Genomic DNA, 288,358 nt, shown 5'->3' on the forward strand with positions numbered 1-288,358 from the left:
AGCCTAAAGATGAAGAACAAAAAAACATTAGAGGGTTGAAAAATACAATCTGAGTGGAAAGATTTTAAATAAATCGTAGAAGTGACTTCCCTGGTGGTCTAGTGGTTAGGACTCTGCCCTTCCACTGCAGGAGGCACAGGTTCAATCCCTGATCAGGGAACTAAGATCCTGCATGCCACGTGGCACAGCCGGAAAAAAAAAAAAAAATTCTAGAAGAGAGTCCAAGAGGTTAAGCGCTTTTCTGTGGGAAGGCGAGACTCGTAGGAGGGAGATGCGGGCAGTGGACAGGAAACAAGCTTAGAGCTTAGGACCCCTGAGTTCACGTCCTGGCTCTGCTGGGTCATAACAGCCATTGCTGGTTGAGCACTTGTTATGTCTCAAGCACTTTATGTGAACTGTACATTAATCTGTACATCATTAACGTGGGTACCAGTGCCATCGTCACGCATGGGCCAGGAAACAGAGGCTGGAAAGGTTGAGGGCCTGCTATGGCCCGTGTCTAGAGAGGGCGGGAGCCAGAATTCAGAACGAAGGAATCCAGTTCTGGCTGGCTCTAAGCATGTGCTTTGGGGGTCTGTTCTAGAGCCTTTTAACTTTATTTAACAAACACATAGGTAGCACTTATTATGTGGCCAGGCCTGGCAGTCCTTTAATCCTCATAACAACCCTACCAAGTAGGTACTCCTGTTACCTCCATGTCACAGATGGGCAGACTGAGGCAAGAGGAGGCTCACTTACTCTGCTAGTAAAGCGGTAGACTGATGTGGTCAGTTTCAGTGTTGATCCCTTCAGCCCCCGGGGCAGCCGCACAGGCGCAGGGCCACTGGCATCCCCAGGTCTGTTGCATTTGTGAGTAGCCTCGCCCAAGCCACTGCAGCCTGCAGGGATTGGTGTGTGGCCCTCACAGTCTGGGTCCTGGTCCTGGATGCCAGCCCAGGTGCCCCAGTCTCCAGGGTCTGCCAGCTCTATTGTTACTGTGAAATGCTCCAGACAAGAAAGTTCTGAGGGTTGGAAAGGGAGCTGCATTGTTAGGAGAAATGCCAGCACCACATTTTATCCGTGAAAGGAAAAAAACAAAAGGCTGTTAGAGCCTATAAAGATCATTTCTACTGTTGGAAATTTTTGAATGGTTATTTGAAAATCAATAGAAAAATTTTATTTTTTTACTTTGTGCAAATAAAGTTTCCTACTGGTGGTAACTGTTGAGAATGTCTTGATCAGGAACTGACTGGCTAGTTCAAGCAAAAAAACCCAAGGTAAAAAGGTATGTTGGTGGGGACTTCCCTGGTGGTCCAGTGTTTAGGACTCCATGCTTCCACTGCAAGGGGCGCGGGTTTGATCCCTGGTCAGCGAACTAAGATCCTGCAAGCCATGCAGCCAAAAAAAAAAAAGGTATGTTCGGGACTTCCTTGGTGGCACAGTGGTTAAGACTCTGCGCTCCCAATGCAGGGGGCCCAGGTTCGATCCCTGGTCAGGGAACTGCATCCCACATGCATGCTGCAACTAAGAGTTTGCATGCCACAGCTAAGGAGCTGGTGATCCGCAACTAAGGAGCCAATGAGCCGCAACTAAGGAGGCCGCCACTGCAACTAAGGAACACACATGCCGCAACTAAGGAGCACACATGCTGCAACTAAGGAGCCCATGAGCCACAACTAAGGAGCCCACCTGCTGCAACTAAGACCCGGCGCAACCAAATAAATAAATATTTTTTTAAAAAAGTATGTTTGCATCTGTAAGATAAATAAGCAAATTGAAAAACATACTTGGGAGTTTCATACACATTTAATATTAAATATCTAAACTAATACACTGTGTTTTGTGTTTCTAATTTTAATTACATAATGTAAACAAATATATAATGACTAGGTCATCAAATGCCCACAGCCCCCCAAATCCTGTCCAGTTTGCTCAGTATGTGCCGTGTGGCCTGAGAAGGGCTGGAGAGCCTGGGCCAGTTCTGCTGTAGAGAGAAAGCTGTGACTTCTGGCTTTTCCTGAGACATTAACAAACATGGCAGAGAAATTCACTTCAACCCCACAGCGATGCCCCAGGGCCTTGGGTAGATGATGGGCAGAACTCCCATCCCAGCCTCCTTTTCCCACCAGGAGAATGGAGCTGGACTACCCTTGTTCCGACACTTAAAGTCTCCTCGCTGAGACCATCGGTACCACCATGTTCTTCTCTCAGCCACGCTGGAATGTTTGAAAGAAGTAACTTTCAGAGGACCCGATCCCTGGCAAAGTCTTGTATAGACTTCTGAGCATGAACTGAACGTAGCCCTTCAAGTTCTTTTTTGTATAAACTCAAATTACTCTTGTAAGTGGCTCTTATGGGCAAAAAGTCTGGGAGAGAAAACAGGGAGAAACAAGTCAGTCATTCTCTTCAGCCAGGCTGGGACAGGGCTGGGGAGAGCAAGAGAAATAAACAAATACCAGAAATACTTGTGACTTACAGGTGAGACTAGCTCTGCCTTGGGAGGGTTATTTTTTCTTCCCTTCCTTCCTTCCCTCCTCCCTCACTCCCCCTCCCCACCTCTCTCCTTTTTTCTTCTTTCCTTTTTCCTTTTCTTTTCTCCCCTCCCCCTGCCCCCCTTTCCATTCCTTTTTCTGGCCTTTCGTTCTGAGTAGAAAGGAGAAGCGAGAAGAATCAGGGCCTCAGGAGTCAGACCACGCAGCCAGCAGCAAGGGCTGGACAGGAAGCAGTCCTGTGAGCCTTCCTTGGGCAATCTTGGTCAGGTCACTTTGCTCTCCCGGAGCCCAAGTGTCCATCAGTGTACAGTAAAGATTGCAACACCTTCTCCTGCAACCCCCTGTAGGAAGGGGAGGTGGCAATGTCCTTGAAAGGCCCTTATGCTTGTTATCGAGACTTCTCCCAATCAGAGGCTTCTCCCAATTTCATTGCTTATGCAGTACAAACTCACCATTTGTCATAGTAGAAATACTGTCCCTGATTATGTTATCAACTGCCTCCAAAGTAATGCAAACTAATTCAAAAAAGAAAAGACAAAGGGACTTCCCTTGTGGTCCAGTAGTAAAGAATCCGCCTTCCAATACAGGGGACGTGGGTTCGATCCCTGGTCCAACTAAGATCTCACATGCTGCAGGGTAACTAAGCCCAGCATGCCACGACTATTGAACTCACACGCCTCAACTAGAGAGCCTGCATGCCACAAACTACAAAGCCGACGCGCTCTGGAGCCCTCGCGCCACAACTAAAGAGAGAAAAACCTGCACACCACAACTAGAGAGAAGCCCGAGCACCATAACGAAGGATCCCGTGTGCCGCAACTAAGACCCAACGCAGCCAAAAAAATAAATAAATAAGGAAAATAGAGAGAAAGAAGGAAGGAAGGAAGGGAGGGAGGGAGGAAGGAAGGGAGAAAGAAAAAGGGAGAGGAGAGAGGAGAAGAGAGGAGGAAAAGAAAAAGACTTAATCTTTGCCAGTGATGCACACAGTAGGGGAAGTTGGCAGAGTGCAGGAAAGTGGCCCTCATCCCCCAGAGGCAGGCAACTCCCTACACAGCGATGCCCAGATACCTCTCCTATCAGTCTCATCCTGGAGTTTAGTTATTTGAGCTTCGGTGACCATTCTCTTTCCATATATGGGTGATGGCAAGCAGTGGTGACTTTACCAACAGGATTTGGGGACCTGAGGTGTCAGAGTGCCCTCCAGGGAGGAGGAGACCCTCCCTCTGCTTCCATGTCCCCCAGACCAAGCAGAGATTCCCTCTCAGGAAACAGGCCAAACCACAGCTCTTATCTTACAACTCAGGTCGATTCTGGCCAGACTTGTCCTGACTCATGAAAGTAAAGAATTTTGTAACTTCTCCTGGTCAATGAAAAAAGCAAGTTGGAACTTCTGCTGAGTCGGTGGGAAAGTAACTCACCCCAAAATAAACCAGTTATAACAGCAACTTAACTTCTCTAAAGACATTTAGGTACCTTGAGTGACAAATGGGAAAACAGGAAGTTTTGCTTTCTTTAATGAACATTTCAGTAACGTGAGATGTTTCTATATGTAGGTTTTATTTTCTCCCTTTTAAAGCTCTAAGAATAGAAGTAAAATTGCCAATCCTGTTTAACTTAAAAAAGCATGTCTAAATTACCTAACTTATTTGTATTTTAATGTAATGATTATTTCCAGAAATTGTAACCCAAAGACCACTACTTTAGAATATTTTCATGTATAATATCTTTTATTGAAATAGGATTCCATGCATAGATATTCGAAAGAGACACTTGAGAGTTATGTATATTAGCCCTTCCTACCTCTTAAGGACACAAAAATTTTAAATTAATCAGTGGATTTACTGAAACTGCACATCTACAAATTCTAACCAAAAAAGTATTTTTGAAAAAAAAAAAAAAGTGTTTTTGAACATCAGCCATGTGAGGATACAATCAACTCACCCATTCAACTGATACTCACTGAGAATATTAGTGACTATATTCTGAACAGAACTGGGACATTGGGATTTGCAAAGCACAGCAATCTAGGCCTTGCTGTCTTGTATAACAGTCCAGAAGAGGGAATAGATGGCTTCAAATGAATACTTTCTTTTAAAGAATATTCTTAGAGTGCTCTGACTTGCACATTTTATTGAAGTCTATTAATACCACAGTAAAGCAGATCAGCCAGGCCTGCAGATGCTGTTCAGACTCTGTAACAAACTTCAGAGCTAGAGATCAAACGCTTTCCCTGGAAGCAGGCTCTAAGGCCCAGCCCCATTTGACTTAAAATTAAAGGGCCATCAGTTGGAGTCTGAAAACCAAAATTCCATCATGTTACAAGTCTGAACAAGAGAATGCAGGCTGCTTCTTTAACTCCATGGAGTACTCCATGAGTACTTAACTCCATGAGGCTTGTTTTAACATAGTTTCTCCGAAGACAGAAGATAGTTTCTCATTCAAAAATGTGTGGTTCTCCAACTCTTTTACTTCCTGTCCTTTAGGTGAGATTATCTGTAATGATCTACCTTCAGGTTCACTGATTCTTCCTTCTGCTGGCTCATATCTGCTATTGGGCCCTTCTAGTGAGTTTTTCATTTTAGTAATTGTATTTTTTCAACTCCAGAAGTTCCATTCAGTTATTTTAATAATTTCTCTTTCTTTATTGATATTCTCTATTTGATAAAAGAAAAATGGTTTTCTTTCATTGTTTGAACATATTTATAAATAGATGCTTCTTTACATAATAAAATGTCTGTTCAGCCCAACATCTGGATCCCTTCAGGGAAAGTTTCTATTGACTACTTTTTTCCTGTGTATGCATTAATATTCTTGTTTATTTACCCATTTAATCTATTTCTGTTGAAACTGGATATTTCAGATCATATATTGCAACAACTATGGATTCTAATTTGCCTCTCCTTCCAGGGGTTGTTGTTCTCACTGTTTCTTTAGGGGTTTGCCTGAACTAATCCTGTAGATTGTGTTTCTCCTGCAGTGTTTGAACACTGGTGCCTCTGCTCAGTTGCTTTTTAAAAATTATTCATGTTTTTATTTTTAAGTCTGGCTTTTAAGGGGTCATCCCTGAGTCAAGCAGAGCTTAGTAGTAAGCCAATCATTGATCAGACGTTGTACTTAAACATCTTGGGCCAATGAGGCCTCCACATTTTGTTTATGGATCTGTCTGTAGCTTGGATAATATATTCCAAGTTCAGGAAGTTTACAAGTCTGACTGGCATTCCCAGTGTTTCTTGCTTAGCCAGTGATGAGTAGTTCACTAAACGTGAACGGATTAAATATTCCAATCCAAAGTCAGCAATCATTAGTCTGGATAAAAGGAACTTTTATCCAGAATTTATAAATAATTCTTACAACTCAACAGTAAAATGACAACCTAATTTTTATTTTTTTTCTCCCAGTTTTATAAAGATATGATTGACATACAGCACAGTATAAGTTTAAGGTGTACAGCATCATGATTTGACTTACACACATCATGAAATGATCACCACAATAAGTTTAGTGACCATCCATCATCTCATATAGATACAAAATTAAAGAAATAGAAAAAAATTTTTTCCTTGTGTTGAGAACTCTTGGGATTTACTCACTTAACACATTTCATGTATAACGTTACATCCCTAGTACTTATTTATCTTATAACTGAAAGTTTGTACCTTTCGAATGCCTTCATCCAGTTCCCCCTCTCTCCACCCTCTACTTCTGGAAATCAGAAACCTAATCTCTTTTTCTATGAGTTTGTTTGTTTTTGAAGTGTAATTGACCTACAACACTATGTTAGTTCCTGTTAAACAACATTGTGATTTGATAATTCTATACATTTCAAAATGATCACCAGGATAAGTCTAGTTACCATGTGTCACCATACGAAGATATTACATAATTATTGACTATATTTCCCACACTGTACATTTCATATCCATGGCTTATTTATTTTGCAACTGGAAGTTTGTACCTCTTAATCTTCCTCACCTATTTCTCTCCTCCCCCCACCTCCCTCCCTTCTGGCAACCACCTGTTTATTCTCTGTATCTATGACTTTGTTCTGTTTTGCTATGTTTGTTCATTTGTTTTTTAGATTCCACATATAAGTGAAATCATACAGTATTTGTCTTTCTCTGTCTGACATTTCACTAAGCATAATACCCTCTAGGTCCATCCATGTTGTTGCAAATGGCAAGATTTCATTAGTTTTTATGGCTAATATTCCATTGTATGCATATATATATATACCACATCTTCTTTATCCATTCATCTATTAATGGGCACTTGGAAACACAAAGCACCACAAATAACCAAAACAATCTTGAGAAAGAAGAAAAAAGCTGGAGGTATCATGCTCTCTGATTTCAAAATATAATACAGGGACTTCCCTGGTGGCGCAGTGGTTAAGAATCCACCTGACAATTCAGGGGACACGGGTTAGATCCCTGGTCTGGGAAGATCCCACATGCTGTGGAGCAACGAAGTCTGTGTGCCACAACTACTGAGCCTGTGCTCTGGAGCCCATGAGCCACAACTACTGAAGCCCGTGTGCTCTAGGGCCCACATGCTGCAGCTACTGAAGCCTGCACACAGGCCTACTAGAGCCTATGCTCCACAACAAGAGAAGCCACCGCAATGAGAAGCCCACACACCACAATGAAGAGTAGCCCCCACTTGCCACAACTAGAGAAAGCCCATGCGCAGCAACAAAGACCTAATGCAGCCAAAACAAAAAACAAAAAACAAAGCTACCATCATCAAAACAGTATGATATGTACCACAATGTTCATTGCAGCTCTATTTACAATAGCCAGGACATGGAAGCAACCTAAGTGTCCATCGACAGATGAATGGATAAAGAAGATGTGGCACATATATACAATGGAATATTACTCAGCCATAAAAAGAAACAAAATTGAGTCATTTGTAGTGAGGTGGATGGACCTAGAGTCTGTCATACAGAGTGAAGTAAGTCAGAAAGAGAAAAACAAATACTGTATGCTAACACATATATACAGAATCTAAAAAAAAAAAAAAATGGTTCTGAAGAACCTAGGGGCAGGACAGGAATAAAGATGCAGACGTAGAGAATGGACTTAAGGACATGGAGAGGGGGAAGAGTAAGCTGGGACAAAGTGAGAGAGTGGCATGGACTTATATATACTACCAAATGTAAAATAGGTAGCTAGTGGGAAGCAGCCGCATAGCACAGGGAGATCAGCTCGGTGCTTTGTGACCACCTAGAGGGGTGGCATAGGGAGGGTGAGAGGGAGGGAGATGCAAGAGGGAAGAGATATGGGGACATATGTATATGTATAATTGATTCACTTCGTTATAAAGCAGGAACTGACACACCATTGTAAAGCAATTATACTCTAATAAAGATGTTTAAAAAATAAATAAAATAAATGCTGTTATTATTTTGCTCAATAATGATGATGTAAAGAAAAATAAATAAATAAATAACACATAAAAGCATTTGTTCTTTAATAATGTAAAATCCCTGTTGAGTCCATTACCAGCAATCAACTGTGTGATACCTAGCACTAAGGCACACAATGTTTGCTGACTGATTAAGGTGTTAATGGCTTAAATTAGAGGTATATATAGCATCGTCAATTGAAGTTGGAAGATGAAAACTCTGGATTAAAAAGCCATTTAGAGTAGACAGTATTTTATATAAAATATCTTCAATCTGCTAGTGTCACCTACTGGTGAGGATTGGCTAGTGTTCTAGAAACAATTCTATTTCCTAGTGCTCTTCAATTTTAATGGTTGTATAACAAGGGGTCTGTATGAAGCATTAGTAAACAATAAAATTTTGACACAATAGAAAAATATTTATATGATATACAAGTTTCTTGTGAAAAGCAACTGTTAGAAATTCAATCTAGCTAGTTACTTTGTAGAATGTCCCTCAATTTGAGTTTATCCGAGGTTTCCCCATGATTCAATACAGATGATGCATTTTTGTCAGGAATACCACAGAAGTGATGCTGCTTCTTTTCAGGGCATCACAGCATGAGACATATCATGTCAATTTGTCCCACTCCGTGTGATATTAACTTTGATCATTAAGGTGGTGTCTGCCAGGTTCCTCTATTATAAAATTACTATTTTCCCCTTTGTAATTAATATAGTTTGTGGCAGATACTTCCTCAACAAACTTTTACTAATTTTAGAATCCAATTGATGATCCTTTCTGAGTCAAGTGTAAGTATGACAGTTACCAAATGACGATTTTCTAACTCCATCATTCATTCTATATTTATTTGTTGGTGTCCTACTGTAAGGAAGAGGTTTTCTTTCTCTCCTATTTATTTAATCATTTATGTATTATTATTATTTATTACTGATAATAGACATCTCAATAGGTGTGAGGTGATATCTCATTGTAATTTTCTTTTTAATTTTTATTTATTTATTTATTTATTTTTGATTGTGTTGGGTCTTCGTTGCTGCGCACGGGCTTTCTCTAGTTGTGGTGCACGGGCTTCTCATTGCGGTGGCTTCTCTGGTTGCAGAACACGGGCTCTAGGCACACAGGCTTCAGTAGTTGTGGCACACTGGCTCAGTAGTTGTGGCTCATGGGCTCTAGAGTGCACGTTCAGTAGTTGTGGTGCACAGGCTTAGTTGCTCCACGGTATGTGGGATCTTCCTGGACCAGGGCTCAAACCCGTGTCCCCTGTATTGGCAGGAGGATTCTTAACCACTATGCCACCAGGGAAGCCGCTCATTGTGGTTTTAACTTTCATTTCCCTGACGATTAGTTATGTTCAGCATTTTTCATGTGCCTGTTGGCTATCTGTGTGTCTTCTTTGGAGAAATGTCTATTCAGGTGTTTTTCCCATTTTTTAAATTGGGCTATTTGTTGTTGGTTTTTTTGCTATTGAGATGTCTGAGTTCTTGTATATTTTGGATATTAACTCCTTATTGGATGTGTGGTTTGCAAGTAGTTTCATTCTATAGGTTGCTTTTCATTTTGTTGATGGTTTCCTTTCCTGTGCAGAAGCTTTTAGTGTGATGTAGTCCCACTATTTATTTTTGCTTTTGGTCCCAAATCCAAAAAATCGTTGCCAAGACTAATGTAAAGGAACTTAGCTCCTTCACTTTCTTCTAGGAGTTTTGTGGTTTCAGCTTTATGACCAAGTCTTTAATCCATTTAGCATTGATTTTTGTGTATGGTGTAAGATAGGATCCATTCTTTTGCATATAGATATCCAGTTTTCCCAGTACCACTTATTGAAGAGACTGTCCTTTCCCCATTGTGTATTCCTGGAGACTTTGTAGAAAATTAATTGACCATTATGCAATGGTTTATTTCCAGGGTCTCTATTCTGTTCCATTGATCTATGTGTCTGTTTTATGCCAATAGCATACTGTTTTTTGGGGGGGGAGGGTTTTTTTTTTTCCTGTAGCTTTGTAATATAGTTTTTAAAAATTTTATTGGAGTATAGTTGAGTTACAATGTTGTATTAGTTTCAGGTGTACAGCAAAGTGACTCAGTTATACATATACATATATTCATTCTTTTTCAGATTCTTTTCTCATATAGGTTATCACACACTAGTGAGTAGAGTTCCCTGTGCTATACAGTAGGTCCTCGTTGGTTATCTATCTTAATTAAAATAGTGTGTGTATGTTAATCCCAAGCTCCTGATTTATCCCTCTCCCCACGTTTCCCCTTTGGTAACCGTAAGTTTGTTTTCAATATCTGTAGGTCTTTTTCTGTTTTGTAAATAAGTACATTTGTATGTGATATAGTTTAAAATCAGGAAATGTGATGCCTCCAGCTTTGTTCTTCTTTCTCAAGATTGCATTGGCTGTTTGAGGGTCTCTTGTGTTTCCATACAAATTTTAGGATTTTTCTGTTTCTGTGAAAAAATAGAATTTTGATAGGGATTGCACTGAAACTGTAGATCACTTTTGGGGGAATGGGCACTTTAACAATAATAATTCTTCCAATTCAGAAAACTTTTTCAATCGTTTCTCTGTCATCAAGGGCTTTGTAGTTAATAGATGTTGTTTATCTACTCTCATTGACATCAAGCAAAGTTTCAAAAGTGCTTCTCCCTCAGTTCACACCCAGGGCTGCATGGAAGATCCTATTTATGACCAGCTGATAGAGAGGTTAAAAGCCTGAGCTTGGTACATAGATGGATCAGCTCCATATGTAGGGGCAAGTTGAAAAAGGATAGCAGCTGCACTCTAGGCTTACTCAGGGGTGGCCTTGAAAGACAAAGGTGAGGAAGAAATCCTTCCAGTGTCCCCAGGGTGGGGCACAGGGACAGAGCTTTAGGCAATGCATCTGTTTATTCACTTTTTGTGGAAAGGGAAGTTGTCTGAAGTTGAAACATGCATGGATTTATGGGCAGTGGTTAATGGCTTAGCCAGCTGGTCGGGAATCTGGGAGGAAAAAGATCAGAAGATTTGGGACAAGGAAATCTGGAATAGAGGGATGTGAGTGGATCAATGGAAAAGGACACAAAGTATCCTTCGTAAATAATATTGAACTAACGGGAGCACCTACAATGGAAGAGGCGTTAAATGGAGATGTGATGGTAGCCACCACCATTGCATCTTTTAAAGGTAGCACTAATTTCTGCCATTCCCCCCAGGAGACAATATGGTTTGGCCAGCGGGGCAGATTCAGAGGCTTCTACTTGGACTTCCCCGTTAAGACGGCTCTTATTCTAGACACCAAGGACCAGTGTAAGGTCATTTCAGCTACTCATTATGTATATTCCAATTATACAATCTGGAACCAGGATAATTACCACCATGTGGGTCTGTGGACCCAGTGGATCCAACTATGGGCCCAGACTCTATTTATTACTTGGCCCCTTATGCCTCTCATTCTAATAGGGAGCCAATATCAACTCAGACTCTGTGTCCAACACTCCTTGAATTGTTTGGGTATCCCTCTTTCCCCAATGTACAGTGACCTAAATAAATTACCCCTTTGTGAAGCCATCTGGTCCTGGATCTCCTAACGTTTCTCCTCTTCCAGATGTTCCACACCTCACTTGTTCCAGCCAGATACCTTGGTTCCAGCCTCAACTCCTCTCCTTCCTAAGCTCCAATATCTAATCAATCACCAAGGTTTTTTAATTTAAAATCTCCATCTCCCACATTTCTGGAATCCATCCAAATCTGTATTCTAATGGAAGCTTCTGTGGTTGAGGCCACCATCTCTGAATTACTGTAATTTATTCTTAACTGGTCATACAAAGTATTGAAATATTCTTAACTGATCATCTCACTGCCCTCCTTAACACAGTTTTCATATGACTCAGATTAACCAAAATAATCTGGTCACTTCATCCTCCTTGCTTAAAAACCATCATTGCCCCTCTGATGTCTTAGACTAAAGTGCTTAGGAGGACCTGAATGTTCTGCTACTGTTTATATATTCGCAGTCTTGCCACTGTCCATCTCACACCAATAACTAGTCATCTGGTAGGTCTTTCTGTTCCTCTAGGCCTTGGCGTAGTCTATTATTTCCACCCACATAGAAATGATCACAACTGCTTGCTGGGAAAGGCACGTATGGAATGCATGTGCCGTCTTTATTACACATTAGGCTCTCAATAATTACTGTCTAAATAAGTGACTAAGATGACTGATAAGGCCAGATCCTCTTGACTATAAATCGATCCTATTTTACGTTAATGACAATGTTAAACTAGGATTGTATTCTCCCTCTGGACATTATTTACATTTACATTTAATAATAAATAAACTACTGTAGTTCTCTTTGACAGCAAGACATTTACTCAGGTTTCACAGTCAAAAATGCCTGGCGAAGTACACAGTTAAGACAGACCCAAGCTCTGCCCCTCCGAGCTTTAAGTAACCAGGCAACTTTATTTGTTCTAAAAATCATTAACCATCCTACAGACATTATACTCACAATACAATGCCTTGGGTTCAACGGACAGGACCTCAAAGCACTTTCCAGGCACTTACCATGAATTTAGAGAACAATTTGTTTCCCCTGAGCTGAGGGGGTTGGAGGACAAATGCAGAGGATTCAAGAAACTGAAATACACAGAGAAAAACTTTAGCTAGTAGCTCCATCCTATATTTCCCACTAAGCATCCGACCAGAGCCATGCGAATTCTGGGACCTCAGCTTCCCGCCTCGGGCTGAAGCCGCTTCCAGCTCGGACCTGATTTAGAGCCCCGCCTCCCCTCCGGCCCCGCCTCCTACCCACGACCTGACTCTGAGCCCCGCCCATCTCCTCCACGCCCGCCCGGCCCCGCCTCCACACTCCAGCCCAACCCTGAGCCCCGCCCCTCGCCTCCTCTCCCGGCTCCCCTCCCTGCCCGGCCCCGCCTTTACGCTCGGACCCCTCCTTCTCTCCCGCCCACTTTCCTTTCCACTCTCTGGCCCCACCTCTAGCTCCACGCCCCGGCCGGCCCTGAGCCCCGCCTCCATGCCCCAGCCATACTTCCCGGACCCGAACCCGCCCGGGGCGGAGCTGCACCAGGTGCGGGCCTGGGGCGTGGCGGGCGCCACGGAGCGCCAGGTGCGGCTTCCGCGTCAAGATGGCCGCCACCAGCAGGGCCGGGGTCTGGCTTCCATCCCGCGGCCGCCTTCCCGCCAGGCGCCCGCTGCTGCGAGTCGCCCTCTGCCTCCTGTGCTGGGGCCCGGCGGCTGTGGGCTCAGTCCCCGAGCTCGGGCTCTGGGCAGCGACGATCAATGACGTAAGTGGAGTGTCGGGACCCAGGCGAGGTGCTGCCCGGGCCCGCAGGTCCTCCCCGGGCTCTCTGGGCTCCAGGAGCCGGTCCCGGGCTTGTTGATCTGGCCGGGCCTGCCCCGAGTCCCCTGAAACTTTCTCTGGGCTCTTTGTCTGCTCGGCGCGGGGAGCGCCCCCTCCTCCGGCCCGACCTGGGCTGTGGGGAGGATCTGTCAGGCTTGTGTGCTGGGGGATTGCTATCCCTTCTGAACCCTGTTCATGAGGATCACCATTCCCGAAGTCCTGGCGCCTCGCTCTGCTCCGACATGCTCTGGCTAGATCAGGTCCTCGTTTTTTCAGACCTGAGCCCTGAACCCCTCGGCACTCCTAGCGGCATCTTTGGATTTGACCTCTCCTCGTGCCCGGGTGCAACCACAGGGCCACACCCGTGTGGCCACAGAGTGGATTTTCCAGGGCTTCAGTTTCCGCATAAATTTAGAAAGCGCTTGCGCCTTTTTTTTCTTTCTTTCTTTAAATGAGAAGGGAACATGCAATAGTCACCCCACCCCTCTTTCCCTCTTCTTGGGTTCCTGACATCACAGCTCCGGGAGTGTGTGTGGGCGGGGGCGGGGGCAGGATGTGTAATTAAGGGATGTCTGTCTGCAAGGCTAGTCTGGAGGCATGAGTGTGGAAACTCTTCCTTTCCAGGGCAGGCCATTTGAGAACTTGACATCCAGTAGTTACATGAGATGATGTGGGAGGAATGCAGAGGTAGAATTTTGGAAAGATTTGCTGAAGAGGGACAGGAAATCGAAGAGCCCTTATCTCCTGCTTTTCTAGATTCAGAGGATTCATCCAGCTCCGTTTGAGATGAGTATTTTCCACATGTATGGAAACGATGTCCCAATTCTAAAGGCAAAACTTATATTTTGATTTCCTCAACCGGAAAGAGAAAGTACCAGAGGCTACAAATTCTTCCTATAACACAAAAGCTGCATAAAGGAAGGAGAATACATATCTTTCTGAATCTTTAAGACCCAGTGCAACCATTTCTTACAGGATTCTTCTGGGTTGGTGCCCTATTTTGTGTGCCAGTGATAGAGCCTGCGTATCTTCATCGTTAAATTTCTCTGAACAGTAAAAAGCAAAACTCAAGAGAACCACACTTACCATTTGATGCTGCTTCTGTAGTGAGTGGGCAGTAGCATAAACTAAGTCCGAATAAGTTGGAAGTGAATCGGCTACATACAGACTGGCTTCAGCTGGTGGATCCTACAGGGTGGTTCTAGGCACAGAATTGCCAGGTCTCCTTTTCTTTTTTTAAAGTGAAGTCAGAGTCCATATTTTTATTATGTCAACTAATTCAAAAAAAAAAAACGTTTAAAGGCCCCTTGTGGGCCCAACACACCCCGTTTATAGGTTGGATTAGCCCCACCCCGGTCGCCACCAGCAGCTTTGGGGTGTGAATGAGGAAGCGCCATTGAAGGGTTCTTAGACATACCTGCTAATCACTGTGGCTGCTATCAAAGGATGAATTACAGGCTCCGGTCTGGAGGCGGAGGTACCAGTTATTGCAGAAGCGTAGGCCTGAATTAGGGCAGTGGTGGCAGGAATGGAGAGAAAGAGCTAAAACTGGGAAGTGCCTGTGAGATAAAGTAGGCATGCCGTGGAGATGGGGTGACGAAGGTGAGAGACGGGAAAGAGCCATGACTGGGGGTGGCAGCACCTACAACCACGGTAGACAGCGCAGGAAGAGAGCTGGTAAGGAGCAGGGGGGGAGGTGTCTGGATTAGGCCAGGTGAGTGTGGACCGTCTATTGGACATCCCAGTGGACATGACCTTTAGGCAATTGGGTATATGGATGTGCAGCTCAGAGGAGGGGTCTGGGCCTGGGGTTTTATTGATGTTGAAACTGTTGAGGAGGGAGAAGAGGTTATCAGGAAAGAGCTGCTTGTCCTATCAGTGTTTTTCCTTAATTCCTAACCACACGTTCGTTTATCGTAATCCCTTCTCACAGGATTTTTTTTTCTTGGTGAGGGCAGACATTAAATAACTAACTAGTGTGAGATTTCATTTTTGTTGTGGCACGGGGTTGTGAGGAATGGGTCTTACAGACCATGGAAGGGAGGGCCTGGCCTGGTGTGGGCCCCAGTGGAAGACCCCCTGTGGAAGGGGATATTTGAACTGGGTTTTCAGGGGTAAGAAGGAAATAACTAGATGAAGAGAGCGACAGGGAGGGGATTTCAAGTAAGTTTCAGGTTGACTACTAAGGTCCTGAGGGCAGGAAGGAGTGTCATGTTTTTGAGGACCTGAGAGAAAGGTGCAAGAGAGGTGGGCAGGCCTTGGTTTTGCGGGGCCCTGTGAGCGGCAGTGAGATTTGGTCTCTTGTAAAGAGACAGCAGTAAACCATAACTTAGGGAGAGGGTCAGTTGTTTTTATCAGAAGTGCGTTTATGTTGATACCACGAGAGCAGCTGCAGATGCACAGACAGGTTGTCTGTCTGAGCAGCAGTCATCGACAGTGGCAGCCGCCCTCACCCGCCCTGTGTTGCTGGCCCCAGGCGCCTTCCGGAGCCTCGCATCCATTGCAGGGAGGAGATTACATGAGACAAGGTTCTAAGCCAGTGAGTGATGTGATCAGATTTATGGTTTTAATGCCTTTTTTTTTTTTTTTTTTGGCCAAGCCACGGGGCATGTGGGATCTTAGTTCCCTGACCAGGGATTGAACCTGTGCCCCCTGCAGCGGAAGCACGGAGTCTTAACCACTGGACCGCCAGGGAAGCCCCTGATTTACGTTTTTAAAGAATAATCACTGCAGGCATAGAAGTTAAAGGATTAGAACTATGTATTTTCCAGGATAAAACTATACTCTTAAACAGTGGAGAGAAATGTTTTTAACAAGAGCTTTCTGTATTTCTTTGTTTTTCATTATAGAAATCAGGACCTTTGATATTTAGGAAAACTATGTTTAACTCTACTGAGATCAAGTTTTCTGGTAAGTATAATAAACTAATATAACAGTAAAATAACAATAAATTATAAATGAGCAACATGTAATATAAACTAATGCATTAATTTAATATAAACTAACATAACGCATTGTAATATTATATATTTTAAACTAGGCAAATATTTTTAAGTGATCCTAACATTTTAAGGGTTTCTTTTGTTCCAGTCGGGTCATAGTTATTTTCAAGAATGAATTTTTCTGATCCTGTCTCAGAAAATGTAATGTGAATCATTCTTTATCATTCTTTAAAAATTATAGTTAAAACCTAATAAAGTAGTCTTCAGCAAAAAAGTATTTGACCTCCAAAATTTGACTCTGAATCCCTTTTAAAATTCAGTAAATTCTTTTTATGGTTATATGAAATGCCATGATTGTGATGAAACCTTTGTGTTTCTGAAAATTTTCTAAATATACACATGATCACAGTATGAAATAAAAATTATTAGAGACTAACAATTAGGATTTTAGAGCTTATGAAAGTGAAAATATTTGCTGGGGACTGTGTTGTCTATGTAAATACTGGTGTGTCATGAGTACCAAGTCATAGATTCTGAGGTTTGCAGTATTTTTAATGAGTTTACATTGGATCATATTTACTGTGCACTAACCCCTCTAGGTGTTTCCAGTAACTTGACTAGGTCAGTTGGTTGCCAGAGTTAAGTTTGGGGTAAGGAGTAGTTTTTTTGTTGGGTAGAGCAAATTGGCTTCGTGGGACCCACAGCTGTGGCCCTTTCATCTCTCACACCATCCTCTGATCATTTGTTGGAGAATTCTGCCATGTGTGGTCTTTGCTGATGGAAGTAGGCCAGCCATCAGCTAGAAAGCAAAGGTGGTTCAAAGCAGCTTCGTGATATAGATCATCAGTGGTGATAAGAGCTTGGTAAGAGGAAATTGAAGCCCAAGGTGGGTGAGGAAAAAATTTTGGCCTCTCAATGCTTTAATAAATTCATGTCTCACTGTCTAGACAAGATTTAAAACACTGGTGCAGACAAAAAAATTACATGGGGGAATAAAAAGTTATATGGACCACTGAAACACAGAATGTGATTTTTTTTTAAATCAATATGTAATGTCCGAGATCAGCCTAAAAGTAGACCACAATTTAGTATTAACATATCTAAAGAAAGAAAAATGAGGCAGCAGAAGGGAGTTAGGAACAAAAGCGTAACAAAAAAAATGAGGGTTTAGTCAGGTAAAAGCTGGCAGTGTCCCAGCACTGATGGGAGAGAGGTCTTTCTTTAACTACGACCGTAGCTCTAACATTGTGGCTGGCGGGGGTGGATGAAGTGCCCACCTGAGCCTCCTTGTTCTGCTGCCATATTCACGAAGCAGCCTTCTCATCACAATGGACATTCAGGAAGGTGTGCTGAAGAAGGAGAGTTAGTTGATCATTATACATCTACTTTATAGTTACTGTTTAAGTGAGTAATTAGGCATTCTGGTTTATACATCTACATCCGTGGTGTGAAAGATGAAACTGAGTCTCTGAGTTCTCCCAGAGCCACATTTTATTTTATTATTATTATTTTTTAAAAATATTTGTTAGGAATGACTTTTTTAAAAAATAAATTTATTTATTTATTTATTTATGGCTGCATTGGGTCTTCGTTGCTGCGCACGGGCTTTCTCTAGTTGTGGTGAGCGAGGGCTACTCTTCGTTGCGGTGTGTGGGCTTCTCACTGCGGCGGCTTCTCTTGTTGCGGAGCACGGGCTCTAGGTGTGCGGGCTTCAGTAGTTGTGGCGCATGGGCTCAGTAGTTGTGGCACGCGGGCTCTAGAGCGCAGGCTCTGTAGTTGTGGCGCATGGGCTTAGTTGCTCCACAGCATGTGGGATCTTCCCAGACCAGGGCTCGAAACCGTGTCCCCCTGCATTGGCAGGCGGGTTCTTAACCACTGTGCTACCAGGGAAGTCCCAGAGCCAAATTTTAGTGCCTACAAAGTTAAGCATTGGTCCCTTGGGTATGTGTCCATGCTGTTTGGTGGATCAGATGCCTTGCTTTCCCTAAGGAAAGCTAAGGTGACCCCTCTTAGCTACTCCATTCAAGATGCAGTCATGTGGAGCCACTGGTGAAAAATCTCTCAGTGTAATTCACCATATTAACAGAATAAAAGCAATACATCATATAATCATCTCAAATATACAAAAAAGCATTTGAAAAAAATCAGCACCTATCCATGATGAAAACTCTCAGAAAACTAGAAATAGAAGGAAATGTCCTCAACCTGATAAAGGGCATCTATGCTAAATCTATAACTTAACATTATACTGGCAATTCTCCCCAGATTGACTTATAAATTCAATTAATCCCAATCAAAATCCAGGCACACTTATATAGAAACTGGCTAGCTGTTTCTGAAACTTATATGCAAATACAGAGGACCTAGAATAGCCAAAACAGTTTTAAAAAAGAACAAAGTGGGAGGGCTTTTACTCTCTGATTTCAGAACTTAACATGAAGCTACGGTAATCCTAACGCTGTGGAACTGTGATAGACACATAGAACAGTGCACATCGTTGTCAGATTGACTGATTCATGTCATAATTATGAGTCAACTTTTCCCACTTTGCAGATCTAGTACTTTTGTTTGGATAGTGGATATCGTGCATTTTACATTCTTGAGTACTAGAATGTTGTATTCCGTGAACAACTTTGTTCTGGCAGACAGTTAAGTTTCTTTGGGGTTAGTTCGATCCTTTCCAATTTTGTTTTTAATTTCTTTTAGGGTGGATCAGGAGTAGCCTTTGCTCTAGAACTAACTTAGCACCACTTCTAAGGTGTGACTCTTCTGCGTCTCTCCCAAACGCTAGGTGTGTTTAATGAGGCCTCTCCACTCTGGCTAGTGCAGACTCTGGCTAGTTCCCATCCCCATGTGAACTCTGAGAATTTTTCAGCTTGTCCCTATGCACCGGCAGGCTGTTATGCAGCCAGAGACCAAGGATCTGTATGCAGATTTCATTGACCCTTTCTCTGTGTAGTTCCCACCTCTTGGGTACTCTGCCCCAGAAACTCTACCAGCCTCAGCCTTGGTTAACCGTAATAATTTAATTTAAGGAATTTAACTGTCTCATTTTGCAGTGACTTTTCGGAGAAATTAGGTAATACTTCACTCATCGTTTCCTTAAAGTAGTCTATTTTATTTATTTATTTTTTAAAGGAACATTTATTTATTTTTGGCTGCGTTGGGTCCTCGTTTCTGCACGCGGGCTTTCTCTAGTTGCGGCGAGCCGGGGCTACTCTTTGTTGCGGTGCGCTGGCTTCTCATTGCAGTGGCTTCTCTTGTTGCAGAGCACAGGCTCTAGGCGCGCGAGCTTCAGTAGTTGTGGCACATGGGCTCAGTAGTTGTGGCGCACGGGCTTAGTTGCTCCACGGCATGTGGGATCTTCCCAGACCAGGGCTCGAACCCGTGTCCCCTGCCTTGGCAGGCAGATTCTTAACCACTGCGCCACAGGGAAGTCCAAAGTAGTCTATTTTAAATTGCGTTCTTGAAACCTTAAGTTTATATTAGAGTATATATATTATTGTTCTAAAATGAGACTTTCTTTCTCTAAACAGTGAAGTCATTCAGTTGCTCTGGGCCTGTGAAGTTTACCATAGTGTGGCTTTTGGAGCATCATACCTGTCACCATGAATATTCTGAGCTGGAAGTAAGTAAAACACAAATTTTAAATGTGTCTAAAGCTATGAAGGAAAAATTAGGAGTTTAAAGATTTATTAGCTTATCAAGTGAGGAGGCCAGAAATAGAGAAGTGCCACAGATTTTGGGACTTAGGCAATAAATGCCTTAATTATATCAAAGTATATGCTTTCTGAGAATACAGATCTTTTAGTTTCCTTGGATCTTATGAAAAATGTTAGTAAATATTTAAATCAGAGTTGTGGAAACCATTGATAAAGGGGACTGTGGGTCACGCACAAATGAAAACCAACTCAATTTAAAGAAGAAATGTAAAAGTTTCACTTCATTCAAATAATTAGTCATAGGGAACCTAGAACTTCAGTGAGTATGAGTAGATTTAGTGAGTATAAGTAGACCTCAGAAAGAGGTGAGGAGGGAAAAGAAGGGGGAGAGTGTGAGAGGAGGAAAAAGAGACCGGTTAGGTCAGTGTGTATTTCCTAAGAACAAAGATATTCCCTTAGATTACACAGTACAGTGATCAGATTTACGAAATTTAACAGCGATACAATGCTAATTGATGTAATAGCTAATAAACCATATTCAAACTTTGCCATTGTCCCAACAACATCCTTTTTAGCAGCTTTTTTTTTTTTTTTTCTTTTCTTTTTCTGGTACAGGATCCAATCCAGGATCACATTGTATTTCTGCAGGTTTTTTTGGGGGGGTGGAGGTGTTGAGGGTGGTTCGTGACATGACATTGATATATTTGAGGTGTACAAGCCAGTTATTTTTACAAAATGTCCCTCAATTTGAATATTTCTCACGTTTCCTCGTGATTCAATTCAGGTTATATTTTTGGCAGGCATACCAGAAAATATACTGTTTTGTCCCATTTTTGGTGATGTTAACTTTGATCAGTTAAGGAAGTTTCTGCCAGGTTTCTCCACTGTAAAGCTACTACTTTTCTCCTTGTTGTTAACAATAGTTTGTGAAGAAATACTTTTGCATTTATGTGTAAATATCCTGTTTTCTCATCAGTCCTTGTTTTAACATTCTTTGATTCTTGCCTGAATCAAAGCACAGTTACCACTGTGATGATTGCTAAACAATGATTTTCTAATTCCATGTTTTCTTCTACATTTATTAGCATTCGACCATGAGGATACACTCTTTTCCTCTCTCTTATCCGTCTGTCAGTCAATCAATTATCATTATGGACTCATTGATTTTAACTTTGTTGGGTGGGTTATAATATATTACTGTATTTATGTATTTTGCTCAAATTGTCCCATATTTGGCCAATGGAAGCCTCTTAACCTTTTCTTCATGCCTGGGAGTTGCCATTAGGAGCGTGGTTTTATTCATCCATCTAGGAGCCTCATTGTTCGTTGATGTGTAAATGAGTGTTCCCCCTGCACTCAGTTGGGTTTGCCATCTTTGCTTTATGTTAATAAGTGTTTGGTTTATCTTTCCTTGTAATTAAATGCTACTTTCTTTCTCTGTAAAATTTTTTATACCTGGAGTAAAATGGAAGTAGCCCCAGGACAAAGTATTTTGTATTTCTCTGTGAACCATTTCCTTGTAGTAACATCTTAATCACTTTTCTTACTGTAAGAGAATGCTTATATTATGTATTACTGTATCTGAGCACATCAGAATGGCTAAAATGTTATGTTTACCTCAGTTGTACTGAAAATTATATTCAAAACTTTTTCTTTTCGGTATTTTGTTCTATTGCATGTTTCAAGTGTTCCAAGCTGAATAACTTTTTGGTATTATTTAGATATTACATGGAAATAAATTATGACATAGAATCTTACTTTGCATAGGAGCTGTCACAAAAACATGAACTTAGTGTCAGTGAAGACTTTTGTGGTCATTATTTCAAGAACAGCGAATGTTGGACAACAAAAAGTGAAAACTTAGATTGCAACAGTGATTTACAGGTGTTTCCCTCATTGAATGTGAGTACCTGTCTTGCCATGTTGAAATAGAATTTATGTTTCTCCCAGTGAATGCAAGTATCAACGCCTGTTTTATCAGTATTTTGATAAAGGAAGGTGCTTAATTTGTCAATTTTTAGGTTTAGCTCTTTTGTGTGTGTGGCAGTACATAATAAGTGGAACTGTTGTTCCATTTCTTTGTGCCTTTTGCAGCAGTATCCTTGAAAGAGGATCCTTTTATCATCCTTTCATGATTTGCTGTCACTCCATCCCTTGTCTCTCTTCTGCCCACCCCAGTCAGGGCTTTGCCCCCATCATCCCATCAGAACAGCTCTAGTCAAGGTCCCCAGTGGCCTCCATGTCATTAGATCCCTAGGTCTGTTACTCCTACTGAAGGTCTGTCGGTGTACTTGACTTACCAGCATTTAACATACTTGAACACTCTCCTTTGTGCACGTTCTCCTCCTAGCCTAGAAGACTAGATTCTAAAATGTTAACAGCAGTCATCTCTGGGTAGTGAGGCTGTGGGTCATTTTAACTGATTTTTTGTCCTGTAAATTCTGAAATGAAAATGTCTTTAATAAAAATGTTAAAGGGTTGTTTTAAAAATTTGTGTCAAGGTATAATAAATATACATAAATTTACAGCAAAGCTTGCATATCAGAAGTGTAGGGCTTGATGAATTTTCACAACCTGAACCCACCCGTGTGAATCCCGATCAAGAACAGGGCATTTGAGCACCTCGAGCTCCCTTTGAGTTCCTACTACCCTCCCTGCCAACGGTAACCACTGCCCTGATTAAGGAAGTAAGTTTTCAAAAGTAGGATTTTGTTACGCCTGTTTGGGATACAGTGAGATTTGTTCTCTGGTGTTCAGCTTTAATCTCTACTTTTTTCATAACACATTTTTTTTCTTAATTGTTAAAACTATTTTTCCTTATGAAAAGGCAACAATATAAAATGAAATTATTTTATTTTATTTTTCCAGAATAAAGAACTAATAACAAATACCGGAAATGTTTCAAACCAGGAAGGGTCAGCGGTAAGTCATTTTATTTGCCTTTAAATCAAATACATACAAGTTAGAGTAAGACTGAGCAGAATCTGTTGATGGACAGATACTCAGAGAGTGATCTAAAGTAGGGTTAGTAGAATTAGGAAAGAAAAAAGAAGCATTATTTAAAACAGTATATTTCCTTACATAATGTCTGTGTGAATTTTGTACATACTTGGTTCTGTCTTTGTTGAAAAATCTCTTTAAAGGTGTGATTTAACGGTAACTTCTATGTAGTCTTTCTTTATTTAAAAAAATAAAATTCCGCTGCCAAATACCTGAGACAGCACAGCAGTGGGCTGATCTGTATCGTCCTTAAGGAAGTAAAGAAATAGAAACCGTGATGTAGCACGAGGGGGAGGGGAAATTTGGAATTTGGGGAAATTACTCGAAGTCAGAAGACTAAGAGGTTGAGAGGATTACAAGGAGTTGAGTGTAGGGACTGAAAGTGGATTTAGAAGAGCTTGATGTTTGCCTTTAGACTGGGGCTCTTCTGCTTTTATACTGTTTTCTCCAGCCATCTTACAGAGTAGTCTGATAGTGGAAGGGCATTCACTCTGCAGTGAATGGACCAACTCTGCAGTGAGTGGACCAACTCTTTGCTTTGCACAGACTGTCACAGGTGGAGGAGTAGGAAATGAGAGGGAAGGATAGGAAATACTCAGAAGGAGGAGTGTGAAAAGTTTGGTCCAGCTACATGGGGGCACTGCGGGGTTCACAGGCAGTGCCAGGGGGCAGTTTCAGGCCTCAGTGAGACTGCTAGCAACAGAGTGCCTTAAGGAATTTAAATACTTTAGCCTATACACCGAATCTGAGTCATTTCCAGCAATGTTATCTGACATCTTTCTCCCCCAGTTCAATTAAAAAAAAACACACATTTAAAAACTGAATGCTTGGGACTTCCCTGGTGGTCCAGTGGTTAAGACTCCGTGCTTCCAGTGCAGGCGGTGCGGCTTCAATCCCTGGTCAGGAAACAAAGATTCCACGTGCCGCAGGGAGTGGCCAAAAAGTAAAAATAAATAAATAAATAAATAAATAAATAACTGAATGCTTGATTATACTAGGATATTAGAAAAACTATTTGAAAGGTAGTATTAAATAAAACATAGAATGGTAACGTTAGGGGGAAAACCTGTAGAAATATAAAAAGTAGAAAACATTGGCAAGTGGAAAAGGCTTTTTTCCTCCTCCATCCCTTTGGGTCTGGGAGGATGGTGGTTAAAAAAAAACAAATGGAGGAAATCCTTCCACTACCCGCTATCCTTCCACAGCCCACCATTCCTTTTATCTGTGTTTTTTTTTTTTTAAAGTAACCCAATTCAGTTCGTAAAAGTTGTTTTAAAATGTGGTGGACAATCATTTAGCTATATCTTATATAGCAATTTAAAAAAATAACATGAAGGATTTCTTTTTCTGTTTCAGGATGTTGTAGCCAAAACACAGAGAGATGGGTTTCATATCTTTATTGTTTCTGTTAAAACAGAAAAAACAGATGCAAGCTGGAATTTGAATGGTATAGTTAAACAGTATGCATGTTTTATTGTCTGCTTTTACTGTATTCTGTATTTTTGTCATTAACCCAAATCTACATTCTCTGTTAAAACACATTATTCAAAAATGATTTTCTGTTAATCACAAAAATGAATAATCTGTTTATTTGGGGTACTTAGAACTTTATGCTTATCTTAACTCTAATATTTATTTTTTTAACGGAATGGAAATTTTAAATTAATTTAAGATAAATTTTGGGAGTTCCCTGGTGGGCCAGTGGTTGGGACTCTGTGCTTCGGCTGCCGAGGGTTCAATCCCTGGTCGGGGAACTAGGATCCCACAAGCCGCACAATGTGGCCAAGAAAAAAATAAATAAAATAAAATAAATAAAAGGGTGAATTTTAAAAAAAGATAAATTTAAAAAGTTTTAAACTTCATAGAGGGATACAAAATCCTCCATCCTTCCAGATTAAAAAAAATTTTTTTTAACATGTAGAAATGGGTAGGCGACACCTTATTCGTACTTGAAGTGGATTATATTCTCTTTCTTGAAAATGGCCATCATCAGGGGTTTAAAATTTTTGTTCTTTAAAAAGTTTAAGAAAAAAGAATCTGTTTGTAGCCTAGGAGTAGAAGTAGCACGTCTGGCAACTGTGGCTTCTGTGGTCTGTGAGCTCCCCTGCCTGCCCGTAAGGTAGATGCTCTTTGCCTCGTGAAACCGTACTTCCCGGTGCCCAGTGTGAGAGCGGGCTCACACTAAGCGGTCTTCAAGGGAGCGAATGCTTCCATGGGTCCTGGAATTGCTTTAGCGGTCATTTTCTAGACTGGGTATCTGCTGGGCTGACAGTAGCCAAGCAGCATGTGAGGATCCTGGGGGTTTGCAAACTGCTCTGATTCACCCACTGGGACACAGAAGTGAAGCCAGCCTCTGTCTCTGAGGGGCAGCCAGTCCAGAGAGGAAGGAGAAAGCAGTGAGGTGAGTCAGGCATGGCCGCAGAGGAGGCCCAGAGCTGGTCTTCCACGGGGAAGCGGGTGGAGGGGCTGCTCTGGAGAGTGTGAAGCAGGCCTTCCTCCCGGAAGTGCTGTAATGGGCCCAGACCATGCCACACAGGGAGCAGGGGCCTTGCTGCCATCCTGCTCCCCAGCCTGTGCACCCTTCCTTCCCAGGTGTGGCGTCTTTTCCTCTGGCACCAGCAGGCAGCTTTAAGCTTCCGCTGGTTAGTAACTGGCGCAGTTGCTAAGCCTTGCAAGTCTTGCACTGTATTCGGCACTCTGTTTGTTATTGCTCTCGGGCAACAACCCAAACTAGATTCTGGAGTTCAGTAAATTTTTTTTTTTTTAATTTTTAAAATTAATTAATTAATTAATTTGGCTGCGCTGGGTCGCCACGTGCGGGATCTTTCGTTGCAGCGTGTGGGATCTTACTTGCGGCATGCGGGATCTAGTTCCCTGACCAGGGATGGAACCCGGGCCCCCTGCATTGGGAGCTCGGAGTCTTAACTGCTGGACCACCAGGGAAGTCTCTGGAGTTCAGTAATTTATCCAAGTTACATTAAGAAAGACAGAGTCCTCAGCTAGGTCAGGGACTCAGCCAGGGCCAATCTCAGACCAGGACTACTTTGCTGTCTGCATAAGATCTGACTTGACCCACACTTTACAAGAGCATGTATACAAATACGTAAAGATATCTTCATACAGTTACATAATCAAAGGTAAAAATTCAACATTTGTCAACTTGGTTTGTATTCTTGGAGTCTTAAAATGAGCTTACATTGAAAAACTTAAGGAAAACTGGTTGTTAATTTTAATGCCTTAATTTCTTTATCCCCACCCTGCCTTCACCAGTTTCTCTTTCTACGATGGGGCCTCATGGATATATCTCTGCATCAGATTGGCCTCTGATGATTGTGAGTATCTCTCATCATTTTTTCCTTTTTTTAAAAATGAGTTTTGTATCCTAATTGGAACATTTAAACGTTTTAAGAGCTCAGTGGTGGTAATTCCTTGGTAGCTAACACTTTGACATACCCTCTATTTCTGGTTCCATGGTGACTGGAAAATAAAGGATTGCAAACTTGAGTGTAGAAATGTCAATTTTCAAATGATCAAAAGGCTTAACTGACTAAAATTGCTTCTCCTCCCACAGTTCTACATGGTGATGTGTATCGTTTATATCTTATATGGCATACTCTGGCTGATGTGGTCTGCCTGCTATTGGAAAGATATATTAAGAATCCAGTTCTGGATTGCAGCTGTTATCTTCCTGGGAATGCTTGAAAAAGCAGTTTTTTATGCTGAATACCAAAACATCAACAGCACTGGGTTATCAAGTAAGTGGTGACTGTGTCCATGAATATGGTATGACCCAAGAGTCTCCTAGCATTTGTGAGCAGAGCTGTGGGGACTCCCCGCCCCACCTTCATACAATGGTTTGGGAACAACCGTATAGATGACGAGGAGGGAAGCCAAGAAGAGAATATCAGAGTAAGACTCTGATCCAGGCTAGCATGTGTGTTGTCTTCATTTTCTGCTTTCTTCTTGCTGACTTTCCCTTAATTCCCTCCAGGAAAAGAAAATTCCTATTCCCTAAGGTTCAGCTACCCGTGACTGGCTTTAAACAACACGAAGTTCTGGACTGGGGACATCGGGTGCTGCCAATCCTTTTAACATATTTCTCTGTTTTTTTTCCCCATCCTCTTTCTTCTCCTTTCCCCTCCAAAGAAGAAAAGAAAATTTGGCCACAGGGAGTAAAATCAGTAGTGCCAGGATGAATGGTGACTGCAGCGTTTTTGCAGAGAATTTCATGTGACCGTGGGAGATACCATCCCAGCTTACACAGTGGAATGTGGGAAGCAGGCAGGGCATATAGTGGGGCATCCTCAGATGGGTGCCCCAGACTTCTAGAAGATAGAGTTCAAAAGGGCCAGAGAAATAAAGGTACAATTAATTCCATCGCTGAACCTTCAAAAGGGAGATAGCTCAGAAGGATAGAAAGCCCTCAGGAATGTGCTTCTGAGCGGTCAGTTACAAATGATCGTGGTACAGATTTTCAAAGGGTGTAGTTGTGTCTGCTCTTTATTTTAAAATACTCCGGGAAAAAAAGAGGGTGAGTTGGAAAATAGATGAGACAAATTTAGCATAATGTTGATAATTATGGAAGCTGAGTGACGGGTACATGGGAGTTCATTATATCGCTTTCTCTGTGTTGGAGAATGTTTGTAATTTCCCAAAATAAAAAGTTTAAAAAGACATGTACAAAACAATAAAGAAAAGACAAACATCCAGGGAGGCACGTTAGAGGTATTATTACCCTACAAGAAGTTTTAGTGACGTGTGTGCGTGTGTATGTGTGTGTGCCTGCCCTAAACCAGATAAGGAAGGAAGGAAGGATAGAGCTGCTGCATATGACCGGGGGTTAAAGCATTCTTGAATGTCAGAGAAGGTGGATCAGCTCCTTTGCTGCCAGTGGTGGGGGTCTCTGTCTAGAAGAGGGTGGCGTGAACTTGGGTGAGGGGCAGCAAAAGCCTGAGATCCATGAAGAGAAGGAAAGACCATCTGTCGTCCTCAGGGCCTTCAAGCCCTCTGAGATGACACCAGAAGGCCCTTGGAAGAGAAACCCCAGACTGCTTTCCTTGTCTTTGAGGAGTCCTGTGGAAAGGAGAGGCGCCAGACGGGGCCTGGGCTCATGTTGTTTCTGATTTTCCCAAGCGTAAATTCTGTAACCCAGGCTGTCTTGCTTAGCATTCGTCCTGGAAGGATAGACTTCAGAAAAATCAAGCAGTGATGATTTAGTGATTGTTAGGACCCAGCAAGGATACATTAAGAATAGGTCGTGTCAATTGACTTCTTTGTTTTGTGCTTCTAGATTGGCAGTTAGGCAAATGTAATAAATTTAGTATATCTGCACTTCTTCAAGGTATTGGGCAAGGTGTCTAGTGGTTTCTTCTGGAGAAGGCAGAGAAACATGAACTGAAAACAAGAATATTAGGTGGATTCACAACTAGTTTCTGAATGGCTTTCTCCTCTCCATCTTTACCGCCAGCACTCTCAGCATCTCTTGGCTAAATTCTGGAATAGACTCCTGTGCGTTTTCCTCACCTACAGTCTATTCCTCTCCAAGCCATTAAGTAGAGCAATCTTGATAAAATAAAGCTGTCTACTTTATTCCAAGGGTCAGCAAGCTTTTCCTGCAAAGTCTACACAGTAAATATTTCTGGCTTTGCGAGCCATGTAGTCTGTGTTGCAACTTCTCAATTACTGCCATTGGAGCATGAAAGCTGCCACAGACAACAAATGGGCATGGCTGTGTTCCAATAAAACTTTATTTACAAAACAGATGTAGGGCCAGATTTGGCCTATGGGCTGTAGTTTACTAGTTCCTTTTTCACTCCCTTGTTTACTATCATTGACTTCCCACTGCCCTTAGCAACAAGCCCTGACTCATGGCCTGGCCTAAAACTTAGGTGATTGGGCCCCACCTCTGCCCCAGCCTCTTTTCTTGACCTCCCTCGTTACACACTCTGCAGCAGACATGCCGAACTTTCACTTCTTGCAGCATATTTTGCTTTGTCTCTGTTTCCTCCATGCCTTTGCATGTGCCATTTCCTTTGCTTTCCCCTTTCCCTCCTCCAAACGGTTAACTCCTACTCAGCCTTCAAACTCTGGTGTAGATGTCACTTCCTATGAGAAGATTTTCCTGCCTCTTGTGGATTAGGTCGCTTTCATCACAATCCTGGGAGATACAGCAGTTTTACAACAGTTACCTCCAGCACTTGCTGAGTTCTGTCCATTTACTTGTCCCGACCAGAGTACAGGCTTCACGAGGGCAGGGAACATGGTGTGTCTTTTACTGTGATAGCCGCACGGTAGGAGCGTGAATGAGTAAATGATGAGGGCAACCTGGAGAAAAGAGAGCTCTTGAGGGCATTATGGTTTTCAGATATTTACAGGACAACAAAGGGCTCCAATTCTTTGCAGCCTCAAGGGAAGAATAAGAACAGAGGGGAGCTCGGGGAGACAGATTTGCAGTGGACGTGAGAAAGCTGTACCCAGTAGAGCCGATCAGAATCCCCTTCATTGAGGTTTCAAACATCACTTGGGTTAGATGACCTTTAAATGAAACATGGCTAATTTGTCTGAGGTCAGGACGTAACTGTACACAGTACACATTTAGACTCTTGGCGGCAGGCGTCCAGATGGACCCAGAGCGAGTGATTTTCCTTCGTCCCCCTCAGCCCAAGGTTTACTGATCTTTGCGGAGTTGATATCTGCGATTAAGAGGACGCTGGCTCGCCTCCTGGTGATCATCGTGAGCTTGGGATATGGCATTGTGAAGTAAGTACCGGGGCCCGGAAAAGACACTGCATCCCCATCCTGTGATCCCATCCATCTCCGCTGTGACCCCTGTGAAACCCGACACCTCTCAGTATCGTAACACAAACCCCAGAGGGAAACACCTGCAAGGACGTGTTTTTAAAAGATTTCCATGCACTGGCTATTTTATTCTTTTCTCCGATAAAGATCCTGAATTTGAATTCCAGTAACTTTAGAGTTAGATGAATAATCAACTATAAGGATAATGGAACATTTTAAATGACTCTCAAAGTTCAGACCATTTTCTGTTTCCTAGGCAGCATAGTTAGGGGTCATGATTGTGTATGAGATATTGTAAGAGAGAACGCTCTGATTAAACACCAGGTTCAGCAGAATTTCTGGCCGAAACCTGGCAGTCGCCTGAGGCCCCGCTTTCGGGACCCTCTCAAGCAGATCTTTTCTCCCTCTTACCTTTGAGTCCCTGGGCGTGAACTTGGAAGAGCCTGTTCCCTAAGACCCTCTGACCCCCAGAAACTCAAGCCCTCACACTGGACCACAGCTCCATCTTCTGATGGCAGGCCTTGTCAGCTGCCAGGTTTCCCCGCATCCCTCCCCGCTCCGAGCACTTGCTTTACTGTCTTTCTCCTCAGCACTTCATTGTCAGGCTTCCCTGTGATTTCAGTATCCGTTTGAGGATCCTTTAAGAAACCTGACCTCACCTCCTCACCTCTGCCGCTCTTACCTGTCACCTCCCCTCAACTACCGAGTCCCCTGGCCATTTTCTAGACTTGATTATTATTTATTATTGTGTATAATGGCACCCTCTCCGTGGTGGCACATGTAAGCAATCCACTCTTCAGCCTCCCCCATTTCCTGTTTACTTTTTCTAATATGTCAGCTGTAGGCACTCTTGGTCCCTGGTGTGGCCTCCGGCCTATTGATCCCACCGCCTTCCACGGTCCGGCAGGGCACTGATCACCCCTGCCACCCCTGAGGGCCTCCGCCTTTTCCTTTGTCAGCCTCCCTTGATAAATCCAGCTCTCCATCTGTGCAGGCTCAGCCAGGGCCACAGAGTCAGCCTGAGAAGAACACCCCCCACCCCACTGTCTGGCTCAGTTCACTTCATGACCCTGAACTTGAAGGGCACCCTGAGTGCTGCTGGCAGTTCTCGATCCCCTTGCCATTTGTGTTCTGACTCTTCACTCTGCGGAAGACCACTTACCCCTTCTCTCTCCTCACACCTCCCTACCCTCATCCATCGTAGCTGATCTTGGCTCTTTTCTCACTGAGGAATTAGAAGCCATCAGAAGGGAATTGCGGCCGTCAGGTCTGTGTCATCCTCCCCACCTCTGGACCACACGCAGCGTGTTCTGCTCCTGTAAGGCGTGGACCATACCTGTGTGTGGTTAAGCCCCGCCCTGCCCTGGTGCCCTGGGTCCTGTTACCTCCTCTGTCAAAGAAGCTGTTCCAGCAGTCTGTCCCGTTTTCTCTGATAGCGTCAATTTCCCTCTCCGGTGGGCCATTCCCCTCAGCACACTGTTACTTCTGTTATCTTCAGAAGCAAACCCTCCCTTGAACCCAGATGGCCCTCTCCTCTGCTTCTCCTTCATTGCTTTTCCCCTGTGTGCAGAAGCATTTTTCCAATGTGTTGTCTGTACTTGGCCACTTCCACTTCCCTCATTTTCTGTCCTTGTGAGGTTTGGCCCCATTCCTCCACTGAGACTGCTCTTGTCAAGGTCACCTTGACCTCTCCTTGCCAAATCGCAGGGCCCCGCTCAGCCCCCGTGCAGGTGCCGGGTCATGGAGGCTCCTTCAGGGTCTCCTGTGCTGGAGCCCCCTCGTCTTCCCGAGCTCCAGTGTTGGGGGGCCCTGGGCTCAGGCCCCAGACCTCTGCTCTAGTGACTGGCATCCCCGAGGCTTTCTCATCCAGTTCTGTGGCTCTGGCTGCTGAACGAGTCCAGAATGGGCCCATCCCGCCCCTCCACAGCCACCACCCTGGTCCAGGCCACCAGCTTCTCCTGCCGAGACTACACTCCAGTAGCCTCCGAACTGGTTTCCCTGCTTCTGCCCTGGTCTCCCGTCAGTCTTTTCAAACACAGCAGCAACCAAGATGATTCTCTTAAAATGTAACTCCAATTTCATTACTTCTCTGCTCATTTCACTCAGTGAAGCCCAAATTCCATCTTGCGGCTTCTCCGATGGCTGACCTCATCTCCTGCCACTCTCCTCCCCAACACTCTGACCCCTCCTGCTGGTTTTCTTGCTCTCACTGTTCCTTAAACACAGCAGACACTTGGCTCACAGCGCAGGAAGGGCCTCTGCTTGTCAGCTTCTCCCCCGGATCCCAGGCGTGGTTTGCTCCCTCACTTCCTTTAGTTCTCTGCCTCACCATCACCCACCCCAGGGAGGATGGCCCTTTGGGACCCTAATCAGTGCCCATCCTCCATCGCTGTAGCCCCTCATCCCTTTTGATGTGTTTCTTAGCATTTGTTGTCTCTTCCCCCCACTTGCGTGTGACTTCCCTGTATTGTGTCCTGCTGTATCCCGAGGCCCCAGTGCGCTGGGCGGCACACAGCGTGCACTCAGTAACCGTGCACTAATGCACGCACACGTGCTTCTGAGCTCCGGACTGGTGCAGTTACCAAGACTGTAGCGAGGAAACCTTTTCATCTGTTTTGCTCTCTTTTGTGTTTTTGGCCTTAGTACAGTATAGAGAACACAAAACCCTCTGGGTCCCAGGGGCAGCTCACAGCTGTAGTTATGACCATCAGGTCCCAGGGTGCAGAGGGCGGTGGCTGAGAAAGGGATAGAAGACTGAGCTGGTGGGTGAGGGCTCAGCCCTTTTTGACTGAATCCCTTCACTGTCAACTTGTGTTCAACCCTTACAAAGTGAGCGCAGTAACAGTTCTGGCTGTTGCAGGGTTCCAGAAGGCTGGCTATAGTGAATCAGAATTTAGATTAACTAAATTAGATAAATTGTCTGAAATATGAGCTATGGGTATTAGTTCAGTTTTTACTTAGATTTGTTTTAAAATGACTATCATAAGTATTTTTTTTTTTCAAAACCAGTTTTTTCTTCTAATTACTCTGAAAGGAGGGTTTTTGAGTTAAAACGTATTCACAATAAATTCTGACTTGCAAGTGTCATGAAATTTGTTCTTTTTTTTTTTTTTGCCACGCTTTGTGGCCTGAGGGACCTTAGTTCCCCGACCAGGGATTGAAGCTGGGCCCACGGCAGTGAAAGCACCGCGTCCTAACCGTTGGACCACCAGGGAATTCTCGAAATTTCAGTTCTATTTTCAAAATGACTAATTTCAAAGATCATCATCTTTTCATGTTCTCAACTCATTTATACTTTCAAAGAATCAAAACTGTTATTTTAATTCTTTTCAATTCGAAGAATGAAAGCTGGAGTCTGTTCGGACTGTCGTTTGGGAGTATTGAGAGAGGAAGGCAGTGGGATTCAATCTCCTGACATCCTGCTCTTTCTCTGCCCAAGTCATAGAATCAGTGGATTATCACTGACAAGACACATCTCAGAACACTTTACAATTTCTGTTAGTGAAAGAATTAAATGATTATTTCTGCCAGTGATACTTAGAAGTTGGCACTTACTTCCTAGGTTTCATCACTCTTCTCGTCCATTCTATAGACATAGTACCTGGGTTATGTTAATCATATTGCTTGGATTTCGGCAGCAAGATCCTCTGGCCTCAAAAATATTGCTTCTTAGGCATCAGTACAGCTTCAAGTCGTAGAGAAGGAGGCCAGATTTCCCTGAGCCTGTTTCTGCCTTCTTCCCAGGAAATAATGCTGTTTCCTAAAACGAAGTACCTCCACGGCAGGAAGGGACTGACGTGATTGGATAGTGACATCCCTGGTGTTGGAAATGGGGCCAGTTACTGTAGTCAGATAACGTTTTACTTACCTTGCTTTTTCTTTTTCTTTTTTCTGTTTGCTCCTGCTTGTTCCAGGCCTCGTCTAGGAACAGTCGTGCACCGGGTCATCGGACTGGGGATTCTTTACTTTATCTTTGCGGCTACTGAAAGCGTGATAAGAGTCATTGGGGTAAAAACTACGTCATTCCACTTGAACTTTTTTTGTTGTTGCTGTGAAATATGATTTTACTTTCTATCTCCTGAGATGAATTTTTAAAGATAGGAAGTTTGTGATAAAGGCCCAATTTGAGTTTATTTCCCCCCCTGTGGACTCTTTCCCTTTTTAAATACGTCCTGAACGTATAAGGCTAAACAGAGCACTTTGTAAAATGATGTGGTTATGAAGGCACCACGTGACGTCATCCTAGGAATTAGCTCCATCTCAAAAATGTTCGTGGTTGTTCTTTACAAAGAACATTCGTCTTTATCATTATGCAGTCTGAGCACATTCATTTCTTCCTTAACCCTTGGTTTAAACGTGTAAGTGAAGAGAAAGTTCATTTTACCTCGTGTGCATACAGATATTACGCGTCATCGCTTTTTAAAGTCTCCTTTGGTTGTAAGTTTTCCCTGACTCTTGTGGGCTCAGAATTTGGGGGATTCAGCAGACTCCACGCTTGGAAGAACTAGGAGGAGGTCGTGTTCTGGGGAGAAACGGCTCTAGCAACATGGGCAGCAATGCTTTACTCTCGAGAAGAGCGAATATTTGTATTTGTGAAGACCCCTACATTTCTAGCTCTCGGTTTTCCTTAATAATATGGCTGACAACCGAGTGATTAAGAAGCTTATTATATTTTTACTTGATTCAGAGAACCTTGTAATTTTTAGTCAAAACATCTTTTGGATTAGATGTTTAAATCAGATCACTGTGTACAGAGTGAATAATCTGTATATTGCCACATAACGTCTACTTCATGTAGGTTGATCTGACCCTTAAAGCAGGACATTTGTCCAATAATGTTAAAAGCTTCACTCTTCTTCTGGTGTCTTTGACACATCTGCATTCTGGGTTAGATACACCTGCTCCTTGAAAGGTGCATTTATTTTTACTTTTACATAATAAGGAAGAACTTCGCATTTACATGTATAATTCACAGAAAACTCATCTTTGCTAGAAAGAAAATGGAAAGGATAAACATCCCACGGATAGATTGCATTGTATTTCTTTAAAATTTTACACAGTCAGCATCTTAGACGTGACCGTTTTAAATATGATTCTCTGTCAGCTCTTGAGTACGCATCCAACCTATGGTTTGTTTATACCCTTCCACACAGTTCCTCTTCCTTATTTTACTTTTTTCATGTCCTTTCACATGCGTGGGGATGAAGAGGAGTCCATTTCTTTGGGAGCCATGGCTACAGGTTTGGTGCGGAGAGGGCAGAGATTGAAATGGTTGACCTGAGTCGGGTGGGACGTGCTGTGTTTTATTTGCCACTTTATCATACCCTTTTATGTTATCACGGGACAAGTTGATGACAAACATTTGTTGACACCAAAACAGATAACTTTCATGTGCTCAAACACAATTCTGTTAGGCAATAACGTCTTTTATGTGGCCTTTTATAAAACGATGATATGAGATAAATTGTTTTTCTACATCAGATGATAATTATTATAATACAATGAAACTTTTACATTCAGATTTTTTTCCCTATTTTTATTTTTCAGGATTCTAACCATTTAGCTGTTGTATTTGCTGACATTATTTTAGCTGTTATTGACTCCATTTTTGTATGGTTCATATCCTTTACTGTGTCCTAAAATTGTTGTGTCATTAAAATCAGATTATTTTTAGTTTGTAATAATAATAGAAAGAAATATACTTATGCATTATTGTTACCTCAATATAGAAATTTAGTTGAAGGTGAAAAAGTAACGATTCCTCGAACGAAAAATATCCTTATTTTTTCTATTAGTTCAGCAAACTTAAATGCACGTATTGAGCGATCTGGTAAGGAAGACAAATACATAACTAGGAGCAACATATCAATAGTAATTGCCATTTTAGAGAGGTGCTATGCAAACAGAGGAAAGAGAAATTTATTCCAGGGTGAAAATCAGGAAAGATTTCAGGGAGATGGTGACATTTTAGTTGAGACTGAGTGGACAAATGGGGGTTTACTAGGAAAAGAACTGAGGGGAAAGCATTCTGGGAAGATTTAAGGGGACCAAATAGTTGGAAGCATGAAAATATAGGGACAGTGGCACGATGTCTCAGAGTAGCTTGCCTGTAGGTAACGTGTGTAGGAGAATCATGGAAGGTGGGACCAGAAGGGAAGGATAGAATGACATGCTCGAGAGTTTAGAAGGTGGAAAGTAGCCAGGAGTTGAGGCTGCACAGGTGAATGACATGATGAAATCTTGTAAGAAAGAACTCAAGGATGGCATTTTAAAAAATGCCTGGGAAAGGAGAGTCTAGAGCTGGGAAGTCTAGTAAGGAGTCATTTGCCGTGGGCCAAAGGAAGGGTAGTGAGGGTCAGAAATGGGACAGAGGAAATGGAAGAAGGACTCCGGATGACAGGCTGGCTAGGAATGGGTGGGGAAAGGGAGAGAGGGCTCCCAGGGAGGCGTGCACGTCTCAAGTAGGTGGCTGGGCCAGTGTTGCCATTCTCAGGGTGGTAAACATGGATAAGGGACCACAGTGGGTGAGGGGTGAGCTGCCCGGGGCATTAGTGTGAAGAGGAGAGTTGGAAGTCGCAGCCTGGCTTAGCAAGAGGAGTGAGAGCTGGTGATGAAGGTGGGAGTCAGCTTTGTGTGGGAGAAGGTCGCAGCCGCGGAAGCGACCCAAGAAGAACAGGTAGACCAGCAAGTGGAGAGGAACCAGGATAGTGCCTCGTGGGGTGGAAACATGCATGGAAGGAAGTCCAGGGCGAAGGGAGGTGGGAGAACCAGGAAGTCGTCCTGGGGTGGAGGCTAGGAAAGCTTTGGTAAGGAGGGGTGCTCAGCAGTGGCTAGCGCCGCAGAGAGATGAGTTCCCGAGGTGCACCTGTCTGCCTGGTGCATCCCAGGGGTCACGGCGGACAGCAGGAGAGCGGGTTCGGTGGAGGTGGTGGGCCAGAGGCCATAGCACAGCAGGAGACGTTTCGGAGACAGTGTTAACCGATCCTTGAGGCTCGTCCTCACTGACTGAGTGACTCCAGTGGAGTCTGGGCAATTCCACTGTTTTCCTCTCCAAGGCAGGACCCTCTAAAGCGCATTCGTGGAAATGGGAGGGATTCTAGAGAAACTACGACCTGGTCAGAGCAGAATGCAGGGTTCTGCAGATCCAGAACATTATTTTTATCTGTTTCGTTGACATTTATGTCCTCTTTGAAACTCATAAGCTTTTATTTTTACACAGTTCTTTTTGTTTCTGTTGTCTTTGCTAATTGTCTTTTAGCTTTTAACATTAAATGTGCTTTTGTTTTCCTTGTGTTTCTTTCCACATGGAAAGAGGCATCTTCTCATCTTTGTCTCTCACAGGGAGGGCCGGAGGGCTTAAAATTGCCTGTGTCCCTTCTCTACAGGAAGCTGTCCCTTTCTGAAGGTGCGCTAACAGATGTAACACTGTTAGTAGGATTTTCTGAGCTCCTTGTGGGTTGTTTTCCTAAACCCGGTCTTATCTATTCTTTAAATTCCCTGTTTGTGAGTTCTCGATATGCTTCCAAGTTAAGAACAAAACAAAAATCTTTTAATTTATTTTTATTCTCGAAAGCAGTGGTTCTTAGCCTTGTTTGGGTTCTGGCAGCAGAGATGCCTTTGCAAATCTGATGAAAGCTGTGGAGCCTCTCCACAGATTATATATAAACACACACTTCATTCACACGAGGAGTTTTTCCTACAGTGAGGCATTTACAGACCTCCTAAGTTATGTCCAGGTAGCCCCTAATTTCCGAGGGGTGTCTAGTAAAGGGATAATACCTAATTTAAAGAGTTGTTTCGACAAACTTGCTTAAAAACTGGATTCTTCTTCTGTTGAGAGCTACCAGTTGAGAATCCAAGTTTACTGAATAAAATTATAGTAACATAAATCTGATCTTTTCCGAGTCGTAAAAATGTCTTATTCTAGTGTAATTTTTCATATTCTCTACACTAAAAAAAAAAAAAAACATGTAGAGTCATTCAGTTGTTAAAAAGGTGAAGTCCGTTGCTCAGTTCTGCAGGTGAGCAGGGTTCCAGCTCTGAGTACTCATCCCCAGTGTGGAGCCCGCTCTGCCGAAGCCCCAGCTCCATCGCTTGTTAGGGATTCTCACCTGACTTGAGGATAAGGGGCAGGCAGTGCGAACACCCTGGGACCCGGACAGGCAGAATTGCAGGGGAGGTGAGCTAGCTACTGGGCTCAGCGTTACTGTGTCTAATCTTCATGTCTTCTCTTCTGTCATTGTGGGTTTAGAAAATGAGCTTAAGACATCTATTCATTTTGGAGTTGTCTTACTTCTAAACTTGTAGATGCTTAGAGCCTTGTAAACTTTACATTTTAAAAATCTATATGATCTTTTCTCCTGGTAATTTACAGATATGTGTTTCAGAGTATTCTCGTTCTTAATCATCTACAAGGTGGTTCATTAGTTCATTGGGAAAAATAGATAGTAATGCAACTTGGCAGAAAATTCCAGAGGAAAGTGGCTGTAAACGCTCTAATTCCATCTGGATTTGAATGAGGGTAGCTTGCCACCTTTATGGACAGCATTGGCTTTGGTCCAACACATAATGAGCCAGGTTGAGACGGGGAGATAAGGAAAATAAGGGGAAAGATTCAGCTTGCTTAATTAATAATGTTTTTAATAAACATGTTTGAGGTCAAAGTCATAAAGAAATCCAGAAATTAAAGTTCTCTTGGTTAGTATTTCATGGTGAGAGAAAGGAAATTTAGTATTATCCATTTCTGCCTCAACCTGAATTTCTGACGTTTGCTTTTAGACTGCTGTTCGGTAATTTTCATTACTGAGATGAAAAGTCTGCTTTCTCTGTACAAAAAGGTAGTGGATTTCCTAAATGATTACCAATGACAAGCAAAGAAGCAGGACTACGTCCTTATAGAATTGAATGCTGGGATAATGAACCTGCTTCCTTCACCTTTGATGAACCTAATCTAGCCCCTCCTGTAAGAATCTAATTCCACATTAATAGAAAAAATAGCCTGAAAGCGCCAAAAGCCACAGCCTTCTGCCTCTTTTCTCCTGCTTGTTTGTTTTATTTTTTTGCTGTTTTGCTGCAGGCAAATGATTCTGATCTTGTGCTTCTGGCCAGCCTCCCTCTGTCTCTTCTTGACTCTGGCTTGTGCTGGTGGATATCCTTTTCCTAGCGCAGCAGCACGTTCAAGGTGATTCTCATGTCAGGATGATGGGGCCTGTGTGCTTTCATTACTGCTTCAGAAGTATTTGGTCTTGATCACGTTTACTGAATAAAGCATATGTGCATTTCTGTAAATTCTGACAGTAGGCCTAATGGGTTGAATTGTGCTACTTTAGAAATTGATCTTCTGTTGCAACTTATTGGTCCTTTAGAAAGATTGAAAAGCAGCTTTGGGAGTTTTAGTACTAAAGTGAAGTTTTCGATGAATGAAGTATTTGGAATTTAAATAGGAGGCCTAAGTGCAAACTGTGCCACTTCCATTCCTTTGCTCAGCTCTGTTGTGTGTGTTCAGAGTGTGGTCCCTGAACGGGGCTTGGCAGGTGCTGCAGAGGAAGCAGCTCCCGTTTACAGAGCTCTGACTTGAGCACAGCTGCACTGCTGAGGAGCCCGTGGACAAGCCTCTTTCTGCTTCTTCATACCTGACAGTGTCGTACTTTACCTGAGCCCTGTGCTCCTGGAACAGCCGTGGTTGAGACAGCCTCCACCCTTTCAGGTTCCGGGAAAAGGCTTACTATCAATACAAACAGATGCCTTTCCCCATAGGACTTCGATGAGACTCCCAGGTGCCCCCATGTTTACTTATGACAGGGCCAGACACAGACCTATGTACCCACTGACCAATCTGGACAAAATACCAGACTGGACCAAACTAAGCCTTCTCCTTCCCCCGGGTCCCCGAGCTTTCATCCACCCGCAGCCCTCCTTCATGGCCCCTCCTGAAAACCCGCAGACTTCAAGGAAAGTCGTTCTCTGAGCAACTGCCCCGTCAGGCCACCCACTTCTCACACCTGCTGCTCTCGAGACCTGTTTACTCCTCCCTATAAAAGCAAAGCCCTTCCCTGCCTGACCTTTGGGACTCTCTCGGATCTTACAGTCGGAACATTCTCCCTATTGCAATAATCTCTTCAATAAAGTCTCTCTTTACCTAAGTCCAGATTTGTGTTACTTGACATATTTCAGTTTAAATTTATAAAATGGAATTGACAGATGATGCAACTTCTTAATTATGGTCATTCGGAGGATAAAATGAGACTAGACCAGAAACAACAAAATAAGAAACAGACAGAAAAGCACAAGCCAAATGGCATGTCATGATGGGATCTGTAAAGAGTGTCTGGCCTAAGGGGGACTTGGCCCCATTTAGTGTGTGTCCTGCTCTGGTCTCTGTTTCAAGAACTTGGCATTGAAGGAGCACATCATAGGTCTTCTTGCTTATGTTTTTTTTTTCCTTGAAGTTTGTTTACTTAGTTCAGACAGTGGTATATCGTAAAACAATATCTGTGATGAAATTGGTATCATGATTATACAATATTGGACAAGATAACATTTTCTGTTGTTTTTATTAGTTTTAAATTATAGGAATTCTATATAGCAGTACTAATTTTGGAAATGTAGCAGAAGATTCTTATTTTGTTTTTTATCTTAACTGTATATTACTATTGAAAATTTTTTCCTTAACTTTTTTCACATTTTTATAAGTTTGGCACAAACAATGAAGACTCTAAGGCTAAGAAAGAACACAGTGAAATTTTCTCTGTACAGGCACTTTACAAATACCCTGATCTTTGCCATAATGGGTAAGCTGTCTAACTTTTCTTTTAAAATACATTATTTTACTATTGCATATTCTTTCAGAGGTTGACTTTTTTTGGTGTGTTTCAGCATCTCTAGTGTTTATGGTGTGGACAACTAAGACATTTAGAATTGCAAAATGTCAGTCAGTAAGTATAACCTTCCTATTGAAACACTTCGCATTTTTAATTATTCTATTTTATTTTGTGTAAGTTTGAAGAATTTTGTGTTTGTAGACAGAGATAATTTTAGTGGAGATCTTCTGTTTACTTGGAATTATTTTGTATAGAATTATAAAAACACTTGCCTTCTTTAAATGTCTGAAAAAGTTCCTCTTAAATCTCCTTTTCCAACTATGCCCTTTTCTCAACTTCTTTTGGTATATTTTGAAAAGGAATCCTCCCCCTGTATAATTTAAGGTAATAGGAAATCTTTTTCTTCCAGCACACAGTGTAATTGGGTTGTTTTGTACTTAGGACTGTAAACCTTAAGCCTGACATGTTTCTAGGATGGTATACTCATTATGAACATTCAGGAGATACCCTCCATGGATTCTCTAGTTAGAAGAAGACACATTTCTCAGACTTAAAATATAAAAGGCCCTCTTGGGGGTTTCTTGATTTGGAAATAGTCTCTAGTTCTATATAAATAATTATAAGGAGCCCTCTGAAAACCCTGGACTTCTGCTGCTGTAGGGATAATTTAGTGAGAGAAGAAACTGTTCTTGTCTAGAAAATAAATTAATTGACTTCTGAAGCCCTTTTAAACTCTAATTCTTTTCTTTTTTTAACTTATTTATTTATTTTTGGCTGTGTTGGGTCTTTGTTGCTGTGTGCGGGCTTTCTCTAGTTGCAGAGAGCGGGGGCTACTCTTCGTTGCGGTGCGCGGGCTTCTCATTGCGGTGGCTTCTCTTGTTGTGGAGCACGGGCTCTAGGTGCGTGGGCTTCAGTAGTTGTGGCACATGGGCTCAGTAGTTGTGGTTCGCAGGCTCTAGAGCACAGGCTCAGTAGTTGTGGCGCATGGGCTTAGTTGCTCCGCGGCATGTGGGATCTTCCCGGACCGGGACTTGAACCTGTGTCCCCTGCATTGGCAGGCAGATTCTTAACCACTGTGCCAACAGGGAAGTCCCTCTAATTCTTTTTATGATACTATATAATTTGTTAGGATTTTATTCGTTGTATTGGTTATAAGGCTGAAGTAAGCATTAATATCACTGAAGTAAGCATAATGATTTTATAGAGATAGCATTTCTTAGTTTTTATGTTTCTCGGAAAAACGTGTGCTTATTCATTTGGAAGACTTACTGGTTGGAAAGATTTCATTAGTATTTGTCATTATATACTATTTGAATGGGAAATCTGTATGTTTATCAGAAAATTAACTTTTCCTGTTTGAATTGTCCTTATTATAGGATTGGATGGAACGCTGGGTTGATGATGCGTTTTGGAGCTTCCTTTTTTCCCTTATCCTTATTGTAATAATGTTTTTGTGGAGACCATCAGCAAATAATCAGAGGTACCTAACATAGGAAAGTTCAAATTTGGCAAGGATTTGCTCATCACCTGCTACAATGTTAAAACAGCATTTATAGAAACTGGAGAGGTAGTCCTTGCTGTTAAAGAGTGTACATACAGTCAAGTGGGGAGACAAATGTAACAAAAGCAAGACAGTGAAATAAGAGATATATAAGCCCAGCAGGAAGGTGGAAGAGGTGTCCATGAAAAGGCAGCATTTATGTTACACCTTCAGGAAAGGAGTAGGACAGTGAATGGCTGACCTGGGAAAGAGTGCAGGTTTTCTAGGGGTAGCGGGAACAGACATGGCATACTTTGGAGACCAACAAGCCATGCGGTTTGGTTACTACTCTTACATTGGTGGGACATAAAGCTGGAAAGGAAAAGTGAGAGAAAAATCGTAAAGAGCTTGAATGCGAAATTTAGAAACTTGTACTTTAGACTACATGTGACAGGAAGCCCCACAGCTTCCCTTGCCTCATTCCTCTTCCCCAAGGAAAGCACTGTTAAGTTTCTTCCTTCTAGGAAAAAATGAAAAAATATATACTAGTGTGTGTGTTTCTCTCTCTCTTTAAAATTATACAACAACATGCAAATCAACTATACTTCAATAGAAAATTTTTTGATTAAAAAAAGATTAAAAAATTATACAACAATGATAATACATACATATATACACTATTCTGCACTTTCTTTGTTTAAAATGTGTCTTTCCTTATCATCTTGTATAGACCTACCATATTACGTTTAATGGCTATCTGGCATTCCATATGATTGTAGCATAATTTATATAAGCAGTCCCTAATTATTAGACACTTAGTTTCTAGTTTTTTTGCTATTATCAGCAATGCTTTTTTTTTTTTTTAAATCAGCAGTGCTTTTTGAATGCTGTTGGACCTAGTAAATGTGGCTCGATTGGTGTGCTTTATTTTCACCAATCAGGTTAGCAATTTCTTTTCGTTAGGGGATAAGTAAAAATAGTGGGCAGGGAGGTAAACCTGACATGGAGAAAAAAGTACAGCAGAAAATTCCCTTCCCTGAGCATTCGATATTTCAAAGTTGCTTCCAGAGAAATTTGATCCATTTATGCTTTTACCAACGGGTTTGGGAACCCCAGTTTCACAGTTTCTTCACAGTAACCTTTGCTGATTTGAGAGTAAAATAATTAAATTTTTATCATTTCAATTTATGGGAAACTTTTTAAGTGTATATATTTTTTAAAGTGTGTACTGACTCTTTTAGATGTAAACTGAAAGTTGAACAGGTTTCAACACACTAGTAAAACTACTCCTTGTTTTTGATTTAGATATGCCTTCATGCCCTTAATAGATGATTCTGATGATGAAATTGAAGAATTCATGGTAACATCTGAAAATTTAAGTGAGTGACATATTTTCTTATTAAATGACCACTGTATATATTGTAACAAAGAAATATTGTACCTCTACCTGTGATGCAAGATCAGATACACTTTTTTTCCTGTAAAATATTTTTAAAACTATATCTGCAGAAACCTCTATTATGGTAGACAGTCACAGAAGAGAAGTCAGTAATGAAATTTTCAAGATTGCTAAAGTAGTTTGAGCTTTTGTTACATGTTTGCTCTTAAAGTCTAAGTATTGAAGTAGGTGCACTGTTTTCCACAAGAGTGATTTGGTATATATTGTGCTTAGCTCCTAAATAATATTCATCTTCTTAATGATGATTGCTAAATTTCTTTGTATCACCTCTTCTTGCTCTTGAAAATTGTGCACATCTGTAATTTCCCGGTCATGCCCAAAGCATTTCTAATTATGGTTTTAGTGCTTTAGTTTTCATCTTTCTATTAATTTATACATAAGCGTCTTATCATTTTATTAATTTTACCAAAACACTGTAATTAAAGCATTTGTTAAGGCAACATAAGTATGTAACTCAGGTGTAAAGAGTAATTTTATCTTTAGTCCATTCTTCCCTCTTACTTTGGTTTCTCTTATTAGTAACATTCTTTTTCACGATTTTTTTTGTTTCTCTACTGTGAAAATTTTATAATCTAACCAGTCAGCAAAATTTGCAACATAATCAGTGTGTCTTCAGTGTCCACACTTCCTTTTACCTCCTCTCATCAGATTATCACCTACAACTAATTCTTTCATGTTTTTCTGACTTTTCTATTAAGAAAAGAAATCTGCAAAACTTATTCACAGCAGAGATATTAAAATTCAGTGTGTTGGTTCTGGCTCCAATAATGATGGAATGAATTGTTTGGGGCTAATCTTCCTGCTGATAGCTAGAATAAACTCTGGACAGATTTTTTTTTTTTAATTAACTATTGGAGGCACTGGAGAGCAAAGAAAAGCAGGCAGAAACTGGAGGAGATTTCACTGTTGAAAGAAGAGAACCATGAAAGAAGAGTTCATGCCCAGTTAATGAGACAGTACAGTGGCTAGAGCACAAGCAGATAGGTGTAATTTTACTGATGCAAGGAATTGGAGAGTGAAATTTGGGGCTGTAAGAATGTCTGGAGATTGATGGAAGAAATCCAGAAAAGAGAGAGCCACAAAGGGGGAAATTCGAAAGTCTATAAAGTCTCTCTAGTCTTATCTGATACCTGAACTGGGTATGTGCAAAGTGAGACTCCAAGAGGCCAGGGGGAAAACAATAGCTATTAGGCTAAGAAGTGGAACAGAAATTTCAGCAGCTGCCACTGCAGAGTTTGAAATTCAAATCTCAGCAAGTTAAAAGTGCTTGGGTAAACCCCTTGGGCTTTCCATTAAAACCCCAGAATGGCCACTCCTTAGAAGTAAAGACCACAGTCTAGGACCACTGAAATTTACCCTAGGACTAAAGCTAAACTGAAATAAACCCTAATAAAATCTAAAAGCATATCCCCAAAAGATCAGAGTGATCTAGCAATAATTTGAATTGCCTGCTAGAACAAAACACAACACTTCCCAGAGGAAGATAAGAGAATCCAGTCTATAAGATACCATTCTCAATGTCCAGTATACAATGATAAATTACTAGACATGGGATGAAACTGGAAGCTGTGATCCATAGTTGAGGGAAAAATCAGTAAGAGCAATCTGGAGGTGGCCCAGATGTTACAGTTAGAGTTGAATAAAACCATCAACCTAATTGACTTGATTGATATTTATAGAACATTGCATTTAGCAACCAAAGAATAAATGTTCTTCAAGTCTATGTTGAATAAGATAGACCATATGTGTGGCCATTAAAAATGTCTCCATATATTTCAATGGATTGTAATCATATAGAGTATGTTTATGATCACAATGGTTAAATTAGATGCACAGCAGTAAGATATCTACAAAATAATCAGATGTTTAGAAATTAAGCAATAATTTCTAAGTAACTCGTGGATTGAAGGAATATTAGAAAATATTTCATGCTAATGATAATAAAAGCATAACAGGCCACATTTTACAGGATGCAGCTAAACCAATTCTTAGAGGAAAATTAATAGCTTTAAATGCCTATATTACCAAGAAAACATATTGATAATATGTTTCCATCTTGAGAAGCTAGAAAAAGAATGGCAAATTAAACCTGGGGTAATTAGAAGGAAGGATATAATAAAGTTGTGTCTACATCAATGAAATAGAAAACAGGGGGAAATAGAGAAAATCAGCAAAGCCAAAAGCAGTTTCTTTGAAAAGATTAATAAAAATAGATTAACCTCTAGGTAATCTAAACCAGAAATAAAATATAGCAAGGCAAATTTCCAACATTGGAAAGATAGGGAGGACATTACTACAGTAAGAAAGGGTAAGTAAGGGGATATTATGAACAAATTGGGCATTTGGATAAAATGAACAAATTCCTTGAAAAATACACTTAAGAAACTATCCTAATCTTAATTCTAACCCTATGCCACTAATTGGAATAGCCATATATTTATTAAAGAAATTGGGTTTGAAATTTAAAATCTTCCCATAAAGTGCCAGACCCAAATGGCTGGCTTCACTAGTGAATGCTTTCAAATACTTAAGGAAGAAATATTCTAATCTTACACAACTCTTTAGAATATAGAGGAGGTGACAGAATGGGAGAAAATATTTACAAATGAAGCAACTGACAAAGAATTAATCTCCAAAATTTACAAGCAGCTCATGCAGCTCAATATCAAAAAAACAAACAAGCCAATTCAAAAATGGGCAGAAGACCTAAATAGACATTTCTTCAAAGAAGATATACAGATATACAAACACATGAAAGAATGCTCAACATCATTAATCATTACAGAAATGCAAATCAAAACTACAATGAGATATCATCTCACACCGGTCAGAATGGCCATCATCAAAAAATCTACAAACAATAAATGCTGGAGAGGGTGTGGAGAAAAGGGAACCCTCTTGCACTGTTGGTGGGAATGTAAATTGATACAGCCACTATGGAGAACAGTATGGAGGTTCCTTAAAAAACTAAAAATAGAACTACCATACAACCCAGCAATCCCACTACTGGGCATATACCCTGAGAAAACTGTAATTCAGAAAGAGTCATGTACCAAAATGTTTATTGCAGCTCTATTTACAGTAGCCAGGACTTGGAAGCAACCTAAGTATCCATCAACAGATGAATGGATAAAGAAGATGTGGCACATATATACAATGGAATATTACTCAGCCATAAAAGGAAACAAAATTGAGTTATTTGTAGTGAGGTGGATGGACCTAGAGTCTGTCATACAGAGTGAAGTAAGTCAGAAAGAGAAAAACAAATACCGTATGCTAACACATATATATGGAATCAAAAAAAAAAAAAAGGTCATGAAGAACCTAGGGGCAAGACAGGAATAAAGACACAGACCTACTAGAGAATGGACTTGAGGATACAGGGAGGGGGAAGGGTAAGCTGGGACAAAGTGAGAGAGTGGCATGGACATATATACACTACCAAAAGTAAAGTAGATAGCTAGTGGGAAGCAGCCGCGTAGCACAGGGAGATCAGCTCGGTGCCTTGTGAACACCTAGAGGGGTGGGATAGGGAGGGTGGGAGGGAGGGAGGCGCAAGAGGGAAGAGATATGGGGACATATGTATATGTATAACTGATTCACTTTGTTGTAAAGCAGAAACTAACACACCATTGTAAAGTAATTATACTCCAATAAAGATGTTAAAAAAAGAATATAGAGGAGGTGGGAATACTTCCCAACTTGTTTTATAAGGCCAGCACAACTCAGATACCAAAATCTGACAAAGGCAAAAAAAAGAAAGTTACAGACCAATATCACTCATGAGTAGAGACATAAAATTCCTTTAAACGGACTTCCCTGGCAATCCAGTGGTTAACACTCCATGCTTCCACTGCAGGGGAAACAGGTTCGATCCCTGGTCAGGGAACTAAGATCCCACATACCACTCTTATTTTATTTTTAGTAAATAAAATCTAGAAGAACAATGCAAGACCATCATTGTCAAGTGAACTTTATCCCAGGGTTGCAAGGCTGTTTCAACATTTGAAAATCAATCGCTGTAATTCATCTGAAGAGTAAGGAAGAAAAATGACATAATTATCTCAGTAGGTACAGAAAGACATATCACAGAATTCACCTATTCATGATTTTTTAAAAAAGAAACCCACTTAGCAAACAAATTACAGAATAGTATGAAAAAACTCTACAGCTGGGCTTCCCTGGTGGCGCAGTGGTTGAGAATCTGCCTGCCAATGCAGGGGACACGGGTTCGAGCCCTGGTCAGGGAACTAGATCCCACATGCGTGCTGCAACTAAGAGTTTGTATACCACAACTAAGACCCAAATAAATAAAGAAAGAAATAAAATATTAAACGAAAAAAAAGAATCCTCTGTGATGATAAAAATGTTAAATGTCTTGATTGGGATGGTAGTTACACAAGTTGATAAAAATCTCTTCAGACTGTACACTTAAAAGTTTGTGTATTTTATTTTATATATTATACTTCAGTTAAAAAAAAAATCAGTGTATTACGCCTTTAAGAGAAGGATCCCAAATGTTGAGGTTTCAGATGCCCCATGGAAACATTTTCAGATTGAGCAACCTCATTTTCATTCATTATATCCACTTATGCACTTGATCTTATCATATTGTACCAACTGTCCTAGTTTATAGAGAAGCACATTTTGCAAATTATTGTAGTAACAAAAGTGAATACTTATTGGACATAGACATTATGTTTCAGGTACCTTATATATGCTAATTTGTTTAATGCTCGTCAGAATTCTCTGAGGTAGACATTATTATTATTCCATTTTATAGGCAGGGACATTGAGTCACAGAAAGTTGATTGCTTCGCCCGAGGTTACATAGATAGAGCCAGAACTCCAAGTGAGGCCATCTAGTTTCAGGACTCATGTGCTTAACCTCTCCTCTGCTACACCTTGCTGGCATAAAGAAGAGCCTTGGTCAAATACAAAGAAAATCTTTTTCTTCCCTATTTTATTTATACCATAAACACATTCTAAAAATTTATACATTAGAGAAGTGAAAGCATGGCCACAGGTGTGTTTTATTCTTAAATATATCGTAAATCCTGTAGATTTTTAAATCCATGAACTTTAAAATGTACTGAAACTATCTACTGTGTGCATAGATGTATGTACGTTTGCTTGTTTATTTAAACGCCTCTAAAACTGGAATTCAGACTAGCAACTTGAGAGCCTGGTTGTTTTTGTAATCAGTTATGACGTTTTTAACTTTTTCTGTCCCTCCTACATTCCCAAATGGTATATTAAAGCCAGCACCCAGCCCAAAGCTTCCACTATTAACTCCCTTTATAGGGTTATTAAATGTGAAGCTACAAAGGAAAATATTATTATTTTATAATTTTATGAATTTCTATAATGTTTCTCATTACAGCTGAAGGAATAAAATTAAGAGTCTCAAAAACGGTTTCCAATGGAACAGCTAAACCTGCTACTTCTGATAATTTTGTGAGTATAGTATATATTTAATAGAGTCTCAGTCTTTAATACTTTAGAAATCTATATGAGTGTCACATTCATTGACCTTCAGGAGAACACTTTTTGCTAGGTTTTTCTGTATGAAAATAAATGTTACCAAGTAGTGATGCTAGTTAAGTCTGCCAACTGTACTGCTGTAAACCCTCACTTTTCATGTGCTGTCATTGGACCAGCGGCACAAACCTCACCTGGGAACTTGTTAGAAACACAGAATTTCAGGCCTACACCAGATCTACCGAATCTAAATCTGCTTTTTAACAGAATTCCGTAGATGATTCGCATGCACATTAAAGATTGAGAAGCTTCGTTATAGTGAAAGTTTGTGTTAATTTTTCAGCACTTTTATGTGATTTTTGAAGTCATTTCAGATAACATTTGTTGTCTGTTGGAAAGGGACTTTTAAACCATGTAAACTTGAATAAACGGTAAAATATTGGGTAGAGATGAGTTTTTAAATATTTTATGCATATTATTTGTGCATAAAAGTGGTAATTATGAAAGTAATTAAACAAAATGGAAATGCCTATCATACAGTTTTATATTTGGCTTTCTTACAGTTACATGTGTTGTGGTTAATAAGGTGTAAAAATTTATGTACGTACCTAAGTTCTGACAGGATGGATGGTGTATGAAACAGTTTCATTTGTTGGATTTGGTAAATTCTCTAATCCTTATTTTTGGTAATTAATAATTCTTTAAAATGTGTTCTTTGAGTAGTTTTATGGTAATTTAACTAAACTTTAAAAAGTTCCACAGTTTTAATTATCTGGTGTTAGAACTATTAAACTTTCAGCTTGCTAAGAGATTTTCCTCTTATTTTAGGGATATGTTTCAGTTTATTTTAAAGCTCAGTATTTGCACATATAGCAAGGGAAAATGTTTTCATTTCTCTAAATAGTGTAGTCAGCTCTTTTTTTTTTAGATAATTATTTTATTTTATTTTTTAATTAATTAATTAAATTATTTTTGGCTGCATTGGGTCTTTGTTGCTGCGCGCGGGCTTTCTCTAGTTGTGCTGAGCGGGGGCTACTCTTCATTGTGGTGCACGGGCTTCTCATTGCAGTGGCTTCTTTTGTTGCAAAGCACAGGCTCTAGGCGCACGGGCTTCAGTAGTTGTGGCACGTGGGCTCAGTAGTTGTGGCTCACAGGCCCTAGAGCACAGGCTCTGTAGTTGTGGCTCACAGGCTTAGTTGCTCTGCGGCATGTGGGATCTTCCCGGACCAGGGCTCGAACCCGTGTCCCCTGCATTGGCAGGCAGATTCTTAACCACTGCGCCACCAGGGAAGTCCCGTGTAGTCAGCTCTTGATCAGAGGTCGGAGACCTTGTCTCTCCTTGATTGACTCATTTCTACCCAAGATTCACTCAGAGAATTGGGGTTCCTATTAGTACTGGCTCAGTTGCTTTCTCTCTCTCTGTAAGTGAGCAAGATATAATTAATGCTAGAACCAGAGGATTCCATGTAGCCATTTTGATTTATTTTACATTATAAACCAAAATATTCAATATACCTTTTATTTTTCTTACTCCCAGCGAGGTAACTATAAGCAAGTTTCTGTTGAAAAAAAAAATTTAGATACCCCAATTGACCTGCTTTTCTTTTCTCCTACAGAAACAGGAGCATTAAACACAAGTGACTGAAATAAATAGGCTTTTGTAAATATCTGTACCATCATCTTTTTCTGTTGAAAAATTATAAACTCATGATATAAAGTGAACAGATTAGGAGGCATACTGAATGCTGGAAGCAAAAATTTAATACAAATCAATATCCATGCTGTTTTCTATCTTATAAATCAACTCTTTGTATTTTTACTGTGGTTTTTCAAGACAAAAAAATAACACCTGTGCATCTAACCAAAACCAAAGAAGTACAAAAATCCAAAATCCAAGTGTTCGTTTGACTGTTTAAGAAAATACTGGCATAATTTTCGTGTGGCATAAGTGTCAACTTCTTAGGCTATGTAGAAGTTAAAAGAATGTCATGCATTTGAATTTAAATGCTTAAATTATATATACATTCTATTTAAAAATTCTGCTTTCAGGCATTATTAAGCAAAAGCTAATATGTAAATATTTATTTCTACAGGATGAAGATTTGAAGTGGGTGGAGGAAAATATTCCCTCTTCATTCACAGATGTGTAAATATCCTCTGCTAAAGTTTGAATCTAAAATTTAGGCTGTAGTATAAAGGGATAATTTTCATGCTTTGTTATGTGCTTTTCAAAACTCTCACCTCTGTATGTTTTTATAGGCCCCCATCACTAGTGTATGACTGATTAACTTCATATCGAAATGCAAAGAAAACACAGCCCTGCCTTGGTCTGTCTTTCTCCTTCCTTTTTCACTGTACAACAACTCTATTAATACTCCTGCCCTATAACCAACTCCAACATTTTCTTATGTAAGTTTATCAGGATCAGAATCATTTTGTTTTAACTTTATAATATAGAAGAGTTCAAACGTTTTTTTTTTAAACACGTGTAACCACGATGCCATGTACGGTGGGGAAGCTTTTGGAGGAAAAACATGAGCATAGGAAAACTAGAGTGCAGAGGAAGCCCCTCTGGGAACTTGGAGCTATTCAGGTTCTTCTTTATCAGTGTCCTATATGACACACGAATTCCAGATAGCTGTTTCCACAGTAGACAACAGGATAGCCAAATATGATGTTTTCATGTGTTGTTTGTTCCTTTCCTTGCTCCCATTTACCTCCTTTTTAGACAGTTTCTGTCTAGTATGATGTTACATTTGCCTGAAGAATTTCCTTTATGTTTCTGGTCGTGCAAGTATGTTGGTAATAAGTCTGTCAGGTTTTATTTGTCTGAAAAAGTCTTTGTTTTGGCTGTTTGGGAAGCTGTTTTTGCGGGGTATAGAATTCCTAGTTGACTGTTTTTTCTTTCAGCGCTTCAAAGATTGTCACTTGAATGTTTTCCAGCTTTCATAGTTTTAGAAAGAAGTCCGCTGTACTTCTTCTCTGTTCCTTCATATGTTATGTGGGTTTTGTTTTGTTTTGTTTTTGGCTGCCTTCAGTACTGTCTCCTTCTCTTGGGTTTTTCTTTTCTCTTGGGTATATACCTAGAATTGCTAGATCATATGGTAACTGTATGTTGAACGTCTTGAGGAAGTGCCAAGCAGTTTTCCAAGAGCTGAACCATTTTATAATCCTATCAATAATGTATGAGGTTTCCGATTTCTCCACATCCTTGCCAGCACTTGTAGTTGTTCACCTTTTTGATTTTAGATCTCTTAGTGGCTGTGAAGTGGTATCTCATTGTGCTTTTGAGTAACTGAAATTTGAACTGTCTTGTTGAGGGACTGGTGTTGTTTAATTAAACTGTGGTAACTGAAATTCACACATATCAGATTCATGTGAGGTAAGAACTGCCTTTACATTATGAAACTAATGGTACACTATTAAACTTTTTTCTTTTAATAGTCATAAAAGGAAAATAGGTGTATAAATATCCTTTACATGCATTTATTATTTCTTTTTTCCTTCCTTTATATCTGAGTTATCACCTTCTCCTGTAGGTCTTTCTTCAGTGTTTCTTACAGTATGAGTCTGCTAGAAACTAATTCTTTCAATTTTATTTATGTGAAATGTATTTGTTTGCCCTCCTGTTCAAAGGATGGTTTTGCTGGATATAAAAATCTTGATTGACTTTTATTTGAGCTCTTCCAACACATCCCTCCAATATCTTCTGGTTTCTATTGTTTTGAAGAGAAGTCAGTTTTTAGTTGTATTGTCCTCATGTGTGTACCGAGTCATTTATTTTTTGCCGCTTTTCAGATTTTTTTCTTTACATTTGGCTTTCCACCGTGTGTGTATGATGTGCCTAGGTATGGTTTCCTTTTTGAGTATTCTTGGAATTTGTTGAGCTACTTGGATTCATATCCCCACTCCCTTTGGTCATTTTCCAGTGCCTTTAACTACTTATTTTTAATATGTTTGTCCAGGTTTTATAAATGTTTCTGTGGGAGGAATCATCTGATTTCTTTCCACCTTTACCTGCTATCTTCCATTTTTTTTACTAGTTTCTCTGTAATCCTTTTTACTTCTTTCTTTATATCATTTTCATTTTCTTAGTTTTCTTGCCACATATTAAATTTTTATTTAAATTTGTTCTGCCTTGGGTGCCTTGTAATTTTTTTCTTCGTTGCTGGGATGATTTTGTCTTTTTTTTTTTTTTTCCAGAGTTTAATGGACTCTTTGAATTTCTTCCTCTTTAGTTTTTATCCATTTTTGCTCTTGGTTTTAAAATTTCTTATTGTAGTTCTTAATATCACCAAATATTCTTTTTAACTTATTTCATCTAATTTGGAGTGTTGTGTTATAGCTGTAGCTTTCTTCTACTGTAAAACATTTTGATTTTCATTTTCCTTCTATTTTTCTTCCTGCACCATTATATGGAATTGGTTTTGTTTGTTTTTCCTATTCCTAGGCATTTGGTAGTGAGAGTTCTTAGTTTGAGTGCTTTCTTCCATCAGTTGCATAAATTATAGTTTTATTTATGGAAAATGTCGATGGGATGGAGGTATGGAGAGAGGGAGATTGGTGGTGTCTTATTTTTCTTTTATTTCTATAAGATCTTTAATTTTCCCCTTTTACTTCCTTCTTTTTATTCATGGTACTGCCATAGCTCTGAGGGTACCACTCCTCCATGTATCTGATTCTCCCCTGAAAACCATGATTGTTCAAGGCTGCTACTTTTGGTTCCACTCAATTTAAGCCCCTTCCCTGTAGCAGATACTGTGAACTACCAAGTCACTGGCCTATAGTCAGTATTTTGGAACTTAGTGTTGATTTTTCTTGAAGAGGTTTGTCTATACTTTGTCTAAGTCCTCCTTCCCCTCTACTCTTTCACAGAAGCTCTCAAACCTCTCTTTCTCCACACTCAGTTCTCATGAGCTTGCAGTGACAGCAGGGAATTTGTTGGTATTGGCATTTATTTCTCTGTTTACATATAATTTCAGGTTTGCTGTGTTCTCCTGGTTATGCTGAAGACTGTGAGTTGTGTGTGGTTTTGTTTGCAGTCCTTAGGGACTTCATGGAATTTTGAGCAAGGGTGTGTGGAGAGATTCAGATTAGGTGGCAACCGTTATCTTCCAGATTTGGAAATTCAATATTGAGTACTTTAGAAGGAAATCACCTAAGTAGACTAACCCCAAACTATGCCATCACTTCTTGGTGGAAAGCAATAAGGCTCCTGGGCAGTTCTCCTTATGTCTTAGAGAGTCATTACTCTCTACAGTTTCTTTCTGTAAGTAGAATGTCTGCCTGATTACAAAAATTCCTCTGGAATATAAAAGAGCAAAATGTCTTCTTTTATGTTCTCATGAACCATTTATGTGAAATGAGTAGAATTGTATAATCCAAGATAGCTTCCAGCATTTTAGGTTCTTAGGAACCTGTGTGTCCATTCTGAAAACTTTAACACAAGAAGTTTAGCACAATGCTACCCAAAATTCATGTGCAATTTATGTGGCAAGTTTAGAAACTGGACTTCATATACAGGTAAACACTTTTTTATACATCAATAGAAATGGACCCAAAATTTTGCAAGTCATAGGACAATCTAAACAGATCATGAATAACCATATGATCTAGTGTGTTATGTGATATTCATCTGGTATTCATTATGGCTTTTCTGTATCTCTGATAAACCAAAAAGATCAGCTTAGCATAGTTCTCCTTCCTCTTCAATGCACTGAGTCCATCTTAATAAGTTTTAAATAGTCATTTACCTCACAAAAGGAACCATTTTGGAGATTGCAGTGTTCATCTCTAAACGAGGTGCTAAGCACTCAATGGGCTGTCTTCTGGGCCCCCAAGGTTCTGGATCATCTTTCCCTAAAGCAGTCTGGATTTCCCTTAATAGTAGTATTCCAAGCTATATAAGTTGGCCCCTTCCTCACATCTAGCGAGGCCCCGACTTCTCTTTCTTCTGTCTCCACCGTGGGCTGCACTGTTAGTGGCATCCTCTGGATTGTGCATTGATGTGACTTTCATGTTGTGACCTTGGCATGCAGACCCTTCCTTTGGGCTCTCCCTCTCCATGCTCCATTGCACATCGAAGCTCTACATTTGTCTTTTTTTTTTTTTAATTTATTTATTATTTTTGGCTGTGTTGGGTCTTCGTTTCTGTGCGAGGGCTTTCTCTAGTTGCGGCAGGCGGGGGCCACTCTTCATCGCGGTGCGCAGGCCTCTCACTGTCGCAGCCTCTCTTGTTGCGGAGCACAGGCTCCAGACGCGCAGGCTCAGTAGTTGTGGCTCACGGGCCTAGCCGCTCCGCGGCATGTGGGATCTTCCCAGACCAGGCTCAAACCCGTGTCCCCTGCATTGGCAGGCGGATTCTCAACCACTGCGCCACCAGGGAAGCCCTACATTTGTCTTTTTATCCATATAGCCTTTCCCGAGCAAAGGCTCTGTTGCATAACTTTTTCTCTCTTCAGTATCCTTCACTGGTTTGTGTCCAGTCAATGGTAACAATGACATAGAATTAAACAAATACTTGATACCATAAATACCACCTTTCATAATATGTTTACTCATCCATCTTTTTAAAGATAGGTATATCTTTTAATTAAATTTGTGTTTATTTAAGATGTACAACATAATAATTTGATATACATATACATAGTGAAATGATGACTACAGTCAAGCCTATTCATCCCTCTTAAGTTCTCACAAAAGTACATGACATGTGGGTTTTCAAATTAGATAGCACATCACTAGTCAAGGTATTTGTCCAACTATTCAATGTAAAAAATAACCAGGGGCTTAAAAAACAAAGATATAATTGGATGCCCATTGTGTTTGGAATTATTCATTCATCATGGTTTAGTCCTGATGTTCTTCCAACATATTAGCCTCTAGAATTGCTGATTTTTGTTGTTTCCATTTTGAAGTTATAATTATTTTCATATTTCAGTTAATTTTTTAGCTGAAATTTTTGAAGTATAGCACCCATTCTGGAAAGTGCACAAATTCTAAATAAGTATACAACTCAGTAAATTTTTAATATAAGCACACTCATGTAACCTGCACCCAGATACCCAGATCAAAAACTGGAACATCACTAATACCCTAAAAACCGTGTTCTTGTTTTCCTCCCAAATCATGACCCCACTCTCCCAAAGCTACTGCTGTACTGATGTCTGTAACTGTAGATTACTTGGGTCAGTTTTTAAAATTTGATCCCTCAATAGTTCATACCTCTTTTGGGGGCTGTATAGTATTCCAGTTTACCTATTTGGAGCCTGTTAAGAACAACACTGCTATGAATATTCTTCTCCATGTCTGTTGGCAGCACTAGGTATTCATTTCTGTTGACTTTGTCTTCCAGGAGTGAGACTTGGTGGATCATGGGATATGCTTATATTCAGCTTTGTAGATACACTGGCCTTTTAATAACATTGTCAACTTTTTTTTTTCTTTTATTTCAGAGCTCTTCCAGTATTAGTGGATTCAGATGAGGTAAAATATATTTTTGCTTATGTCTTGGAGCTATTATTTTCACAAAGTAGAAATGTATTTCAAAAGAAGCTCTGAAAGTTACTTTTTAAAATGATTACAAATTGAGCAGATTGAAAGACTGCACTGAGTTGTGGGTAAAGTTTTAAGGAACTGGATCCTCATTTAAAACAGGATCAAGATAAATGCTTATTGGTGTAAAAGGAGGGAAGAATTATTTTATGAGGTTTTGAGTCTATGATTTTCTAACATCTTAAGATATAAGAGTTTAGAAGACTTCAAGATGGCAGTTTGTCTAAATCAATCTCTTAGATTTGTAGATATTTTCCTGGGGTATTAAATAGTTTCTAACTGAGTTACATTTACTAAGTAGGACATTTGAATAGATGATGTGAATTTAGGAAGGTTTTTTGGGGGAAAAAAATTAGTTATAGATCATCTGGACACTGCAGGGTGGCCCAGGACAGGATGAAGTCTGAATTGTAAGGATTAAAGGATGGACGTGGGGTCCACCAGTTTATACAGAGGAAGAGTAGCGGGAAATGAGTGGTAGCTAAGGAGTAATTTATGTGGTGGCTGTAGAATATAAGAGAAGCTACAGCTCTGTTCATTGAAAGGTCAGGGAGAAGGCTGGTGTCAGCGTGGGGATTTGGCCATAGCGGGATGGGAAGTTTTGAGGCTGTCGTATATACGCACCTTGCTACAAAACCGTTGAACTCCAGGATTTATAACTCTACGGAAAGATATACCATGGAATTACTTTTAAAAGGGCATTTGTAGTATTCATTTGATAAATAATTGATTTGTAATTTCCAAAATACCTAAACTGGTAAAGTCAGGCAAATCCCTAGATGAGCTCTATGCCTAAGAAATCCATTTTAGCTCTGTCCCTGCCTCACACTGGTGATTCTGAATTAGAAATGTTAAAGTTTTCTGAACTTAACAGATAATTGATTATACTCCATTACTAGAAGTCTGGATTATATGGTTTTTATTTTCTGTATCTAATATTTCTGTGTATATCGTGGCGTGTACCCCACAAAACTGTGACTACTTCGTAGAGGCGCTATAGAGAATTGTGTTAGGACCTGGAAGGAGCATCAAAATTTTGATGAATATCTTCCCTTTTTTTTAAGGAAATTATGACCAGATCTGAAATGGCAGAAAAAATGTTCTCTTCAGAAAAAATAATGTGATTGGAACCCACATAAATGAAGCCTACATAACAGTGAAGGACTTCCTCAAGACTAAAAGAGAACTTTGTTTTGATATAGTACAATAAGTTTTTATTGCATGATCTTGGAAATCCATGTACTAAAATTAAGAATTCAGATGGTGGGAGGGTTCTGCAACCCTTATTAAGCTGACTCTTGAATGCCAGTTTAATGTCCATTAAATTGCCTAGACTTGGCAATGACCTGAGAGAAGTATTATAATAAAGATAGGTGCCCAAATGCCCTTTGCTGATGGGTGGCAGGCGTGTGGATTTGGGTTCTCTTTTTTTTTCCTGGGAAATATGACAATTTAAAACAACTTTTTTACATCAATACTCCTACTGTTCTTCCACTGACCTTTGTTTGATTCAGGTGATGTGATTCTTCTGAGGTGTGGTAAAGCAGTGTCTCCATCTCTTGGGTTTATAGTTACTAGATGCAGTAATAATTCTCTTTGATTTTCATGCTGAAGCAATTTGATAAGAAGTAAAACTTGGTTAACGTTGGAACATAAAGATGTTTATATGGTTAGGTTTGCTGTGTGTGTGTGTGTGTGTGTGTGTACCTGTGTATATGCACATCTGCACAAAGCCCTTGTGTGTAATTATCACCACACACATCAGATCATAGCATTGGTCTTCTCTGTCTGAGCTCAGGGGAGCACAGTACATGGAGAGAGGTCACTTCCAAAGATCTGCTCTGCCACTGTCCCCTCCCTCAGGCCAGATATCTGTGTGCTGCTGCTGAATGCCTGGGGCAGATGGGGTCCCCTGGCCACATGGCTCCACCAGAGCACTTCCTCCCTGGCGAGCTGAGAGGCTCATTACCAGTGAACCCTGAGGAAACTAGAACCTTCTATGTAATCCTAGCATATTTGGTTTCATAATAAAATATATATTTAACTGCATAGTACATCACTATTAATCTTGTAACTAATTTTTTAACCTTAAACCATGTTTTATACATTATTTTGTTACATTATATATGTAATGTGTAATTTGAAATTTTAAAAAAAAATTTTTTTTTAATGCAGAACGTTCTAAACTTGAAAAGCAGTTGAATATAGTATGATGGAAATAGTGAATGTTTTGCTGCTCTCCTGACCAAAGATACAGCCTAGTGAACATTTAGAATAGGAATTAAAGTTAGAATCCTATATGTCTTTCTTTGAAGGAGTTCTAACCTTGTGAGTTGAGGATGACTTCAGAGTTTTTGATTAAGCATTAAAGCCTTAACCAGTACAAGCACTTGAATCATAACCTTTCATTGATTTTTTTCATTGTGAAGCCACAAAACAAAATGATTTCTTTCAAAAGCCTGCGTTTTGAATTGGTTTCTCATTTACTCATTTCATAGGAGGTAGTAAAAAAGCTTTCTAGTAGTAATGCCTCTTGAAAGATACTTGCAAATTTATTTTCAATAGTGAATATTGACCATGTTGTACTGAGAAAGGTTTGGGACATCCTTCCCAAGAAAAGAACATCTAACAGTGTGGGCTCCCTTCCTTGTTTCCGTTTCTGCCACAATAATGGGCTCCCACCTACCATCTTTCCCAGCATTTATGTCCATTCTGGTTTTGGTGTATTCTACCCTCAGCCCAGTTGTTTCAGAGCTGGAGGTGACCAGTGCCTTCTTGTTCCTAACATTTGTATCTAATACCAGTCCCCAGATTTTGAAGCAGATTGATCCCCAACTCATAGGGCTCTAGTTGAATTTTGAAATGTAGACTCCTGGGTTTCCAGCTGCAGATGTCGTGGAGTGCGAGTGGGGAGTTGATGGTAACTGAGTAGTAATAAGGGAAAATGCTTCTCACATAACCTTGATAGTGTTTATAAAAACACTTCTGTCTGCAGCTGGCAAGAATAATGATGCTGCCGGTATGGCTCAGGTGCACACCGAAATGCAGACTTTTCTCCTCGTCACAGAAAGCAGTATTTTCTCCTGAAAACCTCATCAGAAATGTTTTTCAAGGGGCGTATACTGGGTCTGTCACCTTCAGTGGCAGTTGTGTTTGTTGGTGACTCGTGAGCTGAATCGAGTATTCCTACAGAGGGCCTTCTTGGCCCCCTTGTGTGCGCAGGAGGGACTCCCTGGGGCTGTAGCCGTAGTTCTGACGAAGGACCCCAGGAAGAAGTCACACTCACAGCCACCGTACAACTCGTCATCCCCGCTTCTGCACAAAGTTTCCAGAAACTGGGCATCAGGATCTTTGAGGCTATCACATCACTTTATTCTTAGGATGCCATCAAGATGGGTTTCCCTATTAATGCAGGGATCTGAGAATAAGAGTCCAGTTTTATGTGTTCCTAGGCAACATGCTTAAGTGTTTTTATTATGCAATTCATGTTAGGTTTATGTGATGTATGAAATCTGCTTAAAAGGGAATTTTCATGATTTGAGTTAGATTAGTATTAGTATCTGCTTTAGTGGAGCTTTAAGTTAGTTTATTTCAAAAAGTAAGGAAAAATAGATGAATATGTGAATTTTTTAAGCCCAAGAGATAAGATGCTCCCATACTTTTTACTTTTCCTGTAAAGAAAATAATATTTAAAATCTTTCACATATCCTGTAGAGAGTACTGACTTTCCCCCTCTACTGCAGTATATTATATTTGCACTACTGTAATGTGAAGACTGAAAGTATAAAAGACATATGTGTACATGAAAGTGTAAAAGTTTGATTTTTATATCCTTTTTTCAAAAGGGATTTGAGTCTATTGAGGCCATACAGGACTGGTTTATGAGACGTATTATGCTAGATTTATAAGTTCCTAGTTTTGGTACTTGTGTCTTTGTATGATCAACAGCATGCGATAAGCAATACAAAACACCATGCCTTATAAGAAAGAAGTGTAACATGTTGGTTAAAGTACTAAATTACATAGCGAATGTATATAAGTGACAAAACTAGATTTAAGGAAATGTACATTTATAACACAGGAGCTCAATAAGAAACTTCTTTAGAACTAGGAAAACATGTATTTGGGAAGAAAGGGGCTTAAGAAGTTATATATTTTTATTTAAAAGGTTAAATTATATAATTTGGAAGAAGCTGCTCTGAATATAGGACAAAACTATTTCAAAGATTTTTGTTTGAAAAAACTGATGTATTTTTGTGCCTTAATATTTGTTCTGACAATAAAATGCTTTCTGAAATTTTGGATGATCCATTCTTGATAGGATTTATGAGTGCTAAGATTATTTAAATCTACAGGAAATGTAAACTCCAATAGATGGCAGGACATAAACAGAATTCTCAAAAGACGAGGTACAACTAATTAACAAACGTGAAGTGTTCAATCTCAGTAGTGATCAAAGAAATGCAAAATAAAAGGGGAAATTTTAAAAAATCAAGTTGATATGTTTATGCTGTTAAGTATTTGTAAAAATCCTTTTGCTTTTAATGTCTGATGGAATGAGCACATCATTAGTGATGGTAATGTAACTGATTCAGTCTTTGTGAAAAGAAGTTCAACCTTTTCATAACCTTTGAATAATACCAGTTCTGGTGACATTTTTAAAAATGATTCAAAATATAGAATCAGGCTTCTGCACAAAAATGTTTATTATAGCATTATGCAAAGTAGAGAAAAAACAAGAAGCAAACTAAATATCAACAGTAGAATGGTTAAGTGAATTATGGTTTACCAGCTACTTTATGGAATACTCTACAACCATTAAATTATGAAGAATATATGATAACAGAAATGTACTTGTAAGAAATATAATACAAAGTCTCATATGTGAACTCATCTATGTAAACACAAAGTAGGGAAAGGACTGAGTGAAAACACATCACAGTGGCACTCAGGATGAATGTTCAGGTTCAGCTAGGCTGTAATTAATAATAAATAATAATTCAATCACATTTCAGTAGGTGTAGACAAAATTTATTTCTTGACCTTGTAACTGTGCTAGGATAGGTGTAGAGGTGAGCAGGGCAACCCTCCTCACACAGTCCCTCAGGGGCCCAAGGTTTATTTTCATCTTGTGGGCCCACCGCCTCCTGGGGCCTGTCATCTGCATCCAGCCAGCAGAAGGGGAGAGTTGCTCCAGCCTGGGGATTTTGCGGGGCTAGACCTAGAAGTGGTACCCATCACCTCTTAGCCTATTCCATTAGCAAAACTCAGTCACGTGGCCACACCAAACTGCCAACTGGACTGGGAAATGATGCGAGCCGTATCCCTGCCTGCTATTCTAACTGTGAAAGGAGAGGATGGATTTTGGTGACAATGAAGGCTTCCGCCACAGGTTATTTGGGGGCACTGGCCTAGGGGAGACTTTCAAGCCTTTCTGTGTTTTTCCAGTTTTCTAAGGTCAACATTTTGAGAAATAAATATGTTAAAAGGGCCATAACTAGGCTGTATGATATCAGAAACTTTAGAAACAAGTGTGTTCTCAGATTACAGCTGAGTCCGTTAATCAATAAAATCCATCTGGCCCCAAGTAGCTGGGACGTGGAGGATTTTCTTCATGGGAATTCTCCCAGCCTTGGGGGGTGGTCAGGATGGGTAGTCCCAGAGGAAAAGCAGGGTCTGTTGTCGTGACTGTGATTACAATTCAGGAAGTGTTGGGAGTGCTGGAGAGTGCCAGGCTTTGTTAACCATTGTGGTCTCATAGTAGACAATGAGGGAGGTATAGCCAGTTTATAGATAAGAAACTGAGGGTGGTTAAATAACTTACCCAAGGTCACCCTCCTGACAAGTGACAAAACTGGTATAATACCAGCTATGGCTGAGAAGCGTCCTTGAAGGGTTGTCCTCAAAGTCCTGGGGAGAAGGGAAATTTCATTTAACAAACATGTGATTGCCTGTTAGAGGATTAAGATATTGTATCTAAAGTGCCTGGTGCAGACTTCCCTGGTGGCGCAGTGGTTAAGAATCCGCCTGCCAATGCAGGGGACACAGGTTCGATCCCTGGTCTGGGAAGATCCCACATGCCTCTGGATCAACTAAGCCCGTGAGCCACAACTACTGAGCCTGCGCTCTAGAGCCTGCAAGCCACAACTACTGAGCGCACGTGCCACAACTACTGAAGCCCGTGTGCCTAGAGCCTGTGCTCCGCAGCAAGAGAAGCCACCACAGTGAGAAGCCCGTGCACCGCAACGAAGAGTAGCCCCCGCTCGCCGCAACTAGAGAAAGCCCGTGTGCAGCAACAAATAAAGTGCCTGGTGTACAGGCCTTCCCAAGACAGCTAAGGTTAGTATAAAAAAAATGCAGCAGTTAAAAAAAAAAAAAGCAACAGTGATTGTGGTAGATGCTACTGAGACTCAGTTGAAACAAACTCCATACGAAATTCAAACACATTCTAAGATTTCTTCACGTGTATTAAAATGAAGTTACCCATGGTAGTGTATATATGTCAATCCTAATCTCCCAATTCGTCCCACCTTCCCCTTCCCTCCCTGTGTCCACATGTCCGTTCTCTATGTCTGCCTTTCTATTCCTGCCCTGCAAATAGGTTCATCTGTACCATTTTTCTAGATTCCACATATATGTGTTAATATACGATATTTGTTTTTCTCTTTCTGGCTTACTTCACTCTGTATGACAGACTCTAGGTCCATCCACATCTCTACAAATGACCCAATTTCATTCCTTTTTATGGCTGAGTAATATTCCATTGTATATATGTACCATGCATAAAATAGCTAGCTAGCAGGAACATGCTATAAAGCACAGGAAGCTCAGCTCGGTGCTCTGTGACAACCTAGATGGGTGGGAGGGAGGTCCAAAAGGGAGGGGATATACGTATACATATAGCTGATTCACTTCATTGTACAGCAGAAACTAACACAACATTGTAAATCAATTATACTCCAATGAAAAAAAAAAAGAGAATGTTTCCCAACTGACTCAGAGAGAGATGTGACTACAGGACATGAGTCAGAGAGATGTGTTATGAAAAGCCCTTGAGCCACCATGGTTGGCTTTGAAGATGGAGGAAGGGGCCATGAGCCAAGGGATGCAGGTGTCCTCAAGGAGCTGGAAAACTCAAGGAAACAGATTCTTCCCGGGGACCTCCAGAAGGAACTCAGCCCTGCTCACGCCTTGATTTTAGCTCAAGGAGACTCATATTGGACTTCTGACCTCCAGAACTGTAAGATAATAAGTTTGAATTGTTTCAGACACCAGTTTGTGATAACTTGTTACAGCAACAATAGAAAACTGATACGGGTTCTGAGTCTCTCTGGCAGAGAAATGAGGGATGAAGGAAGCACACAGAATTTTTGGTGTTCCAAAGCACAAGGGCTCATTTCCCTCTCACTTGACCTTCAAGGGAAGGGGGCACTCCTGGGAAATATGGAAGAGTTGTGGTATTCCATGAGCAACAGTGGTCTCTGCCAAAATCATGTGACACCACTTTTTGGCACATGGTGGACATACATTAATACTGAATAAAAGAATCAGCAACTAAATTAAAAAAAAAAAATGAAGTTACCCAAGGCATGTCCTATGCCCCTTCAGTAATAGTGGATTAACAGCTAAATTCCTACTAACATAAGCTGGTATGGTACTGAATTCGGATGTAAATAATTTTGAAAATATTTCCTTTAAATCATTTGGGAAATAAGAAGAAGCTGCAGTGCAAGTTTATGTACAGGAATGCTTTTAAACTCTATCCAGCAGATGGTGCCAAAGTAACGTCTCTGAAGAGGGCTAATCTCTATTTTTGGCCTCTAATTCTTGCCTTCAAAATTTTTATTCATTTACTTTTACTTACCAAATGCCAATTTAGGGATAAAATTTTGTAAAAATTTTTAAATGTACACAAAGAGTACCACCATCCTGGTAAAAAAAAAAAAAAAAGACTTTTCAGGTAAACTTTTCAGGTCTCCCTGGTGGCATAGTGGTTAAGAATCCGCCTGCCAATGCAGGGGGACACGGGTTCGAGCCCTGGTCTGGGAAGATCCCACATGCTGCAGAGCAACTAAGCCCCTGCGCCACAACTACTGAGCCTGCGCCCTAGAGCCCGTGAGCCACAACTACTGAGTCCACAAGCCTAGAGCCCGTGCTCCGCAACAGGAGAAGCCACCGCAATGAGAAGACCGTGCTCGGCAACGAAGAGTGGCCCCAGCTTGCCGCAACTAGAGAAAAGCCCAAGCGCAGCAACGAAGACCCCATGCAGCCAAAAATAAATTAAAAAAAAAAAAAACAACTTTTCCTTTTGGTATATTTCCAGTCTCTCTCAGAATTAGAACTTGAAAGCTCCAAGGGGCCTCTGAGCTCATTATACAGATGAGAAAATAAGGAACCAGGAAAGCTTCCTTGGCCCCAGGTCTCTCAGGCCAGAGTGGGAGCCTGTCTCCTAGATTGCTTTTCTCAACTCTGGATCCTCAGGGTCAGAGGGAGGGAGGTGCCACAGGCAGGTTGAACTGCACATCAAAACTTGAAATATACTTTCTATGATTTGGTTATCCCTTGCTACGTCATTTTATATTACTGTGTTGTCTTTCACTCTAGCCACCAAATTCTTGTCTCTACATAAAGAGTCATAATTCTGATTCTCTGGTTCTTAATTTGATAAGTGGACATTTCCTTGAGGCATAGTAGACTCCAGAGAGTTAAAGACAGTGTCTATTTTATTTTTAATGCTACTGAACATACTGATAATAAAATATTCTATTCTAAATTTTATCTTCCTTTTTGTTTTTTCAATTTCTTTTTTATTTTTATTTTTTTGGCCGTACTGCGTGGCATGCAAGATCTTTGTTCCCTGACCAGGGATCAAACCCGCTCCGCTTACAGTGGAAGCACGGAGACTTCCACTGCACTGGACTGCCAGGGAAGTCCCCTTTCTTTTTTAAAAAAAGAAAATTAAGTAGGGAATGAACAAGCTGGCCTTTTCACTAAGAAATTGCTTTTTAAATAATGGATTTATTATTATAAAATGTATTTGTGGATTTCAAGTTCTGATAATGGAGAATTACCTTCTATTGAACCAACCTTACCCGCAGACAGCAACTCTAGATAAAATTTAAATAACAGCTACTTTGAAGACATCGGAGAGAGACAGAAACAGGGAGACACTGGAAGGTACTCAACACTTGGATGAAGGGAATTGTACTGGGTGCATTTCCCATTTTTATGGCTTTTACACTCAGGGCAGGCCACAGTTTGTGCCAAGTGGAGATTAAACCCAGATATAAAACCTGAATTTTACTTGAGCTGGAAGACAGAAATTAGAAGAACCACAACAGCTGGAAAGTGATAGAATTACTGAAAGAGAGAATCAAAGAAAGTAAGAACCGTATTCTGTGTATAAACCTCCCAAATCACTGGCTTGCCCTCAGCTATGCATGTATGCTGGTACAGACTCTATACACCCATCTAAGGCTAAAAAAAATGAAACTAAGATTTCTGCTAACGTAAGAGACAAAGTTTGGCTAGAGTCCAACCATGTAAACTGCCTGCTTAAAAACATAATGTGGGGTGACATCAGAGAAAATGGGGACTATGGACCTCTGAAAATTTATCATAAAAACAATGGAAATCCTCGTGAAAACTTTCAGAATTAACCTTTTTAGAACTCTGGAAATTGACCTGTCTTGCAGCAACCTAGGGAGCATTTATTCAAGAAAAATTCCTGAATTTCAGTAAGAACATCAAGCTTTGTGGTGTTCTAATTTGTCCTACTACCATACTCTGTTCCCCAGCTCAGCAGTAGCCTTCACAATTAAGGGTCTACATTCCCAATACTGCAGGGGGGCAGAATGGATTAAAGACCTAAGTTAAGACCTGAAACCATAAAACTCCTAGAAGAGAACACAGGCAGAACACTCTTTGGCATAAATTGTAGCAATATTTTTTTTGGATCAGTCTCTGAAGGCAAAAATAAACAAATGGGGCCTAATTAAACTTAAAAGCTTTTGCACAGCAAAGGAAACCATCAACAAAACGAAAAGACAACCTACTGAATGGGAGAAAATATTTGCAAATGATATGACCAATAAGGGGTTCGTATCCAGAATATATAAACAGCTCATACATCTCAATATCAAAAATAAGAAAAAAAAACCTGAGTAAAAAATGGGGAGAAGACCAGAACAGACACTTTTCCAAAGAAGACATACAGATGGCCAACAGGCACATGAAAAGATGCTCAGCATCACTAATCATCAGAGAAATGCAAATCAAAACCACAATGAGATATCATTGTCAGAATGATAACCTGTCAGAATGGCTATCATCAAAAATACCACAAATAAAAAATGTTGGTGAGGATGTGAAGAAAAGGGAACCTTAGTGCACTGTTGCTGGGAATGTAAATTGGTGCAGCCACTATGGAAAATAGTACTGAGGCGCCTCAAAAAACTAAAAATAGAACTGCCATATTATCCAGCTATTCCATTCCTGGATATATATTGGAAGAAAATGAAAACAATAATTCAAAAAGATACATGCACTCCAGTGTTCATAGCAGCATTATTTACAATAGCCAAGATATGGAAGCAACCTAAGTGTCCATCAACAGATGAATGGATAAAGAAGATGTGGTACATGTATACAATGGAATACTACTCAGCCATAAAAAATGAAACTCTGCCATTTGCAACAACATGGATGGACCTAGAAGGTATTATGTTTAGTGTAATATCAAGTCAAAGAAAGAGAAATACTCTGTTATCACTCACAGGTGGAATCCAAAAAATAAAACAAATGAAAGAATATAACAAAACAAAAATGGGCTCACAGATATAGAGAACAAACAAGTGGTTATCAGTGGGGAGAGGGAAGGAGACAAGAGCAAGATAGAGGTAGGGGATTAAGAGATACAAACTCTTAATTATAAAACAAATAAGCAACAAGGATATAGTGTACACCACAGGGAAATATAGTCATTATTTTATAATAATTTAAAACGGAATATAATCTGTAAAAATAATGAATCACTATGTCGTACACCTGAAACTAATATTGTAAATCAGCTATATTTCAAACATTTTTTTAAAGGATTTTTTTTTTTTTTTTGGTTGCGCTGGGTCTTAGTTGCAGCAGGCGGCTCCTTAGTTGTGGCATGTGAACTCTTAGTTGTGGCATGTGTGTGGGATCTAGTTCCCTGACTAGGGATTGAACCTGGGCACCCTGCATTGGGACCGTGGAGTCTTATCCACTGCGCTGCCAGGGAAGTCCCCTATACTTCAATTTTTTAAAATATCCAAAACCCATGAAATTTAAACAAACAATAAAGTTAACAAAGCTAAAAGTTTGTTCTTTGAAAAGATAAACAAAATCAATGAAAGTCTACCTATACTAGTAAAAAAAAAAAAAGAGATTGATGGGCTTCCCTGGTGGCACAGTGGTTGGGAGTCCGCCTGCCAATGCAGGGGACACGGGTTCGAGCCCTGGTCCGGGAAGATCCCACATGCCGCAGAGCAACTAGGCCCATGCGCCACAACTACTGAGCCTGCGCTCTAGAGCCCGCAAGCCACAACTACTGAGCCCGTGTGCCACAACTACTGAAGCCCACGTGCCTAGAGCCCGTGCTCTGCAACAAGAGAAGCCACCGCAATGAGCAGCCCATGCACCGAAACGAGGAGTAGCCCCCGCTCGCCACAACTAGAGAAAGCCCGCATGCAGCAATGAAGACCCAATGCAGCCAAAAATAAATAAATAAAATAAATAAATTTATAAAAAAAAAAAAAAAAGAAAAGAGAGAGAGAGAGCCCTGATTACCAATATCAGGAATAAAAGAGGTGCTATCACTACATATCCGACAGATTTTTAAAAGATAAAAAGGGAATAATACCAATAATTTATGCTAATAAATTTGAAAAATTAGATAAAATGGGAAAAGTCCTTGAATATTCTAATTTACCATAATTGATATAAGATGAAATTTAAAAATCAAATTTTATAACATACAGACATGCTTCTTTATCTTTTTAAGGTAATTTTAGATTTACAGAAAAGTTGCAGAATTAGTCCAGTTCCCTTACACCTTTCATCCAGCCTCCCCCTTTGTTAACATATAACCACAGAACACTTGTCAAAGCTGTGAATGAAATCTTGATACAATACCATTAACTAAAGCACATCATTTACGCATATTTCATCAGTTTTCCCACTAATGTCCATATTCCGTTCTAGAACCCACTCCAGGATCCCACACTGCGTTTACTATGTCTTCTTAGGCACCTCTTATCTGGGGCAGTTCCTTGTCTTCCAGATCTTTCATTGCCTGATAATACCAGTTAGGTATTTTGTAGTATGTCTCTCAATTTGGGTTTATCTCATTTTTTTCTCATGATTGGATTGATGCTATGCATTTGGGGCAAGAATGTCACAGAAGTGATGCACCTTTCTCTGTGCCTCAGGTCAGAGGGTACAAGATATTGATGTTGATATGCCTCATTGATCCACTGTAAATTAAAATTTTTCCCTTTCTAATATTTGTAAATATTTGGGGGGAGATACTTTGAAGCTATGCAAAACTCCTGTTTCTGCTTAAATATTGACCCACTAATTTTAGCATTCATTGGTGGATCTTACCTGCAGCAATTATTACTGTAGTGTTCTAAAGGTGACTTTTCTATTTTTTACATTTTTTCTACTTTTACTGATTGTAATTTTTCTGTAAGGAAGAGTTGTTGTCCCCCACTTTTATTTATTTAATCATTTATATATTTATATATATATATCATATAAATAATAAAAAAATAAAATAAAAATAAATTTATATATAAATTTATATTTATATCATTTATATCCCAATGGACTCATAGATTTGGGTTCCACTGCATGAAACAGAAATCCAGCTACCAGTGGCTTAACCAAACAGGGATTTATGTTTCTTAGCAAACAAGACATCTGGAAGTAAGAGGCCCAGGACTGGCATGTCTCAAAGAAATCATTAAGGAAGCAAGCTCCCTCTGCCTTCTCTCTTTCTTTCTTTCTTCTTCTTTTTTTTAATTTATTTTATTGAAGTATACTTGATTTACAATGTTGTGTTAATTTCTGGTGTACAGCAAAGTGATTCAGTTTTATATATATATTCTTTTTTTTTTTTTTTTTTTTTGGCTGTGTTGGGTCTTCGTTGCTGTGCGCAGACTTTCTCTATTTGTGGCAAGCGGGGGCTACTCTTCGTTGTGGTGCATGGGCTTCTCATTGCGGTGGCTTCTCTTGTTGCAGAGCACGGGCTCTAGGCATGTGGGCTTCAGTAGTTGTGGCACGTGGGCTCAGTAGTTGTGGCTCACGGGCTTAGTTGCTCCGCGGCATGTGGGATCTTCCTGGACCAGGGATTGAACCTGTATCCCCTGCACTGGCAGGCAGATTCTTATCCACTGCACCACCAGGGAAGCCCATATACATATATTCTTTTTCATTATGGTTTATCACAGGATGTTGAATATAGTTCTCTGTGCTATACAGTAGGACCTTGTTGTTTATCCTTGTTGTTTATATATTCTCTATATAATAGTTGCATCTGCTAATGGCAAACTTCCAGTCCATCCCTCCCCCACCCCACCCCCCTTGGCAACCACAAGTCTGTTCTCTATGTCTATGACTGTGTTTCTGTTTTGTAAATAAGTTCATTTACATCATGTTTTAGATTCCACATATAAGTGATACTATAATGGTATTTGTCTTTCTCCTTCTGACTTACGTCACTTAGTATGATAATCTCTAGGTCCATCCATGTTGCTGCAAATAGCATTATTTTATTTTTTTATGGCTGAGTAGTATTCCATTGTATATATGTACCACATCATCTTTATCCATTCATCTGTCGATGGACATTTAGGTTGTGTCCATGTCTTGGCTATTGAGAATACTGCTACTATGAACATATGCCTTTTCTCTTTCTAAACTTCCATCTGGTCCTCATGGTCATGGGGTGGCTGCTGCACCTCCAGGCATTGGGCCCATGCTCCAGGCAAGAGGAAGAAGGACACACACCAGTTGAGTCTGTTTCTATTTATCAAGAAAGTGGCTTTCCTGGAAGCCCCACTCACCAGACCTCACTTATATCTCATCAGTCAGAACTGGGTCACGCAGCCAAGGGAGTCTGCATTTAGGGAGTCTGAAGAGGTGGTATAGGGGTATTTTTAACTGGGTATATTACAACCTTAGACAAAAATAGTATTGTATTACTAAGGGGAAAGATTGTCAGTAACCTCTTAGTGCCTCGTCCAGAGAGTGTGTGTGCACAAGCTTGATCATGTGTATATGTCACCTCATTTCCTGTTAGAGCCACAATTCTGGGGAGAAAAAATATTTTCAACTTATTGCCAATGGTCACTCCATCAGTCAAAAGCCGAGAGATGGCTTGCTCAAGTTAGTATAATTTGCAGATGATTTATTTACAGGATATGAGCAGGATGTACAAATGCCAACCAGGGGAGTGCCCTATCCCAGGGCTTCTAATGCAGGTGCTCTTCCTATCTTTGGACCCAGGAGGATGAGAGGGAGAGGGGCTGCTGGAATCCCAGGGAAAGAGAGGGATGGGGAACAGATCGCCTTGAAAGGAGCAGTGATCTTCTATCGAGGGACACAGCCAGCTTGAGTCAAGCTCAGGACCTCACCGTTCTCTATCTGACCTCCCACTGAGCGCCTTCACCTGCCACACGCAGCCAGAGGACAGAGCACCCAAGGGTGCTGATGCAATCCCTACAGGTTGGCATCGAGGCAGAGGGCAGGGTGGGAACGGGTGCAGAGTGCATCCGGAGGGACAAATAGAGTCATCTGGCAAAGCAATCCTGTTTTGAACAATATTACATATGAAATTCTAGACCCAGGAATTAATTTCAACAATTCCTTGGAGGTTATTGTAATCAGGCCTAATTGTATAGGTGTAATCTCAGTTTGCAGTAAAAATGTATTCCTGAAAAATTACTCCTGAAGCTAATTTTGATATATCTGCCTTAGAAGATATCAAACATTGGCCGAGGAGAACAATGAGCAAATTCTTGTGTTTAGTTCCTAATGCAGCAGAAAGCCTGCTCCTCGGGATCGGACACACCCAAGTGTAAATCCTGTTTCTCCCGATTACTAACCTGATGTTGATCTTGGGTGATCAAGCATTCTAAGCCTCAGTTTCCCAGTCTGCAAAATGGGAATAACAATAGGACCTATTTTGCTGGGTTGTGAGGGAATAAATAAGAACATTCACAAAACGCTCAACAGAGGGCCTGGCATACAGCAGGTGTTAAGGAAATGTTGGTTCCCTTCTTATGTTGTCCCCGTGTGGAGGACCATGAGTCAGTTTAGGCAACGACCCTTTAACTAAGCACCACTATACGCTAGGCACTGTGTTAGGCACTTTATATTCATCATTTTGAAACCCCTTAATAATTCTTCAGATAAATGCTGTTTCCATACATCGTTGAGGAAACTGAGACCTGCAAAGCTTCGGAGAGTTGCAAGGTCACACTGGCAACATGTAGTGGGTAAGATCCGGCCCAGGTGTGTCTGATTTCAAGGGCTGTGTGTCCTTGGCTGCATCCATGCTCTGCCCCTCCCACAGGCACTTGGACTTCACTGTGGAACGGCATTCATGGATTTGCAGCATTTCCCCCTTTTGGCAGATGTTAACTGGCGTTTGGTCTTTAATCACGGCACAATTGAATCTGTTTTCCTACAGAGTTTCATTTTATAAAATTGGAAACGGTTTTGTAGGGAGGAAAGTCTCTTCTAGCTGTCATGACATCATACAGAAGCGGACAGTCTTCAAAGTTCAACACAGGAGTGCACGATTTTGTTGGCTGGGGCTCAAGATTGAGCGTGAAAGCATCCCGTAGCCCCTCACAAAAGGGACGTGCTCGGAGCTGGCACTTGATAAATATTTGTGTAAAGAGTAAATTGGACTAAGTCACTGCACTCCTGCTAGACCACCCTCCCCCTGTTCCTACCCCGTTATCTTGGCTCAGGCTCACACGCTGGGCTTTGTTCCTGGGCCCCTTTGCAGGTGCTTAGTGGGGGTCGATTACACTTAGAATCACAGATAGAGGTGAGTGAAGCAGACAAAGAGGGAGAAGCAGCTCAGAATGAGATGACAGACAAGATTCAGCCACAGAGAAGCCCGAGAAACCCGGAAGAGAAAAAGCGACGTGTCAGTCACTGTGAGGGTCCCAGGAAACCGCTCTGGAATGGCTGATTTAGACTGGATGCTGCTTCTGATCGGGTCTTAAACAGATTCCTACAGCATAACTTCCTCCCCCATTTTGTATTTCCACTTTACACAGGGAATGTGAGTGTGTCAGAGAGACAGCACTGAGCCCAGGAGATGGCAACTGATTCCGCCAAAAGGCTTTAACAATATTTTCTTTAGACATCTAGACCCCCTTCATCCCCTGACATTCTAGAATAGTCTCTTGAAAACGAAATATAGAGGAACAGAAGAAACAATATCGAGGTAGGCCCATCTTATTAAGTCAAAGGTTAGTTTTCGGAGCCCTGAATAGAGGGCACTTGGCTTATTCTCACGGTCTGTCTGCTCTTCGCAGCCTTGGCAAGTCTGGCTGTGGAGGGTGTGCCTTGATGACCACAGGTCAAGGGCAGTTGAGGACAGAGAGAGAAGGGACAGTACTGCTGGGGCAGTGGGACCTTAGAAGGTTAATTCAGAGCAGATGCCAGAGCACTAGACAGAAGTCAGCCATAGGACAAGGGAAACAAATGGAAATTGGTAATAGGAAAAAAAAAAAATCTGTGTTGAAACTTAGAAATGCTTGAAAAGTAAAAGAAGAAGAAGAAGGAGAAGAAGAAGAAGGGAAGAAGAAGAAAACAAACAAACAAACAAACAAAAAACAGGAAAAACTCTGTTCCTGTAAATAAAATTCCTGAAATCCTATGATTGCATTATTTAAGTAAAATGTGGGAGAAGGTAGCCTGTGCTCGAACCAGCCCTGCTCTGGAGACCTTTGGGTTTGCAAACCATGGGCAAGTCACTCAGCCATTCCCGGCTTCACTTTCTTCACTGGTGAAATCAGGAGTGCCTTCCAGCTTTATGAATCCATTCAGAGGGCTCAAGAGGAGAACAGGTCTTGTGCACATATGTCTGGTTCCAGCGCACAGCCGGATACACGGCTGAGAAGCCTTGGCTTTGGGGGCTGCCATGTAAACACAAGGTAGGATAAAATACAAAATAAACACAGCCACGGTGACCAGAAGGAATCCTTCCTTGGGGGTAGGGGTGGGGAGAGTGCAGACAGAGAGGGGGACGCTGGGCTTTGGCACAGACAGCAAAGGCAGAAAAGCTCTATTTCCACAGGCCGCCCGGGCTCAGGTCACTGCTGCCCAGTGCCCTCCACCTGGACAGGGAAAAGCAATCTTCCGCCCAGGTCTCTCTCAAGCCATCTCCCCAGGAATGCAGATAAGAGTACCAGACCTGCTCTCCTTCCTCTGGCAGGAAGGTGGAGGGGGCAACCCAGCAGGATTTCCTGGGTAACTCCTGCCCAGGTGGCCAGGCTGCACCAGGCGCCACGCTTTCCAGGGGACCCCAACTTTCCTTTCCAAAGGAAAACAGTTCCTGCTCTGAGGCTGCAGCCTTCTGAGCTCTGTGCCTTGAGCTCTGAGTGGGCTCTGCTAAATGAAATTCGGAAAAGGAAAAATAGATTTGAGGCTTGGCCAGACTTGGTGTGCACCATGACATCTGCAGTGTTGCCTTCTGAAAACATTCTTCCAGTAAGAACTTAAATAATGTTTTCCAGGAGCTTGGGGCTGAGGCCATCTGGTTCCTCCCACAGCCCCTGGATGCAACGACTGAGACTGCTCATGTCTGCCCTTTCCAGCGGCATTTCCCACCCGACCTCAGCAAAGCATCCAGTGTTCCCATAACCCGGCCTCCAGTCCAAACTGAGTTTCTCCTTCCGTTTGGGGAGTGGAGGACAGCAAATGAGGAGGGCTGTCGATTCTGAGTCACCGTGCGTGTGTGTTCTTGTACCCCGAGAGCATTGTTGAAAAAGACACTAGTCTACTCGGGTGGAGAACTGGGTCTAAGTTCATGAAGCCCATCTCCTGGCCATTCTAGTCCTGTCTTCCGAAGGCCGCGGAGGAAGATGTCCTCACGTGAGCTCTGAAGTTGGACACACCTGGGTTTGAAGCTCCACTTTCGGCTGGGTGATGTCCGCCTCAGTGCCTCCAGCCGGGAAAGGGGCGGGTCAGCAGCGGCCCGGCGCGGGGTGGGCTCCCGGGCTCCCGCACGCACGTGCGCGCCGCCTCGGCCGCCTCCCCCGCGAGGGCGCTGAGGATGCCCGCGCTCGTCCTCGGCGTCGCGCCCGGCCTCCTCGGGGAGCCGCGCGGGTTGGGCGCGCTCCCAGGCGCATTCCTAGCCGGGCAGCCCCTCCTCCTCGGCCTTGGCCAAGGGGCTGGCGCCTCCCCGCCTCGCAGCGATTGTCTCGTGCGGGCGGCTGCGGACGCTCCTGGCCGCTGCGGCTGCAGGTCGGCGCGCGGCGCACCTGGACCCGGGACTGCGCCTCCCGAGCGCGGCGGGCCCGGCTGCGCTCCGGGGCTCCCGCCTCCCTCCCTGCCCGAGCCGCTCGGGGCCGCGCGGAGCCCCGCTCCCCGCAGGGGCGGCTGCGGCATCGGCTTGGGACAACCTCGGCAGGGAAGGCAGACAAAGTTATTTCCCCTTCCCAAGCAGAAAGGTTCCGATTGGCAAGATGGTGCCCAACTGTCCCCGCGCGCTCTTCCTCCTGCTGCTTTTCCTCGCCTGCCCCGAACCGCGGGCTTCCCAGGTCAGTGTCCCTCCCGCCCCTCCGCTGTCCCGCTTGCAGGGGAGGCCACGCCAAGGCCGGAGGACCTGGGCTCGCCACATTCCACCGGAATGCTCGGCCTGGGGGCTTGGAGCGAGGCTGGAGCTGGGGTTCAGTTTTCAGAGAGAAGCGTGAGATCCCCCCCATCTGTCATCGGATGCATCGCGGGCCGGGCGTCTGGGAGAACCCGGGCTGGTCTAGCCGAGCAGTTTGTGCGAAAGCCTCGGTCCGCTGGGGGGAGGGAGAGAGAGGGCTCCGCGTGAGAACCGAGCGTTGCAGAAAGATTGCCCTGGGATTTATGAGACACTGGTCTTCCTCAGGTCTCCAGAAGACCCTGCTCACCCAGTTAGGGGTAGAGGTTGTCCCCTCCCCTCCAACTTCCAATATTTAAATTTCTAACTGAAATATCATTCTTACCACCACCAACTTTTAAATTTATTTATTTATTTTATTTTTGGCTGCGTTGAGTCTTCGTTGCTGCGCACGGGCTTTCTGTAGTTGTGGCGAGCGGGGGCTACTCTTCGTTGCGGTGCGCGGGCTTCTCATTGCGGTGGCTTCTCTTGTTGTGGAGCACGGGCTCTAGGCGCACGGGCTTCAGTAGATGCGGCGGTGGGCTCAGTAGTTGTGGCTCACGGGCTCTAGAGCACAGGCTCAGTAAGTTGTGGCGCACGGGCTTAGTTGCTCCCGCGGCATGTGGGATCTTCCCGGACCAGGGCTCGAACCCGTGTTCCCTGCATTGGCAGGCGGATTCTTAACCACTGCGCCACCAGGGAAGCCCCACCACCAACTTTTAAAGGCTCAGAACTTTCTTAGCAGTTTGCCGCGTTTCCCAGGCAGAGACAGGTGGGAGGTTTCTGAAGCAGCCTCACCTGAGCCTAGGGGATCTTAGATTTGGGACTGCATTTCTTTCCCACACTTGCAGGCAGCTTGCCGTTTAATTTTTCTCTCCCTGACGTTTGTGTCTGTTGGAGTCCCACTGGACTTATGTGCTTGACCAGATTCACTTTTACATTAAGCAGTAAAAACTCATGGTTAAAATTAAGATAAGAATGCAGATAAAAATGCATCTTCCAAAGGTGAGACTGGAATTGCTCAATTCAGAGCCAGCTATCACCAGACTGGCTCTGGAAATTGGAGACCCCTCCCTCTGTGACGGCGTGTCCCGTGGGCTGTGGGGCAGCTACCCCAAGAATACCGTCCATAACAATAATAGTAATGGCAGACGGAAAGAAAGCTCGCTGAGTGATGAGTGCTGGATTCTTTGCTAAGCATCTTCCAGGCTCTTTATCCTCAGAGCAGCGCTGTGAGTCGGGAACTATTGTCATCCCCATTTTGCAGATGAGGGAGCTGAGACCCAGGGAGATTCTGACTTACTCAAGTTCACATGACCAGGAAGGAGTGGAGTAAATTTAATCTCTCTCCTTGGTCTCCAAGCCTTTTCCCTTCCCCGCAGACTCTCAACCCATGGACTGAATACCTGACAGGCACATCCGTGGCCACCTAGAAGCCCTTGGGGCGCAGGAAGGGGTTCCAGGCAGGGAGAACTCAGTTCAGACCAAACACGGGCCCGTGTGAGTGCAGAATGCGGTGAGTTGCCACTGCAGGAAGTCACTCAGCCACCAGGCAGCAGAAGCCTGGTCTAGGGCCACAATCAACCCACCCAACAGAACAGTGGGGTGTCCCACCCACTTTGCAGATTACGTAACAGAACCTGAGGCCCAGAGCTCAAAGCCAGAAGCACAGGTAGGTGCATCCCTAAGCCGTAAAAATTCTAGTGAAACTGTCCTTCACCCAAAGTCCTATGTAGTCGGGGGAATCTCACCCCTAATCCTTGTCTGACTTTTCAGCACATCTGTCCTGGGTCACTTTGCAAGATTTCTGTGACCTGCTGTTGGAGAGCCAGTGGTCCTGGGGAAGGAGGGGAGATTGAGCAATGTGGGGATCCCGTAAGTGGGGGCCCTTTCCCAACACTACTGCCCACTCTGTGGCCTTCCCCCAGGAAGAGAAACAGCCTTGCTGGGGAGACAAGAAAGGGAGAACATTTAACACACCCCACGCCTCACCCTCTTCCCCCACGATGGCTCTCGGCCTCCTCGTTGCCTGTGGGGAGGGGGGGCTATGGCATTTCAGAACGTTTCCCCTTCTCCAAAACCTCTCCTTGTGATCACATGTCACAGGGTTCCAAATTCCACCATTAGAGATTCATTCTTTTGGTTGTCCGCTCCCAGTTGATACATTGCTTTTTACAGTTTAATGGGAAAGAAATGTTTTTGGTGTACATTTCCGTGATTTTAACCATAGAACTATGTTCTATATGTGGTACTCACCACCACAGTCAGGAGACAGAACAGTTCCACCACCCCAAAATGACATCATCATGCCCTATGTAGTCACACCCTCTGGCCACCCCAGCCCCTGGCAACACTGATCCGTTCTTCATCATTATAGTTTTTTCATCTTCACAATGTCATATAAATGGAAGCAAAGAGTACATAGACTTTTTTTTTTTTTTTTTTAGGTATTTGTTTATTTATTTATTTATGGCTGTGTTGGGTCTTCGTTTCTGTGCGAGGGCTTTCTCCAGTTGCGGCAAGCGGGGGCCACTCTTCATCGCGGTGCGCGGGCCTCTCACTATCGTGGCCTCTCTTGTTGCGGAGCACAGGCTCCAGACGCGCAGGCTCAGTAATTGTGGCTCACGGCCCTAGCTGCCTCGCGGCATGTGGGATCTTCCCAGACCAGGGCTCGAACCCGTGTCCCCTGCATTGGCAGGCAGATTCTCAACCACTGCACCACCAGGGAAGCCCTACATAGACTTTTGACTCTGACTTCTTTAACTTAGCATAAAGCATTTAAGATTCTTCCATGTCGTTCTGGGGATGCACAGTTCCTTCCTATTGCTGGGTAGTATTCCATTGTGTGGACGTATCACAGCTTTTTTTTAATCAATTCAGCCATTGAACTGAATGACACCCATGGTATCAGTTCCAGTTTTTGGTGATTATGACTAGAGCTGCCATAAACATTCCCATACAGCTTTTGTGTGAATGTAAACACTCATTTCTCTTGGGTAAATATCTAGGAGTGGAATTGCTGGGTTATATGGTAAGTGTATCTTTAACTTTGTGAGAAGCAGCCAAACTGTATTCCATATCAGTTGTTACCATTTTGCACTCCCACCAGCAATACATAAAAGACCCAGTTGCCCTGAATCCTCACCAGCACTTAATATTATCAGGTTTGTTTGTTTGTTTCTAAGTCACTCTAATAGATATGGAATGGTATCTCAGTGTGCTTTTAATTTCCATTTCTCTAATAACTGATAATATTGACATCTTTTCATGTGCTTATTTGCCATTTGAATAGTTTACTGGGTGAAGTGTCTGTTCAGGCCCTCTGCCCATTTTCCAAATGGGTGGTTTGTTTTCTTATTGTTAAGTTTTGAGTATTCTTTATACAGTCTAAATAGAAATCCTTTATCAGATGTGTGAATTGCCAATATTTTCTCCCTATCTGCAGCTTGTCTTTTTTTAAAAAATTAATTAATTTATTTATTTTATGGCTGTGTTGGGTCTTCGTTTCTGTGCCAGGGCTTTCTCTAGTTGCGGCAAGCGGGGGCCACTCTTCATCACGGTGCACAGGCCTCTCACTATCGCGGCCTCTCTTGTTGCGGAGCACAGGCTCCAGACGCGCAGGCTCAGTGATTGTGGCTCACGGGCCTAGTTGCTCCACGGCATGTGGGGTCTTCCCAGACCAGGGCTCGAACCCGCGTCCCCTGCACTGGCAGGCAGATTCTCAACCACTGCGCCACCAGGGAAGCCCTGCAGCTTGTCTTTTAAAAAAATTTTTAAATTTTATATTGGAGTATAGTTAATTTACAATGTTGTGTTAGTTTCAGGTGTACAGCAAAGTGAGTTAGTTATACATATTCATATATCTATTCTTTTTCAGATTCTTTTCCCATATAGGTTATTACAGAGTATTGAGTATAGTTCCCTGTGCTATACAGTAGATCCTTGTTGATTATCTATTTTATATATAGTAGTGTGTATATGTTAATCCCAAACTTGTAATTTATTCCTCTCCCCACCCCACCTTTCCCCTTTGGTAACCATAAATTTGTTTTCTAAGCCTGTGAGTCTATTTCTGTTTTGTAAATAAGTTCATTTGTATCATTTTTTTTTAGATTCCTCATAAGTGATGCCATATGATATATGTCTTTCTCTGTCTTACTTCACTCCATATGATAATCTCCAGGTCCATCCATGTTGTTGCAAATGGCATTATTTCATTCACTGCAGCTTGTCCAAACAGTGTCTTTCCCAGAGCAAAGATTTAAAATTTTGATGAAGTCCAATTTATCGATTTTTTATTTTTATAGATCGTGGTTTTGGTGTCAAGTCTAAGAACTCTTTGACCCCAGATCATGAAAACTTTCTTGTATGTTTTCTTCTAAAATGTTTGTAGTTTTGCATTTTTACATTTTGATCTGTAATTTATTTTGAGTTAATTTTTGTGTAAAGTGTGAGGTTTATGTTGAGATAAATACTTTGCATGTAGATTTCCAGTTGTTCCAACAGCAGTTGTTGAAAAGACTGTTGAATTGCCATTGAATTGTCTTAGCAACTTTGTCAAAAATCAGTGCATCATATGGGTTTATTTCTGCCAGTAACACACTATCTTGATTACTGTAATTTTATTTATTTGGCTGCATTGGGTCTTTGTTGCGCACGGGCTTTCTCTAGTTGGGGCAAGCGGGCGTCTACTCTTTGTTGCCGTGCACGGGTTTCTCATTGCGGTGGCCTCTCATTGCGGAGCACGAGCTCTAGGCGCATGGGCTTCAGTAGTTGTGGTGCGCAGGCTCAGTAGTTGTGGTTTGCGGGCTCTAGAGCGCAGACTCAGCAGTTGTGGCACACGGGCTTAGTTGCTCCAGAGGCATGTGGGATCTTCCCAGACCAGGGATCGAACCCCTGTCCCCTGCACTGGCAGGCAGATTCTCAACCACTGCACCACCAGGGAAGTCCCGTTACTGTAATTTTATATAAGACTTAAAATTGGATAGATTTTAAGACTTTATTATTCTTTTTCAAAATTGTTGCGGTTATTATAGCTTGTATTTCCATTAAGATTTTAGAATCGGCTTGTCTCTATCTACAAAATTCCACTGGAATTTTGATTGGAACTGCATTAAACCTATTGATCAATTAGGGGTGAATTGGCATCTTAACAATATTGAGTCTTCCAGTCTGTGAAAACAATATGTCTTTCCATTTATTTAGATCTTCCTTGATTTCTCTCATCAGCATTTTTTAGTTACCAACATAAACATGTTTTGTTAGATTTATATCTAAGTATTTCATTTTTGGAGCTATTTTAAGTGGTATTAGGTTTTAAATTTTTTCATTTCCAATGCTATATTCCTTGTATATGGAAATTCAGTGGGCTTTTCTGTGTTGACATGGTGTCCTGTGACTTTGTGGAACTCACTTATTAGTTATAGGGCATTTTTTTGTGTGTAGATTCCCTCAGATTTTTTTACATAAACAATCATGTTATCTGTGAATAGGGGCAATTTTATTTCTTCCTTTCTAATCCATGCACCATTTATTTATTTATTTAGCCTTATTACACTTATTTAAACTTCCAGTACTGTGTTGAGTAAGAGAGTGGACATTCTTGCCTTGTTCTAGAACTTGGGAAGAATGCATTCAGTTTTTTAATATTAAGTGGGATGCTAGGCTGTGGGGTTTTGCAGATGCCATTTGTCAGGTTAAGGTTCTCTTCTAGCCATAGTTTGATAGAGTATTCATTATGAATGGATGTTGAATTTTATCACATGCTTTTTCTGCTTCCATTGATATGATCCTGTGGTTTTTCTTCAGTCTGTTATTAAATTGTATGACTTTGACTGAATTTCTAAATTTATTTTTAATTTTTTAAAACTGAAGTACAGTTGATTTACAATGCTGTGTGATTGATTTTCTAATTTTGAAACCAGCCTTGCATTCCCAGATAAACCCTAATTGATTATGGCATCGTATACATCGTCTGTATTTCTGGATTCTACTTGCTAATATTTTGTGAGAATTCTTGTATCTTGTTCATGAGGGATATTGGTGTATAGCAGGGGTCAGCAAACTATGGTCCATGAGCCACATCTAGTACACTGCTGGTCAAATCTGTCCACACTGATTACTTACATGTCATCCATACCTGCTTTTTGCACTGCAGTTGCGGAGGTGAGCAGTTGCAACAGAGACCCTATAGGCTGCAAAGTTGAAAAATTTGACTCTCTGGCCCTCTTTCTACAGACACAGTTTGCTATCCCTCATCTATGGATTTCTTCTACTGTCTTTACCTGGTTTTGTTACCAGGGTAATGCTGGCTTCCTAAAATGAGTTGTGAGCTGTCCCCTTCTCTTCTGTTTTCTGGAAGAAACTGTGTAGAGGTGGTGTCAGTTCCTCGTATAATGTTTTGGTAGAATTGACCAATGAAACCATGTGGGCTTGGAGATTTCTTTTCTGGAAGGTTTTTAACTCTGAATTCAATTTCTCTGACAGATACAGCACTACTTAGGGTAGCCTTTTTCCTTTGGGTGACTTTTGGTAGCTCGTGGCTTTCAAGAAATTGTTCCACAGTCCTCACTCTCTCTTGAGGCAACTGTTTTTAAATGCCCTGGAAATTACTCCCCATTTCTAAACAATTGATCTCCTGTAACGACAGATGAGTACTTTGTTCCATTGTTCGCTGCAGAGCCAAATAGTCTACTATGATTAATTTCCTTTCTTGTGTAACTCTTTGGTTTTCCTCAAGATTTTTCTCTTTTGCCCGGTTCGTCCTCTACATAAGCACAGTTGTTTCCAATAATCTCTTCCCTAGTCCATATTCTGTCGGGCTGCTTTCCCCCTGGATTCCAGTTCTGCTGACCTTCTCTGGGCTCATGGCCCTGTGGCTACCCAGGGACTTTGGCCTGAGCTGGAGTTGATGTTTTCTAGATCATATGTCTTCCTCTTTCTTGGCTTATTCCCTTGTTTTTTTGAACACATTCTCAAGAAAATGATGTTTTAATCCGCGATCCTTAGGCCTTCCCAAATCACTTTCCTATTGTGGATGTTACCATTTTTCTACCCTGAAACTTGAAAGCAGCCAACGGTAGCACCATTATCCCCACGCTGGGGAGTCTGATGTGCCTGAGGGAGCGGCAGCTGAATCCTCATGTTGGGAGCAAAGCCAGAGGAAGGAGCGAGAGGGGGGAAAATGCCCCCATCCAATGTCCCCCACTGACTGAGTCGGGAGGGAAGGAGGTGGGGAGGGTTTGAGACCTATTCCCTGGTCTGAGAACAAATGAGATGAAGAAGGGTGGAAATATGAAAACCCAAGTATGTTCCTTCCCGGTGTAGTATGGTCAGCTTATCAATGTCAATTCTACTGCCAGTTGCGTTGGATTGGCTGGACTCCAGGTTGAGATGGATTGATGTTTACTTCAGAACTCAGCACAAAAGGCCACCATGCTTGATTAAAGGTATCTGCCGTGCTCGCAGCACCAGGAGTATTTGCTACCCTGCAGCAGGGTTTTATACACCAGCGCCTGTATTATAAGAATACATGGGGGTGAGCGGAAGCTATGGGGACATGTGAATCATCCATATTGAAAATGGGGCATTTCATAAAACAAATATTTGGTGACTGCCATGGCCCAGGCCGGGAACAAAACAGACAAGGGCCCTGCATTCGGTTTTGAAAGGGCTGCTCTAGATCTGGAGTTGGCCGATCAGGGTGGCAGTTTGAGCTGGGCTCAGCTGGACTGTTCTGCTCACTGGCTCCAGGCTCCGCTGTTCGGGTCTGGGCTCCTCTTCATCTGTGGACGGCTGCCAGGTTAGCTGGGGCTGGTTGGTCCAGGGTGGCTCTGCTCCATGCAACCTCTCATCCTCCAGCAGGCTAGCCTGGGTTTTTCACATGGTAGAAAGTGGTCAAGGGCCAGGGCTAGCAGAATGCCCAAGACTTCTTGAGACGCTGTTCTAAAATGAAGCTGGGATTTTGGCTTCCTCCAAGTGTGGTGAGGCCAACAGATCAGGAGACACTGCCGGAAAAGATCGTGTGTTACTTACAGTTCTCTCGAGGAGGGAGCATGTCATACCAAGTTGGGCTACAGAGAGAACAGCAGGCAGAGAGAGAGGGAGGGAAACTTCTGGAAAGCCTTTACTGGGGGGTTTGAGGGAAGAAATGGGTGAGACAGGTTAAGGGGACTAACCGGGTTAGGACTGGCTAGTTGGAATAATTGTAGCAGGATGGCGGTATAGGGCTGCCCCTAGTTGTCTGATGCCGAAGCCCAGGTTTGTTGGCGGGGACTGGACAGGTGTTAGTGTCTCACAAGCTTCGGAGCCAGATAAGCAGGCGGATGGGCTCTGGTTCCGTTGGTTTGCTACCAAAGGTGTGCTGGGCACAGGCAGGAAGGGTGTTGTGTTGTTTGCTGCCTCTAGGAATTTGCTGGCCCTGCCACAGCGGGGCAGTCCGTGCCAAGTCAGCGTGGCCCCAGATGTCAAAACATCACATACAGAAACTAGACAATGTGGTTAATCCAGAGCCAGCCTTGGAACTGGTATATCGCTTCCAGTGCATTCTGTTGGCCAAAGCAAGTCACAAGACCCACCCATATCCGGAGATGGGAAAACAGACCTCCCTCTGGATGGGAAGACTGGCAGAGCCTCCTTGCAGATGGTGTGGGTGTGGGGAGGAAGAGATTGCCATTCTGCAAACCTTCATCAGTAGTGATCCAGGGCTTTACTCCCCCCAGAGACGGTGTTCAGATGAATGCGTGGGGTCAGGGTGAGGATGGGTGACCCAGAGGCTGTCCTGGCATCTTCCACTTTCTCCAGCAGCCTCCACCTTCCCCTGGCACCTTCAGGAGGGGGACTCTTTCCAAGTCCTGTCAAGGACGGCCCTGATTACAGAGAAGAGTGGAGACCCCTTTGCTCCGTGGGGCAGTTTCTGGCCCCCGGGGGCGTTGGGCAGCGAGTGCTGAGGGTGTGAACCGGATGTGAACAGCTGGGGAAGAAGGCAGTGCCCTGTGTTCTCGGGTTGGCCTGGAGTCTTTCAGGCAGGAACCGATGCCCTCCCAGGCCTGCTCCCCCTGGAGGATCCTGTCTGACCCTGGACTTGATTCCAGGCAGACCAAGCCAGATGCCTGCGGAGCTGCTCACCCCACCATCTGGGCACGGGCCCTCCCTCCATGCGCCCACCTCGACCTGCCTCCCAGCCAGCTGCCCCAGGAGGAGTGTCCATCCCCTGACTGTTGACAGAGGCCCGACGGTGCCCCTGATCTATAGGGGCAATGGTGGGCTGCCATGCTTCTACCAACTTTCCCAAGGCTTATGCAGCCCTGGGGCCCTGGGGACAACGGGGCAGACTCCCTGAGTGGGTAGAACTTTCTGTGTCCTTTCAAACCCTCCGCCTGAGTCTTCCTTGCTTCTCTGGAGTTGCCTGGAACCTAAAATAAGGATGTCACAGACATCTTCATTTAAGAAAACAATAGGCACCTACAATTTGACAGGACCCAAACCTACCCATTTCAGTAAGTAAATCTATATCTCGAGGAAGTAACCATCGATTTTCCCCGTATGCGGGAAAACGTGTGTCCCTCTGGCAGTCTGGGCGCCAGACTCTCCAGAGGGAAGCAGCTTAAATGGGAAGCAAAGCCCAGGGAGCTCATCTTGGGGCTGGGTTTCCAGGTAAGACTGAGACGTGACATCATTCACATCAAAGACTGGAGGGGTGGGGGTGGGATGGCAACTCCAGGGACTCAGGAGACCCTAGGCTGCCCCCTGACCTCACTGCTGTCATCTGGTTGGCTCCTGACTCAGACATTTCTCTTTATGCCGGGGATTAGGTTACCTCTAGACCCTCAACAGAAGTGGCGCACTGCCAGCTCAGGAGATGCCCTTCCCTCTGCTCCCCTAGCCTGGGTTTCCCGTCTCCGCAGGAGGGGTTGGGGGCAGAGTGTGATCGGTCACTGGGTGCACGGCCCAGGGAGCCGAGAGAATCAGATGACTCTTGGCTGATTTGAAGAAAGGGAAAGCGCCACGGGTGTCTGTAGGCTAAAAAAAGACAAAAAGAAAAGCTTCTTCCAGAGAAGCATCAGACACCATCAGTCATTTACACTGTGGTGTGAAAAACATACAAACTTGTCAGTATCACCTCCCAGCGCCTTCTCTGATTGCGTAATTCAAGATTTTACCTTCCCAGAAGGAACCTAACCAGTAAGGTAATGTGCTCATTCTACAACTATGTCCTGAGAGCCTTTCCTGCCGGGTGATTTTCTGGGTCTGGCAAGGCAGCAGGGCCCGAGGCGGTGTAGCCAGTGGATAAGACCCTGAGCGCCTGATGTGTGTTCTGGCTCCCATGCTTCCCGGCTGAGGGACCTGGGGCAAGTTCCTGCCTCTTGTGAGTCAGCCTCCCCCTCTGAGATGCCTGTCTCATGGGGTTGTAGGAAGGAGAAAATGAGTGACATTCAAAGAACAGGTCCAACATGAAGGCTCAGTACGTGTTAGGGGAGAGAACGATGAGCTGGACACAGACCCTGTTGTCACGTGGCTCACCAAGCAGGCAGAGAAAAACAAGACAAACCTGAAAGTATCCGGAGGCAGACCGTGGAAATGGGGTCTTGTGTTGGAGGGTGGCCAGGAGGCTGCTCTATACTCAGTAGGCAGGTAAGGGCTCTTTGAGAAGGGGGCTTCTAATGGAAAATGGAAAGACAGGAGCCTGGCTTTCAAGGACCAGGGGCAGAATCTGGGCAGAGGAAACAGCCAGTGCAAAGGCCCTGAGGTAGAAGTAAGCTTGCTGAGGTGTGTGGAGAAACACAGAGGAGGTCTGAATGTTGGGACACAGAAGGTGCCTGATCTGGACACAGTTGGAGGTGGCAGGGCTTGATCACATACGGCTCTGTAAGTAGAATAATGCCCTCCGCCCAAAGATATCTATGTTCTTATCCCAGAAACCTGAGAATCTTACCCTGATTTTAGCCCAGTGAGTCCCGTGTCAGGGTTCTGACCCCTGTCTTTTGGGAAGCTTAGATTGCAGGAGGGCCCGGGAGGACGCAGGGAGAGCAGGTGGGACGCAGGTGCAGGTACAGGACAGGATGGTTTCTGTCGCACCGTTGCCTGCTCACGGAGAAACGCTTGGGATTTTTCGCTAGCGAAGGTAGGAAGATCTGAAAGTGCACCACGTATGTCATTCAGCCTTGACAACCATCCAGGTGAGTTACTTTAAGAGTAAGAACTCCAAGGCTCCACCTCTCACGCATGGCCACGCCCACCGCACTCACCTCATCAGTCCCCTTCATTCTGCCCACGCTGCCCGCCAGGACCAGGCCCCCCAGCGCCCTCCGCCTCCTTGGCGTCAGCCCCAGGAGACCCAGTCAGATCCAGATGTCCACTTTCACAAGTCGCAGAAATCTTGGATCATGTGTGACTGTGCACACACGTGGGCTGACGTTCCCTGAAGGGTCCGTGCGTGTGTGTTGGGGGGGACGGTGGGGGGACTGAGAGAGTCGGCTAGCAAACTGGGGCCTCTGAGCCCCTCGTCCGGGTTCCCTCGGGCTGAAGAGAGAAGAAGAATGTACTTTCCCAGTGGGTGGACTGGGCACAATGTGACTGGTAAGGTAGCCTCGCCATTGACCAACCGGACGCCCTGAGCCTCAGTTTCTCTAGCTGTGAAATGGGGATAACCATGCCTGCCTAGGGGGGCTGCAAGGAGGACTAAATGAGATAATGATGGCTCCGTTTCTTACGTCAGTGCCTGGCACGAAGTAGGATGCTTAGTGAATATTTGTGGAATAATGTATAAATGAATGAATTATGGAATCATTCTGTTGTACATGTGAAACTAACAGAATATTGTATGTCAATTATACCACAATAAAAAATGTAATATAAAAAAGAAGAAAAATCAGACAAAAAATGAATAAGTGAGGAGAAGGTGCAATATACTAAGTTTCTTTTTCCTCTTCTTTTCCTCTTTATTTTCTCAACTTCCTCTCTCCTTCTCTACTCATATTGGGTCAAGTCCCAAAAGGAAGTAAGCAAAACATGCCCCATTTCTGCAGCCAGGAGGTCCTCAAGTTATGGAGAGAGGTGAGGGGAAAGCCCAGTACCAGAGGGCTCCACAGGGGATTGTGGCTGGTTTTATATGTGTGTGTGTATATGTGTATGTGGTATGTATATGTGTATTGTGTATGTGTGTATATGTGTATGTGGTATGTGTGTGTATATGTGTATTGTGTATGTGTGTGTGTATGGTGTATATGTATGTGTGTATATGTGTGTATGTGTGTGTATGTGTATGTGGTATGTGTATATGTGTATTGTGTATGTGTGTGTGTGTATGTGTGTGTGTGTGAACGGAGCTCCCCACTGGGCTGGGCGTTAGGGGAGATATTTGCTGGAGGTAAAGTGATGCAGTTAAAGGCACAACCAAGTGTGCAGGTGAATGTGGCCACTGGAAGTTTGGCTGGGCAGCAGGCAGGTGAAAGAATATGGTGGATTTGGGGAGTAAGATGAGGAAGACCGCCCTGGGCTCACACTTACATCTTCCTTCGCTCCTCATTCATCTGTTTTGTTGGTTTGCTCAAATGAGCATCTCGTGTGCACTCAGGTCCTGTCCTTAGTGATGAGGATTCCAAGTTGTCTATAACTTGTTCTCTGCCCTCAGGCATGCAAAGGGGCCAGGAGAGAGGTGACCAGAGGTGGCCGTCAAGGGGGTGCTAGAAAAGGAGAGGAGTCGGGAGATGGACAGAGGAGGGCTCCTGGGGGTTCTCCGTGGACCCCTCTCTGAAGTGTCACATCAGGGTCTGGAGGAGGCTGCTGGGATTTCAATCCTGGATGCGTCACCATGGCCAAGTGACTACTTGGCTTCCTTGCCTGTAAAGTGGGTGTAATAATGGTGCCCATATCCCGGGGCTGCCGTGAGCATCTAACGAGTTCGCTTGTGTGCGGTGTGGTGGTAGTGCTGCCTCTTGGCTCCCACTGTTGTCATCGCTCCCGTGGCCATTTCAAAAAGTAGACCAGAATTGGGTTGGGGCACAAATATAGAATTTTGGGCAGCCGGCCTCGTAAGAACCCAAAATGCCCTGAGTACACAAAGGGAGACTCTGCTGGGGGGTTGTGATAGCTAATTTTATTTGTCCACTTGGCTAGACCAGATATTTAGTGAAACACCAGTCTCGATGTTGCTGTGAAGGTTTTTTTTTTTTCTTTTGGTCGCACGGTGCGGCATGCAGGATCTTAGTTCCCTGACCAGGGATCGAACCTGTGCCCCCTGCAGTGGAAGCGTGGAGTCTTAACCACTGGCTTGTCAGGGAAGTCTCTGTGAAGGTGTTTTTTTAGACTTGATTAGCATTAAATGGTAGACTTTGAGTAAAGCAGGTTGCCGTCCATAATGTGGGTGGGCTTCATCCCAAAGACTGAGGTCCCCAGAGAAGGAGGGCTTTATGCCTCCAGACGGCCTTTGGAGCTACAATACCAACTCTTCCCTGGGTCTCCAGCCCACACTTTGCATGAGCCAATTCCTTAAAATAAATCTCTCTCCTTCTCTCTCTCGCTACAGGGTGTGTACAGATACAGTTGGTTCTTCTTGGTTCTGTTTCTCTGGAGAACCCTAAGACAAGGGCCTTGGGCACCTCTCCAAGCAAAATTCCCTCACTTACCCCAGAAGTGTCCTTCCTTTACTCTTCTGTGTGGGTGCTGGGTCAAGGTCACTGGGATGAGAGAAGCTGAGGAGTTATAACCCGCTTCTGATTTGGTCTAAAATTAAAAAAACAAAACAAAAAACTTCCGGAGAAAAAAAATCATGTGCAAATTCTACATGACTCAGATGCAGAGGGCCTCGAGCCTTGGCTAGCAGGCACACACTTGGCAAGTGTGCTCCGTCCTTTCATAGACCTAAAGGCACCAAAACATCTGCGTTCCCATTAACAACGTGCTGACATGACACATAGCTGTGGCTTAGAAGAAACCAGCGTGAGATGGCCCCTCCGAGGTCCAAGGGGTCATCCGTGGCTGCCTGGAGGGGTCTGGGGCTCTACTGTCCTTGAGGTGGCGCTCAGAAATAGCCACTGTGCCAAGACTGTCGCTGTCAGGATGACCATCGAGCCAGGTCACGTGAGAATGGCGCCTCAAGGACCCCCCATCCTTGTGCCCCGCCATGCCTGGGCCCTTCAGGGCTTTGAGAGCTGGGCTTCATTTGTAAACTGAGCCCAGACGGCAAGGAGGCCTGGATGGGGTGGGAAGGTCCACCTACCGAGTTCTGGCACGGGGATGGGGTGAGCTGGGGGACACACATCGTCTTTGTCTGTGTCCACCCCTGGGCCAGCAGGTGGGGTCTCGGGAGCTGGTCAGCCTTCCAGGAAGAGGGGTGTTGTAAGCTCTGAGGCGTCTCCATTAGATCCACGTGAGAGGATGGGTTGGAGAGAAGATGGACAAGACTTTCCTTGGAGGTGCGGTGGGTTGGATAGAGGATAGTTCTGTGACCTCCTTGCTCCCAGGAGCCTGACTCAGCCCCCTCCCGCCTGGCTCTCGGCACTGGCAGGTGTGTTCTAGAACCACCTCTGCCACCTCCATCCCAGCTCAGGACGAGCTGGCTGGGGTGACTGCTGTTGCTACTTCTCTCTCTGCTTCTAGTCTTCTCTGCAAGCACTGCCCTTGGTGTTGAGTTCAGTGAAGCACCCAGCCCTCTGAGGCAGAGTTTGACACCAGAAGCGGTAAATCTTGATCTTTTTCCTACTCAAGGATGGAAGAGTTTCACTGCATGTCTTTTCTTGGTTCCGTTACAAATACGTTATTAACTCTAAGAAATGGAAACTAATTTTCATTATTTATTGTCAATGGCATAAGCCAGGCTTGGAGCCAGGTATTGAAAGGATGCAAACTTAGACCATTTGAGGGTCTCTCTTTGAGAAAAATATTAAAAATGAGAGTCCTGGAAGGGGCTTCCATGGGGGCGCAGTGGTTAAGAATCTGCCTGCCAATGCAGGGGACACAGGTTCGAGCCCTGGTCTGGGAAGATCCCACATGCCGCGGAACAGCTAAGCCCGTGCACCACAACTACTGAGCCTGCGCTCTAGAGCCTGTGAGCCACAACTACTGAGCCTGCGTGCCACAATTACTGAAGCCCGTGTGCCACAACTACTGAAGCCCACGCGCCTAGAGCCCATGCTCCACAGCAAGAGAAGCCACTGCAAGGAGAAGGCCGAGCACCGCAAGGAAGAGTAGCCCCTGCTCGCCACAACTAGCGAGGGGGCCCTGGTTTGGCAGCTTCCTCTGAGATACGCCTCCCCTCCCCCTGGTATGGAGCCCTCCTCTTCCCAGCCCTTCCCCCCACCTCCCCCCCCCCACCCCCCTGCCTGGATTTGACCTTTGCCCAGTCATAGCCTTTTTTTTTTTTTTAAGGAATTCCTTTATTTTTATTTATTTTTATTTTTTTATTTATTTAGTTTTGGCTGTGTTGGGTCTTCACTTCTGTGCGAGGGCTTTCTCTAGTTGCGGCGAGCGCGGGCCACTCTTCATCGCGGTGCGCGGGCCTCTCACTATCGCGGCCTCTCTTGTTGCGGAGCACGGGCTCCAGACGCGCAGGCTCAGTAGTTGTGGCTCACAGGCCTAGTTGCTCCGTGGCATGTGGGATCTTCCCAGACCAGGGCTTGAACCCGTGTCCCCTGCATTGGCAGGCAGATTCTCAACCACTGCGCCACCAGGGAAGCCCTGCCCAGTCATAGCCTTTGTGAGCCTTCCTGCCCAAGTGGGCGGTTGCTTTTTACAGTTGGGGTCTGGGACCCTGAGATGGGAAGCCAGCTTTCACCGTGGCAGGGCCAGGCTGAAATTCAGATGGGTGACACCTGAGGGTCCAGCCTGTTTCCTGTCCCCCAGCCTCTGAGACCCTCGCAGCCCCTCGCAGCCCCCTCGGGCCGACCTCGTTGACGAGCTATGTTTATAAAGAAGGAAATGATCCATTCCCATGTGTGGCTTCTCTTGGGCCAGCGCAGATGGTGGGTGTGGGAGGGGAAGTGGGCAGACAAATGGAGGGGGGCAAGGAGACCCCCTTCTTGGACGGAAAAGAACACAGAGGAACAGAAGTGAAATTGAGGCTCAGGGTCCAACTTTTGCTCTGCTCGTTGACATGGAAATGATGCCACAACCCAGAGTGGAGAGTAAAGAGCTAATGTAGGACCTGCGTCCCTTGGTCCAGCACCTGCAAGGTGATGCTTCTGTGTGTGTGTGCATGCGTATCTAATCCAAAAGTTAAAACCTCACAAAAAATGAACAGTGGTTGTCTTCGGTCATGGGACTTGTCCTTTGTTCTGATGTGTTTTTCTGCGTTTTGAATGGTTTTGCAGGAAGCATGCTTTATTTTTATGATCAAGCAAAACGATAAAGCTTTCTCAGTTTGAAAAGGGGAAACACTTAGGTTCTCAGTCCCCCTCCTGTGACGTGATTTGTCCCCATGATGCCCCCTAATGTCCCCAAGGTGCAGACCTCTTGAGCATTTGACTTGGTGCGAAGCTTTCTAGCCTGTCATCCATCTCTGCAGATAAACTCAGTTATGCCTCTGAGGCATATGCTGAGGTCCACTGCAGGTGATGGATTCTGAGCGTGGCTCCTGTGGACTCCATTTCCAGCACTTTGGGATCAAGGGACTGCCCTGTTAGCAGCGGCTGCTGCACACACCCATCAAACCTCATGTCGAGAGGCAGTCATTCTTTCCACTGGCACCCTGGCTCTGCCCCTGCCATGCTGGCTTGCCAAGAAGACAAGGATCTTCCTTTTTTTTTTTCCTTGCAAACTTTATGTCTCCCCCCTCCACTGAGTTTTATTGAGATATAATTGTATAATATAATATAAATGTGTAATAGTAGTAGTCCAAGGTATACAACATAGTGATTTGCTCTATGTATATATTGTGAAATGATCACCACAGTAAGTCTAGTTAACATTCATCACCGCACACAGTTGCAATTTTTTTCTCGTGATGAGAACTTTTAAAATCTACTCTCTTAGCAACTCTTACATATGCAATATATTGTTGTTAATTATAGTCGCCATGCTGTACATTACATGCCCAGAACTTATTTATCCTATAACTGAAAGTTTTTTGTTTTTTTAATACATTTATTTATTTTATTTTTTTATTTTTGGCTGTGTTGGGTCTTCATTGCTGTGCGTGGGCTTTCTCTAGTTGTGGCGAGCGGGAGCTACTCTTCATTGCGGTGCGCGGGCTTCTCATTGCAGTGGCTTCTCTTTGTTGTGGAGCACGGGCTCTAGGAGTGCGGGCTTCAGTAGTTGTGGCACGCGGGCTCAGTAGTTGTGGCTCACTGGCTCTAGAGTGCAGGCTCAGTAGTTGTGGCACACGGGCTTAGTTGCTCCGTGGCATGTGGGATCTTCCCGGACCAGGGCTCGAACCCGTGTCCCCTGCATTGGCAGGCGGATTCTTAACCACTGCGCCACCAGGGAAGCCCCTAACCAAAAGTTTTGACCTTTTGACACCCTTCACCCACTTCTCTAACCCCCCCACCCCCTGCCTCTGGCAACCACCAATCTGTTCTCTGTATCTATGTGTTGGGTTTTTTTTCAGACTCCATATATAACTGAGATCATACAGTACTCATCTTTCTCTGTCTTATTTCACTTAGCATGATGTCCTCGAGGTCCATCCTGTTGTCATGAATGGCAGGATTTAATTCTTTTTTATGGCTTTTCCTACATTTTCTTTTTGCATTCATCCATCAGTGGACATTTAGGTGGTTTCCATATCTTAGCTATTGAAAATAATCCTGCAATGAGCATGGGGGTGCATATATCTTTTCGAGATATGATTTTGTTTCCTTTGGAATTGCTAGACCATATGGTAGTTCTATTTTTAATTTTTTGAGTAAACTCCAATCTGTTTTCCATAGTGTCTGCACCAATTTACATTCCTACCAACAGTGCACGAGGGTTCCCTTTTCTCCACATCTTCACCAACAGTTGTTATTTCTTGTCTTTTCTATAATAGCCATTCTAACAGGTGTGAGATGATACCTATTGTTGTTTTGATTTGCATTTCTCTGATGATTAGTGATGTTGAGCATTTTTTCATGTACCTGTTGGCCATCTTTGGAATATCTTCTTTCGAAAAATGTCTATTCAGATCCTCTGCCCATTTTTTTTTTTTAAATATTTAATGAATTGACATGTTTTATTTATTTATTTACTTTTGGGGGGCTGTGTTGGGTCTTCGTTTCTGTGCGAGGGCTTTCTCTAGTTGTGGCAAGTGGGGGCCACTCTTCATCGTGGTGCGCGGGCCTCTCACTATTGCGGCCTCTCGTTGCGGAGCACAGGCTCCAGACGCGCAGGCTCAGTAGTTGTGGCTCACGGGCCCAGTTGCTCCGCGGCATGTGGGATTCTCCCAGACCAGGGCTCGAACCCGTGTCCCCTGCATTAGCAGGCAGATTCTCAACCACTGCGCCACCAGGGAAGCCCCTCTGCCCATTTTTAAATCAGATTTTTGTTTGTTTGTTTGTTTCTTATTTTTTGTTATCGAGTTGTATGAGTTCTTTGTATATTTTTAGATATTAACCCCTTATCAGATATTTTGCAGATGACTTGCAAATATTTTCTCCCATTCTGTAGGTTGCCTTTTCATTTTGCTGATGGTTTCCTTTGCTATGTAGAAGCTTTTCAGTTTGATTTAGTTTCACTTGTTTATTTTCTCTTTTGTTGCCTTTGCTCTTGGTGTCAAATCCAAAAAATCATTGCCAAGACTGAAGTCAAAGATCTTACTATGTTTTCTTCTAGGAGTTTTATGGTTTCAGGTTTTATGTTCAAGTCTTCCATCTAATTTGAGTGGATTTCTGTATGATGTTAAGAGAGAGGTCTAGTTTCATTCTTTTGCCTGTTACTCTCCAGTTTTTCCCAGCACCATTTATTGAAGAGACTGTCCTTTTGCCATTGTATATTCTTGGCTCCTTTGTCATAAATTAATGGACCATATATGCATGGGTTTATTTCTGGGCTCACAAGGATTTTCTAGCACTTTGTTCTGTTAGAATCACTCCAGTGAGGTCAGAGGCAAGGATGGAGATTTCCTAACTTTCCCTCAGCAAGTCCGCCCACCACCCTTCCCCCTCCTTCCCCGCCTGGATGTGGCCTTAGTGTGCTTGATCTGGAAGGTTTTTCCACTGTGATTGGGGAGATGAGCACATCTCACCTGTAACGAGCACCTTGAGGAAAAGCCACTGGTGCCTGCCATCCACGGTGCAGGGGTAAGGAGGGCTCGGGGGCAGGGCCACCGCAAGCAGAAGACAGTTTGCCCGGACCCAGGAGCACTGGGGTTCGACTCACTTGACTGCCCAGAGGCCCCGTTCGCTCCACTCCCGCTGCCCTTCTTTCTGTACTGACTGGAGCCCCATGTCCCCAACCCCAGGTTCCCGGCAGAGGCCTTGGCATTGATCTCTTGTCCCCTACTTCAAAACTTAGCCCTTCCCTGTCCCCTGGGACAGCCGTCTCCCAGCTATCACGCCCTGGAGGCAACTGCTGGCCTGGTTCAGTGTGTGAGATTGTCTCGTCCACCCCTCCCCACTTCCTGTCCCCACTGCCCTTCCTCCCCAACCTGAAGTCTGGATGGGAGTTAGAAACCCACCCCTGTGGGATATTTTGCTTGGGTCACAGAGTTATCAGTCCCTAGTGCAGATTAATCAATAAGACCATTCACCACACAAGGGCATTTGTGAAATGCCCTAGGGCATAAGGCAGCCACTGGGGCACGGACTGCTTGGCGGGGGCACTGGGGCGGTAGTCAGCAGGCCCCCAGCCTGGCTTTACCACTCATGAGCCACATGGTTTGGGATAAGTCACCTGACTCTCAGCCTCTGTACCTTGACTGTGAAATAGAGACAATCCCAGGCCTTCTTCACCCAGGGTTGCTGCGAGCCAGTAGTCTTCTTAGAAGTAGGAAGTAGCTTTGTAAACTATGAGGAACTTCAGAAATGTGAATCACACATGAGCCACGAAGCCATCTCTGAAAGCGGCTCTTTTTTATTTTTTTCAAGGGAAGGGAGGGGACTTCCCTGGCGGTCCAGTGGTTAAGACTTCACCTTCCAATGCAGGGGTTGCGGATTCAATTCTTGGTCAGGGAGGTAAGATCCCACATGCCTCGTGGCCAAAAAAACCAAAACATAAAACAGAAGCAATATTGTAACAAATTCAATAAAGACTTGAAAAATGGTCCACATCAAAAAAAAAAAAAAAAAAAAGGAATCTTTAAAAAAGAATTAAATAAATAAAGGGAAGGGAGATGGGTGTGGGAAATCAGGACCGGGTGGATGGCTGTGCTGTGCTGGGCAGGTAGGGGACTGCAGGAGCTCACTGCCCAGGTGCCCAGAACCTGCGTGGGAAGGGCCGCAACAAGGGAAGAAGAAGGAAAACAAACAGAACTTCCCTTCCCAGAAATTGCGTTTGGGGCCAGGCGCCGTCAGGCCCTGGTTAAGGTGGAGGCCAAGGAGCCCCCATGGTTTAACGAGCTCCAGGGGCAACTGGGGATTCAGCTTTGTCAAAAGCATCCATTGAACCAGGCCAGTGAGTCATCTGTTTGGTGAAATCTCCAAGGTGCAGCGGCCTGGCAGCCTCCCTGGGAGAGAGGCTGCAGCTCTGTTTCCACCGCGGTGGCAGTGCTCCATTGGCGAAGCTGGAAGCCACCCAGGCTGCAGAGGCCACATGCCTGCCTGCCGCCTGCTGACTTTTAGACATTTTTTTCTAATTATAAAACTAATAATCATTGTAGAAAAAAAATAAGTAGAAAAAATAAAATAAAAAGTGATCCGCAAGCCTATCCCTAGAGAAAACCACCATTCTGCTCTCCTTTGTTCCGTGCAGGTCGTATGAGTCAGGTTGGACCAGGCTATGCTGAGGTAACACACAACGCCCATGTGAGCCACGGCCATGGTCCTATCACTGCCCACTGTATTCACCTCTCCTTTCCTCCTGTTCATTTCCTGGCTCTTAAAGGCAATTCGGATCAGAAACCTTCAGATTTTTATCACTAAGCATGATGCTGGGTATTGCTTTAAGTTAGTCTTTATCAGAATAAACACAAGCCTCCTTTTTCTATTTTTTAAGGTTTTTAAAAATTGTCAGAACTCGGTGTTGACTTCTAGTGAATGCTTCTTTAACTCTACTGAGTTTTTTCTTATTTGCCCTGTTAGATTTTTGAAAGTATAAGAACCACTGGGGGGCTTCCCTGGTGGTGTAGTGGTTAAGACTCCGCCTGCCAGTGCAGGGGACACGGGTTCAAGCCCTGGTCCGGGAAGATCCCACATGCCGCAGAGCAACTAAGCCCATGTGCCACAACTACTGAGCCTGTGCTCTAGAGCCCGCGAGCCACAACTACTGAGCCCGCGTGCCACAACTATTGAAGCCCACGTGCCTAGAGCCCATGCTCTGCAACAAGAGAAGCCACCGCAATGAGAAGCCCACGCACCGCAACGAAGAGTAGCCCCCGCTCGCCGCAACTAGAGAAAGCCCGCGCGCAGCAATGAAGACCCAACACAGCCAAAAATAAAATAATTAATAAATAAATAAATTTATATATAAAAAAAAAGAACCATTGGGGATCCCTGTTTTGCCTGTTTTATATGTTTTATCATCCATCTGCTGTGAAAAATACCCAAGGGAGAAAAAAAAAAAAATCCAAGGGAGAAAGAAAAAAAAGGTTCCCTGAGGCCCAGATTTCAGAGCATTAACTTAAAGTGAAGAATTGGGGGGGGGGGGGGGGCGGGGGTTCTTTGGGGTAAGACCGCTGATATAAGGCACATTGCGTTCAGGTAACTGTTCCACCACCCAATCACTAGAGCCATCGCTTCGGCCCTGCGCTCTGAAAATGGGACTTTTGTTTTCGCTGAGTGGGGAACTGGGCCTCCGTTAACGTGCACTTGAGGCCGCCTTTTGGTGACCTAAACCGACAGATGTCGGGACGCCTGATGGGGCCACTTTTACCTGGTGCTCGGTGACTCTCCAGGGTGTTTGGGCCCAGGGGCCGGGTGACTTCTGGAAGCCCACGGAAGGAGGATGGGACTGAAGCAGCCCCCATACTGCTGGTGGTGGTGATTTCTCTCTCTCCCCAGAACTGTCCCAACAGACAGCAACTCCTCTCGGCCATCCGCCAGCTGCAGCAGCTGCTGAAGGGCCAGGAGACACGCTTCGCCGAGGGCGTCCGTCACATGAAGAGCCGGCTGGTGGCGCTGCAGAGCTCTGTGAGCAGAGCGGGCCCGGACATGCCCCCAGGTGGGTCCCCAAGTCCCCACCCCGGGCCCCGGGGTCCTCTCCCCGCCCTGATCTCCCTTGCCTGGCCAGGGTTCGCAGTGGATTGAGTCGCGGGCCTTCCCCTGCCTCCGCTTCTGTCTGGGGCTGGAGGGTAGGAGAGTGTGAAGAAGGCATCTGTCAGCCGTCTGCCCCCATCATCTGCGTGGCACCCATTTCCTCTCAGACCTTTTCGTTCCAGGCTCAGCAACCCTCACGTCCGCATAGCGTCTCCAGAGAATTGTCGAAAGGCACCACTTTCACAGCATCAGCTGCTTCTCCCTTCCCTTTCCCTATCCAGGTGGACCCTAGGTAGTTCCTTTTTTTTTTTTTAATTTAATAGACTTTTTTTTTTGAGCAGTTGTCAGTTCACGGCAACACTGAATGGAAAGCACAGAGAGGTCCCACACACGCCCTCCCGAACCCACACGGCCTTCCCACCATCAACATCCCGCACTCGTGTGACCCGCCGGGTACAGCCTATGAACCAACATTGGCTTCCGTTTTCCAGGCATGAACACTAGTCCTCCCTCCTCCAGGAGCCCCCCGTTAGTGCGGTGGGGTGGGATGGAGGGGCTGCTGAGGGCAAGTCCCGTTTGTCTGGTGAGGTTACTGGGGGCCCCCCAGACCCCTTCCCCTGGGGGGTAGGGCACTGACAGACTCTGGGTCTTTTCCTGGTTGACCCAGTGACGGCTTCCATGCTGTCAAGGCCCGGGGGTGGGCGGCTGGATTTCCTCTGGCCTCTCCTCAGGATGATTGATGGGGGTCCGGGGGAAGGTTGTATGTTTGTTCTGAGTCGTGAACCTACGGAATATCTGACATCATTTACTCACTTAAGACACATTTCTCAAGGGCCTTCTTTGTGGTGTGAGATGAAGTTTCCTGAGTTGGATTTCCTACCTTTTCAGCGACTGTGGTAGCAAATCCAGAGTCTCCACAGCCCTGAGTCGACTCCTGTTTTCCTTGGCTCCACGGGTGCAGAACTAGACCTGCCGGCCAAAGCCCTCACACTTTCCAAGGCGCCAAGAGGCCCCAGCCGTTGGTGGGGCTCATCGCAGCCGGACTCCGAGAGGCGGGCAGGGCATCCTCCCCTTCTGCTGCAGATGGGGAAACTGAGGCCAAGAGAAGTGAGTTAGCAGTAGTGGGTCCCAGCTCTGGTGACTTTGTTTTCTGCTAGAGGTTCACCCACACAGATCCTTTCTGTTTTCATGGGATCAGAGCTCCTGCCGTTTCTGGAAGTTTCCAAGAAGAGCCTGCAGGAGATAATTTCTACAACTGCTCTGTCCATGTTAGAGGTCCCTGTCCACGAGTATATACAGAAAGGTAGCTATGGTTAAATTACTAATCCTCTTGTCACCAGGTTCAAGGTCTTTCTTCTCTGAACCATACAAGATTTTTCAAAGTGGCCAATTCTCTTTTTCAAGAGTTGCTGTCATGCGTTCTGTCTCTCTTGTGTGTTGGACATGGGGCTGGCAGCTGTCAGGACTGCCTGCAGGGGAGGGGGGGCGCCACACAGGGGACGGGGGAAGCCAGAAGCTTGCTCCAGATCAAACTGCACGTAGTGGGAAAATTATCTTTTCCTTTTTTTTTAGAAGGGCATTTGCAGGCAGTCGGGAAGAATAATTTCTAGTCCTGGAAAATTCTTGGCCTTCCTCTTTCTGGCTTGTGTTCTAAGTTTCTCCCTCCTGTTTTCCTAGGGACATCACAATCCATCAGCTTCAGGGCTTATCTCGGCCCCTCATTCCAATCATGTTCCCAGATCGCCAGGATTGCTTCACTGCCAAGCTCATTCTTACATGTTGTCCTCCTTTGGGAAGGTGTAGACAGCTTCCCTGTGGCCCTGTAGACTCACCAAGACACGATCATGATGAAATGAACCAGCCAAGGGGCATGTCTTTCCACCCAACAGAAACCTTCGGCTCCCATTTGGGAAGTGCTTGCTATTATTTTTTTTTTTTTTAAGATTTTTTGATGTGGACCATTTTTAAAGTCTTTATTGAATTTGTTACAATACTGCTTCTGTTTTATGTCTTGGTTTTTTTGGCCACGAGGCATGTGGGATCTTAGCTCCCCGACCAGGAATCAAACCCGCAAGCCCTGCATTGGAAGGCGAAGTCTTAACCACTGGACCGCCAGGGAAGTCCCTGCAAATTGATTTTTAATTAATATGTATCCATTTCATTAAGTCTACTGACATTTATGGAGCTGTGTGGAGATGTTGATTCCATCCAGTCTGGTACCACTTACCTGTGAGTTGCTCCAGCAGATAGGTTTTCTTTTTTGAGGGTTTTAAAGATTTCTCTTCCCCAAAGAGACCCTACTCCTTTCCCCCAAAGCATTTTGAATCCTTTTCAGCACAATGCAGTAGTAGATTTTTCAGAGAGAAATATAAAGTCGTGTATTTACAGGGACCGAGACAGCTAGCTGGGAGCGCCCAAGCATTGCGTTGTGGGCTCATCCTGGCTTCCTGCTCACAAGGTCATTACCACGGGTGCCCACTTGGAGGTTCATAAAGGAAGGTGACACAGCATGGTCAGGTGTCCCCCAGTAGCCAAAGGGCACTGAGAGTCCTCGGGGGATGGGCCAGCTCCTGCCCTTCTCCCAGGACACAGGTGGGATTTGGGGCAGAACCGCAGGTGGCTGCCCAGTGCCCCCAGAGTGACGTGTGGGCAGATGCCCCCCTCGAGGGGGATGCTGAGCGATCCTCCATCACGCGCTACAACCTACACAGCTGAAGCAATAGCTTCGTGTTCATCTGTCTAAAACCCTGAAAATAGTTTTACAAATGACACTTGGAACCTACTTTAAAACGTGTTAGAAGTGGCTTTGAATTTCCAGCTCAGCTAAATCCAAACCCAACCTGTCACAACTCGGGACGCTCTCCCTTTAGACAAGCGTGGACCACGCGTGGCGCTCTGCTGCAGGTGGAGGAGGAACGGGGAGCGTCCCCCCTCTCTCTCCAGCCCACGGTGGTCCTTCAGGAAGTCTGGTTGCTTCTGCCTTCACAGCACAGCCAGGGTTGAAGCCATCTCTCCTGGCTCCCTGCTCCCACCCTGGGCTGAGCCACCTTCATCCTGCCCCTGGCTTCTACCTCCCTCTCTGTCCTCTCTCGCACTGGACGTTGCACTCAAGCTGCAGCCAGAGTGATGCTGTTTGTGTACAGGTTGGTCACTTCCTGCCTCTCCTCAGACCCTCCAGCGGCCCTATCTCATGTCGAGAGCCAGTTACGTGGCCTTTTCTTTCCTTTTCTATGCCATGTGACACTGCTCTATGTCGCTCCCTGACGGCTCTCTGGCTTCATCCGCAACTACTGTCCAGCTCACCCACTCCATTGCAGCCACGGTGGTCTGGACATTCCTCAGACCTGCCAGGCACACACCCACCTCAGGGCCTTTGCACCGCCTTGATCCCTCTGTCCTCCCCAGATATCTGCATGGTCATGCCTTCACCTCATTCAACTTTTTGTCCCAGGGAGACCTCCCCGGCCACCATACCCAAATTGAGCCCTCCTCTGGCATCCCCAGCACTATTCCCTACTTTATTTTCTACATGACACTTGTCACCTCTTGTCACTCCTTGCCATTTGCTTGTGGATCTTGCTTATCACGTGTCTCGCCTGCTGGAAGGGGGCTTCCCGAGAGCTGGGTTTCATCTGTTTTGTTCACTCAGTGTCAAACTCCTAATATGGTGCCTGGCAGATGGTAAGAACCCAGTAAACAATTTTTCACTCATTCATTCGGTCAAGAATTATTTACTGGGCACTCATTATGTGCCAGACACTGGGCTGGTGCCGGGATACAGCAGGGACAGGAGGCTGGGCGAGGTCCCTGCCCTCTGGAGCTGCATTCTGAGGGAAAAACTGACAACAAACGTGGAAACAAACGCGTCAATAAGATAATGCCAACAGTTACACATGCTAGAAGAAAGCAAAGTGAGCTCACAGGGGAGGTTTTAGCAGAACATGGTGGTTAGAGAACCCTCTGGGAGGTGGAGGGCATTCGGATCAAGACTTGGAGAGTGAGAAGCAGCCAGAGATGGGCAGTTCTGGGGAAAGAACATTCCAGGCAGAGAGAAGGGCAAAAGCCAAGGCCTGGAGGCCCCTTTAGGAGAACCAAGGAATCCCTGGGGACGTCTGGGGCTCTGAGAGAGCAGAGCGAGAGTGTGGGCCCTGTGGGGGGGTCCCAGCTCCCACCCTCCCAGGCTGCCAGGCCCTGCCCACGAGCCTGGGAGTCTGTGAGCTGCGGTCTCCTCATCTGTCACCAAGCGGGCATGCACTACCTGTGTCCAAGAGTGCTTTAAGGGTTCGGTGACACGTGGTATGTAAAATGTGCAGCCCAGGGAATTCCCTGGCAGTTCACTGGTTAGGACTCTGTGCTTCCACTGCTGAGGGCCCGGGTTCGATCCCTGCTTGGAGAACTAAGATCCCGCAAGCCACGCGGTGCGGCCAAAAAATAAGAAAAAATGAAATGTGCAGCCCAGTGCACTGCCCGGAGCAGGCACTCAACCCCAGGGCACTGCGGGTGAGAAGCCGTGTAATCCAGAGTGATGTCTAAACGGCTGTGGGCCTTCTTTTTTTCCTTACAGTTTCCTGCCCTGCTCTGAGCACCCCTCCGGATGGCAGAAAGTTTGGGAGCAAGTACTTAGTGGATCACGAAGTCCATTTTACCTGCAACGCTGGCTTCCGGCTGGTTGGGCCCAGCAGCGTGGTGTGTCTTCCCAATGGCACCTGGACGGGAGAGCAGCCCCGCTGTAGAGGTACGGTCCTTCCTCCCCAGGGGCCTGCCAGATGGGAAGGGTCATTCCGGGGGACACTTTTCTGCCTGATTCCTCAACCGCAGAACAGCAGCCAGCGTGTCTGATGACCACAGCCTGGCTTGGGCTGGCCTCTATCTACATAAGCCCTTGCCAGACCCTCCCAACGATTTAGTCTTCTTGTTTTGCATATGGGGAAATTGAGGCACAGAGAGGTGAAGGAACTTGCCCAAGGCCACACAGCTGGGGAACAGGCTGAACTGATTCATACCATACACTCTGACCCCAGAGTTGGGGCAAGAAGTCTTCTGTGGGTTAGGGGAGGGGCAAGAAGAGGTACTGCAGGGAAATGTTCCTCCTTTGGGCTGCTTTGTTCTGGGGCTATAGTTTATTGGCGAGCCTCTTGGTGATCTGTAGGGTTGAGGAAATTTCTCAGGTGTCCTTTGTGACTGCTTTGGGACTTGGTGGAGACAGGCTGCAGGAGAGACCATTGGTATGAGAGGGAGGCATGAAAAGGCTTCTTTTCTCTGTGCTAAGCTTGAAAACAGTACTTTCTTGGCACGCATAATTTGTTGGCTTTTTAAAAGTATATGGTCAAAATATCACGGATATCCTGTTCATTTTCAGAACAGGATTCACGGGACATCTGCTGGGGCAGAATGTCCATGATTTTAGCCCAAGCATTGAAGGGGAAAATGCAAATATTACATAAATAAGTCCATCGTCAAGAGTAGTATGGAGAGGACTTCAAATGCATAAATAACTTGAAAATATAAAGGAACATCAGAAAACAGACCATCTCGGGACTTCCCTCGTGGTGCAGTGGTTAAGACTCCACACTCCCAAGGCAGGGGGCCCGAGTTCGTTCCCTGGTCAGGGAACTAGATCCCACATGCATGCCGTACCTAAGAGTTCACATGCCGCAACTAAGGAGCCCACCTGCCGCAACTAAGACCTGGGCCAGCCAAATAAATAAATAAATAAAATATTTTTTTAAATGTTAAAAAAAAAAAAAAAGAGGCCATCTCTGAAGACGAGTGTAGATTGACATGAGAAGCACAGGGCGACCAGCACCACATTCATGGACCTAGACTTCTGTTTCCCCCTCCTGGGAAGAACAGTGATTCAAAGGTTGATGACAGGTACCAGCTCTCAGACTTAACTGGGAACCAGCCAGGAAATCAAGCCACATGACCTGCAGACACACCGGGGGAAATGCCAGTATCTGGATTTACCCTTGACCCTGAAAGATCTCCATCCAGGAAAAGCACCTTATGTGTGCTAAACTATGGTAGCAGAGGTGGGACCACAACAGCATTTCATTGTCATTGCTTTGGGCGTCTGTATTTTTAACTTACAGATTGAGTTACTGACCCCATTTGGTTTCTTCCTCGGAGCATCCAGGTGCCTCTGATGGCCCCACCAACTTCCATGAGGTGCGGGCACATCTCACCTGTTGTACTCCTGTCATGGACACCCAGATGATAGTCTCCTCCCCACCACCACAAACAGTGCTGACAAGGTCTTCTGATCCCCTCTGTTTGTCTCTGGGCCCTGTATATGGGGCTGGAGTTGGGGGGCAGTTGGTTGCACGCTCACTTCCTTTGGACCAAGTGCTGCCATGCTGCTCTTCACAAGGGCGGCACCAGCCCATGCTCCCCCGGCGGTGCTGTGGGCAAGCACGTTTTACCCAAGTGCAAGTTTTCTTTCTTACTCAGGTCTTATCCGTATTCAGCCCACAGTGGTGATACACATTTACAGTAAGCATCATGTGGTTTAAATGAAAAGATGGGTTCAAGGGAGAAGATAGCTGAAAAATGCATATTTAGGCAGATAAGTAAGAAACACCAGAGGCTCAGGAACAAAGGAATACGTTGTTGCTTGACAATGTTGGGACCCAAAGCAGCCCAGTATCATCCTACCAGCCTGCCTAGGATGCCTTCCCAGAGGATCCTGGGTGTGTCTGCCAGCTGCCCTCTTGACCTTGCACGTGTTAATTATGTATTAGCACCTCACCTCCCTGCAGCAGGACCCCCTTGATGGAAAACAGAGCCCTACTGCATTGTGGCCTGTGTGCTGCGGTTCCCAAACTTTTAGGTGCTCCAGAGTCACCCAGAAAGCTTGTAAAACACAGGCTCTGAGGCCTCAACAGGTCTACCGAGTTGGGTGAGATCTTTATGGATGAGACTTGGGAAATCTGCATTTTTCGTACGATTCTGACGTTAACTGAATTTTGAGAAACACCGCTTTATTGGTTTTTGCCACTGCCAGAAGCAAAAAGGATATTGAATGTTTTGAAGCGCTGATGTATTTGGGCCCTAACCAATCAGAAGGGCTGCCAGGTGTAAGCCAACAGTAGGGCATGGCCAGGTGAGATACCTTCCCCTGCACTGACATTTTGGGAAGGTCGAGCCAGCCCTGACAAACATCAGGGCACCCAGTCTCACCGAGCAGTCCCTCTCCTGAGATGTGGAGGTCACCTTCCCTGGAGGACCACTGCCAAGCGTGACCAGCAAGTCTACTGGTCTTTCCCATTGTCCAAAATGGTGTTCCTCATTCCCCACCTTGAACTTCCCAGCTCATTCCAGATTCGCCGTGTGTTCTTGGCCTCCCCTCTCCCCCAGCCTCCTCTCTGCCCACTGGTCCTTCTTCCCTGACCTCCGTGCCCGAGGACGGCTTGCTGTAGCCCACCCTGGACTTCTACAAGGGCCACATTTACTATCTAAAAACCTGACAAGCAGTGGCTCAGGGAACGAGGCGGTGGCCAGTCCACACTGAGATCTTAGAGGGACATTTTTCATCTTACAGTTTAAGTGTAAGCTGGGCATGGAGTTCACCGTCGGGTGGTGATGAAACAAAAACACTCATATGTCACGACCAAGGTGCCCAACCAGCTGTTGGACATGACCGCTCTCCATGTGAGTGGACGGTGCCTGACGGACAGTTCTGTTCTGGGCAGGAATTTATTCGATTAATGGATGCTGTCTCTAAAAGGAGCCTCAAAGGGGGGCCACCCAAGCCTGTCAAGAAGGAGAAGTAGTGCTTCTACCTGCTATTTGGTGACCAGTTGGGACAGCACTGAGGGTATGGGCAGGACACGGGCTGGAGTTCAACAATCCAGGGCTCCCCTTCCCCCGCCTCGGAGTGGCCCCAGAATCCTATCAGCAGCTACCACTCGTCCACGTCAGGAGTCTTGTAGTCACTGTGGGTGTGACCACAGGGGGGAAATCATCTTCTTACTTACAGGGGATTTATCTCAAGACCCAAAAGGTCAGTGTCACTGAAGAATTTGGCAGTGCTTTAATAATTGCCCCTCACCCCATATCCGGGCAACTGCTTGGAAAGAAGGTGATGAACACAAGTTGGCATGGAAGGAAATGACACATAATTATACCATTAAGAAACGCAGTGGGCAGAGGTAGGTTCCAGAGCTCCAGGATGGAAAACAGCCATTGAGCTTCCTGGATTAGTTCCCTTTTTCCCTTCTTACTCAGAAGAGCATGTTTTTAAGATTTGAAGCTTCCTGAATTGAGGAAATCATAGCCACAGACCTCGTCCCTTTGACAACATGGGTAACCAAAAAACACCACCAGAGAAATAAATACCCTTGTCCCTTACCGCCATGCTGGGAAAAAAAGAATTGTTTTCATTCGTCATCCCCACCCTCCCTTTTTAAAAATCTTCATTCATCCATTCATTCAACCAGTTTTCATTGGGTACCAGCTATGCACAAAGCACCGTGTTAGGGATTCAATGCTGAATCTAACAGCCACTGCCCAGCCTTGCAGGGTGTAGGCAAGACAGGTCGCCAAACACAAAGGTCAACAAGTCGACATTTGTGGTCGGTGCTTCGAAGGGATCTAACAAGGGACTGGGAATAAATCCCATGGGGTGAGGGACAGTTGAGGGTCGCTCTAAGGCGGTGACAAAAACTGAAAGGATGAGCGGGATCCAGCCGTGTGACGACGGTCACTAACGGGCGGCACGAGGAGGACACTGTTCCAGGAAGAGGGAGTGACACATGCAAAGGCCCTGACAAAGGGAAGGATTTGGCATGTTTGAGGAAACGAAAATACAAAATATAGAACCTTGTTGCTGGAGCAGCGTGTGAGCTGAGAGTGAGTGAGTGCAGGTGGAGAGACTCAGAGGCCAGCTCTTGTAGCCATAGGGGCCGTGCTGTCGGTGGGGTTTTAGATCTAGCACAATAAGCAGGTTTAAGAAGAGGGCTGTGCTGATTGGATGGGCACATTGCTGTTGTGTAGAGATGCACTGGAGGTGACGAGAAGAGATGGACGCTGGGAAACCACTTAGGTGGCTGTTAGCAGGTCCAGGGGAGAGATGCAGCAGGGGAGATTGCAAGTAAACTTGGAGACAGAACTGATGGAACTTATCCCACGTGGGATGTGAGCAGGAAGAGAAGGCGGGGCTCCCAGGCTCCCAGACAGGGTGCATGAGACCATGAAGACCCAGCGACAGATGTAGGTTTGTTTTGGGTTGTTGTTTTTATTTCACTATAGTTGATTTATAACACTGTGTTAGTTTCAGATGTACGGCTTCAGATTCTTTTCCATTACAGGTTATTGCAAGATACTGAATACAGTTCCCTGTGTTACACAGTAAATCCTTGTTGTTTATCTATTTTATATATACTAATGTGTATCTGCTAATCCCAAACTCCTCATTTATCCCTTTCCTTCCCGTATCCCCTTTCGTAATCATAATTTTGTTTTCTATGTCTGTGAGTCTGTTTCTGTTTTGTGAGTTGATTTGTATTATTTTTTCAGATTCCACATGTAAGTGATATCATGTAATATTTGTCTTTCTCTGTCTGACTTCACTTTGTATGATCATCTCTAGGTCCATCCATGTGGCTGCAACTGGCATTATTTTATTCTTTTTTCTCTTGGTGGGAATGTAAATAGGTAGGGTTTTTTTTTAAATTAATTTATTTATCTATTTATTTTTGGCTGTGTTGGGTCTTCGTTTCTGTGCGAGGGCTTTCTCTAGTTGTGGCAAGCAGGGGCCACTCTTCATCGCGGTACGCGGGCCTCTCACTATCGCGGCCTCTCTTGTTGCGGAGCACAGGCTCCAGACACGCAGGCTCAGTAGTTGTGGCTCACGGGCCTAGTTGCTCCGCGGCATGTGGGATCTTCCCAGACCAGGGCTCGAACCCGTGTCCCCTGCATTGGCAGGCAGATTCTCAACCATTGCGCCACCGGGGAAGCCCGGTAGGTTTGTTTTAAACAACCTGTGTGTGGGTCGTTGATCAGAATTCCATTTTGGTCACGTTAGCATGTCTGTGCAACGTCCCAGTAGAGATCCATACATTCAACCCGCAGAGACCATCGGGCACAGTACCGTGCCCTGGTTACCAGTCCCAGCGAGGCTCCAAGCACTTTCTGCCCACGGCATCTCGGTGTTGGAGTCTCCAAGGAAAACACAAAGCGGTCAGGCCCTGGCTGGAGCAACGCCGTCCTCACGCAGAGTAGACAGAGCAAGACCAGCTCCAGCCGTGGGCACCCGTCCCCCAGGGCGGGTGGGTCTCTCTCAGCAGCAGTTGCACAGGGCAGCTCACCTGCGTGCAGTGGAAGGACACTCCTCCCCGCCCCTCCACTTCCCCAAGGAAGCTGAAACACTGGAGCTGAGGGCGTGCCTGAGGGCCATCCACATACAACTGCAGCAGAACACAAGAGCACTCGTGGAGCAGGAAGCAGGGAAAGATGTGGCCACACGAGGTGGTAAACCCAGCACAGGCCGTGGGGATGCTTTATCTCATGTTGAGGGAGTGTGCCAGGCCCAGTGGGGGGCCAAAGACTTCCTTTCCCAATAGAGTTAGGTGGACAGTTGGATGTAAAGTCTGGTGTCAAGGGCAAAGGAGGGTCAGAGAGACGCAGTTGGGAAATATTAGCATAATGATGGTGTTGAAATCCATGGACAGTGATATGAGCACCCAGAGGAGAGGGGAGAGAGAGAAAAGAAGTAGCTCAGGGGACTCCCCTGGTGGCACAGTGGTTAAGAATCCGCCTGCCAATGCAGGGGACACGGGTTCGAGCCCCAGTCCGGGAAGATCCCACATGCCGCGGAGCAACTAAGCCCATGCACCACAACTACTGAGCCTGCGCTCTAGAGCCCGTGAGCCACAACTACTGAGCCCACCTGCCACAACTACTGAAGCCCACGCGCCTAGAGCCCGTGCTCTGCAAGAAGAGAAGTCACCACAATGAGAAGCCCGCGCACCGCAACAAAGAGTGGCCCCCGCTCGCCACAACTAGAGAAAGCCCGCGTGCAGCAACGAAGACCGAACACAGCCAAAAATAAATAAATAAATAAACTCATATCAGATCCTGCCTCTAAAAAAAAAAAAAAAGAAGAAGAAGTAGCTCAGGACCCAGACAAAGGAGGGCAAAGGAGACAGGAAGAGCCTGCAGAGGCAAAGCACAGGGAGACTGCAGAAAATCAGGGTCGTGCACTGGATTTGGTGTCTGGAAGATTATCTTGAAGTCAGAATAGAGCACAGCTTCAGTTCCCTTGCCTTCATATCATGAGACCTTTCCTCAGAGACCTTTAAACAGCAATTGAAAGACCTTTGATATAGTAGCCACTTGATAATTAGTTACTGTGAAACTGACTGGCTGGCTGATTTACCAAATGCTTGAGTGAGTGAATGAATGAATGGGGGATTATATATAGAAACTATGAATTTCCTTCCAGACTTTTATCTAAGCAGATATATGCAAATTTTACATATTCAACATCTTCTGTGTGTAGATATTAACGCAAGTTAATCTCCATTAACTCTTCTTTCTAAACATAACTTTTAATGATTATGAAGCACTTCCTCATAAGGGCTATTCTATACTTAACTATTCCTCTGTTGCTTCTATAATCATAACCAATGCCGAGACAAGCACGCTTTTTTTCTTTTCCATTATGGTTTATTACAGGATATTGAATGTAGTTCCCTGTGCTCTACAGTAGGACCGTGTTGTTTATCCCTTCTACATGTAATAGTTTCCATCTGCTAATTCCAACCTCTCATTCCATCCCCCCCCCGCCCCCGCCACAGTGTGGTATTTGTCTCTCTCTGTCTGACTTACTTCCCTTAGTGTGATAATCTCTGGGTCCATCCATGTAGCTGCAAATGGCATTATTTCATTCTTTTTCATGGTTGAGTAATATTCCATTATGTGTATATATATGTACCACATCTTCTTTATCCATTCATCAAGACAAGCAATCTTAAAGCATTTTTCATTATGGAAAAATTCAAACATTCAAAAGCAGAAAGAATAGTTTAATGGTTCTCAGCCACTCATAGCCCAGTAATTATCAACACAGCAAATCTCTTAATATCTTGAAATATCTAGTCAGGGTAAACGTTTCTCCAATTGTCTCTCATATTTTTAACACTTCGTTTGAACCAGGGTCCAAATAAGTTCCATACACTGCAGTTGGTTGATGTGTCTCCTACACCTTTTTAATCCATAGTCATCTTGAAGAAGACGACTCCTCCTCCCCGTCTCCCATTCCTTTGCAGTTTATTTGTTGAAGAAAATGGGTTGTTTCCCATAGCCTGGATCTTGCTCACTGCATCCCTGTGGGGTCATTTAACATGACCTGCATTTCTTTTGTCTGTGCGTCCAGTTTTACTGGGATATAATGACATACAGCACTGTGTAAGTTTAAGGTGTACAGCATAACTACTTGACTTCCATATATTGTGAAATGATTACCACAGGAAGTTTAGTTAACATCCATCATCTCCTACAGATACAAAAAAAAAACGTTTTTTTTTTTTTCCCTTGTGATGAGAACTCTTAGGGTTTACTCCCTTTCAAATATACTACACGGCAGAGTTAACCACAGTCATCACATTGTACATTATATGCCTAGTACTTATGTTATGACTGGAAGTTTGTAAGTTTTGGGTCTCTGTATTTCTTATAAACTGGTAGCTAACTCCAGAGGCTTGATCAGATTCTGGTGAGATTTTTGTACTGTTTGGGCAAAGGGGCGGTACATACTTCTGCTGGGAAGTCCCTGCTGTCCGTCATCTCTCTTCTTGTGATGCTGAGCCTTGGTAAGCATCACCGTCCTCTTGCTGACCTCTCTCCAGTAGTTCCTTGAAGAGGGACTCAGGGGGGCAATTCCCCGAGTTCTTACACTTTCAAAAAGTGTACAGCTTTACCACCCAACGACTGTTGGATTGGACATAAAATACCTGTCTCACATTTTCTTGAGTATCTTAAATGTGTTCTTCCACGTCTCCTGTTTTAACTGATACTGTTGTTGCTATCATAAGTACCTTGGTCTTTGTGCCTGGATGCCCAAAGGATTTTTTAGTTTTTCTTGAAAATCCAGTAACTGTATCGGGATCCGGCTCAGTACTGGCCTTTCTGGGTCAGTTTTCTCAGGTGTGGGGTTTACCTTTGCATCAAGAAGTTTCAGTGGCTGGAGCAATCTGGCCCCGAGGATCTCTGGAAACTTCTCAGGACAAAGCTCCAGTGTGGAGGAGACTCGAATAGGAGGAGAATCCAAATTGAGCCCAACAAGGAAAATCGGCGCAAATGAAAGGGATGGTCCAGGTAAAAGTAAGAGAGAGGATGGGGCAGAGCAGGGAAGGCATGAGCCACCTTGAGAAACAACTAAAGGGGGAGATTAAGAGTCAGGAAGTCAGAAAAGCTATGCGGGAAAACTTATTTCCCCTCAATATGAGTAACAGAAAAGGACTCTTGCCAAATTCCATACAAATTATTCTAAAAATACAGAGAATAAACTCTCTACAGTCAATGAAGAAATCCCAGAAAGACATGACCATAAAAAAAGATGAAAACTGTAACCTAGTATTTCCAAACAAGTGGAAAGAAATTTTAAAAAGATAAAAACTATGAAAGGACAATATAAATAAAAATCAGAAAACCTTAGAGATGAGGTGATTGGAGAAATGGAAAATTTGAAGCAAGATGATAAAACAACAGGAAACAGAAATAAAAGAGGAAAAATCAGCTCATGCATGTAAAACACTTAGCTTCGTTCCAGGGAAACAGTAAGTGCTCAGTAAAAAGATTAAAATGGAATTATCATCCATGCTTTTGGCTTTCCAACCTCTCCATAGTCTCTGCCAGTACCCTCTTTTTTTTTAAATTGAAGTAGGGTTGATTTACAATATTGTATTAGTTTCAGGTATGCAGCAGAGTGATTCGGATATATATATATGTATGTATATATATATGTATATATATACATATATATATATACTTTTTCAGATTCTTTTCCATTAGAGGTTATTACAAGATATTGAGTATAGTTCCCCTGTGCTATACAGTAGGACCTTGTTGTTTATCTATTTTATACATAGTAGTGTGTCTCTGTTAATCCCAAACTCCTAATTTATCTCTCCCCCATCCCTTTCCCCTTTGGTAACCATAATTTTGTTTTCTATGTCTGTGAATCTGTTTCTGTTTTGTAAATGAGTTGATGTGTATTATTTTTTTTAGATACCACATATAAATGATATCCTATAATGTTTGTCTTTCTCTGTCTGACTTACTTCACTTAGTATGATGATCTCTCGGTCCATCCGCCTTGCTGCAAATGGCAATATTTCATTCTTCTTTATGGTTGAGTAATACTCCATTGTTTATATACCACATCTTTTTTTTTTAAATAAATTTATTTATTTTTGGTTGTGTTGGGTCTTCGTTTCTGTGTGAGGGCTTTCTCCCGTTGCAGCGAGCGGGGGCCACTCTTCATCGCGGTGCGCGGGCCTCTCACTGTCGCGGCCTCTCTTGTTGCGGAGCACAGGCTCCAGATGCGCAGGCTCAGTAGTTGTGGCTCACGGGCCCAGTTGCTCCGCGGCATGTGGGATCCTCCCAGACCAGGGCTCGAACCCGTGTCCCCTGCATCGGCAGGCAGACTCTCAACCACTGCGCCACCAGGGAAGCCCCCACATCTTCTTTATCAGTTCACCTGTCGATGGACATTTAGGTTGTTTCCATGCCTTGGCTATTGTCAATAGTGCTGCTATGGGGACTTCCCTGGTGGCACAGTGGTTGGGAATCCGCCTGCCAATGCAGGGGACACGGGTTCGATCCCTGGTCCGGGAAGATCCCACATGCTGCGGAGCAACTAAGCCCGTGCGCCACAACTACTGAGCCTGCACTCTAGAGCCCGCCAGCCACAACTACTGAGCCTGCACTCTAGAGCCCGCCAGCCACAACTACTGAGCCCGCGTGCCACAACTACTGAAGCCCGCGCGCCTAGAGCCCGTGCTCCACAACAAGAGAAGCCGCCACAATGAGAAGCCCGCGCACCACAACGAAGAGTAGCCCCCGCTCCCTGCAATTAGCGAAAGCCCGCGTGCAGCAACAAAGACCCGACGCAGCCAAAAATTTAAAAAATAAAAATAAATTAAAAAAAAAATAGTGCTGCTATGAACATTGGGGTGCATATATCTTTTCATATTAGAGTTTTCGTCTTTTCCAGATACATGCCCAGGAGTGGGATTGCTGATCATATGATAACTCTATCATAAGGAACCTCCATACTGTTTTCCATAATGGCTGCACCAATTTACATTCCCACGAAAAGTGTAGGAGCGTTCCCTTTTCTCCACACCCTCTCAAACATTTGTTATTTGTAGGCTTTTTAATGATGGCCATTCTGACCGGTGTGAGGTGGGACCTCATGGTAGTTTTGATTTGCATTTCTCTAATTATTAGCGATGTTGAGCATCTTTTCACGTGCCTGTTGGCCATCTGTATGCTTTCCTTGGAGAAATGTCTATTTAGGTCTGCCAGTGCCCTCTTTATAGCTCTGAAGTCGCCATGCATTTAGCTAAATGCCACAGCTTGGACAGATAAGAATGTGATGACAACTGTACCTCAGTCAGGTCACAGATGGGGCGCCAGAACTGGACATCAGACCATGGAATGCCTGACATTGTATCAAGATAAGAAATAAAGAGTCGAATAGAGCCTGTCTAGAAATGAAAATCCTGGGGAACAAGATCCAGACGGGAGCGGGGCACCTCTGCATTTCTCTATCAAGCCAATGATTCCATCCCACCCTACGCACACCCACACCCACACCAGCCAGGTGCAGCCAGGTGCGCTAGACTCAGTGCCTTCCACTGGAAGCCCAGCAGGGGACAGACAATGGCGCTGGTCGCCGCCCCGGGGCCAAACCGAAAGATTCTCCGGTTCACAGTCTTTGGCTCTCTGCCCATAACTTCCCAGCCTAGTGATCTGCCCACTTTCAGACTTTGCTGGGGAGCAATGATGGTGCTGGACAATGGGCAGAAACAAATTCCAAGCTCTGGGGCATTTGTGTCGTTCCAGACACATTCCTGGAAACCGGTCATCTGAAAACAGAACATAGAGGGGGGGATTGCTGAGGTTCCCCTCCCCAGGCTGAGGTTACTGAGGAATTGGAATGGCTTCTTCTCCAGGGATAAGCAGCATTTGGATGGTCTGGGTCCTTTCACGATTAATAGAATCCATGTAATCGTCTACATAACATCCCAATTACAAGGAGGCTGAAGAGAAGCCAAAGTCCCTGCCAACCCACCCACAGGAAGGCTGTTGTTCTCATCAGGAGCAAAGCACCTTTTCCTCCCTCTTGATAGACACAGCAGGAAAGGATGCTCTTATGCCAACAAGAAGGTGCTTCCAGTTTTCTTTCCCAAGATGCTGTGGTCAAGTCAGTGAACTGACAAACCTTTCCTCTCTGGTGGAAACGGCCTGTGCTCTGTGCATTAAAACTGGGCTTAAGGAACTCACAACAAGCAGATGTGGGCTGAGGGTTTTAAAAAATCATTTTTTCTCATTAGAAGATTTATTTTGGAAAAACGGAAGAGTATAAAAAATTGTCAATAAGCAAAAATTACCTGTAATCTACCACACAGAGAAAAATCTATTAAAACCTATTAATAGATTTATTTTATTTTATTATTATCATATTTTTTGGCCACGCCACTCGGCTTGCAGGATCCTAGTTCCCCGACCAGGGATTGAACCTGGGCCCCCGGCAGTGAAAGCGCCGAGTCCTAACTACTGGACCGCCAGGGAAGTCCCTAAACCTATTACAATTTTAAACACGTTGAATATATCTCTCTATATATTTCCCACAGGACCGTTGTGTATATAAGCAAAGAACATTTCCCTTTTCCAACATTAAGGAAATGTCAAGGTCAAGATTAACTCCTCCCTGGTCGCACAGGAAATAATGAGCACAGGAGGGTGTCTGGGTGGGAATTTGGAAAGAGTTCATTTTTCCCATCCCTGGACATTCTGATGGGCCACCCCTCTCTCTTATAACCCTCTGAATTGAGTTCTTGTTCAGAAGGTATTCTACCTGGGTGCTGGTTGATAGGGGCAGAGTTGGGGGGCTGTAAGGCTCGATGCAAAGGCAATGTGGGCATAGGCCACAGGTAGTTGCCTCTGCCCCGCTACAGCGTCTACACTGCAAATTAGAAAATGGTGCCTCTGAGTGGAACACAGCTGGGTGATGGGCCAGCTCCCACAGGTAGAGCTCCAGGTGGGCGCAGCGTGTGCCAGGGTCCGTGGCCTGCTGAATGAGGGTAGGCTACATCTCAGCCCCACTGGCCCCCTCCCAGCTCTTGCTCTTGCTGGGAGGGGCCGTGGCATGGGCAGAGTGGGGAGGTCACAAACTGGAGTCATCCTGCCATGGAAAGAAAGTGACCCCATCTTGTTTTCTGTTTGTTCATTTTAGAATTAGAACTCACATACCTGTATCTGAAACTTATTTATTTTCCTAGATATCAGCGAATGCTCCAGCCAGCCTTGTCAGAATGGTGGCACATGTGTGGAAGGTGTCAACCAGTACAAATGCATTTGTCCTCCGGGAAGGACGGGGAGCCGCTGTCAGCATCAGGCCCAGACTGGTACGTAGCGGCTGTGGGGCTGGGGGAGGACAGTCTGCTGCAGAGAGAGAAGTAGGACCCCAGTCATGGGTCACCAAAGGCAGACCAGGCGGGATGTCCTCTCTGTTTTACACCCAAGGATCCCTCTGGTTCCCTGAAGTGGTTATTTGGGATGGCGTTTAGTTCTTTTGTGGAACCAGAGTTTTGATCCTTCTTATGGAAGAAAATGCAAGTGGAAGGACTGACCCCACCCTGAAAACCCTCCAGATTGGGAACTTGGCCTGAGAAGCTTCCTTGCTGTCACCTTCACATGGTTGACTTTTCCTCTGCACGTCAGCAAAACAGCTTCTCCTGCAGACGCTCTTATCACATCCTGCAAAATTCGTAGTTACTGACACAGGCCAAAGTATTTTCAGAGCTGGATGAACTAGACGTTCGACTGGTGATGAGGTTATGACCCACACTCGAGTCTCAACATTTGTCCAGCCTGAAGGTCTAGCTGTCACACTGTGGCTGTTTTTGCGGGTGCCAAGAAAATCCAATGATAAGGAATCTATGGCGGATGGGTGGCGGTTCTACACTATGCTGCAGCCAACATTTCTTATATAAGAAAATCAAAACCAGGACTTCCCTGGCGGTCCAGCGGTTGAGACTCCATGCTTCCACGTCAGGGGGCACAGGTTCGATCCCTGGTCAGGGAACTAAGAGCCTGCATGCCATGAAGTCAAAAAAAAAAAAAAAAAAGTCAAAACCTAAAGATGTCTTATTCCTTTGCCAGAAAAGCCTGAAGTGTCCTGTCTGACTGTCTTGATTTCTGAGTGGAATCTTGGTGGGGGGGGGGGGTAAGAATTGGTGTCTAGAGAGTACAAGCTTTGTCAATACTTGATATCCTTGCATTGGACCCAGCTCAAGGTCAGGTTTAAATGGGGTCCCCAGAGATCTGCTGCTTAATGTGTCTTGATTCCGTTCAGCTGAGTCACCCTGCTGGGCACTTTCTCAGGAAGAGCCCAGAGGCCCCCTGACAGCGCCTGTCCCTGGGGCTGCCCTGTGTGGAAACGGCCTTCTTGGCAGCCTCACGGCTTCTCCCCCCTAGTTATGTATTTATTTTTTATTTATTTATGGCTGTGTTGGGTCTTCGTTTCTGTGCGAGGGCTTTCTCTAGTTGTGGTAAGTGGGGGCCACTCTTCATCACGGTGCACAGGCCTCTCACTATCGCGGCCTCTCTTGTTGCGGAGCACAGGCTCCAGACGCGCAGGCTCAGTACTTGTGGCTCATGGGCCTAGTTGCTCCGCGGCATGTGGGATCTTCCCAGACCAGGGCTCGAACCCGTGTCCCCTGCATTGGCAGGCAGACTCTCAACCACTGCGCCACCAGGGAAGCCCTACCACCGATTCCTTTGCAGTCTCTTCTGACCATATGAGAGCTCTCAATCCTTTGAAAACTTTCAAAAACTAACACTTTTTTTCTGATAAGAAAATTGATTTATGTTCTTAGTTACAACAAACAAAAAGCTTAGACACTTTAGGAAAGTATTTTAAAAATACAAAAAAGAACCCTGAAAAAGAAGTAGTGTTTTAAGCTCCATAGTTTTTTTTTAAATTAATTTTTACTGGAGTATAGTTGATTTACAATGTTGTGTTAGTTTCTGCTGTACAGCAAACTGAATCAGTTATACATATACATATATCCACTCTTTTTTAGATTCTTTTCCCATATAGGCCATTACAGAGTACTGAGTAGAGTTCCCTGTGCTATATATACAGTAGGTCCTTATTAGTTATCTGTTTTATATATAGTAGTGTGTATATGTTAATTCCAATCTCCCAATTTATCCCTCCCTCCTTCCCCCTTGGTAACCAGAAGTTTGTTTTCTACATCTGTCACTCTATTTCTGTTTTGTAAATAAGTTCATTTGCACCCTTTTTTTAGATTCCACATATAAGCGATACCATATGATATTTGTCTCTCGGTGTCTGACTTACTTCACTATGACAATCTCGAGGTCCATCCATGTGGCTGCAAATGGCATTATTTCGATAAGCTGCATAGTTTTCAACTACAGTGATCACGGCTAGAATTTTGGTGTTTTAAGCCTTTGTAAGTGAAACGCGGATTTAACGGCACTGTGGCCCTCAGGGTGCAGTTGTGTGGCCTGCTTTTCGTGCATCGTTCTATTCGGGTGCGTCCCCTGTCCTTCGCCCCTTCCGGTGGGCCCTGGACCGAAGGCTGGGTTTCGGTTAATTCCGTGCCTTTCCTTTCCCTACTCCAGAGTAAGCTCTGAGAAGGGGCCACGCCCCGATCTCGGGGCTCCTCCAAGGTCAGGCCCAGGTGCGCCGGGCCCGGCCCTAAGGGTGTCTTCTCCCCGCAGTCGCCCTCGAGGGCAGCGAGGAGGGGGACCCCGCCTTCAGCCGCGCGCCGCGATGCGCGCAGGTGGAGCGGACGCAGCACTGCAGCTGCGAGGCCGGATTCCACCTGAGCGGCGCCGCCGGCGACAGCGTCTGCCAGGGTAGGCGCGGGGTCGGCCGGGGGAGGGAGGCGGAGGGGGGGACGCTGGGGTTGCGGGGAGAGGAGCGCCCACCTGCAGCCCTCCCGGGCGCACCCCGCCCTCGCCCAGGGGCCGAGTGCGCGCGGGCGGGCGGCTTCCTGGGCGTGGTCTCAGAAAGGCCCGCCCACCTTGCGGCTTAGGTAAGTGTGGCGCAGATGGGTGCTAGGACACAGCTAGTGCGAAGACATTAGGGGCTGTCCTAAGAAAACCAGACTGTAGAGAAAGCAGCCAGGGGTCCCCGGTCTCCCCCCGGCCACGCACACTCGTCTAGGAGAGCCTTCAGGTCCCTTATCGGCTCCCTCTTGGCTGGGATCGCAGGGCAGGTGGCAGGGAGGAGCTAGAGTCGCTGTGACCGTAGACAGCCCCCTCGCTCCCCGCACTCCGCCCCCCGGAGCTGTGCAGGGGCCTGGGCTCATTCTCTGGTCCCCTCTCCGCTTAGCTTTACTGACTGGCCCACTTTTGCAAACCTCTCCCGATGATCGAAGTTCCTTCTGAAAACAACTCAAACCATTGGTTCAAACCTAAGAATTGGCCGTTTGGTGCCAACAGCCTCATTTTACAGCAGCAGAAACCCTCTTACGCCACTCCTAAAGATGAGGAGGGTTAAGGTGCGCCTGGGAACAGGGTGGGAGTCTAGGTCTGCAGCCCGTCGCCTTCCTCCCTGGGCTGCTGGGCCTGACTTGACAGCCTCTGCAGGGTCTCCCCAGGTAGTCATCGGCCTTAGAGGAGCTGGCCTAAGGTCGGCTACACCGGCTCCCTGACTCCTCCCTGCAGCCCTCGGGGTCCTTGGCTTGGGAGAAAGGGGAGCGCTCCTGCATGCCCTGCCGGGGATACGGCTTGGTGGCCACACCCGACCCAGCCAGTTAGCCACAGCTGACAGAGATGGTGACACAGCAGCCACCCTGGGTCATGGTTAGTGGCCGCCCGCCTGGTGGCTCCTGGAGTCGTACTGGGCATTTCTGTCCCCAGATGTGAATGAGTGCGAGCTCTACGGACAGGAGGGGCGCTCCCGGCTCTGCATGCACGCCTGTGTGAACACCCCTGGCTCCTACCGCTGTGCCTGCCCCAGCGGATACCGGACCCTGGCCGACGGCAAGAGCTGTGAGGGTGAGTGAGGCCGTGGCAGAGGCAGGTGGTCCCAGACTATGGCTCTGAACTACGGGGGGAGGAGGAGAGGGCAGAGGGCTCCTCCATGGGCTGACACGGAACCTGAGAGAACAGGCAGCTCCCCAGTGACGTCCTAGTGGGGCTCCACTGCGGGGCTCAGAGGAGTGGGTCACCTGGGACTAGAGGGAGAAAGCATCCAGACAGCCATCACCCATCATCCATCCATCCATCCATCCTTCCATCCCACAAGTATTCATGAAGGCCCACGTAGGGTTATGTGGAGGTTGGGAAGAAACCCAGCCTCCAGCCCGGGAACTCACGTGTGAAGGGAGCAGAGAACATATAAAGGGCATGATATGAGCCACGGAGGGCAGACTCCTGGGCCCTCTGGCTGAGGAGGAGGCAGGTCTGAGAGAAGTGCTGTGACCAGTAACACTCGTCCGTGCCCTCCAGCACCTCTGTAACCTGTCATGGCCGGGGGAGGAGGATGGGATCCAGGGAGGGCAGTTCCCCAGCACTTCCACCAGATCTGGATCTCAAATGGTTAAGGACGACCGGACTTCCAGTTTTAAGAATCAGCATTGGGTATTTGGAAAGTTCACTGCGTGTGGAGCACCTCATTCCAGTGCCTGTGGGGCCATTCATGTAGTCCCATCAGTGATGGAGGGGGTGTCGGGGGATCTTCACCCTCACTGGGTGTCCGGTATTTCAGATGTCGATGAGTGTGTGAGCCCGCAGCACGTGTGCCCCCGGGGTACCGTGTGCATCAACACGGGTGGAGGCTTCCAGTGCGTCAGCCCCGAGTGCCCCGAGGGCAGCGGCAACGTGAGCTACGTGAAGACCTCTCCGTTGTGAGTACAGCCAGGGCCACCCATGGCTGAGCACGTACATCCCTCACCCAGGCCTCCTGGGGGGCTGGGCTGCATTCTTCCTAGATGGTCTTGGGAGAAGGTACAGTTATGTCTGATGAAAGGCACGGAGCCAGGAGTCTGGCTTCGCAGAGCTCCCGTCTCCCTTTAGAGGTTGCATTGAATGCACTGATGCCCTGCGCACTTAAGAATGATGTTCTGAGAGCTTCCCTGCTGACAGGGAGGCCAAGAGGGCCATGGTGAGGCGGCCAGGAGGCAGGTATCTGTTACACAGGTTCAGGAGAGGATCATTTCCTGTGTTCACATGGTAACTGTACACTTTGCATTATATTACTCTGCTTTTCCACTGCTACTAGGAAGTTCAATTTCTAGTAACCTCAGCACCTAACAGACTTTTTTTTTTTCCAAAAGGTGGGAGACAGGCTTTTAAGGAGAATAACTGCAGCTATCACAAAGTACACATGTTTTCTTCTGAGAAAGAGATCACAGGAGCCTTAGATTGTCTTTAGAATGCATTGACCTCACTCGTTTAGCTGCCTGAATTGCTTTTAAGGCTAAAGCAGATTAGAAGCAGCATGAAAGTCGGTGGCGCTGAAGAGTGGCAGTTATTCACTGAGAGTGAAGATCTTCCTCCGGTGTCATGTAGTGAAGGGACAGAGAGACCTGTATGTCAGAGCCTTTGGGGACATCCCTGATTAACATCTGGAAGTGCTATTTGACCTCCTTAATGGTGATGATCTGAGTCACCAAAATCACTAAATGGCATCTGTCTCTTGTGTTGGACAAGGTAGAAAACTATCAAAGCACTTCCACACGACCCCTGGCTCCACATGCCTGAGGAAGACAGGATGTCCTGCTTTAAGAGTGAACACTGGGGGAACTTCCTGGTGGTCCAGTGGTTAGGACTTGGCGCTTTCACTACCGTGACCCGGGTTTGATCCCTGGTCAGGGAGCTAAGATCCCAAAAGCCGTGGGGTGCGCCCCCCTCCCAAAAAAAAAGAACAGACACTGGGTGTTTTAGAAAGCCTACCACATGTGGAGAACCACAATCCAGGACGTTGCCAGCTATCTGCTGGGGTCTCAGCACGTGTAGGATGGGCACCTGGTTTGAATGCCAGCACCATTGTTATTTAATCTTCCCCGGCTTTATTTTTCTGTAAAAACGGTAGTAATAGCATATATAAACATGCATGCACACCCGGACATACATATACAGGTGAGTCATGGCCAGGCCTGACGCCAGCCACACTCACTGGCCTGTGGCTCTGGAGCGCCCGTGGCGAGGGACCCATGGCTGGAAGGGTCACTCCGGTGGCCTCTGCAGGAGGGCGGGTGGTCCAGTCCGAGCAGCCCCTCCTGACTTGCCCCAAGGCTGACGGCTCCCTATGTTTTGCCTCTCTGTTCCAGCCAGTGTGAACGGAACCCCTGCCCCATGGACAGCAGGCCCTGCCGCCACATGCCCAAGACCATCTCCTTCCATTACCTCTCTCTGCCCTCCAACCTGAAGACGCCCATCACGCTCTTCCGCATGGCCACGGCCTCGGCCCCCGGCCGGCCTGGACCCAACAGCCTGCGATTTGGGATTGTGGGTGGGAACAGCCGCGGCCACTTTGTGATGCAGCGCTCGGACCGCCAGACAGGGGAGCTGATCCTGGTCCAGACCCTGGAGGGACCTCAGACACTGGAGGTGGATGTTGACATGTCCGAATACCTGGACCGCTCCTTCCAGGCCAACCACGTGTCCAAGGTCACCATCTTTGTGTCCCCTTATGACTTCTGAGGGTGCCATGGGGTCACGGTGTGCAGCAATCTGGGCTCATTTCTCTTCCTCAAAGACTCAGCTGCAGGCGTTGACTGCAACAGACATCTCTCCCCACCCTGCCCACTGCCCATCTGCCTGTCCCCTACGTTCCTAGGGCAGCGCTGCACTCTGTCCCAGGAAGTGGCACCAAAGCGCAGCCCCAAAACCCAAACTACTGCCATCACACGTTTTTCTGCTTTAAGGCCCTCCCCTTAGATTATGCACTTTCACATAATTTTTTTGTTTGTTTGTTTGTTTTTTACGGAGGAATGGGCAGCTTTTCAAAATGCTGTGTTGAGTGGCCTTGTGAGCTTGAACTAGCTAGGGAGGGAAGAGCTTATGGCATGTGTCTGAGATGACTGTCCAGCCTCCTGTATTGTTATAGTCAAGCCTTGTTATGAAGTAGTTCTGGTCATGCTGAGGGTCAAATCATGCCCCTGTGCACGCGGCATGGGATGGGGGGGCAGGATTCCCTTCCACGACCCAGCACGTTCTTGTCTGCATTCCCCTCTGTGACACGCCTGCCAGCCTTCTCATCAGAGAGCCGTGGCAGGGCCTGGACCCCAGTGCAGATTCATCCAGATCAAGGGACCAATGTTCACGTGTAGATTTTGCCTGAATTAATTCCCTTTTGAGAAATCATATCTCAAAACGTAACCTGGTATTATAACTGAAGAAATAAAGTCTGTGGCTCCTCCCTGCCCACCTGGCCTGTCCCTGACCGTGAGCTAGCCCAGTTCCTCCTAGGAGGGGGGTACCTGGTCCTATTCCTGTCTAGGCTGGACCCACTGGGATAAATGAATAAGAAAACACACAGGTGACGCTGGGATTGCTCCATCAATAGAAATTTGGTTTGGCCACATGGGAGATTGATAAGGCAACATCTGGCCATGGAGAGTTTGAGAAAATGCTTGTGAATTGCCATTGATTCCAGGACCTTCTACTTCTGATGGAGGAGCCCAGGGGTGACGCCCTCCAGGTGACTGAGGAAAAAAAATGCCTGCTGGGGCTGGGAGTGGGGTGGGGGAGACCGTTTAAGTGACAATTTAGAAGCTAGCTGAGCTGTCAGGAAATGCACGTTCATCCAGGTGCGATTTCATCACCGACATCCTATTGAAAAATTCTTTGTATTGGCCTTGGTGTGAGGTGGAGCCAGAGGAAGCGTGCTGACAGTTTAGTGATCAAGCCCTACATCAAGGTGGTTCCTAGGACACCTCTCTTTGTGTTATTATGTCAGACAAAGAGTGAGACATGGTCAAGAGTTGCTTCTGACATTTTTCTCCTCCTCTGGGCTCAGCTGTAATCTCTCCAACAACAGAACAGGGGCCTGGCACATCTGCTTCTCTGGGTTGTTACAGGATGTTATTAAAACTATCATCCATGGCCTCGTGTTTCCAAATGGTGCTGTGATGGGTCAGAAGCCCACACACCACCCTGTCGCCTGTGCAGAACACCAGGTGGGCGGGCCCAAGGCATGGCCATGCTCCTGAAAGTACGTCGCAGGTGTGTGACCTTCCTTCTTGCCAGGGGTAGGGTGGGTAGTGCCGAAGGACAAGTCTCTTACCTCCCAGCAGGTAAGGAGTGATTTGGGGGCACTACAGAGCAGGTGCCCCTCCCCCCAAACTTGTGTAGGATGGTGACTTGGATGCCACACAGGTCAAGCGAAACCAATGATTTGCATCACCGAGATCTGCCATCATCAAACCTGCTTCCCGTTTATGAAATGCCACGCTGAGCCCCAGCCCTTACAGTACCCACCTATGAATGCCTGCCTGAATCCACCCTCTTGTGGATTATGTCTGGCCCTTCCTCCCTGGGGGATAGCTTGTTCTCTAGCCTCTCTCAACTTTCCCCTATGGAAACCAACCTCTCCTGTGTCCTTTCATAGCTCAAATCTGTGCTAGGTCAGAAGAGCTAGCAGTTAACAGGTATTAATTTGCAGCCCTTTCCAAGTAATACAGTTTCGTGTTATTTGGCAAGGAGCTTCTAAAACTTTTTATAAGGTACCACTGCAAACATACACCAAAGTACAGACAATAGAATGAACCCCATTTCCAAATCACCAGCTTCAACAATCAACTCACAGCCAAGCTTGCTTCATCTCTGCTCTCACCCCACCCCACGATGATTTTGAAGCAGATCCTGGACCTCACATCATTTCATGTGTAAATATTTCAGCATTATCTCTAAACCATTAAGAACTTTTAAAAAAGCATAACCTCAATATCAATCAATCATACCTAAAAAAATCAGCAATAAGTCCTTAATACCTTCAAATATTTAGTCATTGTTCAAGTTTCTGAGTGGCTTGTGATTTTTTTGTTTGAATTAGGTCCATGCTCTGTAATTTGTTGATTCACTTCTTAAATCTCTAATCTGTAGCAGTGGTTCTCACGGTTTAGCATATATTGAGATAACCTGGAGGCTTGTTGGAAGAAGCCTCCTTTGTCCTTGTTAGAAGGTCCTTTGTCCTATAGAATTTCTCACAGTCTGGGTTTTCCTGAGTCTGTCTCTGTAGTGTCTTCTTTTTTTTTTTTTTTTAATATTTTTACTGGAGTATAATTGCTTTACATTGTCTGTAGTGTCTTTTAACATGGTCCTCTGTCCTATTTATTTCTTATATATCAGTAGTTATATCTAGAAATTCAATCAGACTCCAGCAGTTAGGTTTATTTTCGCAAGACTACTTTATTGGTGGTGATAGGTACTTCCAGGGGGAGCCATATCATCTCCAGTTGCCTCTCTTTTCTGATGTTAGCAACTATTGATGATTATTCCATAGATCCGCTACTTCTTTAGGGGTTGCAAATAATATTCTAGTGCTACTGTTTCTTCGTTTATTAGCTGGCATACCTTACAAGGAGAAACTTCATCAGTTATTTGGTTACCCTGAGGTTTGGTTTGTACAGGAATGACTGGATACATTTTTGACTTTTTCCCCTTTGTCAGTTTCCAAGGTGGTTCCCTGGCATCTTTCCAAGCTGTCCAGGGAGAGTTGTTTTCTTATTGGATACATTATGAACTCATGGTTTAAACATATTTGATATGTATGTTTCAATCCATTGCAGTTATTATCTTTCCTGTCACTCAGATTGTCCTCTTTGGCTCTTGTGAACTGCTTCAAGTTGGCTGATTCTTTTTGACATGACCCTAGTGGTCTTTAAGAGTTTTGTAGTGATCTTGTATGACAAGATGTTTCAAGTTCATCTTGTATATTTTATGCTCCAGCCCTGAAGTTATCAGTTTTTTTACCCAGGGATCCCTGGTTCCTTTCAGTGGGGAATGGTCATTAGAGATCAAAATCTGAGTGTAAGGAGGTCTCATTGGTAGTGGTTTGGTCATTGTTTCTTGGTTTTAGTGGAAAGAGCTAGGAAATAAGTACTATTCATTTTGTTTTGTTTTGTTTTAAGAAGAAACACTACATGAGTTTATACTGATACTTCCAATTCAGCTCAGGAGTACAGGGTTTTTCATGTAACCTCATTGATCTTACATCTGCTCTTCTTTCTCTCATTCTGAAGACCTCCTTCTCAAAATCACCAAAATAATTATACATTGTTTTAAATCCTCAGAATAACAATGCAATGGTAACAAAATTAGCATCAAAAAATTACTGAAAACAGTGAAGATTTTTCTTTCTCAGTTCTTTTTGTCCTTAGGGTTTATGCTATTAAGGATGTACAATCAAATAACTTGGAATAGTTCCTCTCTCTGTGGTTATGCCCCAAGCTTGAATCAGGGTTATGGTTATTCGCTTTGCTTTCCTTAATTTTTTAGAGATTGCTTTTTTTACTTTAATTTTTAAAAGTAATTGTGTAAACTGTTTACATGGTTCCAAAGTCAAATTCACAAAATGAGCTGTAATCAGAGAAGTCTATATACTAACCCAGTCCCCTCCACCCTATGTCCTCCTTCTACCATAAATAATCAAGTTTTTTCCATTTTACTCTTCCATTTAAAAACATATAAACACATGATAAATGATAGCATACTAATTCATTTCACACTTTCCTTGATCTTGCTTTTTTTCCTTAACAATATATTGAATATTATCCCATAGAACCAGATATAATGTTCTCCTATAAAATGCTCCATTATGAGGACATACCATTGTTTATTCAACCAGTCACCCTTGATTGACATTTGGGTTGTTTCCAGTCCTTTGCTATTAAAATACTGCAACAAAATGCACTTGTCTTTTTGCATTTTTGCCTTTCTATCTCTAGGGCCAATTTTTCCTCCATAAGGATTATACTACTTTCTATCCCCACGAACAATGTATGAAAGTTTGTGTCCCTAAAACCAAAGAAGGCCACAGTGCTGTCCCCAGTTCTCACATCTGTGCATCCACCAGACTCTCTCTCCTTTGGAAGGACAGAGAAGCCTGAATGGAGGGCTATTCCACAGCTAGCCCACCCGCCTGTCCTGGACTTCTGAGTAGTAATCAACATTCACTAGGAAGACATGAGGGACAAGCCAACTGGATCACGGGCTCCTGAGGGATGGAAAGTTAGCTAGGTTTTGGGATAACTTTAAAAAATCATCTTATTTTTAAAATGTTATACTTACAACACTAGCAAACTAAAAGGAAAATAAGCCGAAAACAAAATATCCCTGCATGGTCACAATAAACTGCATGGTCATGGTCACTGCACGGTTTATTGGGCATCTGAGCATGTGCCCCAAGGAGAGACATGGTCAGCCTTGAATGGGTCCACCAGCCACTGACTCAGCTTTCACCAATCTCACACTGCAGGGAGAGAAAAGTGGACTTCTACGACTTTTACCTTGTACAATGAAAATCTATAGGGGTTTATAAGCTGCATAAATATTCCTGGATATCTACAGTGTTCCAGGCACTGTTTTAGTTGTTCAGAATACAATGGATGAGAAGATGGACAGAGACCCTGACCTCATGATACCCTTACACTATAGCAAGTGAGAAGATAATATAAATACACAAGAAAAGTGTGTGATTTCAAAGAGGGATGAGTGCTATGAAAACAAAGGCAGCAAAAGAGGGTGGTCAGTATATACCAACTGTATGCATAAGTATACATAGATATATCATCCATGTAGACTAGGTGTTGCAAACACTGTGATCGTGTGTGGTGACAATCAGATTTCATTTCCTGGTGTTTGGAATTAGGACTCAGAATCTCAAGGGTCTGAAGGAAGTTGTGATGTAAAGCAAGGCCTGGGATGACCACCTTGGGCTCATCTACACAGAGAGGACGATGATGCTGATTCTTCGTGGGAAGAAAGGAAACTTGCAGGGAGGGAGCCTCGTTTTTTTTTTTTTTTTTTTTTTTTCCCACTCTTTTTTTTTTTTTTAATTCAGACAGAAAGTCACAAAAATTATACTCATCCTCATCAGTTCACTCAGTCCCATGTAATTAATTTTTTTTTTTTCATCTTGATCTTTTGTTAGCACTTTTATGAGTTCATCAGTTTTTCATTAGAGTTCTGAAAATGCTTATTCATTCAGTTCAGCAGTACAGTCCGTTACCAGAAACCTGTACTTGTCAGAGTCTTTTCCATGTATTTCTTGAAGATGAAACCCTTTTATAGGAACATATTTGCAAAATCATCAGAGTACACCCAGAACTGTCTGTAAATGACAAAAGACTTAAAAATGACCACGGTTAAAGATTTGATGACAGTTCATAATAATGCAGTTGACAAGAAAATTAGTTATTTCTGAGATATACATTTTAAAGTAATAAATAGGATTATTACTTATAACATTATACCAGAACATATAAGATTTTTAGAAATTTCATGTAATGTCTGAAACATTTATATTAACATATTTCCATACATATTTCCATACAAGTACAAATATAAGATTTTTAGAAATTTCATGTAATGTCTGAAACATTTATATTAACATATTTCCATACATATTTCCATACAAATACAAATATGATTTTTAGAAATTTCATGTAATGTCTGAAACATTTATATTAACATATTTCCATACATATTTCCATACAAATACAAGATTTTTAGAAATTTCATGTAATGTCTGAAACATTTATATTAACATGTTTCCATACAAATAACCCAATGAAAGTTTAGTATTAGTTGTTTTGTTTGTTTTTTTATACTGCAGGTTCTTATTAGGCATCAGTTTTATACACATCAGTGTATACATGTCAATCCCAATCGCCCAATTCAGCACACCACCATCCCCACCCCACCGCAGTTTTCCCCCCTTGGTGTCCATATGTCCATTCTCTACATCTGTGTCTCAACTTCTGCCCTGCAAACTGGCTCATCTGTACCATTTTTCTAGGTTCCGCATACATGCATTAATATACGATATTTGTTTTTCTCTTTCTGACTTACTTCACTCTGTATGACAGTCTCTAGATCCATCCACGTCTCAACAAATGACTCAATTTCGTTCCTTTTTATGGCTGAGTAATATTCCATTGTATATATGTACCACATCTTCTTTATCCATTTGTCTGTTGATGGGCATTTAGGTTGCTTCCATGACCTGGCTATTGTAAATAGTGCTGCAATGAACATTCGGGTGCATGTGTCTTTTTGAATTACGGTTTTCTCTGGGTATATGCCCAGTAGTGGGATTGCTGGGTCATATGGTAATTCTATTTTTAGTTTTTTAAGGAACCTCCATATTGTTCTCCATAGTGGCTGTATCAATTTACATTCCCACCAACAGTGCAAGAGGGTTCCCTTTTCACCACACCCTCTCCAGCATTTGTTGTTTGTAGATTTTCTGATGATGCCCATTCTAACAGGAGTGAGGTGATACCTCATTGTAGTTTTGATTTGCATTTCTCTAATAATTAGTGATGTTGAGCATCTTTTCATGTGCTTCGTGGCCGTCTGTATGTCTTCTTTGGAGAAATGTCTATTTAGGTCTTCTGCCCATTTTTGGATTGGGGTGTTTGTTTCTTTGATATTGAGCTGAATGAGCTGTTTATATATTTTGGAGATTAATCCTTTGTCCGTTGATTCATTTGCAAATATTTTCTCCCATTCTGAGGGTTGTCTTTTCGTCTTGTTTATGGTTTCCTTTGCTGTGCAAAAGCTTTGAAGTTTCATTAGGTCCCACTTGTTTATTTTTGTTTTTATTTCCATTACTCTAGGAGGTGGATCAAAAAAGATCTTGCTGTGATTTATGTCAAAGAGTGTTCTTCCTATGTTTTCCTCTAAGAGTTTTATAGTGTCCAGTCTTATATTTAGGTCTCTAATCCATTTTGAGTTTATTTTTGTGTATGGTGTTAGGGAGTATTCTAATTTCATTCTTTTACATGTAGCTGTCCAGTTTTCCCAGCACCACTTATTGAAGAGACTGTCTTTTCTCCATTGTATATCTTTGCCTCCTTTGTCATAGATTAGTTGACCATAGGTGCGTGGGTTAATCTCTGGGCTTTCTATCTTGATCCATTGATCTATGTTTCTGTTTTTGTGCCAGTACCATATTGTCTTGATTACTGTAGCTTTGTAGTATAGTCTGAAGTCAGGGAGTCTGATTCCTCCAGCTCCATTTTTTTGCCTCAAGACTGCTTTGCCTATTCGGGGTCTTTTGTGTCTCCATACAAATTTTAAGATGATTTGTTCTAGCTCCGTAAAAAATGCCATTGGTAATTTGATAGGGATTGCATTGAATCTGTAGATTGCTTTGGGTAGTATACTCATTTTCACAATGTTGATTCTTCCAATCCAAGAACATGGTATATCTCTCCATCTGTTGGTATCATCTTTAATTTCTTTCATCAGTGTCTTATAGTTTTCTGCATACAGGTCTTTTGTCTCCCTAGGTAGGTTTATTCCTAGGTATTTTATTCTTTTTGTTGCAATGGTAAATGGGAGTGTTTCCATAATTTCTCTTTCAGATTTTTCATCATTAGTGTATAGGAATGCAAGAGATTTCTGTGCATTAATTTTGTATCCTGCAACTTTACCATATTCATTAATTAGCTCTAGCAGTTTTCTGGTGGCAGTTTTAGGATTCTCTATGTATAGTATCATGTCATCCGCAAACAGTGACAGTTTTACTTCTTCTTTTCCAATTTGTATTCCTTTTATTTCTTTTTCTTCTCTGATTGCCGTGGCTAGGACTTCCAAAACTATGTTGAATAATAGTGGTGAGAGTGGACATCCTTGTCTCGTTCCTGATCTTAGAGGAAATGCTTTCAGTTTTTCACCATTGAGAATGATGTTTGCTGTGGGTTTGTCATATATGGCCTTTATTATGTTGAGGTAGGTTCCCTCTATGCCCACTTTCTGGAGAGTTTTTATCAGAAATGGGTGTTGAATTTTGTCAAAAGCTTTTTCTGCATCTATTGAGATGATCACATGGTTTTTATTCTTCAATTTGTTAATATGGTGTATCACATTGATTGATTTGCGTATATTGAAGAATCCTTGCATCCCTGGGATAAATCCCACTTGATCGTGGTGTATGATCCTTTTAATGTGTTGTTGGATTCTGTTTGCTAGTATTTTGTTGAGGATTTTTGCATCTATATTCATCAGTGATATTGGTCTGTAATTTTCTTTTTTTGTAGTGTCTTTGTCTGGTTTTGGTATCAGGGTGATGGTGGCCTCATAGAATGAGTTTGGGAGTGTTCCTTCCTCTGCAATTTTTTGGAAGAGTTTGAGAAGGATGGGTGTTAGCTCTTCTCTAAATGTTTGATAGAATTCACCTGTGAAGCCATCTGGTCCTGGACTTTTGTTTGTTGGAAGATTTTTAATCACAGTTTCAATTTCATTACTTGTGATTGGTCTGTTCATATTTTCTATTTCTTCCTGGTTCAGTCTTGGAAGGTTATACCTTTCTAAGAATTTGTCCATTTCTTCCAGGTTGTCCATTTTATTGGCATAAAGTTGCTTGTAGTAGTCTCTTAGGATGCTTTGTATTTCTGCAGTGTCTGTTGTAACTTCTCCTTATTCATTTCTGATTTTATTGATTTGAGTCCTCTCCCTCTTTTTCTTGATGAGTCTGGCTAATGGTTTATCAATTTTGTTTATCTTCTCAAAGAACCAACTTTTAGTTTTATTGATCTTTGCTATTGTTTTCTTTGTTTCTATTTTATTTATTTCTGCTCTGATCTTTATGATTTCTTTCCTTCTGCTAACTTTGGGTTTTGTTTGTTCTTCTTTCTCTAGTTTCTTTAAGTGTAAGGTTAGATTGTTTACTTGAGCTTTTTCTTGTTTCTTTAGGTAGGCTTGTATAGCTATAAACTTCCCTCTTAGAACTGCTTTTGCTGCATCCCATAGGTTTTGGGTCGTCGTGTTTTCATTGTCATTTGTCTCTAGGTATTTTTTGATTTCCTCTTTGATTTCTTCAGTGATCTCTTGGTTATTTAGTAACGTATTGTTTAGCCTCCATGTGTTTGTCCTTTTTACGTTTTTTTCCCTGTAATTCATTTCTAATCTCATAGCGTTGTGGTCAGAAAAGATGCTTGATATGATTTCAATTTTCTTAAATTTACTGAGGCTTGATTTGTGACCCAAGATGTGATCTATCTTGGAGAATGTTCCGTGCGCACTTGAGAAGAACGTGTAATCTGCTGTTTTTGGATGGAATGTCCGATATATATCAATTAAATCTATCTGGTCTATTGTGTCATTTAAAGCTTCTGTTTCCTTATTTATTTTCATTTTGGATGATCTGTCCATTGGTGTAAGTGAGGTGTTAAAGTCCCCCACTATTATTGTGTTACTGTCGATTTCCTCTTTTATAGCTGTTAGCAGTTGCCTTATGTATTGAGGTGCTCCTATGTTGGGTGCATATATATTTATAATTGTTATATCTTCTTCTTGGATTGATCCCTGGATCATTATGTAGTGTCCTTCCTTGTCTCTTGTAACATTCTTTAATTTAAAGTCTATTTTATCTGATATGAGTATAGCTACTCCAGCTTTCTTTTGATTTCCATTTGCATGGAATATCTTTTTCCATCCCATCACTTTCAGTCTGTATGTGTCCCTAGGTCTAAAGTGGGTCTCTTGTAGACAGCATATATATGGGTCTTGTTTTTGTATCCATTCAGCCAGTCTATGTCTTTTGGTTGGGGCATTTAATCCATTCACGTTTAAGGTAATTATCGATATGTATGTTCCTATGACCATTTTCTTAATTGTTTTGGGTTTGTTTTTGTAGGTCCTTTTCTTCTCTTATGTTTCCCACTTAGAGAAGTTCCTTTAGCATTTGTTGTAGAGCTGGTTTGGTGGTGCTGAATTCTCTTAGCTTTTGCTTGTCTGTAAACCTTTTGATTTCTCCATCAAATCTAAATGAGATCCTTGCCGGGTAGAGTAATCTTGGTTGTAGGTTCTTCCCTTTCATCACTTTAAGTATATCATGCCACTCCCTTCTGGCTTGCAGAGTTTCTGCTGAGAAATCAGCTGTTAACCTTATGGGAGTTCCCTTGTATGTTATTTGTCGTTTTTCCCTTGCTGCTTTCAATAATTTTTCTTTGTCTTTAATTTTTGCCACTTTGATTACTATGTGTCTCGGCGTGTTTCTCCTTGGGTTTATCCTGTATGGGACTCTCTGCGCTTCCTGGACTTGGGTGGCTATTTCCTTTCCCATGTTAGGGAAGTTTTCGACTATAATCTCTTCAAATATTTTCTCTGGTCCTTTCTCTCTCTCTTCTCCTTCTGGGACCCCTATAATGCGAATGTTGTTGCGTTTAATGTTATCCCAGAGGTCTCTTAGGCTGTCTTCATTTCTTTTCATTCTTTTTTCTTTAGTCTGTTCCGCAGCAGTGAATTCCATCATTCTGTCTTCCAGGTCACTTATCCGTTCTTCTGCCTCAGTTATTCTGCTATTGATTCCTTCTAGTGTAGTTTTCATTTCAGTTATTGTATTGGTCATCTCTGTTTGTTTGTTCTTTAATTCTTCTAGGTCTTTGTTAATCATTTCTTGCATCTTCTCAATCTTTGCCTCCATTCTTATTCCGAGGTCCTGGATCATCTTCACTATCATTATTCTGAATTCTTTTTCTGGAAGGTTGCCTATCTCCACTTCATTTAGTTGTTTTTCTGGGGTTTTTTCTTGTTCCTTCATCTGGTACATAGCCCTCTGCCTTTTCATCTTCTCTATCTTTCTGTAACTGTGGTTTTTGGTCCACAGGCTGCAGGATTATAGTTTTTCTTGCTTCTGTTGTCTGCCCTCTGGTGGTTGAGGCTATCTAAGAGGCTTGATGGGAGGCTCTGGTGGTGGGTAGAGCTGACTGTTGCTGTGGCGGTCAGAGCTCAGTAAAACCTTAATCCACTTGACTGTTGATGGGTGGGGCTGGGTTCCCTCCCTGTTGCTGTGGCGGTCAGAGCTCAGTAAAACCTTAATCCACTTGACTGTTGATGGGTGGGGCTGGGTTCCCTCCCTGTTGGCTGTTTTGCCTGAGGCAACCCAACACTGGAGCCTACCCGTGCTCTTTGGTGGGGTTAATGGCAGACTCTGGGAGGGCTCACGCCAAGGAGAACTTCCCAGAACCTCTGCTGCCAGTGTCCTTATCCCCACGGTGAAACAGAGCCACCACTCGCCTCTGCAGGAGACCCCCCAACACCAGCAGGTAGGTCTGGTTCAGTCTCCCCCAGGCTCACTGCTCCTTCCCCTGGGTCCTGATGCACACATTACTTTGTGTGTGCCCTCCAAGAGTGGGGTCTCTGTTTCCCCCAGTCCCGTCAAAGTCCTGCAATCCAATTCCCACTAGGCTTCAAAGTCTGATTCTCTAGGAATTCCTCCTCCCGTTGCCTGACCCCCAGGTTGGGAAGCCTGACGTGGGGCTCAGAACCTTTACTCCAGTGGGTGGACTTCTGTGGTATAAGTGTTCGCCAGTCTGTGAGTCACCCACCCAGCAGTTACGGGGTTTGATTTTACTCTGCTTGCGCCCCTCCTACCGTCTCACTGTGGCTTCTCCTGTGTCCTTGGACGTGGGGTATCCTCCTTGGTGAAGTCCAGGGTCTTCCTGTCAATGATGGTCCAGCAGTCAGTTGTGATTCTGGTGCTCTCGCAAGAGGGAGTGACAGCACGTCCTTCTACTCCGCCATCTTGGTTAATCTCCACCCGGGAGCCTCGTTTTGTGTTCTATTACTGCTGTATAAAATATCCCCAAACTTAGCAGCTTAAAACAATTACTTTATTATGCTCATAAATTCTGTGGGTCAGGAATTCAGACAGAGCACAGCGGGGTGGTTTGTATTTACTCCACAATGTCTGTACCTCCCTCAGCTGGGAAGACTCCTGGGCTGGGGGCTGGGCTTACCTGAAGGGTCATTCACTCACTTGCATGTCTGGCCCGGGCTGGGATGACTCGGAGACTAGCACTGACAACGGGAAAGCTGTCCTTGGACTCTCCTTGTGGGCTAGCTTTCTCAGAGCGTGGTGGCCTCAGAGTAGGCAGACTTCTGACGTGGCGGCTCAGGGCTCTTAGAGTGCATGTCCCAGAAAACAAGGTAGAAGCTGCATGGCCTTTATGACCCAGCCTCGGAAGTCACGTAGGGTCACCTCCGCCACACTGTTGGCTGACATAGTCGCAAGCAGCCACTGAGTCAAGGGAAGTGGACATGGACCAGTGACCTCACTGAGTTCAACTGAGAGGTTTCAAAGGATTTTAGGGCCACGAGGGCCATGTTCTAACCGTGCCACTCCTGCTTTCCTGCTTAGGGCTCCAGTGCCTCCTGAAATCCGGCTTCTGACCTGTGGGTTTCATCAGATAGCCCTTTTGGGTGTTCTCTGCAAACAGATGATCCCTGCCTAAGACAGGGTTTATACTCAGGCTGGGAGATAAGATCTTCACATATCTCACCAGGGACAATGGGAGAAACAGAGTTAAAGTCCCCAGGCATGGTGCTGCAGGTTCACCAAGCTCAGAGGTCGAGGGAAGGGCTGGGACCAGTTCATGGAGGAGCTGGCATTGAAACGGTTCTTACTACGGAACTCTAGTGGGACATGCAAGCCATCTCCTGGTAAACTCACTCTCACAAGGAGCATTTCCAACAAAATCCAGCATCGGCAAAGCCATGGCAAGGTCAGCTGACATGCACACAGGAGAGTATGACTTGGTGAAAACTGGGTTTGGGCTGACAGAATTTTCTGAGTCTGACCACCACCTTCAAATGAGAAATCAGACTTTCTCCATCTAGTTCTTTACCTCCAGGAAGCTCTTTAGATACACTTTTTAGAGGAAAAACAGGCTCCATGGTATGTATACCTTGCTGACCTGAGCCAGGATTCACAACCGTCATGTGGTGGCCCTTGGACAGTATCTCGCCTTCCTTCCCTTTACAGTTGGCCGAGTGGTCAGACGTGGTGCTGGAGATAAAGATCTCTGTTTCTTAGACTCATCTGTCCTCCCCACCCAAGCCATCAAGTTCCATCATAGGGAGAGTTTGTTTTGTTCCTCATCCCTTGCCAGAGTCCTGTGGGCTAAGATGAGCTATGTACTCATTCCTCCCTTCCTGCCTTCAGCTGGCAGGCAGTGCCAAACTTGGTTGGGGACTGGGCCTTGGAAGCTGGAGAAAGGGCACCATCCTCTAAGCGGTCTTTCTCACTCCAATGCTGGTCTTACAGTGGTTTGGAGTCTGCCCACGGGACAGGTGTATCTCTGCAGAGTTACTTGGCCACATGGAAATTCAACACAATCCATGTTCAATCATGATCCGTTTCCCTGAGGGCAGCCGGATCTTAGTGGGCAACCCCAAATCCCAGAGCCCTGAGTGAGCTGGCCCCTGCCGACCTCCTGGACCACTGCTTGTGATGCTTCCAGATGCACTAGCCTCCTTTCTTCCCCTGGACTCTGCCAAGCTCATTCCTACCCTGGGGCTTCTGGGTCTGCCGTTTCCTCCTTGCTCTGCTCCTCATTCCGGTCTCCACTTGGGTGGGTTCAAAAGTCCCCTCCCCAGAGAGGCCGTCCCAGCTGCCCTCGCCAATACTGCTCACCCATCTGCCATCCCTCTTGATTACCTTTCCCTGTTTCGCTTTCTTCAGAAGTACTTTTCACTATCTGAAATGATCATATTTGTTTACCTGTTTTCTGTCTCTCCCCATAGCATGAAGCCTGTTGGTTGCCCATCCAATATCCATTTCCCTTTTCCACCTTCCAAAAAGAAACCTGTTTTGCTCAGAGCCCCTTCCCCCTCCTTGTTATGAGTTGAACTGGGTACCCACACCCCAATTCTGATGTTGAAATCCTAACCCCTAGTACCTCAATGTGAATGTATTGGGAAACAGGGTCTTTAAAGAGCTAATTAAGTTTACATGAGGCCATTAGGGTGGGCTCTAATCCAACAGGACTGGTGTCTTTATAAAAAGAGATTAGGAAACAGACACACACAGAGGGAGGAGAAGACAGCCATCTACAAGCCAAGGAGAGAGGCCTCAGAACTCAGCCTTGCTGACACCTTGATCTCAGACTTCTAGCCTCCATAATTGTGTCTTGGGTCCTTTGTGATGGCAGCCCTAGTAAACCAATACACTCCTCATTCCAGCCTGTGACTCAGGGGAAGGAGATCACCCACCACCCACCCTCCAGGCTCCAAGGCAACCACAGTGAATGTCCCAGGCAGAATGAAGGGAAGGGCTTTCTTATTACATGGTTGGAAAGGTCTCTATCTTTTCCACTGAATAAGAGGGAATATGTCATCACGGTTGCTGCTGGAAACCATTTTACGGACAATGAAAGAAGCTAGTATAAGGAAAAAGCCTCCTGGTGAAAGGCAGAGCCAAATGGAGCTGGGGTCCCAATCAAAATACCCCTGGAAACTTTCCTGCCTCTGGACTTCCTGTTATATGAGATAATGTGGTTATGGTTTAAGTGGGTTTGAGATGGAATTCTTGTTGTTTCTGGCCCAAAGCATCCTGGATCTAACTGGCTGGAATCCCAGCTCCATGAGAGCAGTCATCTTTTTTTTTTTTTTGTGGCTGCGCCGGGTCTTTGTTCCGGCATGAGTGCTTCTCTAGTTGTGGTGCGTGGGCTCCAGAGCACGTGGGCTCAGTAGTTGCGGCTCGAGGGCTTAGCTGCCCCGCGGCATGTGGGATCTTAGTTCCCCGACCAGGGCTCGAACCCGTGTCCCCTGCACTGGAAGGCGGATTCTTAACCACTGGACCACCAGGGAAATCCCGAGAGAGCAGGCATCGTGTCTGCACACCTGCTGATGTAGCCCCAGCACCTGCTCTCCCTGGCAGGTGCTCAACACTCGTCTAGAGACTGATGATTGGAGAACCTTAAGTCATGAGGACCAACATGAATGCATTAAGAGAGGCCACCCATCGCATCCAGAAACAACTTGGCTTTAATTTAGTTTGTAAAGATCAGGGCCCTGAGGCAGTGGATTGGGAAAGGGACTATTAGAAAGATGAGTAGGAAGGAAACAGTAGTGAGAGCCTCCTAAAGATGGAAATCCTTAATGGAAACCCACGGACAAGGTGACAGACAAGCCGCAAAATATTGGGTTGGCCAAAAAGTTCATTCCAGTTTTTCCCAATTGGCCAACCCAATAAAAGAGCTGGCGATCAGGGCAACCATTGGCCAATCTGGCCAAATCGCTCCTATTCTCCCACCTCTGGGGACTTCTGCCCCCTTGTGGTTCGGTCACACTATTGCAGAGTTCTTTCCCTTACCTGATGGCATCTGGCCCCACTCAGGTGGAGGCTGCGCTGACAGCTTAGGTGCCTACCTGTGTGACACAGTGAACTGCTGGCCCACGCTGTGCACAGCATGAGCAAAATATCATCCTTGGTTGTTTCAAGCCACAGAGATTTTAGAGTTGTTTGTTACTCCAGCATAACTATCCTGACTGATGCAGGGCAGAAAGGGAAAAAAATAAAATAAGGGAGAATCCCTCCATCACTGATGATGAGATCATGCTATGGGCTGAGGGGCTGGGATGAACTCAACTCCTTATACTCAACTCCTTAACACCAAACAAACAAAAAAGCCACACACACAAGTGATACCTTAAATTGCAAAACTGGGCTACAGTGGTATGTCTCAAAGGTTGAGGTTAGGCTTCCCAGCAACACGGAGTTTTAGGAGGCCCCAAAGGCCCAACCCTAGCTCTACTGCAACCTCTTGCCTTGGGAGCAGAACAGGCCTTGTGTTTTGGCGGGACCGTGTCCGCCAAAAAGGTATGTTTGAGTCCTAACACCTGGTACCTGTGAATGTGACCTTGCTTGGAAATAGGGATTTTGCAGATGTAATTAGTTAATTAAAATGAGGTCATACTGGATTGGGGTGGGCCTTAACCCAATGACCAGTATCCTCATAAGAAGAGAAAACAGATGCAGACATACACAGGGAGAGAAGACCGATGAAGAGATTGGAGTTAGGCTGTCACAGCCAAGAAACGCCAAGGATCGCCAGTCACCACCAGAAACTAGACAGAGGCAAGGAAGGATCATCCCTTAGAGCCTTCAGAGCGTGGCCATGCCTACCCCTTGACTTCAGACTTCTAGCCTCCAGAACTGAGAGAGAATACATTTCCGTTGTTCTAGGCACCGAGTTTGTGGTCCTCTGTTACAGCAAATGAACACACCTTGTATCCTCGTCTCCTCTGCAGAGCATCTGCTGAGGGTCAACCATCCCACCTCCCCGAGGGAGGGGGCACCTCCATTCTGGGGAACTTGGACAGCCACCCAGTGCCAAGCACACTCTTCTCTTCAAAAGCCCACATCCCAGCCTGGTTATCCTTTTCTTTGTCAATATCTTGGAGCACTTAAAAGTGATAAAAAAACGATCACCTTATTTGTGTAATTCCTGCTCAGTTGAGAGTCAGAGAAGAAGCCCATTTTGCAATGAGTGCAGAGTCATGTTGGGGACATTCAGGAGGCTGATTTTCAAACACTGTGGGCTTTTTTCTTTTTTTTTGAAAGAGAAGTTGACTAATTTTATAACCAGCAGTGACATAATTCTACTTATTTCAGCAGTTAAGAGCTGAAACAAGGGGCTCAATCAGCATATTTCATAAAGAGGTTCACTGAGTCCAGGGATAAGGAAGGAATTTGGACTCTTAATCCCAACCCTGGATTATGAGCCTAGAAGACTGGACACGAAATCAAAACTATTCTCCCCTCAGGGTCTGCAGGATCAAAAGCTTCCTCTCGCAGCGCTCCTCCCCTCCCCACAGCCCCTACCCTGGGTCTCCTGCAGCCTTACCACCTCTCCAGCAAGATTCCTGCAGCAGCAGGAGATGCGGCTCTCCCCCCTCCACCCACCACCGCAGTGCAGCCTCAGAAGTCCCCTACCCCATGGTCTACAGTGAATGAAACTGCTGTCGTTCACAGCAGGGGACATCGTGGAGCAAGTGAAGTACCAGATAAAGTCAGGTTCTGCCCTAAAAACCGGAATGCAAGGCCTGCATTTCCTTTTCCTCTGACACACACAGAAGGGGAACACAGTTTATAAGCTAGATCAAAAGTGAGTCGAGGGACTTCCCTGCCGGTCCAGTGGTCAGGACTCTGCACTTCCACTGCAGAGAGCACTGGTTCCATCCCTGGTGGGGGAACTAAGATCTCCCATGTGGTGGGGCGCGGCCAAAATAAAAAAAAAATTGAGTCAAAAGAAATGGACAGGGGACTTCCTGGTGGCGCAGTGGTTGAGAATCCACCTGCCAATGCAGGGGACACGGGTTCGATGCCTGGTCCGGGAAGATCCCACATGCCGCAGAGCAACTAAGCCTGTGCGCCACAACAACTGAGCCTGCGCTCTAGAGCCCACAAGCCACAACTACTGAGCCTGTGCGCCACAACTACTGAAGCCCGCGCGCCTAGAGCCCGTGCTCCGCAACAAGAGGAGCCACCACAATGAGAAGCCCGCGCACCGCAACGAAGAGCACCACCCCCGCCCCGACTTGTGTAGAAATCAGCGATTTTTTAGAACATGGCTGCTCTCATCTGCCGATGCTGGACTGGACTTCAGCTGCAGCATTTCCAGCCTCCAGCCAACCCTGCTCGCTTCAGACTGGCCCCCACAATCTGAATTGGCTCTGGCCAGTCCATCCTGTTACTGAAGGCAGTGGTTTTTGTATACTGTCAGACTCCCTCGGTTTGTCTCAAGTCTGAAGTCAAGGGGAGATTCTATCGGCAACCAAGGACCTCTGTGCAGTCCTGAATGGCGGGTTTTTCCTCCAATTCTGGGGCTTGTTCCTATACTTGGTGCTCCTAAGTGTACAGTTATCCCACCCCTTCGATTGTCTAGTTGGTGAATATATTGTGCAGTGTTAAACACATCGCACCCTCAAAGCTGTTTGCCCGTTTTGTCTTCATTTCAAAAATCTGAACAAATGGCTAGCATATGCTTGAACTCTTGGTGAAATTTAAATGTTAAGAAAATAGTATACACCCCCCCAAAAAAAAGAGTAGCCCCCACTTGCCGGAAATAGAGAAAGCCCACACACAGCAACAAAGACCCAACACAGCCAAAAATTAAAAAAATATATATAAAATAAATAAATTTATAAAAATTAAAAAAAGACAGGAATTCCGCAGAAGTTCCTTCAGAGTCAGGGCCTTCCCTGAATCTGAGAAACCGCCCTGCCGTGTCCTCGGGCATCATGCACGCAACTCCCTCCCACTGCTGGACAGGAAGGTCATTTCCCAGCATCCCTCCATCTCTTACTTGCCACACTTTGATAAGAGCGAAAAACTGCTCGGCTGCCAGCCAGCCTTAGGGGGAAACCGAAAATTGAAACAGAAGCCACAGCTTTTCAGAACAGGCTGCTCTGGGACTCACACCACCCAGAAACTGCACCCATTCAGAGCGTGAGCGTCGCAAACTCTTAAGTGTAAACTCCTAGCACCTGCTCACTAGCAGGGACAAGACCACCGGCTCTTCCAGCAACTCTGTACCTGACAAATTCTGCCCCACTCCCGCCAAGGCCATCCCAGGACTGACTCAAAAACTGTGTTTATCTTTCCCTAACTCCCTCCTGTTGAGCTGCCCCCAGTCCCCAGAAATGCAGTCTCTGCCTTGATGCAGCAAGTTATAAACCTGCTTTGTGGACCCTAAGGGGGTGCCGGGTGGTCTCTGACTGATGGGCACCAACCTCCAACGTGAGCAACCAGGGATCCTCTGCTCCCCAGATCCGCACACACTGGTAGGCGGTGACCAGCTGGGAGGCGCGTGCTAGGTAGCTGGCGACTGGTACTAGTTAAGAGGCTCAAGTGTGGAAATGAGAAGGAACCATGCCAAGCCCGGAGGGCCCCTCACCCGTGCACACGCACATGCGAACGTCACACAGAGGGAGGTGTGCGCGCCGGGCTGACACACAGGGGAACCCTGCTGTCAGCCACCCTCCTTCCTTTCTGCCTGTCTGGGGAACTACTTGAGCAGGACCCATCATCCCCATCGGCGTTGTTTCATGGTTTGGCCTCTACCACTTCAAGTCTTAAACATTTTAAGAAATCACTTTCATTCTTTTCACGTAAAGGGCCACCCTTCTTCCTATGGTTGGGGGAAATTAATATTTTAATGATTAATGACTAGTGAGTGAGGGCCTTTTATGTGCCTGATCCTTGCAGGGAATACAGCCTTCAACAAGACAGAGACACTGCACATCCCTTGTAACAGTTCCAGAATATCAGGGAGGGCAATTTAACGGGTGTGAGGGCTGCAGAGCCCAATGGAGGGTGGAGGGCGAGGGATGCCCTTGCCTTAAGTTCGCTAAAGCTGCCCCCGACACGGGGAAAATGTGGGTGAGGCCTCAGAGGAAAGAGGAAAGGCCAGTGAGGGCCTGAGGCCATGGACACAAGTGCTGGCCTGAACCCCCATTTCCCACTCCTGCAATTTGACCTGGACGGTTCTGAACAGACCCTCGCTAATTCGTGGGTGGGCCCAGAAGGCCGGTTCCATGGTCCTTCATGCAGCTCCAGCACCTCAGCCACGGTATCTTGCTGAAATTTGACAGAACAAAGGCTGAGGGCAGGAGCAGTGTCTCCCCATCTGTTCCTCCTTCCCCTCTTGCCTTCTGGCCCCCCAGCTGAAGGGGCCTGCACATCCCATTCAAAAGTCAAGGTCATTTTCCCCCTTCTTTTTTCTGGTGCAGATCTAGCTGGAAGGTGCATCCCCAAGAGCACAGCCCTGCAGAGCTGCTGGCGGTCTTGCGGGAGGCTGGGCGGCTTCTGTTTCCTGAGGGGCGGCTCGCATCACCTCCCCAGCCTGGGAAGAACACAGAACCCTTCACAGCTGCACAAGGACAGCCATTCAGCCCCCGAGACAATCAGGAATTCACCGGGACCAGGTTTTCCTTCTTCATGGACTGAAATGACTGTTTTATGTGCCTCTGGCTGAAATAAGGAGCATTTCTGTTGATTCCGGGTTCACCTAACTGAGCTCAGCTCCACGAGGAAGTTGAAGTTGGCTTGCAGTTCTCAGGCACACAGAAGGCTGAAAGAGCTCGTGTGTCAGCAGATATGGGCTGAATCACAAATCTGTTCAGGAAGTCCAAGATTAAAGTCCAGTTTATATTATTATGTAACAAACTTACCTGCCAAGCAACACATCCAGGCAAATAAATTGGAAATATTTTTGCGCAGGATACAGCTGGGATACAAAACTCGTATTTATTTAAGACTTATGTGAACGGTAAATAAAGCCACTTCTGTGGAACCCCTGAAAAAGGCAGTTTAAACATTTGGAGCAGGAGCGAAGGCCCTAAATACTCAGGAATGAAGAGCATCCTGCCAGGAAGATGAGTTCCTGGACCGCTAGGCAGGAAAGGGGGATTCTGAAATAAAAGGACTACGAAAATGGCACACATTCAGTCTTCATATCAAAGATAAATATTTCTAAAGTACAGGCATGAAAAAAAAAAAAGTCAAATACTTAAAAGTGAACTGTTGTTACCACTTCTGGAATGACAGAGTAAGAATCTCTGAAACCTACTACTCCATAAAAGGCATGAGAGAACACTGGCAAAAACAGTGAAAATCAACTTTTTCAGAATTCTGGAAATTAAAGCCTTACAACAATTCAAAGAGAATTTACTCAAGAAAAACAGCTGCATCTGGGTAAAATGCCTCGTGACAATGACTTGCCCTAATCTCATTCTCCTCTCCCCAGCTCCACAGCAACCCTGAAAATCAAGAGCCCCAAAATGACAACTGAAAACCAGTACCCATAGTCCCCAGACCAGGCAGAAGAGATGGGGAGCTCCTCAAAAGCCGAATCCACTCCTCCCTAAATTGTCTTTGATTTGTATGACAGTTCACACGACATTCTCAGGGCCTGTCTTCTGCTGACCAGACTCAAAAGCAATAAGCACATACAGCATCCAGATCTTGGATTGTAACTACTACAGATTTTCCTCAACTTACGATGGGGTTCCGTCTCAATAAACCCACTCTAAGTTGAAAATATCATAAGCTGAAAATGCATTTAATACACCTAACCTACTGAACATCATAGCTTAGCCTAGTTTACCTGAAATGTCTCAGAACATTTACATTAGCCTATAGTTAGTTGGGCAAAATCATCTAACATAAAGCCTAATTTATAATCAAGTGTTGACTAGCTCATGTAATGTACTGAATACTGTACTTAAAGTGAAAAACAGGAGGTTGTCTGGGTACAGAATGGTCGTTAAGTTCTTGGTTGTTTACTCTCATGATTGCAGGGCTGCCCACCATCATGAGAGAGCGACCCACCACATACCACTAGCCCAGGGAAAAGATCGTAACTCAAAAACCCAACCATGGTTTCTACTGAATGCATAACGCTTTCACACCATCGTGTGTGAAAATCACTAAGTGGAACCATTTTAAGTTGGGGACTGTCTTCTCAATTAAAAGGAATCTGGCCTCCTTAGAGAAATGGCCCATTCGAGGGCCGAGGTAGGAACATACAAAACAAGCCTGGAGCACCTCTTCCAAGTTCTTAAAGCTGTTGGCAGGATTCAGTAATTTGTGGTTTTTAGACCGAAGCTCCCGTTTCTTCCCTGTCATTCTGGATACACGGCCCTCTCGAAACACGGCAGCTTACTTCAAGGCTAGTAGGGGAATCTGACACTTCTCATCTTCGACTTCAGGAAGAGCCCAGTCTCTTCTAAGGATTCATCTGATTAGTTAGGGTCCACCTGGGATCATCTCCCTTTTGATTAACTCAGAATCAACTGATTTGAGATCTTAGTTACACCAAAGGTAAAAACCACTTCATCTTTGGCATATAATGTAAGTTAACCATGGGAGTGAAGTCCATCCTACTCACAGTAATGCTCACACTCAAAGGGAGCAGGTTATACAGGCCGTGTTCACTGGGGACGAGGAATCTTGGGAGCCGTCTTAAAATTCTACCTCCCACAAAGGGGGTGGGAAAAAGGGAGGATACCGGGAATCACTCGTTTTCATTAAAAACCTTTTTATGTTTTCATAATTCATTAATCCAAAATAAATTCCATAACAAATTTTATTTCACAGTAAATTTTTGCCTATATATATAATTTCATTTAAAAATTACATTCAACCAAATCTAAATGTCAGTAGCTTAATAAGAGCCACCATTTTTAATGTACCAATAAGAAAAAATAACCTGCCAATGAAAATGTGATATTCTATCAACTGTAAAGTACATCCCAATTTCAGAGATGTCGACCACAAAAATAAATACACTCGTTTCTTACTGTGTGCTGCCTGCAGGAGCCCAGAAGGTGAATACAGCCTCCGGTGAAGAGGGCAGTGAGTGGGGACCCATGGCCTTTGGATGTACAAAAGTAGCTTATTCTTGGCTCACATGTATTAGCCTGCCTTTGGCTGCAAGTAACATAAAGCCCAAATCAAAATGGTTTAAAGAGTAAGGAGAATATATGATTTCATGTGGCATAACATGAGATCTGAAGGTTGGCTATCTCCTAAGAGTGGTGAATTCCATGGTTCAGCTGTTCTCACGGACCCAGCTTCTTCCCATCTCTTTTCTCTGTCATCTTCAGCTGCTTAGCTGGCTCCCCTTGAGGTCCCTAAGACAGCTGCATCAGTTCTGGGAGTCTATTTAGACATGGCAACGTCTAACCTCTTCCTGTCCATCTCAAGAGATGTTAGCTTTTCCAGCACACCAGAGGACATGAATTCGTATTTCAAGCTTAAACCAATTACTGGCAAGAAGAATGGCACTTCCATTCGTTGTTGAGACCAGTGGTTTTCAACAGCCGTATGTAGAATCATCTGGGAACTACTGAAAAATCTCATGTCCACATCCCAGGCTTCCCCCCAAACTCCCCAAAATCACAATTTCTGGGAGTGGGCCTCAGGCATCAATATTTTTTTAACCTCTCAATGGTTATGTTTATTAAAACTAGTCAGTGAACTGAGGTACCTGTGCTGGAAGTCAGGAATCCTATTAAGACAGGGAGCAGGTCATTCAATACCTCTGCGCCTGAATTCCTGACGTCTACAACTAGATCAAGTTAACACACTGGAAGACTACATACTTGACTTATATTCTCTTACCAAATGACAAAAATTGAGTTTTGCTGTCACGTGGCTTTCAGTAACTGACCGTAAAAAAGTTATATGAAACCTGTCACAAAGAATCTTAGAAATAAGAATTCTCTCCATTCTACTCAGTGATTTCCATAATGAAGACCTATGTAAGAACCGTTTTTATGAAAGTATTATTAGAAGAGTTAGGCTTTGCACCCTCCCTCTTTTCTGAAAATGAGAGGTAAATAGATAACCACTTCATCCTTTTTGTTTTGGCTCCAAAAAAGATCAGAGATAGGGCTTCCCTGGTGGTCCAGTGGTTAAGACTCCATGCCCCCACTGCAGGGAGCATGGGTTCAATCCGCGGTCGGGGAACTAAGATCTTGCACGCCACGCAGTGCAGCCAAAAGAATTTAAAAAAAAGATCAGAGATAAATTTAATACAGCCATGAGAACCATGCCGACCAGATGACACGTAAATCCATGTACAGCTTTCCCCATTACAACTTTCTTGCTTATATTTCCTCTGGTTCAGATTTTTTTTTAACTATGGTATTATTATACTCATACTTGCTTGGAGCTGCATCAAGGGTCAGTGAGATTTACTTCACAAGAGGAAACCCAAGGGAGCAGAGAGGAGCAGAGGCCAATGGGCACTAAAGCCTCGTACGGCCGAGATGGCCAGACTTCAGAGCACTTACAACCAGGCAGACAAACAGATCCTGATTCAAGGTACAACACAGTGGAGGCATGACTGAAGCAGGACATTGGGAAATCTGCTCTAAGGAAAAGCTCTCTTCAGAGAACTGTAGAGAAGAAAGTGGAAATTGGAGGCTGGAGTCCAGTTGGAAAGGGCCGTAATAACCCACAGACTAGAGACCCACAGCCTGATGGCTGCTTTAGGTGCACAGGGCACATCTGAGGGAAAACGTCTCTCCCTCAACTTGATTTAACACAAGTTAAGAGATTTCACTGACACAGCGATGTTTGCCTCTTCAAAATAATGATAGTTGTAGCTATTTAAACTTCTCTGATTCTCACTCCCTCAAATCTCTGCTTGGTCTTTTAAGTTTACAGGTGAGATGGGTACTGCCTCTTGGAATATAAGAATTACTTTTTTCTTATACATAAACTTTATGTCAGCCAATGTTAGCTTACGTACAGGTTGGCCATAAAATGTACCTTCTACAATTGTGCCCTATGACAAGATCTTGAATTCCTTTAAACTGTATGTGATCTTCAAAGAAGACATGAAGTATCAATTCTACAGGTAGTATAACCACTCCCTTGCACAATTTCATTAAATTATTGAAGCTTCTTGTAATGAACCCTCTCAAAGCATCAACTCAGCCCCTCTCCCCTGTGACTTCCTCTGGACGATTCTAGTGCATTACCTTTCCGTCCTTCCTATCACAGCCATGGAGTGAACGTGGAAGACTGCAATGGGCGCTGAGAGATGACTCACTCTCAGCTCATACACTCCTGATGCTAAGGGCCCAGGATCCATCGTTGTTTCTTCCTTTCCCAGGTCTTGTCTGATATACCTTTGCTTGAGTATAAGCAATTCCCTTTCTTGCTTTTGTGGGATTAGGTTACAACCAAAATAATTCTGACTCATATTTTCAGACAAGACTTTGCTAAGAAGCATCACTAACTTTGGTGGACTCTAATGTATACAGCAAGTTAGTGATGCTATTATTTTTCCCAGCAATAAAACAATATTATGATAATAGTTTCAATTTCATTTTTCTAATAATAATCAGTACCACTATATAAAAGTACATATTTAGAATCTTATTATTCATGCTTGGAAAATTTTGTATTGGAATATTATATTAAAGATATCACCACACTCCTAAAATTTATGTTCTACAAGTGTATAATCTGACTATAGTTTATGAACCAATGAGAAAGATAACCATTCTTATATTTTAACAACAAAAAACTTAAGAACTCAGGCTTCCCTGGTGGCGCAGTGGTTGAGAGTCTGCCTGCCAATGCACGGGACATGGGTTCGAGCCCTGGTCTGGGAGGATCCCGCGTGCCGCGGGGCAACTGGGCCCGTGAGCCACAATTGCTGAGCCTGCGCGTCTGGAGCCTGTGCTCCGCAACAAGAGAGGCCGCGATGGTGGGAGGCCCGCGCACCGCGGTGAAGAGTGGCTCCCGCTTGCCACGGCTGGAGAGGGCCCTCGCACGGAAACGAAGACCCAACACAGCCATAAATAAATAAAATTAAAAAAAAAAAACAAAACTTAAGAACTCCAGGTTTAGGAATGGTATAGCAAGAGACACTGTTCCATTTTACTTATAACAGTAAGAAATCAGAAACAACTTTTTTGTTCAACAATAGGAAACTGGTTTTAAAAAATCACAGAACCATAATTTAAGCCATAAAACAGAACTGTGAGCAAACAATAAAAATATGTTGTGAATGTATTTAATGACATGAAAAGATCTAGCTGTATATTCATTGTCTATTATCCCAATGTCTTCCTAGTGGAACCTAGTAGTTTTCTCTCTTCCATCCTCACTCAGCCTAACCTTTCTCCTATTTTATTGAGAAAACGCAATCAATCAGAAGAGACTTCTGCAATCTACTACCACAACATTTACCCACCAGCCAGCATCTCTGTCACATATGCTCCTCCCATATGTTTCACATATGTTTCAATGGCTGGAACCATCTTGGTGAAGACCAACCCTTCACTTAGACACTACATTCTGTCCCTCGGCGCCACCCACTGAAGAGTTGCACATTACTGTAATGACACAAGAGGGCGCTTTAAATGAGGAATCTTGTAAACCACTCCAAATCAAGTCTTGAATAGTCTTGAACAGGCAGACACAAGCACTCTTCATCCATACAAAGCTACAGAAGAAAAGAGAAAACAAAAACACATGAGCTGGTAAAAATTACCAACTTAGCTACCGACTCCACCAAAAAAAACATGCACAGAAGAAAACTAACACAAAAATCCAAACTGAATTAAATATCCCAATTTAGGTATATGAAAAAAAAACAACAACAACTTGAATTGAAATTCAAAAACTAAGTCCAAAACTGAACAAAAAAAATGGAAGTAGCCATAAAAAAAGAACGAAATTGAGTTATTTGTAGTGAGGTGGATGGACCTAGGGTCTGTGGAAGTCAGAAAGAGAAAAACAAATACCGTACGCTAACACATATATATGGAATATAAAAAAAAAAAAAAAAAAAAAAAAAGGTTCTGAAGAACCTAGGGGCAGGACAGGAATAAAGACACAGACATACATAGAGAATGGACTTGAGAACATGGGGAGGGGGAAGGGTAAGCTGGGACGAAGTGAGAGACTGGCATGGACATATATACACTACCAAATGTAAAATAGCTAGCTAGTGTGAAGCAGCTGCATGGCACAGGGAGATCTGTTCCGTGCTTTGTGACCACCTAGAGGGGCACGATAGGGAGGATGGGAGGGAGACACAAGAGGGAGGAGATATGGGGATATATGTATATGTATAGCTGATTCACTTTGTTATAAAGCAGAAACTAACACACCATTGTAAAGCAATTATACTCCAATAAAGATTAAAAAAAAAAAAAAGTAATGAAACAAGAGTTGACTGACCCCAGAAATGACAGAAGAAATAGTAATCACATCAAAAATGAAGACTATAATACAGACCAGATTTGAATGGAAACTTAACAAGGGTAATTGGACAAAAGTGGAAAAAGAAAAAGAATAAAAATTAGATGAAGAAAGTAAAACAAAGAGCAAAAAAAAGAAAAACCATCACAGAGATAACATAATATACATAATATACATAGTAACTATAAATCAAACATTCCGTCATTTCAATAAATGTGAACGGATTAATTCACTTACCAAAAGAAAAAAATGGATTTCTGGTTTGGCTCACAGAGCAAAACCCAACTATATGCACTATTAAAGAAACAAACCTAAAACTGACTCAGAAAAGCTAAAAATAAAATGATGGGCAAATGAATATTAAAAGCAAACGCAAACAAATCTCTGGCTGCAATGTGGAATCTGAAACCACATCAAGAAATTTTCTGTACTGTTACATTAAAATCTATTAATATACATTGTAGGTTGGATGTATATTTTACACAAGCATATTTTATAATATCATGCATTATTTATTTGGAAAATATTACCTTACTAATTTACGCAGATCTTTCGAATGCTTCATTCTATACCATTTTAAGAATCACATTCTTTAATATCATCACCAATCAATCTTACCAAAAAGTCTTTAAGTACAGGAAAGCTTTCAAGCTCACAGAGACAGATCAAATGTTGCTAAACTGTCATTTTTGCTCAAAAGCCAGAACTTTATCATCAATAACATATACTTTCAGTTGTTTTTCTTGAAAAGACAGGGTCACTCCATTCATTTGTGAAAATCTACCTGCCAAACATCCACATCTGAAAAAACCAGTTTGCCCCTCAGTTTTTTTTTTTTTCTTTTTTCTTTTTTTGGTTGTGTTGGGTCTTCGTTGCTGCACGCGGGCTTTCTCTAGTTCTGTTGAGCGGGGGCCACTCTTCACTGTGGTGTGCAGGCTTCTCATTCCAGTGGTTTCTCTTGTTGCAGAGCACAGGCTCCAGGTGTGAGGGCTCAGTAGTTGTGGCTCGTGGGCTCTAGAGCACAGGCTCAGTAGTTGTGGCGCACGGGCTTAGTTGCTCCACGGCATGTGGGATCTTCCCAGACCAGGGATCAAACCCGTGTCCTCTGCACTGGCAGGTGGATTCCTAACCACTGTACCACCAGGGAAGTCCCTGTCCCTGAGTTATTCTTTCATGTAAAAGAATATTCATGAAAAGGTGTTCAACATCACTAATTAGGGAAATGCAAATCAAAACTACAATGAGATAATCACCTTTTATACCCATTAAGGTAGGCTACTATCAAAACAACTGAAAATAACAAGTGTTGATGAGAATGGGAGAAATTGGAACCCTGTGTACTGTTGGTGGAAATGTAAAAATGGTACAGTCTCTTGGGAAACAGTATGGCGGTTCCTCAAAAAATTCAAAATAGAATTATCACATTCTATTCTATTCTATTCTAACGGATCCAGCAATTTCGCTTCTGGGTATATACTCAGAATTGAAAGCAAGGTTTCAAAAAGATATCTGCACATCCATGGTCACAGCAGCATTATTCACAATAGTTAAAAAATGGAAGCAACCCAAGTAACCATTGACAGATGGGTGGTTAAGCAAAATGTGGTAGATACATACAATGGAATTTTTTTTTTTTTTAATTTTTTGGCTGCGCCATGCAGCATGTGGGATCTCAGTTCCCCGACCAGGAATCGAACCCGCACCCCCTGCGTTGGGAGTGCAGAGTCTTAACCATGGGATCGCCAGGGAAGTCCCAATACAATGGAATATTATTCAGCCTTAAAAAAGGATTGGAATTCTGAAATATGCTACAACATGGATGAACCTTGAAGATACACATTAAGTGAAATAAGTCAGTCACGAAAAGATAAATACTGTATGATTCCACTTACAAGAGGTACCTTGAGTAGTCAAAAATCATAAAGACAGAAAGTAAAATGGTGGTTGCCAAGGACCTGGGGAAGGGTGAAATGGGGAGTTCTTCTTCAATGGGTATGAAGTTTCAGTTTTGCAAGATGCATGGTGGCGATGGTTACACAACAATATGCCTGTACTCAAATACCAGTGAATCGTACACTTAAAAATGGTTATGATGGTAAATATGTTATGTGTATTTTACCACAATTTAGAAAAAAAAAGCATCCATCCAGTCCTATCTTCTCAAGTATTTATTTTCAAATAAGAAACAAGCATTGAATTTTGGAGGAAGTCTTTTCAGCATCTACAGAAATAATCATGAAATGAAAGACTACCATTTTGCTATTTTTTCCATGATAATCCTTGTAAAACTACATGACTTTCAAAACTATCTAAATATACTACCTTGATAAAAAATATTTAATGAAACAAACTTCTAAGATATAAATCAAATAGTACATTGAGAGAAATTTATAGGTTTAGATGTATGTATTAGAAAAGGAAACAATCAATTTTTGGGCAAAATAAGCTCGAAGAATGTAAAATCAATGCTATAATAAAGAACAGAAATTAATGAAATGGAAGATTAATATAAAACAGAATTAACAAAAGCAAAGTTGGTTCTTTATAAAGGATAACAGAACTGTTAAACCTCCAGAGAAGTTGATCAAGAAGAATAAAAGGGGCTTCCCTGGTGGTGCAGTGGTTAAGAATCCGCCTGCCAATGCAGGGGACACGGGTTTGAGCCCTGGTTCAGGAAGATCCCACATGCTGCGGAGCAACTAAGCCTGTGTGCCACAACTGCTGAACCTGCACTCTAGAGCCTGCGAGCCACAGCTACTGAGCCCGTGTGCCACAACTACTGAAGCCCTCGTGCCTAGAGCCCATGCTCCGCAACAAGAGAAGCCACTGCAATAAGAAGCCCGCGCACTGCAACATAGAGTGGCCCCCGCTTGCCACAACTAGAGAAAGCCCGCGCACAGCAACAAAGAAACAAAGGTAGCCAAAAGTAAATAAATAAAATAAATAAATTTATTAAAAAAAAGAATAAAAGGCACAAATAATCAATATAAGGAATAAAAAGGTAGCTATAATATCAGATGCTACAGATATTAAGAAGAGAATATCATGATTATGCCAAAACATTCAAAAATTTTTAATTTAAATTAGAAAATTTTGTTTATCTCAGGAATGCAAGGGTAGCTTAACATTTCTAAATCCATAGATATAATTCGTCACAGAATAGAAAAACTCGTGCTCATCTCAAAAGAATTCCAGAAAATCCAACATCTACATCTATTCACGATTATAAAACAAAGAAACAAAAATCTCTAAAACTTTTATCAAACTACAATTTGAAGAGAATTTCCTTAATCTGATAAAGAGCATCTACCAGAAAATCACAGCAAAGATTGCAGTCAATTGAGGAAGTATTAACAGCAGTCCCTTTAACATCTAGGACAAAAGTGCACTATCACTACTTTTATTTAAAATTGTAGGGGAGGGCTTCCCTGGTGGCGCAGTGGTTGAGTATCTGCCTGCCAATGCAGGGGACACAGGTTCGAGCCCTGGTCTGGGAAGATCCCACATGCCGTGGAGCAACTAGGCCCATGAGCCACAACTACTGAGCCTGCGCATCTGGAGCCTGTGCTCCGCAACAAGAGAGACCACAATAGTGAGAGGCCCGCGCACTGCGATGAAGAGTGGCCCCTGCTTGCCACAACTAGAGAAAGCCCTCGCACAGAAACGAAGACCCAACACAGCCATAAATAAATAAAAATAAATTTTAAAAAAAATTATTAAAAAAAAAAAAAAAAAGAGAACACAACTGAGAGCCCAGAAATAAATCCTTACATTTAGTTCAACTGATTTTTGACAAAGGTGCCAAGGCAACTCAGTGGGAAAAGGGTAGTTTTTTAAAATGCTTGCTGGAACAATTGGATATCTATATGCAAAACAAAAATTTGGATCCTAACTCACACCATTCCCAAAAATTAACTCAAAATGAATCACAGACATAAATATAAGAGCTAAAACTATTAAAAAAAATTTAGAAGAAAACATAAAAGTGAATCTTGTGACCTTGGATTAGACAAAGAATTTTTAGATGAAACACCAAAAGCATGATCCATGACAAAAAAAACTGATACAGTGTACTACAACAAAATGAAAACGTTCATGCTTCAATAGACACTTTTTAAAAGGCAAGCACAAATTGGGACAAAAAGACAAAGCCACAGATTGAGGCAAAATATTTGCAAATTATACATCTGATAAAGGATTTGTATCCAACATATATAAAGAACTCTTACAACTCAATTATAAGCTTACAACCCAATTAAAAAATGGGCAAAGATCTGAATCCACTAACAGCACATGAAAAGATGCTCAACACCATTAGTCATTAGAAAAATGCAGATTACAACTACAATGAGATTCCAGCTCACCCCTAACAGAAAAGCTATAATCAAAACAGCTGACAATAACAAGCATTGGTGAGGATGTGAAGAAACTAAATCCTCCTACATTGCTGTCTGGAATGTAAAATGATGCATCCACTTTGTAAAACAATGTGGCAGTTCTTAAAAAGTTAAACATGTATTTACTGTCAGACCCAGAAATTCCACTAAAGTAGTAACCTACTCAAGATAAATAAAAATGTATGTCCGCACAGCTAATAATAAGCTCATCCTGATTCTTCCTCCTACCAATACTTCCTTGATGCAACCTAAGGTTTTCTGTGATCTCAAGTAGTCACCTCTTGATCCCATGACCTAGAAATAAGTCATCCCTGCTTGAGGAAATGAAAAAGTACTTCAAATTAACACAGGTCCAAATCTACCCTGAATTGACAGCCACCCCACCAGCACCAAAAAGTTCCACAAAACCCACTTGTTCCTAATTGTACCACCAAAAGGGAAAAAAGTCCTTAGATGAGAAGTTCCTCAAGAGAATATTCATTTATGCATTTGGTAGCTTCGTAACATTGATTTTCTGTGATATCCCCAAGGCATATTTTGACAATGTATTAGAATTCTCATTTTCCAAAAAAAAGTATGTCCACAACACAAAGATTCACACACAAATGCTCACAGCAGAATTATTCATAATAACTAAAAATTGGAAATAACACAAATATCTATCAATTGGTGAAAGGATTAAAAAAAGTGGTATATCCATACAATGGAATAATGGAGCAATTATTTTTTTAAAAAATCACTGATATATGCTAAAGCACTGATGAATCTCAAAACCATTATACTATATGAAAAGAGCCAGAAGCAAAAGACCACATGCTGGGGCTTCCCTGGTGGCGCAGTGGTTGAGAATCCACCTGCCAAGGCAGGGGACACGGGTTTGAGCCCTGGTCCGGGAAGATCCCACGTGCCGCAGAGCAACTAAGCCCATAAGCCACAACTACTGAGCTTGTGTGCCACAACTACTGAAGCCCACACACCTAGAGACCATGCTCCGCAACAAGAGAAGCCACTGCAACAAGAAGCCTGCGCACCGCAACTATAGAGAGCCCACGCGCAGCAAAGAAGACCCAACTCAGCCAAAAATAAAAAAAACAAAACAAAACCAAAAACAAAAAAAGACCACATGTTGAAATTTATATGAAATACCCAGAAAAGGCAAATCTAGAAAATTCATCAGTGGGATTGGGAAGTGACCGCAAATAGGTAAAAGGAATCTTTTGGGGGTGTCAAAAACCTTCTAAAACTAGATTTTGTGATGCTATGCAACTCTGTAAATTTACCAGATAAGATTGAATTATACACTTAAAACAAGTGATATATAAATCATACCTCAATAAAGCTGTTTTTAAAAAAACTAACAAAGTAAAAGGGTCCAAAATAGTCAAGGTGCTCCTGAAGAACAACATTAGAAAAATTATCAAACTATATCAAAATCCAACAAAGCTCCAGTAATTAAGGCAGCAGAGTACTAGAGCGAAAGACAAAAGGAACAGAACAGAGACCCCAGAAATAGACCTCTGTTTGAAGGAAACTCGATATATACCAGAGGGGGCATTACAAATCAGTGGGGAAAGGGCAGTCTTTTCAGTTGAATGGTTCTGGGAGATTGGTTATCCGTATGGGGAAAAAAAAGAAAATCAAGTCCCTATAGCACACTGTTTAAAAAAAAAAAAAAAAATCAATTAGTCTTAATTCTTCCCTTTTCCCTATACCCACAGCTGCCCTCTTTTTCGTGTCATTAAAAATTTGTTTTATTGAGGTATTATTGACATATAACATTACATTGGCTTTAGGTGTACAACATAACTCAGTATTTGTATAGATTGAGAAATGACTGTTACAATAAGACTAGTTACCACCTAACACCATACATACTTAACTTTTAGGATTTACTCTCTCAGCAACTTTCAAGTATGCTCTACAACATTACTGGCTATAGTCACCATGCCGTACACTACAGCCCCATGACCTATTTATTTTATTGCTGGAAGTCTGTACCTCTTGACCCCTTTCTTCACCTGTTTCACCCACTGCCCAATCCCCATCCCCTCTGGTAACCACCACTCTCTGTTCTCTGTATCTATGATTTTGGTTTGGTTTTATTTGTCCATTTGTTTTGTTTTTTAGACATAAGTGAAATCATAACGGTATTTGTCTTTCTCTGACTTATTCTGCTTAGCATAATTCCCTCAAGGTCCCTTCAGAAAAATTTTCATGTAATTTAGCAATTCCTCCCACATGGAAAGTACAGAAAATAGAGTATACTTTCCTACTCCCTGACTTTGGGCTTGGCTATGTGACTTACTTTGGTCAATGGGTTGTAAGTAAACGTGATGTGATACAAACAGGACCTTGCCCTCTTGTCCTTCTGCCAATGCCATGAGAAAAACATGCCCCAGCTAGCCCCTTGGTCCCAGGAGGAGAGTGAGACAAATGTAGAGCAGAATCATCCCAGTGGTTCTGCTTTATGAAGCACAACCAACCCAGCCAGAGGCAGCCTGTATCAGCCTATTCCCAGCCAATCTGCAGATGCATGGAAAAAGAAATGTTTATTTTTATATGCTACTGAGAGTCTTGTGGCTGGTTTTAAACACCATTATTGTGACAACTGTTAACTGATAGAATTTCCAAAGGATTAAAATATAAATGTAAAAAGCAAAACTACAAAAACCTAAAAAAAATTTAAGTACTTTACAGCCTCATGATAGGGAAGGATTTCTTAAGCAAGACACAAAACACAAAACCTACCATAAAGAAAAAGATTGCCAAAACAAATAATTCTGCTCACTGAAACGCCTTTAAAAAAGTGAAAAGACAGCCCACAAAATGGGAGAAGACTTGTCACACATACGTCACAAACAATTTATATATAAAAATCAATTTATAAAGGACAATCAGCCCAATAGAAACATAGGCAAAAGACATTAATGGCACTTCACCGGAGATGAAGCTCAAAAGCCAGTAAGTATAAGAAAAAATGCTGAACTTTATGAAAATAAAGCTATGCGGCACCATTTTTACACCCACCAAATTGGCCAAAACATTTAAAGTCACGACAATATAAAGCATTAGTGAGTGGGGAGCAACAGAAATTCTTTTACACAGTTGATGGCAATAAAAACTGTTATAAGTACTTCAGTAAAGATTGGTATTATCTTAAGTTTTAAGATGATACAACAATTCTATTCCTTGGTACACTCAGGACAACTCACACACATTTTCATCAGAAGACATGTAAAACAGTTATTTATAGTAACAGTTTATATTTTAAAAATTGAAAATAACCTCAATGTCCGTCAATAGTAGAATGACTAAATAATTTGTAACATATTCATAGAATAAATGCTATACAAGAGTAAAAATGAATGACAGCTGCATGCATATACATGAATGAATCTTACAGGCATAATGCTGAGTGAAAATAGCAAGTCACCAGTAAGTATAGAATATGATACTGTTTAATATCCAAACCCAAGCAAAACTAAATATAATATTTGGTGAATCATACAGATTTGGTAAATTTACAAAGAAACAAAACAGAAGAATAAAAATACAAAAAGACAGTGACAAATCCAGAAAGGGAAGCAGGTCCATGGAGGTCCACATATGTATCTATTTATATGTATCAAATACTTTATAAGTTTTTAGTGGGGTAGGAGAGTAAAAGACTTCTATTTGAGAAATGTAAAAAGGCCTATGTCCCCATGCCAATTTCTAGAGACATTTCAGAGGGGGAAAAAAGGTTAAATCATTAATTTTACCTTTTTATGTCTCTTATTTTCATGATGACTTCTTTTCAGGATTCAAAACCTAATATGGGGGAAAAAAAATCACACAATCATTTGTATGCATTAAATTCAGGTACATCATCATACTCTTGTAATTTTCTAAAGATTCCAATAATATTCATCCTAGTAATCATCTAATAATATTTACTATAAGGGGAACTGGAAAATGACTTTTATATTTATCATTTTTTCCACATACATTCATGCTAATAAACAACCAAATATTTGGTATAATTTCTAATTCCAGGGTAACACTTCATATTTCACAATTAAAAATATCCAGAAACAAGGACCTTTGACTTTCAAATATTTGCATATAGTCAAGGGAACTTCTGCCGCAAGAAGGAATGGTTTGGTTTTAAAAGAATCTTTTATTTTCACTTATATTTCAGTTTAATTTTGAAGAGACTAGCTCCAACTAACACATGGGAAACGAAAGAACATAAACGACTATTATTTTTCAATTATCTTTTCTTACATCTGAAAGAATATTTGAAGAAAACTTTGAAATAACTACTTAAGTATGTTTTGATGTAACCCTAAAATATTTATCAACCAATGATCCTTAACTTTCCTTCTAAGAGTATAACAGGAGTACTATTTCTCCTATTTGCTTTGTTTTCCTTTGGTTAACTTAGCCACTAAGGTTGCTAACTACACTGAAGGTTTTAAGAACATTCCAATTTACACCAGCAGTAAGTATAAATTTTCCTTTAAGCTATAAGGAAAAATATACAAATGAATTTTCTAAACTGAAGTAAATCCTTAGATTATCAGTCCTAATATAACCCATATGCTACCCTATGAGGCACTCTCCTTAAGGAACTGTGAGTGTCTTTTCAAATTCCACCCTTAGTTCAAATGTATTCTTTAAAAAAGAAAAACAAATATTAAAATTGTACTTACTTTAGCCAACAGTTCTTGTGTTTCAGCAGTCAGTGGATCATGTGAAAACTTGCAATATTCTCCCTGATAACATTTTGCTCCTGTATGGTAAAACTTGCAAGGATACTCATGTTAACCCAAATGTTAAGGAAAAGAACAACTGTAATCCAACTAAAATAATTTGTTATTAATTTAGTAACTTTATTTTTCCTACGTAAAGTTCTTTTCTACTAGTAGAAACAAATTCTCTATTTAAAATATGAAACAGTAAATTATTAACTGGGTTATAAGAAAAATCTAATTTTAGGATGATTATGAAGTTTATTGGCTATCACAGGACACTTTTTTCCTTCATATCCATTCTTAAAATAAACTACAGGTATATTTCACTGATATAAGAGAGGGATGTGTATTTTAAATACTTTGAGAAATGGGATTATTTTTAAAGCATTCTTTTGCAGTGGGGGGATTAAAGTCAATGACAATGATATGTCTTACAAATCTGGATCCTTCATATATTAGGCTTGTATAAAATAGGATCAATTTATACAGCTTCGAAATTGTTTTCTAGGAAAAATTTCTCAAGTTAGAATTTGCGATTTCTTGTATTGAATGACTGAAGGAAAACAACTTTTGTGTTGATCAAATATCCAATTACCCTAAAATGTTTATGTTCGTATTTTTACAACATGTCTAGACCATTTACACTGAAGAGTTAGGGTTATTCTTCAAATTAAGGGACAATTAACCTCTATACAGTACAGAATGTGCAGAAAACGAGTACTCCCAAACTGTGCAATTCCTGCCTCTTTTATGAAGTAAATTACATGAATATAGATTCAATTAGTGGATGTCACAGCAGAAATTCAGAGAAAGTTTTTCTGGGACCTGAATAGATCTCACGAACCTGTTACACTACCCAGGTTGAGAGGATGTGCATTTGAGAGAATTTCTAAAGACTCCTGCTTGGGGGGAAAAAAAAAAAAATCTCTGTACAATTTAATCACTTCAATACTGAGTTGAGCTTGGATAATGTAATTTTGCCATGGCTAAAACACTGGTTTCACTCAAAATTTTACATTCATGTAAATGTTTATGAAAAGTAAAGTTACTGTACCTGTGATAAAGGATATTATGCAAATATAGACAGTTTTCACCTCTGGTACAATATCCTTGTACATAAAACTTACACATTTCCTTTTTCTTCTCTATCTCTGCAGCATGATCAAATTTACACTGGTCTCCCTGTGCCAAAAGAAGGAACAAGGAAAAACCATTATTCCTCATAGTTAAGTCATTACAATTCCTACTTAACTTAATGATTCTAGAAGAAAACAAAGTCTTAGAAGCAGTACAGTCTAATTCTTAACGAGCTATCATAACCACATCACATATCTATATCTGCTTAAAAATCTGTCAAGTCCTTAATATTTTTAACACAAAGCATTTTAAAAAAATTATCGACTTTCCTAAACATAAAAGAATATTTCAGTAAAATTTTCTAATTGAAACTTTCCCAGAAGGAAACGGTTCTAGAATTGTACAGGTATGCTTTTGGAGTGTCTAATGGAAAGAGGAGTTGGTTTTAGTACATTTTTGCTATATCTTACATTTTAGTATATTTTTGCTTACACATTTTTTATACCTTAATACATTTCCTTTCAAGAAAATATTTACAAATTTGTTTTCCCTGGCGTTGCACCGTATGTTGGTTGATGAATCCCTGACTCATTCTCACAGGCTGCTGCTTCTCTTTAGGTTTACCATCCTTTGAAAACAAAAACAAAAAACTAAATGTGAGAAATAAAAAGTTAAATATTTTATTCCATTGTACAAAAAAATGTGTTTTTAAAATTAATTAATTATTTATTTATTTTTGGCTGCATTGGGTCTTTGTTGCTGCGTGCAGGCTTTCTCTAGTTGCGTCGAGCGGGGGCTACTCTGTATTGCAGTGCACGGGCTTCTCATTGCGGTGGCTTCGCTTGTTGCGCAGCACAGGCCCTAGGCACATGGGCTTCAGTAGTTGTGGCACACGGGCTTCAGTAGTTGTGGCACACGGGCTTCAGCAGTTGCAGCTCACGGGCTCTAGAGCGCAGGCTCAGTAGTTGTGGCGCATGGGCTTAGTTGCTCCACGGCATGTGGGATCTTCCCAGACCAGGGATCAAACCTGTGTCCCCTGCATTGGCAGGCAGATTCTTATCCACTGCGCCACCAGGGAAGGCCGTACAAAATTATTTTAAACCACCTTTAGAAACATTAAAAAGTAACTCTTCTGAATTGGCCTGCAGGTAAGATGTGGACTTTTGTACATCAGTTGAAAAAAATGAATGTTTTGTCAGTTTCAACAGCATTCCATCACTGAACATTATGAATATTTTACTGTACCTGGCCCTTGTTTTAAAAAATTAATTAAAAAATTTTAAAAGGAAAGTACCACTACTTCTGATTAAAAAGTGAAGCCTAAGAACAAGGCTCTTTAGAACAATGGGGACAAACCTCAAAATCATAAGGTAAACCGAAAGTAGTGTGATCTTTCATTTCAATGAGATGCTCACTACGTGTGATCAGAGTGTACTGATGAGCTCAAATTAACAAACATAATTAGAAATATACCCTCAAAAATGGCAATAAAGTTATGAAAACAAAAGGGGAATTTCATTTTAGGTCTTTAGAAACATAAATCACTTTTAATGTGTTAACTTGTGGTACAACTTACAGCTACTACGTACCATATACCCGCATACAGTCTTAGGAATTCAGTTAAGTACAAAGTAGGGAGCTGGCTGTATATTTATGTGATCTGCTTTGCAATAATGTCAGACTTCCACTTAGCACCATCAAAATTACGTGTCTAATAAATATGTCAGTTTTAACTCTGGGTTTTATTTTGATTATGTTATTAAATTCTAACATATATGTTTACAATTTGTTCCTCATGTAGCAGGGCTGTCAGTTTTGGCTGAATAATCATTTGAGTCAATCTAAACCAAACGCAAGGGGGGACTTCCCTTGTGGTCCAGTGGTTAAGCCTCCACGCACCCAGTGCAGGGGGCCCAGGTTGTCAGGGAACTAGAGCCCACATGCTGCAACTAAAGATCCCGCATAAAGCAACTAAGACCTGGCGCAGCCAAATAAATAAATAAATACGTAAATAAATATATATTAAAAAAACAAAACAAAACAAAGGAAAGGGAAACTGCCTGGGTCTAGCCCTACCTTGGCCCTTGTGACTACAGGCAGTTACCTAAACCCTAGGGCTTCGGATTCCTCCCTTGTAAAATAGATTTTATATAAATACATTTCAATCTATAATATTTGGTATTTCTAATATTTTACCACCCTCAACTCTTGCCTCCTGAACCAATCCTAACAAAGAAAAAGGTGGCCATCCAGCTTAGAAGCCCTCAGAAAAGCAGAGTCCACAGGAGTCACTTATTGTTCTACCGTGATTACATCTGCAGACCAAGGAAGAGGAACTTCTACAAAGCAAAATCAAAATTCCAGGAGGGTAGGGAGTGTCTGATAAGGTCAAAGCTCAAAAATATTCATTTTTAATTTCCAGAGGGAGTCAAAAACCAACAGACCAGGGACTTTAATAGTAGAAACTCCGGGGCTTCCCTGGTGGCGCAGGGGTTGAGAATCTGCCTGCTAATGCAGGGGACACGGGTTCGAGCCCTGGTCTGGGGGGATCCCGCATGCCACGGAGCAACTGGGCCCGTGAGCCACAATTACTGAGCCTGCGCGTCTGGAGCCTGTGCTCCGCAACAAGAGAGGCCGCGACAGTGAGAGGCCCGCGCACCGCGATGAAGAGTGGCCCGCGCTCGCCGCAACTAGAGAAAGCCCTCGCACAGAAACGAAGACCCAACACACCCATAAATAAATAAATAAATAGATAGATAGATAGATAGCCAGACCCTTAGCTCTGAAAAAAAAAAAAAAAAGAGTAGAAATTCTGTAAGACTCTGTAGCCTTTGGAATGCCCTCATGGCTACCTTATATTCTCCCTGCCTCCCAAATCTGTTTTTGCACAGCCCTCAGAAATCAGGGGGCTTGTGTGCGTGTATACAGGGGCAACAGGTACGACACTAAGGCTTGAGTGGGCGCTGGCAGGTAACGAGTGTGAGGGAAGGCAGCCCAACAGTGAGAAAGAAGAACCCACGGAGCCCACTGGAGGTAAGAGGAGATCCCATTGGGGTGCAAGATAAAAATCCAAGGGCAGGCAGTGTCCTCCGACAGGCATATATTCTCATACCTGTTCCTGTGAGCCATTGTTCCTCAGGGAAGCGTTTGATCCTTTGTCTCCAGTGCCAGGCCATTTTCGCTTCATTTTCTTCTGTTTACCATTCTTGTGAACAGCTTTAAGGTTTTTATTTTTATTTTTTTGTTTAACAGCTAAAAGCAAGAAAGTTAAATTTAAAGATGATATAAAAGTACAAAAGCAGTTTACTCTTAAGAAGTATATTCTATAATAATCCAGGAAAACTTCTCCACTGCTCAAAGAGTAATAACTAGGATGATGCCGATCTGTCTTTCTAGAAGCTCTTGGATTAATATATTCCGGATCCCAAATTAATTCTTTGTGAAAATATATAAGGTATTATTGGGGAAAAAAACAAGATAATTCATGAAATCAATCTTGCTAGCCATCAGCCAGATCCTTTTGAAGTGTTCAGAGTACAATGGATCTAAGTAGGAACTGCTATAGCACTGTAACAGTAAAACCTTCAAATGTTTTAAATGAACTCATATATGGCTGTCAGATTACTCACTGAAAACATTTTATATATATGAAGTTTATCTATAGATCCATTTTAAATAGAAGAACATTTAAAGAGGGGAAAAAAAATAAAATGAGATTAAGAATTTCATTTACAATTGTCATTTATTCTCATATCTGTGGCTTAATTTCATTTTAGTAATCTAAAAGAATATATTTCTGAGTTTAGTCTGATACACTACCATCCCAGACATTAATTAAACCCATCCTTCTTTAGAGGACAGCAAACAGGTATTTCCTGTCCTTCACACAAGCTGAGGCCAGGGATTTAGCATTCTCCCTTTCAAAGTAGTCATGTCCTTTGAAAACCCTCCTGCACTCTCCGCTCCTCCCGCAAACTGAGCGTTTGTACACCAAGTGACCAGCTCACATCTGGTGTAAAGATCCAGGAAAAGTGATCTTATCATGAGATAAAATGCAAGCGAACCCCTCCCCTCCATCCATATACGGACAAATGTGACTGCTTCTCTAGATAACTTTAAATGATAAAATAATTGGACTCTTACCTTTACCTTTCTGCGTATCCTTTGCTCCCTCTTTCTTCACAGATTCTTCAGGAAGCGATAAGGATTGAGTAACATTTGCCATCTCTTTAGCTTGTATATATTGTTGAAGCTCTTTAGCAAAATTATCTTCTGATTCCTGACTGCAGATATCATTATCACTATATACATCATAGTCCTTACTTCTTGATTTTCTACGTTGCAAATTCTTCCGTGATGTAGAGTTTCCAAAGTGCCTAAACTAAGTGAAAATTACATTTTCAATTTTTAAAACCCAGCATGATTCAAAACAATCTGGTTACAAACAAAACAATCTGGTTATAAAGAAGAAGCAAAGACTGGCCATGAATTGATCATTGTTGAGGTTGGGAGATGGGTACACAGGGGTTTCATATGCTATTCTTTGCGTTCTTATGTATATGAAATTTTCCAGAATTAAAAAAAATATATATATTTATATCCTTAAAGATGGTTTGAGGGAAGATTCTGAATTTGTACACTGTGTATACTTTACTGAATTGAAAGACTAAAGCCGTGGGGGGGTGGGATGAATTGGGAGATTGGGATTGACATATATACACTAATCTGTATAAAATAGATAACTAATGAGAACCTGCTGCATAGCACAGGGAACTCCACTTTGTTGTACGGTAGAAACTAACACAACATTGTAAAACAACTATACCCCAATAAAAGAAAAAAAGAAACGAAAAAAGAAAGACTAAAGCCCCATATCTTAATTATTTGATGCAAAGGAACTACAGAATTATAGTTCACATTTTATCTCTCCCTTTGCATAGACTATACTTTTAAACGGTTTAATTCAATAGCTCGTCATTTCATAAAAGAACAAGTACACGTAATGGCCCAACTGAAAATCCGCTATACTAAGTAAGATACATCACAGATACCAAAGCCTATTTTTTCCCTATAACTCACAGCACTGGTGGCACAGGATGTGGCAGCAATGATGAGAAGTAAGGAAGAACTGCCCCATTCTCTGTAATTAAGTTAATTTTACTTTCAGAAATAGGCTTCTAACTCTGTTGTTGGAGCTGCCCCAAGGTGACAGCTACAAACACAGGCATCCACTGGAACAGGAACTCAGGTACGGCAGCTGACCCTGAAACAGCCCGAGGTAATCAAAGCAGACAACTTAAAGCACTTTGCATATAAAAATTTCCAAGTACTGGTTACACAGGTGTCTATACTTGGTGACACAGGTGTATCAAGCTGTATAACTACAACCAGTACATTTCAATTAAAAAGTTTATTTTTAAAAAGCCCAACTGCCAAAGGGCTCCTATTCTGATCTCAGGAAGAGATATGTCTATCATTAAATTGGCCAATTACCCTGCTCCAGAGCTTTTGGGCCTGGTCTCATCCACCCTCACATAACTGATGAAGGCAGCAAAGGAGAATCACAAAATATATTAGGTGGTCCAGTTTAACGGTTTACCTTTGATGGTTAACTTCCAAGCTAGGAGCTGCACCACTGGAGGGTTGACTGTGGCCTAGAAAATGAATTTGCCCCCTGATTAAAGAATCCGAACAAGCTGAGAACGTTGCCTAAACTGACAAGGGCGTCACTGTACATCTTATCTTCATTACACCAGACAAGACTACCAACCAATCCAATCTTCAAGCCTCCAAGTTTCTCATCGCCGAGTCCTCAAGAAAAGAGCACCCTTTTCCAACATACCATAGAACAAACTTGTAAACAGCTTCGGGTCAGGGGTTAGGCCTGGCCTCCTGCTTTTATAAATAACATTTTGCTGGAAGAGTCACACTCATTCATTCATTTATCTATGGCTGCTTAGCTGTGACAGAGACGATATGGCTCACAAAGTCAAAAAGATGCACTTATCTGGTCCTTTATGAAAAAGTTGGCTGACTCCTGTGATAATTATTATGTTTACCTTGGTTCTGGCCTTTAATTTTATTTAGTAGGCACAGGGAGAACAAAAAAAATCATTCAATATGCAACAGTTCACAAGAAGTTTAGCTCAATTAAACGTGAGATTCTATTCAGTGCATCTGAATCAAAATATTATGAGGATCCAAATGAGTGATTACGTGTTCTCCCTCCCCAAGATGCGGAAGCCTACTGAAGCAGACCCCTTTTACTACAAGTAGTAACAAAACTGACTTATTTGTATTAAATGAAGAGATGAGATGACTTGGCAACATTATAAAACCAGGAAAATCATCAACTATGTTGTTTTACTATAAAGAAGTATTCCTAATTGATATGATTCTTTTCAGAGGGCAACAAAATACACAAGATACAAATGATTGCTTAAATACTTTTCTTCATGCAGCTAACTATAAACTCATTGCTTTGATGTCTGTTGTTCTCTATATAATTTGGAAAATATAAGAACACGATATTACAACTTTTTTATGTTTTATAAAGGAGTCTACATAAAGTATTTTTCTTCTTTTTTAAGTAAAAGATTTTCTTGCATTTGATTCAGGATAGTATATAGCACTCATATGGCCTCCTGAAATTCCACAGAAATAAAAGTACAGAAATATAAAAATTAATAGTCCTAAAATAGCGTGTGTATAGGAGACGGGGAATGAAGTACACTCATTAGGAATAAAGAAAAGTTCAACAAATTCCTGGCAAATTTTTGATAAACAAAAAGCAAGTTATAATTTGGAGGCTGGGCTTAGGGTGCAGTGTGAGAAATAGGGCTATAAATGAGAATGAATTAAAATTCTACATAAAAACAAACAAAGCTATTGTAACAAATTATCTCTGCCCACCCACCCCCAACCCAGAATACAATCAAACAAAAATTTACCCTGGGCAGGGGACTTCCCTGGTGGCGCAGTGGTTAAGAACCTGCCTGCTGGGCTTCCCTGGTGGCACAGTGATTGAGAATCTGCCTGCCAATGCAGGGGACACGGGTTCGAGTCCTGGTCCGGGAAGATCTCACGTGCCGTGGAGCAACTAGGCCCGTGCTCCACAACTACTGAGCCTGCGAGCCACAACTACTGAGCCCACGTGCCACAACTACTGAGCTCGCGTGCCTACAGCCCGTGCTCCGCAGCAAGAGAAGCCACCGCGATGAGAAGTCCGTGCACCGCAACGAAGAGTAGCCCCCGCTCGCCACAACTAGAGAAAGCCCGCACGCAGCAACAAAGACCCAATGCAGCCATAAATAAATTTTAAAACTTTATTAAAAAAAAAAAAAAATTTACCCTGGGCAAAAAGAGAGCTATTCGCTAAAGAAATGTATTAAAATGTCTGATGAACGCCAAGTCTTCTTGTATGGGTACTAAGACCCCAGAGTGAAGTCCTCCATATTCTGACATTTGGGAGCAACTCTCACCAGAAAAACACTCTATCCACTCACCCTATATCAGGGTTCTTAACCTGCTGTCCAGAGATGGCCCCACCCCGCCCTGCCCATGGCCAAGGGTCTACAAACAGAATTCAATGAACTTGGATAGTAATAAAAATCACACATTATTTTCATCAACCTCTAAATTGACATTTGGCATTTTCTTCTGTTTTGAACACCAGCAACAAACCACAGTAGCATTAGCAGCAGCTGCGACTGTCACCACTAGAAATCACAGGCACTTTCATATATTACAGTTATTGCAGACCTCAAAATATCTTTTATATTCATCACTATGTCAAAATTACAATAATTAGACCTAACGCTGGATCTTACTATTTAGTGCATTTATAAAGAGCATATTACTCTTACCACATTTGTTCTTTAATATATTGATAACTGTGTTTCAATAAGATCAATTTCCATTATAATCCAACATATTTTATACACTTAAAAACATTATTATGAGGAGGGGCCCATGGGCTTCACCAGACTGCCAAAGGGGGTGCATGGCACAAAGAAGGTTAAGAACTACTATGCTGCTGGAAACCTACAGATGCACACAGCCCACTCACGTACTGAATGCCCGAGCAGGCTTCCCATTTGGAAGAAAGGCCTATGGAGACATAGACCTACCAACAGACCAGCAAAGAACATCCATCAGCTCTCCAGGCCTTTCTTCAATCAAGAGACATAAAGAAAAACAAAAGCAAGTGATGAAATCTAGAGCAGTGGTCATTAAAATATAACCAAGGGCCAAATCTATCCTGCCACCTGTTTTTGTAATGGTCAGCAAGCTAAGAATGGTCTTTACGTTTTTTAAATGGTTGGGGGAAAAAAAATGAAATAACATTTCATGAGACATGAGAATTATATACAATTTTAATTTCGGCATCCATAAAGTTTTATCAGAATACAGCCATGCTCATTCATTTACGTATTACACTGGCTGCTTTCACAGAGCTGAGCAGATGCAAAAGAGACCATAAGTGGCTGTGGCTCTCTCATCACTTTACACTCATGCTCAGCATACCATGAATTTCAGTGACAGGTATAACTTTTTTTTTTAAATAAATTTATTTATTTATTTATTTATTTATTTATTTTATTTTGGCTGCGTTGGGTCTTCGTTGCTGCGCGCAGGCTTTCTCTAGTTGCTGCGAGCAGGGGCTACTCTTTGTTGCGGTGCGTGGGCTTCTCATTGCGGTGGCTTCTCTTGTTGTGGACCACGGGCTCTAGGCACGCGGGCTTCAGGAGTTGTGGCTCGCGGGCTCTAGAGCAAAGGCTCAGTAGTTGTGGCGCACAGGCTTAGTTGCTCCGCGGCATGTGGGATATTCCCGGACCAGGGCTCGAACCCGTGTCCCCTGCAATGGCAGGCGGATTCTTAACCACTGCGCCACCAGTGAAGCCCTGACAGTTATAACTTGACAGCATGTTGAATACGTCACATATCACCAAGTCATGATACTTTTTTGTTTCATTACCAGTGCACACCCACCATGTCAAAACATGAAAAGTAGACTTTGAATACCATGCATTGAAGACACAGTGAAGTGTGGATTATTTTACTGTCAAATTAGGTGGCAAAGCATTACGGTTATTATACAATGATACTACAGCAGTGCTGAAGGAACACAATATATGTTGACATTATTGACAATATTAAGCATTCATCACAATAATCCCAACTCACAGGAAAGCCATGGTGAGAAAAATTAGAAAATTTAAGCAAAATATCTCATCACAAAAATCAAAAATGAAAATGAGGCTGCAATCAAAGTAAGTTTCTGAGTGGTTCATTTGTTAGCCAAAGAAAGCTGATGGTGAGTTAATTAAATCATGTTTGATTGCAGCGACTGAAGAACTGTCCAGAGAAAAAGTTGTTTAAGAAAACTGGCCTTTTGGCAACAAGTTTCTCAAAGACGTGAGGAAACTGGGAGAAACTCTGACAACTAAAAAAATAAGACAAATGATATCAAGTGGTTTTCCTTGGCTCTTGATGAGTTGACAGATGTTACTGACATCGCTCATATCACTGTGCTGTCCAAAGTTAAAACAAGAAGCAAGATCTCCATTCTCATGCAAATTTGCAGTAGATTTATCTCCCAGGCCCAAACTACAGTTCCAGCAGTGTTTTTCAGATTTTAATGTATATGCAAACGAAAGAAATCGCTATTTCAAAATCTATTTAACTGTGCAACTGAGGAGTTATCACCTAACCTTCAATTGGAAGTAATTAATCTGCAATGTAATGACATGCTAAAAGACAAGTCTCAAGAGAAAAATCTAATGAAGTTTTAAAAATGCCTTCCAAGCAATGAACATACTCAATAACAATCATGCTGGTGAACTGATAAGAGTTTTCTTCAGTACCTGCAGTAAAAACACATCTTTAAAGATGAAACGTATAGAGTCTAATTACAGATCAGCACTAACAGATGAATCTTTGCAATCCATTTTGATAGGGAACACTAACTTTGAACTCCAGTTAAACAAATTATTATCCCCAAAAGAAGAATCCCCTCATTCTCACTAGTAAACCTGTACAACAAAAAACTCAATTATTATTATATGTTAAATTTTGTCAATAAAAATGCTGTGGAAATTTGTTTTCTCCCACTTGTTATATCAGTAGCTACATTCTACCCTCAATTTTGCTTTTGGCTTGCAAAGCCTATCCTTTACAGAAAATATTTACTGACTCCCAATCTAGAGAATAAAACAAAAAAGCAGGAGAAAGAGAAAACCTGATCCAGAAGAAGCAAATACAATTCAAGGAAAAGAAAAGAGCACAAAAATTTTTAAATAAATACACAAAGGTATCAAGATGGTATTATATTTTTTAAAAATGCTAGAAAGCTATAACAAAACAGAACAAGAAAGAGCTCTTGATAATTATGATTTATGAAATGAAGATAAACAGAAATAGAGGAAATGTCTTAGAATATAAAGAAAAAAGGCAAAGAGAATAAAAATAAAAGATATTCCTTGTACATGAAGGGTATGAGTAAACAGTCTCACCAAACACTTAAGCACAATGAATGAAAAAAGATTCACAGTCTCTAACAACACCAAGAATAAAGAGAAGACTCTAAAAGCTTCCAGGGAGAACAGGATACTTAACAAAGTAACTAGAATTAGATTGCCAAGACTTCACACTAGCAACACTGGACAGTAGAAGAAAACAGGGCAATAAGCTCAAGCCTAATTCTATTTCAGCCAAATTACCTATCAGCTATGAGAATAAAGTCAAGATATTTTCAGAAATGTTACAAGAACTCAAAAGTTTAATTCCATGCATTCCTATGTAAAAATGTATGCCAGCTAAATGAGAAAACAAGTTAGAAAATGGTGCTTAAAAAAAAAGAAAAAGGAAAGGATGTAATTCACAATAGCCTCATCAGACACCTAGCAATAAATCTAACAAAAGGTATATAAGATGGAAGACATGTACAAAGAAAATTATAAAACACTACTGAGATAAATTAAAGAGGAGTTAAAGACTGGACAATTCGATATTCTAAAGGTGTCAATTCTCTCCCAAATGACCTACAGATTCAATGCATTCCAAAGTGAAAATCCCAACAGGATTTTTTGTGGAACTTGACAAACTCTTTCTAAAGTTTATATGGCAATGCAAAGGGCTAAGAATAGCTGAGACAGTTAAAGAAGGAAAACAACGTGAGAGGACCTGCTTATTTGATATCCAAATTTATTATAATAAAACTGTAATAATCAACACAGTGAGGTCTTGGGGGAAGGGACAGACAAATAAACCAGCAGACGAGAAGAGAGAGTCCAGAAACGGACCCATCCGAACACAAACACTTGAATTTTGACAACAGTGACACTGCAGACTCATGGGGGAAAAGAAAGTGTTTTCCCCCCAATGAATGGTGCTGGAACAATTGGGTATGATAATGAAAAAAATGTAAAATGAAATTTGTCCCCTATACCTCATAGTATACACAAAAATCAATTCTGGGTGATTATAAACATAAATGGGAAAGAAAAACAACAAAACTTTTAGAAGACACTGTAGGGAAATATTTTTATTACCTCAGGACATTTAAATAAAACATATAAAACATTAACTATAAAGGAACAGATTAATAAACTTGAATACATTAAAATTATAAACCTTTTATCAAAAACTGCCATTGACTGGAAAGAAAGCCGCAAAATGAGCAGATACTTGCAACACATAATCCACAAAGAAGGGGAAAAAATCCCCTATATCCAGAATAAAGAAAAAAATGAAAAAAAGACTTAAAGTGGCACACAAAAGAGGCAAATCCAAGTTGGACAAACATGAAAAGATGCTCAACAGTAATCAAGAAAATGCAAACTAAATGACAATGAAGATATCTCACCAGATGGCAGAAAATAAGAAAGGTAACAAATATCAAGTGAGCAGCAGTAGAAATACAGCCTCTCATACGCTGCCTTTGGGAATAAAAATCAGTAGAACCACTCTGGAATACAGTTTGGCATCATGGTAAAGGGAAAGATGCTTGTACTCTCAGACCCAGCAGCTCCACTCCTAGGTAAATGGAGAGTAGATGTGCAGCAGGATACAAGTAAGAGACGTAGCAGCATTGCCCATAACCCCCAAAACCGGACATGAGACCAAATGTCTACCGACACCAGAACCTAGTATATTCAAATAATGGAATGCTATGCAGCTAAGAAAATGAACAAATCAGCATACGCCACTTGTGTATACTATGTATATACTACATGTATATGTCGTGTATACTATGAATCTTATAAATAGAACGGTGAGAAAAAGAAGACAGCAAAGAGCACATACGACACTATTCTATTTCTATAAAGTGCAAAAACAGGCAAGAGAAAACTGTATTCTGAAGGGTGACAGTGTTAGTAGTAAAACTGTAAAGAACAAGGAAGTGATTAGTACACCAGTTCGGATAGTAGTTACCTCCAGGAGGAGAAAAGGGAATGCAACTGAAAAAGGAGGCATCAGAGGCACTGTGGGTAAAGCTTTCTTGACTTGCATAGTGTTTACTTGGGTGTTCTCTTTTTAATTAGCTGTGATACTATACATTTATGTTTTACACACTCATAAGTAAAGAGCCTGGCCTGGAGTAAGCCTACTTAGAAATAATCTAGGTATCCATCTTCTCACAGTATTGTTTCTGGGAAACTCCTTAAGATAATCATAGAAGGTTGTACCTGCCCATCTCCTGTATGGTGTTACACATGGACTGGGGAACTTTAAGTGGGCATGAAAGACTGGGACCTACATGACTAAAATAGCATAAAAAAGGTGTGGGAAACCCAAACTGCAGTTTCTTGGTGTCAACCACAGCTCTCGTCCACAGCAGCCATATATGCCCCAAAGGGCAAAAGAAGTTATGTACTTGGGTAGCTGAGAGGCTTCCTGAGGAGATGAAGATGCTGCACCTGCTGGATTTTCTGTCCTGTAACCTTTTATAAAGCTGAGTATAAGAATATCATATTAAAGCCCATGTGTGTCTTGTGAGCCTCATTGCCAATTTGAACCCATTCTTTTGCAGTGCGTTAAAATTCACAATTAAAAAAGTTCAAAAAAGAGAAAAAGCAAGAAAGGAGCAGATATTGGCTTTGCTGTGGGTTGACTGTGTCCTCCCCAAATTCTTATGTTGAAGTCCTAACCCCTAGTACCTTAGAATGTGACCTCATTTGGAAATAGGGCCAGTATATGTATAATTAGTTAAGATGAGGTCATTAGGGTGGGCTTTAATCCAATATGGCTGGTGTCCTTATAGAAGTGGGAAATTTAGACACAGACGTATTCACACAGGGAGAATGCCCTTCAAACATGAAGGTAAAGATCAAGATGATGCTTCTGGAAGCCAAGCCAAGGAAGGCCAAAGATTGCCAGCAAACCAACCAGAAGCTAGGGTAGAGGCACGGAACAGATTCTTCCTCACAGCTGTCAGAAGGAACCAACCCTCCTGACAGCTTGTTCTCGGACTTCTAGCCTCAAGAAACACAAGACAATAAATTTCTGTTGTTTAAATCACCCAGTATGAGGTACTTTGCTATGGCAGTCCTAGCAACTGAATACAAGCTTCAAGCTATAAATCACTAAGGTTAAGTTAGCAAAACAAGATTTTTTATCTAATTTGAAAAGAAAGAAGTTTTCGAAACCGTTAACAACCATTTCAAAGATAGGGGAAACCAAAATAAAGACAATGCACTAAAAACAGGTCATGTTAAACAACAACAAAGTTCTTAAATGATAAATTTTTTTTAAAGTATAACAACAAGGTTTCCTTTGATATAAGTAACCTGGTCTCAAATGCTAACTAGAAGGAGACAAATAGGATCCCTAATCAACTTCTCACATCCATTTGTCTGTTTTTTCAATACACCAACTTAATCTTACTTTTTTGGAAATTTGCTCACACTTCAGTTTTACTTTCCATTTTATTTTCTCTTCTCGTGTTTCTTCAACTTCTGTATCATCTATTTCACCATCGATTCTGCAGCAAAAATATCAAATAACACAAAAGGGTTTTTCAACCTGAAAAGGGTTCATACCACAACATTAAAATTCACTGCTTTGGTTTACCTTCAACTTGCCCTCAAAGAAATTCAAAATTCAAAATCTACCCCGAATATTCCAGAGAAATAAGGTACAAAATTATGATGTGTAGTAAAGGTCAACATATGTTTATGAGTAAACCGCAAAGCTGAAACTTTACATTACATAACCTTAATGTTCAACTATTAGCAGCTATATAAATCATCCATTCATTCAACAAATACTGAGTATCCACCATACACCAGGCTCTGGACCTTAAATCCTGGAATACAACAATGAAAAAGACCTTGTTCCTGCCTTCTAAGAACTTTCTATCTACTTGGGAGAAAAAAAGAAAGCAACTTCAGTATGGTGTGCTAAGTATCAGTGCATACATGAGGAACACTTAACCTAGATTTGGGGGCCAAAAGTTTTCCTAACCTAAAAGCTATGTAAGAATTAAAAACAAAGAGGAATGTCAGGGAGAAGAGTATTTCAGGTAGAATGCAGGGTGCCTTCCGAGGTCAGGAGAGAACTAAACTTATATTCAAGTGGGAAGATGAAAAAGAAAAGTTGTTTTCAGGGTCATTAGGACTGAGAAGCTGAACATGCATAGATACCATCTGAGATGACTACTTGAGGTTATTCCAGCAAAACTAAAAATAAACCTAAGAAAGATGAAGATGGGAAATAAAAGAAACAAACAAGTCAATAAAATGTACAGGTAAATCTAAATAATGGTTGATGCTATAGACACAGAAGTCTGAAGACAAATGTGTCTCAGCAAGTAGCGACCAAGAGATAAAAGCTTAAGATCTGAGTGGCACGCCAGATAAAGGCAAGGACTAGGCAACGTGTATGTTCTCAGAAGAACACATTGCGAGTGGAAAGGCACTGCTAGCACTGGAATGTGAAGAGTGGTTTCGTGCTTCTTTCAAAGTTACAGGAGGAGCTCAGGCTTCACAGCCTCGTCCAATCCAACAGTTGACTACGCCGATCTGTCCCTAGTCAGAGCTTCAGTCACGTCCATCAGACGGGAGACCAAGGTGTGCGCCTTCTACAGAGGCCAGCGTTACAAGAGCCAATAAACCAAATGCTGTGACTTTCACTGTTCTGGTTTGCAGTAATGAATCATCTTATGGAGCAGGAAGCAACCTCTCCTTAGGCAGAGCAATAATGACCACAGCAGCAGCTGACTCTTGCATTACGCTGACTCTGCGCCAGGCGCTGTTCCATGCATATTACACACATCACAACAGCCCTATGACATATACACTATGGTTTAAAAGCCCATTTTACAGATGAGAAAACGGAATACGGAAGGCTTATGTAACCTGCTTCAAACCTAGCAAATGGTGGAGCTGAGATTTGAGTCCAGGCAGGCAGAGCCAACTTCCTATTCAAAATATGCACCTGGATATCAACTGGACAAAATCTTAATATATCCAAAACTGAACATTTTTTTTTGGCCGCGCTGCACGGCTTGCGGGATCTTAGTTCCCAGACCAGGGATTGAACCTGCACCACGGCAGTGAAAGCGCCGAGTCCTAACCACTGGACCGCCAGGCAACTCCCCAAAACTGAACTCTTGATCTAATCCTCCTGCAATCTGAAACGCAACTCCAACCTTCTAATGATACAGACCAAAAACCTTGAAGTTGACCTTAACTCCTCTCTCAGATTGCCCAGTCAATCTGTGAGAAAATAGTTTATATTCCAAATATATCCTTACCTGACCACTTCTTGTTGCTAAAACTACGATCCAAGCTACTCTGGCCCCCCCTCCGTTCTACTCTCCACATAACCAGATGGTCCTGCTAATATGTCACTCTCGGCTAAAAACCCTCCAAGACCTCTCACCTCACTCAGGGTAGGAGCCAGAGTCCTTACTACGGCACCTACAAGTCCCTACACAAGCTGCCTCCCCCTCCGCCCCCCATCCCAATACCTCTCGAGTTCCTCTCTTCCAGCCCCACTATTCTTACTCCACGCCAATTGTCCTTCTGGCCACTTCGCTCCCAACACCCCATCACAGCTAGCTCACTCCACCTCAGGACCTTTATATGGAATACTCTTCCCACTAGACAATCAACCTCTCTCACCTCCTTCAGGTCCCTACTCAAATATTAATTATCCATGTTATTAGTGAGGCTTTCCTCACCTCCCGTCCTTAAAAGATCTACCTCCTCCCTACCATCCCATCCTCTCTTCCCTCCCTAACCTGCTTCCATTTTCTCCGTGGCAGTCTCAGTGCCTTTTTCAACCTAAAGGAAATAGAATATCCCAATGGAGTTCGCTGCTCTATTATGGTCTGTAGGATCTTCCGATGTACATCAGGAGACTCCTTATCCTTCACCACACGTCTTTTCTACCCAAAACCGCCTAGCACGTGCAGTGAGAATGACAAATGATCTCCGTCCCCCAGTAGCTGACTGCCTGCAAGTGCAAAGCGATATGGGGCCGCAGGCGGGTTCCCACCTGGCCGGAGGGGCCGGGGCGCAGAAAAAGAGGAGCATCCCGGGCCTCCCTCGCCGCCTGGGCCCCGCCGCTCCCCCCGGCCCAGGCTCCTGGCACCGCTGGCTCCGGCGGCCTATGAACCGGGCCCCATCCCCGGCTTCTAACCCCTGCCCGGGAACGACCTGTGGGCGCCCGGCCGTCGCACCGGCCCAGCCGGCCCGACGCGCTCTCCTTGGGACCTGGCGGCCCTGCCCGCGCAGCCTCCCGAAGGAACAAAGGGGCGGAACCTAACTGCATCCCCTGCACTCAAAGCATGAAAAGACCGGGGGTCACCTTTGGTCAGAGTCCGTGGCGGGCTTCTTGCCGAGAGCCGGGTTGGGGGGTTTGGAGAAAAGATTCTCAAAATCCATCATTCTCGTCAGAGCCCAGCAGCTACCGACGAATAGGCACGGCGTGAGGAGAGCGCCGCGCACCACGAGGAGGACACCGCGCACCACAGGCAGGACGCCCCGCGCATGCGCTTTTCCGTCCCCGGCTCTGCGCACGCCCGCTCTCGCCCTCGCCCCCGCGGCCCTGCGCAGGCGCCGTTCTCCTTCCGGTCGTTTGCGTGTGTACTTCTCGACACGTTATCTCAAGTATTTAGTAGAATTGTAAAACTTAGTCCTCCTTTATTTCCCTTTAGTGAAAACTCTTCGATCGAAGTCACGGTGTTTCTAAGGCATGGTAGCTGACGTTTATTTGAGCGCTCACTTTGTACCAGGCATCATTTCACATTTTCGCTCACCTAATCTTAACAACAGCCCTTTAAGAAATACACTGTTACTTCCCACATTTTCAGATGAGTAACCAGAGCGGTGGACTGATTTTGCGACTTGCAGACTCTTTACAATCTAATGAGATTAAAATAAAGATGACTTTAAGGCCGAAAAGTCCACTGAAAGTACCACGTGCTAAGAGAAATGGGTGAAGGGGGTCCAAAGGTTAAAAAAAAAAAATTTGATTTAAATTAATAAATAAGTAGATAGGTAAAATGTTTTTAAAAGACGTCCAGACTTTAGGAGTGGGGTCCGGGCATCAGCGGGTTTTGGGCAGTTCCCTAGGTGATTCTAAGGTTGAACCTGGGCTAATTCAACAGGTGGGCTTAAGAATGATCAGAGCCAGCTGTGTTCCTGACCTGGGTAAGCGTCCCTCCATTTCTTGTTCCCTGTTCTGTTTTTTTTTTTGCTGTGTGAGGTTTTTTTTTGGGGGGGGGGGATGGTGTCTGGGGTTTTTTTCCCATCTGGTTAATGAGAATGGAAATGCTTGTTCTGCTTTCCTCTCAGACTTGTAGTAAGATCCTGAGAGAAAAGAGTTGAAAGGCTTTGCAAAATGTCAAGCACAGAATACACCTAAGATATTTGTTGTTTTTCCTTGTTCTAAGTCTCTGCCACAGTGAGGCCTTGGAGTAGGGTTGCCAGATATCACAAATAAAAATACCGGAGACACAGTTACATTTGAATTTTGGCTAAGCTACAAATAACTTTGTTACATTTTAGTATGAGTACGTTCCAGGCAATATTTAGGACTTATACATAAATACGAAACGCTTGTTTGTATTTTATCTTGTCGCCTCTTTCCCTGCTGCAACAAGGTGAGAGCCCTGGGCTTTTCACTGGAAGCTGCACACCTGCGGGGCTACCTTTGTTTGGGGGATTTTTTTTGTTAACCATCATTGTGGAGGAAGGCATTTCTAAATCTCTGATTTAAGAGGTAGGTCCTGTGTAGCCAGCCCAAGCCAATAAAGGGCTGTAATGAGTGGTTGCCCCTCTGCCCTGCCGGTCACTGATTCTCACTGAGCGGAGAGTTTGCTTTTAAAACTCAATGAAGGGGGGCTTCCCTGGTGGCGCAGTGGTTGAGAATCTGCCTGCCAAGGCAGGGGACACGGGTTCGAGCCCTGGTCTGGGAAGATCCCACATGCCGCGGAGCAACTGGGCCCGTGAGCCACAACTACTGAGCCTGAGCGTCTGGAGCCTGTGCTCCGCAACAACAGAGGCCGCGATAGTGAGAGGCCCGCGCACCGCGATGAAGAGTGGCCCCCACTCTCCGCAGCTGGAGAAAGCCCTTGCACAGAAACGAAGACCCAACACAGCCAAAAATAAAAATAATAAATAAATAATAAATTAAAAAATTAAAAAAAAAAATTCAATGAAGGAATATCCATTTATTTAGATTTTCTTTCATTTCTTTCATCAGAGGTTTATAGTTTTCCTCATATAGATTATGTACATATTTTGTTAGATTTACACTTGAGGGTTTTTTTTTTTTTGGTGCCAATGTAACTGATATTAAGTTCACATTTCAGTTGTTCATGGCTAGTATGTAGGAAAGCAATTGACTTTCGTATATTAACCTTGCTTTAATTGCTTGTTAGTTCCAGGATTTTTGGTCGATTATTTGGAATCAGCAGTTGCCAAATGTTGGGTTGGGGGTAGGGTAGGGAAGGAGGAACGAATAGGTAGAGCACAGCAGATTTTTGGAGCAATGAAACTATTCTGTATACAGTTATGAGGGACACGTATTATTATGTATTTGTCAAAACCCATAGAATGTACAACACAGAGTGAATCCAATGTAAACTATGGATGTAAATGTATCAATATTGGTTCATCAATTGTAACAAATATACCAAACTAACATAAGGTGTAAATAATAGGGGAAACTGTGTTTTGGGGGGGCAAGGAAACTTTGTATTTATCAATTTTTGTATAAACCTAAAACTGCTCTAAAACAAAGTCTATTAAAAAACAGTTGATAGGGGACTTTTGTGAAATGAATATGCCCAGGGTTAGTTGGGGGAAAAGAGGGTGGGTACTAAGTGCCAAGAGGATTCAGAAGAGCAAAAAGCACATTGGTTGGGAAGGCTTCTTAAAAGGGGTATATTTGAGCTTGGTCTTGAGGTAATTTCCATTAGAAGATATGAAGTTAAATGGGCATTACACGTGGAGAGAAACGTATCAAGGCAGGAAAATAAAGTACACGTTTGAAAAATGGGGAATTGTTTAGTTTTGCTTAATATAATGCCAGTATAAGGGAATCGTGGGAAAAAAACCTCAAAAGGTAGGTTGGACCAATGATAGAGAGCCTGACTTGCTTCTCTTAGTGAAGGACTGTTTGACTCCTGGCAGGAATCAGGGTCCACTTCACAGACAAGACAAGGGAAGTTCTTTGAAGCCAGACATCTTCCCCAGAGAAGTTGTACTTTCCCCTGTTGTTTATATTATTGGCAGTCACCTTCCTTTGTACATGAATCATTACTAAAAATTCAGAGGAAAATTGAATTAAGCTACCTTTAGTATCCTTTCATTGGAGGAAAGTGCTGTATTTCAAAACTCACATTATAGGACTTCCTGGCGGTCCAGCGGTTGAGACTCCACGCTTCCACTGCAGGGGGTGCGGGTTCCATCCCCAGTCGGGGAGCTAAGATCCCAAGTTAAAAAAAAAAATTATTACCATACATACTTTTTCACTTAAAATGTCCAGCATACAGCAAAAGATAACCAGGCAACCAAAGGAAATTAAAGTGATAGGTTAAAAAAAAAAAAAAAGGCACAGCAAAATCAGCAAGCAAGAAAAACTGACCTGCAAAGGCATCAGATACTAGCCTTTTCAGATAAAGACTATAAAAAGCTATACATATGTTTGTGGTAGATTGATTCCCAAATGGCCAGTAGCAAAAATGATTGTAGTGGTTATGAATATTTCATCCTCAATTTGATATAAATGTGTATGTGTACACATACATGTGTGTGAAATATAAATATGTATATTTTATATAATATATGAAATCTTTCCCTCTCCCATTCTCCTACTAACACATGATATATTAATAGCAGTTACCTTTATATCTCATTACTCAAGTTATTTGATATGAAAGGAGTGTGACTGAGCTAAAGGAAAAACTAGAAGAATAAACATCACTCAAAGATGGAAAAGAGTTTTTATCCTTTTTAGGGGAAAGGGTTAACATGTTTTTGGCTGAACATCGTGTAGCTGCATCATAATAGGCAAAGGCATGACTTTGCCATTGTTTTTATTCTGGATGGAAGTTAAGTATGAGTTAAAGTGGTACACATGGGCGCCTGGTTGAAAAGTGTGTACGTGGTGGTTTTCTAGTGTGTCACCTCAGCTGGGCTGCTCTACGTTTTGCAGGATTTCTATCCTTGCATGTTTCCAGTTAGAATGGGCTATCAGAGAGATTTCTGCACAAAATTTGGAAGGTGGAAGTGAAACAGCAGTCATATTGTTTTTATACTCAGGAAGTTACTGCAGGGGTGACAGATGCTGGTGCAACACATGCACATTATCATTTATCGGCTAGTTCACCCTGCTGAAATGGGGCAACAATCACACCTTCAGCTGACACACCTTCCCACAGACCTTCAGCTTCTCCAAATTCTGGGCAAGGTATGTTTAGCTCCATGATAAAAGGCACAAGATTCTCCTTCAAAGCACCCACATTATAAAAGTTGGATGTGGTGAGAGACTAATACAGGTTCTAGTTTGTCCTTAAGGATTCCAGTTCATTTCTACTCTCCTTCTTTACATCCAACTTCCCTTCCTGAACCCTTGCCTTGAAGATCTTAAGTTCTAGACTCAGACAAAAACTTTACAGAGATTATTTTAAACAGTTCCCACAATTGCATTAGACAAATTGCCTGTAAATCTATCTATCTCTTAGTGATTCTGCTTCTCTGACTGAACCTTGATTAATAAGACAGTCTTTAATAGAAAACTAGACAGGGTAGAAGAGGAAATTAGTGAACTGGAAGACAAGTCAGAAGAAACTATCCAGAGAGACCCCCCTCTTTAAAAAAAGAATCTACAAAAGAGACTATTAGAAATAGCAATAATAAATCAGAATGTCTAAATATAATTAACTTTAATCACGAGAAGAGAAAGAGAACAAGGCAGAGGAAATGCTTGAAGAGAAAAGGCTAAGATTTTCCAGAATTGATGAAACATACCAATGCACACATCAAGACACTCAACAAATACCAATCAAAATAATTAAATGAAATTTACGCCTCGACACATCATAGTGAAACTGCAGAAAAGCAGAGAAAAATTTTAAATCAGCCACAGAAAAAACAAGTAAATGTGTCAAAAAGTTAGATGGATTGATGGATGGATAGAGGGAAATATAGATAACTAGTAGTACACTAAAGCAAATAGAGTAAAATATTAACAAAGTAACAAGAAACAGAAAATTGTGAGAAACCACTGGGGATCCAAGGGTAATGGTGGAGTTTGCGGGAGGAGGTGCTACTTTGAAATGTTGTCCATGGTGGGTGTCTTGGGCTTGGGATGGGGGCAGCTTGGGAGGTTCGTGGGAGGAGAAAATAAAAAATAAACTTTTTTGAAACAGAATCACGGACATTTGAGAGAATTTATATTTTCTTAAGCAAGCATGGAATATTTATAAAAATTAATCATGTACATAAAGCATCAATACATTTTAAAGAATAGGTATTATATAGACCATGACCTAGAACACATGATAGTTGAGCTAGAAGTTAAGGATGAAAGCTTTGGGCTATGAATTTCAGAGCAAGAAGCCAACAGGAGCCTGTGTTTATAATGACTTCTGTGAGCATCTGCATCAGTCTTGGACTCCTACCTCCAGATATCTTGTTATTAAAGAAACTTAAAACCTGTTTTTAGTTAAGCCATGTAGCTGAGTTTTCATTATATGCAGTCAAGCTCAATTTGAACTGAATAAGCACCCTTGACCCCAATTAGTATTTTGATAAATGCAAACTTCACAAGTGCAAATTATTAGACTCTAAGCTCCATGAGAACAGACATCCCAAGTAGTTTATCCACAACTTTGTGCTCAGAAAATAGCACAATATCTAAAGCATAGTGACATGATCAATAAATCCTTGCTGAATAAACAAATCAGTGAATCAATTCTCCTAAGATTAAAAGGTGGGGATCAGGGATATATAGAGCTCAGCACATCCCATTCCTACTAATGGAAAAAACAAACAAACAAACCCACATTTCTACTGCAGGTGTACATAAGTGATATCCTAAAATAAAGACTATTTTTTTTTTGTTTTTTGCATCAGAAAATGCTTTCACAACTGCTGAGAGCTGCCTCTGAGTTCAATATCTTTGGGGAAGAATAATAAAGAATTCGGAGGAAAGTATTTAAGAAACAGGCTTAAGGAAGTTTTGATGACTTTTTTTTTTTTTTTTGGCCGCACTGTGGCGCTTGGGGATCTTAGTCCCCCCACCAGGGATTGAACCCTCGCTCTTAGCAGTGAAAGCTGGGAGTCCTAACCACTGGACAGCCAGGGAATTCCCCTGATATGATTTATTGACCTCTGAATTCTATGTTTGAGACAGACACCTGAAGTGTACTATGGACCAATCCTGACCTTTTCCATCTGAGGCTATCAGAGAGCATGAACTAGAGAAGAGACCACCGCCGTCTTTCCCGGAGATGGAGCCTGCCATCTGTGTCAGTATCTTAATCTCATTGGGAGGCAACATTTTGAAAGCACTTTTGCAAAGCCTGGGCTAATATCCAGGTGCTTGATTTTCTTTGGAAAATTTCCAAAGAATGTGATTAAAACAGGTATTTATTTGTAAAGCCCCCTGCCAGAGACTGGGAGACAGGGGCTTATCTTCCTGATGATTACATTTCAAAGGAATGGCTTTTAGGTCCTTGTGAAAGACACTCCTGAACTGTAGGAGATACAAAGGTACAGGGGGGTTAGGGGCCTGTGTCAGGTGTTGGCTAGAACAAACAGTAATTCTCCTGGCAGCATTGAGCTTTCTCAGATGGGCGTTTTAATGGGAGGTGAGAGTCCTCCTAAGGGTCTGGTCTTATGCTGCTAGAAGTCATGCTAGAATATAGCTGTCTCTTGGGGGGTAGGTTTCCCTGGAGTTGTTATGTGCAGAGAGTTCTGCAGTTCTTATGGTCCCTCTTTCAATGTTAGGTAACATTTACGAGGTTGAAAACTAATGATCTCGTTTAATCTCTGTGATGAATGCATGCCTTCTTAATTTAGGCAGTTAAAGAAAAGGTGAGGAATGCTGAGCTTGGATTAGCCCTCAACTTAAATATATCTTATCTAACATCTCTGAGCACTTTTAGATTCGAAGCACATAGCTTCAAAGGAACACCACCTCCTGCCCTCCATACCGCCCACATTGTCACTCCCTTTCAGTTACCCAAGGGAAAAGACCAGGGCCTGACGCCCTATTAAGTGGTGTGCATCAAGGGTCAGGAAGGAGGCTTTTCATCTAGGGAGAACTGTATTCACTGTTCCACACCACGGCAAGCCAAAGACCCTAAAGAAAGTTCGAAAGAGATCCTGATGCCCCCAGATATAGGGGAGAGGAAAAACTGAAATGCAAAGAAGGAACAGCAACTGTTTACCTCAGACGTCCTCGGAAAACTGCAAAGAAATGTCTCTCCTCATTAGCTACAGTAAGATCTAAGTAACATAGCTACAATAGAGACAAAGTAGAGATTCTAATGTAACTCCAAACGCTCATATAGCTGCCTTTGAAAGTTTCCTAGAAATGTATTATGTCCAAACGTGGCAAGTGCCTCCAGAATTATCCATCAGTGTACATCTCCTGTCAACGGCTGCATTCAACTTAGAAAAAAAGAAAAAAGTGCGATTTTTTTTTCAATACACATATCCACATTTTTTAATTGAAAATTTAATCTAATTGCAATTGTTTCTAAATGCACTGCACTTATGCATCAGCAAAACACATTTACTCAAAAGAAGTAAGATATTTGAGAGGATTAATCAATCCATCACGTTAATAAAAAACAAGGACCTTCCTTCAAAACTAAGTAGCACACTAAACAGGCCAAAATGTTGTCATTAAAAATTCTTTTTCTAAAGATCACATTCATAAGTGTAAAGAAATGTAATAGCTAGTTGTTTTTATTTATAAAATATTCGTATGTATTTTGCATATAAAATATCAACGTTTTTATGAAATAATTCAAAACCTATATGATTCTTTTAACGATTTTTGTCATTATTAATAACCGGGTAGGTAAATTTAGTATTAAATATCAGAAAAAGTTACATGCCAAGTTTTCCTCACAACGTGATTCTGAGTATTAAACATTACAAAAAGAGACATTCGCTACAACCTTGAACGAGAAAGTACATTTCCCCATTATTTAAGCAACCAAGGTTTTTTTTTTTTTTTTTTTTTTTAATGACGACTCAAAAAAAAGAATAAATGACGACTCAGCAGCCGCGAGTTATTACCCCACCCGGGCTCACACCCGCTCATGGCTTTAAGGGCCCGTTTGTTAGGGCACGTCTGAAACTCCCCATCACTGGGAGGCGGCGTCTTGCAGGGAAAACCGCGGACCGCGGCGGACCAGCTCTGGAGGCGCGGAAGGACTGCAGGTCCCACGGGACGCCACCCCCTCCCTGAACTACTCCAGGCGCCGCCCGGCACCGCCATCAGAGACTGCCTCCTCCGCCGCTTCGCAGGGGAAGCGTGAGAGCTCGCCCCCGGAGGTGATTGACGGGGCGTCTCCTCCAATGGGCGGCGCGCTCGGCCCCGGCGGGCTGGGCAAGGGCCGCGGCACGCGGAGGAATCTCTCCTGCCCTTTAGTCCCGGGCTAGGTGTTGCGGCAGGCGCCATTTTACCGAGTCGCCTGTCGCGGGTGCCGCCATGTTGGTGAGGAGAAATCACCGTTACGGCCACTGTCCAAATCCCCGCGTCGCTGCGCGCCGCCCGCCTGCTCCCAAGCCTCAGCCACCGGCGGCGAATAGAGACTAAAGCGGCAGCGCCGGCAGCGCGGGGCCGTGGCCCAGTGTTTGCAGTTAGAGCCCCACCTCTGTGGCGTGGTTGTTAATAGACTGGAAAGTCTGTGTCTGTGTCGCTCACTAGTAACCGTGAGTTTTTACCACTTCGTCACCTCCCGGCGGCGGCCGGGAGCAGGTACCCGCAGGCGGCGCAGGGATCCTCCCCGCGCCCCGCCGCCGCCGGCCTCGCAGACCTGCCCTCCAGCCCCGCCCCGTTCTTGACCAAACATGACAGACTCTGAACATGCAGGGCACGACAGGTCGGGAACCCTTCTTGTCTGTCTTTCTGTCGGCTGAGAGGAGGGGTCTGGGGCGGCGGGAGCGGGCCGGGGCCGCGCGCCTCCTGCATGACTTAGACGTCTCTGTGTGGCTCCATCCGTCCCATGACGTGCGCCCGGATGGAGAGCCCGGGGCCCGCGGCCGCGGGGAGGCCGACCCGGCCGCGCCCGCCTCCCCGCGCGGGGTCCTTCCCGGCCGGCCCCGCCCCCGGCCGCACGTGCGAGCCCCCCGCCCCCGGGCGGGCTCGGCGGCGCCGGGCGGCTCCCGCGCGCCGGCTCGGGGCTGCGGTCCAGCCCGCGCTCGGAGGAAGCGGTTCCCGGTGCGGGGCCCGGCGTCCCCGTCCGACGAGGACCCGCCAAGAATTGTCAATAACTGGTGATTTATTTGACTACTACCCTAGTACACTCCTAAAAATAAACATGTGTGGTTTTTTGGTCTTTTTCTAGGAAAATTTTAAGCAGCTCCTAAAGGCCGTGTATCTGTACAGGCTTACCCCTCGCAATTTGAAATGGCAAGTTTCAAATGTTAACACAAAATAGAGACTTTGCAAACCTGAGTGTAGCACAGATCTCTCCTAAAGTAAAAACTCCATGGATCGTCCAGTCTAGCCCGATTTTCTAAATACTGTGATGTATCATTTGAACATTTAACTGAGATTCTGATTTTTTTATCTTTACTATGGCTTAAGAGGCCCATTCTTCGTTCCGTTTAACGGTTTGCGGATATTTACTATTTTAAATAGCGCAAGTAGCATCCTTAAGTTAAGGTTAGGTTTTGAATTCATATTGATATCCATCTTAACCGTTAAAAAAGAAAGGGTGGGCTTTCATTCATTAAAATTGCTGGAACAAAATCCATTACATCTGATTCTTATTTAGAAAATTTAAAAGATCCAGAACCCGGCAGTTACTCCCTTGTGAATAGCATTAATCAAAAGTATACATTGTACTCTAGGCTGTATACAAATTGCTGAAGTTTTACCTGTGGAGTAATGTGACCTGTTTTGGTAAAGTATACCAAACACTTTTTTTTTTTTTTTTTTAAATCCAAAAGCAGAAATCACAAACATTACTGAAATTTGAAATATCGAAATATCTGGCAACTTTGAGAGGGATAAAAATGTTATTTTAACAATCTTGGTACCGTAATAATAAATGTAGACGGCCAGAAGGCAAGTTAATTAAACGTGTCGTAATTTTTAGAAAGTCAAAAATGCTCTTAAAAAAAATTATGGGTACGTACGCTTGCACTTGACACATTTTTCATGATTATTTTACATTATCCTGTTATTAAAATGAGAAAATTCTTGGAATGGGTTAACTAATAACCTGCGAAGTTTCCCACTCTATCTGCGGACAAACCAGTGATGGGGTTTTGCTAATGCAACCTAAAATTCATTCTTTTGTGTGAAAGAAGGAAATCTGTTCTCCTCTGTTAGTTCACAGAGCAACGTCAATATGTAGAATTATGTATTGTACATAAGGAAGCAACCATGTTGCCAAATTCAGATATCGAATTAATTTTCTAGTAAGGAACTGTGATGCCAAACTTTAAAAAGAATTTGAAATTTTAAAACACTGAATTAGAAATTAAAAATAAAATTTTAAATAATTCTTTGTAAGATATATAACCAGCTTGGTGGTAGGAAGTAGGGATTAAGCAGTAGTGTATTTAGTCTTTTTTTGTTTTAGGATTAAGAAAACAATATTTTCTAGTGATTTCTGAAGCAAAAAGATTAGCTCTGTTTTAATTTATCCATTTGTTAAGTGGCAGTATTATTCTGAGGCAAGAAGGTTTATCTTTTTCACACCTTTTTTAGTCAACCTACATGAAAAACAAAACAACTATATCTAAAAACAAAGTGAACTAGGATTCAGGAGAAGTGGTTCTAGCTCCAACTTTGCTACCACTTAGCTTTGTGAACTTGAGCAGGCTTAGTTTCTTAATTAAGAGGGTTGTATAAGAATTTTTCGAGTTCTACAGGATCAGTGGTTCTCAACCTTCTCTGGGGAGCTTTTTAAAAAATGTTGAAATCGTTTCCATTGGTCTGAGCTTTAAGATTTTTTAAAGCTCCTCAGGTAATTCTAACATGTATCAAATTGAGAACCACTATACTAGATCAATATTAGCTAATCATCAGAATCACTTTGAGGAATAAAGATTTTTGTCCTGTCCAGAGCAACTGAATCAAAATCTCTAGGGGGGGGGGGGGGAAATCTCTAGGGGAGGATTGTGGTAATCTGTATTTTTAATGGGCTCCCTGGGTAATTCTTAAGAAATTTGGGAAAAAATGGACTAATCTATGGAATCCCAAAATATTCTGTGCTTTCATATTATAGTTATTTTATACTGTACTAAAAGTTTCCATGAATTAGATGGAGAAGATATATGAATTCTGGTATTTGGAGCTTGGCATTGTCTCAGGGATATTCTTTTTTTGTCATTTTTGAAAATTAAGATATTGCGTGAGTGCAGGAAAAAAGTTAAATCTATGATTTTTATTTACAACTGGTATAATTATACAAATTAAAATATTACTATGATGGTTTACATGAGAATTAGATTCTACATATAAATGGAAATTCACAGAATGCACAATTTTTTCTTTTAAAAAAGTGTTTTCTTGTACATGTTTTATATGGTGAACATATTGCATAAGATTTGTTTGCCAAATGAGTTAACTTTAAAAAAAAATACCCATTTGTACTTTCCTTTAAATATTTTCATGCCTGGAGTGAAAACACTGTATTTTTATAAAGTGTTATTAATATAAAAATACCTATAAATGAACTTGTGACTACGTAGACTGTTAGAAGAGGACTTCTGCATAGATCTTTAGAATTAATTAATAGAGATGGAGAAGGAGTTGGAGCAAGTCAAAGGGAGATAAAGTTCTTGTCTCTCTTTGCATTCAGTTCTTCCCTTTCATCCAGTTCTCTTAGGCACAGCTCCAGCCACCTAGCTTTATATTTCAGCTGGATGTTGACCTAATTAAAACAACTCACAGATAACTCTTAAAGGCTAAATACTGTGAGGCCCTGTTCTGGACACATCTACAGTTGAGAAGGAAAGATAAATATATGCCCAAGTAATTGTTACATTTTTTGAAATATGCTAAAGGTAAAAAGTTTTAAGGGCCTACACTGGGGAATAGGATAATTTTAACATGATCAGTATGAGAGCTTGTGATTCTCAGAGTCTAATTGATAGGAGGTATGGGTAATACTTTCCTTTGGGAGGAAGTTATTCTTTGCCCACGATGAACAACCTTCCCCTTCTTTCCCTCCTCTCCCCGCTTTCCTTCCTCATGTAAACTGAGATCACCAAAACTCCAGCTAGTCAGAATTGTAGTAGTTTATATTTCCCCTTCCTTTCCCTCCCCCACATAGCGATTGAAACCTTACACCGGAGAGTATGAAGAGGTGAGGGTGAAGAAGATGATTACACTTTCCATTTGTAACAGGGCTTTCCTTTGGCTCGCACATTAATTCCATGAGGTAATATAGTATTGCAATGTTCAGTAATTTCTCTGAGATCCCACAGATAGAGCCTAGGTAAGAATCCAGAATGCAAACTCCTACCTGCAGTGTTATTTTTAACTCTTCATTAAGTTTGCATGGGGAGGTAATCCAGTAAGTTCTAGCCTTTACTTCTTGAATTGTTTGAGATTGAAATGTGGTATATTTAAGACAGCTCCGTTTTCTGAATGAAACCTTGGTTCTGATCCTAGTTTTTTTTTCCTCTAGCTTGGTTAATGCTCTCTTCTTTTTCATGATTATTTTTCTTATTTGTGAAATAAGGTGGTTGAACTAGATCACTTCCAATCTCCCTTCCTACTTTAAGAAGTCAATAATTTTCATTTGAAAAGTTGCAGATGCCTTTTCTTACATCAGAGTTCACTTTAATGTCCTACACAATGTCTGGTTTTACAAACAACCAGTCAAATCATTATGCTGTACACCTTAAACTTACACAGTGCTGTATGTCAATTATATCTCAATGAAACTGGAAGAATGAATAAATTAACTAATTGCCTAGTGAGGGAAGGCATTGACTCCAGTAAACAAGAGATTGGTAAATTTCTCAAATTCACAGAGTAAATCAGTGGGAACTCAAATAATCTGACTCCAGAACCCACACTTTTATGGTAGAATAGACATCTTCATCACATGAGAATGTATATATACATATCAGAATGCCAATTTAGTCATGTAAAACGAGTTTTTAAGGTGTCCTAAGTTAATTATCATTAAAATTATAAAACCACATAAAAATAACAATCTGTTTATAAAAGTGGTACAAAAATAACCTAGATTTAGAACTCATGATATTCAATAATATACATATGTTGCTGTTTATAATTAACGTACTTGAATTCATTTGGTCCATATAGAAAGAACAGATATTAATGTCTTCATTTTATGTTGCCTCCATTTTGTCATAAAGATAGGAAATCTGATATCAGATGCTAGGTTGGATTTGGGACACTTGAAAGTTTTTTTTGTTTTGTTTTGTTTTTTTGAGGTATTACTTGATCACAGGCAATTTCATCCTAGTTCATTATAAATTCATCGTATATGACAAAGGGTTTTTCTAAATTTTAAAACATTAAAAATTGAATTTATAAAGAATATTACTTTTTCACATTATTTTAAAAGGGATTATGAAATCAATTAAATTAACTTAAATCTACAAATTTTTAACTATAGAAAACACAAGTTTCAAACTATTAAGGGAATTCATTGAAAATTCGTAAGAGATCAGAAGAACCGATACCTCTTTTTTTTTTTTTTTTTTTGGCTGTGTTGGGTCTTCGTTTCTGTGCGTGGGCTTTCTCTAGTTGCGGCGAGCGGGGGCCACTCTTCATCGCAGTGCGCGGGCCTCTCACTGTCGCGGCCTCTCTTGTTGCGGAGCACAGGCTCCAGACGCGCAGGCTCAGTAGTTGTGGCTCACGGGCCTAGTTGCTCCGCGGCATGTGGGATCTTCCCAGACCAAGGCTCGAACCCGTGTCCCCTGCATTGACAGGCAGATTCTCAACCACTGTGCCACCGGGGAAGCCTCAGAACCGTTACCTCTTTGCTTGGATTTTCCTTGAATACTCGCAGCTGACAATAAAATGTTAGATCACTAGTACTTGTGTGTGGGGTTAAGTTCTTTATAACCTCTACTCTTTGGCCTATAAAGGAGATTGTGGGTTGATTTCTTTTCTACACCCTTGGAGTACATAGGAGTCTGTTTTAAAATTATGTTTTGTGCAAGCAAATGAAAATGAAATAGAATAACGCATCTAAGTTAGAAATACCTACATATTTGACTTTATATATATTACATATATATATATATATATATATATATTTTTTTTTTTTTCCGAATGCCAAATGTCCAAGTGTGAAAACCAATATTTGACCAAAGCTAGGGCTGAAGCCATAGATTAAACTTTTGGAATATATGAATAAATCTGAAATATTGTCCCTCAAATTATTACAATTTATTATTAGAAATTTTAGTGATCTAATTTTTAAAATAGGACATTACAGTACAGTAACAATTTTCAGCACTGCCTCTTGTTAGGTACTCCTGTGATTACTGTAATGCACATGATAGTGAATGGAGGGTCATTTTCAACTGAGATTAGTGGAATTCAAGAAAGTTGAGGGAACTTTTTTTTCCTCTAACATTTTCTTTTTTATATATTTTTTAACTCTCTGGGGCAAACATGATTGATTATGTTGCACATAACTGAAGTTTTTTCTCCTCATGAAGTTTTGAGGTAGCAAAGTTAACATTCTGTTTTTCATTTATCCACAAAAGATGTGAATTCCCAAATGGGATTTTTTTTTCTTGAAAGATTTATGGAATTAAATAATTAAAAACTAAACATGGTCTTTAGAAGTTATTTTGTTGAATGTTATGAATATTAGTATGCCAAATAATTGAACAAAGTTAGAATTACGACATATAATTTCTATTATTCTGCTTTGCATTTTTTATTTAAATTTTTATAATTATTTGTCAGTTCAAAAAGGATATAATATTCTTTCTAAAGTCATCAGCTAACTCACTCTTGCAGTATTATTACTTTATTTTTCTATTTGACTACTTGAAAATTAATTTGTACGTAAAATAGCTTTCATAATCAATTGTGACATTTTTCTCTTGCATTAATGTACATTTATACTTCATCTAATTCATAAAATGTCAATATATAACGCACACAAGGAGATTCTAGTTCTAAGTTGTACCTAAAATACCTTCTTAACTTGGAAAATGAATATTCAGATACTAACAGTAAATTCACTTGACATGGCCTTTTAATATATGACCTTGTTACACTAAACTAATGATCACACAATCCCTGATCATGTCACATTCAGGGATACCAGAGCTGACTTGAAGGAGGCCAAGGCAGAACGAAGAAAGGTACTTTAGTTGGATACTTCAGGCAAAGCCTATTTTGGATTTAAAAAATATATATACTCCCACCACACTCCCCAAATCCTGGAGCCCCAGTTCCTCATATTACAGTTAATCTGGTTATCAGTTAATTTGGGGTATTGGACACTTATATACCAAGTATCCTTTTTGGATATTATTGGGTCACAGGCAGTTTTACCCAGCTCATTATAGATTCATTCAACAAGACTTCTTCAACTTCTGTTTTGATATCATGATGCCTAGAAGATTGTTTTCTGGCTTTCAAATTCTAAAGGTATTTTATTTGCTGAGATTCATTTCTGTTGTATTTCTAGCTTCTCTGGTCAATATCAGAGGACCTAAATCAAAAGGATAAATTGAAAGGGAATGAAAGTAAATTAATTTTAGCTTAGTGAGATAGCAAAGATAGTGAATGAAATATAAAAAAGAATTTTAGGGTGTGGCCTAGTGGTTAGGATTCCGGGCTTTCACTGCTGTGGTCTGGGTTCAGTCCCTTGTCGGGGAACCAAGATCGTGCAAGCCACATGGCAGGGCCAAAAAAAGGAATTTTTAAAATGTAGTCTCAAAACTATGGCAAGCTAATTCAGTTTTAATTATGTTATAGTTTCTGCTCATGGCATAAAGGATGTTTGAGGAATGATATGGTTTTCCTTCATGATTTTAAACATACAAGTTTAAGGATGTGTTAAAAAAATTTAATTTCATAAATTAATACACAACAGTACCTATTCTGGCTGGCATTGGATGGGGGCTGGGAATTAAGCATTAACAAAGATTTTATCAGAAACCAAGTGTGTGAATTTTTTGGAAGGAACTCTTAAAAAACATGGCATGCCTTCCTGTCTTACTAAATAGACAGTTACTGATTTAGCTTTTTCTTAGTTACTTAGGATCATCATGAATATGTATTGTCATTATAATCGCTCTGAATACTAGGTATTATACTCCATCTTGTGTCTTGCTGCATTCCGGAGACTTTGGAAATATGGAAGCTTTCACACAGACTGTCGTTGCTAGGTGTTGCTTAATGATAGGATAAGTAGAAATACCCTCAGGAACAGACTCCAAACTTAGTCTACCCCAGATTCCTTTCTGCTTCTACTTGTTTCAGATAGCTTTTCATTGTTATTCTCTGAAGGAAAATAAGAGAAATTTCCCGTTAGAATCCATGCTCCTTGGATTTATAACCTTTCCCAATTTCTGTGGAAGTACCTGTAGTCTAGCATACCCATTTTATTCAAAGGCATGTATTTCGAGTAGATCACAAGAAGAAAGGAAACTTGTTGAGGGCTGTCTACTAGGTACAGTGCGAAGTAATTACCTAACTTTATCTCACTTAGTCCTTAACTCTGTGCTGGTAAATTGATTCATTACATTTTGTAGATGAGGAAACTGAATATTAGAGATTGAGATCATTTGTTCAAGCTCATATACCTAGAAGCAGAATTTGAACCCACATCCTTCTGGCTCTAGAACCTTTCTTCTTCTGCCCTACTATGATTTTTTTTAAGTATTCAGTTTTAACATATCACAAGTTTAAAGCATTAAATAGTCCTTTTAAGAAATCTGTTGTTGGTTACTTTTCTTGTTTAACACTCCTACTTTAATTTCCAGGTTCAGGTGACCTCACTTTGCCAGAGCCCTGGGTCCTCATTAAATAAGAGAGGTTTTTTGTCTGTTTGATTTTGGTTTGGGTCAAAGCCAACTACCTTATTAAGTATTACACATTCTTTTCTGGATGTTGGTTCTTAGCCCTGTCTTGTTTTAATTGAATGGCAAACCTTAGTAATAACATAGCAATTTTCGTTTCTTCCAACATTCCTCTCTTTTCTTCCCCTCTCTGACTTTGATGTAGAGAATTTCATTTGGTAGGCGGTTACCTGAACTGCACCCCTTTTTATCAGCTTGCTTGGAACCCTGAAATGAAATAGGGAGACCCATTTTCCAGCTCTCATGATTTGATCAAAACTTTTTACCTCTTTTTTTTAATCTGTTCAATAAAAAAATTTTCCTTTGAGCAGTTAAAAACATACTATTCAATAAAAAGAAAACCCTATAGCATCAGTCCAACTGGTCTAGCCTGGTGGCTCTGTTTCCTGACAAACATTAAAATAACTCCTGTGGAATTGAAGTAACTCACATTTACTCTTTTTTTAGTTAATTTGTATTGGAGTATAGCACATTTACTTTACATGTCAGAAATGCAACTTCCAGACCGCAACAGTTTCTCTGTATCATCTCTTAAAATACCACCCAAATCTTGTGTTGATGAAGTTTCTTTTTCCCCAAATTTTATTACTTTAAACATACAAAAATGTTGAAAAAATTTTTACCGTAAACACCCTCATGTGCTATCCACCGTTTGGTACGGTTCTTAATCTCTGTATCAGCTACTATTAAGGGGTTTAGCTATTTGCAGTTTCTTCCTAAGACCAAACACATGTTGTGACTATTATAGCAACAGGGTTAAGAAAGATGGGCCTGGGAATCAGACGGCCTAGGCTGGGTTCTAGCTCTGTCATCTACTAGCAGAGTTAGTTAAGCTTTTTGTCTCCTTTCTTCACCAGTTTAATGGGGATAATAATAGTTACACTTGACCCTTGAACAACACTGGTTTGAACTGCGCGGGTCCACTTCCACTTGGATTTTTTTTTTCCAATAGGAAAGACTACGTACTACACGAACCTGGGTTGGTTGAATCTGCAGATACGGAACCATGGTTTTGAGGAACTCTGATATAGAGGGCAGACTGTAAATTACGTGTGGAGGGTCGGCACCCCTAACCCACATGTTGTTCAAGGGTCAACTGTATTTCATAGAGTTAACATGAGGGTAAAATGAACTGACCCAACATGCCTGGCACCCTAGTAAGTGCTCAGTAATTGTTAACAATCGTATTATATGATGATGTAAAAATAATTTTATTTTTTCACTACAAATTTGGATTGAGGTGTTATTTTACTTCAGAATTAATATTAGTTTATCATGAACACATTAGCTGGAATTGAAGATAGACAAATAGTGAAATAATTAGATGACAAAAAGTATAGATGAAAAATTGCTGAGGAATATTTTTAAATCATTTGTTGAAGTCATATATCCATAATCCTCTGATGGCCCCAAGCTTTTGAAAGATTCTGTTCCAGGCAATATTTTGGCCTTTATGGGGAAACAAAGTTAACTTATTACAGCTAAAATGGAATCATTTACACTTTCTGTTTGTTCATATCTAGATTTGAATGCTTGCAGGACTAAGACAACCTGGTACTGTAGTGAATGGGGACTTGTAATGCTTCTTTAAAAGATAACCTTTAGTTTTATTTGTATTCTCTATTGTTTTTCTCTATTTTGTTGATTTATGTCCTCATGTATTATTTTCACTCTTCTTTTCAGTTTACCCATTTCCAAGTGCTTTAGTTGAATGTATAGATCATTTGTTTTTAATCTTTGTTATTTCCTGAAAATGTGTTTAAATAAAAGCATAAATCTCCCTCTAAGGACTCCTTTTCTTTGTTCAAAAGGTTTTTAATTTAATAACTTCATGGTGTACTCTGCACCAAATTTATACTGGGAAGTTCACCAGGAAGTTACTTTGCTTGAATTTAGATGTTTCTTTATTATGTTACTGATACATTCATTACTGCATCAGATAATTATAATAATGCCTTCTTTGAATAGTTTGAGGCTTAAATGATTGGGATTACGTGCTGCAATGATAGAGAAGATTAACATATTATTCATTCATATCCTTACTATTTTTAAGGGAAATCTTGACCCTATTCAAAGGAATGGTCTCAGCAATAATGAGGTGACATTTTAAAGGTATAAATCATGGGAATGTTTGTAATATTCACAGAGGACTGCCTGAAGGATAATAGTCTATTCATTTCTCGATATTAGTAACTTTCAGCTAATTTTTTTTTTTTTTTTTTTGCCTCAAGACTGTTGGAGAAAAAACATTCCTGTCAGTAACAGAGTGACTGTATTCGAGTGGAGTGCATCTAGTATCAGCATCTCCATATCTGTTCCATTCTTCTTTTGGACTCACGTTGGATTGTTGCAGTGGCATCCTGCTTTTCCTGTATCTGTTTTGTCTCCTCTAGATCTGTTTTTCACTCTCAATTAAATTTGTATTTCAAAATGGAGATCTAATTACAATGCCTCCTTTCCTGGAAACACTTCCAGTGTTTTTTCATTTCTCTAGGATAAACTCCAAACATGCCCAAAGCCCTGCATGATCTAGTGCTACCCATCACTCCAGTATAATTACGAACCAGCTTCTCCCCTTTCCTCTGTGATCCGTGACACTGGCCTTGTCTCCGTTCCTGTCTCACTTTTCATGCAAAGAAATTTTGCTCATCCTATTTTCTCTGTCTGCCAGAGGCCCTTCCCTACCCCTGTTCTCCTAGGCTAACTCATCATCTCAGTTCATTCATGACTTCCTCAGGGAAGGCCTTCCAGACTTCCCTGACAGATGATTTTTCCCTATTGTGTACACTCATAGCACTTTTACCTCCTTCATATATGGTTGTTATTTTATATTTATTTGTGTGATTCTTTGATCTCTGTCTCCGCCATCACTAGATTGAAAACTTCATGAGAGAAGAAAGCCGTTCTCTTTTTTGTTTACCATCGTATCCCCAATTAGACAGTAGTGAATAAATATGTTGAATGAATGGCACTTTTTTTTTTTTTTTGCTGGGAGGGCAGAAGATTCTTACAAACATACAGACAGTTGTGTACTTGGACAATATTACTTTGTTTTCCTCATATAATTGCTTCTTCTCAATTGAACTTTGGCATCATGCCCTTGGTTCAAACTGGGGTATGCTGTTAAGTGATAAACTGTTGTATGGACACTGTTGAAGATAGTGTCCATTGTATCAAGTACTGCCCATTGTATCTGATAATATTGTCTTTATAAGGACTCAGAGGAGAAATTTCTCTCCCTTCTCACTCCCAGAAACAAAATTGTGCTTCTCTTGAGCAACGGATCTGTTCTTGTCCTAAAAGCACTGTTGTCTTATACCTTATCCTGTTTCCTAAAGCTCAGGGTCAAATTTGCAGCTTACATCTAGAAATTAGTCAGGGATTTCTGGCATGCCACTATGTAAACTAATCTTAGTCTTAGCATTGTTTTAAGCTTTAGAATTTTAAGTGTGATTTATTTACATATTTTATAGTTTGTTCAATAAAAGTGTCTATAAATAGCTTCCAAGGAATAATAGAACTCTATCAGAACCTTTAAAAAAAAGGCAAAATTAATCTGTTAATCTGCTTGCTGGCTAAGAAACAAGTTCAGTGTGTCTCTCCATGCTGAAAGTGGAAGGGATAAAGAGGAATATAAAATGTTTATTACATATTGGGAGGAATTCTAGGTATTAAGTTCTGATTGGTTCATTTGGGAAATAGAAATTCTTCCTTTTGATTTTTTTCTGCTTCTGTCACAAAAGCACAGGCGTTGCTTTATGACGATGTCTGAGGAGGGATATGAAAGCGTTAGGCTCAAGGACACACAGTCAGCACTTTTTTTGTATGCGCATGTTGGGAACTTTGCAGAGTTTTAACAGTCGCCCCTTGTCCTACTCACATAAACAGCAAGTTAACATGTACGCTACTATCTTGTAGGAACCTGATTAAAGGCCTTGGCTTAACTGAGTCCCTTTGTTTTCCTTCTGTTATAAAAATAAATTTTTGTACCATCTCATGAAATAACAGCTGTGCAGTAGCATATCTGACTCTGGAGACCAGGCATTGAAAGAAAAGTAAGAGTAGCCCTGACTGTTAAAAGGAGAAACTGGAAGGCACTTGAGAACGATGACCAAAGATTCCTCACTTGACCAGGAGGTCAGATGTTAAGGCGCCTGCTGAGTCCACATTTGATAGCCAAGTTGTCTTTTAGTTTGAGTATAGATTGGTCAACTTTCCTTATGGAATTATTGCATAAGAAGCAGGAAGTATCAGCCATATTGTATATTTTTCTTGGCTTGCCAGGAAGAAGTCCAGGGCTATGCTGTTACCTACAACTACTTGGATCAATGACTTTAGTTTGTTGTACTTTTAGGGCTTTACAGTATTATTTATTCTTTCAGTCAATGTTAATAACACATTTTTGATATATTTTTCAAGTTATATGACCCCCTTAGTTGAAGATAGAGCCCTAAGGATTCTAGCTTTAAGGGAGTAACAGTTTTTTTGTTTGTTTTTTTTTCTCTAGGGGGATCAGTGTCCCTTCAGACACTCCCAGAGAAGCATGGTCTCCTGAAGGAGATAGGAAGGAAATATCTAAAAATGTCTAATTATTACATTGTTATATATACTTTTTATTTATATATGCAAGTTAGGTTTTGATGAAGTAAATATGAGAAAGCATGTTGTTGATTCAGGAAATAGAGATTAGAGGGCCACATATAGTTTTAAAAACAAAAGAGCAATTACTTGTAACAAAAGTAACAAAGGAATTCTCAGTTATCTCTGGGGTACAGATAACACATAGAATTAAACAAAATTTGCAAAGGTTGTCATAGGACTATGAAGGCTATTAGGCTAGTTAAAATATATAATTTTGCCCCTATATTTGTACAAAATCCCATTCCTGAAGGAATTTGTATTTGGGTTGAGACTTTGACTAAGTTCTAACTAAGACTGGCTTGGGGAGTAAAACAAACCAAGTGAAAATTGCCATGGCTGTAGATAGTCATAAAGGGATAAGCTGAGTTTCTGCAAACCAATACCAATACATTCCAGAGGGTATAAGAATGTATTTGGGTAAAGGATAAGGATAAAAGTGATTTGAAGGCTGGTAGGTATCCAGATTTTACCACTGGTAATTTGTAAAGACAAACTTTTTCTGAAACAAATGGTGATAAACCATCTAGGATGTAAATGTTCAAGGTCCAGTTTGGGATAAACATAAAAGCACAAAAACTCAAGTTAGGTAGCTCTTCCATGACCCCATTATGGCCAGCCAGTGTTTTCTTTGAGGGGAAATACCTAGTTTTGGAGGTATAAGGTAGGGAGTTAGGTTAAGGCTTAATCAAGAGGATCATACATAAGCTATACAGATTGAGGGAAACTATCAGAGTAGGCATGGGCAAATCCTAGACCCAAGTAAGTTTTTTGTGAGACCTGCTTACAGGTTCAGCTTGTAAGATTCAGAGAGTTTATTTCATACATAGACGACAAATTCAAGATCAGCATGGGGTCAGCTTCTCGTGTCCCTTGTCCTACAGGATAACAATGAAATCAAAGAGGCCAGAGGATCATAGGTAACGTGAGTGGTAGGGCACTCTTGTTGCTGAGGAACAGTTTCCATACTGCAGCTACGCAGTTTTTTTAGCCTGCAGCTGTACACTTAGGAGTGGGCAAGGTGGAAAATCTGAGTCCTCACCAGAAGCAGGGAAGATGGATGAGAAATTGCCTTATAGCAGCCTCCCACGAAATAAGGAGGTGGGTGAGAAATAGCCTTGCAGCAGCACCTATCTTTCCATACTTTGGGGGGACCACAGGGCGTCTGCTAAGGTTAGGTCAGCCTGTGGTTGAGCCTTGCCTGTGTGGCCTATGTGGAGACATGTAGGGCTGCCAGGGTGCTGGTACAGAGCAGTTCCCCTACATTATCCATGGTAAGGGAGAAATGACAGGGTGAATTAGAACAAAGCATGAAAAGTGCTACAAGCAATAATTTTCAAGCATCTAGAAAATTTGTGTTCTCTTGGTTTTAGGATGAGCAGTCTACTTCTATAAACTTGTCTACTCTGAAAAATGTCTTTTTTGTAGTGATCATATCAGCTTATCCCAGGAAGCTTGTGTTCATGAGTAATATCTTTGTAATATCATCCATCAGGAGCACTTGTATAGTCTTTTATTGAGGCTTTTGTGTTTCTTCCAGAAGACTCAGTTTCTGATCTGTAGCTTGTAATAGGAGACTTTAGGCAAGCATAAAGAAAAAGCAGACACTACCTGTGGAGGTAAGACTGAATGGTTCAGGTTAATTTATTTTAATAGCCAACAATATCAAAATGGAGGAAAGTAGAATTCTCTATTGAGGCATATCAATTTGTAAGGATTTAGTGACTAGTTACCTCAGAATAAGAACAGTGAGGGGGGCTTCCCTGGTGGCGCAGTGGTTGAGAGTCTGCCTGCCAATGCAGGGGACGCGGGTTCGGGCCCTGGTCTGGGAGGATCCCGCATGCCGCGGAGCAGCTGGGCCCGTGAGCCACGACTGCTGAGCCTGCGCGTCTGGAGCCTGTGCTCCGCAGCAGGAGGGGCCGCGATGGTGAGAGGCCCGCGCACCGCGATGAGGAGTGGCCCCCACTTGCCGCAACTGGAGACCTCGTACAGAAGCGAAGACCCAACACAGCCATAAATAAATAAACAAATAAATAAAAAAAAAATTAAAAACAGCTTTACCTTTAAAAAAAAAAAAAAAAAAAAAAAAGAACAGTGAGGGCATTGACCAGTTTCAGAGTCTTTAATTTATACTACAGTGTATTATGATTTTCTCTAGTTGTCTCCAGTCTAGATATTCAAATCTAGAGATAAAATCTTTTAAAATTTTATTTTGTTATTTTTTAAAATGACAGCTTTATTGAGATAGAATTCACCTTTTAAAGTATACAATTCACTGATTTTTAGGATGTTCCAGAGTTATGCAACTGCTACCACTATCTAATTTTAGAACACTTTCATCACTCCTAAAAAAAACTCTGTACCTATTGACCATCATTCCCCATTCTTCCCTCTAGTCTAACTGTCTTTATGGATTTGCCTGAGAGAAATTCTTTTAAAAATAATTTTGTTTATTAACTGGACAGTTATGTACATGTCTGTGACATGAATATGACTCCTTCTAAAAAGGACATAATCATTCTATTATTTTTACATTAATAAAAAGTCACCCATATATGGTTGACTTAGGAACTTTTATTTTTTATTTATTAAATTAAAAAAAATTATCTTGGGTTTAGTAACCACAACAACTTTCATAATAGTGTTAATTCAAAATCTAGAGAATGCCAAGCACTCTTAATTACTTCTATTATCTCTTCTATTTTTGATTTTTCACAGAGCTGGATTAGTATCTGATACATTGGTAGGTGCTCAATCAAGAAAGCTTTATTTTATTTTGGTGACAGAGCTAGAATTAGAATCCAGGTTTCCTCCTCCTAAGTCTCCTCTTTCCATTATGCCACACATGCTTTCCATATGTGCCCAAAGGTGATTTTTTAAAGCGTTGGAAGCAGCTCATAGAAGTGTGGATCATTGTTCTTCATTTCCTTTTACTCTCTTTTTTTTTTTTTTAATTTATTTATTTATTTATTTTTGGCTGTGTTGGGTCTTCGTTTCTGTGCAAGGGCTTTCTCCATTTGCAGCGAGTGGGGGCCACTCTTCATCGCGGTGCGCGGGCCTCTCACTATCGCGGCCTCTCTTGTTGCGGAGCACAGGCTCCAGACGCGCAGGCTCAGTAGTTGTGGCTCACGGGCTTAGTCGCTCCGCGGCATGTGGGATCTTCCCGGACCGGGGCACGAACCCGTGTCGCCTGCATTGGCAGGCGGATTCCTAACCACTGCGCCACCAGGGAAGCCCGTACTCTCCTTTTTTTGTAACCAAACATAAATTTACAAATTTAAATGTGTTATTGTATGAATGTTGAAATGATAAAGAGGCTAAAGGAAAAGAAAGAAAAATTATAAAACTTTCCGTGTTTTATTTTTAATAACAAATATAAATTCCCGTATGTCACAGGTAAAGAATTTAAGCAGAACACAATTATGTGCAGCATTTTCAGCTTGAGTACTTTATTTAAATAGCTCTAGTCAAAAATGCTAATTATGAATTAGTGGTTTTAAGGTATGCTTTAAGGAGCTCAAGCTGGAGGAGAATGGTGGTAAAAGAAAGGATGAACACCTGTAGATTTTGTTGTTGTTTGCATTTAGATTTTACATATAGACAGAAAAATGCACAATTCTTAAGTGAATTTTTAAGAATTGATGAATTTTTACACACGTGTATATGTAGTAATCACCATACCCATCTATAGAGAATATTTTAACATCCTAGGAGGCTTCTTAGTACTCCTTTTTTGTCAGCTATAACCCTCCAAGAGGTAATCGCTGTTCTAACTCACATCACCATAGATTAGTTTTGCCTGTTCTTGAAGTGCATATAAATGGAGTCCGACAATAGTCCCTTGTGTCTGGCTTCTTTTGCTTATGTCTATAACATTCATCGTATTGTGTGTAGCAGTACAGTAGTTAATTTTTTTTTGGCTTTATAGTATTCCATTATATAAATAAAACACTATTTATCCATTCACCTGTTCATGGAGATTTGGGTTGTTTACAGTTTTTTACCATCATGACTAAAGCTGTTAAAAAACTTTCTTATACTTGTCCTTGGGTGAATATATGCACTCATTTTTCTTGGGCCATAGGTATTACAGTGTTATGAAAGCTCAAAACTTTTTAAATTAAAACAGCCAGTATGCTGAACCTGCCTCACATGAAATTTTCAAGTCCGCCTAAATAGACATAGACCTCTGATTTTATGATGGAAACTGGAGAAAAACAACATTGACTTCACAGTCAATACAGGGTGATATTATGTGCCTGTTCTATAATGGCAAGGGTTATGGATATTTTACATTCAGTCATTCAGTAAAAAGCAAGGCACCGTGCTAGGGGTTAGAGATACAGCTATGAAAGACACAGTCACATACCCCGCTTTCACCAACCAATAAGCAAGTTATTCAAACATAACGTGTAGAGTGCAGAGATAAAGAAATGAGAATTATTAGGGGAGTGCTTAGGATGGAGCAGCTCACCTAATCCTGAGTAGTCAGTGGAGGCATCTTGCAGGAAGGGACATCTAAACCGGGTCCTAAAGATTGAATTGGACTTAGCCAGGTGAAGGAGGTGAGAGGGTGGATGTTGAGAGGAGCAAGGCAATGAGAGTTTTTAAGGCAATGTTTAAGGCTTGGGGACTTGAGGAATTGAAATTAGCTGGTTAATCAGGGACTCAATTATAAAGGGCATTTTGGAGTCAAGGAGTTTTGACATCATCCTCAGATCAGAAGGGAATCACCGATACTATCTTTTTTATTATGGAAAACTTCAAACACATATTGATAGAATGGTAGAATGAATCCTCATATACACATCCCACAGTTTCAGCAATTACCAACTCATGGCCAATGTTGTTGAGACCACTTCCTTCATCCTCAGTGGATTGTTTGAAGCAAATTTGAGACATCACATCATCACTGAAGATTTTTAGCAGGAGAGTGCTACATGATCAGTTTTGCATTTTAGAAATCACACATTTCTAGTAATTTAAAAGTATCTTTAAAATGCACACACCATAGTTTGTGTGCTTCTCATTTGCTTCCAGTCACAAAAGACATTTATCTTTCTGTATCACCATGTAATATTTGTAGTTGTTTGCATTTTTTCAAACTGTATGGAAACAGGTTAAAATTATTTTATGTATTTATCATCCCATGTAGATCATTTGGTTAATTTGCATTTTAAAATACTGTTAGTGAACATTTGGGCTTCTATAACTGTAAAAATGTCATAATATAAAGATTTGTAGATTTTTGGTTTTACTATGAATATTTTTTACAGATTCAAGTTGAGGAATTTATTATTCTGCTTTTGTGGTTCAGGTTTCAGTAGGTAGATTACTTATCTACCTATTGAAATTTGTCTTCTTTTTGAAGTTTACTCTTATGGTGAGAATTAATATATTACATTGCTTTTATTTTAAAGCTATTTATAGCTGTCTACAGGCCACTAAGTTAAATTCCTTCCTGTAGTTAGAATGTTTGCTTCCTAAAGTGTTTTAATTTCTTTCTTCCTCCCTTTCTTCCTCCCTCCCTCCCTCTTTCCCTCTTTTTCTTTCTTCCTTCCTTTCTTTCTTTCTTTCTTTCTTTCTTTCTTTCTTTCTTTCTTTCTTTCTTTATGATAGCTTAGTATTATAGATGGTAACTATTGCAGAATTACCTTGGGATAGTATTGCATTCATGCATTCATTCGTTTATTGAGTGAGAGTCAATGCTCTTACTCTAAATCAGAGGTTGGCAAACTATGGCTGCTGAAATTGCTTCTTACATTCTTGAAGGGTGTTTTAAAAAAAGAGAGATCTTGCAACAGAAACCATATGTGGCCTGCAAATTTAAAATGTTTACTATCTAGCCCTTTATAGAAAATTGGCCAACCCCTGATCTAAATGAGTATAACTTAAATTCTTGGCTCATGCTTTTTTTTTCTTTTGGAACTGTTTCTGTAAGATTCTCTTTAGAATTGACATTTGAAAATTAAAATTTTCATTGTCTTTTACAGAGAAGATGGTGAATTAGAAGATGGTGAAATAGATGATGCAGGATTTGAAGAAACTCAAGAACAGGAAGCAAAAGAGGATGAAAAGCAGAAAAATGAGAAAGCCTACAGAAAATCAAGGAAAAAACACAAGAAAGAAAAAGAGAAGAAAAAGTCCAAAAGGAGAAAACGTGAGAAACATAAGGTTAGTCAGAATCTATTTTTTATTCTTTTGGTAAATTTTTATGAAATATAAAACACTGAAAATTATAAAGTATAAATCATTGCCTATTTTCTTATAAAATATATGGATTAGATCTTTTTATGTGCTTAAGGAATTTTCTGAACATAAAGATTATATGAAATATTTTAAAGATTTAAAAAATATTCATGAGAGCCTTACTGTATAGAACAGGGAACTCTACTCGGTTCTCTGTGGTGACCTAAATGAGAAGGAAATCAAAAAAGAGGGGACATATGTATACATATGGCTGATTCACTTTGCTGTATAGCAGAAACTAACACAACAGTGTAAAGCAGCTCTACTCCAATGAAAAAATTAAATAATCCAAGTAACTTTTAATGCAAATTAGAATAAATCTTTTAAATTGATGGAAGATTGTATGCAAGAATACTGAAAGCTTAAGGAAAGAAAGTTTCATTCTCTACAGATGTAGATTAACAGCACTGGCATTGTCCATCCATTCATTTATGTATTCATTTGTAAGTATTATTGCGTGCTTGCTGTGGAAATCTCTGTGCTATATGCTGGGGGTTATAGCAATGAATGAAATGGTCTCTGCTGTTATAGAGATTACATTGAAAAGGGAAGGAGAGAGGCAGTAAACAATTGAAAAACAAATGCTATCAAGAGAACAGTTGGGTGCTGGATACAGAGTAATGTGGATTGCGGTTGAGAAGAAGGGAAACCTATACTGACAGAGAACTCAGAGAAAAGTTGGCAGCAGTGGTGGGGTAGTTTTTGAAACTCCCTGAATTTCCCCCATAAAAACAGAGCAATTAGGATAGCAAAACCAAAAATTCATTGGCAACATCTACCAAAAAAATGAAGTAACAAGTTATCTTCATAAACCTCAAAAATAAAAAAGGATAAGGCCAAACCACGGACAGCAGCAAGACCGGAGCAGGATCAGCAATTGTGTGAAATGAAGCAGAGGAAAGGTTAAAAAGAACTTCCAGAAAACAAATTACCAACAGGTATTCATCTCAGTGAAGGAGTCCCCAGTGAACATGGAAAGCCTGTCGGCCAAACTGAGAAACAGCAATGGAAACTGAGAGGGGGCTTTACTAGCTCCCAATTCCCACATGAGTATAAGGTGACCATGTAAAATTGGATGGTGCTACAATGGTCTGTGCCTGATGAATACTCATCAACTAAATCTCTTCTAGGACAGAGTCCCACCCTGAGGAGATAACTGCTAGGAGTAGAATCTAAGTTGAGAGGACAAGAATACTAGGGCCAAGGAAAGAAATTGGGGGAAGGGAGCGGGGTGGCATATCTCAGAAGATACACAGCCATGTTTTTTAATACTTCATGTGCTAACAACAGAAGAAATAACCCTAGAGAGTGAAGCTATGAAAGTTTTCCTGGCTCATTCCTCCTTTGACACATGAGCAACAAGATTGGACCATGATCACATTCCATATAAGTTATTATTATTAAAAAAAAGAGGAAAATGGGGAGAATAATATTCTTCCAGAAAGGAAAGAATGCTCACAAAACATGAAAAACTTAACCTAACATTTCAAAATGATTTTTAAAAATTAAGAAAATAATACAGACTATGATCAAATAGCATCAGCAGAACTTAACCTAACAGAAAACAGAAAAACTTAACCAGCATTTCAAAATGATTTTTAAAAATTAAGAAAATAGGGGCTTCCCTGGTGGCGCAGTGGTTGAGAATCTGCCTGCCAATGCAGGGGACACGGGTTCGAGCCCTGGTCTGGGAGGATCCCACAGGCCGCGGCGGAGCAACTAGGCCCGTGAGCCACAAATACTGAGCCTGCGCGTCTGGAGCCTGCGCTCCGCAACGAGAGGCCGCGATAGTGAGAGGCCAGCGCACCGCAATGAAGAGTGGCCCCCGCTCGCCGCAACGAAGACCCAACACAGCCAAAAATAAATAAATAAATAAATTAATTAATTAATTAAAAAAAATAGAAACACTCCTTTAAAAAAAAAAAATTAAGAAAATAATACAGACTATGATCAAACAGCATCAGCAGAACTGGGGGAAAAGGGAATCCTTTGGTCATTTAGGCAAAAAGACCAAGTCACTTATTAAGAAAGGAAAGTCAGATTTATAGAAAAATTTTTGATATCAACATTTTATGCCAGAAGATAATGGAGTAACATATTTGAATAAAATGCAAGCCAAGCATTTTATATCCAGCTAAATACCGAACTTCAAATATAAAGTCCTCAGAAAAACTGTATATAATAGAAGTCAGGAAATATTTATTATCATAAGACTTCTCATAGACTCTCCTAGAGCACACGTTCAGATAACCAAAATGGGTGAAAAAGTGAGAGTGATCTACATACACTACGTATTAGTCTGTAAAGCTAAGACTAAATGATGGACATGGGGGGCAGTATATTATGTATTGAAACATTACAACTGTAAAAAATGTCAGGGAAAGCAGAAGAATATATGGTAAGCAGGATAACCTTATTGGTAGTTTTTTAGTTATTAACTGAGAATTTTTAAATATACTTCAAATTATTATCCTGGGAATGAAAGAGAGGAAGTAGAAGAAGAGGTTACTGCCTAATTTCAATATTGGTCCTACTAGTAAACAAATAGTATGCAAAGAAGGGATAGGGACTAAGGTTATTGGAAAAAGACAACTTGAAAGAAATAACTGAAACAAAAATATAATCTTTTAATACCAAAAGATATACCTCCCAACAATGCAAAATCCAACTCTAAGCTATGTAAAAGAGAAAGATTTAAAAAGTGGGTAAAACCATTGTAAAGCAATTATACTCCAATAAAGATGTTAAAAAAATAAAAAATAAAGAAATGAAAAGTGGGTAAAGCTATACCAGGCAGATGCAAAGAAAGAGAAGGCAGAAATCACAGTGTTGATATATGAAAAAGTCAAATTTAGGTCAAAAGGGCATTGAAAGAAACAAAGAAGGGCATTTTGTAATGTTAAGGTTATAATTCACAGTGACGATTTGTTATTAATGTTTAATATCCCCTTAAACATCAGTTTTCATAAAGCAGGAACTATAGGAACGATGAGAAGAAATAGACAGGAATACAGTAATAACAGGAGATACACCAGTATATCTCTCTTAACCCAAAGAGATTAATCAAATGGATGAAAAGGTGGTAAGGATATTAAAGAAATATTATAAATATATAGTAAGCTCTGAATCCTGAGAATATATCTTCCTCTCAAGTATACTTGGAATATTCATAAAAAAAGACCATGTCATAGGCAACAAAGAAAACTCCAATTAATTTGATAGAGCAGAAATAGTACAAAGAGTAATCTCAAACCACAATGCAGTAAAACTAGACATTAATAACAAAGTCGAAAAACAGAAGCACCTTTGAATGCAGACTAAACCTGCCGAATTTCATGAAAATAATAATAGAATTTGACATATGGAAGATAGCTAAAAAATTATCAGAAGAAAAATTATTATAGTATTAAAATCTAGAAAACAGCAAAGTAAGACAGAAACAAAAAGGAAGGGCTTAATAAAGTTATTAGCAGAATTTAACAAATTAGAATGAAAAGTCAGTAGTTTTTTTTTTTTTTGGCTATGCCGCACGGCACGCAGGATCTTAGTTCTCCCATCAGGGATCGAACCTGTGCCCCCTGCAGCACGGGTTGGCCAAACTAATTAAGAAAAAAAGGGAAGCGCAAAAACACAGTTAGATATTTTGAGGCTAAGAACTTTTAAAACCATCAAGTCCTGGTTCCTTTTTAACAGTTCTTCCTTTAATTCATCTATCTTCCCTCATAGATAGGTACTTTGAACATTTTGCTTGAAAATCTTAACTAGATCACCTAGTTCATTAGACACATTTTCTACTTTCCATATTGCTGAAGGTAACAGTGTTGCTAGATTTCTGCCACTACATAACAAGGATCTCCCTTTTTCCAGTTTTAATAAGATATCTCTCACTTTCCTTTAAGTTGCCCCAAAGTCCAAAATTTTACCAACAATCATTCAGGGTGATCTAGGCTTTCACTAGCGCCCTCTTAAAATCATTCCAGTTTCTATCCACTGCCTGGTTCCAAAACCAGTTCTACCTTTTAGATATTTGTACTGGCAGCACCGCATTTCCAGATACCAAAATCTGTATTAGTTAACTATTGCTGCGCAACATATTACCCCAAACTTAGAAGCTTAAAACAACAAAAGTATGTCTCCTAGTTTCTGTGGGTCAGGAATGTGGTCACGGCTTAACTTGGTATTCTGGCTCAGCGCTTCCTGCGAGGTTGCAGTCATCTCCTGACTAAGGCAGGATCCTCTTCCAAGTTCGGTCATGTGGCTCTTGGCAGGCCTCCGTTCCTCACCACGTGGACCCCTTTACACACCACTTCTTCGACCTCGTGCTTTGGCTGGCTTCCTCCAAAGCAAGAGAGCAAGAGAGAGCACCCAGGATGAAAGCTACAGTCTTTTTTATAACCTAATCACTTCTGACAAATTCTGTTTGCTAGAAGCAAGCTTCTAAGTCTAGTCCACACTCAAAGGGAGAGGAATTAATCTCCACCTCTTGAGGGTAGGAGTAATAATGACTTTGTGGACAATTATTATTAGAGAAATGCCATTTAATTGATTTTATATTTTGCATTTTCACTTAATAGTACAGATAAACATTTTGTTGTTTCTATAAAATCTTCTAAAATACCATTTTAATTGATTACTCTGTATTGTATTATACTTTAGTATCGTTCTCTTACTATTGAACATGGAGATTTTTTGTGATAAATCTTGAAGGACAGGTAGGCATTAGCTCGTTGACCAAAGAGACACAGAGAATACAAAAGCAAAAAGGTGTGAAAAGGCTGGCATGGTTTGGGGAAGTCACTGAAGTCCCTAAATTCTTTCTGTTACTGTTTGAATATTTAAAGGGGTCACTAAATGGCTATCCTATTAATTAGTTCTTGACTATGTCTTTTGCCCTCTTTACTCACCACGTTGTGGTGTCATGTTTGTTAAGAGCTCTATAGAAAGGATAATCACTGAGACTTGAACTTTATTTATTTTTAAAGCCGTGACTTTTATTTTATTTATTTATTTATTTTTGGCTGTGTTGGGTCTTCGTTTCTGCGCGAGGGCTTTCTCTAGTTGCGGCAAGTGGGGGCCACTCTTCATCGCGGTGCGCGGGCCTCTCACTATCATGGCCTCTCTTGTTGCAGAGCACAGGCTCCAGACGCGCAGACTCAGTAGTGTGGCTCACGGGCCTAGTTACTCCGTGGCATGTGGGATCTTCCCAGACCAGGGCTCGAACCCGTGTTCCCTGCATTGGCAGGCAGATTCTCAACCACTGCGCCACCAGGGAAGCCCTATTTATTTTTAAAACATTTATTTATTTGGCTGGGCCGGGTCTTAGTTGTGGCATGCAGGATCTTCGTTGCAGCATGTGGGATCTTTAGTTGGGGCATGCGGACTTCTTAGTTGGGGCATGCAGACTTCTTAGTTGTGGCATGCGGACTCTTAGTTGCGCCATGAGGGATCTGGTTCCCCAACCAGGGATCGAACCAGGGCCCCCTGCATTGGGAGCATGGAGTCTTACCCACTGGACCATCAGGGAAGTCCCTAGACTTGAACTTTAGTACTTACCAACCAAGTGTATTGAAAGAAATAATCCACCAGTGTATTATAGGTAAAATAACAAAATTAAAGGAACACTTTCAAACACTAAACAGATACCAAACAATAACCAAAAAAAAGAAACTCAAAAATTCTGAAATAAAAAAAGTATACTATCCTTTTCACTTAAAAATTTAATAATTTTTAATTATTCTCTACTACTTCCAGCTATTTTTAATGTAGTCCAATTGCTAATTTTGGGTTAATAATTACTCTACTTATTACTGTAGGTGAGCCACATATGTATTATTTTATAATAGCCTTCCTAATGACTTCTTAAAGTCTGTGTTCTAGACTCATTTTTTGGGGCTAGCCTGAAGAATCTTTTCCCTTTAACAGAATCTTCTCTTCTCTGATGGCTCTTCCTGAAGCAATGCCTTTGTTTGAACTTCTTCTTAAGCAAGCCTTACCCCTTTAGTGTTCTTCAAGTGAAAGGTTTTCTTTTGAGCCAGAGCTGACTTCTGCTAGTAACAGAGCAAACTTGGCTTTTAAATGGACAATATTTATTTCAAGTCCTAACCAAAAAGATTAGGTAGTTAAGCTTGAAGCATTTCATAGCATAATTATAAAAAGATTTTCATATCACCTATCAAATCAACAAAAACAGAATTAACAGCACCCCAAAACTAAACCCCAGAACATTTAAGAACAAGGTGGAGGAAAAGTTTGTCTTCTTTAACCAGCATTTAAGAATGGAGTAGAAGAAAACGGATCCTTCTACTCTAAAAGTATCAAGAGGTCAATTTAGTTCAGCACATTTTTACTGAGTTTGTTCTAGTCTTAGATGCTGGGAATGCAAGGATGATAAAATACAGAGCCAGTGTCTTTGTTGATAAGAACTTCAAAAAAAATTTTTAAAGAGGGTGCTTAACCTGGGAAGGTAATTATTTTGGCTAGATAGAGGATATTGAGTGATTTTTTTTTTTGAAATTGCATTCATATTTGAAAAAGCTTATTCTTGATATTTGTCAATCACTGTCAATTACTTGTGGTTTGCATTTCATCTTTGTTCAATTTTGTGGGTTGGATTTATGTTATATTTATAATTTGGAATGTTTTGATATCTTTTAGATTTAGGGTACTTATGTAATAGATTAAGAACTCTAAAGCTGTTTTAGGTAAAAAATAAATTAATTCATACTCTATTCATGTTCTAGGACTCTTTTTGGTGATGAGGAACCAATTTTATTTCCTTTAAGGTTAACTTAGGGGCTTCCCTGGTGGTGCAGTGGTTAAGAATCCGCCTGCCAATGCAGGGGACACGGGTTCGAGTCCTGGTCCGGGAAGATCCCACATGCCACGGAGCAACTAAGCCCGTGCGCCACAACTACTGAGCCTGCGCTCTAGAGCCCGTGTGCCACAACTACTGAAGCCCGCGTGCCTAGAGCCCATGCTCCACAACAAGAGAAGCCACCGCAGTGAGAAGCCGTGCGCTGCAACGAAGAGTAGCCCCCGCTCGCAGCAACTAAAAGCCCGCGCACAGCAGCGAAGACCCAACGCAGCCAAAAATTTTAAAAAATTAAAAAAATAAAGATTAACTTAAAGTTAAGACTACTTTAGAGCCTAGAGGTGCAGTATTTTCTATTTGAAGTCCTTGGGCCAAAGGGATGATGGGGAAAATGCTGCCATTAAAATCCCCGAGAAAAGAGGAAAATGTACTATTCCTCAGAAAATTTCAGAGAAGTTGGGGTGGAGGTGGTCTTTGGAGCAAGAATTTTCCAGTTAATACTTCAGAACCTACTAGGATAATATAATCTATTGGTTGGCACCTCTGGCTGAAACAAGCTTATCTAGTTACTAGTTAAATTTTCTTCCTTTTGTAAATGTAACATTTTTGGTTTTTCCTTCTTTTAGCATAATTCTCCATCCAGTGATGATAGTTCAGACTACAGCCTTGATTCAGAGGTCGAACATACAGAGAGTTCCCACAGAAAAAGAAGTGGTTTCTACAGGGATTATGACATTCCATTTCCTCAGGTATTGCCTTTATTTTTATTGTCATAAAATATACCTAACATAAAATTTACCATTTTAACTATTTCTTTTTCTCTCTCTTTTTTTTTTTTAAATTGGAGTATAATTGACCTATGACACTGTGTTAGTTCCAGGTGCACAACATAGGATTCAATATTTCTATACATAACAAAACGATCACCACAGTAAGTTTGGTTACCATCTGTCGCCATACAAAGATATTACATTATTATTAACTGTTTTCCCTATGCTGTACATTTCATCCCTGTGACTCCTTTATTTTGCAACTGGAAGTTTATACCTCTTAATCTCCCTCACCTATTTCATCCCCATTCCCCTCTGGTAACCACTTGTTTGTTCTATCTGTGAATCTGTTCCTGTTTTGTTATGTTTGCTCATTTGTTTTGGTTTTTAGATTCCACGTATAAGAGAAATAATAGTGATATTTCTCTTTCTCTATCTGCCTTATTTCACTTAGCATAATGCCCTCTGAGTCCGTCCTTATTGTCACAAATGGCAAGATTTCATTCTTTTTTATGGCTGAGTAATATTCCATTGTATATATACTGCATATACATATATATATATATATACACACATATATATACTGTATCTTCTTTATCCGTTCATCTATTAATGGACACTTAGGTTGCTTCCATATCTTGGCTATTATAAACAATGCAGCAGTGAACATAGGGGTGCATATCTTTTCGAATTAGTGTTTTTATTTTCTCTGGGAAAATACCCCAAAGTGGAATTGCTGGATATTTGGTAGTTCTATTTTTAATATTTTGAGAAACCTCTGTACTGTTTTCCACAGTGGCTGCACCAATTTACATTCCCACCAACAGCATACAAGCGTTCCCTTTTCTCCACATTTTCACCAACACTTGTTATTTCTTGTCTTTTTGATGATAGCCATTCTGCCAGGTGTGAGGTGATAGATATATCCTTGTGGTTTTTTTTTTTTTAATTAATTAATTAATTACTTTTGTTTGCATTGGGTCTTTGTTGCTGTGCGCTGGCTTTCTCTAGTTGCAGGGAGCGGGGGCTACTCTTCGTTGCGGTGCGCGGTGGCTTCTCTTGTTGTGGAGCATGGGGTCTAGGCACGTGGGCTTCAGTAGTTGTGGCACGTGGGCTCAGTAGTTGTGGCTTGCGGACTCTACAGCGCAGGCTCAGTAGTTGTGGTGCACGGGCTTAGTTGCTCTGTGGCATGTGGGATCTTCCCGCATGTGGGATCTTCCCAGACCAGGGGTCAAACCTGTGTCCCCTGCATTGGCAGGTGGATTCTTAACCACTGCGCCACCAGGGGAGCCCTATCCTTGTGGTTTTGATTTGCATTTCCCTGATGATTAGTGATGTTGAGCATCTTTTCATGTGTCTGTTGGCCATTTGTATGTCTTTGGAAAAATTCACTATTTTCACCATTTTAAAATATATATATAGTTCAGTGACATTAAGTTTATTTACGATGTTGTGCAACCATCACTTCTGTCCATTTCCGGAACTTTTTCATCTTCCTAAATAGAAGCCATGTACCTATCAAGCAATAATACCTAATTTCCCCCTCCCTCCACTCCTGGTAACCACTATTCTACTTTCCATCTCTATGAATTTGCCTGCTCTAGGTACTTCATTAGGTGGAATCATGCCGTATTTGTCCTTTTGTGTCTGGCTTATTTCACTTACCATAATTTTTTCAAGGTTCATCTGTGTTGTAGTACGTATCAGAATTTCCTTCCTTTTCAAAGCTGGATAATATTCAATTATATGTATATACCACATTTTGTCAATAGATACTTGGACTGCTTCCACCTTTTGCGTATTGTGAATAATGCTGCTATGAACGTGGGTGTATAGGTATCTCTTTGAGACTCTGCTCTCAATTCTTTGGAGTATAGACCTAGGAGTGGAATTGCTTGATGATATGTTATTTCTACATTTAACTTTCTGAGGAACTACCAACTGTTTCCCACAAAGGCTGCACCATTTTACATTTCCACCAACGATGCATGAGATTTTTCTGATTTCTCCACAAGCTTGTCAAGCTTGTTATTTTCTGTTTTTGTTTGTTTGTTTTGTTTTGGATAACAGCCTTCCTAATTGGTGTGAAATGATATCTCACTGTGGTTTTGAGTTACTGCTTTTTAAAGAGAAAAATTAAACTTTCAATTTCATTCTTTGCTTTCTGATATTTAAAAAAATATTTTATAAGACATATGCTACAAATTTTAAATCTTTGAAAATAAAGAATATGTCATGTATTTGTTTGCTGGGGCTGCCATAACAACATACCACAGACTGGTGGCTTAAACAACAGAAATTTATTTTCTCACTGTCTGGAGGCTAGATCTGAGTCCAAGATCGAGGTGCTGGCAGGTTTGGTTTCCTCTGAGGGCCACAAGGGAAGGATCTGTTTAGGCCTTTCTCCTTGGCTTGTAGATGGTCACCTTCATGCTGCTTTGTCCTCACATGGTCATTCCTCTGTGCACGTGGACTCTTGGTGTCTCTGTGTGTCCAAATTTCCCCTTATAAGGGCAGCAGTCAAATTGGATGAGGGCCCACCCTAACATCCTCATTTCAACTTAATCACCTCTTTAAAGGCCCTTTCTCTAAACACTGTCATATTTTGAGGTACTGGGGGTTAGGGCTTCAGTATATGAATTTTGTGCCGCCTACCTCTTCAAGTGCAAACATTATTTGATGTGTTTTAAACAGAAAAAAAATTTAAAACAACATGATATACTTTATGTCTTCCTTAAATATGTTGCACTGTATGAACAGAATCTTCAATCTGAATATTATTTTGTGCTAGAAAAATCCTGATGCTTTCAGGAGCACTGAGGAGTATTCGGGTCAGTGTGCATGTGTCTGAAAAACCCCAGACTTCCTGAGTTCTGGTGGGTGGGGGTCGCTAAGGCTTCCGCTTTTTCCAGACTCTGGACTCCTTTTGTTCCCAAAGATTGAAAGGATAGTCAAAAGTGCTGTTGAACCTTCCAGATGATTTTTCATGCTGGGCTGATGCTTTCAGAGCAAAAACAGCTCCAAATACTGCTCACTTCTGGGGATTTTCATCTACTCCATGGGTAATGGTCCAGTAATCCTTCACTAATTTGTTAGCTCTCTGATGTCTACAGTGGTCTGAAAAAAATATCTTGTCTATCTTTGCTGCATTTTTTTAGGAGGAGGACTGATCTGAATTAAATTACCTAGTCTGCCATTAGAAGAGAAAGTTCAGGATCATTTCCTTCACATATGCTTTAGGGTTGACTCATTGAGGTTAGAAAGTATATCCTAAAAATCTCATGTAATTAGATAACAAGTATCTACTGTATGACACTTCTACAGTTATAGGCCGACAATAGAATATAGTATCAGCATCTAGCTATTAAATTAGAGGACTTAATATATCTCCTTTTTCCTCATCCTTGCTCAGGGTCTCCTGTTCTCTTATTTCATGCTTAGAGTGACAGCCTGTGTAACAGAAACCAAATCTGCCCCCACAGACATTCTAGCAGGTAGATAGCCTAATAATCAATAAGCAGAGTGATTGGAGAAACTATATCCTTCAGTAAAATTTATAGTCTTTTTCATTTCTTTTATCTTTAGGAGGGCTTTTAAAAATACTTGCTAGATCCTTGCTGGTGAGTACATTTTGTTCATTCCAAATGGTGAACATGTGAAGCACGAGGAGATACTCTCCTAGAGAACTGGGGCTGCTCTGTAACCCCTCATTCATTTAGCGCTTCCTGGAGAGCTTGCACCGCATGGGTGGTGCCCTGATGCAAACACTAAGCACTGCAGCAAGCCACATTAGAGTCTGTCACTGCAGAAGCAGCCCTGAGGTTTGCATAATTAGAGGGCTATTAGGATTATTTGCAGTTGGGAAAACGAGGGATGAATTGAAAGTTTAGGGATAATTCTGCTTGAAAAAGTAGGAATTATGGAGATTATTTTTGTAAAGGCTGTGAAAAATCAGAGAATTGGATTAAGACTTAAAGCTTTTGTGAAAAGCATCTAATCTCTAGAGAAAAATTCATACTCGCCCATTAACAGAGTAATCCTTGCTCATTAGGCGTTGAAATATATCATTGAAGAATTAATGTAATCACATTTTTTATAAAAGGAAATGTAAGTACCATTCAACTAATTAATTAATCTTCAACTTAATCAAAGCAATTATTTTTTGTTTTATTTTCATAGTGGCTTTTTTTAAAATGTAAGAAACTGCCTTTTGGTTATAGTTATAAATCTCCTGAATTTCTGAAGTGCTAGACTGAGAACAGTTTATAAACTTTAAAAATGTTGCTTAAAAAAATTTGGAAATCTAATATAATGTCTTCAAAATTTAAAATTGATGAGCTAATTGATTTTCTTGATTGCTTTAGTTATATACTTTTTCTCTATTTTATAATTGCTGAAAAGGACTTAGTATTTCTCTGAATTTTACTTTTTATTTTTTTTGAATTTTTGAATTTTATTTTATTGTTATTTTTTATACAGCAGGTTCTCATTAGTTATCTATTTTATACATATTAGTGTATATATGTCAATACCAATCTCCCAGTTCATCCCACCACCACCATCACCACCCCGCCCCGCTTTCCCCCCATGGTGTCCATACGTTTGTTCTCTACATCTGTGTCTCTATTTCTGCCCTGCAAACCGGTTCATCTGTACCATTTTTCTAGGTTCCACATATATGAGTTAATATACGATATTTGTTTTTCTCTTTCTGACTTACTTCACTCTGTATGTTCTCTGCATTTTATTAAAAACACAGTCTCATGTTAGTATTCTGCCAGGGCAGTATTTTTATATCACATTTAAAATGTACTAAACTGAAAATGAGTCATGGTCTGACTTTTTCTAGATCCTCAAGCTGTAATTATGTGCAATTTCTTCTTGCTTTCTTATAAAAAAATTGACAATAGATATGATAGAAGTAATAAAAATATTTCAGCGAATAGAGATATACTTGAATTACTATCATTAAATGAACTTCTAGGACTACAATGTATTTTTTGTTTTTACATGCTTTAGTAAAAAGCATTAAAATTAATAATGTATAAGTGCAATAAATAGTTTCTAATGAGCAATTTATTCATTAGATGTTTTTTACAATTAGGGAAATCTCTGTTTTTTCTATTAGACCTCAAATATATTTTCTTTTTACAAATTTGACTTTACATATGGTTTTTTAATTAAATATAATGTGCTTAAACGTGTCATTTGGGAATTTTTGAATCTTAGGAGACTCTATATATTTTCTACCCTTGCTCCAAGCTGTTTTACTATTTTTTTTTTCTGTTTTCAAAAAGACCTCTTCAGTTTTTTTGGAGACGGAATTCCTGTATGACAGTATGGATTTTAAAGTACTGTTATGTGTATAAATATTGAGGCATGGAGCATGAGAAACATAAGACATGGACATGGAAAACAGAAGGTGAACAAGACACACTCTCCAGCAATGTTCTATGAACATTATAATGTTTAATAACATCAGAGTAGCATTTAGCTTTTTGAACTTAGTTTTAAATAGTGCCATAGATAAGTTCTAACCAAGAGGCAGAACTAATAACTGTCTTTTCCCCTTCTTTCTCGCAACTTTCTGGGGGAAAAAAGTTGTCCTGTGTTACTATCAATTCCTATACATAACTGAAAAATCTTGATAATGGTTGTGCGTTTTCACTTAGCATGGACATATATCAGGAAGCTACATGGCATCAAAGAAGAGTCAACATAACAGAAAATTTAAAAGTAAAGAATATGATGAGTACAGTATCTACAGTGATGAGAACTTTGGTAACTACAGTGATGAGAACTTTGGTAACTACAGTCAGGAAACAGAGGAAGATTTTGCCAGTCAGCTGAAACAATACAGGCAAGCTAAAGAAACCTCAAATACTGCTTTAGGATCATCATTTTCTAAAGAACCAGGGAAAAAACAAAGATTGAAAGGAATTCAGCAAGGTAAGTTTGAAATTGTCTGTTTTTTAATATGAGAACCTTATTAAAACAGGTAAATATGAAGTAAAATCTTAAATTTCTTTGTCCTTTCCCATGATCAGCTTATTCCTGTGCTTCCTGAATTCGTTTTTATTTATTTTGTAGACCTTGAGGACAAAAATCTACAAATATTTCAATCTGCATGATATCTTAAAATTTGAATTTAAAAGATTTCTTAATATTTTTAAAGTGCATATAAATGTAAAACAACTTTCCTGTTATGTTTTTCCCCTCCCTTCTATATGGTATCAGTATACTGAAAGAAATAACCTACCTTTTTCAGCTGTCTCTGTTACTCTGTATTACTTTATGTTTTAGACCTGTAAGGACAGAATCCTGGGAAGCTATTCTTTTATTAGGCTTTAAAATGTAGTGATCATCTTTTCTATGTAAATGTACTCAGGACTATAGACATTCTTCAGGATCAGAAATAAGAACATAATCTAAAGAAATTTCTTGAGTGATAACCTATTCATCTGCTATATTGAGGTACATCGTCCCTGGAGAGACCAGTACAAGATTGCCATAGAAATTATGGGTCACATCAGGGTCAAATCAGCCTTAAGAACTGTCCATTCAGTATGTCTGCTTCAAGAAAACTGGAGCGAGATGAGGCTGAGGTGAAGTAGTGAGCACCCAAGCCCTATGTAACTATCATTTAATTATCATTGAAAAAAGGAATCAGTTACGAGTAAATTTGGTTATTTTTATGGCTTTATTTTTTCTTGATTTCCAAGCAAAATTCCTTTGAAAAATGTGGATCTAGGCTTTGTTGAACTAAAGAGACAGGAATTTGTCTATGCATATGCTATTGTAATTAGTAAGCTTGTTCCTGGAGTCCAGACATAGTGGTGTCAGGGATCATTCCACTGGGGGAATAAGGGGAATGTAGAGACCTTGTTCATCCTTTCCCACCTGGGGTTCTTCCTTTCAAACTCTTTCTGTTTGTTCTGTTAAAGAATTGAGTATTGCATTTTATTTTGACTTTCATTTTTTCCCCCAGAATTATGAAAATAATATATGCTCAAATGTAGAAAACTTTTTCTATGTGTAGAAAAGATAACCCAGCAAAGATCAAAGATAAAACAAAAGCAGTTTGAATCCCTACTCCCAGAGACAATTACTATTAATATTTTTGGTATACTTTTTTTTTTGTTTTTGGCTGTGCCCCGGCTTGTGGGATCTTAGTTCCCCAACCAGGGATCAAACCCAGGCCCCCTGCAGTAGAAGCACGGAGTCCTAACCACTGGACTGCCAGGGAATTCCCCGGTATACATTCGTCTAGAATTTTTTGACAATTATTTTTTAACAAAAAACTATACACTGTTATAACTTGGTTTTTTCCCTTAACTGTGAATTGTATCTCAGTCATTCTTATGTTAATGAGTAGACTTTAATGTCTACATTCTATTCAATTAAATAGATATGCCATAATTTGTCTAATAAAGTGTTAGGTTTGTTTGTTAGTAATTATTTGGGATTTAAGTTGCACCCATTTTTTAAAATTCTGTGATTAACCCTGCATATTTATACATATCTTGGCAAACATTTTTTTTTGAGAGTAAATGCTAAAATGTAGAATTGAGTCAAAAGACATAGCTACATTTGAAGATTTTTGATCCATATACCAAGTTGATATCCAAAAAGGTGATGTAGCAATTTATAACACCCCTGCCAGTGTGTGCAGATGCCAGTTTCTCCAAATCCCTACCAACATTATTCTTTGAGGTGAAAATAGTCATGTTATCTTTAAATTTTTAATTTCTTTGATTTCTTTAATGAAGTGAAACATTTTTCTATATATCTATTGGCTATTTTGTAGGTTTAATATCATTAGAAAACTTATTAGTTAAATATGACTCTGGTATAATGAGAAATCACTTTGTATTGTAACTTACTACCCTAATATATAATTTTAGTCATTTGAGTATCTCTTTAGAGACTTTTAAATATCAAGTTTTTCAAAAGTAAAAGACAAATATAAATTTTGCTTGGAGATATATGTGATGTCTATTCAACATTATCAATAGAAACTCAATTTGCCACAAATTAATCACTAATACCTACAATGTCTTCCTTAGAGATGAATGGTAATATTTAATTCTCTTAAAAACAGAAAACCTTGTTAATTGCTTATTCTAAGGAAAATTGAGAATAAAACTAGATTTGACCTCTCCAGCCATGTATATATCCTTGTTTCTTGCCTTCCTTATGTTGTTAACATCCCTTAAGAAACAAGACAATAAGGAGCAGTACCCACGAAGTAAAATGTAAAGACTGAATTAATTTTTTTCACTGAATCTAAAGGGAAAAAAAGAATACACTGTACATTATAGACTATTTAAAATATGCTATTCCCTGTAAACTAGTAGATTGTCTAGTGTGCTGTTTTTTTAACTATCTGAAGTACATTTTAACTTTTTTAGGTATTGAACAGAGGGTTAAAAGTTTTAATGTTGCTCGTGGACGCGGCTTACCGAAGAAAATCAAACGCAAAGACCGTGGAGGAAGGGCCAATAAAGGGCCTAATGTGTTTACAGGAACGGATGACTTTCAAGAGGTACTGAGAACTTATATATAATGAGGAGAGGAGCTTTTCCATTTTGTAACTTACTTGGCTGCAAAAGAAAGCATTGTGATTCTTTTTTAAATTTATTTATTTTATTTATTTACTTTTGGCTGCACTGGGTCTTCGTTGCTGTGCGCGGGCTTTCTCTAGTTGCAGTGAGCGGGGGCTACTCTTCGTTGCGGTGTGCGGGCTTCTCACTGTGGTGGCTTCTCGTTGTGGAGCACGGGCTCTAGGTGCGCGGGCTCAGTAGTTGTGGCACATGGGCTCAGTAGTTGTGGTGCACGGGCTTAGTTGCTCTGCGGCATGTGGGATCTTCCCGGACCAGGGCTCAAACCCATGTTCCCTGCATTGGCAGGCGGATTCTTAACCACTGTGCCACCAGGGAAGCCCAGCATTGTGATTTTAATGCTACTTTCCTAGTAATGAAAATTTTCCAGTTCAGATCAAATGAGTATAGATGAATTCCAGAAAAGAAGTATTGTTTTAATTAGTTTTGATAGTAGTACACAGATGCACGTTTTGGTGCCTTCTGTAAATAAAAGGTGCCATATGTAAATAAAAGATTTCTTTATCATGTAGTAGAAAATCAGAATAAATTCTTTCTTTTGCATTTATCAGATTTAGAATATTTTTCCTTTCTTTATCAAGATTAAAATATGTTATCAACACTATGTCAGTTTATTGGCTCTCATGAGAGATTTCTTCTTACGGTTCCAGAAACAAGCAGGAGCGTGTCAGAGTCCAAGGAAGCAGCTCATGTTCAGGAGTGCTTTGGCGGAGGCCCATCCAGGGTAGAGTGAACATACTTGGAGTGGCCAACGTAGATCCATTTTTACCTTTGCCTTTTCAAGGAGTATTAAGATCCTCCAAAGGCCAGATAAATTTAGGAATACCTGCATGTCCACACTAATTTTCTTGAAAACTCAAGTATAGTCACAGAACATGCAAACTTTTGATGGATTTTAAAGCCTTATTCATTCTTTTGGCCATATAACTCCTAAAATTTTTTAGTCTTTATAGTAACTATTGAATTTTTTTATAAATACATATTCTTTTCCCAGTAGATCCTTAATTTCCTCCTCCTTTTAGTATATTTAAAAAATCTTTTATGCTCTTGTTCCCTATACCAATATAATACATCCTCTAGAGTAAGTAAATTTTAAAATCACCAAGTGGATAGTTTGGTTTTTCCCTCCCTTTCTCTGTCTTTTCCTTCTCTCCCTCTTTCTTTCTTTCTTTTTTTTTTTTTTCTGGCCACACTGCACAGCTTGCGGGATCCTAGTTCCCTGACCAGGGATCAAACCCATGCCCCCTGCAGTAGAAGTGCAGAGTCCTAACCCTGGACCACCAGGGAGTTCCTTCTCCCTCTTTCTTAAATTGTGTTTTCTTTGAAACAGTGTGATATAGTGCAAAGAGTTCTATCTGATTCTACTAACATGAAACGTAACCTTTGGCAAGTCACTAACTTCACTAATCTTCAGTTTTCATATTTGTCCAATGAGGGTGATGAACTAGATTACTTCTGTCGTTCTTCCAGCTCTTATAGTTCATAAAAGATCTTAAGGATAGAGGACAACACAACATTGTGGATCAACTATACTCCTATATAAAATAAAAATTAAATTAAAAATTTAAAAAAAGGATAGAGGACATTTGTGGTTCTTCTGTAGGCTCAAGCTTAAAAGATCAGATCTTCTAGGCACTTTATTTTATCCTGAAATTTTGTTTAAGTTGCTTTAGATTTTCTAGAATACCTTGATTATAGTCAGTTTTCCCATAGTTATGGGTACTGCAATACTTACTACTCGTTTAAACAGAGCTAAACTGAAAAAAAAACAGCCCCCCACGATCCTCCGTTAAGACAACGAGGGGTATCATTAGAAAGTAACATAGACAGAAAGAGTGAGTTATTAATGAAACATAGGTACAACTTGGTACATTTTTCAGCGTTTTTTTGGGGGGGGAGGGTGATTACCTAATATTTTTACTTTTTAATTTCAGAGTTATATTCCTCAAGTTGGCTCATTGACTTTGCACAGTGCACTCTCTTTGGCTGCCTATTTTATTACAGCCACAATTCCTTGTACAGAAGGCATATGTGAACTGGTCATTTATATCTACTTGTTCTAAGTGAGCCTAGAAATAGAAAATGTTTGTAAGTAAAATTTGCATAGATTTAAGACATTTTAAATGATCCTATCAGAGTAGAGTATAAGCAGTTTCTTTGCGTTTTCCTTGGGCAATTTGGGTATATATATATATTTTTAAAAGAACCGCAAAGATTATCTATTTTCCTGGTATTCTTATACTTTTTTTCAGAATTCTTCTAGTAAAATATATATTTCATCAGTTGGGAGTGCTGAGGATCAGATTTAAGTTTAGCCATCTATTTCCTTAAGTGTTTGCTGTGAGGCAGTTTCCTGTTTTCAGTAGATTGTGCTTTGTTCCCCATCTTCTAACAAATTGAGGGAAAAGGGAAAACTGATAACAAATCAGAAGAGCAAATGTCAATAGTTATTAAGCTCCTCGATGTTCAAGGCACTATGCATGCTAAGAGCCTGAAAAACAGTGGTGTTTTATAGCGCTCATGAGTGGAAGTCCTTAGCTTGGCTAAGCATCATACTCTCTTGCTACTCAACCCTCTTATACTTGTAGCAAAAGTTGAATAGGGGACTGAGGAGAAGAACTAAGAAAAATAAGTAGGGCTGTGAGATTTTCTACCACATACTAGTTTTTCTTAATTTTTTAAATTTAAAGTTAAAGATAATACATCCTCCATTTTTTTCCTATAGAAAGTACAAAATAACCACACACGCAAGCAATCTATAATTTTTTAGAGGTACATCTAGAGACATACACTGTTAAAGGTAGGGGTGTATTCTTTTAGTCTTTTTCTTTGTCTTTATTATTATAAACTGGGGTCACATTTTCACTTGGTAAGGTATTGTGAACATTTTCTTATGTCCCCAAATTGTCTGTCCATCCCATGATTTTTTAATGACAGCATAATATTCTACCACCTAAATGTATCATAATGTGTTTGACTTGTCTCCTAGTTTTGGATGGGTACAGTATTTCTAGATTTTGTTTTGTTTGTTTGTTTTACTTGTAAATAATTCTGCAGTAGTTATTTTTGTGAATAAATCTTTGTGTGCCTTCCTGATAATTCCTTCAGAATAATCCTGAAAAGTACAAATTTTGTGTCAAACAATATGAATATTTTACGTCTTCTATCAACAGTACATGAGAGTAAATATTTTATTGTACCTTTGCCAAAGTATTATTGCTAATTTTCAAGATTTTCATAATTTTATTTTGAAAAACGTAGTTGTGTGTCCTCATTGAATTAGAAATAGGGTTCTTTGCAACTACTAGTATAGCAATAAGCACTTTTCTAGAAGCATATCTCTCTCCAAGTAAATGAATAGCATCAGAATGTCCAGTCTTCACTACTTTTAATAATCAATGTATACTGCTTTCTAGATTCATTTGACTTAAATTTTAATACCTTTTTACTACTTCATACATTTTATTTAAATAATTTTTTTTCTTGCAGTATAGTAAACCAGGGAAAAAATGGAAGGTTATGACTCAGGAATTTATTAATCAGCACACAGTGGAACATAAAGGAAAACAAATCTGTAAATACTTTCTGGAAGGGAGATGTATTAAGGTAAATTTATAGGGGTATCATAAATCATTTTAACTTCTGAAATCATCTTTAAAATTTAAAGTCATTTTAGGGGGTGGTTAGTTTTTTCATTTCTCATATAGTTGTAATAAAACTGGTTCTTCAAAATGTATCTTGTGTTGAATACTGTATATCAGAACTCATTTAATTATATTCTGGGGCAGTAATATAACTTGAGATCTTATTTAACAAACACATGATGCTGACTGTATGGCAAGTACTGTTCGAAGTAGATTACTAACATTAAATGTTTTAATCTTTACAGTGACACAGTGAACTGTAGTTACTGTTATTATGCTTGTTTTTAACATGGCCAAACGAGGAGGTTAAATAAGTCCCCAGAGTAGCTCAGCTAGAAATGGTGAGTGCTGGTGGGGCCAGGCAGTATCCTCTGAGGTCATGCTGCCTGTGCTGGCTCTCTGCACACAGCCACATCCACTGTCTTGGGCAAGAATTCTAAGGACTGCTTGAATTATCATTAGCTCATTATTTAAAGACTGGAGATATGACCATAGTTCTACCATGAAACCCCACGGAGAAAATTCAATTCAGTGGTTTCTTTTTTTTTCCTCTTTCTTCTTTTCTTTTTTTGTGAACAGGGAGATCAATGTAAATTTGATCATGATGCAGAGTTGGAGAAGAGAAAAGAGATCTGCAAATTTTATTTACAAGGATATTGTACCAAAGGCGAGAACTGCATTTATATGCATAATATCCTTTATTAAAAACATGTTAACCAAAATATTGCAGTTTTCAAGCATCATTGAGGCTTTAAAAATCATAAGTACAACCCGGAAAGCCTAGTTTGGTTTTAAATTTAAGATAGCACGTTATATAAACCAGGTCTAATCAGCCCTTGCACTTCAAAAGGGCAAACTGAGTTGTTTTCTTTAGGGAAATGAAATAACTTCCCTTTGGAAAAAAATCTATGAAATAAATGTACTTTATATTTAATATACTCAGCTTATAAGTATTTCAAGAGACCGTGCTTCCTGAAGGAGTAGTTTGCAACATATTTATTCTGTGACTAAATGATTATTTACTTAGGTTCATAAGTAATAAATTGTCATTGTTGGAAATTATAAAATCAAAGTCTTCTCAAATCTTACCACCTAATGATAAGCACTATATATTCTTCCCTACTTCTCCCTTTGGAAATCTATACATTCCAGTTGTATTCCTACCTCTACCCCTATGGCATTTCACTATATATGGTCCTTTAAAAAAATAAAAAATAAATATATATATATATATATATACTGTCCTTCAGTAAGGACCTTATTTTTTTCCAAATGGTTAGCTCATTGTCCCCTCTTCACAGATTTAAAAGGTCACCTTAACCATATTCTAAATTTTCCTCTGTGCATAATTCTGCTTCTATACTACTATTACACATTGTGCTCTTTGACCATTCCCCTCTGTAATATTATATTTGATATTTACTAGGGCACATACTCCTTTTTTCTTTACCAAAATGTTATGATAAATTCGTCTTATTCAAGCAAAGAAAATTTTTTTTCAGATTTGACGTACTTCTTTAGAAACCAGATACCTTACTGAACTGTTTCTTAAAGCTTTCCATCTATTCTTATGTTTTTCTCCATAGTCATGCTATCTGTGGCATGACAGTTTCAACTGTATTGTCTATACTTCCAGAAAAATGTTAAATAATAGTGATTGTGGCAGCATAATATATGTTTCAAAGATAATGCCCTTTTGCTTTGGCTTATGGCTATAGTTTTAAGACTGATTTTTTAAAAAAATCAAGTTAAGTATGTATATCCTTATTTTACTAAGAGTTTTTAATATCAAAAAAAGATCTTGAATTTTATCAGTTGCCTTTTGTATCTGCTAAGGTGATCACATGATTTTTCTCTCTTAACCTTATCTATGTGATGATTACAGTAATAAATTTCCTAAGACTACCCAGAAATTTCCAGAACATACACTACCTGAAAATGGTATATTTTTCACTATACTTCTAGATTTAATATTTTCTTTAGAAGTTTGTCTCCAAAATTTTAAGTAAGATTAGCCTGTAGTTTTCATTTTTGGGATATTTGACATATCAGACCCCTTTATTTTCTTCATAGATATGAGCTCTTGCTACAAAATTTATTTGTTCTATATTTTATTTTATTGAGTAAAGCAACAGAGTTTACATAATTAAATTACACTATAATATTTGCTATAGCCATTATAAATATTTTTACTTTAAAAAATTGTTTTCTTGAAAAAGAATAGATATATATATGTATAACTGAATCACTTTGCTGTATACCCGAAGCTTACACAACATTGTAAATTAACTATACTTCAATTAAAAAAATGGTTATTGAGAAAAAAGAATATTAATGGAATTAGCTAATTATCCAAGCTTAACATTTATACTTAACATTTCAGTATCATGGTACTCTCAACAAACTATTGAAACTTTAACATGACTCTTTTGATCAGTGATGAAAGCATCTAGATTTTGCACAGAATTTTTGGCATAATTTATATTATGGTAATTTGGGAGATGATTTGTGAAATCTTGACCCAAAGCTCTTTCTAAGGAAGTCTGTGTTAATTACCTACATTACTAACTCTGCTATGATAGAAGATATAAACATCTATCACTGACAGAAAAAAATAACAGGTAATATAGTTTGTACAGTCAAGTTTTTTTAAAATAAAAAGTTAAGCTCTTAAAAAAATGTTTTCTAGTTTTAATAGAGTAGAGGAGACTTAAAATTTTTTGAATGTTTTGCCATGTATTTAAAATATTTAATCTTAAAATTAAAAATTAAATAAATTGTGTGATTATAGAAAATTTAGTACAATATATAGTAATAAAGTCTTATTGATTCAGCAGTTATGTTTTTTGGTTTAAAAATATGAGAGTTTGATTTTACGTGGTCTATTCCTTAATATTTTTATTTACATGAATTTCCATGCAAGTTCTATCATAGTGGAGCAAAATGTTACCAAGGAGACAACTGTAAATTTTCACATGATGATCTGACTAAAGAAACAAAGAAACTTTTGGACAAAGTGAGTAATATTTTTGCACCTTGATTACAGATTCATTTGACTTGAATCATGTTTTATAAGTCATAGTTTATAAAACTCTGCTGAGAGATCAAGGACTTGTTAGTTTATGTTTTATTCTATTAATGTAATGTGCTAGAAAAGCAGGAATATTGGACTAAGAATTAAGAATCTTTTGTTCTTAAAAGATTAAATTATGTGATGTATATGAAACACTTCATACCACTCCTAGTAAATAGTAAATGCTCAATAGTGGCACCTATTATAGTATCCTTTACTTATTAATGATAGTAAGTAATATAATTGCCTTAACCTTAAAAAAAACCAGAATCTTTTGTTCTTATCATTGTTCTGCCATTAAAAAACCTAATTTTTTCAACCAGTCCCTCATAAATTTTATTTCTCTCAGTTGAACTTCTGTTCAAATGCAGTTTATTTATTTTCCAGTTTTATTGAGATATAATTGGCATGCAGCACTGTATAAATTCAAGGTGTACAACATAATGATCTGACTTACATACATCTTGAAATGATGATCACAGGGAGTTTAGTGAACATCCATCATCTCCTATAGATACAAAATTAAAGAAGTAGAAAAGATTTTTTTCCTTGTGATGAAAACTCTTGGGATTTACTCTCTTAACGGCTTTTATATATAATATACAGCACTGTTAATTACATTTACCATGTTGTACTTTACATCCCTAGTACTTATTTATCTTATAGCTTGAAGTTTGTACCTTTTTAGTACCTTCATCCAGTTCTTCCTCCCACTACCTTGGTAACCACAAAATTTGATTTCTACAAAAGCTAATTTACTTTAAGAAATATCCCTTACCTCTTTAAACCTCATATTCTTTATAAAAAATTAGTTAGCTATCTCTGATCTATTTCAACTTTAATACTGTATTTTTCTATTAACAAAACTAGTTTAGTTTACTCAAGTCTTCACAGTTTTAAATGTGAGGAAGAAAGCTTGTTTTGAAATAGTAATCCTTGCCAATTATTTTTAGGTGTTGAATACTGAAGAAGAAGCTACAAATGAAGACGAAAGAGAGTTAGAAGAACTTAGAAAGCGTGGCATAACTCCTCTTCCCAAACCGCCTCCAGGAGTTGGGCTTCTGCCAACCCCACCAGAGCATTTTCCCTTTTCTGATCCCGAAGATGATTTTCAGACAGATCTCTCTGATGATTTCAAGAAAATTCCATCTCTCTTTGAAATAGTTGTAAAACCTACTGTGGATTTAGCACATAAAATTGGGAAGAAGTAAGTTAAATTTTTCAAAAAATGTCTGCATTTTCCCCCTAAAAATTCTTATAAAGAAACTAACTTGTATTCCATCTCAATCATATAATTAAACTTAGGTAGAGGTAGCAGATATCTGGCATGCACCCCAACTGCTTCTTCCCGCTTCCTTTTTGCCCCACCCTCTGCTGCCTGCCATCAGTGCTTTTCTGTACAGAATCCTTAACACAGCTTCAGAAACCTCTCCACACACTAGTCCTGAAGGGCACTGCCAGGTGGATGGAACTGGCGTTCCTACCACCTGCAGTGGATGGAACTGGCGTTCCTACCACCTTGTTACGAGGCAGCACTGTCATTGATAACATCTTCAAATAGTGGGTAATATGTCTCCAGCGTATTCATTCTTTTAGAGAAGTCGTTCCTTGGGCTATTAGAGGAAAACCTCTGGATAAGGCTGCGTCCAGGTTTGCATTTTCCAGTCTTGCTTCACATCCTCCAGGGTCTGTGCACCTGGGCTCTAAGTCCCATTGTTGATTATTCTTTTAATCCTGAAGACTCAGGGAAGCAATGAGATCTCAGCAATTGAGGAATAAGAAATCTGTAGCAAATATCACAGTTAATGTGAGCCATTAAAAGTATTTCTATGAAAGTCAAGAAGAAGACAAGTCTGTCCACTGCTTGGCTAAATATTATAGATTAGATCCTAGTCAATGCAAAAAGAGAAAGATATAATAGATATGTTAATAGATATGATTAGAAATGGTGGGGCAGACTCATTATTTGGGCATTTTCCCTTAGTGAACCCAAAGGAATCACTGACAAAACTATTAGAAGTTGTACAGTTGTTCCTGGGTGTCTGAGGAGGATTGGTTCCAGGAACTCCATGGATACCAAAATCCACAGATGCTCAAGTCCTTTATATTAAAATGGTGAAGTATTTGCATATAACCTTCATACATACTCCCGTATACTTTAAATAATCTCTGGATTATCTATAATACCTAATACAATGCAAATGTTATGTAAATAGTTGTAAATACACTGTAGATACTATGTAAATAGTTGCTGGAGTACAGCAAATCAAGTTTTGCTTTCGGAACTTTTTGCAATTTTTTTCTTCTGAATATTTTCGGTCTGCAGTTGGTTGAATCTGTGGATGCAGAACCTGCTGATATGGAGGGCCAACTGTAATTAAATTAGTAAGATGCCCAGAAAGAAGAGCAACATTCAAAAACTAAAATCTTTTTATATGCAAGCAATAACCAATTAGAAATTGTAATACAAGCGGTACGTTTATAAAGTATAATTCTAATTTTGTTATAAAAAGGTCTGTGTGCGCCTAGAAAAAGGATTAGAAGAGAACCAATCAAAAATTTTATCTCTGGGTGATAGGATTAGAGATGAATCTTATTTATCTTTGTATTTTTCTATATTTTTCAAAACATCAATATTAAGTTTTAGAACGGATAATAGTAAGCAGCAATTAAGAAAACTGTGGGCTAAAATGAAGGCAAGATACATATGTTGGTATTTCTGCTTATAGATAATATGGAATAAATTGCTTCTTAAAAATATAGTTTTCTCTTCTGGTACCGTAAAACATTTAACCAATATCTATTTAGAAATGTAACATTCTTGTTTGCCTCTTTTCTTTGAACTAAGAAATATTATTCTTTTGTCTACAGGCCACCAGCATTTTATAACAGTGCCTCACCACCAGGACCACAATTTCAGGAAAGCAGCCCACATACTCAACATATGTATAGTTCGGGGTCAAGTCCAGGTCCCGGACTTAATATGTCTCAGGGACACAATAGTCCTGTGATGCACCCAGGCTCCCCTGGACATCATCCATGCGCAGGACCTCCTGGTCTACCAATGCCGCAGAGCCCACCTTTGCCGCCTGGTCCACCTGGAATTGTAGGCCCTCACAGTCAAGCGGGAGTACTTGTTCAACCGGATACACCTTTGACACCACCAAATATGAGTGGCGCTTACCATTGCCCTGGCTTTCCAGAACACATGATGAAAGTACCTAGAGAGAATCACTGTTCTCCAGGTTCATCACACCTGCAAAGTCCTGGTGAAATGCAGCTCAGTACTAATTATGAGTCCTTACAAAACCCAGCTGAGTTTTATGATAATTACTATTCACAGCATGCTGTACATAATTTTCAGCCTCCCAATAACTCTGGTGGTAAGCTTACCTTTTGAAATAACTCATTTCTAATTTAAAATATCTGGAGTCCTATTTTTCTTTAAAAGCATGAAAAGAATGCATGTTTTAAATAAAGCAACGTAAAATGTGATGAAATTGAAACATTAAAATATGATTTAAATTTAACCAAATATTTGTAACAATAGACCTTTAGATAACCTTAAAAAGTGCTTACAATCACATAATAATCTGATAATCAAATGTGATATTATTGTAACTCAATTTCTTACAACTCACAGTGGTACTTGTCTAGTGGAGTTTTATGCTAAATCAGTGTCTCTTTCCGTGTTATGTATGTAGATGGGACGTGGCATGGTGAATTTGCCCAGCATCAGCCTCCTATCGTTCAAGACTCACCTACCCGTGGGAGTGGGTCGGACAGCAGCAGTAATGTGACAGGCCATGGCCCCCTGCCTGCACCAGGTCTCCTCCCTGCAGTGCAGAGAGCTCTTTTTGTTAGACTTACTCAGAAATACCAAGAAGATGAAGAGCCAGGCAGCACCCAACCTCAGAGGGCACCAAGCAAGGAAGAAGGTGTGTCAGGTGGTATGAGAGCATCTTACCTATTTGGATCACTCAGTTCCTGAAATGGTCTTGAATAAGTTAAAATTTGAAAAATGAGTTCCTGGGAACTATCTATTCTATTTCCAATTTATCTCATAGCTCCTATCTTCTTGGGATTGATTGTAGTTTCAAGTGCCATTGATGAATTAGTAGTTAATTGCAAAGGGTTTGATTTGAAGCAATAAAGAGATCTGAAGCTGGAGTGTGAGGCCTGGGCAAGCAGACTTGCTATGAAGCCTTTTTTCTTTTCTTTTTTTTTAAAGAAAAGAAATAGAACAGGAACAAGATACCTTCCAGTTCAGGAATTTTAACTTGTAACTCAAGCTCAAAGTTATTTGATTATTAGATATTCATGGGCAGAGGCTGTATACTTCAGGTTCTGCTATGTTATTAAGGAATATTATTTTTAATGTAAAAGACTACTTGGGGACATTAAGTTTCCCTTAGTATTTTTGATATTGATAAGTATACAGCAATTAGTTAACTCAGTTAAGGGCAGAGAACTTTAAGTCACCCAGTTCTTCTTATGAATTACAAAACTGATGTGTTTGGCCACTCTTAAACATGAAATTTAGGGCTTCCCTGGCAGTCCAGTGGTTAAGACTCCGCACTTCCACTGCAGGGGAGACGGGTTTGCTCCCTGGTCTGGGGAGTTTCGCATACCTCGAGGTGCAGCCAAAAAAAACCCCAAAAAAACCCCATGAAATTTATGAATAACTATGTAAAACTAGATAACACTAGGTAGCTACAAGCTATTATATAAACATTGTTTGTTATGTTTTCAAAAAAGGTGTTATTAACTCCATTTATTTAGCATGACAGGGAAATGAGGAATTTCTAATAAGTTAATTTCCTGTAAAATTTATGTGTACTCTTTTAGGTACTAATTTTAATACACAACCATTTTAATGGTAATCTTTCTTTAAAGTGTAACAAAGCTTTATGTTTTCATAAATAAGAAAATTAAAACTTTTCTACATGATATAAATTTTTATACTATAATACTATAAAATTGGTAATGTTTTATGAGGCTTGTTTTCTCGGAATACAGAAAACTTCTTAAACAGCTAGGTTTTTTGTGTTTTTGTTCATTGTTAGAAATTTTATTGCCTTTATAAATTTTATTTGTCCTTTGATAAAATGCTGATACAAATCTCTTAACTATCATTTTCTATCTAATATCTGCTTTCCACTGACCTTTCTCTACTGTTCTACTTTCTTTCTGCTCTATATTCATTCTTATTCCAGAAAGAATTTAAGACTGCTTATAAAATATATTGATATGAAAGGGAAAATAAAATAGCATCTTACCTATTTGGATCAGATTTGGATTGTCTTACCTATCTGGATCAAGTACCAAATTCTATGAGGAGTGAAACTCCTATATAGAAATATTTAAAATAACTACAACAGCTGAAAGTGAATCACAAGTCTAGCTCTAGACTTCCTGGAAGTCAAAGAAAAAAAAAAAAGAGATCCAGTGTCTAGAAGTAGTTTTTTCAGACACTGAGATATGAGTAAAACTTTTTGCCATTGTGATATAATATTGATATATACTATTTTAAGCCACATCCCCACCCTAAATACGAGTGCTTGTGTTTTTTGTTGTTGTTTTTGTTTTTGTTTTGGCTTAAACAACAGATATTTATTGTCTCACAGTTCTGGGGGCCAGAAGTCTGAGATCTAGGTGTTGGCAGGGTGGATTCCTTCTGAGGGCTGTGAGGGAAGGATCTGTTCTATGTTGTTGTTTTTTTTAACATCTTTATTGGAGTATAATTGCTTTACCGAGTGCTTGTTTTGTCAGCACTGTTCTGTTCAAACTAAGTGTGTAACACTAAAGTTCGCTGCTGTGGAAACACATTAGTGAGCAGTGAGATGAGGTAAAAGTGAGAATATATATGCTATTCTATTGATCCAAGATATTCTAGGATATGTATGAATATGTGTGTGTACATATGTTCCTGTATGTGTATATATATATGTATATATGTATATATACATATATATATATATACACACACACACATATATATATGGCCAATTCAGAGATAACCTATGTGTGTTTTAATGGAGAGGAAGGAGACTCGCCCTCCTGAAGCATCAGTTTTTATTCCCTTCTCTACGAGAGAGAAGACCTCTGATGGTTAAGTGTCTTAACATTGTGCCTAATACACTAGGGTTACATAGGCTTTAAGAGTAAGGCCCAAAGTGTTCTCGTAAAGTTAAAGTATATAAATTTTAGGCTGTTAGTTTTCTTTGTTGTTTTTAATTTAATGTTTGAATAATTAATATATTCACACAGGTCAAACATCTAAAAATATAGTATGAGTGAAAAGTCCCCACCTGAGCCCACACTTGCTCAGTTCCCTTTGCTTCCTTAACCATCATTGTTAGTGTTTTGTTTTCTTTCCAGATATTTTTTCTTATCGCTCTCCCTTGTTATCCTGATAAATCCAGAGCTATGAAGTTTAAGGGATTGCTTGAATCAAAGAGAGCCAAAACATTTTGGTATTCCTTTTCAAGAGTGTTTTCCCTTCTCCCCCAGCTCTGTCTTACCACACATTTCTGAGCTCCCTTTGGCCAGTTGGAATGAAAGGTTCAGACTGTTCTCTGACTAGAAGAACATTACACATGTTCTAATATCATACTTCTTTCTTTATAAAGTATAGTGACTGAATTATTAATTGTTATACCACATCTTATCTTGTTTCAGTGTTGAAACTCTGTCATTTCTATGATGCGTTTTCTTGAAGTTAGACTACACTTATTTCAGAAATAGTATATGTGTTTTTTTCATCTTAATTAAGGCCAAATATGAATGCTTCATTCTTTACCATAGTTTTTGTCTGCATTTAGATGATACCGTTAACTGGTATTCCAGTAGTGAAGAGGAAGAAGGAAGCAGTGTCAAGTCAATACTGAAAACATTGCAGAAGCAAACAGAAACTTTAAGGAGTCAACAACAACCTTCCACAGAACTCAGCACTCCTACTGATCCAAGACTTGCTAAAGAGAAAAATAAAGGAAGCCAAGTTGTTGACCCTAGACTTAGGACTATCTCAAGGCAAGACGTTAGAAAATCTTCTGAGTCTACCCCGCTGGATCTTAGACTTGCATGGGATCCCAGGAAATTAAGAGGGAATGGAAGTGGTCATGTAGGTTCTTCTGTTGGTGGAGCAAAGTTTGATTTACATCATGGAAATGCTGGCCCTAATGTCAAACACAAAAGAGGAGACGATGACGATGAAGATACAGAAAGAGAACTGAGAGAAAAAGCTTTCCTAATACCTTTGGATTCTTCCCCTGGTATAATGCTCCAGGATCCAAGGTCACAACTGAGACAGTTTAGTCACATTAAAATGGATATTACCCTAACCAAACCCAACTTTGCAAAACACATCGTGTGGGCTCCAGAAGACTTACTTCCAGTCCCTTTACCTAAACCTGACCCAGTATCTTCAATCAATTTACCTCTGCCCCCTCTTATAGCTGATCAGAGGCTCAGTAGGTTATGGAACACAAAAAGTGATCTTCGTCAAAGCACAGTGGCCACTGATGCAAAACTAGCATCCAAGGCCAAAATTAACACAGCAAACAGAGAAGGCTACCTAGAACAATTTGGAGACTTACATAGTTCAGGAAGTAAATTAGGAGATCCTAGGCTGCAAAAAAATTTTGATCCTAGACTTCACAGACTGCATAATACAGAGTCTCATCAAGCAGTTATGAAGGATTCACATACATCAAAGGGTGCCCCTCATTTAGCCAGATCAAACTCTGGTTCATCACAGCCCTTAGGGGCAGTATCTAGCAATTCTGGTCCCGGGGCTTTGCCTCCATATGCCCCTAAACTCTCATCTTCAGCTGGCCTTCCCCTGGGAACTCCAGGTTCAGTTCTTAGTGGTATTAGTTTGTATGACCCTAGGGAGCATAGTTCATCATCTACATCAGAGCTAGCAACAGAAAATGCAGAGAACCAGAAAAAAAGTGGTGGTTTAAAAAGTAGTGATAAAAACGAGCCTCCTCCTGGAGAAGCAGTCCTACCACAGAAAATCGCTCCAAACGTGGACGTCACTGTTGATGGGCCAGCTGACCCACAGGCAGATATTCTTGGGAGTTCCGGTACCGTTCAGGTCCCAGCAGTGCACAGTCTTCCGATTCAGGCATTGACAGGCTTAATTAGACCCCAGTACAGCGATCCAAGACAGTCAAAGCAGCCGGGTCAGGTGAGCCCCACCCCAGATGATGATCCTCGTAGAGCAACAGATGACAAATCTCTGAAAGAGGTTTTTAAAACTTTTGATCCAACTGCTTCACCGTTTTGTTAGCTATTGTGTAATTAAGCAGTTCTTTTCACTCTTGTGACTATTGCAGTCCCCTGCTGTTTTGTAACTGGTTTACCTCTATAGTTTATTTATTTTTAAATTATAAACACTTTTCAGCTGCTAGTATCAGAACCACATGAAGTTATATCCTCTAAAGCCTGTGGTATTTTATATAATATTTTTATAATTTTAAGAGACTGTAGTAATTGACATAGAAACCTATATATCAAGTTAGCTTCAGTAAAAATACTCTTATTGTAAATAAACCGTCATGAACTCAACACCCTGCCTGAATATATGCCAGTTGTCTTTCATAATCAGTGTTTAGATAAATGATTACCACTTTTATATGGTTATTAGTTTCAAGCAATATAATGTACATTACTTTTCAGAAACAGTATTTTGACTAGGATCCTATTTGTCAACACAGAACTGATTAATATGTAATGCTAACTGCTAGCTAAAATGTAAAATGAAGTAAAACATTTTTAAAATCATAATTAGCAGAGCAGTTCATGTTTAAGGGCATCACTTTTATTAGTACTGGCAATATTATTTGTGTAAATGGAGCATTTGAATGTTGTACCTTTTAAAAGTATTTTATGGTATACTGTATCATAGAAGTTGGAGATATATAAATAGAATGTTTTGCTAAAGTGAAAAATTTCCGAGTTCTCTAACATAACTTTTTAAATTTAATTTTTCATATTAATAGTTATGAGTTACTGCTGTGTTATACGTTATGATGTTTATGCGTTTCGATGTTTTTTGTCTTTAGCAGCATAATTTATATTACTTTTTCAAATGATGTAGCTGCAATAATTGTATTCATCATGACTTTGGCAATTTTTAACAAAATTTTAAAAGATCAGTGAGTCTGTGGTGATTATTGCATTGATAATGTTTTAAATGTCCAGGTTCTATATTTTTTCTTAAATAGCAAGAAAACACAGAGATGGTATAGTCAACTGTATATGGCTACCAATAAAGAATCTCTTTCAGATCTCACCTGACTGGCATTCTATAACAGAGGAGACTGCCTGGTGTTTTAATGTATTCAATGTCTTCATAGTTCGGAAACCTCCTGAATTGATTAGAGGTTGTATTTTTATGAAAAATAATTTGTACTCATTCTTGTATATTTATTGCAGTATATAAATAATGGCAACCCTACCTGTTTTATACATATATTATTTATAACTAAAACTAAGTAGTACGCTTAGTTTCAGGCTAAGTGTATGTATTAATATCTTGAACTAGAGGTATGTGACAGTATTTGCTAGTAACAACTCTAATAAGTAACTTGAAAAGGAGTATTTCATTATAAAAGATAATGGAAGTAGAGGAAATCAGTCCTTGAGAAGTGATTTTTTAAATATACAGCAAAATATTTATGTGGGAACCTAACACTCAGATAGCATATGGTTTAATACTAATGTATATCCTTTCTATTCCCTTCTTCACTTTTTACTTGTTTTGTTCTGATTCCATGCTTAAATGGGGTTGCAGTTAAGTGAACAAGAATTCTGCCTGCCTACCTAAGAAGTTCATTGTGTTCTAAGTGGAAGGACAGTTGTTCAAGGGAATGTGAGTTCCTACTATTTATACTTTGGTTACATTGTAGCCTTAAAATGGTTCTGGATAATATTTTTGGGTTAAAAAATGCAGTTTAAAGCCATTATAGAAAGAATTTTCTGACTTACTGTCCAAACGAACTTTATTGTTAATTGAAAAGTCAATAAAATGGATAAAACTGACAGAAAAAAATATATAGACACATTTATATTCCTAAGAATAATATTCCTTTATCAGCATAAAATCAGTAAAATTGCTGAATTTTAGTAATTAAATCGAAAATTTTAGCAAATCTTTAATTCATGATTTTATAATTATTGTAAGTGATTCTGTTTACATTTAAAATATCACACAAAAAAAGATAATTTGGCTTGTTAAAGATCAAAATGGAATCCAGATTTTTTTCCAGATTCTTAACAGAAAATCCTTTTTACTAAGAGAGATATTAAAAGATTAATTTAAAAGTAAGGTTTAAAAACCATTAATATTGGGCTTCCCTGGTGGCGCAGTGCTTGAGAATCTGCCTGCTAATGCAGGGGACACGGGTTCGAGCCCTGGTCTGGGAAGATCCCACATGCTGCGGAGCAACTGGGCCCGTGAGCCACAACTACTGAGCCTGCGCGTCTGGAGCCTGTGCTCCGCAACAAGAGAGGCCGCGATAGTGAGAGGCCCGCGCACCGCGATGAAGAGTGGCCCCCGCTCGCCGCAACTAGAGAAAGCCCTCGCACAGAGACGAAGACCCAACACAGCCATAAATAAATAAATAAATTAATTAATTTAAAAAAAAAAAAAAAACCATTAATACTTACTTACTAAGTAAGTTCATTTACTTAGTATTCTTGAGCCCCTATTACATCGGCTAGTGGCCTAGAGGCTATTTTACAAGAAAGTTTAAACTTACCTTCAAATTTAACAATATATTTTTTATGAAAATGTTTTATTTATGATTAAAATAATGATTTTTATTTGTAATGCTTTTTAATTGACATAACTTTAGGGAATATTCTATTATATCCTATCAACCTGGATTATCTTAATATTCTTTTTTTCCCATTTTCTTACCAAAATTTAATAAGTAGCCATTCTCTCTAATTAATAAGGTCCTCGTAAGGTGAATTGGTGTTTTTAGAATCCATCTAATTTGATTTACACTATTACACTGAATATTACACTGAAAAGTACATTATGTCCCTATTCTTAGAAGCCAAACATTTACAGATAACAGAAATAACTGTGTCTTTAAAGAGTCTGCTAGACTCATTGGTTGAGATGTAACTTAACTATTCATACTGGTGTGTGAGAGTTTTATACCTGTTCCCTTTGATGTTGAATAGAGTGGGATATATCAGGGTGTTGAATTGGGATACCCAGATAATCATAATTTAGATTGAGCAGCTACTTTCCCATGTCTTGTTTAGTTTGCTCCCAACTCCTATCTCTGGAGCTTTCCTAGTTAGGACCTAATTCTGAATCTTGAAAATGAACCAAATGTTGGAGTGATTTCAAACTCTGCCTCAGCAGTTAGGTCTGTTGCTGTACAGACCCTCTGTGTTACCCAGCCATATGCACTGAACCCCAGAATTAGGTTGCAACCAAAGTAGCCTAATTATGAAATGATGTTTGCTTAGGTTTGTTTGTCTTTTAACTTGCCGTAGGAGTTTAGTAGTTTTCCTTGCTAGTCGTACTTACTTTAAGAGTAGAAGAATAGTAGATTAGTAAAAAAAAAATCCTGTATGAGTGTTCGTATAAGCTACTTGCTAAATTAATTAGAAGAGAGAGAGGGAGGAAAGGAGAACTTATGAGGGCTAGAGGTTTATGACAATGAATTCATATTCTTGTTCTGAATTGATTTATAGGTGTTTTATCTTAATGTCTAGTTCATTTTCTGTGAAATGGGTATAATTTTGACTGTTCACAGATTTGATGTAAGGAGCGAAGTAATTATCATTTTTAAGTATTTGTAAATATAAAATTGCTTTATGACTTTCACAAACATAATCACTACGTTCCCACTGGGTTTGCATTAAGTTGTACAGATTTCAGAATAACATGATATGGTTTGTGTGGTTCACCAGTTCTATGAAGTTTCAGATGATACACATTCAAGACACAGTAGAATTGCCTGAGAAGTTGTTCCAGAGAATATTTACCCATCAAGTTGGCAATTTCCTTAAACATTTTGTGTATCAGTAAAACACAGGACTTTCCTATTTTAGAACTCTATGGACTTGTAGTGTCTATTCAAGATCCGACCGCTCTGCCCATTTTATACAAGTTGGATATTGATGGAGGGTGAAAATCCTCTGATAGTCAGTGTCGTATGACGTATTTGCTTGAATCATAGCATGTGTGTTGTGGGCAAAGTGGCCAACTCAGTCAGTATAAGGGCTGTTGGCTTTTAGAAACACTAGGGATATTTACTCCCACCTCTTAATATATATTTCTGCAAGCATGTGACCTTGACGTCTTTCTTAGTGACCATTTGCTTGATATTGATAAAGGTACATTTTCCTTTGGTTAATGGCATCTTGACGTTCGGAAGTTCCTAGGGATCTAGATGTGAGGGCTTGTCAGTGTATTTCCATTTGCACAGGACAGAGTCTTACGGTGGAGATGTTCTCCCTGAGTTCACCCTTCTGGGCTGAGGGCTACACCTCAGAGGGGTTGTCTGTGCTAAAGGCTGTACCTCGGCGAGGTGGTCTGCAGTCAAGCAGTCCACTGATAGGGTGCCTGCAACCTTCAATATTGGGCTTTCTGTGAATTTCTAGAATGAAGAGTTGTAATTATCTTTTCAGAAATGGTTTGGCAGCGCTTGATAATGTTATGTTCAAAATTTAGTGGTCATTAGTAAATTTAATTAGTTTAAATAAGGCTGAGTTTAGGAAATTTAAGCTTTGACAAAATGTAACCAAACAGGGTCTGAGTGTTGAAAGCTGTTTTTCTCACTTATGTGTTAGGACTTAGTGTTTATGTAATGTCTTTTCCCGAAGTAGCTTATGTGATTTGCAGAACCAGCGCCAGTAGCTACCAATCGCTATTATTGCTGGCATTATGTTTTCGAGTATGTTATTTATTAGCAGTATCTGCCAGTTGTAACAAAATCCAAAGTAACCTGCCTTTCTTGGAAAGGATACATACCTGAGAAAGGACTTTAAGTTAATGTCAACATAACATTTAGAATTTCTCATTTTAAAATAAGAAATAAAAAGCATATTTTAAACTGTATTTTATGCTTTTGGAGGCAGAACCCATATGTGTCTCCTTGCTTTTCTGTTTTCCCACTGCAGCAAGCCTACTTCTACCCACACAGTGGGTGCTTTGTTCCCAACGTCCATCCAAGTTTAGATTTTACAGGTGCTGTCATCTGTTAGAGTAGGTGCGACAGAACCATTCCATGATCGTATTAGAAAGAGTACAATCATAAATTATACCTCCTTCAGTAGACACAGGGCACCAGCCTTCTCTTTTTTTGTCTCCCCTCCCCACCTCCCACCCAAACAATGTGAAAGTAGGGTTATGGCAGCTTTACTTAGGAGTTATATGTTTCTACAATAGTTTGTAATTCTAAGAGTCCTCCTAGACTTACAAGATAATTTTACTACTTCATTGTGGAAGTTTGAATAGATCAATAATTTATCCCCATAGATCTCTGAAGGATTCTTTCTGTAATCTGAAAGAACTACATGCTAGAATCTTATCTTTTAAAATATATTTCTCTAATTTCCCCCTTCCTATTCTCCTCAAAATTCAACCAAAATTATGAAGATATGCCTAACCCAGTGACTTTCAAATAGCATTTTTTCCTAAGACCATTAACATTAACTTACCCTTTCAAGTCATGAATTGGACTCTAAATCTGGGTCTTGTGTCTTGTCCTTAAACACCCTTCATTACCCTTTAGAATAGAACAGTCATGTGCTACAGTTGTGAGCATAAAGGAAATCTGTTTTTTCAAACAACTATGAGTTCTTGGAATAATAGCTTGTAGCTTGGTTTATCATTGAATCTCTTGTTTTTTTAAACTTAGAATTTATGAGAAAAAAGTTAATATATAGCTTGTTATAGCATTTTAGAAAAAAATCAACTCTGTGAATTATCAGGCTCCATGCTCCTTGGCTCATTACTCTACTGATTTTAATACCTCTGTGAGGGCATTAAGGTTGAGAAGAATGGCGAAATTTGTGTTAGATAATATTATTTTGTCAGTGATGTGATATATAGGTTATTGTAAAGGAATTAAATACATACAGACCCAGTTTTTGAAAATTAGTCATGTTGTTCCCAAACTTCCATTACAAGCAAGATCTTGGGGTTTGTTGTCAGTGATAGACTATACATTTTATGTGCTTTTTAAATAGAGAAGGTGAAAAATAATTAACTAGTATTACAGATAAGAGGTTTTAATCCACCTCTATTTTATAGGAATTTGCCCTCCAAATGTTTGAGAGAGAAGTCAAATAAGATAGGAGAATATCTTTTCCTGAAGTAGAATGAAATTTCCTTTAAAAGTGACAATCAAGAAATAGTCATTTCTATACTTACTTGCCAAAGTTTTTAAAAATTTTATGTTTCTTACTGTAAACCCAGTGCTCTTCCACCAAGGATTCAGAAAGGGCTCAGTATAAATCCAGGGTTCTAGGCCATTTTGTTTTTAGTCTAGGGCTGCTATGCTTGCGCATGGTAAGGGCATTGATGGCACTTGTGTCCTAGGATGTCGTGTGTTTGTGTGTTTGGTAGGAGGTGGTGTTGTGTCCAGATTCCTGGTTGCCCACTTTCTATCAGATTTACAAGCACCATCTGTAGGGTAGGCTGAAATCCAGATTAAACCTATGCAGTATGAAGTAGTGTTTTTTTTTTTAACTTCCTACTGTTATTATTTCAATTCCCCACATTGTATCTCAAATGGTGGGGAAATGCTGCCTTGACTGTTTCACTTTGGAGGGTTTTAATAGATACCAATTTAGTAGATTAACTAAATTATTAATCTACTGTCTGTTCGAAAGACACCAGCAAAGGGTATACTTTGCTGAATTGATAAATTATTCTACATGAGGACTAACAAATCCCTTGGTAACATCAGGAATATCTTTTTTTCCCCCTTCTCATTTACTAAAAACTTTTCCAAGTTGCATTCTGTTGTTGCAAGTTTCTGTAGTTTTCTTCTGTGACATCTTTCTATTGTCTGACTTTAAATAAAAATGTTTCTAATAATATCTGTCTGGCAGTGCGTTGCTTTGCTTTAATAAATCTTCAGTAGTTAAAGATAGAGCATTGGGGAGCCGCGTGCTCGTATGAGAGTTTGTAAATGGAACACCTCCAGGTCTTCCTGAAAGAAGGGGACAGCAGTAAACTGTCCTTCAGGTTATCCTTAGTGCACAGAGAGTGTGCTTCACTTAACCATAGAGATTAACAGCATTTAAGGCCCTGTCCTGCGTAAGGGAGTATCTCTTACATTAGCTTAAATTAATTTTCTGTTAAAAGATCTGAATCTGAGAGGTTGCGAGCAAATGTAATGCTTAGAGTAGTAGAACAAGAGCTCTTCAGGGTCAAAATAAGATCTCATTGCAGGAAAGGGTCTCAGAGAGCAACTGGTCATTCTTCCCTCCAAGATCAGGAGCAACAAAGAAGTGGCTAGTCATGCTTCCCTCAAAGGTCAGGAGTATCATTAAAAGGTGTTTTCTGACTTCTGTTCTAGTATGTTCAATGGCCAAGGGCACCCTGTCTCAAATAAGGGAACCTAGTAGATTACTGGGTTTAATTACAGAGCAACTCAGATTATCAGAAACTTCTTCCTTGAGAGCTAGCATGATCTGGTCCTGGTGCAGTCTCTCCTGAGCAGTGCAACGTGGGGCAAGTTAGGACTTCAGTGAGTATCACTTTCCTCATGGACAAAATGGGGACTCATCACTTATTTAAGAAAGACTGTTTGAGCACTTAGCATTTGCTATTATGTTTTGAGTGCAGAGATAGGTAAGATAGACTGCTTTTTAAATCAGACTTACTACAAAGTGAGTGAAGGCACAGGGCTTTGCGGCTAATATCAAAGGATCAAGTGCACAAGGATATATTTTGGAAAATTATAAGGAACAAAACAAAGTATGGTGGACATAATGTTACATAATTCTTTCAAAGCAAACCATGCCCGTCTCTCACATCCTCACATTGGTGGTGGCTCTGCCCCTTTGACTTCCTCCTCCACAATGGCACATTCGTCTGCCCAGCATTTTAGAGCCCAAAAGTGTTTATGATAATTACAGTAAAACCTCAGTACATGCTAGTTTAGTGATGGGCAGTGTGCTTGGGGATTAATTAAATATTCACCATGTGACAAACATGCTGGTGACTTTTTTTTTTACTACAATATATTCTTGGATACACCATCAATAAAATAGCCAACAAATATTTTTATTGAGATATAATTGACATAGAACATTCTATTAGTTTCAGGTATATAACATAATGATTCAATTTATGTATATATTGTAAAATGATCACCACAATAGGTCTAGTTAACATCCATCACCCCGCAGTTACAAATTTTTTATCTACTCTCAACAACTTTCAGATATACAATACAGTGTTATTAACTATAGTCACCATGCTGTATGTTACATCCCAGGACTTATTTATTTTATAACTGGAAGTTTGTCCCTTTTGACCCCCTTCACCAGCTTTGCACCCCACCCCTCCCTGCCCCGGCCTGCCTCTGGTAACCACTAATATGTTCTCTGTATCTCTGAGTTGGCTTTTTGTTTTTGTTTTTTTAATTCCACATATAAGTGAGAGCATTCAGTATTTGTCTTTCTCTGTCTGTCTTACCTCACTTAGCATAATGCCCTCAAAGTCCATCCGTGTTGTCACAAATAGCAGGATTTCCTTTTTTTATGGCTGAATAATATTTCACATTATGCATATGGACCACATTTTCTTTATCCATTCATCCATTGATGAACACTTAAGTTGCTTCCATGTCTCAGCTATTGCAAATAACGCTGCAGTGAACATCAAGGCGCATAGACCTTTTCCTGTTAGTTTTGTTTGTTTGTTTCCTTCAGATAGATATCCAGAAGTGGAATTGCTGGACCATTGATAGTTCTATTTTTAATTCTTTAAAGAACCTCCATACTGTTTTCCGTAGTGGTTGAAGCAATTTACATTCCCACCAGTAGTGCACAATGATTCTTTTTTCTCCACATTTCCACTAACACTTGTTATTTCTTGTATTTTTGATAATAGCCATTCCAACAGGGGTGAGGTGCTATCTCATGGGTTAGATTTGCACTTCTCTGATGATTAGCGATATTGAGCACCTTATCATGTACCTGTTGGCCATCTGTATGTCTTCTTTGGAAGAATGTCTATTCAGATCCTCTGCCCATATTTTAATCAGATTGTTTTTTTTTCTTTTGCTATTCAGTTGCATGAGTTCTTTATATATTTTAAATATTAACCCCTTATCAGATGGATGGTTTGTGAGTATTTTTTCCCATTCTACAGGTTGCCTTTTCATTTTGTTGATGGCCGATAAATATTTATTGACTGAATAGACTAATTTCAGCTTAGAAAAGCTTTGGAAAGACTCACACACTTGCAGTTTTCTTCTACTGTATGTGGAGTACCTAATGAGTGAGAAAGAATGCAGATTGGTCTTGTTCTCAGATCTCCAATCAGCTGCTGAAGCTGGAATTAGGCCAGTGAAATATGGTCACCACTGTCATATTGATGGCATCCAAGGAAGTGAAAAGACCAAAGTGTTCCTATAAAACAAAGCAAAATTCCAACATAGGATTTATTAGCCATAACCACAGACGAGCACATGTTTCCATTGATCTTACAGGCATGTAACCTGGCAGGTCTCTCAAGGATCCCTAAGTGTCTTTAATTATCCTTAGAAGCTCTTTTCCCAAAAGTGAGCCAAGCCTCTCTACATCCCTGATATCTACCTCTTCCCCCTAAGTAGCATCAGAAACAGTCATTAAAAGATGTGTCATTTTTCAAATTATTAACGGACTTTCTCTTTTGTCTTTTGGAGTTTGCAAACTCTTGCCTCATTGGCTTGTGACAGCCATCCAACTGGGATAGTGGAGTGAAAGAGAAGAGACCATTATGGCTTGTTACAAGGAATACAAAGAGAATGAAGGTAATATTCAGCTTTAACACTCAAAAATGGGATTTTGCAGCAATATCATAACCTGGTTTGAAATAATTGTCTGAATTCCTTTATCACCCCTTCAATATATCAATGACCAGAGTTTTGCTTAAAAAAGGGGCAAACAAAAGAGAAATGTGGTGGAGGAAGGAAGCCTTTTTCTTTCTGTGCCTGGAGAATTCTAAGAAAAAGCATAAGAGGAAAGGAGAAGAGGGGATTGATCAGATGGATGTCCAGAATCGTTTTCTTGGGGGTTGTGGGTATCGAGAGCTTTGATTTCTGTCTGAGATTCTGGGAGGAGACTGTAGTGCAGAGGTCCCATCACTGATGTGGGGCAGCCAAGGTTACATGGAAGTATTTGCTCAGGATGTCCTGATTCTCCTGGGGCACTCTCAAACCTGTGTGTCCATGGGTGCCCTCTGTGATAAGATGTGGTGACCACACAGCAGAAGCCAAGGAAGGGGTCATTAAGAGCTTGAGCCATTAGGAGCCAAGGAGAAGCAAAGGCTGTGAGGGCAGTGGTTTTATGCTCCCTGGGAGCACTTCCCAAGCCGAAGAAAGGGCCACAGTTTACCGAGGTGTAGATACGGCATGAGAGGCCAGCAGGTGTTGTGGATAGAGATCAGAGCAATGGATTTCAACCAGTGGCCACTCCAGGGTCAGCACAAAGCTACAGGGCTCACTACCCCACCCCCAAGCCAAAACATGTATGAGCAAAGCTACAGGGCTCACTACCCCACCCCCAAGCCAAAAAATGTATGAGCAAAGCTACAGGGCTCACTACCCCTACCCCCAAGCCAAAACATGTATGAGCAAAGCTACAGGGCTCACTACCAAACCCCCCCACCTCCCCCCACACACACACCCCTAGATGCCATCTTGGGAGAGACTGAATCCTACTAAGCTTTTAAACCACCTTGGACATCTAATTTTCTCCTGCTGATCATTGGGTGTGAGCCCAGGAGAAAGGCCAGACAGGTTATAGACAAAATAAGCAAACGAAAAACCTTTCCATATCTGAGTTGTGTGAGCTAAAATCTGCAACCCAAGAGACACTTACTGAAGAGCAGCTTATGTTCCATCAAGCATCTGGAGTTTGTAGTTCCCCCAAGCTCACGGCAGCAGACGGGGCAACAGAAGTTCAGTGTTTACTCTGAGGCCTCGTCCACTATTTCCATTGAACACTGGCTCAGAGAGAGTTCACCAGGTGTCCAATTCTTACACAGAGCCCAAGAGTTTACTGAGACAATATCTCATTACATGTTCCAGGAGGCGGTGTTGGCAGTTTAGCTACTGCCATCCATTTCCAGGAAGGCAGCAGACCCTGAAATTTGGCAATGTGTTGTTCAAGAGGGCTTCAGTATACATAGAAAGGAAGAGAGTGTCATGGGTGAGGCTAAGCAAGCATAGTTGTAAGATAGGTTAGATAGAAAATTAATTTAAATGAGTCTCAGAAGAAAAATAAAGGCTATGAATAAGGCTAAACTGTGGGTTCATTTAATGAACTGAATACAAGTTTAAGTACAACTAAAATGGACATAGCTGACCTAGGAAGCAGTGAGACAGCCTCGCAAAGGTTTGCATTCGTTTTTACAACTGCTCTAAGACTGGTTTGGAAATCTTAAGTTGGTATTATATCAAGGCCCCGTCTATGGGATTTGGTTGTCTCCTCAGTAAAATAATGCATTTAATTTGAGGAATGAAATTTCTTGTTCCAGATTCAAAATTATAAATATGTATGTTTCTGGATCTCTGTGTCCATTTTTTGTTTAAGTGTGTGTGTGTGTGTGTGTGTGTGTTGTGCTGACATACCAGATGTCCCAGTGTTTAGTTTAGTTTTGGAATCGTTGCCAGTTGCCTATTAGGTCCAGATAAGCAGGACAAGGTACCAGCTCAGTTCAGAGTTAAATGTAGGAAGTTAAGAGAAGCACCCTAATATTCTTCGGTGAATTAAGTGTAAATTATCTCAGGAGGCTACTAAGTCCCATGATAATGTTAAGAAATGTAGAAGGGAAAGAATGTTTTCTGTCTCCTCAACATACAAGTTCCTGCGTGTTCCAGTTTCAGTGTGCACGGTTGTGAGGAGGAGGAAGACTGGCCTGCCGGTCCACTCCTTCTAAGTCCCCTCCTCCTGCCCTCTTCTGTTTTTTGATCTCCAGCCATACCTAGGTTCTTACCAGTTTTTACTTCATTTTGTTTTAGAGAAGGGATTGTCCATCCTACCTCCCCACTTTCAAATCTTGATTTGTCTCCTCCTTCCCCTAAGGATTTGCTTTTCCAGGCATCCCTTCTCTGTTCAGTCTCTGTATGGCAGCAACTTCACCTACATGTGTGCTACATCTCTCCAGTGAAAACTACTGAACATGACTTCTGCTTCTGATCATAATGTTGTAACAGGGACTGGATTTATCCTCCTCCTTTAAACAACTAGAAAACTGGACAAAAATATATGAAATTACTCTATTAGACATTGGACCATAGTCCATGAAAGACATTGATATTTAAGAGAAGAAAAACAACTAAGGAAGCCCTGCAATCACCCCAGCTCTTTGCCTGTCATTACATTCTGGACCACAGAGTAGGGAGGAGGATCCCAGGCAGTGCACAGCAGTCTCACTAAATGGAGGCAAAGATGGAAGCAGGAGGCAGAGGCAGCTGTGTGGCAGAGTTCTGGAGAGGAGAGAGCTGGCAGAAACAGAATTCCAGAAATACATGTAGGGGTCCCCTTGAGTCTTTGTTGAACACTAAAATGTGAATTTGTGGAGTGAAACTCCACAAGTTTGGATAAAGAGTGGCTGGGGAGCTGTGAGTTATACTGTTCTAGGAGCTCTACCACTGCTAGGAATTGTTCAGGCTTCCTCCAGTCAGAGGGGAAAGTTCTCACTGATCACTTGAGTATGCAGTAGAGACTCCAGAAAGGCTGAAGCTTAATAGTAGGTTTAAATTATCTAAGTCTCTAAGGTAGAGACTACTCTCTGTCTGATATAACAAAGCTTAAAAATAAGGCTCAGAAGGATAAAACTAAGCCACAAGTGACTGCACTGCCTGCCAGAACAGAGCTCAACACTCTTTAAAGTGAGACAGTAAAATCCATACATTCAACAACGTAAGATCTACAATGTCCCGCGTCCAACCAAAAATTGGTAGACATGCCAAGAAGCAGGAAAGTATTGTCTTTTACTAGGAGACAGTAAGTCAGTAGAAACATATCCAGAAAGTATAGCATGATGAAATTAGCAGACAGGGATATAAAAACAACTATTGTAAATAAGTTTACATATTTAAGGGAAAATATTAGTATATTGAGGAGAGAAATGGAAGATTATTTGTGAAATAATGAGATTTCTAGAGCTGAAAAGTACAACATCAGAAGTAAAAAATTCACTTCATGCAATTAAAAGGAGATAAGACACTGCAAAAGAAAGTATTAGTGTACTTGAAGATGTAGCAATAGGAAGTATCCAAAATGGAGCACAAAGAAAAAATAAATTTAAAAAACAAAAGAACAAGAGTTTCCGTGACCTGTGGGCAATACCAAGCAGTCTGTCATATATGTAATTGGACTCCCAGGAGGAGGATTGGTGGGGGAAGGAGTAGCAGAAAAAAATACTTGAAGAGATAGCCGAAAATTTTCAAAATTTGATGAAAGCTATAAGTTCAGATGCAAGAAGCTCAATGAACCTCAAGCACGATAAACACAAAGAAAAACACTCCAAGGCACATAATCAAATTCCTGAAAATCAGTGATTAAGGGAAACTCGAGAGACAGAAACAAAAGACATATTATGTACAGAGAAATAAGCCTAACAATAACTGCAAATTTCTTGTCAGAATCCAAGTGAACCATAAGACGATGGAAAGACATCTTTAAAGTACTAAAGGAAACTATCAATGTAGAATTAGGTAAGTAGTGAAAATACCTTTCACAAATCAGGAAAAAGTGAAGACAGTTTCACACAAACAAAAGCTGAGAGAATCTGTTGCCATCAGACCTGTACAATAGGAAACGTTAAAGGAAGTTCTTTGGGCAGAAATAAATGAAGAATGAGGTGCATCAGAAATGTTAGATATGTAAGAGAATATTAAAAATTTTGACTTTTAAAGACTTCGAAAGAAAAATTACTATTTAAAGAAAATATTATAACTGTGGATTGTGGTGTTTATAAAATATATGTTACAACAGTGGCACATGGGAAAGGAGAGGGAAATGGAAGATTTTTTTTTTTTCTTTTGAGAGAGAGAGATATACAGTACATGAAGAGGTATAATATCATTTAAAAGTAGACTGTGATAAATTAACAATGAATATTGTAAACCCCAGAGCAATTAGTATAAAATACACCAGGGAAGTACAGCTTATAATACAATGGGGAGATAAAATGGAATTATAAAAATATGTTCGAGTAATCCAAAAGAAGGCGGAAAAGAGGAGAAAAAGGAAGAAAACAAACCTTGTTAATAATTTCGTTAAATGTAAATGGTCTAAATACTCCAACTAAACTGCAGAGATTGTCAGAGCCACTATAAATCCACAATAATCTTGAGAGAGTCAGATTGCCTTAAGGATGGACATATAGGCCAATGTAACAGAAGAGAGACACTAGAAGTTGACCCATATATATACGGCCAACTGATTTTCACTAAGAAGCTAAAGTAATTCAATGGAGAAAGGACAGTCACTTCAGCAAATTATGCTGGAACATCTGGATATTCATATGCAATAAATAAATAAACCTTAACCCTTTTCTGACACCACACACAAAAAGTAATTTGAAATGGATCTTAGACCTAATTGTAAAAGCTAAAATTACATATACACTTATAGAAAAAAATAGAAAATCTTTGCAATCTTGGGAGAGGCAAAGGTTTCTTAGATATAAAACAAAAAGAATGAATTATAAAAGAAAAAATGGTAAATTTGATTTCACTAAAAATTTTAAATTTCTACTCTTCAGGAGATATCTTTATGAACACAGACAGGCATGCCCCAGACTGGGAGAAAATACTTGCAATAAGGATTTGTGTACAAGATATATAAGAAACTTTGTTATAGCTCACTGGTTAAAAAAAAGCAACCAAAAAATATGGGCAATGAAAAAAATGATACAAATGGCCGATAAGTACCAGAAAATGTGCTCAATATTATTATTATTTTATTTCATTTTATTTTTTAATTTAAATAAATATTTATTTATTCCACATGTGGCACTTGGAACTTCCCTGACTAGGGATTGAACCCATGCCCCCTGCAGTGGAAGTGCAGAGTCCTAACCACTGGACCACCAGGGAAGTCCCTTGGTGCTCAATATTATTAGTGAACAAGGAAATGCAAATTAAAACCACAGTGACATACCGTTGACACCCTTGAGAATGACTAAATTTATAAAGACTGACAATATCAAGTGGTGGGAATATAAAATGGTACAACCACTTTTGAAAATAATTTCATAGTTTCCAATAAAAGTAAGAGTATAATTACTATCCAATGCAGCAATTCCACTCCTAGGTATTTATTCAAGAGAAATAAAAATACATGTCCACACAAAATCTTGTACGTTCATTTTTTTTTCAAAATAACAAAACCTGAAAAGAATCCAAATATCTATGAGCATGCAAATGGATGAAGATATTATGCTATATCCATAATTGAAATACTATTCAGTGATAAAAAGTAACAAACTACTGATACACAAAGCCACATGGTTGTGCTGAATGAAAGAATTCAGACACAAAACAGTCCTTACCATATGATTCCTTTTATGTGAAGTTTTAGAGTAGTCAAAACAAATCTGTAGTTACTGAAAACAGATCAGTGGTTGCCTGGGCCCAGAGATGGGTGAAATTTTACTGTAAAGGAACACAAGGGAACTTTGGGGGATGATGGAAAATATTCTGTAGTGTGACCATGGTTACAAGGTGTATACATTTGTCAAGCGGCAGTTCAGGTCCACATCTTACTCTCCTTGGCCAGCAGCTAATTAAGGCATATTCTCATTCTTTTTCCCCTTCCTCCTCTTCCTCTTCTTCTTCCTCCTCCTTCTTCTTTAATTTATTGAGGTATAATTGGCATGTAACATTAAATTACTTACAGTTGTACAACATAATGATATTTTGTAAGAATTGAAAAATGATCACCACAATAAGTCTAGTTAAGGCATATTCTTCTTATCACAGAAGGCAAGAGCACAGAAGGATGAACCCAACTATATAAGCATATTTCAACTAACACATCATATCAACAACATTCCATTGCTAAGACAAGTTCCATGGCCAAAACGAACATCTTAATCTGCAGAAGTACAGTCTGTCCACAGTGGGAAGGGGAGTGGGGTGAGAAATTCCTGAATAATAGTCTAAACTATCAGAACACTTGAATCAATTCTCTGTATCAAACATTCATACTCATTCAACAAATATTTATTTAGCACCTTCTCTGCCAATTCTAGGCTCATTTGTGAGCAAAAAGACCTGGTCCTCAGGGAGTTTCTATCCTACATTTCTCAAATGAAAAATGTATGTGAAATCCAGCCTACAAAATGGATGAAAGCAGAGACATCCTGGCTCAAGTTGGGGTGGGGTGCTGGATCCCACACTTGAATCACCCCAAAGGAGCAAGTCCCCCACAGGGCAACCAGTTCTCATAAAGCATAGCTAATACCTCGCCACTCGTTGGCTTAAAAGCCCACAGGGACTTCCCTTATCTGTACGACGGGTCCAAACTCCTTGGCTTTGCAATCGAGGCTCTTTTTCCAAGTGCTTTCCAGACTCTGGCTGTCACACCCCTAGATCCACAGATCCAGACCCAGTTCTGCAGAGAACTAATCGGTCTCTCTATGTGCTCCCATAGTATCAATCACATTCCATTCTAATGAGCTGCAAATTTGTCTTCTCAGGTGCGCTGTGAACTCTCTTCCCATTTGCTTCCATTTCCTCAGGACCTCACACAGTGTCTGTTCCTCAGCAGGAGCTCGTTGAATACTCACTATGGTGTAGGACAGACCGGGGTTCCAAATCAGAGGCCACAGGTGCACACTCCCAGGTCCCACAGCCTTTTCAAAAATCTACAGCAATGTTTGAGACCTGAAAAAGGATTATGGTTTCAAAATGTTATAAGAAAATTATAAAGGTGAAATGTATAATTTTGAAAGCAAAGTTATTAAATATTTTCATAATGTTTATACTTAGTAATTAAATATAGAAATATAAATATATTTTAAATAGAATATATTTAATAATTGTATATAGAAATAAAAATATTATATATATATATACACACCACATATATATGTATATAATACACACACAGACACACACACTTAATGTGGCATATGTGTACACTTTACTGTGCCACAGTGGGATCTTTAGAAATGAGAGTACCTAGGGCCTATGGAAGTCATCACATGGCCCTGCTTCCAATCCAGAATTTATATCCAAGAAATGTTTTGGAATAGAGAAAATAGGGCTCATGGTTCTATAGATCTGGAGCTTTGTACTGAGTATTAATTATATTTCTGTTTGTTCACTATATATGCAAGAAAAATGGAGAGTCCTTAGGCACAGTTTTCTGTGCTATGTACAAGATTATACAGGAAGATGTTTTAGCCAGTTGTGAATAACTGCCTATGCTTTAATTATTTATTCATTCAGCATATATTAAGCACCTACTCTTTGTCTGTCTTGGCACTAGCCCTGGGGATTCAGCTGCAAAGGGACAGATGGGCCTGGAGTTTACAGTTGGTGGAGGAGCCTGACATGTGTTAAGTATGTAATTACATTGTGCCAAGTACCACTTCTCAGGGCTGCTGAGCCACAGGGCATTTGGCAAAGGACACAGCTGGGACCTCCCTCTCTTTCAGGGAACTCTGGCCTGTACTTGTTTCAGCCCCTTGCAGGCAGGGTGGCTGAGTCTGACCGCCATCTGGAGGCCATGTTGAATCAATGCTCACAGATGGAGTACCAAGTACCAGCATCCATCCCATACACATCTTCAGCAAACATTGAATGCCTCAAGCTCATGCCAGGTTTTAAGGGTGAAATGATAAGACAAAAAAAAGATACAGATCCCATGTTCACAGTGTTCACTGTCTGTAGGGATTAGAGAGGAAATCATACGATTTTATCAGTATATATTTATAAATTGTGACAAGAGCTTTAAAAGAAAAGGACAGCATACACTGAAAGCCTTATCTAGTATGAGGTATTAAGAAAGACTTCCTTAAAAGGTGATTTTTAAGCTGAAATCTGAAGGCTAAGTGAGCAGGGAAGAGATACATTCCAGGGAGTAGGAACAGCTTGTGCAAAGGCCCTGAGGCAGGGCTTCTGTACCTGAGGAAATTAAGTGAGGCTAGTGTGGTTGGATCAGAATAAGAACAGGGTGGGGAAGGCTGAGGGTGGAGAGGGAGGCGGGAACGAGATCAAATGGTGTCTCACAGATTGTGCTGAGAATTTGGAGAAATTGGTGAAGGCAAAGGAAACACATGGGGAGGGGCTTGTTAATTCTGAGTAGAGTTGTTAAGTGTGTGTCAGCGTTAAAGAAATGCCTCATAGAAAAGGATACAGCTGAGCTGAGTTCTGCAAGATAAATATAAGTTTGCTAGGTGGATTGGAGCGGGGAGCAGGACATTTTATGAAGAGGAAACAGTGAGAGCAAAAACGTGAAAGTATGAAATAGAAATTTCTGTTCGGGGTCTACAAGTGACTTTCTCTTACTAGTCTCATAAGGCTAGAGCACAAGATGGAAATTAAGTGGAAGTGTGTGTGTGTGTGTGTGTGTGTGTGTGTGTGTCTGTCTGTCTGTCTGTCTGGGAGGTGGGGAGAGTAGACAACATAGATAATGCATGGCAAGTCTGGTAAGCCCTGCAAAGGATTTTGGACTGTGTCTCACATGCAGGTAAGGTCACTGAAGGATTTGAAGCCAAAAAGAGACATGAATAGAGTTGCAAATTAGAGTGGTTAAAATGGCAACAGTATGGAAGAGGTAAGAGATGCATGTGGACTGGAGCAAAGGGAGTCAAAAGCCATAAACAGCAAAGAGGAAAACTGCAGAGGGGAAGCCAGTGGAGGAGAGAGTGTCAAGAAGGGAGTACTAACTGGAGTTGGATGGGTCAAGAACTCTAAGAGATTGAATACTAAGAAGATCCCATTTCATCTGACAAGTTGGAAAAGATGAAAAACTAAGCCAGATTTTTGAAGCCTTGGTGGATGGTAATAAAACAAAACTGCAGTAATAGATTATTACTTTTAGAAACTTAGTTGTGACTGGAAGGGGAAGGTCCAGGGAATGTTACCCCAAAAAAGGAGACTTGAACATGAGCCAGAGGGAAGGTAGTTCAAAAAGAGAGAGTACTTCTGCTGGCCAAGATAGAGTAAAAAGACTAGGTTTACACACACACACACACACACACACACACACACCCCATCTGAAGGTACTAAACAACTGAACAAAATATACAAAACAATGGTCTTCAGATATGGGACATCAGACAGCATAGGACAGTGATTCTTAACAGAGAAGAAACCAAAAAGATGAGCCCTTGACTAAGCCAGCTTATTTCTTGGAGAGTTTCCAAGCTGTGGTGTGCAGAGGGGGAATTCAGGAAGAAACCAGCAGTCTCCCAGGGCTGAGAAGACAGAGTTGGGAGTCCAGGGAGCCCAAGGGGTCTATAGTTTGTAAGGCAGAGTATGAAAAGATGAGAGATGCACAGAGAGAAAACTCAGAGAGGCAGAAGTCTTTAGCTACGTACTAATTAACACATGTGATTGAGGAAACTTACCTGAGGTCAGGACAAGAATGAGAGGAGACATTCCCCAGAGCTCACACAGGGCTGTATTCAGTTTGTCTTTCCATCATCCAGAATGGATAAATCATGTAAGTAATGAGATACCGTCTAAGGCACTCAGAAAAATACTGTTTCAGTAGTGAGGCAAAATAAATCCTAGAAGAAATACTGCATTGACCCTACCCCAAAATAGACTTAAAAGTAAGGCTTGAAAGGCTCAAACTATTTATAGATAAATTAACTGCATCACAGAACAGAGTTCAAGAATACTTGCAGAGATATGAAACTTTCCAGCACATATCAAGTTAAAATTCACAATGGCTGGCATCCAATCAAAGATTACCAGACATGCAAAGAAGCAAGAAAGCTGTGTGGGGAGAAGATGCCCGGGAGGAGCCTTGCAGTTTCCTTAAAGGAGGAGACAGAGCTGAAAGACCAGGGAAACCAAAGAATTTTGCAGAACAGAGTACTGGAGAGGAGAAAGCTGCACAGAAATAGAACTTTGGGCGTCTTCAGAGGTTTCAGGGAGTACTGATGAGTGCATCCATGTGAGGAAACTACCAGGGGCTGGGGAAAGAACCATCTGAAAGGATAAGAGGTATTTGTGCCTGGGGCTAGTATGGGGCCAAGAAAAGCACCTGTTCTCACCAGACAGAATGGAAAACTTCATGATTCACAAGGTATTGGATAGAGTGCACAGAAGGGTCTTGCCTCAGAAGGAATTATTTCACCTTAGACTGAACTCTACTCTCATCCCACTTAACAAATCTTAGAAGCAAGACAGAAAATATTAAACTGTTTCCAAGTAACTGTCTCCCAGAACAAATTCAAGAATATTTATAGGAACACGGAAATAGCCAGCACCCAAAAAGGTAAAATCACAATGTCTGGCACACAGTAAAAAAATCACCAGGCATGCAAAGAAGCAGGAAATACTGCCCATAAAGAGGAGAAAAATGTATCTATTGAAAGCAACCCAGAATGGGCACAGATGTAAGAATTTGTAGAGACAAAGACATTAAAAGAATTATTAGAATTGTATCCCACATGTTTGTAAGTTAAGTAAAAGCTTAGGAAATATTTAAAAAATCAAATTTTAGAGCAAATAATATTGCCAGGAATGAAGAGATTAATTTATTAATGATAAAAGAGTTAATTCATCAAAGTGATATAAATGTTTATGCACCTAATAACAGAGCTTTAAAATAAATGAAGCAAAAAATAAATAAATAAAATAAAATAAAATAAAATAAATGAAGCAACTCTGATAGAATTATAAAATAGGCAAATTCACAATTATATTTGCAAATTTCAATATACTACTCTTAAAATTGATAGAACAAGTAGAAGGAAAATCAGTAAGGAGATCAAATACTTGAGCAACAGTGTCAGTCAACTTGACCTAATTGGTTTTTATAGAGCACTCCAACTAACAACAGCAGAATGCACTTTCTTTTCTAGTGTACATGGAACATTTATCAAGATAGACTATAACCCAGGCCATAAAACAAGGCTCAATTAATTTAAAAGGATTCAAGTACTACAAAGTATGTTTTTTGACCACAAAGGAATTAAATCAGAAGTCAAAACAGAAAATCTCTGGAAATTCCCCCAAATATTTTGAAACTAAATAGCACAGCTCCAAGTAATCCATGGGTCAACAAATAATTTAAAAAGGAAATTAGAATGTATAATGAGAAATAAAAAAATATCAAAATTGGTGGGATGATGCACAAATAGGGCTTAGAAATGCACAGCAGTAAATGCCCATATTAGAAAAGAAAAATGCCACAAAACAATGACCTTACCGTCAACATTCAGAAACTTGAAAAAGAAGAGACAATTAAACCAAAAGTTATCAGAAGAAAATAAATGTTAAAGATAAGAGAAGGAATTCATGAAATAGAAAACATAAATCTAAGACAAAGCAAGACCAAAAGCTGGTTATATTAAAAAATAAATAAAATTGAGAAATCTTTACAGAGGCTTATTAGGAAAAAAAAGAGTAAAGACAAATTACCAATATCAGGAATGAGAGAAGTGACATAAATACAGATCCTACAGATAGTAAAAGAATAATAATGTATTATGAATAACTTTATGCCAATAAGTTTGACCTTAAAAGAAATAAACAATTCCTTTAACTCCGCAGACTACCAATATTCACCTTGAATATCCTATACCTATTTAAAAATAACATTTTAATTAAAATCTTCCCATAAAGAAAACACCAGGCCCATACAGTATCACTGATGAATTTTATCAAACATTTAAAAAAGAAATAACACCAATTCTCTGCTAGAAAACAGAAGGGAACACCTCCCAAATCATTATATGGGGCCAGTATTACCCTAATACCAAAACCAAAGACAGTACAAAGAAACAAACAAAAAACTACAGTCCAATATTCCTCATGAGCACAAACACAAAAATCCTCAACAAAAAAATACTAGCAGATAGAATCTAACAATACATCAAAAGAATAATATGTCATGACCACATGGTGTTTATCCTCGGAATGCAAGGTTGTTTCAACATTTGAAAGTTGATCGATGTAATCTAGCATATTAACAAACAAAAACAAAACAAAAATTAAAACCCCCACGTAGTTATATTAATTAATGCATTAAAAAGTATTTACAATATTCAACATCCACTCATGATAAAAATTCTCACGTATAACGATAGAAAGGAACTTTCTTAACCTGATATAGGACATTCACCAAAAAGGCTTACAGCTAGCAATATAGTTAATGGTGAAAGACTGAATGCTTTCCCCCTAACAAGGCAAGAATGTCCACTCTCACTCCTTCTCTTCAACATTATATTGGAAGTTCTAGCCAGCACAATAAGACAAGGAAAAGAAATAAAAGACAGACTGATTAAAAAGGAAGAAGTAAGCTTTACAGTAATGACAGTAATATCTACATAGAAAATCCTAAGGAATCTACAAAAAGCTCCTAGAAGCAATAAGTGAGTTTAGGAAGGTAGCAGGATACAAGGTCAACATTTTAAAAAATCAGTTGTATTTCTGTATATTAGTAATAGAATTTGGAAAAAAAAATTTTTTAAACGGTACCATTTACAACAACTCTATAAAGTGAAATATTGAGGTTTAATATATAAAATATGCATGGAACCTTATGCTAAAAACTACAAAATGCTGGAGTGATACACTGTGCTCATGGATTGTAAGTCTCAACATAGTTAAGATGTCAGTTTTCTCCAAACTGATCTATAGATTTAATGTAATTCTAATCAAAATCCCAGCATAATTTTCTGGAGATAACAGACAAGCTGATTCTAGAATCAGCTTGTATATGAAAGGCCAAAAAATTAGAATAGCCAAAATCATTTTGCAAAGGACAAAGTTGGGGGACTTACACTACTGGATTGTAAAGCTTGCAATAAGACTACAAGAATGAAGACAGTGTGATATTCATGAAAGGATAGACATATAGATGAATGGAAAAGAATAGAGATTTTAGAAACAGACTTGCACAAACATGGTCAGTTGGTTTTTGTCAATGGTGCAAACACAATTTGATGCAAAAAGATAGTCTTTTAAAGTAATAGTGTTGGAACAGTGGGACATTCATATACAAAAAAAAGGAACCCAAATGAACTAATCTTGACCTCTACCTCACACTTCAAACAAAAATTAATTCAAAATGTGTTACATATCTAAATGTAAAATGTAAAACTATCAGTCTTTTAGAAGAAAACATAGAGAATTTTGTGACCTAAGTTTGGCAAAGAGTTCTTAGCACACAAAAAGCATGATCCATATACCCCCCCAAAAAAATTGATAAATTGTACTTAAAAATTAAAAGACATTGTTAAATGAATGAAAAGACAAGTTACAGACTGGAAGAAAATATTTGCAATCACATACTCAACAAAAGAACTTGTATCTAGGATATAAAAAGAACTCTCAAAATTCAACAATAAGAAAAAACAAAAAGAATAGGCAGCAGATTTGAAAAGACATTTCAGCAAGGAAAATGTGTAGATAGCAAATAAGTACATGAGAAGATGTCAACATCATTAGTCTTCAGGGAAACGCAAATTAAAACCACAGTGAGATACCACTGCTCACCTATTACAAGGCTAAGATGAAAAAGACTGACCATACCAAGTATTGGAGAGGAAGTGGAGGAACTGGAACTCTCAAACACTGCTGGTAGGGATGTTAAACACTACAGACATTCTGAAAAAAGAATTGGCAGTTTCTTTAAAAATTTAAACATTCACTTACACTACCACCCAGCCATTCCACTACTAGAAATGTTCCTGAAGCAATGAAAGCATTTGTGTGTACAAGGACTTACATAAGATGTTCATAGCAGATTTTTTTGTTACAGCCCCAAACTGTAAGCAACACAAATGTCCATCAACAGGTGAGTGGATAAACAATTTGTCTTATATCCGTATAATGAAATACTACTAGGCAATGAAAAAGAATGAATCTTGATATACATAGTAACATGGATATCTCAAAATAATTATGCTGAATGAAAGAAGCTAGAGGGGGAAAAGAACACCTACTGTATGATTCCATTTTTACACAAATCCTAGGTAATGCAAACTAATCTTTTTAATTGAAGTATAATTGATTTACAATATTATATTAGTTTCAGATGTACAACAGAGTGATTCAATTTTTTATACATTACAAAATGATTACCACAGTAAGTCTAGTGTCACTCTGTCTCCATACAAAGATATCACAATATTTTTGACTATATCCCTTATCGTGCACATTAAATCTCTGTGACTTATTTATTTTACAACTGGAATTTGTACCTCTTCATCTCCTCACCTGTTTCACTCATCCCCTCACCCCTTCCCTCTGGCAACCACCCTTTTGTTCTCTGTATCTATGAGGCTATTTTCATTTTGTTTTGTTTATTTGTTTTGTTTTTTAGATTCCACATATAAGTGAAATCATATGGTGTTTGCCTTTCTCTGTCATACTTATATCCCTTATCATAATACCCTCTGAGTCCATCCATGTTGTTACAAATGGCAAGATTTCATTCTTTTTTATGGCTGAGTAATACTCCATTGTGTATGTATATTTATCCATTCATTTGTTGATGGACACTTGGGTTGCTTCCATATCTTGCCTATTATAAATAGTACTGCAGTGAACATAGGGCTGCATATAGCTTTTCAAATTAGTGTTTTTGTTTTCTTTGGAAAAATACCCAGAATTGGAATTTCTGGACGTATGCTAGTTCTATTTTTAATATTTTGAGGAACCTCCATACTGTTTTCCATAGTGGCTGCACCGATTTACATTCCCACCAACAGTGCACGAGGGTTCCCTTTTCTCCACGTCCTCACCAACACTTATTTGTTGTCTTTTGATAATAACCATTCTGACAGGTGTGAGGTGATATATATCCTTGTGGTTTTCATTTGCACTTGCCTGACAGTTAGTGATGTTGAGCGTCTTTTCATGTGCCTGTCGGCTATCTGTACGTCTTCTTTGGAAAAATGTCTATTCAGGTCCTCTGCCCATTTTTAAATTTGTTTTTTGATTTGTTTTTTTTTTCATATTGAGTTGTATATGTTCTTTGTATATTTTGGATATTAGCCCTTTATCAGATATATCATTGTTAGTGTATAGAAATGCAGCAGATTTCTGTTATATTAATTTTGTATTCTGCAAGTTACTGAATTCATGTATTGGTTCTAATCGTTTTTTGGTGGTATCTTTGGGATTTTCTATATATAGTATCATGTTATCTGCAAGCAGTGACAATTTTACTTCTTCCTTTCCAATTTAGATAAAAGGAATTTCTTTCTCTTGTCTGATTTGCTGTGACTAAGACTTCCAATACTATGTTGAATAAAAGTGGTCAGAATAGGCATCCCTGTCTTGTTCCTGCTCTTAGAGGAAATGTTTTCAGCTTTTCACCATTGAGTATGATGTTAGCTGTGTGAAATAAAATTCATATTTTATGACAAGTCAAGAAAAATTTAAACATAAAAAATTTTCTCTGCCCTTTGGCCTCCTCTATCCTCTCTACTGTGCTTTGTGCATCTGCATTATATTACATTGTCTAAACCTCCCCATCAGCAGAAATATCTGCTCCACCATAAAGAGCAATATTCTCCCAGTACCAACAAGGCAACTTAAAAGATAACATTCCTTCTTAATCTTGTAAGGGACCACGATGAACCATGACCCACTATTCACTAGATTGTATAAACTATTAACAATATGTTATTTAATGTACAACTTCTGTCTTAAAAACTTACATAACTGTGCTTTGACCTCTAATGGGCAGAACAGTTCTCAGAACTTTCCTTGAGGCTGTTCCCAGGTAACAATCCTCAATGTGGCTCAAATAAAATCTTCCATTTCTTTCTTAGATTGACTGATTAATTTTTCAATGACAGCCATGTGCTTGTCTTATATGGCCTTCATTATGTTGAGGTATGTTCCCTCTATACACACTTCATTGAGAGTTTTTATCATAAATGGATGTTGAGTTTTGTCAGAAGCTTTTTCTGCATCTGTTGAGATGATCATATGATTTTTATTCTATTTGTTAACGTGGTGTATAACATTGATTGATTTGCAGATAACTAATCAAACTAATTTTTTTCTTCTTAAAGCGGGTTAGGTTGACAAATTTTATTTATTTATTTTTAAAATACTTATTTATTTATTTGGCTGCGCCAGGTCTTAGTTGTGGCACGTGGGATCTTCGTTGCTGCGTGCGGGATATTTGTTGTGGTATGCAAGATCTCTTAGTTGTGGCATGCGGGATTTAGTTCCCTGACCAGGGATCGAACCCAGGCCCCCTGCATTGGGAGCACAGAGTCTTAACCACTGGACCACCAGGGAAGTCCCTCAAATTAATCATTAAGTGACAAAGAAGATCAGTCATTCCAGGGACCCCGGAGGGGAGTGAGGACACTTTTGGGGTGATGCATATATTCATTATCCCAGTTGTAGTGATGATTTAATGGGTGTATACAAGGCAAAACATCACATTGTATTCTGTTTTTAAAAAAAAAGTGGAAAGAAATCCCTATCTTTATTTACTGTAAATCTGAACCACAATCCCACTGGGTTATAGGAAATTCTATCTCATCTAGTGTCAGCCCTCCTCCCTATGGGCTGTACCAGAATATAAGAGGGTGGCACGATGTCCCCCAAACAAGCAAGGCCCCAGCCCCCAGGGCATCCCTGCTCCCAGACCATGTACCCAGTCCCTGTCTGCATCCCCCTCCTCCAGACCCAGTTCTCCACTCTTGGCCCACGCAGTTCAACCCCTGAGGTGAAGGTCACTGGTCTCCTCACTCTCCTTTTCCTCATTCCTTTACCAAATATGTTTTGTGAAAGATACTGAGAACTGAAAATTTTCCACTGACTCTCCAAGACCTTAATGCCCAACTGTTCCTCTCCATCCCAGATGCTAAACCCAGATTCACCAGATCACAACTCAGGGCCTTCAGACTTGCAGCTCCTGCACTGTGTCCCAAACTAGCACATCTTTAGTTTCCCCACACCTTGAAAATTTGAACAGTGCCAAATTATTCAAGCAAGGTGAACTCTGACTGACTACCAATCTAATCCATAAATCTTTCAGTTCCTGGATCCCTATAGAACGTACTGGGACTGTTCTCACATTGCAACATCTTAAAAAAGGCTTAAGCTAATAGGACTTGGGTGTTTTTTTCCCCATCCTTTCCCGGTCTATGTGTGATGTTCCTTCTAAACCCAGAAAGCTAAGTATCCTTCCCAGGAAGATAGCAGTCTCACCAGGGGCCCAGAGCTGTCCCCTTGACTGGGAATGCTGTCAGGATAGCTCTGCTCAACGCCCAGCCCTGGCTACCCTGCACCCACCCAACCCACCATGTCCCCCTGTGTCCCCACAGGCTGATTCGGCCTAAAAGGCACTTTCCAGGGGCTGCCAGAGTCTCAGGGCCAGTGCACACATCAACAGAGAGTCTGACTTGGAGAATATTGCTCAGCTTTTATAACGCTTCTTGAACCAGGGCCACGAGTGTCGGGGGCCCTTTAGTGCTTGTTTTTCGGAGGCCCAGCTCATCACGGTCCGGGTCTGAGGTTTCTTGAAGTCTGTGCCTTCGCAATTTTCTTCTCCACTGCATGCAGAAGGCAGCAACTTCCAGTTCCTCCGGATCTGGGGAAGGCTGTCTCAAACCCTGGAGGAGAGAAAGATGATTAAGTACTAGGAGGCGCTGTGCACTCTCTCCCAGCGTCAGCTGATTGGAGCTCCTAGGGGATTCTTCTGAGTGATGCTGGGGCTGGTTTTCTGATATTTTAGCCCTAAGTTTAATAGAGAGCAAGGAGTCGTGTTTGGAGAGGTCCTCTGAATTGGAGCCCACTCATTCTTAAAGGACAAGCACAACAGAACAAAGGATCTTGTCTATCACGATAGAATGTTCTGGGACTGTAGTCAATTAAAAAAAAAAAATCTCTCTCTAACCCAAATTCTGCCTCCTGGATCTTGCTTTATTCATTTTGCTTTATGCAAACTATCCATGGGTCCTTAGCCAATGGCCTAAGCAGAGCCAGGACACAGGTGTACACGGCAAGCACTCAGCCTGGCCCTCAGGTCCTCCTGCACTCAGATGGCCTGGGCATTGGGACACGGGGACTGGCCCTGCCCTGGGTGGTGCTGCAGGATCTGCGGGAGGCTGTGGCTGTGGCCATGCTGGCGTGCTGGCCGGAGAGATGCTCACTGATCCATAGGGCCAGTCCTGAGCTTTCCTCTCAGCCTTCTTTATATTCAAGAAATTCTGGAACTTGTAGTTCAAGTATGCACATTTTCCAAATGCTTTTCACTGGGTGTGTCTACTTTATGTACTCTTTGAATTTAACCAGTACAAAGTTTCTTTAAACTTGAAATGAAAATTCCCATTCTATTTATTTAGTGCCTCCACGCACTTGCCCACTATTCTAGGTCTCTGGCTTCATGAAGTATACATTCCAATAACAGAGCCAGACAAACACATAAAAGCGAGGAAAAGAAGCAGACAACTACAAAATGTGATAAGTGCTACGAAGGAACCATACAAGGTACTAAAGCACAGGACACTTGGTGCAATTTCATTTAGATATAGTGGGGGTATTTCATCCCTTTTGAGGAGGTGGAATTTAAGTTTGGGCCTAAAAGATAAGAAGGAGCCAGACATAAGACAATTTGGGAGAAGTGGAGGGGCAGAAATGCATCTCACACAGGTAGAACAGCACATGTGAAGGCCCTGGCAGGGTATTCTTTTGGAGACCCAAATATTTCCCATTTCCTGCCTTCACTTAGGACATAGAAAGCTGGAAAGGGAGTTGCTCCCACCCTAACAACAAGAAAAAGTCAGATAATCCACAGAATCATACCTTTTCTTGAACTTATTAGAGAGCTGAGGTTGAAGGGCAACTAACTGGACTGAAATCTAAGAAAAGACAGCCACTTTCAGGGAGAGGCAAGGGCCCAGCACTGGCTTCCTTAGGACAGAGCGTGGGAGGAAGATGAGACTATCATATACCTGATCAGAAGATTTTAGCTAACATTCTTAACAAATTGCTGTGGCCAATTGTAGATGAGTGTGAGTGTATAGGATCCATGAGAACCACAACTAAGAAAAATCCACACCTGTTCACAGGCTTTCTCCAGGACCTCTCCTGGTGCTCATGACAAAGATTTGGGACAGGGCAGGAGGTTGGGACTGTCTCCCTTGTGGAGCAGGCTTTGGGAAGAGGAGCAGCCATCACTGCAACAAAGGCACAAATCTCTGCCCACATCTGTCTCTTCATGGCACAAAAGCTCAAGTCCCTGAAGGAAGAACAGCAAATCCTGTCATCCCCAGGGCACAGGTCAAGACCACTGCAAGCGGAGAAAGAAAACAGAATATAGCCCTCTACCTCGGGGGAAGAAGCAGAAAACCATCCTGAATTCATACTGTTAAAAGTCTCCTATTGCTGAGGGAGGAACAGGATCACTGAGAACCCCAATCCTGAGATCCAGGGACACCAGGCCTGCCTACAATTGAGGCTGAGTGAGAACAACAATGAACACTACCACCTCCTCTCCAGACCAGCAATCATCGAGTCACAAGTAACAAGTAGGCTATGGAGAGGCAAGAACATTGAGAGAGAACACCCCTGAGGTGCACACTCACAAGGAAAGCCTCAAGCAGACAGTGGAACAGGAACATTGATGAAAACCCTCTGGTAACCCAGACCCCGCACTGAACACAAAGTAATGCTAGAACATTTGAATCCAGTGGTTCCCCAAGGATGACTGTAACAATGCCACCCAAACTCAGCTCAACTCCTGACTATATTGACTCATACCCCCACCTCCCACCACACACACACACACACACACACACACACTAATGGCCTAGAAGAAGAGGTGGGCCCATCTTCAGGCATACGTAGTACTCATTTAGTCTCTACCAGTCTATGCATAATGTCAAGTTTTCATTGGAAAATTACAAGACACACAAAGAAGAAGGATCTGCTGTCAAGAGACAAAGCAATCAAAAAACCCAAACTCAGATATGAGCCACATGTTGAAATCATCAGATAGGAAGTTAAAAATAACTATGATTGATATATTAGGGACTTCAGTGGAAAAAGTAGACAAAATGCATGAACAGATGGTGAGTTTTAGCAGAGAGACAAAAACTATGAGAAATAATCAAACAGAGATGCTAAAACTAAGAAAAAACCTGGTAACAGATTGAAGAATGCTTTGACAGGCTCATCAGCAGACTGGACACAGCTGAAGAAAGAATCAGTGGAACTGAAGGTAGGTTGATAGAAATTAACCAAACTAAAACACACAAGAAATCAGGTGACAGGTTTCGGTAAGAAATGAAGTTGAATTTAATAGCTAAGAAGCAGGTAGAGTTTCCTCGTGAATGTCTGCAATGTTGCTCTCAGCCTGTGACCTGAGTCATGGTCCTGTGCATGTCTGTGCCAGTGTCCACCCTTGAGATTAGCACTTACCCGGAGACTGGCGGCTTCTGCAGCCCTCACAGTCTTAGAGACAGCATGGAGGAGCCGCTGTGCATTTTCCACCAGGAGCTCTTCAGAGGACTTGCTTCTTGCCAAGGAGGCCTTTACACTTGGGAGTTGACAGGAGGAAAGCAGTTAACATTATACCAGGTAAGAGGTGTAATCTCAAATAAACAAATACCAGAAGGTTTTACAATGTGAGCCTCTTCCAGAAAGCTGGGATGCCTTTGTAGGGACTATTCAGAGAAAGAAAGTTCTTAAGGTATAATTTAACATTTTATCATAAAATTTATATTTTGATACTAAGAAAGTATGACTCATATAGTATCTATAAATTAACAAGAAGTATGTTTTTAAAAAAATTTTTTATTGAAGTATAGTTGATGCACAATATTATATGTTACATGTGTACGATATATTGATTTACAATTTTTAAAGTTTATACTCCATTTATAGTTATTATAAAATATTGGCTATATTCCCCATGTTGTACAATATATCCTTGCAGCTCATTTTATACATGATAGTTTGTACCTCTTAATCCCCTACCTTTATATTGCCTCTCCCCACTACCCTCTCCCCACTGGTAACCGTTATTTTGTTCTGTATATCTGTGAGTCTGCTAAGAAGTATTTTTAATGAAAATAACTGAAGAGAACTAGCAGAATAAATGCCAACATCCATACATAATGAAAGGGAACAAGAAATTTTGTCTAGAATTGCATTCAGGACTTAAAGTAAAAGTTCTAATCAAAGATCAGACTGATATTTCTTAATTGAATCACACACCTCAATGATACTTGCTTTAAACTGAGTGTAACTGAATTTACTGAGACAAGTTGTTTTTCACCAATGAAAATGAAGACGCTATACATAAAATAGATAAACAACAAGGACCTACTGTATAACACAGGGAACTGTGTTCAATATCTTGTGATAACCTATAGTGGAAAAGAATATGAAAAAGAATAGATAGATACGACTTCCCTGGTGGCACAGTGGTTAAGAATCCTCCTGCCAATGCAGGGGACACACGTTCGATCCCTGGTCTGGGAAGATCCCACATGCCGTGGAGCAACTAAGCCTGTGCACCACAACTACTGAGCCTGTGCTCTAAGCCTGCATGCCACAACTACTGAAGCCTGCACGCCTAGAGCCCATGCTCTGCAACAAGAGAAGCCACTGCAGTGAGAAGCCCGTGCACCGCAACAAAGAGTAGCCCCCGCTCGTCGCAACTAGAGAAAGCCCACGCCCAGCAACAAAGACCCAAAGCAGCCAAAAATAAATAAATTGATTTAAAAAAAAAGAATAGATAGATTGATTGATTTAGATAAAACTGAATCACTTTGCTGTACACCTGAAACTAACACAACATTGTAAATCAACTATACTCCAATAAAAATTAAAATTAAAAAGAAAATGAAGATGCTGTGAGACTTAAGTGACTAACTTTGGTGAAATCTCAGGACTTCCAGATCCTTTAGAGGACTGAGAGCTTGATAAATGTACCTGTATTAATCATGCCTTTTTATTTTCTGTGTTTCTGATGCACTATCTTAGGGCCATCTGACGTTGGAAACACTGCCCCTCCCAGGGTTAGCCAGTCCTTAGAGAGAGTAAACCACTTGCCTGCAAGTGCACTTATACATGCAAACCAACCAATCCAAAGTTCACACCCCCAACCTTCTCCTTTATAGCGCTCTTATACTCTGGGCCACTATTCCCCTGCCCTGATCACCCCAGGGCCAGGTGCCAGACAGCTAGAGATAATCTCTATACTCCAGAGCCCAAATTCAAATTAACCAATCCTAAACCTGTTTAGCCTACTTCCCCTGACTTGTCCATTCCTTCCCACAAAAACACAGTAAAGGATTTGTCCGTGCTTTCCCCTCACTCCTTCTGCTTTTTGACTGACCCTGGTGCTTCCCTCTGTGGTCCTACCGACATGACTCCTGTTTCTAAGGGTCCGTGAGGGATTGTCTTCCTTGTTTTCTTCCTTCTTCCTTGTCATGTCCATGTTTGCATCTCCTACTATACCTGATTTAAACAAATCCGGAGTACCCTTACAACAATACCCATATTTGAAATGCTAAAATTAATTACAGTTCCTGTATCTTAAGTAGAAAAAATTTGGTAGCTAATCGTGAGATGATTTTGTGCCTGAAATATTATTTCCTAGAGAACAGTAACCAGGCTTTACGTTTAGTTTAAAAACAATTTATATACCCTGGTCTTGGTGATGTTATTTTTATGCCTCACAATAATTGATAATAGTCTTAACTACCAAGCTTTCCCATAATATATTACTAATAAACGTTTGTTACTGATGAATATGCCACTGCAGGTATTAAGGGACTTGGGTGGAAATGAAACCATCCTATACTTCTATTCCAGTGTTCTATATTATCAACGTGAAAACTGTTATATGGAGACAATGACCAAAAGCTGCTCAACTCCAGAGTTTGGGCACATTAAATGAATTAATCTTAACATAAGCCCTGTGCTGGCATAGTTTTTCCTAGGCAAATGACATTTAAAATGCTTTCACTTTGCAATTAGTGTATTTTTAGAGTTAACCAGCTTGTTAACTGAAATGATTCGTATAAAAACAAATAGAGAGCTAATGGTGAAAATGTAAACATGATTGTAAAGTAGAGATCAGTCATCTGTGCTTGTATATTAACCCTGAAGTGTTGTGAGCCCAGCAGCACCACTGAAGTCACTTTTATGAAGGGAGGAGGGACCGATGTTGAAGGAGAGCCTAAGTTCTGATGTATTTGATTCTTAAAAAATCCTTACGGGGACTTAGGACTCCGTGCTTCCACTGTGGGGGGCACAGGGTCGATCCCTGGTCGGGGAACTAAGATCCCGCCTGCCACGCAACGCCGCCAAAAAAAATAGAAAAAAATTTTTAAAAATCCTTATGGTTACTTTATCCTCACACCTACTCAGGAACTAGTTTTCCATGTTAAATATTTTTTCTTTCTTAAGTATATTATCAGATATGTTTGTGATACAGTGAGAAATGACAGTAGCCTAAATGTGTTTTTTGTGCTCTGCAATTATACTCTATATTTTTAACATGTGATATTCCCCAAATAAATGTAGATTCTTGGAGGACAAAAAACATTAAAAGGAGTATACAAAAGAAGGAATTATATTTCCCCCCTCCAAGCCTTCCCTTTGGGTCTCGAGAAAGAAGACAGCAACTTCCCTTCAAAGCCATTTCCTACCTGGAGATGACGCGGAGCTGGCTGCTCATTGTCTGAATCTGCTCTACCATATACAGAAGCTCCTGGGAACATCTTTGGTCTACACAGTTCTTAGCCATGATGCGGATAAGTCTGGCGAAGTTTTGTCCGGAAGTCGCAATTTTCCTGGCAGAGGTAATGAGCTGTTCTTTGGTCTATACCAAAAGAAATGAAAGAGTTGGAAGTAGGTGAACAACGCCTCCGCAGGTTTTCCCTAAGAAATCGGTGGCAAATTGTAAACATCCAAAACTTGCTTGGTACAACTTATTTCAGCCCCGGAATGAACATATTTTAGCTTGGTCTAAAACTGTGATGTCCTGAACCTCCTCCAGAGGCTTCAAGTCCAGACACTCCAGGTTAGCAAGAAGCTTATTCTCCTGAAAACCACAGAATGAGGTGGTCCAGGCCCATCTGTCCGTGGGGACTGCTGAAGGGAAGGTGGCCCAGCCTCCTGGTCTTGGGCTAGATTTTCTGCACAGGAGCTGTGGCCTGCAGTGGCTCAGAGAGAGTTTTCAGCAGGCCCGGGGCAGAGATAAGGCCCCTAAGAAGGGCCAGGTGTGAGGAACGTGCAGGTTGAAGGAGGTCTTGGCTTGACCAAAGGGTCAAAGGCCTATAGCCACATGTAGAGCTTCCCAGTTGGGAACTGATAATTAATGGGTTGGTGACAGAAGCCTTTTCCTAACCAGGTCTGAAAAGGCTTCAGAGAACAAGGAAAGGAGACCGGCCTGGCTTTTGTTGTGGTCAGGGAATGGGGCCAGGGTGGGAGTTTCCACTCAACAGTCAGGGCTTGTGTGGTTTGAACTTCCCACTAGCACCAAAGGAGACCGTGCCTGGACCTTCTTGTTGGCTTGCCCAGATGTGGAGCACGAGGGGAAGGAGGAGTGGGTGGGGCTTGAAAGCTGTCAGCAAACATTAAAAACGGAGTCAGACTCTTTAGTGTACCTGCCCTGTTGAGGGGCCTCTAAATTCCATGAGGATGGACAGAACTTAATTTTGTCTGCCCCATTCTTTTCGTAATGGCCAACCCTGGTGGGGAGCCACTTCCTGGTTCCCTCTCCTCCATGTGTCATGCTGTCTCAGCTTCTCCAGTAAGGAAGAAAACAATCCTAATAAACCTATGTTGGAGGCTTAGTTTATTAGAGGTATTTGCAATTCCAGATAAGAAAGGAGTGGGTACAGATATGTCCAATGCCTAATTCAAGCAATTCCAAGCTCCAGGGCAGACCAGTCCGAGAAACCTCCCTTTCAACTGGGAGAGCCTTTTTGAAACACAGAACTCAAGCAGCCAGTCCTAAATTAGCCAAATCTGTGCCAGGTCATTTGAAACTATGTTGCTCCTTCTTTTTAAAAAACTGACATTGCAACCCCAAACCAAGCCCCATCCCAAACATCCAAGGCAGCACACTTCTTTATGATGTCCCAGGAGAATACATGAGTCCTCACACCCTCGAGAATTTGTTTCTGTTTTATGATATGCCACCCCAGTTAGCAAATGAGTCCGAAAATGTGTACTTTACTTCTCTTTGGATAAGGCTTGGGTTTAGGCAAGCTCTGCATCTGTCAACTCTGTCCCTGTACCAAATGTGGGTTTGATTACCTGATTTCAGAATTACTGGTCTTTAGGATAAGAATGAAAAGGAATACTAAAGAAATAGGAGAGAGGAGGGTGAGAGAACCCCTCTTTTTTCCTGTGGGTATTTTATTTTGTACACATTACTGCGACAGTTTCCCTGACCTAGATAATGACGTGAGGAATGGCTATCATTCTCTGCTGGCACACAGACAGTGCTGATGAAGGTCGTGATGCTGGAAAGTCTTCAGTAAGAACATCTCCATGTGTGAAGGGGGAGGGCTCAACTGAGGAGGTCAAGCTGGAATATTCCAGAACTCATAACCTGGGTCTCAAAGGTGCCAGAGAAAACTCAAACCACATGAGAATAATCTTTTGCAGACCTCTGCCAGGAAAGGAGATGCTTACCTTTTCTGCCTCTCCAAGGGAAACCTTCATCCAATCTCCCCATCTTCCTCCCTGCTTCCTCCAATTCTGCCCCCAGCCTCAGGGCTGAAGAGTTGCTAATACGGTTGCCTCAGGATTACTGCTCTGCCCCCATGCCTGTGTTGCCTGTTACCCGCCCCCCCCCCAACCAGCCATTTTAAACTCTTTTCTCTGTTTTACTCAAGAGCAGCAGGGACTTTGGTTGTTAAAATCTGATTGGTATTAAGATCGAGATTTGGAGGATTCGTGGGGAAATTCTGCATAGTCACTCCATTTTACCAGGCACTAGCCTCACTGTTAAAAATCACCATTTGCTTTTCCTTTTGTCATTTCCCTTTAGCGCACATTTCCCCAGGGAACTGCACGGGCTGGAGGATTTGCATATTACTGGGCCCTCAGCCACATGGCCCTATCAGCACCCAAGTCCTATATAAATTAGAATATCTGAGATGTTTGGAAGGAAATCGGAAGTCAGCAAGAAGTGGTAACTGCTCCCACTTTTGACCTAATGACCTTGGGGTAACTGTTCCAGTGAGAAACTAACTGAAGTGGACTTGGGTTGGGAGAAAGAAGAGGCCAATGAAAGGTCTGAGTCTTGGGTGTGGTAGGGCTGCTGGGCTTGGCTTTGCAGTCACCTAGTCTGGAGGTGCCCTGACATCCAACCTTCTCTCCGGGCCCCGCTCCTCTACCGCGTGTGGCCCAGCCACGGGTTTGGGGGCCATGAGTACCCAGCAGACCTACACTAGAAGGCATTTTCTAAATGGCTCTTGGTGCCATTTGATCTCTTCCTTCTGGTCCCCACACTCAGTAAATGGACTTCTTTTATTTTTTTCAGTGTTGATGTGTGTGTGGATGGCAAATGATGCTTAACTACATTGAATCAAGGAGATGGCTAAAGAGAATTAGAACAGGTGACCTGTGGTTGAAGCTTCCCCCCACCCCAAAGCCAGTGGAAAGTAGCCCCCATCCTCTCCAGGCTGTGCTGGCCCTGAATGGCCATCCTTCAGGAGCTTGCAGCCCTGTTACCTCTATTTTGGGGAATTTTTAAAGACGTAAATGGCTCCCTTCATTTCATCCTCTGGGATAGGAATGGGTCTTGATTTTACTAAACTGCAGCTTCCGGCAAATTATCTTCCCTGATGGACTAAGACAAAGCCTTAGTAACGAGCCCACAGGAGGAGGGAAGAGAAAAATGAAGTGAGCTCTATGATACGCCCAGATGGAGAGAGAAGACAGCACCGAAAAATGCTACGTGCCCGATGGCTCCCGCTCGTGGCCCCTCTGTCCTGGCTCCTGCGGGGCAGCAGCTGGGAGACCCATTCCCCCCCGTGGTGCCCAATCCTCCCACCACCCACTGAAGGTCAAGTACCAAGATGCATCCTCTCCTCCTCAGACTCTGAGCCATCAGGAACACCTCCTTGGCCATCTCCTGGGTAACCTGGGTGATTCTGTTCCCACTGTTCACGCTGCCATCCTCTGGGAGAGGCAGGTCCACCTCAGTGTGTGGCCAGGCTGGACAGCCGGGGGAGCCGCCAGGGGTGCCGCTATGCTGGTGCTGTAAGAAGAAGACAGGGTGGAACTGATGAAATTCAAGATGCTCAGATCTTTGAACTGCAGTGGGGATGTTAATGGCTTCTTCACCATTTTTAAAAGAAGAGTGGGAATCAAGAGGGTTTCCTGATCCCCACATGCCAGCAGCTCTTGACAATCTCCTCCAAACATCTAGGAAAAAAGTGACAAGAGGAAACAATGAATCCCTACTGCTCTGTGCTCCTTTTACCCAGAATTTGCATAAACTGCAACCGGGCAGACTCAGATCCCCAGTATAGTTCAAATATCACATTTTCTTTCCTTTGGTGAATTTCCAGGGCTTACCTGGGAGAATCTCTAGCTCCTTGAAGAAATTCAGGAATCCTTGAATGTCCCTACTTTGGGACAGTTTCATATCAATTATTCCATATGGAAGGACTTTACAGTTCTGGTATGAATAATTATTTTTCCCCCATTAACTTGCTTATTATTTTCTAGTGAGAAAAACAGCAGCTTCTGCCAACCAGAAGTGGGGAGGCCATGTTATTCTTTTTTGGACCCTAAGTGGAGCCTCTCCTGAGCCTCTTCCAGACTCTGGAATTGAGACCAGGTGTACTGCCCTTGAAGGTAAACCCAATAACAAAGTGTCAAGAGTGCCCTTGATCATCTCTCGGCCTCACCCACCAGATCCTGAGCTCCTGGGGGTAGGGGCTGTGCCCCGGGTGCAGGTGGGAAGGAGAACATGGGTGGGAGGAACCTCTCAGCCTTCCTACACCCTGACTTCTCCCCCAAGACCCCAATGTAGCATACTAATGTCTCAGAAGGGTCATAACGTAGCTGTTGGAAAAGTATGAGTGTGATAGCAAATTCTATCTAAATTGGGAGATGTAAGTTCATGATCCTGTTTGGTCTGAGGCTATATATGTAGCAAATATGTCACCAGGAGAGGAATGGAAATCAAAGGATAACTGCTCCAGGCACGTGTCCCTTCCACCCCCACCTTGCTGGCCACTTTGTCCGGTCTTTCTCATGCTCCACTCACTGCCAAGCACGCAGGAAGGGTGCTGGGCGAAAGATGTGACATCAGGAGACCAATGATCCAAGGAAGGGGTTGGATGAATCACATCATTTGGCTGTAGCTGTAGAGCTCAGGTGGGTGTTTAAGCGAGCAGTTGCCATGTGACAGACAAGGGGACGTATGTGAGTCTGGGACCAGGAGACCGTGGAGGCTGGGATCTAAGTGTGGTGCTTGGCCCCAAGCTTGGCCCAGGAGCAAGCAGAGGCAACAGTTGCCAAGCATGTGGGGAAAGCCCTGATCATTTGGGTTTGACTCAGAAGTTGTCCAGATGCTGAGAACAGTAACCAGCCAGGTGGGTGGCCGGAGGAGGCACAGGGCATCCATAGTGAAGGCTTAACTGCAGGCTGTTTTCCTCTCCAACCATAAAGTATTCACTTCCACATTGGGAGCACATCTGAGCACAGGTATGCGGCCCCGGGGCTCATAGCCACTTGCAAACCAAGTTCACGTCAGAGCTCTTATTGCCTGCCATGTCCTTCCTCTCTTCCCTGGCAAATACAAATCCCAAACTGCCTTTGAAGCTCAACTCAAGACCACCCTCCTCTCAGGAGACATCTAGAATATCTGCTCTACCCCTCCCATTACCATTTTGCCCCCAAATTTGAACCCCTTCTGCCCTTCTAGGCTGTCTTTAACATCCCAGCAAGCAATCTAAATCACTTACCATGCACCTGCGATGCCCCAGACACCGTGCTTGTCCTGAAGGATCTAAAGATGAGTCAGATGAAGTCCTTGAACTTTAGCGGCTGAGAGTTTAGACTTTCTGTGCTAGTGCATATTGAGAAGTCACCTGGCTTTTTTTGTATTACCTCTTCAATTAAATAATCCCCCACCTTCTGAAAACTGTCTGCTGGCCTCGTTTTAGACAGGTTGGGATGCCCCCTGACTGCCGGGGGGGGCAAGTCGGAACCTTTTCTGGAGAAGGACCAACACACTGAGGGCCAGCGGGCTGCCCAGATGGGGCCCGGGATTATGCGACATGAAGAGAAAGGCGAGAACTCAACTGAGACTAAGACTCAACTGTAGTGACTAAAAACCAGGGTGAAAATGGCAAATATGGGATTTGGTGGGCCTTGAGCCAAGGGATAGGAAACTAGGAAATATTCTTTTCAACTCATGCCTCGTATTCAACTGTCAGGGACCTTAAGCATCCAAAGCTAGCAGTGTCTCCAGGCTCTTCAGTAATGAAGGAGGCTAGGACTCTGTTGAAGAGCCCATAACTGGAATAAAGAATTTCCAGATTGTGACTTACAAGTGCCCAAAAGATGCACCTTCCCAAGGCCATGCCCTGCCTCAGGGGCTCACAGTTTGAGGTGCTGTTCTGGGCCGTGTGGAGGGTGTCTCCACCCCCCAGGAGCCCCAGCGAGTGGGACAGTGGAGCAGACACACACCGTGGATGTGATTCTCCCTTCCCCAATTGCCCTCCCACCCGGGGGTAGCCCTCTCGGCAGGACCGCTGTCCCTACTGTCCCCTGCTATGCACTGGAATTAGGTGTATGAAGGAGATGCTTCCCTGGGGTGGGCACCTTGGCATGTGAGGCCTTGCTCTTCACCCAGAGAAAAGCAGCCTGCAACAGCAGAGGTGACACCCCTTCGTGGACAGGAGGGGTGATGGGGGCTGAATGAGCCTGCTGTTCTCACCATTCTGGGTGCCAGCTGACCTGGGCGGGCAGTTCTCTGAAATGCTCGTGTCGGGAGGCTTTGCTGAGACGGGGACTGTGTCAGCGGAACTGAGAGAAACAGAATGTGCTGTCAGTGAAGTCAGCGGCATTACGTATGTGTCAGAAAGACCCTGTGGAAAAACAGATCAGGAGGAGCTGGCAGGACGTCTGAATTCATGAGACCAGGAGCCACGGAGCAGGAGAGATGAGAAGACAGCGGGAGCCTGAGCAAAGCGGGCTTAGGCTGCAGGAGCAAGGGAACTGTGCCGGCCGGGCTCCCAGCGAATCTGGGAACAGGGCCTTTCTCATGGTAATGACATTTTAATGAGAAAAACGAAGTAAAGAGTAATGGGGTGGAGAAACACATGGTCTGGTCAACTCTATCTTGGGAGAAAGCCCAGGGAAAGGTTTGGGGGGGAGTCTGGGCAGCCAAGCGTAAGGTCACGAAGGGGACAGATCAGGTTATGCACAAAACGCTGGGCCGAGCACATCTACCTGGGAACTTCTTGGGCGGTCACTGCCAACCTATTATATCTCCCACGGTTGATGTTAAGTAAATCAAATGTTTGGGCTCCACAATCCCTGACACTGTCTGGTGCCCCAGAAGGAAACGACTATACGTGGAAGGTGTTCAACAGACCCAGAAGCCTTCCAGTAAATCTTTCTTTTTGCCTACGAGGATTCAAGTTGGATTCTTGCCACTTGCAAACCAAAGAACCCCTGACTGGAGCAGGGAGGTAACATCGTGGAGGTCAAGGTGGCATGAAGCAGCCCGATCCACAGGAGCAGTGCTGTCAGTCACAGCAAGGGGAACCCCCTCCAGGTGGGGCCATGGGAAGAACTTCATGCAAGTCAATCATTATAGGCCCTACCACAGGGCACTAATTATGTTCCAGGCAAGTGCAAGTATTTTCCATGGATGCTTTCATCAACCCTCTGCCAGGAAAGTATCAATGTTCCCATTTTCTAGACTAGGATCTTAAAGTCCAAAATAGCTAAGAAACTTCTCTGAGATCTCAGAACTTGGAAATGGTAGAGGCAGGCACCGCGCAGGCAGTCTGGTTCCTGACCTTGGATTCTCAAAGGGTGCCCTGTGCTGCCTGCCAGATGTGAATTACACACGTGGGCACCAAGAGAGCTTTTTCTAGAACTTGACAGGGGGCTTTGGTGACTAGAAAGAAGGCTGAGGTGGGGGAGAAGGAGAGAGGCTGACTTTCCTACCATGCCCAGGTCCGCGACTGTCCCGGTGATGCCTGGGTCAGCAGTGCAGGTCCCCACTGAGCTCCCTGCGGTGTCTCTTGGAGCAGCACCCTGAGAATCTACATGGCTGGCTTCAGCGGCTCCTGATGCACCCTCCCCACGGTGGAGCTGGGGCTGGGTGGGGTCCTCTTCATCACTGGGCTTCAAGCACTGGGCCAGGAGTCTCCAAGCCTTGGTGTGACCACCTTTCCAGGCCTGGAGCTGGGCCACAGCATGGTGGGCCTTGGCTGCCCACTCCTGCTGAAGCCAGCCCTCTGGGCACTCTCGGAGCACAGGGACCCGCTGGGCCACCTCCTTGGTGAGGACGAGAATGCTCTCCAGAGCCATGAGAAGGTCTTCCTGGCAGGGCCCAGTCTCCTGACCTCCAGCCACAATTCCCTGCACAGCTTGGATACCAGACACCATTCTTTGCAGAGAGCCTTCTGGCCGGGTCTGGGGGTCTTTGCAGACAGAGAGCCTTGGGCAGAAGGCACCTTGGAGGACACGTTCATAGTCTGCATTGATGCTGCTGAGGTGGCCAGTCAGGGCCTTGGCTTGAAGGGTGAGCTCCAAGCAGAGAAGTTCAAAGCGGGTGGACAGGCTGGGAGATGCTTTGGGGAAGGAGGCCAGGATCTGTGCCACATCCAGCAGAGCATCCGTGAGCACATGAACCTCCCTGCACAGAAAGGAGATCTCACCCTTCAGCTGCTCATCCCCACACAGAAGACAAGACAGCCTAGCAGCCTCTTGTAGCCTTTGAGAAACATCTGCTGCCTGAGCCAACCCTTCCTGCAGTCCCTGCTGGTCCTTCACAGCCTGTCGCAGGGGCAGTAGGAACAGGCCTTGTCTCCCGCTGAGCCTCTCCAGGCACTGGAGCAGGTCTTGGACAGCCACTGACCACAGAAGGCACCCATCCTCAATGCTCTCCTCCCACGACCCGGGGGCTTGGAAACCATCAGAGGCCAGAACTTTGTCCAAAAGCTGTTTGGCGTGGGTCTCCGCCTCCTCCAATCTGCCTTGCACTTGTAAATGTGCTTCTGGATGCCCAGTTGAGTCAGAATCCTTCTTACCCGAATCCATGGGTCCACTTTTGACTGCTAGTTGAACCACTGAGGCTAAGTTCTGCTGAAGCTCCATGAACACTGTCATGTTCTCTTGAAGATCAGCTGCTGGCTTGTTGCAAAACAGCTGTTGACACAGAGAATACCAGTCACCAGCTCTGGCTACCAAACTTTGCCTGGTTTCCCTGGTCTTCCCAGACAGTTGGAGAGCCACTTCCAGAAGCCCATCAGTTCTAGCAGTTGTGCAATGTTCTATCTCCCTTGCTAGGTCAATAATAGAAGGTGCCAGTGATGGGATTTCTTGCAGTCCAGTCATCCTCTCTGACGCCAGTGGTCCCTCTCCAGCCAGGGCCTCCTGAGCTGCCTCCACAGCTGCATCCTGGTCCTGCAGGATGGTGTGAGCTGAGGTCACTCCCTGGTGGCTCAGGCTGTCTACAGTAAGCATGGGTTTGCTGATGGCAGGGAGTGGAGAGCCCACCTTCTGTAGACCGGTGTCAAGAATCAAGGGGCAAAAAAGATGATCCCTAGGTGGATAGGAGGTGCCTCGGTCGCTTTTCCCCAGCCCAGGCTCCCTTTGGTGTTTCAGTGCAGGAGCTGTGCAATCCTGGAGGCTGGAGAGAATGAAATAAGGCCGTCTCTCAGCCATGTCAAACCTCTGGACTTGGTCCCGAAGGGGACTGAGGATATCTGGGTGGTTAGTTCCATCCAGCCCCTCTCGGATGCTCTGAGCTGAAGAGATCACATGTTTCGCCAAGGTTAATAGTGCATCTGTGTCCTGAGAGCCGTGCCCACCTGAACAGTGCTCCCCAGCTGCACCCAGGACCCGGGAGGATTGCTCCAGCTGCTGGATCAAGACTCTCAGGCCATTCCGGAAAATAGGATCTCGATCTTGGTCCACATACCTGCCCATCACCTGCACGATGTGTGTCCCTCGACCCTGTAAATATGCCACAAGTGGAGAGAACTCTCTGGAATCTCCACTCCTCAAAGCCCATGTAAAAAAGTCCAGGTGCTTGGTCATTTCCTGAATGGACACACTCAGGAACTCAGGAATATGGAGAACATCATCAAAACACGCTAATAAGCCTTGAGATGCCCTGGCCCACTCCTGAAGCAGGGCCTGCAGGACAGCAAGGCTGCAGTCCAGACCAGACCCTTGGGGGCTTTGGGAGAAAAGCTGTTGCACTCTGACCACAAGCCCCCGAAGGCCTGCCATGGTGGCCTCCACGTCTTTGCCAGTCTGCTCTCGTGGGCAGCAAACCAAGACCAAGTGAGCCACTCTGAGCATCCGGTTGGCCTGGTCATGGAAAGCAGCGAGGAGAAGCTGGAGGCTCTCAGGCAAGGCCTCGCCATCGCACCGGGAGGCGACTGAGGGAGTAGCCAAGGCGGCCCGGACCAGTCTTTGAAGAGGGCTTTGCGTGTCGGTGAACGTGTCCAGGATCTGGCGCAGCAGCCCGGTGCGGACCCCCTGGGAGAGGTCCTCAGTCGCGGCCCACAGCGCTGCGCACTCCTCCCCCGGCTCCTGGCTGTTCCCGCCCGTCCCCGGAGGCCCGTCAATCGGGTGCAGGCGCCGGACGCCGGCGCTCCGCAGCTCCAGCAGCCGGCGGCAACGGGCCACCAGGCGCAGGCGCTCGGGCGGCGGGGAGCAGGCGGCCAGGCGCATGCAGTGCCAGACCACGGCCGCCAGCGGCGCGTCCAGCCCGCCGCGCAGCCGCTCGGGTCCGGGCGCCGCCAGCAGCTCCCGCAGCTGCCGCAGGCTCCGAGGGAGCGCGCCGTGCGGGGCGCGGGCCGCTGGGGCGGCGCCGGGCTCCAGGCGCCCCAGGAGCTCGCCCAGGGTCTTCCTGGCCAGAGCGAAGACGTGGCGCCGGGAGGCGGCCAGCCGCGGGTCGCGGGGACGCCGGAGGTGGCCGCGGGCCGCCACGAGCAGCGCGGGAACGCAGCCCCGCAGCAGGCGGCCGGCGCGGCCCAGGCGCTCCTCGGACCCGCGCGCGGTCAGGCCGCCCAGGCTCTGCAGCGCCACCGCCAGGTCGGCGAAGGGGCCGCGCAGCGAGGCCGTGTCGCCCGCCGCTTCCAGCGCGTCCAGGCAGGTCAGGCACCAGCCCGCCGCTCGCACCATCTTCCTCGCCGTCGCCGCGTCTTCCAGCAGCAGGACCTGTTTGGGCAATCGGGGGAAGAGAAGCTGGAAAATGCCTACACGTTTCTGGAGCCGAAGCGAGAGCAACGGCAGCTGCTTTACCCCCATTGTGCAAATAAAGGTCCTCCAAAAGACTAAAGAGAATCTCAGAGATAATAATAGTAATAATAATGATGACGATGTCACCTAAGAGTGACGTTTAAAGAAAACATTTGGCTTAACTGAAAATGTAAGCCCCTCTAAATTGAGCCACATTTAATGTGGGGTCCAATCTAGCTTTGAAGCGCCCTTCTCTTCACATTACAGGAGGAGCCGTCAACCGTCCACGTGGCAACCAACACACCACGAACGAAAGAGTGTTTAGGAAGCACTTACTGTTTGCATGAGGATGATGGGGGCTGGCGAGATGGTTTGTCCAAGAAGTGCCTCTAAGAAATCTTTCCTGGTCTGACTCTGTCGCTCCCTGACTGCTCTGTTCATCCCCTTCAACAGAGCTGGTACCCAACCACTTCCAAGAGCCTGCCCTTCTTCCCCTCTCCTCCGCCCATCAGCAGGTGCCAAAGCCCTCCGGCTGTGCCTCTCTCATCTCCCATTTCAATCTTTCTTTAATGAGGATCTGTTAAATTACAACTACACCCCCTCCCAATAACCCACAGTATTAAAGTTTAAATGATGAACATTATTAATATATTAATATTTGATAATATTTGAGGCATGTAACATTGTAACAGGGAGCAATGTACCGAGCTAAAAGAGCTGTGACAGATGGTGGAATGTCAGGATGGAGAATGGGGAGTATTTGGAGGCTGAGGGGTTATCCTGGCCCCTGAGATCCTCCCAGCTGTAAGGCAATGCAGCAAGTTAGCCAAATAGGCTTAGAGTTGCCCAGGTTTTGGTAGCTTCTCGCCAGGTAGCTCTTGGCCATGGGTAGGGTGGGAAATGCATCCCTTATCACTACGGTTTGGTGGCCAAGTGTGGGGATCAGGGGTTGCACGTGGGTTTAAGAACATAGACTCAGTATGTCTACCCAGCTCCCTATGGCAGCTTCCACAATGAGCATTTATTAAATTGGTAATGAACTCTGCGATCTTGGCATAAACTTGGGCAGGTTTCTCTCTCTGGGGTGGGCATCCCTTGTGGGAATGACATGCCCCATCCCTGCTTCCCAGCAATGAGCTCTCTGTCCAGACCAACCGGCCAGCCAGCTCTGACATCAGCCTTACCTTCGTGGTGTCTACCAGGATGTGCTGAGCTGTGGTCACTAGCTCCTCCTGGTGGCTCTGACATTCCGGCTGAAGATGGAGCTTCTGAGCTACCAGCGTGATATTCCTTGAAGACAGGATCAGAGACTCCGCAGCAGCCCCCATTTCCTCCTGGAGCCACACTTCCTCAGAGTTTCCTGCCAGCCTAGACAGACACGTTCTTCGCTCAGCATTTACCAACACTCCATGAATGTAATGTTACAAAAAAGAAACATCCCAGTAAGGAAACTATGACGCATAGAAGTTACAGAGCACTATGAAGCCATTAAAGTGGTGATGTAGGTCTATATGTAAGGTGACAGAAGCCTCTCCAAGATGTGATACTGAGTGAATAAAACCAAATTACAGAATAGTGTGTGGCAAGATCTAACAAACTTAATTTGTTTTCAATTAAGTGTAGATCTACATCGAGAACCATTTACCGAGAAGGATAATCATCAAACTGTGGTTCTATCTTGGCGTCTTAAAATATGCTTTGTTCCTTTTTGAATTGCTCTCATTTTCTCTGCAATGAACACATATAATTACTACAGAAAACAATAAGCCTCTTTTTGTAAGGAAGAACTATCTAGAATCTCATTGCGATCCATGTTATCAGGAGGAGATGTTTTGTGTAACAAAAATCAGTTTCCATGAACACAGATGTCCACAGCAGCTGTTTTGTTCATGTGATTGCAAACATTTCTTCTTCAATAATAATCCCTAACCACACAAAACAAAACAAGAAAAGTCCCACCCCCTCCCGCCTGATCATATAATGGTTATTCTTTGCAAATGAGGCTGAGCTCTGTGCCTTTGGACTTGCAGGCTGGGAGGACACAGGAGTGCCAGCTTGAGCGCTCTCAGAGAAGCGCCTCTCAGCTTTTGGTCCCTTACCTAATGGCAGCTGATTTCAATGCTCCTCATTCTTTCCTGCCCCAAACAATCCAGCTACCCTCATGTAAAATATCCCGAGTTCCCAGTGTGCAGAATCACACCAACCCAAACAACCCAGCACAGCAAAATCTCGAAACACTGGGGGAGAGGACTCTTGGAGAGAATATGTGACAGCTTTTGTCTTCCCTTATTTTACTTTTGACTCCTTGTGGAGAATTTGCCTATCAGCTGCTCAGCCCATAAATTTGACACTCAGGCCGCTCAGTCCATAAATATGACTGTGCCACATCCTGGCAGCTGTTCAGTTGCAGAGCTGGGGCCCTCACACACTTGCTAACTTCCTGGGCTTTCTCATGGGAGAGAAACATAGCAGTCAAGAATCAGGGTTGGGCTTCCCTGGTGGCGCAGTGGTTGAGAATCCACCTGCCAATGCAGGGGACATGGGTTCGAGCCCTAGTCTGGGAAGATCCCACATGCCGCGGAGCAACTGGGCCCGTGAGCCACAACTACTGAGCCTGCGCGTCTGGAGCCTGTGCTCTGCAACAAGAGAGGCCACGATAGTGAGAGGCCCGTGCACCGCGATGAAGAGTGGCCCCCTCTTGCCGCAACTAGAGAAAGCCCTCGCACAGAAACAAAGACCCAACACAGTCAAAAATAAATAAATAAATTAATTAAAAAAAAAAAAAGAATCAGAGTTGTATATGTGAAATGAGGTTGTGGGGTCCAGTCTTAAGGCAATTAATAGCTGTGTTCAAATATATGACCTCGCGTACCAGCTACTTCACACAGAATAGAAACTCTGCAGTGATCCGCCCAAATGAATCTTCTGATGACCTGCTGACCTTCCCAACTCTCCTCCCTCTTCCTGAGACCTTTGGAACATTTTTCAATCCTTTCTCCCCTCACTCCCTTCCCTACTTTTAGATTCGGCTGAGATAGTTTAATGTTTTGAATTTGAAGCCTCAATTAGAATTTCCCTTAGCATTGCATCTCTCTTTGAAGAATTTTGATTCTTAACCATTCCAAGATGCAGTACTATTATCCTTGACAAAGTTCTGTTCTTCTTCATCTTCCCTTATCTTGAGGTCTTTGGTTTCTGTTTGTGTTGTTTATCAGTATTTTTCTGGGTTTTCTTGATTTCTTGAGTTGGGGTACATGGTGATATGGTCACTAAATCCTTGCTTATCTGCATTCCTATACTTCCTGTTTCAGGTTAATGATGAGGTGACTGGGTAGAGCGTTCTTAATCGCAGGCCTTTCCTCTTCGCAGCCCATAGACTTGCTACCAGCATCTTCTGGCCTCCAGAGTTACAGGTGAGAAATATGAAGCCAGTCTATTTGATACCAGTCTAATTGACCTTCTTTTATAAGTAATTTGTTTTTCTTTTGTCTGGAAGCACTAAGAGTTCAGGAATTATGCCAACATATGCTTTATATATATCTTTCCTCCGCAATCTCACCCAGAACCCAGGGAGCAGTTTTTATGTACAGATTTGGGTCATTAATTGGCTCAGAGAAATTTTCTTCTATTATTTGTTTAATTATTGCCTCTCCTCAATCTCTTCATGTTTCTCCTTCTAGAAGCCCCATTATCTGAAAATTGGGTCTCCTGGATCTGTCCTTCAATTCTACCATATTTTACATGTGTGATTTCTATATATTTCTGCTTTTGCTCTTTGGCCGAATTATATCGATAGCTTGCTCTTTCAGATCAATAATTTGAGTCATAATAGTAAATATTCTTGGGACTTCCCTGGTGGTCCAGTGGTAAAGAATCCGCCTTCCAATGCAAGGGATGTGGGTTTGATCCCTGGTCGGCGAACTAAGATCCCTTATGCCACGGGGCAACTAATCCCGAGTGCCGCAAACTACAGAGCCCACGCAACACAACTAGAGAGAAGCCCACGTGCTGCAACGAAGAGCCCACACGCTGCAACGAAAAATCCCGCATGCCTCAACGAAACTCCCATGTGCCTCAAGTAAGACCCGATGCAGCCAAAAATAATAAATAAATAAAACGGTGAATATTCTCAAACTTTTGCTTCAAGCCATGAGAGTATCAGACCAACCTTCCCACCAAGAACACTGATAAAAGATGGATGAAATATTTTTTAAAACCCAGATACTTTAAGGTGCTAGAGATCAACCAAGGCAGCCAAGATTTATTCCCAAGTAACGCAGGCCAAGAGGCACAAGAGCCATGTAAAAAGTAGCAGCTATGCCAAGACTTCAGTAGTCTCATGGTACTGAGAAAATAAAAATTAGAGTTTGGGTCTCATCAATGTGGAGGAAACCTGATGAGTATCCCAGGATTTCAGCTGAGACCCCAAAAGGCTACACCTTAGAAGTAAGAACTGGAAATAGACATCTCCTAACAAAGACTGAAACTAGTCTTGAAGCATCTCAAGGTTTTGATTGGAGAAGAGTGACCTCTCCATACTTTAACTGCCCATCAGAATAAAATTAAATTCTCTCTGGAAGGAGACAATACTACAATTTGCATATATTATGTATTGTATTCAGGTTTTTTTAAATTAGCCCACATGAAAAGATAAAGGTAGCATCTCAAATTATTTTGGTAAAGATAGACTTTATAATAAATAGTGCTGGGGGAGTTCCCTGGTGGTCTAGTGGTTAGGATTCAGCACTTTCACTGCCGCGGCCCGGGTTCAGTCCCTGGTCAGAGCACTGAGATCCCACAAGCTGCGTGACCAAAAAAATAATAAATACATAAATAAATAGTGCTGGGACAACTGAGTGGACATCTGGAAAAATATAAAGTGAGATTCCTATCTTAAGCCATACACAAGACTGAACTCTGAGTAGATTAGGCAATCTGAATATAAAATCAAAACTATACAAGTACTAGAAGAAAATGTGAGTGAATTCTTCTTTAATCCTGGTGTGAGAAAACCTTTGTAACTATGACTCAAAACCAAAAGTCAATAAAAGAATAAGTTGATAAATTAAACTACATAAAATTTTCAAATTTCCATGGCAAAAAAAACACTACCTAAAATGTCAAAAGACATACAGTAAGCTGGGAAAAGATTTTTGCAATATATATGACAGACAAAGAGCTACTAACCTTAACGTATAATATATTCAATGTTTATAAACCTAATGATATAACTCTGCACCATACACTTTGCTTTTATCACTTAATAGTGTATGTGTTTTGGATTAATAACATAACCTAACATACACTACAAAGGGCTAATAACCTAATTATATTTCAATAGATCCAACATGTAATATATAATATATTTCAACCAGCAATCTCACTACAAAGAATCTACCACCTCCAACAATATGAAAGTACATATGCGCAAGGTTATTTACTGCAGCATTGTTTATAATTTCAAATATTGGAAACAACCTAAATGTGCATTCATACAACAGTGGTTGAATAAATTATGGTGCATTCATACACACAATGGAGTTATTATACAACTCCATATAAAAAAGGAAAATCTCTATGAAATGATATGTGTGATCTCCATGATATACCAAGTAAAATAATCAAAGTGCACAACAATATCTGTAACATACCCTTCATGTAAGAAAGAAGATATTAAAAAATACACGTGTCGAAATTAACCAGAATGTGGGGAAATCCCAAAATAAAATATGAAAACTAACAAATGAACCTAACTAATCACTGAAGTTGTCAGAATTCTAAGATCACCCGCAAGGCTCTCATCCCCTGGTGTACACACCCCGTGTAATGGCCTCCCCTTGAGTGTGGGTGCGACCTGTGAATAGGATGGGATGGCAGCCTGTGATTATGTTATATTATAGGGAAAAGGGGTTTGTTGATGTAATTAAGGTCCCTAATCATTGGCTTGAGTTAATCAAAGGAGGATTATCTTGGGCTGGCTTGACCAAAGCAGATGAGCCCTTAAAAGGGCGAGTGGGTCCTTCTTGACGAGACAGATTTGAAGCAGCAGAGACACTCTCCTGTTAGCCTTGAAGAAGCAAATTGCCACATTGTGGAGAGGGCCATATCTCAGGGCCTCAGTTCTTCAATCCCAGAGAACTGAATACTGCCAGCAACCAGTGAGCTTGGAAGGGGACCTGAGCCTCAGATGAGATTGGGGCCCACCTGACACCTGGGTCATCCGGCTCACCCAGCCAGATGAGACCCACAGCAGCAGACCAGCTACCCCAGGCCCAGACTCCTGACCCACAGACACTGTGAGATGATACATGGGTGTTGTTTTCAGCAGCTAAATTGGTGGTAATTTGTAACGCAGCAGTAGAAAACGAATACGATTACAAATGAATAACACTGAAGGGGATGGGGAAGAAAAAAACTCACCTAAGTAACTCTAGAGAACAATATTTTTCCAGGAGAGGGTCAGGATAAAAACGGTAAGAACTACATAAAAATGCTTCCTTCTAGTAATCTGTTTCCCATATGGTTACAGGTTAAATTTGCAATTCCTTCACGTGTATAGGGCTGAAAATAAGTGGATATATTGTGGGTAATGAGAACCAGGATTCTCATTGTTGGAGAAAGAAGCTGCAAATAAGGAAAGGAGAAGATAAGAAAGAGCTTGTGGGGTTGGATTGGACTTGGAGATATGAATATGAGATATATATATATATGTATATATATATATATATGCATTCAGAGACATAGAAATGAATAGTCAATGTATGTGTGCCCATGGATTAGGATACATACATATATTTCTTAGCTCTGTCTCCTGAGAGCCCCAAGGAGCAATGACACAGCAGTAGTGAGTATATTTAAAGCCCAGATCTTGGTTTCTAAATGCTCTTATCCTTCAGTAAAGGAAACCAGGGTTCTTTGGGGGAAGAAGTTAATTCCAGGGCTCAGGCTGGAAAAATACAAGATGAGTCTGAAAAATAAGTGGGTGCCTTAAATAAATGGAGACATTTTCAAAAGGACACAGGAGCTGATTGGAGGGAGCTCCTGATGACCAAAACTGGAATGAATTAAACAGTAAAATAATGACAGTATTGGATTATAAGCCATAGAATGAAATAAATATCCAGTATAAATCATTGAATATATACATATAATTGAATAAATAAATGAGGGAGAAATGATATTATTTCTGTACAGAAGAATTCCAGTTTATATAAGTAGAAGAAATGAGAGAAATTTTAAAAATTATTAGGCAAACATCATAGTAACAATTCTTACAGGCAAGATACACTAATGGATAAATGGATGAAAGTTTGAAGAGAAACAGAACAGTTACAGAAATTACTCCAAGACACTTATGAATTACAAAAGGAAAAATAGTGGAGAAATCTATCGGTTAGTTAGCAACTCAACTAAATGATAAAGTTTAAAATCACTAGTAATAAGATAGATCAACATCATGATAGAATGCATAAAGAAGGCCACATCACTTCTGTGATATTCTTGCCAAAAAATGCATAACCTCAATCTAATCTAATCATGACAAAACAATCTGACAAACCCAAATTAATAGATATGAAAGTACTAAATAACTGACTGCAAAATAACTGACCGAGACTTATCATAGTATCAGGGTCATAGAAGACAAAGAATGAAGAACTGCCACAGATTGGAAAATCTTAAGGAGAGACCATTAAATACAATGTGGAATCCTGGATTAGATCCTGGAACAGAAAAAGAACATTAGGAGGAAAACTGGCGAAGTTTGAATGAGGTCTACAGTATAGTTAATAGTATTGTATCAATGTTAATTTCCTGGTTTTGAAAATTGCACTATGGATATATAAGTTGTTAACATTAGGGAAAATGAGGTGATGTGTGTACCTGAACTCTATTATTTTTTAACAGCTTTCTTGCGGTAGAAGTGACATACACATATTTAGTATAAATTTTAATAAGCTTGACACATGTATTCATGTGAACACCTATCCAACACCTCTAAAACTTTCCTAATGCCCTTTGTGCTCCCTCGTTCCTGCCTTACAGCCTGGGCCCCCCAGCCCACCTATCCCTGGCACTGACCTGCTTTCTGTCACCATAGATCAGCTTGCATTACCTAAAGTTCTGTGTAAATGAAAAAAATGTGCTCTTTTGTGTCTGAGTTCTTTCATGCAGCATCATTCTTTCTGAGATCCATCCATGTCATTTGTAGTTCATCCCTTCATACTGCTGGGTAGTATTCCATTGTATGCCTATACCACAGTTTGTTTATTCATTTGTCAGTTGATGGACATTTGGGTTGTTTTTAGCTTTTGGCTATTACAAATAAAGCTGCTGTGAGCATTGGTGTATAACACTTTGTGTGCACATATGCTGTCATTTCTCTTGAATAAATACCTAGGGGTAGTAGGCATATGTTTACTTTTAAACAAACTGCCAAAATGTTTTCCAGAGTAGTTGTGCCATGTTGCATTCTCATCAGCAGTGTGAGAGGTCCAGTTCCTCCACATCCTCACCACACTTGGATTGTCTTTTAAAATTTAGTCATTGCAATAACATGTGCAATGCTATCTTTTTAAAAAATTTATTTATTTATTTTTGCCTGCGTTGGGTCTTCATTGCTGTGTGCGGGCTTTCTCTAGTTGCGGCGAGCGGGGGTACTCTTCATTGCAGTGTGCGGGCTTCTCATTGCAGTGGCCTCTCCTGTTGCGGAGCACGGGCTCTAGGCGTGTGGGCTTCAGTAGTTGTGGCACACAGGCTCAGTAGTTGTGGCTCGCGGGCTCTAGAGTGCAAGCTCAGTAGTTGTGGCGCACAGGCTTAGTTGCTCTACAGCATGTGGGACCCTCCCAGACCAGGGCTTGAACCTGTGTCCACTGCATTGGCCGGTGGACTCTTAACCACTGTGCCACCAGGGAAGCCCTGTAATGCTATCTTGTTGTGGTTTTCATTTGTATTTCCCTAATGGCTAATAATGTTTTATCTTCATGAGAATTTTTTCATATGCTTACTTACCATCTGCATAGCTCCTTTGGTAAAGTATCAGTTCAAATCTTTTGACCATTTTTATTAAGTTGTTTGTTTCTCATTACTGAGATTTGATGGTTCTTTACATATTTTTGATGTAAGTTCTTTATCAGATAGATGCTTTATAAATATTTTCTCCCAGTCTCCGGCTTCTTTTCATTCTCTTAGTAGTAGCTTCTTTTCATTCTCTTCTTTTGAAGAGCAAAAGTCTTTTATGTTTTGAAAAAGTCTAATTTGTTCTTTTAT

At 41.6% G+C, this 288,358-nt stretch overlaps 5 protein-coding genes and 1 non-coding gene across 10 annotated transcripts; 3 read left to right on the top strand and 3 right to left on the bottom strand.

The window, feature by feature from the left end:
• Positions 1 to 12,854: 12,854 nt before the first annotated feature.
• On the top strand, positions 12,855 to 60,714 carry TMEM87B (transmembrane protein 87B). Of its 2 annotated transcripts, none has more exons than XM_059942734.1 (19): positions 12,855 to 13,165; positions 16,071 to 16,131; positions 19,700 to 19,791; positions 21,593 to 21,727; positions 22,694 to 22,747; positions 24,182 to 24,272; positions 26,096 to 26,157; positions 26,397 to 26,580; positions 29,485 to 29,584; positions 33,538 to 33,631; positions 35,171 to 35,241; positions 40,304 to 40,413; positions 40,499 to 40,557; positions 41,820 to 41,923; positions 43,229 to 43,302; positions 48,766 to 48,839; positions 50,957 to 51,009; positions 56,318 to 56,348; positions 57,482 to 60,714. In XM_059942734.1, the coding sequence occupies exons 1-19, from the start codon at positions 13,007 to 13,009 to the stop codon at positions 57,539 to 57,541; spliced, it is 1,668 nt and encodes a 555-aa protein (XP_059798717.1). In that variant the 5' UTR covers positions 12,855 to 13,006; the 3' UTR covers positions 57,542 to 60,714. The 2 variants fall into 2 exon arrangements, with proteins under 2 accessions (XP_059798717.1, XP_059798718.1); XM_059942735.1 differs by lacking the exon at positions 35,171 to 35,241 and adding an exon at positions 38,700 to 38,771 and having other exon boundaries at positions 40,305 to 40,413.
• A 14,031-nt stretch (positions 60,715 to 74,745) lies between these two features.
• FBLN7 (fibulin 7) lies at positions 74,746 to 122,250 on the top strand. Its single transcript, XM_059942665.1, is given in 9 exon segments — positions 74,746 to 75,102; positions 75,104 to 75,232; positions 97,389 to 97,548; positions 102,148 to 102,318; positions 115,094 to 115,219; positions 117,567 to 117,704; positions 118,713 to 118,850; positions 119,563 to 119,701; positions 121,127 to 122,250. Coding segments are annotated over 9 exon segments (1,731 nt in total). The 3' UTR covers positions 121,500 to 122,250.
• Positions 122,251 to 147,191: 24,941 nt separating this feature from the next.
• ZC3H8 (zinc finger CCCH-type containing 8) lies at positions 147,192 to 175,751 on the bottom strand. 2 transcript variants are annotated; one of them, XM_059942406.1, is made up of 9 exons: positions 175,568 to 175,751; positions 172,640 to 172,736; positions 162,896 to 163,133; positions 161,865 to 162,004; positions 159,258 to 159,380; positions 158,744 to 158,857; positions 157,634 to 157,741; positions 156,701 to 156,749; positions 147,192 to 147,781 (listed from the first exon to the last, which is right to left on the bottom strand). In XM_059942406.1, the coding sequence occupies exons 1-8, from the start codon at positions 175,645 to 175,647 to the stop codon at positions 156,720 to 156,722; spliced, it is 930 nt and encodes a 309-aa protein (XP_059798389.1). In that variant the 5' UTR covers positions 175,648 to 175,751; the 3' UTR covers positions 147,192 to 147,781; positions 156,701 to 156,719. The 2 variants fall into 2 exon arrangements, with proteins under 2 accessions (XP_059798389.1, XP_059798390.1); XM_059942407.1 differs by lacking the exon at positions 172,640 to 172,736 and having other exon boundaries at positions 162,896 to 163,128.
• An 8,155-nt stretch (positions 175,752 to 183,906) lies between these two features.
• Positions 183,907 to 235,237, top strand: ZC3H6 (zinc finger CCCH-type containing 6). 3 transcript variants are annotated; one of them, XM_059942886.1, is made up of 12 exons: positions 183,907 to 184,331; positions 203,127 to 203,307; positions 210,820 to 210,942; positions 216,636 to 216,912; positions 219,375 to 219,508; positions 223,074 to 223,190; positions 223,808 to 223,919; positions 226,135 to 226,244; positions 227,255 to 227,508; positions 229,173 to 229,684; positions 230,006 to 230,239; positions 233,126 to 235,237. In XM_059942886.1, exons 1-12 carry the CDS (start codon positions 184,300 to 184,302, stop codon positions 234,595 to 234,597), a joined length of 3,558 nt encoding a protein of 1,185 aa, XP_059798869.1. In that variant the 5' UTR covers positions 183,907 to 184,299; the 3' UTR covers positions 234,598 to 235,237. The 3 variants fall into 3 exon arrangements, with proteins under 3 accessions (XP_059798869.1, XP_059798871.1, XP_059798870.1); XM_059942888.1 differs by having other exon boundaries at positions 229,173 to 229,546; XM_059942887.1 differs by having other exon boundaries at positions 203,132 to 203,307.
• Positions 235,238 to 249,534: 14,297 nt separating this feature from the next.
• On the bottom strand, positions 249,535 to 249,607 carry TRNAG-UCC (transfer RNA glycine (anticodon UCC)). Its single transcript has one exon. It is a non-coding gene; the product is annotated as a tRNA-Gly (tRNA).
• Positions 249,608 to 261,754: 12,147 nt separating this feature from the next.
• On the bottom strand, positions 261,755 to 277,946 carry LOC132376844 (uncharacterized). Its single transcript, XM_059942726.1, has 5 exons — positions 275,840 to 277,946; positions 271,719 to 271,904; positions 268,336 to 268,508; positions 265,094 to 265,211; positions 261,755 to 262,284 (listed from the first exon to the last, which is right to left on the bottom strand). Exons 1-5 carry the CDS (start codon positions 277,937 to 277,939, stop codon positions 262,096 to 262,098), a joined length of 2,766 nt encoding a protein of 921 aa, XP_059798709.1. The 5' UTR covers positions 277,940 to 277,946; the 3' UTR covers positions 261,755 to 262,095.
• Positions 277,947 to 288,358: the final 10,412 nt, after the last annotated feature.

The sequence above is a fragment of the Balaenoptera ricei genome, chromosome 13 (genome assembly GCF_028023285.1).
Source record: "Balaenoptera ricei isolate mBalRic1 chromosome 13, mBalRic1.hap2, whole genome shotgun sequence".
Lineage (NCBI taxonomy): Eukaryota > Metazoa > Chordata > Mammalia > Artiodactyla > Balaenopteridae > Balaenoptera > Balaenoptera ricei.

What these genes read in the sequence shown, in the direction of transcription:
- LOC132376844 (XM_059942726.1), bottom strand. Translation starts at nt 277,939, where the DNA reads ATGACCAAGCACCTGGACTTTTTTACATGGGCTTTGAGGAGTGGAGAT. An exon ending in CAGCTCCGCGTCATCTCCAG is followed by an intron (nt 265,212 to 268,335) that starts GTAGGAAATGGC and finishes TCAACTCCCAAG; the next exon opens with TGTAAAGGCCTCCTTGGCAA. An exon ending in CAGAAGCCGCCAGTCTCCGG is followed by an intron (nt 262,285 to 265,093) that starts GTAAGTGCTAAT and finishes TCTCTCCTCCAG; the next exon opens with GGTTTGAGACAGCCTTCCCC.
- ZC3H6 (XM_059942886.1), top strand. Translation starts at nt 184,300, where the DNA reads ATGACAGACTCTGAACATGCAGGGCACGACAG. An exon ending in GAACGGATGACTTTCAAGAG is followed by an intron (nt 219,509 to 223,073) that starts GTACTGAGAACT and finishes TTTTTCTTGCAG; the next exon opens with TATAGTAAACCAGGGAAAAA. An exon ending in TGGAAGGGAGATGTATTAAG is followed by an intron (nt 223,191 to 223,807) that starts GTAAATTTATAG and finishes TTTTGTGAACAG; the next exon opens with GGAGATCAATGTAAATTTGA.
- ZC3H8 (XM_059942406.1), bottom strand. Translation starts at nt 175,647, where the DNA reads ATGATGGATTTTGAGAATCTTTTCTCCAAACCCCCCAACCCGGCTCTC. An exon ending in GTGAGCAAATTTCCAAAAAA is followed by an intron (nt 163,134 to 172,639) that starts GTAAGATTAAGT and finishes ATTTTCACTTAG; the next exon opens with TTTAGGCACTTTGGAAACTC. An exon ending in CACAAGAACTGTTGGCTAAA is followed by an intron (nt 156,750 to 157,633) that starts GTAAGTACAATT and finishes CCCCCATATTAG; the next exon opens with GTTTTGAATCCTGAAAAGAA.
- TMEM87B (XM_059942734.1), top strand. Translation starts at nt 13,007, where the DNA reads ATGGCCGCCACCAGCAGGGCCGGGGTCTGGCTTCCATCCCGCGGCCGC. An exon ending in CAGATTGGCCTCTGATGATT is followed by an intron (nt 26,158 to 26,396) that starts GTGAGTATCTCT and finishes CTCCTCCCACAG; the next exon opens with TTCTACATGGTGATGTGTAT. An exon ending in GAATTGCAAAATGTCAGTCA is followed by an intron (nt 40,558 to 41,819) that starts GTAAGTATAACC and finishes TCCTTATTATAG; the next exon opens with GATTGGATGGAACGCTGGGT.